The sequence below is a fragment of the Manis pentadactyla genome, chromosome 2 (assembly GCF_030020395.1).
Source record: "Manis pentadactyla isolate mManPen7 chromosome 2, mManPen7.hap1, whole genome shotgun sequence".
NCBI classification, from domain to species: domain Eukaryota; kingdom Metazoa; phylum Chordata; class Mammalia; order Pholidota; family Manidae; genus Manis; species Manis pentadactyla.
This window is the reverse complement of record NC_080020.1, coordinates 91797128-92067074: the sequence shown is the minus strand read 5'-3', so window position 1 is coordinate 92067074 and position 269947 is coordinate 91797128. Positions and strand designations below refer to the sequence as shown.

The window sequence follows — 269947 nt, the reverse complement described above, 5'->3', positions numbered from 1 at the left end:
CCTATTAGTTGCATTAAATATCTTTTCCATCCCTTCACTTTTAGTCTGTGTATGTCTTTGGGTTTAAAGTGACTCTCTTGTAGGCAGCTATAGATGGGACTTGTTTTTTTATCCATTCAGTGACTCTGTGTCTTTTGATTGGTGCATTCAGTCCATTTATATTAAGGATGACTATGGATAGGTATGTACTTACTGCCACTACAGGCTTTAGATTTGTGATTACCAAAGGTTCAAGGTTAAGTTCCTTACTAAGAGTCTAACTTAACTCACTTAATATGCTATTACAAACACAATCTAAAGGTTCCTTTTTTCTCCTCCTCCATTCTTTATATATTAGGCATCATATTCTGTACTCTTTGTCTATCCCTTGATTGACTTTGGGGATAGTTGATTTACTTTTGCATTTGCTTAGTAATTAACTCTTCTACTTTCTTTACTGTGGTTTTATTACCTCTGATGACAGCTATTAAACCTTAGGAACACTTCCATCTATTGCAGTCCCTCCAAAATACACTGTAGAGATGGTTTCTGGGAGGTAAATTTTCTCACCTTTTGCATATTTGGAAATTATTTAATCCAGCCTTTGAATTTAAATGATAATCTTGCCAGGTAAAGTATTCTTGGTTCAAGGCCCTTCTGCTTCATTGCATTAAATACATCATGCCTCTCCCTTCTGGCGTGTAAGATTTCTGCTGAGAAGTCTGATGTTAGCCTGATGGGCTTTCCTTTGCATGTAATCTTATTTCTGTCTCTGGCTGCTTTTAACAGTCTGTCCTTATCCTTGATTTTTGCCATTTTAATTACTATATGTCTTGGTGTTGTCTTCCTTGGGTCCCTTGTATTGGGAGATCTGAGCACCTCCATGGCCTAAGAGACCATCTCCTTACCCTGATTGGGGAAGTTTTCAGCAACTACCTCCTCAAAGACACGTTCTATCCCTTTTTCTCTCCTCTTCTTCTTCTGGTACTCCTACAATGTGAATATTATTCCTTTTGGATTGGTCACACAGTTCTCTCAATATTCTTTTATTCTTAGAGATCCTTTTTCTCTATGTGCCTCAGAGTCTTTGTATTCCTCTTCTCTAATTTCTATTTCATTTATTATCTCCTCCACCATATCTAATCTGCCATTAATACCCTCCATTTTGCTCTTCAACAATTGGATCTCTGACCAGAGTTCATTCCTGAGTTCTTGAATATTTTTCTTTACCTCCATGAGCATGTAATGATTTTTATTTTGAAATCCCTTTCAGGAAGATTCATGAGGTTGATTTCATTTGAATCTTTCTCAAGTGTTGTATTTATAATTTTACTTTGAACCAGGTTTCTTTCATGTTCTATATGGTATATGGTGCCTTCTAGTGCCCAGAAGCTCTACTCTCTGGAGCTACTCAGCCCCTGAAGCAATGTCGGGGGTCACAGGAGAATGGTAGTGGTGCCTAGAGGGAGTAAAGAGCTGTTTCTTCCTTCCCAGCTGCTATGCCTGCCTCCACAGCCAAAACCAGTGGGCCAAGCACACAGGTATAAGTCTCTATGCTTTGTGTTTGTAATTGCTGTAGACAAGGCTTCCCTCTGGCTGGCCTAACACTAGGATAGGGTTTGCCAGTTTGCAAGCCAGGTGGGGCTGGCTGGGAGAAAGGCGCAGTAGGCTGCATATTATGGTCCTTCAAGCTGTGCAGCCAGCCATGGAGCTGGAGCGCCTGAAGATGGAGAAAGCTCCCATTTTGCTGGGCAGAGTGCACCCGGGCAATTTTGTCCACCTGTCCTTTCTCCTGAGCAGTAAGCTCTGTGCACTCCTTGCCCGTTAGCAGTCCTCTTACTGTTAGGAAGTCTCTCAGACTTCCCTCCTTTCTTTTGTCCCAGAGCAGCCAGATATGGATCCCTGCTTTCCACAAGCGGCTGGAATCTCAGTCTCTCCAGGAATTCTGCCTGTCTTAGCTTTCCAACCCCATAATCACTAGAGTACCATGAAAGTACCATGAAATGTAGGTTTGTGTTCCCATAGGAGATCTCCAGAGTTAGGTATTCAGCAGTCCCAGGCCTCCACTCTCTCCCTGCTCTGTTTCTCTTCCTCCCACCAGTGAGTTGGGGTGGAGGAAGGGCTTAGGTCCATCCAGGCCATGGCTTTGGTATGTTACCCTGTTCCATGAGGTTTATTCTGTTCTCCAGGTGAATGCAGTTTGGTGCGGCCCTCTTTCCTATTTTTTCAGGATTAGTTTTATTAATTATATTTTTGTATTATATGCTGTTTTAGGAGAAAGCCTATGTCTCACCTCTCATGCCACCATCTTTAATCCTCTCTGGATTTTTTCTTTAAGACACTTCTCCTTTAAGAGTGAGGGAGAAATTAAAACAGTCCCAGGTAAACAAAAGCTGAGGAAGTTTGTTAGCACTAGACCTGCCTGCAAGAAAATGAAAGGACACTACCTGCAACTCAAAGCTGTATGATGAAATAAAGAGCTCATAAGGATAAATGTGTGGGCAATTATAAAGCTAGTATTATTGTAACAATGGTTTGTACCTCCACTTTCTGTTTTATACATGCTTTAAAATACTACTATACATTTTAAAAATTATTAGTCTAAAAGGTAGTAATACTGTAACTTTGGTTTATAACTCCACAGATTGTCTACATAATTTAAGAGACTAATGCATTTAAAGTAATTATTAGTTTTTATTTTGGGGTACAAAGCATATATAATTTTGTGTCACCAACAAACCAAAAAGGGTGGGGCTGGAACTGTAAAAGAGCAGTTTTTGTATGTTGTTGAAAATAAGCCAGTGTAAATTCAAATTAGTTTTATAAATTTAGGATGTTAAATGTAATCCCCATGGTAACGACAAGGAAAATAACCATGGAGTGTGCAGGAAAGGAAATAAGACAGAAATTAAACATTTCCCTACAAAAAATAAACTAAATGCTAAAGAAAACAGTAATGCAGGAAATGAACAAAAGAGCTACTTGGCATTTAGGAAACAAATAGCAAAATGATGACAGGAGTCCAGTAAGTCCTTATCAGTAATTACTTTAAATGTAATGGATTATTAACATCATAAAAACAAATAATCTAATTTTAAAAATGGGCAGAGGACCTGAACAGACATTTTTCAAAAAAAGACATGTAGATAGCCTATAGAATAGTTGAGGATATGGAGAAAAGGGAACTCTTGTAATACTGCTGGTGGGAATGTAAACTGGTGTAGCCACTATAGAAAGCTGTATGGAGGTTCCTCAAAAAATTAAAAATAGAACTACCATATAATCTGGTAATTCCACTCTGAATATATATCCAAAGGAAATGATATCATTATCTCAAAAAAGATATCTGTACTCTCATGTTGACTGCAGCATTATTCACAGTAGCCAAGGTACAGAAACAACCTAAGTATCCACTGATAACTGAATGGATAAAGGAAATGTGGTATATACCTGAAAGGGAATATCATTCGGCCTTAAAACAGAAGGAAATCCTGCCACAATATGGATGAACCTGGAAGGAATTATGTTAAGTGCAATAAGCCAGACAGAGAAAAATAAATACTGCATGTTAATCACATATGTGGAATCTAAAAATAAACAGTCAAACTCAGAAACAGAGCAGACAAGTAGTTGTCAAAGGATGGGAGAAAGGGGAATAGGAAGCAGTTGATAAAAGCATTCTTAAAATCTAATGAATAACATGGTAACTGGTTGATAACAGTATTGTATAATTGAAATTTGCTAAAAGAATATAACTAAATGTTCTCACAAGAAAAAAAGATAAATATGTGAGATGATGGATGTGTTAACTCATGGTGGGAATCCTTTCACAATGACATGCATATCAAATGATGATGTACACTAAATACCTTATGGTTTTGTCATTTATACCTCAATAAGACCAAAAAAAAAAGAAAATGTGATAACACACACACACATACACAAATACATAGATACATACAATGGAATATTAATCATCCATAAAAAGAAAGAATGTTTTCCTGTGCAACATATATGAACCTGGGAGGCATTATGGTAAGTGAAATAAGCCAGAGAGCCAAATACTGTATGGTATCACTTTTATAAGTAGAATCTAGAAAATAAGAAATCATTGAACTCATAGAAACATAGAGTGGAATGGTGGTTGCCAGGGATCTGGGGAGTGGGAGAAATGAGACACTATTGGTCAGAAGGAGAAAACATATGCAAACCATGTATCTCACATAGGACTCATATACAGAATGCATGAAGAACTCTTAAAACTCAACAGTAAAAAAAGAAAAAAACTATTAGAAAAATGACAACAAAAATGTATAAATACTTGTTTCACCAAAGAAGAATTACAGGTGGTATATAAGCACTTTAAAAGATTTTCAAAATCATTATCTATTAAAGAAATTAAAAACACAGTATCACTACACACCTATTAGAACAGATAAAATAAAAAATATTGACACTACAAAATGTTAGTCAGCTGTAGAGGAACTGAGGTCTCCCATACACTTGTGGTGGGAGCTGTATACCCACTCAGAAAATAGTTTGGCAGTTTCTTAAGAAAGTAAACATACATTTAGCATATGCTCCAGCAATTGCATTCCCCAGCATTTATGGCAGAGAACTGAGGATTTACATTCATGCAAACACTGTCACAGATACTTATAGCAGATTTTTTGTAATAGCCAAAAACCAAAAGTAACCAAAATGTCCTTCATTGGTGAATGGTTAAGCAAACAATGGTACATCCATACCTGGAATACTATTCAGTAATGAAAAGTATAATAGAGAAATACTGTTTTGCCACTACCTATGAATCTATAATTGTTGTAAATAAAATATTTAAAAAATAAAATCTGAAAAGAATGACCATTTTTCATTTGAGATGATATAGATCTTATTATTTCCTAATTATCTTTAATTTTTTTGTATTTCAAAAAACAATTTCAAAGACATAACTGAAAAAAATACCATATGAAATGTACACTTAAATTCAGATTCATCAGTCATTGTTTTTTATAAATGGTGCCAAATGAGAGAATCTGAGAGTGCCTATATTAGTTTGCTGGAGCTTTCTTAACAAAATACGACAAACCAAGTGGCCTAATCAACAGTAACTTACTGTCCTACGGTTCTGGAGGCAAGAAGTCTGGGTACGGCAGTACTGCTGCCTTCTGAGGACTGGTGGGGGAGTCTCTTCCGTGCCCCTCCTCTGGCTGCTCTGGTTTGCCAGTAAACACTGGAAATTTCTTGGCCATGGACTTCTGCACATGCATGCCTGTGTTCAGATTTCCCCTTTTTATAAGGACACCATTCATATCAGCTGAATATGAACTGAGCAACAACCATATTTCTAAGTAAAGTCATGCTCTGAGGCTCTGGGCTTTAAGACTTTAACATAGGAATTTGATGAAGGAACATGATTCAACCTGTAAACAGTGCCTCACCTCTGTTCCAAAGATAATTGAAAAATCAAGAAAAAAAAATGCATAGGTAAATGGAGTTTATTTGGGTCATGTGTTACTTACCAACTTTTAGGCTTTGACATTTTAAACCAAGAGAGACCATTGAAAGAAAAGACCTTTATAGCTGATGAAAATTAATCAGCAAATTTAATGGCATTCAGAGGAATTTATGCCTCTTTTTCTCCTTCCTTCCTTCCACAAATATTTTAGCATACCTAATGTGTGCCAAGTATTATCCTAGGAACTGGGAATATAAAACAAAAATCTTCGCCCTCACAGAGTTTCCATAATAATGGAGGACACAGACAATAAAATAAATACATTATATATTTTTTATGTTGGACAGTGTTAATGTTGAGCAGGAATAATGGTATGAAATATTTGGGTTGCATTTTGTGAAAGGTGAGCAGGGGGAAGGCCTCACTGAAAAGATAACTTGAGTAAACACTTAAAGTGAGAGAAGCTATGTGAGTATCTGAACAGGAGTATTCTAAGCAGAAATACAGAAAGTGCAAATGCCCTGAGGCAAAAGGAATTCCTCCTTCAAGAATTCACACTGACAAAGAGGCCAGTGAAACTGGAGCAAAAGAATCAGGAGGCGAGGACTGAAAGATGAAGTCAGGAAAGTGACAAGGGACACAGCCCTGTAGGGCCTTGTATGTAAGGATTTTAGCTTTTAGCTCCAAATAAGACAGAGAAACACTGAAGAGTTTGGGGCAGAGAAGTGATATGATCTAACTTACATTCTAAGAAGACTCAGCACAGACAATACCCTCAACAGCTTTATAATTCGGAGGACATATATCTATTTTCTTCAGGTTACACCACTTTTAGTTTGACAACTACCACTAAATCAAGTCCCAACCAATTTAAAATAGGTTGTCTACTCTTCCTAAAGAAAACCCTTAAAGTTTAGAATATTTCATTGTACAGAATTCAAGGGTTATCCACAACTGTCTGTTATTATTTTTTTGTTCTTTTAACCCTGTTCCTTTTTCAGTGTTTCTCATCTCAATTCAAGCAATATGATTTACCCAGGCTTAAAGATATTTGTTGTCAACTCAACCATCATTTTCATAACTGGTATGACACAGACTTGTTCACGTGTGTGCAGATTCAGTCACCAGATAATAATTTTGAGTATACTTTTAAACAGAATTGCAAAATGGTGAAATGATTTATCAGGGTAATAATTAGATAGGCAAAGAAACAGCAGAGTATTAGATCCCAGAAATGCAATGAACGTAAGCGACAGAGGTGTAAAATAAGTTCAAAGCTAATAATAAATTCTGCTGAACAAGTGAATCCATAACTAGAGATTGATTTAATTGGCCTTGAAATATCTGTATCACTTGTCTCAATGCAATTTAAGGACATCTGACAATATCTCTGCATCCAATCTAACCATACTTCTGATTATACATGTAATCAAATTTCAACAGGTGGTGATTATACCTCAGAAACTCTTGCATACACGCCCCCTGCACCAGTCCCTCTACAAGTTATTCTCTACCCTGTCACTTTCACCATCAAACTCATACCACCTCACATGCACACTATACTCCTGCTATTCCATTTATTAAGAACCACTTCATTATAATTCCTAAGATACCAGATATATACACATATAGTCCACTATACTGTAAGCTCCTCATGAGCATAAACCAAGCCCAATTCACTTCTTAAATCTCAATTAGAGTGCCTAGTACACAGCAGGCACTCAAATATTTGATAAATAAAGAGGTAATCATCTAAGACATGATATTTTATCATCGATTTTATTATCTTTTTCTATGATCATTAAATGATCTTTTCAGAATCATAGGCTTACCAAAGGATATCAAAGCTATTCTTTAAGAATGCAATTCTAGAATTTACCCCAAAGTACTGTGAGTGATTATGAATATTTTTTACCATTTTCCTTCTCTTCCATGTTACCACACTAATTCAATCTGTGGAAATGGTGTTATTAAAAATATGAAGATACTTGATGAGAGTACTGATTCATCATGCAGTTACTCTCCAGGACTTTTAATTTTACTATAGTATTTACATGATGTTCTGAAATGGTGCTGACAAGTGGAAAACACACAATATAAAGATGGTACAACTCCCAAAGAGAGAAGGCCACTTATGAAAAGCTTCTGCCTTTGATCAGCTAATTAATTTTACAGAAAAACAGCCATTCTTCTATCCGATGATTGTATGTGCCCTGCTCCACCTTTGTGGGAAAAAAAAGCCAAAAATAAAAAAATGTCCATTCCAAAGAGAAACAGATACCCAAGAAACATAGCCCCAAGAGAAATTAAAACATAGATCCACACAAGAACTTGTATGTGAAGGCTTATTATATAGACAAAAAGCAGTAGCAAATATCCATCAACCATTAGATAAAATGTGGTGTACACACACATACATACACACACGAAGTGGACAGTTCTTCATCAATAAAAAGGAATGAAACACTGATGCATGCTGCAACATGATTGAATCTTGAGAACATTTGCTGAATGAAAGGAGCCAATCATAAGCATCACATATTATATGACTCTGTATACATGAAATGTCCAGAATAGACAAATCTGTAGAGAAAGAAAGTAGGCTGGTGTTTGTTTAGTATTGGGGGTTTTGGAGGGAAACAGGGAGTGACTGCTAATGCATAAAGGGTTTCTTCCTGGGATGACAAAAATGTTCTAAAATTGCCTACGGTACTGGTCACAAAACTCTGAAATACTAAAAACTATTCAACTGTGCATTTTAAATGGGTGAATTACAGTATGCTAGATGAATTATATCTCAATAAAGCTACTAAATATTTTAAAAACTGACATTTGCAACTTTTTCAAGAAACTAAATCAAGTGTATATCCCTCTTTCTGTGAGGGATTACATATAATTGCATTTGTACATCATATCTTTAGCACATTACTCAAGGTTAATAATGATGACCTTTAGTCATTAAGCAAGTCAATTTTAGTGATACATTTGAAGTCAGAAAAGTACATAGTACATTTTAGTAAGTTTTCATCCAAAATGATAAAATTTAGCTTCTGGTATTAAAGAGTTAATCCTCAGCTGGAAAAATCTGGCTTTTCCTAATGACAAACTTGGGGTCTGAATAAGTGAAGACTTTCCTGAAAATACATTAGTAATTAGCACTACAGAATACAGGAATTTATGTATATAACAGTTTCTTGATTACCTGAGACAAGGCACTTGCCAATGTCAGTCCAATAACTATTCACTGAGAAAGCTAACAAAGAACCGCCATATGCCTGAAATGGGTTGATTTTGCATTTGACTCAGTCTCCCCTTCCCAGCCCAATTAATGCTGACAGACAGAACGCCTGTTTACATGATCCCACCTCCAGGCAAAAAATAGCACCTGTCAACTATTACAGATTAATTTAACTCCCAGAACACCTATAGTCATACTGCTAAAAAGGAAATGGAAAGCATTTCTATTTAAAAGTCATTATCTCCTTTTTACTACTATATCCTTCCAAATACCACCTTAACTAACATCTTAGTATTTATCTAAAAGTCAGTCAACCAAAATAAAGTCTGAAATATTATAAGATAATTTTTAAAACATTTGTAGTTTAGACTCCAAAAATTCATTCTGCTCCTCCCTTCAGCCCCCACCTCAAATTTTATCCTAGGAAATTAAGTCAAAATATTATTAATTCTTGCTTACTCCTAATTCCATACTATCTTATAAAATAAGTTAAGAATTTATAAAATGCCTTACAGTGTGCAAGATACTATTTTTGGTATTCAAAAAAGGAAATGACATAGAATGCTTATACCAGGGGAACTCTAAAAGAGAAATTGCCTCAAGGATCAGAATACATGGGAGCCTCATAAAATCTATTTCTACCCACCTCTGTAATTTTCCTGGAGCAAAAACACTGAGAAGGAGGACATACAAAAAGAAGCTGTGAGGTCAAGTAATAGAACTATAGGTTGAAGAGAAACCTACAATCTGAATAGCTTGTCTAAAATCTAGGCTCAATTAAAAAACATGTTTGACCTCCTTTTATGGACACATACCTACACTTAATATCAAGAGATAAACTGTCTATGAAAAACAACACTACTGGCTAAAGCTTAGTCTGCTTAACTGCACTTATTGTGGGAAACAATAAACATTTCTACCTTTGGAAATGAAGGTACTTATAATGCTGCCAAAGCACTTCACCCTAAACTATATACATAAAAAGCCAGTTATACAACTACATTTCTCCTTGAGTTTATTCTCCACGTTAGCATCAGGCTGGTTTGATGTTCAAACATAATTTACTCAATATACAAAAAACCAATTGTATTTCTATATTCTGTCAATGGGCAGGACAAAAGTAAAATTAAGAAAACAATTCCATTTACAATAGCATCCAAAAAAGATAAAAGCTTTATCCTTTATCCAAAAAGGATAAAAAATATAACAAAAGAAATGCAAGATTTATAATCTGAAACTACAAAACATTGCTTCAAGGACTAAATAAATGCTAAGATACCTTGTGTTGATGGATTGAAAGACTTAATATTAAAATGGCAATACTCCCCAAATTGGCCTACAGATTCGATGCAAACCATGTCAAAATCACAGCTGTCCTTTTTGAAGAAATTGACAAGCTGATTCTAAAGTTAATATGGAAATACAAGGGACCCAGAATTAGTCAAAATAAACTTGAAAGAACAAAGTTAGAGGACTCATAATTTCCCAGTTTAAAAAGTTACTACAATGCTGTAGTAATCAAGACAGTGTGTGCCAGTAAGGACAGACATATAGATCAATAGAACACAACCAAGAGTCCAGAAATAAACCCTTATGTTTATGGTAAATTGATTTTAGACAAGAGTGCTGAGACATCTTAATGGGGAAAAACAGTCTTTTCAACAAATGGTTCTAGAACAAATGGACATCCACACACAAAAGAATAAAGTTGGATCCCTCTACTACACCATACACAAAAATTAAGTCAACATTGATCAAAGGCCTGAAGGTAAGAGGTAAAACTATAAAAAAAAAAAAACACTTGGAGGAAGACGGGTATAACTCTGATCTTGCACTAGGCAATAGTTTCTTAGATATGATAACTAAAGTACAAGCAACAAAAGAAAACAGAAAAATTGGAAGTTTTAAAAATTAAAAACTTTTGTGCTTCAAAGGACACCGTCAACAGAGTAAAAAAAAACACAAAATGCAAGAAAGTGTTCACAAATGATGTATCTGATATGAAATATATCTAAAAGATACAAAGAAGTCCTATGACTGAATAATAAAAGGAAAAATAACCCAATTTTTAAAAGGTAAAGGATATGAGTAGACATTTCTCCAAAGGCGATACACAAATGGCCAATAACTACATGGAAAGATGCTCAACATGAATAGCCATCCAGGATCAAAACCACTTCACATCCACCAGGATGGCTATTATCAAGAAGACAAGTGCTACAAGAGTGTAGAGAAACTGAAGCCCGTATACACTGCCATGGGAATATAAAATGGTATGGCCACTTTGGAAAACTGTCTGGCAGTTTCTCACAAGGTTAAAGGAGAATTACCACTGACCATCAATTCTACTCCTACATACATACCCAAGAGATTTGAAAAATTATGTCCACACACATACTTGTACATAAATTTTCATAGCAGCATTATTCATAAAAGTCCAAAAGTGGAAACAACCCAAATGTCCATCAGCTGATGAATGGATAAGAAGATGTGTTTATCCATACAATGGAACATCATTCAGCAAAGCTACAACGTGGATTAAACTTGAAAACACGCTGAATGAAGGAAGTCAATAAAAAAGATCACATAGTGTATGATTCAATTTCTATGAAATATACAGTATAGTTAAATCTATAGAGACAGAAAACAGATTAGTGGTTTCCAAGGGTGAGGGGATTTGGAAGGAAATGGAGAGTGACTGCTGATGGTTACAGGGTTTCTTTTGCAGGTGATAAAATGTCCTAAAATTGATGGTGGTGATAGTTGCACAATTCTGTGAACATCCTAAAAAATACTGAGTATTTTTTATATAACACTAAAAACACTTCAAATGGATAAATTGTATGGTGTGCATATCATATCTCAATAAAGCTTTTAAACAAAACATTACTGATGTAACATTTTACAAAAGCAAGATTTTTCTATACACTTTCTCTCTAGATGGTTGATCTCACTCTTTTTTCAGCCTCTTACTAACCCCTGCCACTATGGCACCTACAATATGGACAGTATAATGATACTGGAGATGCAGTACTGAGCTGCCGTCCTGCCATATATTTTGGTTCAAGGGTTAGAGGAAGGGAGAGGAACACCCCAACCCCTTGAACCTACTATTTCTTCCTCATTTACCTAGGAATTCTAGATTGGGATTTGGTATAAATCCAGCTTAAAAAGCACCATTTCTCAAAAAAGGAAGAACAAAAAGAATTTTAAGTACTTAGATACTGAAATTGGGACCCGGTCAAATATACCCATACACAACTAAAAATAATCCATTTAATAGGAAGTACAGTTTTTATAGAACAATACTTTGCAAATCTCACTTTTATTAAAAAATAATTTGAGATACTTCTAAACACCATTCTTATGCACATTTAAATTTATGAATTTAAATTTTTAAAATGTTAAAGTATATCTAAATTCAGTTTTCTTTCAGTTCCATTATGCAAAAAAAAAAAAACAAGTAGTGAACACATCCATTAGTAGAAAATACCTCCCATCTACAGCTGGCTACTCATAAACTCCAGCTGGTTTATCATTGGGAGAGAATCTTAAAAGCATCAAGAGAAAGACACAGTTTCCTACAAGGGAAATCCCTTAAGACTATTAGCAGATTTCTCATTAGAAATTTTATACACCAGAAGAGAGTGGCATGAAATATTCAGGGTGCTAAAAGGGAAAAATCTACAACCAAGAATAGTCTACCCAGCAAGGTTATCATTCAGTACTGAAGGTGAGATAAGTTTTCCAGATAAACAAATGTGAAAAGAATTCATCAACACTAAACCAGCCTTACAAGATACATTAAAGGGACTTCTTTAAGTGGAAATGTTTTTAAATTTAAATATTTTTCATCAGTGAAAATAAACCTACAGTAAAAGTAGCAGACCAATCAGTAATAATGCAAGTATCAAGTTCAAAAGACAAAAGTATTAAAATCAATGATGATATCCAAAAATTACTCAAAAGATACACAAAATAAAAAGATGTAAATTATGACATCATATACATAAAATGTAGAGGAGGACTGATTGTAAAAAGTAGTACCTTTAGAATGTGTTTGAAATTATCTATCCATCTAATATACACTGTTATACATATATAAGTTGCTATATATGAACCTCACAGTAACATCAAACCAAAAGCCTATAATACACAAAATAGAAAAAAGAAAGTAATCCAAGCATAACACTAAAATAAGTCATCAAATCCCAAAGGAGAGTAAGAGAGGAAGAAAGGAACAGAACTATAGAAATAACCAGAAAATTAACAAAATGGCAATAAGTCATACCTATCAATAATTACTTTAAGTGTAAATGGACCAACGTCTCCAATCAAAAGATATAGATTGGCTGCATAAATAAAGAAACAAGACCCATCTATGTGCTGCCTACAAGAGGCTCACTTCAGACCTAAAGACACATACAGATTGGAAGAGAAGGGATGGGAAAAGATATTGCACATAAAAAGAAGTGAGAAACAATCAGGAGCAGCAATATTTATGTCAAACAAAATAGACTTTAAAACAAAGAAAGTAACAAGAGACAAAGAAGGGTGTTACATAAAGATGAAGGGAGTATCCAAGGAGAGAATATAATAATTGTAAATATTAGGCACCCAACATAGGAGCACCTAAATATATAAATCAAATACTGACAGACCTAAAGGGAGAAACTGACAGCAATACAATGATAGTAAGCAACTTTAACACCCCACTCACATCAGTGGATAGATCATCCAGAAAGGAAGTCAGGAAGAAAACTCGTATTCAGTGATACATTAGACAAGATGGACTTAACAGATGATATACAGAACCTTCCACACAAAATCAGCAGAATACACATTTCAGTGCTCAGCTTTTAGCATATTTGCATTCTGAAAGGATAAGCTATAAAACAAATTTCTTAAATCATATTTTCCACTTAAATATATTTACCACAGAAGATATTTTCAAATGATAGTTTGAAATCCCTTAAAAGGGATACTTTAAAACATATAGGAAAACTCAAAGTATGCTACAAAACACAAATCCTCAAATATAAATGACCCCTGGGTGCAAGTTGAAAGGAGATTTGCCTGATGTCTTACTGGGTTTAAATTAAATTTGTCTCCTCAAGTCTGATGTAAAATAATGTCTCTCTGCAGCCTTATAATCTAATGTTCTAATTGTAAACAAATCTCAACCTCATTATGAATTATTTCCTTCACCCTACCACCTACCCTTGCTTTTCATTAAAATCCAAACTTCTGAGGAAAAAGCACTGACTATGCTAGCCCTCTCTGATGGCCAGTACCCATAATGCAAACAACAGGGAGTGAGGGCGGAGGGGACAGGCATCCCCCAGTGCTAATTTCAGACTGAAGAAATCTTTCCTCCTTTTTAAGCTTTAGAGAATCTGAATGCACCATTCTCCATTCCAATGGGTTCTTCTATATCCAATAACAGCCTTAGCACAGGGGACCAACCTATATAGTTTTAAAAATTTGCCCAAAAGATTCAGCTTTGCCTCTTTCTACCGCCTGCTCCCACACTCACCTGGCTTACATCTCTCCTGTTACTCCACATTCTGCTACTATCATGATGACTTCAACACCCAGGTAGAAGCATTCGTTGGCTCCTCAGCTTCAGTGACCATCTCTAGTCCACTTCAGCAGCTCATGGTTACGACCTCATTTGTCATCACCTGGAGCAAATACACTTCTGAAGCTCATCTTTAATTCAAATTTCTCACTCTGTTACCAAAATCTCCGTCTGTTGCAGCTTCACCAAACCCTGCTGCTTCTAGGTAAGCTCTTAGACATCCTTAATACTTCTAGCCCCTCATTTCTCACATTTCTCATAATTTATCAGTTCCCTCCTTGGCTTCACTTCCATCCCAGATACCACAATCCGTCTCCTCAACTACTTTCTTCTCAATACCCTGAAATCCTTCATACTCTTGGCCTACTTGTGTCTATCTACCACATTCATCCTCAAACCATTGTTCTTAAGCCAGGTTAAACATACGACAGACTCCAGGTCCCCTACCTCCTTACTCTCCACAGCAGCAATTCCAGATGTTCTTGAACCCCACTTCTCCCCAATCCCATTCCTCACCAGCCACCTCTTGACTTTGCTCCTTCATTTAACCTATCTCTGTGGCATTTTTCAGTCTCTCCATATGTGCCTCTGTGTGTGTGTGTGTGTGTGTGTGTACCAATTCCACCTCAAGGCCTACATACACACTCCAGTATCTCTCCACCTAGCCTCCCTTAATGCAATGTATTTCCCCAGATCAGTGCCATTCAAAGAATGGTCCGTGGACCAGGTGTTCCATCAACTGTTACTGGTCCTTGAGGAGATAAACTTCCAACAGATCGAAAAACAGCCACATCAACTAAAATCTGTTTCAACTGACACTATCTCTCTAAGCAGTTACTTCTCTGATCCCTCCTTTTATTTCATGTCTTAGAATTCCTCTCAACAATATGTCGTTAAATGCTTCCGAGTCTTTACTCCTACAAATGCCATCTGCTGAGAATGCCATTCTACTTCTTCCCTAAGTCCTCCTCTTCTATCAAGATTCAGCTAAAGCTTCACTTCCTCCAAAGCAGTAACTCCACCACACTCCAGGCTAAATTTGATGCCCCTCCCCCATGCTCATGTAACACCAAAGGTGCAACTCTATCCCAGCACTTTCTATATTTATTACAATTATCTATTTATATTAAATACCTTCTCCCCCATCCCCTATGGTGATCCCTTGAAGTGACTTTCCTACTACATTAAAAGTTGAGAAACAAAAATGAGTATCTGGCTATTGATAAATGTTTTATGAATAAATAAATTTTCTGTTTTCTCCCAACCCCCATGAATCTCTTTTTCATTTTCAGATGACCTTCCCTGTGGGAAAAAATAAATGGAGATTAAGTAGAATTCCCCAGTTTTATATCCACTCCATCTTATATTGCTTATCATCATACTTCTTCCCTGAGTACATATCATCCACAGTTTGAACATCTAATTCCTTTAACCATGATTTTGTTCCCCTTCCCTCCTGTCAGCTCTGAGCTCTTGCTCCCTCAATTATTCCTTATCCCTTTCTCCTGTCCCCTTGACCTTGGCATATAAACATATTCAAGTCACTCAAACACTCAAATTAACTACCCACCCACCACTACCCCCGGCCCCAGCTATTGCTCTCATTATCTTTACAGACAATTTTTTTTTCTTTTTTTTTTTTTAATAATTATTTTTTATTGAAGGGTAGTTGACGCACAGTATTACATTACATTAGTTTCGAGTGTACAACACAGTGGTAGAACATTTATATACATAATTCTAGGTTCCAGCTATCACCCTACCAAGCTGTTACAATATCTTGACTATATTCCTTATGCTATACATTACATCCCGGTTACTTATTTATTTTACCATTGGAAGTCTGTCCTTTTTTTTTTTTTTTTTTTTGTGAGGGCATCTCTCATATTTATTGATCAAATGGTTGTTAACGACAATAAAATTCTGTACAGGGGAGTCAATGCTCAATGCACAATCATTAATCCACCCCAAGCCTAATTTTCGTCAGTCTCCAATCTTCTGAGGCATAACAAACAAGTTCTTACATGGAGAACAAATTCTTACATAATGAATAAGTTACATAGTGAACAGTACAAGGGCAGTCATCACAGAAACTTTCGGTTTTGCTCATGCATTATGAACTCTAAACAGTCAGTTCAAATATGAATACTCATTTGGTTTTTATACTTGATTTATATGTGGATACCACATTTCTCTCTTTATTATTATTATTTTATAATAATGAAGTGGTAGGTAGATACAAGATAGTGGTAGGTAGATACAAGATAAAGGTAGAAAACATAGTTTAGTGTTGTAAGAGAGCAAATGTAGATGATCAGGTGTGTGCCTGTAGACTATGTGTTAATCCAAGCTAGACCAGGGCAATAAAACATCCACGTATGCAGAAGATTTCTCTCAGAACAGGGGGGGTGAGGTTCTAAGCCTCACCTCTGTTGATCCCCAATTTCTCACCTGATGGCCCCCCTGCGACTGTGCCTGTCTTAGGTTGTTCCTCCCTTGAGGAATCTTACCCGTACAGACAATTTTTTATTCTAAGTAGTCTACCTATAAATACACCCAGTGCAGTCTGGAACCCACCCGTGCCATTCCAATTAAACTGCTCTGTGAAATGTCACTAACTTCTTCCTCTTCCCCCACATCTAATTTGTCACCAAATCAAGTCTGTTCTATATCTTAAAATCTCTTTCAAAACCATCAAATTCTCCCTGTTCTCTCTAGTCTGACTGAGGCCCCAGGTGTCAGTATGACCTGCTGCAGTAACCTCATAACTGGCCTCCCTTCCTCCCGCTCCCTCTCTTCCAGGCAATCGTCCTTGCTGCCTGCCTGACTGTGCTTGCTGAAAATACATATCTGAGGCATAACACTTCTCAATGGCTATTTAATTACACATCACACTAACTCAACCTTTTTGGAAATCAAAGACCTCATTAAGAAACTAATAAATGCCTCTGGTTCTATCTCATAAAATTACATAGACATAAATATAATTTTGTATACAATGCCAGACACTTGAGGGACACAAACACACTCACTCACGGACACACGGGTTTTTTAAAGGTAAGATCTAGGTGGTTCTAGAAGTCTTCCCAGCTTATTTTCTCCTTCAAAATGCACTCTAGACACAGAGACCTTGGAGAAGCTCTTCCAAACCTCAAATTGCTCTATGTTGTTCCTTCAGAACCGGAATACTCTTTTCCCCACCCAATCTAGGAAACTCTTGTTTTCTAGGACTCAGTTTTAAGGGCGGCTAGCTCTTGAAGAATCTGACACCCTCACAGTAACTCTGTTATAGTATTCAATGTATGTAAATGTTTTCCTATCATCCCCTAAGACTACTAAGATTTTGAGGACAAATATTTTTCTCTTTGCCGTCTTTAAATTCCCAGTGCTTTGTAGAATGCCCAGCCCATAGTATGTATCCAAGAAATATATCCTGGTTACTTACCTCTTTTACAAATTAATCTACTCATCTGTTCTCAACTACAGCTTATATTTTATATGATTCCCAAATCAAAATCTCAGTCACCAAATACTTAGTGATATCAGTCACTATGCTACAGAAAGTATAAGGAAGACTAAACTTGAACTTAAAAAATCCAGGTGGGGATTAACAGGACATCTGCTCTCTAGCAGAATGTTGTGAGCTGTAGCCAGCCACATTCCCATGACACAAAGGGGAAAAAATTAGGACATCAGAGAACTAAGGAAGTAAAAACATAAAATTATGTCAATTCAAATTTCAGAAAGTGAAGAGCCTTTCTTAGGTAAGCAGTCTATCATGGGCTGTTTTCTTATCCGGGAGTATTGGTCAGGTATGGAAGGATGAGGGCAGAGGATTGAGCATGGCCCACAGTGATGGGCTTTTCTAGGGGAAAAAGAAACCAACTGTTTTTGCCAAGCATACAAAGGTGGTGTAACAATTTTCTGATATTCAGGAATCCTAAATGTGTGGCTAATTTATCAAAATAGGTTTGCTATATTCTAATGTTGCCTGGAAGCATAGGATACATCAATAACACAGAATAAAATTTCCCGCAGTCTCATGACAGATAGGAGACTATGTTCTACCAGAGGGATGATGCCTATCCAATCTATAAACCATGTAGGATGAAAGGCCAAAGATCAAAGTTTGGAAGAGCAGATTGAAATCCCCAATCTTTCAAGCCTAATGAGATAAAGACCTAGCAGATTCTCAGTAGAAAGTCCACAAGGGATACACCTAAGGAATAAGGAAGAACCAAAGGCAGACTGAATTTTGCAGAAACTGCAATCAAAATTGGTTCAGCCTTTAGGACCAAGGTAATTAGCCCCATCTATATGATGAAGGTAATTAGGCATCTATATGACAAAGGAAAAGGGAATCCATTTCTGGAAAAGAAATAAAAGGAAATATGAGAACTTCTATAGTTCCTTTATGTACCGCGTTTGACACGTAACAAAAACTATTAGACATGTGAGAAGGGGAAAAACCACATCCAACAAGATTTAAAAATAAAATACAATATCCACAGATGACCCAGGCACTGCAGTTTTTAAACAAGGAATTTAAATTAATTTAAAATGAAACATTAAAGAAATTAAGAAGCAGAAAGGAACAGGATGAAGAGATGAAAAATTTCAATAGAAAATCAAATGGAAATTATAGAATTTCAAAATGCAATATAAGTGAACTTGAAGGCAGGCCAGTAGAAAAAAACTCAAGCTGCAACAGAGAAAAAAAGAATGGAGAGAAACAAAGCAGCAGATAAAGGGCATATAGAAAATTTTTTTAAAAAATAAAAGGTCTAGAGGTATTAAATAGGCAATACCAAATGGCATGAATGTGAAGCAATTAGAACTCTCATAAATGACTGTGTTAGACAGAAAGACAGAAATGAGTGGGATGGAAAGGAGAAAGGGCCCACAAAAGTTGTGGGAGTTGATCAAATAGAACCAGAAAAGCAGAAATGACTCCAAGAGTTAATCAGATGAAGCCACAGGGTCCAAGAGTGACTCAAGAAATGTCCAGGGTCCCCCCAGATAAGAAACATCAGAGACACAGGCACAGCACAGCCCCTGTTCCCATTTCACCAATCAGAACAAGCCTAGAGAGCTGACAGCTGTCAATCAAGGACCTCTCTGCCCTGCCAAAAACCACATAAAAGAAGCCTCAGAATGAGCATCCACGCCTATTTGTCTTATCTTAGGCAGGCCCGCCCTGTTACTCTATACAGAGTGTATTAAAACTTACTTTGCTTTCTTGACTTTGGTCTCTTATTTCACTATATATGACTTCCCTGTGACACCAAGTTGAGTCCTTTCCTTCCTAATAACTGATGGAAAAATAGTTGATAGAACTATTTTGGGGAAAAAATGTTTGGCAGCATCAATTAAAGCAGTACATATGTCTGTAAGTGACACAAAAATTCCACTCCTGGGCATCCACCCAACAGAAATGACAACTTCTTTCCACTAAAAAAATTATACAAGAATGTTGATGGTAATAATTTCATAATAGCAAATACTGAAAGCAGTCCAAATGTCCTTTGACAAAAGATAAATAGAAGAAATAAATAAATGATGGTATATTCACACATTAGACTACAACTCAGCAAGAAAAAAGGACACATTACCAACACGTGCAACAATATGGATGCCCCTCAAATAAACAATGGTGAATGAAAGAAGCCATACACAAAAAAGTATACTATATGATGGATAGTGACAAATGAAAGAATACTGATATGTGATTGGGGAGGTCATAAGGGAGTCACACATAGGGTATTGTAAATTCTTTGTATTTTTATTTAGGTGATAATTACATTAAAAAACACCATTGAGTTGCATGATCAATATTGGCATGCCTCAATATATTTAATACCTCACTTTTTTTAAAAAACAAAAAAAATTGAAAATAATACATATGCACTATGCAAGGCAGTAAAATGTACGTGAATACAAAAAGCAGAGTGCTACGAAACTTTAGAGGACTCTCAGACCAGTTCTATCTACAATTGTAGGTAAAAGCCGTAAAGTGGATTGAGTCTTGAATAGGTGGGACTTGGATTAAGCACAGTGTCTAACTACAGGGTATGGAAATAAAGGGCGTAAGCAATGATCCATGAATATTCCAGCTAAAATGATACAGATCAACAGTTCCTAAAGTATGTCCTCAAACCAGCAGGGCTAGCATTACCCGGCAGCTTGCTAGAAATTCAAATTCTCCAACCCCATCCCAGACCTACAGGTCAGAAACTGTGAAATGAGCCCCAGGACTAGGCGTTTCAGCAAACCTTCTGGGTGATTCTGATGCCTGAGCGATCTGAGAACCACTGTTACAAAGGAAACTGGAAAAAGAAAAATGTATGAAAGCAGGCCATAACTACAGTTTTACTCTTCAGAAAGGCCATAAAAATTACTTGGGATAAACTCAATATATTAAATGAGAGCGAGCCAAGCTATGAGGAAGCATCATTCTCGGGAGAAGGTGATAAGTTTGATTTTTGACCCAAAATGTACTGTTCAAAGAGAAAACAAAGTGGGTTTGCTCAACAGGCAGATCAAAACACAGGACTGAAAAAGAGACTAGGGCTAGTTTATAGATACAGGAATAGAATATATAAAGTAATTAGTTACAAAAGAATTTATAAATTGCTACATGCTGTTAGTTCCTAGGAAAACAAAGAGGAATAGAAACTGACTGTACCATTGCTGTACATGACTCCACACTCCTTAGGGGTGGGCTGCCCATAGTGACTTTGGTGCAAAGAGTACATTACAGAAGGGAGAGTGAGGGTAATTTTTAAAGTGGAAGAATCCAACAAAGGTCAATATCAGCTCTGATATGTCATGTTGACAATATGTACCCATGATATGATGTGATGTGATGAAAATGGCACTTTACCTCCCTGGTCTTCTTCCAAAAACTCATAACACCAGTATAATCATAACAAAAACATCAGACAAATCCCCAGGACATTCTAGAAAACACCTGACCAGTACTCCTGAAAACTGTCTAGGCCAAGAAAACAAGGGAAGCCCTGAGAAATAAAATAAATTTAAAAGTAAAGTTTGTTAACAATAAAATAAAGCAATGGCCAAGAACCAATTCAACTCAGTTCACCACTACCAGCAATACTCTCAGATTGAATTACAAAGTCACCATTCAGACATTCCATCTGGTTCTGATTTTACCTGCACCCCCCAGTCTGTCTACCTACAAGACACTACTATAGTTGCTAAGAATAAAGTGATAGATAAAACAAAATCCCCACTCTGAGTAGTGTGCATTCTAATCTCTGAATGCACCGCAGTTCTTAAAGACAGTCTAAGGCACATAACAGCTTCCTATCTGATCTTCAACATACAATTCCAAGTATGTACCCCAGAGGGTCCCGGCCTAGACAGTTTCCATTGAAAACGTTTAGGCAGATTAGCTTATTCCTACAAAGGGGTACTTAATGGCCCCCAAAATAGCACCACACAAATGCATTTCTCCCTAAAGAAGCCACAGAATTTAAAGAATAGGATTATCTTCTCAAGATAAAGGAGAGCTGTATAGGTACAAAAGCTTGTAGGAAAAACAAAATTAAAATACTGGTGGAAAAAACAGAATAGTTGGGAGATGCAATGTGCCCAACTATTTGCTATTCTACCTACCAAGTCACTGAGTATCTCAGCTTTAGCTGATTTAATTTCCTTCCTGATACTAATTCCCTTCACACTAGCTACTCTTCCAGAAATAGTAAACAGAACAACTGTAAATCCTTTCTGTGCCTGCACACACACACTACGTCTGGTTCATTGTATCTGTGGTGTCTCTCAAACCCATCTGTTACTTGCAGTTCTTATACCCCAATTTATACTTTTAACTATACTAGTACAAAGGGCCACACTGATTTATCCTCATACAGATTTTCCCATTCTACTCTTTTCCACACAAACCATTCTTAATATTTCAAACACACCTCTTGGTGATGCCAGGGTTCTTGTTCACGGAGCCGAAGAATGAACTTCGCACACACTCAAGGTGGGAGAGCAAGGCAGAGGCTTTTATGTAGAGAGAAAGTGAAAAAACAGAGCTCCTGGCTCAAGCCAGGAGGGGACAAGAGAGCCCCGGGTGGTGCGTTATCTAATGATTTTATAGGCAGTTGAGAGATAAAGGGCTAGGGATATGCACCTGCTAAGTGGTTCCAAATACCTTTTGAAGAAACACTAAGTTTCTTATTAGTCGTCCTGGTTATTTACAAGAATTTTACTGCTCTGATTTCCTCCCAGGATAGCAGCTTCCTGGTCTGGGAGCATATCACTCAAGACTGCCTGCTTTGCTCCCCAAGGTGGGCTGAGTTATTGTCTGTTCGTTAAGAAACTTTTAACTAATTGGGTTTTAAGATGAAATCCTTCCTGTTTTTACTATATTGTTTTGGGCTTGCTTGCTACATTGCCTAAGTTGCAACAAATCATTTGTTTAGGGCTGAAGAAAGAAAAGCAGCACTTGCGTAAAGTTAGAAAATAAACTGGGCCCCCAAGCAGGCCAAAGCAAATCTCACAATGTATTATCTTGCTTTTGTTTTTTCCAGAGGCCCTCACTCTACTCTGTCTAAGCCCATGGTCCCTGTCTCATTGGGTCATGTCACAAACACCTTTCTGATCATCTCTCAAAAACCTGAACTAGTTCCCAACTGCTAGCCCAGCAGGCAAGTATCCTACAATCCGAGGGCTGCATCCCACACTCCTTTACATTAGCACAGCACTGCCCTACCTTAGCAACCTTTGTGTTCCCCCTTTCCTAGCATTTTCCACTTCTGAATTAGTGAGAGTGATGTCAGATGCATGCAGTCTATTCCACCTTTAAAAAAAAAATCAATAAAGCCAAAGAGAAGATTAAATTGACTTGCCCCATTCCACACTAGTAGCAAAAACAAAAAAGTCCAAGCCTAGAAGTCTAGATCCCCTAAACACTAATCCCTGAATGTTCTTACCCATATCCACCTGTCCACGTCCCATCACATCCACTCTTTAAATTCCAGTCAAAAGCCTTCTTTGATCATTACAGGGTTACAGTTTCACAAGGGAAAAAGGGAAGATGTGCTAAGACAAAGTAGGTTCCTGACTACTAGTAGCTACAGATGTTTCCTGACCCCTGACAATATTAGAATACAGAAGGCGGGGGGGGGGGGGGGGGGGGGGGGGGGGGAGGTGCTGGTGATTAAACTAGCAGCTACTAACTGGTAACACAAACTAAGCACACAGATGGATGGTTTGCATAAATTACCCCCACTGAGTCCCAATGAGGAAATAAACAATTCTTTTTAAAAATGATGAAATAGGCACAAGAAGTGTGAATCCTTGTCCAAGATCACACAAATGGTGAGTGGAAAAGCTGGGTCTGAACCCAGGTTTGGACTAAACGCATTAAGGGCATTTCTCACTGCTCACGTTTAAACAACAGGTTTTCATTCTCTGATTAACACGTGCAGACACTAGTTCCAGGTTCTTTCCCCTTAGGAAGCCCTTTAACACCCAGCCCCCCAAACCCCGTGACTTATCAACAGGGATCCGCAGCACTGGCCTCAGGTCTGCGTGGGGGGAGCCCTCGCAGCCTCCAGGCCTGCCTCTCCCCCCCCCCTCCCCCGCTTCCAGCCATCAGCCCCAGAGCCCTGAGGCCCGAGCCCCTCCGGCCCCAAGCCCACGCTGTAAACATCGCTGACGCGAAGGCTGGTCAGGAAGGAGCTGTGCGCGCGGGTCGTCGGGACGCCCGGCCTCCCCCCGACGGCCGGGGCGGTGCCGCCGCAGGGCGCTGCTGGGGCCCCACCTCCGGAGCAGAACGCGCGGAGGACCGGGCGCCGGCAGGAGGTGCGCGGCGGGCGGCGGGGCTGCGGCTCGCCCTGCGCCGGGGGTTCGCGGCCGGGCGCCCGCCGAGCCGCCACAGCCGGAGGCCTGCCCAGGGGCGTTTGATCCTTCCCTGCCGGGAGGCGCGGAGCTGCTCTCCCATGAGCACAGCACACAGCTTTAAAACCGTCGCGCAAATGGTTTTGTCTGTGAACCTCACACATCTTTCCTGTAAGAATTCTGACCTCTTTACAGGAAAGTAGGCCATTAGTCGGGAATTCCCTGAATGAGACCTTTTCTGCGTCCACTTCTTGGTTCTACCTCTTTCTGAGGTGTCCTTCAATTCATCCACTAATTCACAGCAATGAAACACCCTATTCGAGCACTCGTGCGTGGGGCTGGTGATAAAATGAACCGAACAAACAAAGCCCTGCACTAAGGGGAACCACACCAGATGCTGTCACCTCCGCCCGGCCCAGGTCTCCCCGCCACTGCTACAAGCCAGAGGCGCTCTTCTGCCTTTCCTCCTCTCGCCTGCCCTTCTCTCACTTCCGCTTAGATGCAAAGCGCAGGGCAATTTGTTTCCTGATTTACCACATGATTCTTCAGGTATGTTTTTAATCATATCTAATTATGACACTAAAATACTGCCTTCTATTGCCATATGGGCTCTGACGATCCTTGTGAGAACAGAGTAAGGGAAAAACTAATGTTCATATCGAATTATATTTTACAGTAAATATTATGAAATGATGGAATTCCAGTTATCAATAAAATACCTCCAGAGTACTGCAACCCCTTGGAATATTGCCAGTTGGTCATTTAGCTCAAATGAACCTGGATCAAAGGGATACATCTAGAAGAATACAAAGTGCCAAATTTGATAAAATCAGAAAAATAAAACTTGAACAAGTGTACATTAAATAAATTGAAATGGTGGCCAAAGATCTCTCCCTCCGAAAAGCTACAGGCCAAGAATGTTTAGTAGATGGGAGTTGTACAAAGCTTCTCAGCCTAATGCATAAGGCTATTATAAACATGATTTCAAAATGGGACACTAACAGGAGGAAAAATACTCATTTAATATGTGGGTATAAAATTACTTTAAAAATAATTAAATCCAATAGTACATTTCAAAATTACATTGTTTAGATGTTTATCCTAAGAATTGTAAGTACGGTTTAGGACTCAAAAAAATCTATCAATGTAATTCACCATATTAATAGGTTGAAAAAACTGAAATTATGGCAAATGATGCAATAAAAAGCTTTTGATAAATTTAAGTAGTATTTATGATTTAAAATTCCTTAAAATATAAGGAATAAAGGGATGTTTCTCATCTTAGTGAACCAACAGCAAAATTTTATATAGCAAACTAACAAATATATTCCCTATTAAGGTCAGAAATAAGAGAAGGTTACCCAACCGCTATCACCACCACTGATTAACAGATTATTGGAGGTGCTGGAAAACATAAGAAAAAGAAAAGGAGCAAGGAAGCAAGAGAAGAGAGCGAGGGAAAGATAATTAAGGTAAGATAGCATATTATGAGAATAAATGACTAAATCTACATGATCACCCCAACAGACACAGAAAAAGCATTTGCCAAAATACAGTGTTCATTCTCAATAAATGAGAAATAGAAATGAACTTATGCAACTTGATAAAGACAATCTGTGAAACCTAAAGTTAGTATTCTACTTCATGGAAAGAATCTGAATGCTTTCCTCCTGAAATTAGGAACAATGCAAGTGAGACAGAGACCGCTGGTATAGTCAGAGTAGGGTGAGAGCCTCCGGAGAAAAAGCCGAGCAAGATAATTACAATCAGAACAATGTAGCAATGTGCAAAGAAGTCCCTATTGAAACTCTGTGATAAGCATTATGCAAAGTCAGAGTCACACTAATTCTCTAGGGTAAAGATACCAGACTAGGAATATAGACATCTTCAGTGAGATCAGTTGAAACTCAAAAGGCCAGCAGCAACTTAGCCTGGAATGTTTGAGTGTTCTGCAGATAAAGAAAAGTGTCTCAGCATAACCCGCGACTTCACTGTATCAATTTAAATCATGACACTGTAAAATTTACCTTAGCCTGCTAAAAGGCCCAGCTTATTTTAACCATACCTATGTGCTATATTTCCTTCTCTGATCCTAACCAAGTAATCTGCAACATAGGAAAAAGACTAATTTAGTAAGCAAGCCCAACTATAAACAGCCCAAGAAGTTAAGAAGTAAGATTCTTAACTTACTTCAGCAAACAGGCAACAACCCAGCCCACCGTGGGGGCAGGGTAGGGGGTCTTAATTGACAAGCTCCCAGAGGGAAACTGCTATCTTGAGAAAGGATCAGAGCAGAAAATTTCTTATGTTACTCATCAAGAATGAGCATTCTGGGACCACTCAACAAGTCTGCACCCCTAACCCTTTACCCTCATTCCTGAAAATTCTCAACTGCGCATAAAACCCCTAGACAATGAGCCAACCGCGGACTCTCTTGTCCCCTCCTGGCGTGAGCCAGGAGCTCTGTCCTCTCACTTTCTTTCTAAATAAAAGCCTGTACCTTGGTCTCCTACCTTGAGTGTTTGTGAAGCTCATTCTTTGGCTTCATGAACAAGAACTCTGGCATCACAGGGATATCCACCCTCACCACTTCTATCTATCATTTAACTGGATATATTCTAGCCAGTGCAAATAGGCAAGAAAAGAAATAAAAATCATCTAGATTGTAAAGTAAAACTGTCTTTATCTGCAGATGATATGATCATGTTTGTAGAAAATTCTAAGGAATCCACATACCAAAAAAACTATTTGAATAAAGGAATTCAGCAAAATCATATGACACATAAGATTAATTTACAAAAATCAACCTTATTTCTATATACTACCAATAATCGATCTAAAAACAAAATTAAGAAAACAATTCCATTCATAAGAACAAGGCTCTTTGGAAAAAATTTAACCAAGAAAGTGGGTGACTTGTACACCAAAAATTATAAAACATTGTTGAGAAAAATTGGAGACTATCTGAATAAATGGAAAGGGACATTCCATGTTCATAGATTTGAAGACTCCATATTATTAAGATGTTAATTCCCTACAAAGTGATACACAGATTCAGCATAATCCCTGCAGGTTTTTTTGCAGAAATTGACAAGCTGATTCTAAAATTTACATGGAATAGGAAGGTACTAAAACTGCCAGAAAATTTTGACCAAGAAAAATGTTTATTTTTAGTTCCTTGAACATATTTTCCTTCAATTTTGTGAATGTATCTATAATAGTTGCTTTGAAGTCTTGGTTGGCAGAGTCAACATCTAGACCCACTTGGAGGCATTTTTTATTGACTCCCATTTTTCCTAAGTATATGTCACACTTTCCTGTTTCTTTGTATGTCTGGTAATATTTGGTTGGAAATCAGACATTATATAATAATTGTTATAGTGATTTAGAATTATGTTGCCTTTTTGTTTTATTGGGTAATTGACTTGCCTGGATTCAAACTGAAGTCTTCCCTGTGTTATGCAACTGCTGATATATCTGTTCTAATTTCGTGGTTTGTGGTTCCTACTGTTAGCCAGGCACATATCCTGTATAACTTCACAGTCATCCAAGGGTTTGAACAGACATTATACTCATATCTGAAGGCTCACCCTAAAGGTTCCTTGTCTCTAGGGAAATCCTTCTCCCAATTTCAAAATAATCTGTCATCCTCAAGTTCTCTCCTCTGACACTTCAAGCCCTAAATTTTCAGCTTTATTCTGCCCAAACTTCATGCAGTTGTGAAATACACTTTGTTTAAAAAGAAAAAAAATGGCGGCATATTCACAGCTCTCACCCTGTTAAAATCTTTTTCAGTCTTTCAAGTCTCTGTCTTTTTTGCTATATCCCCTGGAGTCTCTGCCACAGGTGAACACACATAGGTAGTTTACCTGTCAGCCAGCAATTCAGTCACAGTTTATACTCAGATTTTGTGTCTTAAATATTACTGTCCCGCTCAGAATTTCTCCCTATATTTCCAGCTGCTTTTTCAACCCTGAAGAGTGATCTGATACTTGAGCTGGTAAGGCTGTGGTTTACATCTGTAGTTTTCTAACTTTGTCGGCTTGGGGTTTAGGAAGAAACTACAGGCCAAACCTCTCTCAGGCTAAGTCACAACCTTGGAATTCTTATCCCATCCAGTTTAGGTTTTTCCAGAGAAAACTTTCCTCTGGCTTCTATTTCAGATGCTTTCCAGTACTTTTAGTTTATTGCATCTGAAAGTATTTTATTCAATTGTAATTGTTATCCATGGTGTGAATCACATAGTTACATCACTTCACAATCATTAACTAGAAGTTCCCCTCCTCCTCTTTAATTTTTCAGTGTTGCAGAAGTTCATTTAAGTTGTATTAGCAGTCATCACTTTTGAAAGCATTTCTTAACTTACATTGCTTTCTGTTATAGTTGATACGAAGCAATACCATTGATGCTTGAACAACACAGGGTGCAGGAACCCCCCTGCCCCAACCCTGCAGTCAAAAATCTGAGTTTAACTTATGACTCCCCAAAAACTTAACTAAGAGTCTACTGCTGATTTTGTGGTAGTAAATGATAAACTACCATCTCCATATATTTTATGCATTTATGACATAACTTTTTCTCAGTTTTCTTGATATTTTTAGGCTAATGAGGTTCATCTGCAAGGTTTTTCAAATTGTTGCAAATCCCAAAAAATGCTCCAATATATTTATTGAAAAAAAAAATCTGTAAGTGGACCCACACAGTTCAAATCATGTTGTACAAGGATCAACTGTACATTTAAATTCTCCCTGTTTTGATACACAGGAGGAGAGGATGGTAGTGGGAGCAGTCTGAATGGATTCAGAAAATTTTAATGGATTAGAGAATTTAAAAACAAAAATAAAACCAACTTAAAGTTGGCCTGCTTTTTACTATTGGCATGCACTAGCAATTCTAAACAATGTCACTGATTGAAAACTACCCTCTTCTCCCTTGGTGTGCCCCTGTTGTTATAGAGCACATGTGAGCCCCACATCATCCTCCCCACTAGTTCTCAGTTTTTCATAACAATATCTGAGATTTGAGGTCTAGATTATTATTGTGTTATTATATTTATACCACATAACTTCTTTTTCAAGGTAAATTAATAACAAGATGTATCACAATTGCTTACCCTACCTTTGTTTGGGCTGGTTTCAATGCTCACCCCCAATCTTTTTCCATTCATAGCTCTCAGCTTTGGTTAACAAAATCTGAGGCCTGAGGTCTAGATTATTGCTATTATGTTATATTTACATCACATATTGCCTCCCTCAAGGTTAGTTATATTACCAGGTCAACTGCAATTAATCGTATTTAGCTTTGTTTTTCATACTTTCCCACATTTGAGCTCTTAATTCTGCTTTACCTATCAGTAACTGTAACAAGAAAAATATGTCACTACATTTAAGAAAATGTCTTTCCTTTACTCTCATAGATAGAAAACAATTGGGTATAAAATTTGAAAACTACAGTCTTTTCTCATTACTATAGACCTTACTCATTGTCCTCTGATATTTAATATTGCAAAAGCAGTCTGAGACCTCTGCCTGATTTTTGTAATTAACCTACTTTGCTACCTTTGTGCTTGTAGGAATTTTTTATTCTAATATTAGAAATATTTTGCAAGCATGTGTGTGGGCATAGGTCTCTTTTCATTTACTTTTACCTGTAATGCACTGAGCTTTTTCAATCTGTATATAAAGAGGAAAGATTTGAGATTGATTTAGGAAGTGTTAATAAATAAGAACTAGAAAGGAGAATTTACTTGGAGGGGGTTGTTTCCCCAGGGGAATCTAATAGTAGAAGAATTCATATTTTTAGCTTTTAAGTTTCAGGAAATTTATATTGCTAATTTCAGATTACTTATACTGTATTGTTATCTGGTGGTAATTCTTTTCTACAAGTTCATTTAGACAATGTAACTGACCATAAATTGAGGTAGCAAATAGAATTAAAGGGGACTTGTTTGCCTAGTGTTTAAGGAAGCCTGAAATTACTTAGCTATTAGTTTTGATCATTTTAGAAGTTTCAGAGGACAACCATAATAGTAAGGAACAGTGGCAAAAACTGAGGGAGAAATCATATAGTTATAGATGGGAATTCTCTGGTATTCCTTTGATCTCTTTCTCTTCAAAGGAAATAAAATCATACCTTTGATAAACCAGTGGGCAAATTTTAAGCCTGTCAAAAGAAAAAAATAAAACAAACAAAAAGCATAAGAATGTTGGCCCCTAAGGGAAGAAATTGAATGCTCTTCACTCCTTCCTTCAAGAGAGAGCAGGCCTCTTCTTCAGAGTACCTACTATACGCATAAGGCTAGACAGCCAGTGGGCACTTACTGTTCTCTTTTTAATTATAAATGAATGAATAAACCTATCATCACCTAAGTTTTTATATGAGACTCCTGAACAACTTGCGGCTTTTCCTGGCTCCAAAACTGTCCTCTTTTCATCCTTCCATGTCTTGCTTGTTTCTTTTTTTCTTCAGTATGTGTATTATGATATTCTGATGTTTCTCAGTTTCTCTGAAACCAAATAATATTCATTAAAAATGCAGAAAAGCAGATTGAAATAATAATCAGTTTTTCTTACTGTACATGTTATGTATGAGAAAGAAAATAAAAATTATTTGTGGATAGAAGGCAAAAATCAAAAGAGGAAAACAATTTACAACAAATATAAAGAAATGGTAATTGGTCTTACTGTAATCTTAACCAACTTTTAAGTCATAAAGATACTTGAACTAGTATAGACAAATGAGAAAGGGAGATAGAAAATACACAGAAAACTACAAGTGGGTCAAAAACGTGAAAAACATTCAACCTCCCTAGTAATCAAGGAAATCACCAATAAAATAGGATGCAAATTCCTGTTGTCTAGGTTCAATTATAACAAATGTCCTCCTCTGGTGGGGGATGCTGTCAGTGGAGGAAGCTACGTGTGTTGGGGCAGAGAGCATATGGGAAATCTCTGAATCTGCCTCTCAATTTTGCTCTGAATCTAAAACTGCTCTAAAAAATGAAGTCCATTAGAAAATTCCTATTGTTAAAATATCAAAGGTAAATGATATTCTAATTCAATTCAAGTGATATTAAATGATTGTTATGTTTCACAAGTTAAAAACTTGTATAATCTGATGGTTGCAGTTTCATTAATTGACACAGTTTGAGAGAAATTTGGTAAAATTTATTAAGGGTCTTTAGGACATTATGGTCTTAAAGGTAAGAATGTATTTTAAGACTGTATCATAAGAACATACTGTGAAATGAAGAAAAAGACCTTCACTGCAGGTTATTTACAATAGATGTATTTGAAAACTCCCTAAATACTAGAAAATTAATGAGTAACCATCATCTATATAATAGCATATTGTATGCCAATAAAATAATTTTTTAATAATTTTTAAAAACAAGGAAAAATGCAAGACTAAATGAAAAGCAAGGCTATAAAACTGCATACATATAATACAATGTTAAGTGTGTAAAAAATAAAAATTTTTTAAATATATAGAAAAAGAACTCTAGAAGAATATACCAGCATGTTACCTCTGGTTGTTTCAAGGTGCAACACTACAGATTTTGTTTTTTATGCCATCCAATGTCAAATAGTTTTATCTGTTGAAATCATTATATAATTTTTCTCCTTTAGGCTGATAATATGAGAAATCACATTGACTGATTTTCTTAAATCAGACTTTCATAGAAGGAATAAACCCAACTTGGTAATGATATGTTAACATTTTCATACACAGCTAGATTTTGATAGCTAACTTCCTTAGGGTTTTGCATATATATTAAAGAGTGAGATTGACCTAGAATTTTCCTTTCTTGTAATATGCTGTCAAAATTATGCTAGTATCATAAAAAGTCAGGAATATTTCATCCTTATCTATACTGTAGAATAGTTTGCTTAAGATTGGAATTATTTTTTGCTTACATGTTGATAAAATTTGTCTATAAAGCCATCTGACATTTGTTCTTTTTCTTTGTGAAAAGAATTTCATCTTAGTTTCTTACCATACATTTTTCTAAGAATTTTTTCTATTCAGCAAATTTTGGTATGTGTTGTCATAAAGTTGTTCTTAATAGCCTTTTACTGTCTTCTTTATATCTGAAACATCTGTAGTAATGATCTGTTTTTAAAATCACTAATATTGTTTTTATATACCTTCTCTTTCATTCAAGCTTACCCAGAGGTTTATGAAATATATTAATCTTTTAAAAAAACAACTTATTTCTCATTGATCCTTCCTACTGTTAAGTTACCATTTCATTAATAACTATTCTGCTATTCATTGTTTATTTTCTTTGAGTTTTTTTTTGTTCTGCTCTTTTTCTTCTAACATCTTGACTTGTATAGTTAGCTTATTAATTTAGCCCTTTTTCTGTTTTTATATAAACAGCTGAGACCCTAAAACACTTAGATACATCAAACAAGTTTTGATATATAGTGCTTTCATATATGCAGTGTAAATGTTTTAAATTTTCCATTAGAGTTATTTGACACATTAGCTATTAGAAGTATGCTTTTAATGAATTTCCAAACTTTTGGAATTTTCCAGTTATATGCTGTGATTTCTAACCTAGTTGCATTGCAGTCAAAGAATAAAGTGTGCAGTCTTTGAAAACTTGTTTTATGGACCAGTGTGCAGCTATTTTCCTAAATGTACATTCCTAAAAATAACATATCCAGAGTTGTAGAATCTGAACCTGTGTCAATTTATTGCACTGTACATATCTACATTATTAGCAAAATTTTTAAGTTTGATCCATTAATTACTGAGAAAGGTATATTAAAATCTTCCTTTATGATTGTGGGTTTGTCTATTTCTCCTTTTAATTAAGTCCATTTTTGCTTCATATGTTTTGAGGTTATGTTATCAGATAGCTTCCTAGTAAATTAAAGTTTTTAACACCATGGAATAACTCTCATTATCACATATTAATGTGTCTTATTGTAAAGTCTATTTTTTCTGATATTAATATATCTATTAATTTTAGTTATTATTTGCATGGAATGTATTTCTCATCCTTTAACTTTACACCTTCTGTACTGTTAAATGTGTTTCTTATAAACAGCAGTATTTTTAAGATTATTTTGAAATAATTATGGATTTACAAGAAGTTGAAAAGATATTACAGGAAGAATTGCAGATTTATAGAAAGCTGAAAAGATATTACCTTCATCCAGTTTCCCACAATGGTTGTCTTACGTAACCATAGTACAATACAAAAACCAGGAAATTTGACATTGGCATGATGAGTGTGTATAAGTCTATGTCACTTTATCATATGTGTGGTTTTGTGTAACTATCACTGCAATCAAGATACAGAACTATTCCATCATCACAAAGATCCCAGACAACCAAATAAATAAGATGACTGGCCAATTCATGTTAGGTAGCCTTGTCAGTGCCCCCCTTACCCCTGCCCCCAGTGAGGTGTGATGGCATATAAATGAAGTGGCTGTGTTGGCAGACAAGTGGTAGGGCTACGCTCAGGAACAGCTTGGTTGTAGAGATTCAAATGATGTCATTAGGACCCTGTCTCTGCTTCCCTCCATGGTGGCTTTAGTGGCAGGCAGGCCTTCCTTAGTGATGGAAAGCAGACACAGGCAGTTTCTGGTTCCCATCATCTACCTAGTGATTACAGGGAAAAGAGGTCAGCCCTCTTTACCTTGGTCTCCAGGCTAAATACTGAAAGGACACTGACATGTATTTATCCCTGGACCAGTGTGTTGGCTCCCTCCTCTGTGTCCCTCTATTCACTTACCAACAGTGTGGGAGCCCTCCCTTTTGTATAAGGAAGTCACAGTGTGTGCCCCAAGCCTTCTAGGCTCTCTCTGGCTGACAAAACACTCCTTTCTAAATCCTTTGTAGTGATTTCAACAATCTTCACAGCATCCTCACCAGGAGTAGGTTCCATCTCAAGAAATCACTTTCTTCGCTCACTGAGAAGAGGCAACTCCTCATCTGCTCAAGTTGTATTGTGAGTTTGCAGCAACTCAGTCACATCTTCAGGCTCCACTTCTAATTCTAACTCTCTTGCTGTTTCCGTCACATTGGCAGTTACTTCCTCCACTGAAGTCCTGAACCCCTCAAAGTCACCATGAAGGTTAGAATCAACTTCTTCCAAACTCTTGCTCATGTTGGTATTTTGACCTTTTCCCATAAATCACCAATGTTCTTAATGACATCTAGAATGGTGAGTCCTTCCAGGGGCTATCAGTTGACTTTGCCCAGATCCATTAGAGGAATAACTAGCTATGGCAGCTACAGCCTTATGAAATGTATTTCTTCAGTAATAAGACTTAAAAGTCAAAATTTTTCCTTGATATGTGGGCTGTAGAACAGATGTTGTGTTAGCAGGCATGAAAACAACATTCATCTCATTTCTGTCTCTCTCAGAGCTCTTGGGTGATCAGGTGCATTGTAAGTGAGCAGTAGTATTTTAAAAGGAATCCTTTTTAGCCTTCTCAACAGTAGGCTTAAAAATTCAGTAAACTATGCTGTAAACAGATATGCTATCAACATGTCCTGTTGTTTCATTCATAGAGCACAGGAAGAGCATATTTAGCATCATTCATGAGGCCCTACGATTTTCAGAATGGTGAACTCACCAGCAGCAATAGCACCTAGCAAGAGAGTCAGGCTGTTCTTTGAAGCTTTGAAGCCAGACACTGACTGCTCCTCTTTAGCTCTGTATGAAAAATCCTAGATGGTATCTTCTTCTAACATAAGGCTTTTCATCTGCATTGAAAATCTTCTGTTTAGCATAGCCTCCTTCATTAATTACCTTAGCTAGATCCTCTGGATAATCTGTGGCAGCTTCTACATCAATACTTGCTGCCTCATCTCACACTTTTATCATACAGAGATGGCTTCTTTCCTTCAACCTCATGAACCAACCTCTGCTGGCTTCCAACTTTCTTTCTGGAGCTCCCTCACCTTTCTCAGCCTTCATTGAACTGAAGAGGATTAGGGCCTTGCTCTGGATGAGGCTTTGGCTTAAAAGAATGCTGTGGCTGGTTTGATCTTCTATCCAGATCCATATCAGCAATAGGCTATTTTGTGTTGTTATCATTCATGTGTATCATCCACTAGAGTAGCACTTTCAATTTCCTTCAAGTTTTTCTTTGCATTCAAACTCGGCTAACTAGAGCAAGAGGCCTAGCTTATGGCCTGCCTTGGCTTTTGACTTACTCTTTCAACAAGTTTAATCATTTCTAGCTTTTGATTTAAAAGTGGGAAATGGAGAGAGGAGCCAAGATGGCAGCTTGAGGGCAGCGGAAATTTCCTTCCAAAACCATATATATTTTTGAAAATACAACAAATACAACTATTCCTAAAAGAGAGACCAGTGGATACAGTACAACAGCCAGGCTACATCTACATCTGCGAGAACTCAGCATCTCACAAAGGGGGTAAGATACAAGCCACGGCCCGGTGGGACCTGAGCGCTCCCCCACCCCAGCTCCCCAGTGGGAGGAAAGGAGTCAGAATGGGGAAGGACTGAAAGCTCAGGACTGCTAAACAACCACCTCTAGTAATCCATACCGGGAGCGCAGACACACAGTGCACAGTATGCTGGATATTAGAGAAAAGGAAAAGCAAAACCTGCGAGCAGGTCCCCGCAGCCGGCTCCCCTGGGACAAAAGAAAAGCGGGTGCTTTTTGAAAGTCTTAAAGGGACAGGGAACTCACAGCTGGACAGAATCGTCCTGGCACACTCAGCCCAGCAGCTGGGAATCCTGGGAAACTCCAGGCACCCTAACCCATGGGTGGCAGCGCAGCTCTGAAAACCCTTCACGGTGATAAGCAGCCTGCCAGTCATTCCCCTGGCCAGTGCAGCCCCCACCACAGCAGCTCAATAGCTTGAGAGTGGGTGCATGAGCCAGCAGCGGCGGAGCGGCCAGGCAGCGGCCGCGCACCCAGCAGCCACCCAGAATCTCCTCCCGGCATGCAGCTGCCTGGGCCAGACCCAAAGGCTGCCACCAGCACACAGCTGCATGGCACAGGCAGAAGAAACTGGGGCAAGGTGGAAAGGGATGTTGCTCTCACTGGAGAGCACACGCAGCTCGCCTGCCACTCCCCGCAGGTCTCTGCACTACCCTGACAGTGACCCCGCCTATGGCAGCTTAGGGGATTAATCCAGGGGCCACTCCAGGAGTGTGGGTAACCAACACAAGCAGTGGAGAAGGGCAAGGCAACCAGCAAACAGGAAAGGACTTTCTTCTCCCAGCTGATACATGTGTTACCTGCTTACAGCTACCTCTATCGCCATGAAAAGGCAGAAGAATCTGGTCCAGTCCAGAATTACCCAGACAACCCCCGAGAGAGGGCCTGAGGAGATAGATTTAACCAATCTTCCTGAAAAAGAATTCAAAATAAAGGTCATAACCATAATGATGGACCTGCAGAGAAATATGCAAGAGCTAAAGGAGCAAGTAGAGAGGGAAAATACAGAAATAAAACAATCTCTGGAAGGACTTAAGAGCAGACTGGATGAGGTGCAAGAGGCCGTTAATGGAATAGAAATCAGAGAACAGGAATACAGAGAAGCTGAGGCAGAGAGAGATAAAAGGATCTCCAGGAATGAAAGAATATTAAGAGAACTATGTGACCAATCCAAAAGGAATAATATTCACATTATAGGAGTACCAGAAGAAGAAGAGGGAGAAAAAGGGATAGAAAGTGTGTTTGAAGAAATAATTGCTGAAAACTTCCCCAAACTGGGGGAGGAAATAGTCTCTCAGACCATGGAGGCCCACAGAACTCCCAACACAATGGACCCAAGGAGGACAACATCAAGACATATAATAATTAAAGTGGCAAAGATCAAAGACAAGGACAGAGAGTTAAAGGCAGCCAGAGTGAGAAAAAAGGTCACCTACAAAGGAAAACCCATCAGGCTATCATCAGACTTCTCAACAGAAACCTTACAGGCTAGAAGAGAATAGCATGATACATTTAATGCAAAGAAACAGAAGGGCCTTGAACCAAGAGTACTGTATCCAGCACGATTATCATTTAAATATGAAGGAGGGATTAAACAATTCCCAGACAAGCAAAAGTTGAGGGAAATTACCTCCCACAAACCACCTCTATAGGGTATTTTAGAGGGACTGTTCTAGATGGGAGCACTCCTAAGGCTAAATAGATGTCACCAGAGAAAACAAAATCACAGCAAAGAAAGGAGACCAACCAAATACTAACTAAAGGCAAAAAATAAAATCAACTACCCACAAAAGCAGTTAAAGGAAACACAAAAGAGCACAGAATAAAACAACCAAAATATAAAGAATGGAGGAGGAGGAATAAGAAGGGAGAGAAATAAAGAATCACCAGACAGTGTTTATAACAGCTCAATAAGTGAGTTAAGTTAGACAGTAAGATACTAAAGAAGCTAAACTTGAACCATTGGTAACCAAGAATCTAAAGCCTGCAATGGCAATAAGTACATATCTTTCAATAATCACCCTAAATGTAAATGGACTGAATGCACCAATCAAAAGACACAGAGTAATAGAATGGATAAAAAAGCAAGACCCATCTATATACTGCTTACAAGAAACTCACCTCAAACCCAAAGACATACACAGACTAAAAGTCAAGGGATGGAAAAAGATATTTCATGCAAACAATAGGGATAAAAAATCAGGTGTTGCAGAACTTGTATCAGACATAATAGACTTCAAAACAAAGAAAGTAACAAGAGATAAAGAAGGACACTACATAATGATGAAAGGGTCAGTCCAACAAGAGGATATAACCATTATAAATATATATGCACCCAATACAGGAGCACCAGCATATGTGAAACAAATACTAACAGAATTAAAGGAAGAAATAGAATGCAATGCATTCGTTCTAGGAGACTTCAACACACCACAGACTCCAAAGGACAGATCCACCAGACAGAAAATAAGTAAGGACAGAGAGGCACTGAACAATACACTAGAACAGATGGACTTAACAGACATCTACAGAACTCTACACCCAAAAGCAGCAGGATACACATTCTTCTCAAGTGTACATGGAACATTCTCCAGAACAGACCGCATACTAGGCCACAAAAAGAGCCTCAGTAAATTCAAAAAGATTGAAATTCTACCATACAACTTCTCAGACCACAAAGGCATAAAACTAGAAATAAATTGTACAAAGAAAACAAAAAATCTCACAAAAACATGGAGGTTTAACAACATGCTTCTAAATAATCAATGGATCAATGACCAAATTAAAACAGAGATAAAGCAATATATGGAGACAAATAACAATGACAGCATAAAGCCCCAACTTCTGTGGGACACAGTGAAGGCAGTTCTAAGAGGAAAGTATATAGCAATCCAGGCCTACTTAAAGAAAGAAGAACAATCCCAACTGAATAGTCTAAAGTCACAGTTATTGAAACTGGAAAAAGAAGAACAAATGAGGCCCAAAGTCAGCAGTAGAAGGGACATAATAAAGATCAGAGAAGAAATAACTAAAATTGAGAATAATGAAACAATAGAAAAAAAATCAATGAAACCAAGAGCTGGTTCTTTGAAAAAATAGACAAAATAGATAAGCCCCTAGCCAGACTTATTAAGAGAAAAAGAGTATCTACACACACCAACAGAATCAGAAATGAGAAAGGAAAAATTACGATGAACCCCACAGAAATACAAAAAATTATTAGAGAATACTATGAAAATCTATATGCTAACCAGCTGAAAAACCTAGAAGAAATAGACAACTTCCTAGAAAAATACAACCTTCCAAGACTGACAAAGGGAGAAACAGAAAATCTAAACAGACCAATTACCAGCAAAGAAATTGAATCGGTAATCAAAAACCTACCCAAGAACAAAACCCCTGGGACAGATAGACTCACTACTGAATTTTATCAGAGATATAGAGAAGACATAATACCCATTCTCCTTAAGTTTTCCAGAAAAATAGAAGAGGAGGGAACACTTCCAAACTCATTCTATGAAGCCAGCATCACTCTAATACCAAAACCAGGCAAAGACCCCATCAAAAAAGAAAATTACAGACCAATATTCCTGATGAACATAGATGCAAAAATACTCAACAAAATATTAGCAAACCGAATTCAAAAATACATCAAGAGGATCATACACCATGTTCAAGTGGGATTTATCTCAGGGATGCAAGGATGGTACAACATTCGAAAGTCCATCAACATCATCCATCACATCAACAAAAAGAAGGACAGAAACCACATGATCATTTCCATAGACACTGAAAAAGCATTTGACAAAATTCAACATCCCTTCATGATAAAAACTCTCAACAGAATGGGTATACAGGTCAAGTACCTCAACATAATAAAGGCCATATATGACAAACCCACAGACAACATCATACTTAACATAGAGAAGCTAAAAACTTTTCCTCTAAAATCGGGAACAAGACAGGGATGCCCACTCTCCCCACTATTATTCAACATAGTACTGGAGGTCCTAGCCATGGCAATCAGACAAAACAAAGAAATACAAGGCATCGAGATTGGTAAAGAACAAGTCGAATTGTCCCTATTTTCAGATGACATGATATTGTACATAAAAAACCCTAAAGACTCCATTCCAAAACTACTAGAACTAATATCTGAATTCAGCAATGTTGCAGGATACAAAATTAATACACAGAACTCTGTTGCTTTCCTATACACTAACAATGAACTAACAGAAAGAGAAATAAGGAAAACAATTCCATTCACAATTGCATCAAAAAGAATAAAATACCTAGGAATAAACCTAACCAAGGAAGTGAAAGACCTATACCCTGAAAACTACAAGACACTCAAGAGAAATTAAACAGGACACTAACAAATGGAAACTCATCCCATGGTCTTGGCTAGGAAGAATTAATATTGTCAAAATGTCCATCCTGCCTAAAGCAATCTACAGATTCAATGCAATGCCTATCAAAATACGAACAACATTCTTCAACAAACTGGAACAAATAGTTCAAAAATTCATATGGAATCACAAAAGACCCTGAATAGCCAAAGCAATACTGAGAAGGAAGAATAAAGCAGGGGGTATCTCGCTTCCCAACTTCAAGCTCTACTACAAAGCCACAGTAATCAAGACAATTTGGTACTGGCACAAGAACAGAGCCACAGACCAGTGGAACAGAATAGAGAGTCCAGATATTAACCCAAACATATACGGTCAATTAATATATGATAAAGGAGCGATGGACATACAATGGGGAAATGACAGCCTCTTCAACAGCTGGTGTTGGCAAAACTGGACAGCTACATGCAAGAGAATGAAACTGGATCATTCTCCATACACAAAAGTAAATTCGAAATGGATCAAAGACCTGAATGGAAGTCATGAAACCATCAAACTCTTAGAAAAAAACATTGGCAAAATCTCTTGGACATAAACATGAGCCACATCTTCATGAACATATCTCCCCGGGCAAGGGAAACAAATGCAAAAATGAACAAGTGGGACTACATCAAGCTGAAAAGCTTCTGTACAGCAAAGGACACCACCAATAGAACAAAAAGGCATCCTACAGTATGGGAGAATATATTCATAAATGACAGATCTGATAAAGGGTTGACATCCAAAATATATATAGAGCTCATGCACCTCAACAAACAAAAAACAAATAATCCAATTAAAATATGGGCAGAGGAGCTGTACAGACAGTTCTCCAAAGAAGAAATTCAGATGGCCAACAGACACATGAAAAGATGCTCCACAATGCTAGTCATCAGAGAAATGCAAATTAAAACCACAATGAGATACCACCTCACACCAGTAAGGATGGCCACCATCCAAAAGACAAACAACAACAAATGTTGGCGAGGTTGTGGAGAAAGGGGAACCCTCCTATACTGCTGGTGAGAATGTAAACTAGTTCAACCATTGTGGAAAGCAGTATGGAGGTTCCTCAAAAACCTCACAATAGAAATACCTTTTGACCCAGGGGAATCCCACTCCTAGGAATTTACCGTAAGAATAGAGCAGCCCAGTTTGAAAAAGACATATGCACCCCTATGTTTATCGCAGCACTATTTACAATAGCCAAGAAATGGAAGCAATCTAAGTGTCCATCAGTTGATGAATGGATAAAGAAGATGTGGTACATATACCCAATGGAATATTATTTAGCCATAGAAGAAAACAAATCCTACCATTTGCAACAACATGGATGGAGCTAGAGGGTATTATGCTCAGTGAAATGAGCCAGGTGGAGAAAGACAAGTACCAAATGGTTTCACTCATGTGTGGAGTATAAGAACAAAGAAAAAACTGAAGGAATAAAACAGCAGCAGAATCACAGAACCCAGGAATGGACAAACAGTTACCAAAGGGAAAGGGACTGGGGAGGATGGGTGGGAAGGGAGTGAGTGATAAGGGGTGGAAAAAAGAAAGGGGGCATTATGATTAGCATGTATAATGTGGGGAGGGGAGAATGGGGAGGGCTGTGCAACACAGAGAAGACAAGTAGTGACTCTACAGCATCTTACTACGCTGATGGACAGTGACTGTAATGGGGTTTGTCGGGGGGACTTGGTGATGGAGGGAGCCTAGTGAACACAATGTTCCTCATGTAATTGTAGGTTAATGATACCAAAAAAAACCAAAAAAGTGGGAGATGTATGACCCTTTCACTTGAGCACTGAGAGGCCATACTAGGGTTATTTATGGGCCTCATTTCAATATTATTGTATCTCAGGGAAGAAGGAGGACCAAGGAGAGGGAACCAGAAGGGGGAATGACTGCTTGGTGGAGCAGTCAGAACACACAAAACATTTATGGATTGATTTTGCAGTCTTATATGGGAGTGGTTTATGGCAGCCCAAAACAATTACAGTAGTGACATTAGGATCACCATAACGAATATAATAATAATGAAAAAGTTTGAAATATTGCGAGAATTACCAATATGTGACAGAGGCACAAAATAAGCAAACACTGTTGGAAAAATGGTGTTAATAAACTTAGTCAACCCAGGGTTGCCAGAGACCTTCAATTTATAAAAAATACAGTATCTGTGAAGTGCAATAAATGAGGTATGCCTGTAGAAGGTACCTGATTTGTGTTTTCTAACTACAATAGTCTCTGCTGAGTTAGACCTCCATGAATACTTGTGCTGATATGAATCGAACCAATTTTGTCCTGTCTCTCTGGACACAACATAATAGTTCATTTTCCAGCAAGGGTCAGTTCTCCTTGTTGCAATCCTGACCAGACTCTCTTCTTCCCCTTCCTTATGAGCCCATACTAATAAGTTTCCAGAATGCCTCAGTTAGGCATGAGTTACGACAGCTCTTGCTATCTTAGGTTGATATCTGTTTGAATGGCCCTGGTTGTGGAAACTATCACGTAATTTCTTGGACTCCCTGTTGTTGAACCTAGTGCCCTGAAAATACCAGATAGTCAATGAAGTTTTGTTGATGATGATCTAAGTTTATTGTATAAAACTGAAATGCTCTGTTGTCTTTCAGTCTTACAATGAAGAATCATCTATCAATCATTCAATATTCATTTCTTATTTCTCAAACTATCTCTGGACTGTGCCAGATTCAAATACTCCCTCCAGATGTGGAATACCTCCCAGTTTACTTACCTAAGAACTTTTCAGTGATTTTCATTGCAATTATAATAATAGAGTAACAAGAAAGATTTGATTTGTAAAATGGAAGGGATTATTAGCTCCTTTAATGCACACACACAAAAATAGCTAATAACATAAATGCCTTTCCTTTTAAAGTTTCTGGATAACTCAGCCTTTATTTCTGTCTTATATACTTCATATCTCTTTTTAGACCTGGTTAAAAGCCTATTGTTACTTTTTGCTCTCTCCCTAATATGTCATATAAGGTGAAAATTATAGCTGTCACTTGGATCACAAAGTCAACATGAATTATTAAAGCAGTCATTTAATTTTAAAAGTAGTAGTTGGAGCTCAATATATTAGTGAGATATAATATGGAGGTATAATAAAGCTTTTACTTTAATCAGATTATTATTAGAGACCTTATTATAAAGGTCAATTTCAGTTATTTTATAATAGCAGAAATGATTGTGTACATCTTTAAGGAAAGGATGAAGAAACTATATATTTTTGCCTGGAAGGAAAAAACCTGAAAGGGGACTTGATGTCCTCTTTAAGGATGTAAGTGTTACTGTAAAGAGGATAGTGGCCTCATTTTCCCTGTGGTCATACAACAAATCAGTGGAGCTGGGGATGGACTCTGCACTGGCAGTTTTGAAAAAGTCAGAGGTAATGCAGCTGCATGTGCTGCCAAGCCGGAATTCAAACAGTCTCCTTCTGCCAGACTACCAGAGCAGAGACATCAGATAAGTCCTTCCAACCTCCACAGAAATGGAGAGAGGACAGAATGAGCCAGACAGAAGGGGCTGGAATCCGTCCTAGTCTGACACTGAAACCTCCACCTCCCTCTCCTCTGGAAGGGCCCTCTTCTTCCCCAGTTCCCTCAAAAACCCTGGATGTTTTATGCCTTAGAGTTAAGAGGCACTCCCAACCTAATTCTTTCCCCATTTCTGTCAGACTTTAGAAGACTTCGCTATACCATCATTTTGGAAAGCCAGTTTTTATTGTAACTCATCCATCTTGCTTCATGTCTGGCAACAAATGCTATTTATTTCCTATATTCACTAAGCAAATGGAATTAAATTGCTCCAGGAAAAAATTAGAATATACATAAAGAACAATGTCCTGATTACCAAAATAGCTAGATGCTAGAGCAGGTTATTGAAAATTGTAGAATCTTGGAGAACCAACCTTGGAGAAAAAACACAAGCCCTGTTCTGGGATGGTCTTGCTATTGGGAGACACTGAATGCCCCTTACCACTCCCTGAGGCATTAGAGTTTCAGTAACTAGATTGAAAACTCAAGAGTTCAAATACCTCAACCCCCAAAGCCAGCTAATGGTGTTATTTTGAAACCCTTTATTTATTCAATAGATTATTTATTGTAACAGATCATTTGATTATTTATTTGAATGATCTAGATACTTTAAATCTGAATTTTATTTTCAGTAGTGAACTGAAATCAACAACACTGAATTTTATTAAGGATTCTTGGAAAGATTGTCCAAACCCTTCTCATTTGTAAAGCAATCAGTCAGTTTCCATTGATTTGCACATTGGACCACATTCTTTCTTTTCTCCTCTGATGCCTTTTTTTGATAATTGTGCTTTTTTATAAAAATGATGTCAATCTTTGCTTCTCCACTGGTTCTTCCATTCTTTTTCAAACCTGTCCTTTAAAAGGCACAAGCACACTTACCCGAACCTACCATTCTGTAACAACTGTCCTATCTCTGTGCTTGCCCTCGTACTATGGCCCCTGCCTGCTTCTACTCCTTATCCTCCTTGCTCACTTACGAATTGGGCTTTGCTCCTTCCATTCATTATATATACACAACTTTCCTCAGTGACCTCTTCTTGCCAAAAAGTATTTCTCTAAGTCCCTTTCCTCCTTGACACCTCTAGGACAACATGACGCTCACTCTTTGCAAATGACTCTGCCTTGGCTCTGTGACCCTGCGTTCAGTGGATTCTTCCTCTGTCTTCCTGGCAGTCCCTTCTCCATCCCCCTGCTGACCCTTTGCCTCATCCTACCTCTAATCTGTTGATATGCCTCAGCACTTCACCCCTCTGCCTTTTTTCCTTTGTACACTTGTCTATTCCTGGAAACATGTCTATTCTCAAGACTGCACTGACCACTTTTTGCTGCTGACCTTGAAATTATATCTCCAGCCCTAACCTGTTATCTAGTTTAATATCTTCAGTTGTCTAAGCCTATCAGGGCAAGCTCCCCTTTATTATTCCTCAGACTGTGAAATTCAAATTCATCTTTTACTCTGGTCTCTCATCTCTGCCCTGCCCATATTCCCTAATATTAAGGCATTTAGAAGTCTACTCTTTCAGAAATGGCTGCATCCCCCAGGGCTACTCATGTAAACAAGAGTCCTGGAACCATGATGGGCAGGAGGGTCAAAAACCAGTGGAAGCTGGGGAAGAGGGACTGGAAGGCTGAGAGGTAAGAATATAGTCAAGAGAGAAAGTCAAATCGGCAAAAAATTTAAAGTTTAATGCTATCAAAGTGACCGGTATGTGGGGAAACAGGTACTTTCATAGATATGCAGCATGCATGAAATTTGACATAGCCATTTTGGAAAGAAATTTCAGAGTGTCTCTTACAAATGTAAATGCATATACTCTATGACCCAGCAATTTCTTCATATATACTTATGAAATTATATACCTTCATATGAAGAAGAGGGTATATGCTTAAGAATTTGATTATTACATTGTTAATATAATAAAATATTATAAATAATCCAGATGTCCCAACTAGGGAATGATTTAGTAAACTGTGATATATTTTTCTAGAATACTATGCAAAAGTACAAGATTGAGGTAGATGTGCACAAATACAGGAGCCTCTCCAAAGACATAGTGTTGAATAGAATGAAAGGCATGTTGCAGAATGACACATACAACATATACTTTCTATAAAAACATGCATATACAGAAACAACACTAAAATGCTACAAGTTTTTTCAGGGAGATGTAAGCATACAACTGTGTAATAGAAAGTCTATACAACAAACTGATAGGAAGGACAGGACTGAGTTTGGGATGGTGGTCAAAAAGAACTTCATCCTATCTACAGTGTAATTTTGTAGAATAAGGAAAAGTTATTTTTGTATTAATTGTGCGATCATTGGAGAGGGAGGAAAAGGAGAAGGGGGAAGAAAAGGGAGAGGAGGAGGCAGGGACAGAAAGAGAGAAAGAGAAAGAAGCGAAGGGAATGAGAGAGAATAAGAGTATAAAGAGGAACCAGAGAATGAAGCAAAGGTAGGCAATGGAATGACCAGAAATGAGCCAAGGCACAGATGGGTCAAAGGACAGTTAAGGAATCGGTTCTGCAGACACAGCCTGTGTGCCGCAGTGTTCCTCCAACATGTTTCAGCATACTTGGCAGGCCCAGAAGTGTCCTTAAAGGAACCAAGTTTTGTTGGATGGAGGGGTCACTGCGGACAGATCGTGGGGCCTGCAGAAGGAAACAGGGCTAGAAAAACTGTAGCTGACTAGTGTCTGGGTTTGGAACAGTGCACAATAAGTTTAGATCAGGGTGGTGGTTGGCTGGAAAGAGGTACAAACAGGGGCAGAAAGCCCAAGAATAATCCATGAGCAAGACAGGCTGGAGTTTGGCCAATGGGAACATATCCTGTGTACACAGAAGCTGGGAATGGCTCTACAGAGCCAAAGTTAGATGCAAATTTCAAAGATAATCATTGAGTTTTGTTATTTCCATGGGAGATTGAAATACCTGCTGCTTTTTACCTTGGATAGTTCAGGTGTTCTCTAGTCAGTCAGTCCCACCATGTGGTACTGCTCTGACCTTAACCCTGTCTTAAATTTCTCCCTGATTCTCCCCAGCAGTCAGGTTCCTCATCCACTTGGATTATTATAATAGCCTGATAAATGGCTTCACTATCTCTTCATTCCAATACATCTTACATATCGCTGCCAAATCAATTTGCTTAAAGCATCATTTGTCTCTTAATTGTCTCATTTAATCAAGAAATAGCAGTGGTTCTCTTTGCCCACAGTCTATCCCAACCCAGCATTAGAATCAAACTTCTTTGTTTTGCTCTAAAAGGCCTCAGTGATGTGAACCATCACTAACACAAACTCTTACTCTCCCCATAACTTGCATCACTGATTCCTCAGAACACAGTTCAGCCCCAAGTCCACTCCTGCAAAAGTACAGGAAGTCAGTGGTAGACATCAAACTATCAAACTAGTCTTTAGGTGTATTCCTAATGTGGCCTTAAATCATGTCCATTATTGTCATCCAAAGAAAGTTGTCAAGTTTTCTCTGCTTCTCACCTATTATCCTCCTTCCTGTCCTAAACAAAGGAACCAGGCCATTCATCCTACTTCTTGGCCTCACCCACACCCCTTTTACCCTAGCCTCTCTCCTCTGCAATTCAGGTCAGGCTCTTCATGCACAGTATGCGCTCTTATACCTTTGCTCCTGCTATTAGCCAACTCCCAAAAGCTCTCCCTCTTCCTTCATCTATCCAGACCCTACATATACCTACCTCAGCTTGCATCTTTATCATGTAGCCTTTTCTAGTAACTTCAGCCTACAGAGGTTGATCACATCTCTAAATTCCTGCAATTTTCTGTACATCAAAAATTAACAGGTTTTATATTTTATTGTTCTTCATGACTTCATGGGTGTATGTGTTCATCTTCCCCATATAAGTAAGTACCTTAGAAAGAGGAATCACATCTTTAACTTTACTGTATTCTCTCTAGTCTTGAACACAGTGCCTTGTTCAGAGTAAAAACACTGAATATGTACTATAGATTATGGATTGATTTTATATGATCCATACTTATGCACAATTATTCTTTACATATGCATTAATCAGAACTTTCTTGGTTGCAAATGGTAGTAACCCATATGAAAATGACTTAATTTAAAAGAGATTTGGCTTGTCTAACTGAAATTGTAGGTGTAGTTTGACTTAAGGCATAGCGGATCCATAAGGTCAAGTAATATCAGTAAGAATCAATCGTTCTACAACTGCATCAAAAAGAATAAAATATCTAAAAGTAAATTTAACTAATCAGGCAAAAGGCCTGTACACTGAACATTATAAGACTGATGAAAGAAATTGAAGAAGACAGAAATAAATAGGAAGGATATTCCATGCTCATGGATTGGAAGGTTTAATATTATTAAACTGTCCACCTATCCAGAGCAATCTATAGACTTAATGAAGTCTCTTGCCAAAATCTCAATGGCATTTTTCATGGAAATAGAACAAAAAAATCCTAATATTTGTATGGAACCACGAAAGACCCAAGTAGTCAAAGCAATATCAAGAAACAAGAACCAAGCTGGAGACTTCACTCATCCTGATTCCAAACTATATTACAAAGTTATAGTAATCAAAAAAGTATGGTATTGGCATGAGAAGAAGATGCATGTGTCAGTAGAACAGAATAGAGAGCCCAAAAATAAATCCATGCATGTATGGTCAATTAATTTATGACAAGGCAGCCAAGAATATACAATGAGGGTAGGAAAATCTGTTCAATAAGTGGTGTTGGGTTAAACTGGATAGCCACATGCAAAAGAATAAAACTAGGCCACTATCTTATACCATACACCAAAATTAACTCAAAATGGATTAAAGACTTGAATGTAAGACTTGCAACCATAAAACTCCTAGAAGAAACCATAGTTGGTAAGCTTCTTGATGTCAGTGTGGCAATTTTTTTTTTACCTGACACCTATAGCAAAGGCAATAAAAAGCAAAAATAAACAAGTGGAACCACATCAAACTAAAAAGCTTCTGCACAGCAAAAGATACCATCAGCAAAAGGAAAAGGCAACCTACTGACTGAGAGAAAATAATTTCAAGGGGTTAACATCTAAAATATGTAAAGAATTTATACAATCCAACATCAACAATAACAAAAATCCCCATCTGATTAAAAAATAGGTAGAAGACCTGCATAGACATTTTACCAAAGAAGCCATACAGATCACTGACAAGTACGTGAAAAGATGATTAACATCACTAATCATCAGGCAGATGCAAATCAAAACCACAGTGAGATGCCTCCTCACACCTATTAGAATGGCTATTATCAGAAAGACAACAAGTGTTGGAGAGGATGTGGAGAAAAGGGAACCCTTGGGCACTGTTGGTGAGAATGTCAATTGTCACAACTGTTATGGAAAACAGTATGGGGGCTTCTCAAAAAATTTAAAAAAGAACTACCATATAATCCAGCAATTTCACTCCTGGTGTTTGTTTATCCAAAGAAAGTGAAAACACTAACTCAAAAAAGCATTATTTACAATAGCCAAGACATGGAGACAACCTAAGTGTCTACTGACAGATGGATAAAGAAAATGTGAGATATATATATACAGACATATACATATATGTATATATGTATATAAAACTCAGCCATAAAAAAGAATGGAATTTTGCCACTTGTGACACCATGGGATGAACCTTGACTGCATAATGCTAAGTAAAATAAGTCATACAGAAAAAGACAAATACCATACAATCTTAGTTATATGTGGAATATAAAAACAAAAAAGAAAAAAAATCAAGCTCATATATGAAGAGAACAGATTGGTGGTTACCAGAGGTGGGAGAGGGGAGGGAAGGGGGTAGATTAAATGGGTTAAAGTGGTCAAAATGTACAAATTTCCAGTTATAAAATAAATAAGTCATAGGGATATAATATACAGTATTATGACTATAGTTAATAATACTGTATTGCATATTTGAAAGCTGCTAAAAGAGTAAATCTTAGAAGTTCTCAACACAAGAAAAAAATTCTGTATCTGTGTATATTGATGGATGGTAATTAGACTTACTGTGGTGATCATTTCACAATATATACAAATAATGAACCATGATATTGTACACCTGAAACTGATATAATGTTGTATGTCAATCATACCTTGATTTAAAAAAAGAGTCAATCTTTCTCCATCTCTCCCTGATTTCCTCTGGCTTGGCTCTCAGGCATTCTCATGACCAGGAGTGGCAAAGGCAGCCATCACAACTTCCAGGCTTTCCTGGTATCACCCCAGAAAGCCAATGGAATGAAACTCTTAATGTTAGCTTGAAATACATAAAAATGGTAAAAAAAAAAAAAAAAAAGGTTAAGTAATGGGAATTTCACTTTCAACCAAATAGTTCCAGAGAAATTCCCAAGGCCTAAAGTTCATTGGTTCAGCTTAGATTTCACACCCATTATTAAACCAATCATTGTGGCCACTAGAATGTAGTGCTGAGGTAGGGCAGGGACATGTGACAGGTATCATGATTAACTTGTCCTGCCTATGATGAATAATGCCACTAAATAAACAGTATTATAAGAACAAGAGAGACTCCATCTTAAGGCAAAGAGTCCATTTTAAAACCCAGGGAGTTAGGACATAAGATTCCTAATATATACTTTGGTAATCAGCCAACCTATCTTAAGGCAGGGCAAGCAACCCTAACTGATAAATTCCCAGTACTTGAGGGTAACCAATACCTTGGAGAAGAACAAAACCAATAAATTCCTTGTGTTAAATTCTTCTTACAGAATATATAGAGGACTGACTGTGGACATCATGAGACCACATATCATGCCTACAATCCCACCACTTTGACCCATTCCTGACAGCCTTAGAAGACAGAATCCTAAGCCTTTAAGTGCACCTCCTCTCTGAAGTTGCCCACACTCCCCACTCTTCAAGTGTGTACTTTTGCCTTAAATAGACTTTTCACTGCTCAACTTGTTGGATTTTGTCTCTGTGCTCTTCCAGTGGTAAGCATCTTTGTTACTTTATTATTTCATTCTATTTTCTATATTTAAGCACTATTCTTCTCTCTATCTCTGTCCTTCTTCAGATAAGTAGGGAAGGGCTACTAATATTTCTGATTTTCAAGGTCCTATTGCCTGGGTGACCCAGACGGGACTTCAGCTGTATGATCACGCTCTTTAGTAGCCTGCCTGGAAATCTTTCTTTGCCTTTGGAAAGTTCTCAGAACATAATCTCACTCTATCCAGTGCTCTGCCACTCCCCCAAATCCTGGGGTGGTAGGGGCTTAGTTCCCATGCTGTGTAGATTCAAGCAGACACAAGACACCAGGTGACCCTGGCTTCAGTAGTTGGCAAGGGATCTGCCCTATGCTGAGCAGGAGTTCAATGAGTTTCCCTTTCCTCCCTCTGTTCTTCCTTGCTTTCTGCTGCCTGCAAAGCAGGTGCCATTCGCTGCTATTCTAACTCCAAAGAATTCCTTCCTTACCTACACTCATCTGACCTACTTGAGAATTCTTTCTTGTTCAGAGTCAAGAACTCTTCCCTGTCCAGGTTGAGGTTTCACCTACAGCACAAGGAGAGACCTCCCCAGATGCCCAGCAACAGTACTCTTATTGGCCAGGCCTGAGTCATATGCCAAACCATGAGCCATGTGACAGAAAATAACAGAAGACTGATTTCTCAAAGGAAATTTAAGGCACTATTATCAGAAAAAGAATAAAAACAGAGAAGGCGAAACACCAGATGTACACTATGCATGCAATAGACATCAAATGTGGAAATTTACCATGAAGGTAATAAAGCCTAACTTCAGGGAACTTCGCTTGCATAGGGTCCTTCCAAGACCATATTTCTAATTTTGTATTTAAATTGTGGGATTCTTTTTGTTAAAGAAGGGCCCCAAAGCTTATATAAACTTTAGAACTAATAAAACCTGGAAGTACACCTAATAAAACCACTCAAAAATATTTTTGAAATTAATCAGTCCCAATATACTGTGCTTTCTCCTGTTTTTTAGAGGAAACTATGTATTAGATGGTTTAGTTACTAAATTCTCTGCAATAACTTAATCTTTTTTGACACTAACAGAAAATAACTTGATCATTCCATTCAGATCCCCCAAACTCCTCAGACCTCAGCCTCTCAATGTATTTTTCGTGGCCCATATCACACACCCACACAGATAAGGTCCTTTCATTTTGCCCCTCCTGGAACTGTGCTCCCAGGGGAAACCGGCTCCTAGTTGGAGATGTGCATCATTGAGTCCCACTGTGGTTCCACACAGCACCAAGCTGAAGAAACTTACCAGTTGCTCATATTCATTCTAAGCTAATATTCATTTGTTGAAGGTTCCAAATCAAAGTGAATTCTCCAGAATTACTGTATACAGAACATGAAACATAAGATGGATCTTCCATTGGAGGGAATCTCAGATGTGAAGTGGGTCAAAGGTTTATACCTGTGGAGGATCCACTGTTAGGGCCCTGCCAAAGCTGGGTCTGGATGATCAGAAAATGTGCCCTTGTAGGGATTCCCGACTAAACTTTACACTTCTATTTGGCAGTCAGACAGCCCCAGGAATGTAAATTCATGCTGTTTTGAATGTGGGGGAAGGTGAGGGAACTAGGCCTGCCTGCTGCTATTCTGATTACAGCATTTGTCCCTGGAAGAGACAGCTTAGCAGTTGATGCTGTTTTTCTCCCCTCTCAGGGAAATGGTTTGGGCTGTGCATTCGGGAAGGCCAAGGGGCACCTACAAATGACAATTTCCCCGTAATTTCCCTAGCAGTTCTCCAAATCTGTAGTCCTTCAGATGTGGCATTGAATTTAACCCATCTATTCACCTCTCCCACCTCTTGCAAGAAATATGGCATGGAAGCAGGGCGGTGCAATTGTGTTGACTTTTTTTCTTCCCTTTTAACTTGTTGAAATTGTCTCTAGGCAGAAGAAGCAGGGAGTAGAAACCAGATGGCAGTAGTTGGAGTGAAAACCTACCACTGAGGAGCTTTGAGGGGCTCAAATCTGGTGGCAGTCACTATTTCCCTGCAGGGAACGGGATTGAAATAAGAGTGTTGGCAAAAGATTTCCAGAAGACTGACCTCCAGTGTTCTATTTCTCTGTCCTATGTCACATGCATGTAAATGCAGCCCTTTTCCCTTAATTCTCCAAAGCACCACGAACTTGGGTTAGAGCAGACTCTAAGTTTGGTGTGGGTGGGGGGCTAGTTATTAGTGGTAATGACAGGGATTTGTATCACAAGACTCAACTGATTTACAAATGAGTATTATCCATCTTTCCTTAAAGCCTTTGAGCTCTCCTAACCCTTGCCAAATCCCAGAAAATCACCTGATGTGTTCTTAATCTCCCCTAACAGAAGCAGAAAGGACATAGAGAGTTAAGGAGAGGAACAGTCAGAGAGCTGGCTAAGAATTTACCTCTTTTATCTTTCTATATTTGGGGAGACTCAGCCAACAGAAGAATCCTTCACATTGGTCTCTGGGCCTTCTGAGTTCCTGGAGAACTGCAGTACCCCCTAGGTCTGGGGTAGGGCTAAGGCCTCCCTCCCCACTCTGCTGGGGAAACTGACTCCCAGTCTTTTGTGAAGTTCTATGCAAATGTAGCTCAATATCCATTCAGACATCCACCTGGTAGGGTTTTTTTTCCCCAACCAAATACACGGTGCCTCTTTCAACATAACTTCTCCAACTCTCCAACACAAACCCAGTGGCCTACTGTTGTTGGGCAGCTGCGTCTGGGGAGGTCTCTCCCTGTGCACTAGGTGAAACCTCAACCTGGACAGGGGAGGGTTCTTGACTGTGATAGAGAAAGAATTCTCAAACAGACCAGATGAGGGTAGATATGAAAGAATTCATTAAAGTGAGTAACAGTGAATGGCAGCTGCTTTGCAGGCAGCAGAGAGCAAGGAAGAACAGAGGGAGAAAGGAAAACACATTGAACTCCTGCTCAGCATAGGGCAGATCCCTTGCCTACTCCAGAAGCCAGGGTCGCCTGGCCTCCAGTGTCCATGTGAATCTGCACACTGTGGAAACTAAGACCCTACCACCCTCGGATTTGGGGGCACTGCAGAGCACTGGATGGAGTGAGTTCTAACAAGTTGCCAAAGGCAAAGAAAGGACATTTTCAGGCAGGCTGTTAAAGAGCATGATCGTACAGCTGCAGTCCCATCTGGGTCACCCAGGCAATGGGAGCTTGAAAGCCCCAACCAGAGATCATAGTAGCCCTTCCCTCCTTGTCTGAAGTAGGACAGAGAGAGAGAGAACACTAGTGCTTAAGTCTATAATATAGAATGAAATAGCAGAGAAACAAGACACTAACCACTGGAAGAGAATAGAGACAAAACACAGCAGGTTGATTAGTGAGAAGTCTTTATATAAGGCAAAAAGTGCACACTTGAAGACAGGGGAATGCAGGCAACCTCAGAGAGGAGGCATGCTTAAGGGTTTAGAATTCTATCTTGAAGGCTTTTGAGAACAGGGCAAAGGTTGGGGGTGGGGTGGGTAGGTCATAGGCTTGGCATGTGGTCTCATGATGTTTCTCTTTAGTAAGAGACATTATGCCACCATCCACTGTCAGTCCTCTAGATATTCTGTAAGATAAATTTAACACAAGGAATTTATTGATTTTGTTCTTCTCCAAGGTAGTGGTTACCCTCAAGCACTGGGAACATAGCTGTTAGGGCTGCTTGCCCTGCCTTAACATAGATTGTTGGCTGATTACCAAAGAATACGTTAGGAATCTTACCTCCTAATTCCCTGGTTTTTAAAATGGAGTCTTAGCCTTAAGATGGAGTCCTTCCTGTTCTTACTACACTGTTTATATCGGTATTTTACATCATAGGCAGGAAAAATTAACCATGCTGCTTGTCCCATGTCCCTGCCTTACCTCACTACCATTCAATTCAATTCTGACACTACTTACCAGGAGTCAGTATCACACTTCGCAGGTGTAAGGACTCAGTCCCACAAGACTGCCCCCACTTCAGAGGCTAGTCACAAATATTAAGTCTCTAGGTGACCCATACTTCTGTCCAACTTGACTACAATTTCAGGGGCTCTCATGAAGCCTCCTCAGATTCAATAATTTGCTGGAATGACTTAACAGAACTTGGGAATGTGCTTTACTTACCAGTTGATTATAAACAATACAACTCAGGAAAAGATGCATAGCAAGTATGACTGACGGGTGCAGGGTAAGAAGCTTCTAAGCCCTCTGCAGGCATGCCACCTTTCCAGCAACTCCATCTCCACCAACCCAGAAAATCCTTGAACCCCACTGTTAAGGGAGTTTTACGGAGATTTCATTATGTAGGCATGCTTAATTAAATCACTGCTTACTTGTGATTGAAACAGTCTCTAACCCCTTTCCATGCCAGAGAAGTTGGAGGTGGGACCTTAGGAGATTAATAGGGAACTTCTCACTTGTTCTTCATTGGGCTTTTCAGCACTTTAGTTCCCCTGTGGCAGTCCTCTTTATTTGTCCCTTCCAAATAAATCATTCATGGGAACAAGCATTCTCATAGCATTGGTGTTGAATGCCCACTCCACCTCTCATCCTCCCAGAATAATCTTAGGGTGGCAGTGTTAAGTGTAAACTTAGATGGCCCAGGAACTCACTCTGGCCTCTTTCAAGCAGGCATCCTGTCCATTCTCCTGAGCCACTTCCATTGGCCTCTTGGTTTCTGATGTCCCATAGAGGAGAATTGGGTTATTTTGAGTGCCCAGGGAACTCCAAATGTTGGCTCCAACTTGTTCAAGTCTCTATTGGGAAGCTCAGAGCTGATCCTGAGACTCTGGGATGCAAGATCAGGAGTTTTACCAGTTAAAACGGGATGGGATTAGGACCAGCTTCACTGAAGGCTTCTGTGCGTTCTGTCCCACCACTGTGGGTCGCCTTCTCTGCCCCCTCCCCTGCACACACCTAACAAAGAAAGAAAAGAAAACTCAAGGAAACAAAGCTTTCCTTTTGTCACCAAGAGATCTTCCTTTTGAAGCAAAAAACCCACTCCCTCCTGCGTTTGGGTTTTGATTATCTGTGGTCCCCAGTCTGTTTCAGATGGTGAGGGCCTCAAGCCCACATGGGCTGCTTTGGAACCCGTGTTCAGGTCCCAGCATGTGGCAATGTGCTCCACTCTGATGACACTTTTCGTTTCTAATAATAGAACCGATGAAGTAATATTGCAATTGATGTTCCCGGGAATTTGATTGGATAAGTGCATAAACTGTGGAGGGGGAAGGGGTTTGTATGGACGGATCACATTAGTATTCCTGTCCTATCAATGTGCGGGGCCGTGAACAACGTCAGCCGGACTGACTCCCTGCGTCCGCCAGTCCCGCCACAGATTCATTTGGGATCCTCAAACAGAGGAGCCCGTAGAGACGAGGGATCAAGGCAGCCGTTTAGAGCCAATTGCCTTCTTCGGGGACTGCCAGCTCCTCCAGGCCTGGCGAGGGGGAGGGAGGGAAAAGACAGCCGGGCGCCGCTGCGGGAAGACGCTGAAGCAAGAGCGACACTCGCCCCCCGCCCCCACCTTGCAGCGCAGGCTTTGAAACCTTCTCCCCCCATCTGAATGGAAACTCGGAACCGCCAGGCGGCAGGTTCCTTCTCGCCCAGCCTTGCAATCCATGCCGAGGGGAAGGCGGTGCGAGCCCGCGCCAGCGCCCAGTTCCCGGGACAGGGCCGGTAATGCTAAGCAGAACTTGACCGAGCGTCTTCCTCGCTGCTAGTGGAAGCGATGCTGCACGGCACAGCCAGCGCTTCCCAGGCTCTCCTTCAAGCTGAAGGTTACCCACCCGCGCAGCCAGCCCTAACCCTGTGAGCGCCCGGCCTCGGGTCCCAGCTCCGGCTGCTTGGCGGCGGCACGCAGGGCAACTACTGGGCCGCCCGCGCTGGGGCGCACTGCACCAGAGGCTTCGGCTTGGTGGATGTGTATGCATGAGTTCTGCACCGAATGGGCGCAAAAAGCGCCCCAGCCGGTCCACCCGCTCCTCAATCTTCCAGATCAGCAAACCCCCGCTGCAGAGCGGCGACTGGGAGCGCAGGGGCAGCGGCTCCGAGAGCGCCCACAAAACCCAACGAGCCCTGGACGACTGCAAGATGGTAGGTGAAAACTGAGCCTTTTGGCGGGGGGAGGGGGCAGATTTTGTATGTTGACCGTTTGCTTGAGTACCAGCCACTCCCCCACCCTCAGCTCCTCCTTGTCGATCACGTGCACAAGCACTATTTTTAAATCTGCCGTCCCCCAAATTCAGGTGACACCCGGGTCGTAACGGCCCCGCAAAGAAGTGCACTGCAAGGGTTTTGGGGTCAGCAGCTGTAGGTCGTGCCTCTAACCTGCCTAGGGTAATGGAGGATGTGACAGATGCGGTGAACTAACATCTCACCGGGGAGGGAGGGGATGGAAAGTGGGGGTGCTGCTTTGTGGGGAGACAGTAGCAACCGACCCAAACAGAGCGCACGGGGCGCTGCGGAGGGGGCGAAGGTTACAGCGCAGAGGCTGTGGCCGGTCTTCCCATCAGCCTCCGCAGCCTGGGGGATTCAGTGGCCCGGCAGGAGGTGAATGGTTTGCGTACTTACAACCTCCCTTTGGCCCTTATCCCCAAGCAGCTTCCAGTGTCCTAGCTGTAGTGGAGTGGAATGTCTGTGAGAGCTCTCAGCATCACTTCCTAGTGACCTGGCAGGGGCAGGGCTGCCTGCAAATATGTCATTGCTCTTCAGAAATGAGTCTGAAGGGTGGGGGCAGGTGGGTCTGGAAATAGAATTTCCATGACTAGTCCCCAGTGAAGAATAAACGTGTGCCTTGGACGAAGAGAACTGACCATCTTTGCGCCTTAGTCTTTAAACACATAGTAGGCTCCTTAGCTGGAGATCTGGGGAGGTGGCCCAGGGGTTAGTGAAAGCCCCTGTGAATGTGCCTGAAACAGGAAACTCTGATGATAAGTTCTTCCTTATCCTTAAAGAAACTTGCTTCTTTTCTAGCTGGTCCAAGAGTTCAACACACAAGTGGCCCTGTACCGAGAGTTGGTCATTTCTATTGGGGACGTCTCTGTCAGCTGCCCCTCACTCCGGGCAGAAATGCACAAGACAAGAACCAAAGGCTGTGAAATGGCCCGTCAGGCACACCAAAAACTTGCTGCCATCTCAGGGTAGGAGCCTCTTGGCATTATTTGAATATATATGCATAGTGCGTGGATGCCACAAGGCCTCAGAGATGATCTCTGCAAATTTGGGGTTTTAACCAATCATCCTGACATCAGGATCTCAGGAGAGCAATAAACAAACTACAGGCCAAATTATAATCTGAAGGTTGTGTGGTTCTTGTATATATACTGAAGATTTTGGTCATTAAGTGATTTTTTTAAAATTAACTTTCAATATGCTGGCTACATGTTAGAATTTGGGTCTTAAGGGGTTTTTTTGCAGAATGTTTGGGCATCAAACTGAAGTCAAATCCTCATGCCTCAAGATTATTTTGTCATCTGCCGCTAAACATCTACTGCACAAGAGACCCGTACAGTAGAGAGAAAATCTTTGCTAAATCCCAGATCTACTAAACTATTTATACCATGAGGAAAATTCCTATGATACCATTTAAAATAAAATCCCTGAAATAAAATCTTGGATATAAATTATTCTCTTCACTGTAGTGTATGAAAGGGAAATTTTAACATAAGAAGAGCTTTTTAAAGATTGGGGAAATGCACAAATCTAACTAAATCTAAGCTGTTTATCACATACACACCCCCATTATTTTTGTTTATTTTGATCACATTTATGGATTCCCAAGCTTATTTTAGGTAATAATACAGTGAGTGAAAACTCTCCTGAGACCCCATCCACATCCTGATCTCTCAATATTGGGAGAAAGTTAGTCATGGATTTTGTTAACAGTTCCTGTTTTCAGATAAGCACATAGAGCAAAGAAACACAGGAATCTTATATAAATACATTAATTTATTTGATTCAGTCTAGTTAATAGCCTTCTGTTTGTGTGAGAATGGTTTTATCACAATAGAAGTCTATCTTAGACTCACCTGATAATATTGCAGGTTAATCACTTGTAGGAATTATATCAAATTTACTTATTTGAAAGAATCACTCTTTGTCATCTATAATGCCAGTACATATAGTGACTATTATTGGTATATACAGATTAGAAAGGCAGACATTTCTGCTCCTAAAACTAGTTTTCATTTCACAACAGGAATTTTATATCATGCAAAAAGATACACTATGCTAATCTTCTAGAAATGAATGATAAATAAGATGTTACAAACCTATTTTATTTAATAGAAATATTAAGAAGCCTTGTCCTTTTCTATTTTAGCTGTTATTCTGTACCTAACAAGAAGTGAATCTGGGAGTGAATCTAGGAGGTGGAAGAGAATTATATATAAATGTTTCAGAAATTTGGGAAGAAATGTGTCTGTGATAAATCCCAGACAAGAAGGGAGGAGAAACAGTCAAACACAAAGGGCAGTATAGTGCATTAAAAGTTGTAGAGAAATAATGATTCAGAAGGAAAACACATTTAGAACAGAGGATTTTATGCTCAGAGCTAAGAAATAGCATCTTTGAAAACCTTGTGTCCAAGAGTGTAAAATGGGAGTTGGAACTTAAATTGATGACATGTTCTAATCAGAGATGTACTGGACAAATGAACAGGGAGTTCAATTAGGCTATTTTGCTACACACATGAAATTCAGATTCTTCTAAAGGTTTAGGGAATAGTCTGAAACTACTGGCTAGAAGTTGAATTTTGAGGATTTGAGGTGGATTTTATTTACTAGGGATTATAGTCCTTTGCAATTTACTTACATGTTATCTGAGGGTTCATGTTATGGGGCAGTTTTATAAAAATTATTTTGAAAATACGTTGTTCTTAGAGCCTTGAAGGTACGGCTAACTGTAAAGAATGTTCTAGGGTTGAATTTGAAACATTTCCTCCTTAAAATAATAGTTAAATACAGTTTAACCCTCTTTCTAAAAAATGACAGCAATATAATTGAAGGAAATCCCTTTAGCTCCTCACCACCTCGGCTGCATTAATGAAGGATGCAACTCCCTTTGGTAGAATTCCATTCCAGATGTTGCTGGGGATATTGTTATGTGGGCTCTCATTTCAAGCTCAGTGTGAAGACTGGTAGGAGGCTGTAGGGTTCACTTTAAAATTTGAAGCAGGGGTAAGAAAAGCAAAAGTTCCTGTCTAGACAGACTAGATTTCTTGACTGCCCATTATTTGCCAGCACTACCCAGTTAATCCATAGACTAATCTTCTGAGGGAGGGATTATTATCTTTATTCTACAAGTGGGTCTCAGAGCAGTTAAGGAACTTGCCCAAAGTCACACAACTAGATGGTTCAACCTTGGTTCAACCCCACAATTTCATGTGGGATTCCAAAGTCCACCATCTTTTCTCTATGTAACACCACCATTCAAAGAGAGGTTACTTAAAAAAGATGGAAGTACAGCAACATGCTAACATATGTATAACCTGCAAAAAGAGTATGCTAAATGAATGAAGCCAGTCACAAAATGCCACATATCATGTGATTCCATTAATAGGAAATGCTCAGAAAGAGTAATCTACAGGGGCTAGAAAGTAGATTAGTGGGTGCCTAGGATTGGGGTTTGGAGCAAGGAGTGACTACAAATGCACTCGCTGTATCTTTCTGGAGTGATAGAAATGTTCCACAATTGAATTATGGGGGTGGTTGTACAACTGTATATTTACAAAATAATCATTAAATTGCACACTTAAAATGAGTGAATTTTATGGTATGCCAAGTATACCTCAATAAGTGTTTTTTAAAATGGTATAATCACCATCTCTATGATTACCACTTGCCTTTTGTTGGCTTTATTCTTTTCTGCACATGTAACTTTTCATGAAAGGGGTCTGAATGAGGAAGAATAAATAAACCTGGTTATCCATGCATTCATCAAGATGCCTGCCCGATAGCTTTCATCTAAGCACCAATGCTTTGCTCTGTGTAGAATTACAGGTGGGGGAACAGCAGGACTTGAAAGAATAAATGAATTCACTCATTTTTTACCAACACAATCACCCCTTTTGTGCTTACCTACCTGGCATTGGGGCCAGAGGAGGAAGACAGTGGTGCAGGTGGGCAGGGTAGACAGAGGATGAAGCAGACTAAATAGAGAGGAAGAGAGAAAATCATGAGTCAGAATTAAGCCACAAATGCTACATCCCTTTCATCCCTCACCAGTTGAGACCCTCAAGGAATGGTGACCACAGAGGAGAAAACATGAACTATGTTTCTCACTAGCTGGTAAGAAGGCATCTTCCCAGACACAATCAAAACCCTTTTTCAAATTATGTTTAGATCAGCAAAGCTCAGGCACAACCTTTTCTTTCAAAGGCCTGAGGTGTTTTCTGGACAGACCCAGTCAGGTGAATCCAAAGGCTCTGCTGACTGGCCAGATTTATCTGTGTTTCTACCTTTACAATGCAGAGCCTTCCTAGATATTAGGGCTAAGAGGGGCCTTAAATCACTGCAGTGTCCCCAAACTTGGTTTAGTAGTAGAATTCCCCCTTTAATGTAAATGTGGAAAGACAGATTTAGAAGGCAGGTCAAAGTGGCTTTGCTCTGCACTGCCCAGGGTGTGTGTGTGTGTTTATCAGGGTATGTGTCTGTCCAGACCCTGTATCCTTGGACTTCCTTCCCAACATGACTCCTGAGACACCTTTGAGAAATCCCTACTGCTCTGTGGCACAGAGACTATTAATTTAGCACAACATCCTTGGTTTAGATCTGAGGAGTCTGAGATTTAAAGTAACTTAAGAATTGGTCAAGTATGTCTGAAGATTTTGCAGTCAGGCACACCTCAGCTAAATACCTTCTTTTGTGACCTTGATGGAATGACTTAACTCTCTGAGTCTCAGTTCCCTCCTCTGTAAACTAGTTGTCATGCTCATTCATTGGGTAGCTGAGAGGACTTAGGGAGCTGAATGTGTGATGCCAGGCTGCTGATGGCACTGCCAGGTCAAGGCTGCTCTAAGACTGCAACTCAGGCCTCTTGCTCCCTGATCTGGGGCCTGTTCCATCAACCACACCACCTCCTGAGAAGGAAGAGAGACGAGCACAGCACACAAGCTAGAGGGACCCAGAGCAAACCCCAGGAGTGTTATGTTGTGGCTGGCAAGCTGGTAGTTAGGGTTCCTTTTCCTGTACTGCTTCTGAGGTGTCTCTGTTATACTGGATCCTCTTCACACCACTGCCTTCTGTTAGCACTGCTGCTGAGAGTCAGCGAGACCAAGTGTGATAATGTGAGAGGCACTATAGTACGAGTGGAAAGAGCAGACTCTAAATCAGATTAAGATCTAGGTAAATTCCTGACTTTACCACTTATGAGGGACACATGTGCATCACTATGCATATTGCTGGACAGGATAATGACTGGCATTCTGGTACAGTGGTTAAGTACTTAGACTTTAGAGCTAGGCTGCCAGTGTTCAAATATCAGCCTAACCATTCACAAATAGTGTCACCTCACACAAAGATATCATCTCTCTGCCTCACGTTCCTAATCAGCAAAGTGGGATTAGTAAATAATTGAACCAAATCATGTATAGCATTGTGAGGACTGAGTTAAGCACTTGGAAGGCTGCCTAGCATGCAGTAAATGTTATTACCAAGTTCAGATTCATGTAATTGAGGTGCTCAAGATATAGTTATATAAAATATATATTTATCCATCATTTATTTTTAAAAATTACATTCTGAGGTATTTTCTAGGTTAAATTCTCCCAGATTGCTATCAAAAAGCCTCTTCTTTAATGCCTTAAAACTACATGGAGATGTGAGGGTTCAAAAGTGGCTAAGGGTGGAAATGTTTTCTTTGTATAAATCAGCCTAGATTCTTCATAAATTATATAATATTTACAAAATCTTTTGATTTAGTTTGATATAGGTTGAGTGACATTGGACAAGTCCAGTAAATTCTCTGTACACCTTCATGAGTGTGTTGAATTGAATGACTTCAGAGTCTTCAGGCTTCATCACTGCAGTGCTCTATGTAAATTCATGTAAAACCACATCGACTTTGTTTACAGAACTGAGCTGTAAAAAAAATAATGCCACGCAGGAAGTTGGATGATTGAATTACAGAATCATCACTCACTTTTATGTGACAAATGTATGTGACACATCATTTGTCAAGATGTGAACAAACTATCATCACAAGAAGAATCTTACAAGAAGAATCTTAATTTCATATTGGCTTCATGGAAAAATACAATAAATATCCTAGAGATCCACACCCGTGATTTCAGGTTTCTCCCTCCAGCAGTTACTTTCCTGGTCAGCCATGCCCCTGTTGCTGCCTTTTCTCCTTTTGTCTCAATTCCCTTTCATTCTTCTATTTTGGGGGGATGGAGGTGGGGGCTGGGGAAGTCTGTTTTAGTTTTGTTTTGATTCCCGTTTGACTTTTCTGCCCTCTTTTTCCAGTCCCATTCCTAGCTGGTTCTTGTCCCTTCCCGCTTCTGTTTGCTAGTATGTTGTGAGGAGGGAGAGTGAGGAGCGAGAGAATGCAGACCCGCAGTTTAGTCTGTAAATGCTCCTTTTCGACGCTTGGCTGAGACGGCAGCAGCCTTGTGGGGAGGTAGAGGACAGAAGTACTTGCTGAGCATGGAGGCAGCCCTCTCAGCTTTCAGGATCCACATGGTGCAGGAGGCCTTAGGTGTTAGTGAAAGAGGCCTGGCTGGCAAGCATGCCAAGCTACCCACACTGTCTTTTATTTTCCCTTCCTATTGCAGGTGGTTTTGCTTTTAAATGTTAACTCTCTCTGGTCAAATAGTGAAAGGTGACTTAAAGCTACACCAAAGCATGCTGCCCATCAGAGAGAATGACAGTAGAACAATTCTGTATTCGTTTGCTAGGGCTCCAGTAACAAAGTACCACAAAGTGGGTGGCTTAAACAACAGAAAGTTCTTGTCTCACACTCTGGAGGCCAGACGTCCAAGATCCAGATGCAGGCAGGTTCAGTTCCGTCTGAGGGCCGGGAGGAAGAATCTGTTCTCCTCTCGCTCCTTGCAGTTTGCTGGCGATCATTGGTGTTCCTTGGCTTGTTGAGGCATTTCTGCCTTCACCTTCACATGTCCTGTGCCCTGACTGTGTGGTGTGTGTGTGTGTGTGTGTGTGGCCAAACTTCCTCTTTATATGAGGACACCAGTCATAATGGATTAGGGGCCCACCCTGCTTCATGTGACCTCATGCTAATCTAACTACTTACACCCGCAGGGACCTATTTCCAAATAAGGTCACATTTGGAGGTACAGGGGGTTAGGACTTCAGCATATGAATTTGGGGTGGGGGGAGACATAACGCAACCCACAGCACATTCCCTTGACCTGTCTCTAGAATGCTTATTTCAGGCTGTTTTGCCCAGTGGGGATGGTGTTTTGCCCAACATGATCTACATGCTCTCTCCACACTTTCCCACAAAGACTTCCCAGTGCCCAGTGTTTTATCATTTGCAGGATTGTAGCTCAAATTAGGGGTGGGGTTTGAGAACATGAAATAGAATGTTTTCTGTATGAAATGGATGTGTTCACAACAGGACTGAATCCCAAGTATGGTTAGCATTTTTTCTCTAAGCAATTTAATTACTGGTGTCTGAAGGTGGAACAAAAAAATCCAACTACAGAAGAGCATATTTTTTGGGGGGGAGTAGGAGAGGCACCTGATGGTCCGCATGTGGGGCATTCACCTTCTCTGGTCTGCATGGCTAGAACTGAGTAGGTGGTGGTCCCTCAGTGGTGCTAATTCTGTTACTTAAGGACCATAAGCATAATCTGGAGCAAGTGACAAAGCGCTGACTCACACCAGATTAAAGAAGAGGGCTATTATTAGCAATGACACTAAATGAGATGTGGAATCTAGACAAGTGCTCTCCTGTTGCCTGCTGAAGTTTAGCCTTTTTATGTTTTGAACAGATCTAATGACTTTCACCTTGTTAGACCCATCTGAATAGATGTTCCAATTAGAGAGAAAATTAAATCTAAAACGAACTTTAGGAAAATTCATCGTCACTTTATTAGTTATACTGTGAAGTACAAGCGAGCAAGGCTGTTTTCATTCATGTTTGCACTCTGAGTGGCAGCTCGCAAAGCTGTGTGTGTCTTTTTTGTTCATTAAGTTTACTTGGTATTTCCAAATGTATTCTTGAAAGGAACTGTCTTGACACAGAATTTCATAAGAATTGAGAAATTAAATTAGTTTACATTTTTGACATTTCTATTACTTTTGACTGTGATTTTTCTTTCTAGTTTGTAACTGGAAAACCAATATGTTGGCTTTTAAATAACAGAGGACTTGAAGAGCATACCTAAGATCGATTTTTGAGGCACAGGTGTTGATTATCAGGAGGCATTATGTATTTGAGAATTACTCATAAAGTGCATATGTTAATTGAGGCAATTTGATAAAAATATCACCCTAACATCTGTCTGCTTGGTGGCTTTATATTCAATAGTTAACCATTTTCCATTGAGATCACCTTTTAAAACCATTCTTTAAGTTTTTAGTCCTTGAAATTTTAGTTGTGTCTCCTCTGAAAAGATACCTACATAAAGCACAGCAGCAGAGCAGTCACTATCCCACCAGTTAGTTCATGTAGTTCCTCTGCTCCACAAGATGTGACTTGTCAAAAGGAAAGTAAAACTGACATGAAAATATTTAATTGCTTGTCTGTATACATATGTATATATATATACACATGTGTATTGCTTGCCTATATATACTTACATTTTTATATATGTATATAAATAAATACTAAAATTTGTGGAATAGACTTGTTGGGATAAAGTGTCTGAGCCTTTAAATAGAAGAGCTGATTAAGCAAAGAAAAGTTTCTGATCTAATGGGACACTCTAGATACAGTGTGTTAACAAAAATAAACCTTTGCAGCTGTAAGTAAACTAATAATCTATACTAACTTAACTGAATTTGAAGAAAAGGGGTAATACTAATCTGGAAGAAGTCAACCTCTTAGTACTTCAGTCGCTAAGAAAAATATCTTGAAGTCCCCCTCACCTCTCTTCTGTCAGTTAACAAATCCTAAAGTATTTTATCTTCTTCAGTGTCTATTGTCTCTCCTTTTTCCCCCCACTTCTGTGGCCACCCTCTTAGTTCTCAGTCAGGTACCTGCCCATGCCATCAACTATTGTAGTGCCTCCCAGGTGGTCTCCTTACTTAAATCACTCACCTCTTCTTTTCAGTTTATCCACAAGGCCTAGATTAATCCTCCTAAAACTTTCCTCTGATCTTGTCACTTCTTTGCTTTAAAACTTCCAAAGGTCTCCCATCGTGTAAGGTGGTGTCTTCACATGTGGTCCCTGGACTGTCTGTCTCAGAGTCAGCCGGGGCACCCACACCTAAAGAACCAAGATCTCTGGGGAGTTAGGCCTGGAAATCCAGAATTTAACCAGGCACCACCACTTCCCCCAGGAGACTCTTGAGACATCTGAAGCATATCTATTGAGATATGAGGCCTGTTGGCCTGAAGCAGTGATTCTTAGCCTGGGCTGCACCCTGCAATCACCTGGGAAGCATTACAAAATTGCTGGTGCTCCTATTCCACCCCTAAAGTTTCTGATTTAAGTGAGCTGGGATGCAGCCTGGACATTGGGATATTTTTTATAGTTCCCCAAGTGAGCATCTGTATCAAAAGCGCTTATGTTTGGCTACATTTAACAAAAAATTCCAAGAGGCAGTTGCTTAAAGACACCAGAGTTTCTTTCTCACAGAAAAGAAGCCCTAGACTGGACACTTCAGAACTCGGATGGTGGCTCCATGAAATCATCATTCTGTCACCCATTCCAGTTTATGGCTTTCATTCTCAGTCCCACTTTAGGATGCAAGATCACTGCAGAAGCTCCGGCTATCAGTCCACGTCCCAAGCTAGAAGGAAGGATGAAGGGGACAAGTTCCCAGCTGGATTAGCTCTTTTAAAGCAAACCCAAACCAGAATTTCAGAACCGCATCCCATGGTCACATCTCCAACAAGGGAGGCTGGGAATGGTATTCTTTGATCACTGCCTCCTTAAATGAAAGGAGGACTTTATTACCAAGCAAAGGGAAAGAACTGCTCTGGGAAACAGCTAACAGTCACTGAATTGCCGAACTTAGTGAATACAACCTGTATTCCTGGACTTACCTTTCACCATTTAACTTGTAAACTCTACTCTGAAACAGTTCTACTTTTTACCCCATAAGTGTGTGTAGCAGGATGGCCTTATGTCTATATCTCTGGTTTCTATATATAAAGCATATTCTTTAGCTATTAAAAGAAATAATTTATTCTCCTGAATGTCAAGGTCTTACTTACAGTCTCATCATGGTGCACTGTGCTCCTCACACTGAAATCCAGAACAGAGGAAAGGATCACAAAGGGATTAAGATGTTGCTGCTTTTAAACGGATGCATGGAAAGAGAAGTTCGGGAACCACTGGGGAGGACAGGCAGTTAGGCAAGGTGCCTTTGAAAGGGCTCGAGTATAATTTTCACAAGACAGGATGTGAAATGGAATAGGGCCTGCAAAGAGTATACATAGTGGCACTCAATAAATCAATTTTAAACAAATCTACCAGACTTTGAGTAGGACTCTTTAAAATCTTTTTTAAAAAACTCTCCTTAATAAATCAAAGATTTCATCAAAGAGTTAAAATCTGATGAGCTATTAAGAATAAAAGGTAGAAAGGCAGAGACTTTTGGATATGGGGATATGCTACAAGATTATCTATGATCATTATATTGAGCTCATTAAGAGAAATTGAACTTGAAACTCATAATCTCATAGAAACAATGTTACATATAATACTTAGATCCTAAGTGGCATTTAATTCATAATTCCCTTATTATAAACCTATTCAACATATACAGCAGCGTTTTCTATGGGGAAATATATTCATTTCCAACTCTGGAAGTCATCTCCCTATTCATAGAGTATCCACCATGTGCCCTGTGCTTTTCTAGGTGCTGGAGATACAGCAGTTCTAAACAAAACAGAGAAGGTCCCTGCATTCATGGTGGTATGGTTAAGAAACTCCATGGTCTGAATGTTGGTGTTCCTGCAAAATTTACATGTTGAAATGCTAATACCCAATGTGATGGTATTAGAAGATGGGGATTTGGGGAGATACTTAAGCCGTGAGGGTGGAACCCTCATCAATGGGATTAGTGCCCTTATAAAAGAGGTCCTAGGGAGCTCCCTAGCCCCTTCCACCATGTGAGGATGCAGCAAGAGCACCACTGTGGGCCAGGAAGAGGGCCTTCACCAAATGCCACCACACTGGTGCCTTGTTATTGGATTTCCAGCCTCCAAAACTGTGAGCAGTTCTGTTTTTTGTAAATTTCTGTTTTTTATAAGCCACCCAGTCCATGGTACTTTGTTATAGCAGCCTGAATGGTCTAAGACAAAATAAACAAGCAAAAGAGAGCAATTCAGATAATGATAAAAGCAGTGAAGATAAAATAGATTGATATTATTAAAGAATAATAGATGCCAAGTGTGTAGTTATTTTCAGATAAGGTATTCAGAAGGGCCCCTCAGAGGGCCTTTTGTTATTTTTTTCCCTGTCTGCCTGTTTTCCTCTTCTTCCTAGCTGAGGGAGCTAGCTTGGATACCTGACTTGGAGAAGGGACCAATCATGTGATGATCTGAGAGAAGAGCATTTCAGAGAGAATAAAAAGTGTAAAGGGTCCTAAAAGATGAACCAATCTTGGCATGTCTGGGGAAAGAAAGAAAATTAGATTATCAGTTTGAAATTGTCTTCAGCTGTAAATGACATAGGGCAGATTTCAATGACTTAAACACATGAGGGTGTATTTTCTCACATAAGTAAAAACCCAGGAGTAGGGAGTAGCAAGCATTAATTCATGTTCCTAAGATATCAGAACTGAAATTTCTGTAATACTCCCGGCATTTTCCTCAAGGTGCTAAGATTGCTGCTTCAGCTCCCAAAATTGTGTCCATGTTCCCAGCAGGTAGGAAGGGCAGACAGCAAAAGGCTGAGACGTAAGACTTTTTAGAGGACTTTCTCAAAAACCTTACTCAGCCGCCTCCATGTGCATACAGTCGGCCAGGACTGTGTCATGTGGGTTTTCTGGATACAAGTTTCATGATCTAATTTACATACATCTCTCTCCATACTAGCTGTCTAGTGAGGACAAACATTTCCAAATCTGTAAGCCAAAGTGATGTTTCCTGAGGCCCAGGACAGGATCTTTAGCAAGACTGTAGAGACAGGCAGGGTAGGGAGCTTAGATGTGAAAAGTGAGGAAAAAAAGGGGTGCAGGAGTCAGGAGGAGGAAGTAGGATGCCACCCCACAGCATCTGCCGCTCCTGGCTGCCATTTCCCTCTCAGTTTGCTTGTTCACCCATTCATTCATTAATCACTGGCCACCTGCTATGCGCCAGGCACTGTGCTAGGTTCTGGAAGGATAAAGATGACTAAACACAGCCCCTGCCCTGGGGAGCTCATTGCCTAGAATCTGTGTCAGAGATAGATATGTAAACAATCACTGCCTGAAAATAGTGGGACCAACATGGCAATAGAAAATGTGGATGATAGTAGAGGCATAAAGGAGGCAGCAATCAGTTCTCTTGAATGGGTGTAGTCACAGAGATGACTTCATAAAGAGGATGATGCCACATGCACTGAGCTTTGAAGGACAAGCAGCAAGGCCCTTTCTCTTTTGTGTCCTTAGGCTTCCTGCAGCGAGTCAACCTTAGGGGGCACCATTTCTCTTTCTTGAACCAAGGGGGAACAGGAGTTTAAATGTGTTAAGAACAAACAGTGTGCTGTGCTCTTTGCACATATTATTTCATGATTAATTGAGTTCATCTGAAATAATATTTACTTAGAACCCAGTGTGATCATGTTTTAAAGTCTGCTATGTTGGCTAAGAAATGCATTTACCTATAAGTAACGAAGAGTAGCCTCCATGTGCATACAGTTGGCCAGGACTATGTCATGTGGGTTTTCTGGATACAAGTTTCATGACCTAATTTACATACATCTCTCATGTACATACACAGTGGCTGAATCATAGAGCCAGTGGTGTAGGTGGGGGTGAGCAGGGATTACCTTACCAGTTTGAGTGTATCAGGACTATAGTGACTTTCCCCCTGTGGTTCCAAGAGAGTGCTCATCCTATCCAGGGCCACTGAGGCTCCAGAGCTCTCTTGACTGTAGATGAGGCATGCCTTGAAGTTTTCCGAATCACCCAGAATGCTAGATATTTTTAAAATTTTCCATTGTGTAGTATAGGTTCAGGAAGTAGAGTTATTTGGTGGGTTGGGGTTTGAATACTAGCCTCTCTGGTGCCAGAGTCTTTATTCTTGACAGTATGCTGGGCTGCTTCCCCAGACGGTCCCTTCTTTCTTGGAGCAGCCCCAGGACTGGCCCAATGCTTCCCTCCCCCTCTACTGCCATAAACTATTACTTCTACCCAGTCTCTCCCCTCCCCAGACACACTTCACCACAAGGACCTCTTCAGCTGGCACACAGCTGACATGAAGGTTGTTGAGCTCCCTCAGCTAGGAAGAAGAGGAAAACAGGAAGACAGGGAAAAAAATAACAAAATAACGGCCTTGCAGAGCTGTGGGGCAATGTGAATGGGTCTCGGGTCTGTGTCCTCCAGGTCTCAGCACTTCTCTCTGGGCCCTGGCTTTTTCAGACTTCCTTCCTCTGCACTATACCTACTCAGATGGCTCCATCCTTGGGAATCTTCTTTCTTGTTTGCCTGTGTAAGCCCTAGAAATGACCATATCATATCAGACTTTGACCCAGGTCTGGGTAGGCCGAATTCCAGGTTTCAAGAACTGACCTCCTTCTTCCACAGAGGACATCTAAGGAGGAGCAGGAAGCCCCATTAGCCCAGCAACACTGACCATCCAGCCCCACTCCAATCCATCAATGAGCACAGGGGTAAAAAGAGAAATGGAAGTGGGGTGAGGAATGGTATCATGTGGAGGGGCCCAAAGGAGAGACCACCTCCCGCTGTGGTGATGGTGACATTATTTTCTCAAGAAAGAAACACTAAAGCTGGGTGGGAAGACGGAGAGAACTCACAGGGAACAAGAGTGGGAGGAGATGACCGGGCCATTCTCAGACGCCACTTCTTACAATACCCCAATCCCTCGGCAGCACCCACAAGAGTTCCTGTTCCCCCAGCGTGTGAAGTTCAAAATCATAATAGTTATTGTCAAAATTGTTCCCCTTATGAGATTGCCATTTTCAGCCAGAATGGCAGCCCATTAGAGTGTCAGGCTCTGACTTTTCAGATTCTTTCCTTCCCTTAGTGAGTCTAAGTTTGAAGCTTTCCACTTGGCTTGGAATTCTTATTTCCATTCTTGCTGTCCACTCACCGAGCTGAGGAATTATGTGAAGCTCGTTTTTTCCCTCTCAGATATTCATCTTCAGTAAACAGATATAGATTCTGATTTTTCATCTTTTAATCTCATCTTCCTACAATTCCATCACTGTGTAAATTCCTGTCTTAGAATTAAAGAATACACCATTCCCTCTGATGTAGGAAAAATTTAGGTAAATAATAGAAAATAATTTCTAAAATTGACCCTGGTGTATACTAAGCAACTTCCTGTTTCTTGAATTATACACCCCCAACATTTTGGGTTTTGTATATTTCTGTCCAGAGGGGGATTTTTTCCTAAGTATTCTACTCCTAGTTTGCTGTAACAAGGAGCAGGTGGGGTAGAAAATGAATAATGGAAAGTGAGTCAAGGAATAAGACTGTGGCTCCTTACAAAGACTTTATTAACTTTTATAAAAATCTTTTGTTTTGGTTTTGTAATAATCCTCATCTGGGTCCTGCTCAAAAATAGTGGCTACTGAAAGAACAGAAAGACCTTCTATGAGGCCCACTATGACTTCTCACCCACAAATGAGCTAGATGAGGCACATAAATGGCCAGAATCTCTCTGGTGGTGATTCGGTAGTTTGTTAAAGTATAGCCGTCTTCCCCATGGAAAGGGGAAGTACTCACCCTCCTGAGAGGTGAGTGGAGGGTCTCTCCCAAGCAGGGTATAAGGCCCTCCAGAGAAATGGAACCACTAGGATATATGTGTGTGAGTGCTGGCAGTGTGGGGGCTGTATGTGTGGGTGTATATAATGAGGTCTTGGCTTGTACACTTCTGGAGGCTGAGCAGTCCCATGACTTGTGCCTGCAGCCAGAGATCACAGGAAACTGGTGGCCAGCGATTCGGTCAGCTGTGAGTCCAAAGGCCTGAGAGCCAGGGGAGCCAGTGGTCAGTCCCAGGCCAAGGGCGGAGGGAGACTGATGTAGCCAGGCGGAGACAGGATTCAGCCTTCCTTCACCTATGTGTTCTATTCAGGCCCTCAGTGGATTGGCTGAAGCCCACCCACCCTGGGGAGGAACATTTGCTTTACTTAGCATACCAATTCAAAAGCGGATCACTTCCAGAAAAACCCTCACTGAAACATCCAGAAATAATATTTGACCAGATATCTGGGCATCCTATGGCCCAGTCAAGTTGACACATAGAACCAACGATCCCAGCAGGTCAGTTCCCTTGACCACAGCAGATGGCTAACAGCCCCAGAATTCTCAGAGAACAGCTTTGGGGGAACACCTGGGGACCTCTGAGAAGTCTCCTCTATGTGCCCAGCAGGAGGGGGGAGTTGAGGGAGGTGTGTGTGCCAGCGCACCACCAGGAATGATGATATCATGTCCCCTCGCCTGGCCGTAACTAGGTGGGGACCATAGCATGTAAAGGAGATTGCTCTATCTTCCGAACTGAGTGATTCCAAGAACATTTTTCACCATAAGTCTTATTTTCTTATTATCTGAAGTTTGAGCTCTAATGGCTGCATCTGTTTGAGTACTGAACCATCACTGACTAATGAGGAAACTGCTCAGATTATTCTAGGCCACAGCATGCACCATAATGCGAAATCCCTCGGCAAGTGTTCTCTCCATAAAACAAGCCTTATCAACTCTCTTTATATTCATAGATGCAATCTTTTGTTTTTCTGAGGATGAAATATGTTTTAAGCTACCAAGTCTGTTCAGACTCAGAATGACTTTAAGTTACTCTCTAAATTTTAGTATTAGGTTCTTGTTCAGGCACCACTGTGGATTTGATGTGAAGCGAGTTCAGGTATCTGTTTAGGTGTAATTTTTGCAAAGAAATGTCATCACAGACCATTTCAGGAAAGTCTTGCTTGCTTCACTCTTCGGCATTATAAAGGCATTCTCTAGCTTCTGAGAAGGAAATTCTGTGGGATGTTAGAGGGAGAGAGACAGGAAAGGAGAATGATTCAGCTGGAAAAGAGGAAAGAAAATAGGAAGGAGAAACTAAGTTGTTCCTTGGGAACTATGCTGATTAAAGGAGTTGGTACTGCCAAGAGGTAAAGGAATGATGTTGAAGGAAAAAGAAAAGGGAATTTGCAGCCATAGGACTGGTGGTTGGAGGCAGTGAGCAATTCAGGGTCTCCAAACTCAGGTCCATCAGGAGCCCAGATAGGCAATGGGAAAAAGCGGAGCAGGCAAGGTCGGGGGTGGGGGGGTGAGCCGGAGAGCACATCTGAGCAGGTGGCGGCCACCCAGGCTTCATTGACTGCTGCTTCCCATGTGAAAATGTGGGCTAAATGTGCCATATTCATGGCTTTTTTTTTTTTTGAGAACCCATGAATGCATGTTTGTGTGTGAAACATTGCAGTTTTTAAATATTGACCAAGAAAAAAATCTGCCGACTAAAAGTGGCCCTCAGCCATTAGTGTCTACCTCTCTTAATTATCACCTGCTTGCTTGTTCAGAATATTTGTAGATTGTTGGATGTGAACAATAAGAGAATGACAGGATGTCCTATATTCTGTGTTTGTGTTAGTAACTCTGACATGGATTACCATCTTAATTTCTCACTTTCAGAATGGCACAGTGTAGAGTGTTAAAACTCATCAATACCTGTTGCCTCATTAAAAGAAAGTCTACCAAACATAGAAGAAAAGTGGGCCTTGAATTGTTAGTTAGTTAAAGTCAAACATATTTAATTAGCCTTAGGAATAATGTTAAACATGCCTTGGAATTAAACCTAAGGAAAGATACTATAACATCTGTACATATGACCTAAAGTCAAATTGCTTGAAAACCCTCTCTTTTGCTCAGTTGTCATTTAAATTATCTTATAGCTGGCACATTACTCTCATATCAAACAGGAGCCATTGATCTTACTATGACCAAGATCAAGACAAAAAACCTGTCAGATACATAATGGAGTCTGAGGTCCACATCAATGCTGAACATGGGGTGTGTGTATTTTTACTTTCTCTAAAAGATATCCTTAGCAGGGAAAATACTTTCTCAACCTGATTTCTTGTTATTTATACGGTTTAACAGCTGATAGGATTTAATGAAAAAAGATACCATATATAAAATACTGACAGGTATCAATTTGCACAAGAGTCATGGCCATTTCTAGATAAATATTTCAGAATTTCCAAAGAGTGTTTGTTCTATCAGTTTTTTTTCTGCTTACAATTGTGGAACCTACATCGAACATTACCTTTCCTAATATTCAATGTGTTCCTTTTCCAAGACTCAAGATTTAATGTAGCCAGTAGGTCATCTATTCTTCTCTTGTCCTTCCCCCTGCTTCCCATTCCCACCCTCAGTAAAGTACATATTCGATACTTGGGTGAAAATGAGTCAAAGATGAAGGGGACTGGGATTAGAGAGGCAGAGATGGCACCCACAGAGCGAAAGAAGCTTAAAGAAATCGATGCATTTGGAGAAGCTGAATCAAATGACTGACCTATAAGTTCATGAAAACTCTAAGGCCTTAGGATTCTGTGATAACTGTCTTGATAGTTCCTTCTAGTTATAATTCAGCATCTGTATGATTTAACATCAGCATTTCAAACACCAATACCACAGTGCTGATGCAATTATACCTTCTGGGGTTTTCGAGGTCAGTAAGGTCCCTAACTCCTCAGCTTTCAGAGATCTTTAATAATTGTTCTTATTGTTTATTATTATATTAGTCCCCAAAGAGATAGTACACATGAGCCCACTAACGTCTGCCATCCCAGGCACTCTGCTTTCCCAGCCCTGCCTCAGCTGCCACTCATCCATGCCCACTGCCCACAGGACAGCTTTACTGGACCCTCCTGAGAAGTCCAGCTAGGAGGCTGTGGCGAGGGGCTCTGAAAGTTCCCAAGCCCAGGGGTGGTAGAATGGTGTAGGTTTATGCCCTGAAGTGGGAGAGTGGCCTCCCCAGCTCTCTGCCATACATGGTCATCCGGGGCTTGAAAAATAACCTGTGTTAAGAAACTGATGTATTTATTGAAGCTTCTGTCTCTACTCCACCTAATCACAGAGGTTCAAATTTATTCTAGAGTCAGGTGGTGAACAGACACCATTCAACCCACCACAGTTCTTGTCCTTCCTCCTGGGTCTATTTCTGACTCAAATCCGCTTCCTCCCTCCTCCAAGGATAAAACAGATGCCCCTAAGCATATCCGTGGATGCAGATACTGATGATGGAGGTGGAGATGGGGAGAGCAGGAGAGCAAGAGACAAGGGAGGGTGTTCTTGATGTAGACACATGTCCAGCCTAGGTTAGCGGTCCAAAAAGGTAAAGTAAACAATTGAAACATCAGCTAGTGGGGCTCACATCCCTTCCTAGGAGGTCTCACGAAGACCCTTCATGTTCCCTACCACCACAGGGGTCTTGGGCGTACACTTTAGAGCTAAAGTGGGTGCTATCTGCACCTCCTTGGTTATTGATTGCTTGGAGCCTTAGAGGCCCCTGAGAAGTACACTTACCCTTACCCCTCACTGAATAAATAGAACCCACTGTCACTCTGGTTATCTAGTGCTTAACAGGATGCGAAGTGCTTCCACAAATACTGTATCATTTAATCCTTTCCACTTCTTTGAGCAGGGAATTATCATCCCTATTTTGCATATAAGGAAACTGAAGTTCTGAGAAGTGCAGTGACTTGCCTTCAGCCACACAGCCTGGGAGGGAGAGAGAGGGAATGAGAAACCAGGTCTCCTGACTGCCAACCCACAGCCCTGTCCACTGCCTCATAGGTTCCACTCTTCTATCATCCGGTTATTTATCTTTAAGGAATTTCTGGGTAACCAGAGCTGAGATTACACAGATTCTTCTATTCATGTATATGGATATGCATCTCCCTATTTGTATTCCCTCATTTACCTTCAGCTGGTGTTATGATTATACATATCTGAAAAATCCAGATACTAGGAAGGACAGAAGGGAACCCCCAGGAGCAAATCTACCATAAGGATGAAGAAATCGAGCAATTTGCTGTAGTTTCTGAGGCTGGTATTCTGGTGCAGCACGGCCACTAAACTCTCCCTATCCTGGGCCCCAGGATGGAATCTGTGGCTTTCAACTGAAAGCCAAATTGCTAAATGCTAGAGCTTTGCAGCCCAATTAACTTTGCTTCCAGATGCTCTTCCAAATAAATGGAAGACACAGCAAGCATCTTTTTCTAGCCCACAGCCGGCCCTGGAGGAGTGGTGGGTAAGCTCCATTTCCCCCAGCCTCCGGGTACAATCTCCAGCTCCACCGTGGCAGGAGGGGCCAGGGGAGTGACAGCTGTTCTAGTCCAATTGGCACTTCAGTGTGGCAGCTGTGCCTGAGGCTGCAGAAGCTCTGGCCAGCTTACTGTGGCAGTGAGCAGTTAATGGGACTTTGAGACACCTACCAGTATTTTACAGATATATAGGCCTCAGGGTTCTTGGAGATGTCTGGGGAGGCTGGCTGCTGCCGAGCAGGTGGAGCTTACAGCCGCTGGGATCTGGGGGCTAAAGCTGCTGGGCTCTGTAGCTGTGCGTGCAGGTGGCAAAAACCGAAGGACTCAGATTTCCCTCAAGCTGTGGCCCCTTCTTTGCCCACCAGCCCCTCCCCCATTCCAACTCTTAAGCAAACATTCAGAGCTCTCTAAAACCTGAAGGTACAAGAATACACACTTCTCCTTAGATTTCCGTGACCAACTACCCCATGACAGTTGATTAAAGTCACCAGAGTAACATACTGGGGTGCTGTTAGCTCAAGAAAGAATAACTGTAGAATGTTTAATGTGCAGAAGGATCCCAGGACACCTGTCTATATATGGTGTGGTTGCCAGAAGACCCTGCTGTGGAGCAGAGATCCTAACCCCACTGCACATTTGAGGACCCAGAGGAGTTTTTTAAAACACTTGTACCTGGGCTCCACCCCAGAGCAATTAAATAAGAGTGTATAGGGGTGAAGCTGGAGCATGATTTTTCTAAAAATTCGGCAAATGATTTGAGAACCTGCAGCAAGGGGTTGAGAACCACTGGTGCAGAAAGAGGTCTGGACTGACAATCAGAAGACCCTGCTTAGAGATACAGCCAAGCTTTCAACTGGTATCAATACCCTTGACTACTCTGAGCTGTGATTATCATTTCTTCAGTTTCCTTTAAGCTGCGGAAGTGTGTTTGTACCTTACAGCATTGCTTACAACAGTAAAAAATGAAGAATGATCTAAATATCCAATAGAGGATTAATGAAATAAATAACAATATACCAGACACTAGAACACTGTGCAAACATCTGAAAGGACATTAAGTAAACAAAGCACATTAAAAACCAGTTTTACAGGATGACCCTATTTTTGAAACAAAAGTTATATAACTAGATATAATTGCAAGGATATACACCAAAACCTTTACAGCTTTTCCCTTCTGGGTGAGTGACTTTCATTTTCTTCCTTTTACACATCTGTGTTTTCTACATATTCTGCGTTAAATATTCAGGGGGGGAAATCTACTAACACATGTCAACCCTGGAATATCAGTCTTGAGCACAGTTGAAGAAAATCTCAAAAATACTTATATATATATATATGTATATGTATATATATACCCATACAGAGAGAGAGTTCTAGCTCATATTTATTAGGCAGGTATGTGTAAAAACCTGATGTTTTGCTTGTCTTCCAGGTTACCTGCAAAAATATACTGCCTTAGACTCATTCAACTGCCTGATTTGGAACTACAGATCTAGAGAAAAGATGGGAGAAAGCATTTTTCCTTCCATATTTGTTCCAGGTCCTGACGGGGCTGCCCCCATTTCCTTGGAGGGAATAACTAGAGAGGAAGCAGTAGCGTGGAAGCCAGGAGGCCAGAGAAGCAGGAGAGATGGCTTTGGATTTGCTTTTCTTCCCTAGAATATTCTGTCATTTTTTTTATCTGGTGTGTTGGTGGTTATAAAGATAAAACAGGAGACATCAGTGAAAGGACCTAACACACCTCTGGGCATGCAATTGCTCACTAAGTTTCCGAGATGCACGCACACCTCCATGAAGGGGACAACTTAGCCCAAACGTGTGATCTCAGAAAGTTCTCATTGCCTGCAGGCCTCCATTTCCACCCTTGAGAAAGTTAAGGATAATAATAGCACCAACCTCACTGGGTTGCTATAGGAATTAAATGATGCGTGGCAGGCAAAGCACTAAACATTGGATACATAAAAATGTTCAGTACATGCCAGGTATTGTAATTATTACAACTTATTCCAGTAGTCCTTAATCAGAGAAACATCACGGCATCAATACAACTTTCATTGTAATCCAGAAAAAGAGGATTGTTCTAGCTTCTAGCTTTAAGTTTGAGAACAAAAAAATTTTGGAGATTGTATTTGGATTGAAAAGATGTGTTTTTTTCACCATTTCAATACCAAAAAAAAAAAAGTATTATTATTTCAAGTGCTCAAGAATAGTCCATCTGTAGTCTGACACCAAGAATAGAATATTTAATTTCTGAAAGAAAACCTTAGAGAAATCATGAACCACCAATAAAGGCAGTTACACTACAAAATGAGTTGAAGGCGAGTATTTCTGTATAAAAGTGATTAGGCCTTCAGAAATGGCCTTTTCAAAACAACACAGTATATTCACATAATACAATGAATGTATACTGACTTTTTCTCAGGCTCAAGGTCAAAAGGACTAGGTAGAGGAATGGGCAAAAAGCTTTGACATTGATGATTTAAATTCATAAGCTTTGTTGAAATAAACAGGGTATGAGAACAACATAGACCAGTGGTTCCCAGACATGTGATGCCCACTGGAACCTCCTGGGGAGCTTCAGGAAATACTTGTCCACCCTCAGAAATTCTGCTTACATTGTGTGGGGCGTGATCCAGAAGCTGTTGGGTATTTCCAGGTGATTCTGATACATAGACAAATTTGAGAACTGCTGCCATAGTCAAAGGATCCGTCTGAGCAAGCACGGCATCCAGGCAGCTCCGTTCCTCTTTCCTCCGGGGCATTCCCAGCGCAGCAGTGAGGGCAGCCCCCATTCGGGATCCTCATCCTTCCCTCTGTTCTGCTCACTCTGCCAAAGAGTTGTATCAGCTGCCCAGGAACAACTTATGTTACCTCATGCAAGACAAATGACCAGATTTTAGACTAATCCTTGCTAGGCCAGCACCCCACCACCTCCCTTTCTCTGCATCTCTGCCTCGGTTTCCACACCCTTCCTTTCGCTGTGCCTGTGTCATGTGACTAGAAAACTTCTGCTTATGTCCACATAAGAGCCTCCATTGGCAGGACTTCAATTCTGTACTAATTACATCAAACTGGAAAAACATGTTTTAACCACTAATTTTAGGTAGAAGCCAAATTTTGGATGGTAGCTTCAAAGGATCTGTTGATCAAGAGGCAGATGACCTGCAGTTTGAGCTCTGTTCTATGAGCGAGTGTCTGTCTACAGGGGAATGAGATAAGTTGGGCCAGTTATAACCTTGGCTTTTGAGCTGAGAAACAAGGAAGTCATCTATTCATCTTTTTAACATAGTTTAAGCTTCACTGCTGACATTGGATGTAATGATAGAAGCCACAAGTATTTCACCTCCCAAGCTTTATCAAGGAAAGAAACTAGGAATATATAACAGATGTGGATTATGTACAAAATGATATTATATAGAAATGATTTCGCTGGCCTGAAATGATAAAAATGGCTTTAAAAGTACTCCCATGGTAAAAATCATCTCATATTGTCCTCAGGACAAACCTGTGTGATATTTTTATTACTGTGCTATGGTTGAAGAAATGGAAGCTCATAGAGATTAAACTGTCTTGGCCAAGGTCACATAGTCAATAAATAGGGTCTGTACTTTAACTTATAACCTCTTGATTCAAAGGCCACTAGACTTTCCACTGTTCCAGACTAGAAGAATGCAAATAATGGCTGAATATGGCTCAAGTTTTCTAGCTAATTTACGACTTTTTACATTTCCTTTCATTTTCTTTATAACTGCTGGGAATAGGCTTAGCTCTGTTACCAGTAATTCAGGAGATGCATCAGTTAGGGATTTTGTAAGCAAGAGCAGCTTGCTTTAGGGATCTTAAGCAAATAGGAAGATTTATTGGGAGGTTATGGGGGGATTGTATAATCAAATGGTAGTGTGTGAGGGAGGACTTGGGAAAGGGATAGGAACTAAGGAGATTACACAGGCTACACAAAAGTGCATGCATGAGCTCTGGACATGTCACTGATCGTCACTACTGTCCCCAAATGAGTCCTAACCATCCCTTCCTCTTAGGGCACACACCCCAGCTTCAAAGCCCTGGTAGGAATGCCCTGTTGGTCATGTGCAGCTTCCTAGCTTTAGAACCCTGAAGAGAGGCTCTCCTCCTTTCAGCTTCCATAGCGAGAAGCAGGATATTGGGACCCTCATTACCACGAATAATGGGGACTCTCCCAACAGGAAGAAGGGTTGAATGTTGCATGTGCAAAGAAATGAGAAACGTCTCCTGAAGAACAACAATGGTTTAAAAGATATATCTATATTTTTCTTTCTTTTTCTGCAGTATTAGAAAATTTTATGAGAGATTTCTAAGGAAAATTTCAAGCTACTGTAAGAATATCTTAATTCATTCTTTTAATTAAAAAAATTGTGGTTAACAACTCAGAGTCATTGGAGACATCAGTCAATTTGCATATTGAAAAGAAAACAAAACTCTGCACCTAGGGAGTGTGTTAGGAGGTCTGTGGGGTTACATTCTCATTAGCTGTCTAACCCACCTCCAGTGCATGAAGAAGTCACCCCAGGCAATTGGGTCACTGTTGCTATAAGCCAGAGCCTGGAAACATTCCTGTTTGCACATTCATTCAGTGTACATTTATTATGCGCTTTCTGCATGTGGTAGGCATTAAGGTTTTCCGTACCTAGTTCTGGAAACACAAAGATAAAAATTTATAGATACTGGGAAAAAATGTTGCTTGCATAAGTGTATGGTGGGCTTGTCCTTGCAGGTATAAATTTGAGTGTGTATATGTTGCAATGCAAGAATTAGAGAAAATTAAATCTTTCAAACCACATAGGGCATTTAGGATTTAGGTAATTTAGAGAATCCCTTTAATAACATTGAAGTCGTAGAGAGACTAATATGTTTAAACAGTGTTAAATGTTTCATCTTGGAAATTCACCTCTTGCTCTATCCTCTGGTTTCCTACCCGCCAGTTTTTTCCCCCTTTTTTGCTACATGCATACATGCACCACTAAAGAATAAAAAATGCTTATAGGTGAGTTCTATATTTAGAGGGAATCTTATATCATAAAGGATTTTGATCCATAAATCTTTTTGGCATGCTTACTGTCTTTCAGAGAGATAAAAAGGGGGGAGCACCAAAGCTTCTTTAGGTTTGTACCTAAAGTCAGGCTAACTTAAGGTGATAAAAAATAAACTGAAGCCATATGTGGGAAGAGCTGAACAATGACTTACTGTTATCATTGTTTAAAGCTTTTTTCTAAACAGTGCAAGCATCACCATAATTTGTTGTAATATCCTTTTTTCTCCTGAAGCTGTACCTGGGTTTTGTATCAGCTCGGTGTCTGTTTCATAAACCAAAACAGAAAGAGCTCCCTAGAACAATGAGGCTTAATCTACAAAGCACAGAGAAGCAGCATAGGCTTTATAAAGAACATTTCCTCTGAGGAGAAGTTGTGTAAATGCCTTTGTCAAGTGTCAAAATAATAACCTTTTGTTTCTGGAAGTTGAATGTTGAGCATCTATGATGGCTTTTTTAGGTATTTAGAAGACATTTCCACTTAAAAAGTGTAAGTACAATGAATGGTGATCTCGTCTCCCACATCACAGAGAAAGCTAAAGCATCAACTGCTCAAATACCTCTATAAATAATGAAACCAAGTTTCTCTAAGTTCTTTAGTCCCTGGGGACTGGTCTGACCTTAGTCCCCACCCCAGGCTCTTCGGAGAATCTAGTGCTCCCTTGCCAGGTCATTCGGCTCTGGTGCATTTGGGGGCAGGAGGCTTGTCCTACATTGGCTGCTGGGTCAGGCATGCTGCAGCCTGAACCACTTATGTCACCAGACTACCCCCACTCAGGATTGCTCTTGCCGCTTACATCTCTGGGTCTCTTTCCGCACAGCTTCATCCCATCATCCCATACACACACTGATTGAAATCTGGACTGCCACTTTTGTGCCTTCATTTCCCGAGGCACTGCTAGCCTAACGCTGCTATTACCAGTCAGTCTGCCCTGCTGCTCAGCATCCCCTGACGAACTTGGCATGTTATCTGTCCAACCCTGAGAACTCTTCCAGCTCTTGCTGTGGTCCAGGTAACACCCAAGAACTTTCCCCAGTGAACCACATGTGGTCCCTTCATTTCTCTCTCTTGAGTGGAACATCAGCCCTCATCTGCATTCAGTTCTCTTCCCATTGCTTCTGTAGCCTCATCAGTCTTTTTGTTGCCTTCCCAGCTTTAGAGAGACTGATGTGGTTGGTAAAACTGAAACTCAGTCAGGTAAGGTGGACCTCTCCAGGCTAACCCTCCTTATATTAATGTTTAGCTGTGGAACCTCTAATACTAGGTTCTAAGACAAATAGCTCTATTTTCAGATTTCATGGGCCTTGGAAAGCATATTTCATGAGATCCAAAAATATCTGCTGGAACAGGGGTTTTCACCTTTTGTTGCATACTACCCATCACCTGGGAAGCTTTTACAACTTCTGATGTTCAGGCCACCACCTATACCAATTACCTCAGCATCCCTGGAGATGGGACCCAGGCTACCCAGGTGATCCCAATGGGCAATCAAAGCTGAGAACCACTACCTTTGAAAGTGGCAGAATGAGGAATTAAACATAAATATCATCATCTGACATTTTCCTCCATAGACAAGTACTACAAAAGAATTTTAAGAACAATTTCACATCCTTTCAAAGCTTTATACTTCTTTGTAGTTAGACACATTGAAGTAAAACTGTTACAAGTAAAGGTTGGAGAGTACTGGAATCTTTTTTCCTCATGTCTATTTCGGAGCTACAGTTACTCTTTCGACAAAGATTTACTGATAACCCTCTATGTACCAGCCACTGGGGGCGCCCCAGAAGATAACTGGGATGTGATACACCCTCCTGAAATTTTATCTGCTATAGGACACATACGATAAGTGAGAAAATAAATAAACAAGATAATTACAAAAGTGGTATGTGTACAGAAACTGTCATATAAAAGAACAGTGTGACAGCAAGTGTGTCACATCCAGGGCAGAAAAAGGGCAGCTGATTTAGGTGGCCAGGAAAGTCTTTTCTGAGGGGGTGACATTTGAGAGAAAGCTGTATGGTAAGAGGAACTAGCCATGTGAAGATCTAGGGCAGAGCATTCCAGGCAGGGGAGCGAATGCCAGGACCCGAGGCAGGAACAAACGCAGCAAGTTCCAGAACCTGACAGACTGGAGCCGTGAGAGGGGGAAGGAGGATGAGACAAGGTCAAGGAGAGAGTTAGGAGCTACCTGGCCTTGTTAGGTCACAGGGAAGAGTATTTTGGATTCAAAATGCAATGAAAAGCCGCTAGAGGATGAGGTGAATGTTTGTTAAATGTGTGGGGAAAGGCTGGAGAAGGCAAGAGAGAAATCAGTTGCTCAGGTGATAGTGGCTTATTTTAGAGGTAAGGCCAGGAGGACTTCAGACGGGTCGAGGTGTGGAGGGCTGGAGTGGTGGGGATGAAGGAAAGGCAGGGATCAAGAGTGAGCAACTGACCGGATGGCAGTGCCATGTCACGAAACAGGGACGTCTAGGTGAGGCGCATTTTGGGGAATAAGAGAGCAAAAATTAAAAGCCCTGTTTGAGCATAATAACTTCAAGATTCCTTTAGGCATTCGTTAATATCCATTAGAAGCCAGCATCCATTAGCACAAGCCTGGAGCTCAGATGAAAGGTCAGGGCTGTATGTTTAAATTGGATGTGGTACTTAAATTTGGGGACTGTGTGACTTCAGTTAGGGAGATAATGTAGACAGAAAACAGAAGACAGCTGAGAACAGAGCACTGAGGTATTCTTACATTTTAGGAGGAAAAAAGATCTAGTAAAGGAGACTGAGGAGGGGCTAGGGACATAGGGCTCTAGGGCCCTGCAAGTCAAAAAACAGTGTCTCAAGATGGGAGGTGTGATCATTGTGCCAAATGCTGCTGAAATGTCAAATAAGAGGACAGAGGGACCTAGAATTTTGTGAGCAAGAGGTCCTTGATGACCTTGACATGAGCAGCTGGTGGAGCAGCAGGGTCAGAAGTCCCAACTAGAGGGTTGAAGAGACAGTGGGAGGTGAGGAAGCAGAGGTAGTGGCTGCTGACACATGTACCAGGAAGCCTTGCTGTGCCTGAAAGCCTGTACTTTTTGCCTGTCCTGATTTAGACCAGTGAATAGACAGACCCATTACAATGTACACATTGCTCTTGTCAGGCACAAGTGGATACATAAGATACCTGATCCCAGTTTGAATGTCATATACTCAATGCATCCCCTGGTTGGAATAATGGCTGCAGGAAACTTGAATGAATGTTTGGTAGGCTTGGTACTGCTCTCACCCCATCCAAGAATAACTTCTTCTGGAAAGGTGTTTCCTACCAGGCCCACCTCTCCAGCTATCATAATCAAAGAGCCAAATGTATGGTCAACTTAAAAAGCTATAAATTAAAGTTGATTATTAAATGACAGAAAAGACTATCTACCATAGCTTCAGTCTTAAGTTGCATAAAAAGACCTCTTCATATTCCTACTTATTTCCACTTAAAACTTAAATAAACTCTTAGAGCTTTTAGCTGATCTAGATTGTCACCCTCCTTCCATTGCAAATAGGAAGATGTACATCTTCATTACAGAGATTAAATGGTCCTGCCAGCATCTTTTATGTTGTGGCCTCAAGAAACAACTGAATGCATTTGGCCAGTTGCTGTCATAGGGCAGTTTAATATCAGTTCTTTCATGAGGCAAAAAAAAATCTAATCTTTTGGAAGGAAATCTTGAGAATCAAATAGGTAACACAAGAAAGACTTGAAGAGACCTAGTTGTCTGGGGTGTTCATACAAACAAGTCTATTGGGGTGTAATCAAGATTGAAATAAATTGCTATTAGAGGGACCAATTTAAGTGTTTGTTTTGCAAAGAAGGATAATTCATAATTCTCAAGGTCAAAATAGCCTTGCCCTGAAGAGCAAGGCTTTCAAACTTGGAGTCTAGAAGTCTCTTGCGTAGATAATATCTTCATTAGACATCAAAGGATAGCTAAAAAGTGGCTCATGAACTTGGAGCAAGGCCGAGTTTGAAGACAGAAGCCTGTAGCCATAACAGTGAAGAGAAGATATTTCTGATTTCTGTGGGCAAACCTCAGTGGGGATTAAGAGGTGGGGATCATGAGAAAGTAAAGAAGTATAGAAAACTCTGAGAGGACCATGTGAGGAATCCAGAGGGCATTGGATATCCTGATGGGGGGAGTGTGGAAAAAAAGAAATTGTGTTACAGGGTGGTTATGCTCCTTCTGGAATCCATTGAGATGTACATTCACAATATTTATATATTTAGTAATAGTGATAGTAATAGTAATACCAGTACTAGTAGTAATAGTAAAAGTTGTAGGATGAAAATCTTGATCCTAGTTGAATCTATTCCTTGCAATTCATTGTTGTGCAGAGTGGACTTAATTTCTCATCAAGGTAGGAATATATTATCACATATTTTATTTTTCAAAACAAAATGTCTATGCAGTCTGTCCAACAACAACACAGAATATCCACATTCAGGTACCACAGGTACTTCTTTTATCTGGTCTTCACTTCCTTGAATCACTGGATTCAGGGAAACTCTGTTCCCTGTACAAAACTTACTGACTAATGCCCATGTTAGCAAGCATCTTCTAATACCTGCCATGGTGTGCCAGCCCATGGGAAATGTTGAAACTGAAAAAAATTAGGTTTTATAGATGCATTCAATATTTTGATGGGATGTTAATTAAAATTAGCAATATATAAAGTTTAGGTTAAGTGAATAAAATAATGCATATTTATTAGGTTAGTCAACTTTTAAGATTCATAAATCCAGAAGAAAACACGTTGAGGCAGGAAGGAAAAGGAGCTTTATCACTTTTCGTGAGTTATGTTGGTTTCCAAATCTGTTTATATTTATGTTGTAATTTTGTTTAGGTAATCTGAGGGGATGGGAGGGGCCAAAAGAGAACTGTTAGTATATAAACTAAGTAGTTGAATAATTTAGAAAGTAACTATAAAAGTGAGCTGGTAAGAAAAAATTGCTGTCAATTAGGTGTGAACAAGGTAACTGGAAAAGACTATGAACAATAAATATAAAATTCTAGGAGGATTTTGCCCTGAGTGTGCATCCCAAATGGAAATTCTTGCTGTACTTCAAAGAAATTGAAACTGGAAATTGGAGATAATTGTATTATGGGTGTGGTTTGTGCCAGATGGAGAACCCCAGGCAACAGATCCACACTCAGAGATTTTTGCCTTTTACCAGTAGAGTGCTGGATGAGCGCATAATTATGTCTCAGCTTAAAATAATGGTTTAAGGTATAGAGCTATAGCTGACGTATGGACCACCCGACTACCAGTCTCAGTGACACTGGGGAAAAGTTTCTACTACCTGCTTGGAATTTTCATTTTGGAGTCTCTGAGCTTTACTTCTCACTAGAAGCTTCACTAAAATCTTTTATAATCAAGAAAGAGATTCTAGGAATATGTTAACCATGAGTTTCTCTAAGATCTATCCCTGGGTCAAGTCAGACCCAGAGAACTACATCAAAGACCATTTTGCTCTAGATTATGATGGAAATTCGCTCACAGAGATCTAATTTTAGTGTTAGACTCTTGACTTTTATCAAGGTTCCATAGAAGAGAGAATTGTATGACGGTCTTCTCTACCTGGTCTGATAAACTGCTATCTGAACTTTCTGATACACTATTCAAAGCTTGGTACGTGAGGAACCGCATGATAAACTTCATTCAGTGTGAAACATCTGAAGGCAGCCACATGGGAAGAGGGGGAAAGAGAGGAAAGGAGGAGAGAGAGCATAGCCTTTTAATTAATGATAAAGCTCCTTTTCCTTCCTGCCTCAAGATGTTTTCTTCTGGATTTATGAATCTTAAAAGTTGACTAACCTAATAAATATGCATTACTTTATTCACTTAATCTAAACTTTATATATAGCTAATTTTAATTAATATCACATCAAAATATTGAATGCATCTATAAAACCTAATTTTTTTCAGTTTCAACATTTCCCAAACTTTTCCCTTTTAGTCCTTCTACTCTATTTTTATTTTTCATCTTTTCAAAATTTATTTAACTTTCATATAGTAAAATTTACTTTTTTATTGTACATTTCTATGAGTTTCCACAAATGCATAGAGCTGTGTAAGCACCGCTAACATCAAGAAGAGTTCCATCACCCCAAACGTTATCTCCTGCTGTCCTCCTGGTCAGTCCTTCTTCCTGCCCCCAGGCCCTAGCAAATGCTTTTCTGTTCTTTATCCCTCTAATTTTGTCTTTATTCAATGTCATTTAAGTGAAATTAAATAGCAGGTAACCTTTTAAATCTGGCTTCTTTCACTTCTTTCACTCATCTGAGATTTTACTTGGGATTCGCCCATGTTGCTGAACATTTATTCTTTTTTATTGTTCCATAGCATTCCATTGCACCCTGTGCCACACTTTGTTTATTTACCCACCAAATGAAGAACATGTATACTGTTACCAGTTTGGTTGATTATGAATAAAACTGTTGCAACATTCATATGCAGGTTTTTGTGTAAACATAAATTTTCCTTTATTTGGGGAAAATACCTAGGAGTAGAATTTCTGGGTCATATGTCAATTATGTATTTAACTTTATAAGAAACTGTCAAACTAGAGTCAGTCTTCAGGATTTCCAGGTGATGAAGAGTCATGGGATTTGAGCTAGAGAGGGGCCTGTGGATAGAGTTAGCAAATATGAAGATATGTTTAGGCATGTGTGGAGGGTTCAGATGGGAAATGGAGAACAGCAAAGAGCAGAGTGGTGGTCTGAGAAATGACAGCTCTGCTGGGCAGCCCCAGGTGCTCTGGGAAAAGTGAGACTAGGTGGGTCAGAAGTACTAGTGAGCCAACCTGCCACAGTCCAGACAGAGGAGAAGAAAACAGACAAATAAATATCAAGGTGCAAAAAAGAAATGAAATGTGATAACACTGGACAAGAAACCAGGAGGGATTAGAAGGCAGAAAGTGGATGCTGCTGCTGTCTTTGGGAGACTCAAGATGTGCAGCCAGAAGAACACAGTGAAGGTGGATTTATCAGCATAAATGAGGAAGGTGGTTGTGATGAAATGTCCCAGAGGAAGTAATCCTAGAAAATAAATTTCATATTAATGGAACTCTTGGAGGTGTTTCACAACATTGCAAGCACAAGGGATAAAATACTGAAAACTGACCTAAACTTAGAAGGAAGAATGGGAATTCACCAAGGCATAGAAAAAATGATTTTTCCAAATTGTAAATTTTATAGAAGATTGAAAGGGAAGCACTGTTCAACTACTTTTCATGAGTTTTTTTTAATCAAAGAAATTAAACGCTTTGTCAATGTTAAAAAAAAAAAAGAAAGAAAAAAAAAAAAGAAACTGCCGAACTGTTTTCCAAAGTAATGGTACAAGAATTTAAATTCTCTGCATTCTTGTCAGCACTTAGTGTTACCTTTTGTTTGTTTTAGCCATTCTAAAAGCCTGTAGAGGCATCTCATTGTGGTTTTAACTGGAACTTCCCTAATGACTAATGGTGTTAAGCATCTTATGTGTTCATTTACCATCCACATGTCTCCTTAAAAGAAGTGTTCATTTAAGTCTTTTGCTTATTTGTTACTGGGTGTTTTCTTACTTTGAATTTTGAGAGTTCTTTATATATTCTGAATATATATATATATTCAGTCAGATACATGATTTCAAATACTTTTTCCAGTCTGAGGTTTGTATTTTCAATTTCTTAAGTGTCTCTCACAGAACAATTTTTTAAATTTTTTGATGAGCTCCAACTTCTCAATTTTTATCACTTATGAATCATGATTTGGGGTCTTATTTAAGACCTCTTTGTCTAACTCAAGACCCAAAGGTGCAGGAGCCAGAGGTGGTGAGCTCACTGCATTCTTCATAGCATATTCTCTCCTCCAAGGCTGCCACTTTCACCTCCCACCAGCGGTGTGTATGAGACAACTATGTTCCAGAATCCTGGTCATCACAGGATATCAACACTATTCTTAAGCATGGCCAATGTAATAGACAGAAACTAGTATCTCTTTTTATTTAAAAAAACCCTGAGTTTTCTTGACTAGTAATGTAGTTGCACTTATGTTCATTGACTTATGTAAGTTGAAATATTGTTCTCAAAGAAAAGCCATGTTAGCTTTGGGGTTCCCAGTTTTATAGTCTTTAATTGGACAGATAGAAAATGTTTATATAACTACCTCCCAATCTCCAGTCAGCCATATCCCATAAATCCATAAACTGCTGGTTTATTTACAATATGCAGTCTAGACAGACCATGTCTATGCTGCCAAAGAACAGTATTTTAGAGAGGGACTCCAGTATCTTTCCACTAATAAACACCATTATCGTGTTTATAAGGAGCTCTGGTAGAGCTCATTTTCCCCTAGAAGAGAGGGAGGGAGTCTCAGGCTTGCTGTTAACTCTTTACCTCCCATGTCGGCATTACTTGGTTTACCAATAAAAAGAAACATATGATTTTCATGTGCCCTCCCACACCATGAATTGAATAATCTGAGTAGTGTGTATAGAATTTTATGCCATCACATTTTCATCACAAAAATAAATGAATAAATAAATATAAAGTTATTAAGCATATTAACTATGAGTTGTGTGTACAGGCAACACTGAAGTCAATGTTGGGGGAGAAGTCCTTTACCTCACTCCAGATTTTGTCTTCCATCTGGAAGTAGCCTCATTAATATCATATATTTAGTCTATTGAACCATGTCAGGAGGCATATCCCATTTTATAAATGGTACAACATTGACCTTTCATACTAGTTAAATGGAAAACGCTTAGAGCACATGATACTGAAGGAAAATATATAACTCTTTCAACAGAGCATGTCTTAAACATAGAAAGTCTATTAAAGTGTGAATAAATACTCAAAAAAACTTTTAGAACTCTGAGCAAAGGATTCTCCATCCTGTTCACTTTGCACAAGCCTTAGTATGAAAGTACTAAATTGCTTTGGAGAGTTAGCATACATCAGATCATTTGAGCCATCAATAAGGTAATGACAAGAATTTTTGACAAAGAGTAGCCCTCTAAACAAGTAAAATGGGGACAAGTCAATCTGTAGACACATACCTGAGGTTTACAGTAGGAAATCTGCTGATAGAACATAACCACATTATAGTTCCTGCATCAATTGCTTTGTTTGTTGGCTGTCTTGGGGGCTTACTGACAGTAATGTCAACAAAGACAGAAACATGTCACTCTAAGTTAGACAAGATTCTTTTAGTTGAAAGTGACAAAAACCAATGCTGAACTAGCTTAGGCCAAAAAGAGGATTAATTGGCACAAAAATTCCACGAAACCACTGAAACAAGATGTGGGAAAGTTAAGAAGAACCCTGTCCTTTCAGGAATAACTTTCATAATAACTGACTCCAGAACTTAAACACCAGGTAAGTCTCTGTCATCTTTGTGACAGTTCATCCCCTCACTCAAGACTAGCAACTTCCACCTGCAGAGAAAAGTTAAAAGAACATAAAATAAAAAATCCAGGGAAGGAAAAAATTTGCTCCCTTCTAGACTAATCAGTTGAGGGCAAGGAGTGGGTACTATTGTGATATAGCTTAGGTCTGGGATCCACCTCTAAGCAATCACCTGGGTCTAGGGAAGCAGGGCCATGAAAGAAAATGACAGATCTGTATTTGCTGCATGAATGGGGCAGGAAGAGGAGTTGCACGCATGGGGCTCTGCATTCAGACAAACGTGGAGGCTGTGTAGAGCAGAAGCTATGAGTATGCGCTCTATCCTGCCTGTAAAGTGCAACAAGAAATGGGAAGGGCAGAGGACTTTAAGTCATTGTCTTCAATCACCAAGTCCTGAGTTCTCATTTCTGTAATCAAAATAAAGCCTGTGGTATCTCTGTAGACTTTGCATATTTAAAAAAACTTTTGAACAGGGTCTCCTTTCCAGAAGTAACAAAAAGGTGATGCTTTAGATGCCCCTGATTCACTGTTTTCTGTTAATAATACAATTATGCATATAAGTACATGAATGATGTTTAATATACAGTACTTTAAAAATGGTTGGCTTATTCTTCATTTAACTAAACTGGGCCAATGTGTCAGGCACTGTATTAGGCACTAGGGCACAAAAGTGAACAAGTCACAGTCCCTGCCTTCATCAAGTTTACACTGCAGTGGGAGATTAACAGAAGCAAACAGGTGATGATGGTTCTATATGATTCACACAATCCTAGGGACAAGTATAGGATGTGCTGATATTTCACAAGGATAGCATTTAATGCAGGTTAGGTATTTTAGGGAGAATTTCCCAAAGAAAGTGATGTTGATATCTAAGATGAGGTTTTTAAAAATATATAGGAATGGAAGAGGACTAAGGGACTGAGAACAGTGTGACAGCCAGTGGAAGAGCATGTACAAAGGCCCTGGGATCTCAGAAATCAGGCCACATTTTAGAACTGAAAGCAGCTGAGGATAAGGCTGTAGTATAGTAATCAGTGAGCAGAAAGGAAAGATTAGGCTGGAGAGATAATCAAGAGCCATATTAAGTAGTTGGCTTTTACCCGAAAGGCAGTGGGGAGCCATTGAGAATCTTAAGCAAAGGAAAAATATGATCAAGTTTGCATTTTAGAAAGTTTACTCTGGCTATACTGTGGAGAATGAGTTGGAAAGGGTCAAAGCTTAAGAGGATGATGGAATAGTATGGAATGATATTAACCTGAACCTCAGTTAATGTAGTGAGAATGGAAATGAGCAGAGGAATCAGAGTAATTTAGGAGGTAGAATCAAGTGTTACTTGCATCTGAGGAAAGAAAGAGGGGAGTAAATTAAAGATAACCCATAAAGTTCTGGCTTGGTTATCTGAGTGAATGGGAGTACCATTCATTGAGGTGGGAATACAAGAGGAGAAGAGGGGCAGATAATTTTGAGTTTGGGGGACCTGTGGGAAATCATAATGGAAGTGCTTAATAGGCTGTTGATAAATGGATCTGAACTTGAGTAAAGTGGTCTAGGCTGAAAGTAAGGGGAATATATAAGATGCACCGGGAAGTGGGTGATGCAAGATGAGGAGCGTCAGGGCAGAGCCCTGAGGAGCCCTGAGATTCAGGACAGACAGAGATGAAGGAGCTGGCACAGGACACCGGGGAGCAGCCCCCTGGAGAGTGGGAGTAAAAGCAGGAAAGGCAGCGTGACAGAAACACAAAAACAGATTAAAGAGAATTTCAAAGAGGAGGAAGAAGCCAAGCGTGTGGAATAATCCCAAGGGGTCATCATAGAATAACTGAAAATTGCCCACTAGATTTGATAACTGGAATATTATGAACCTTGAAAAGGACTGTTCTAGGGAAGGGGAGAGGGCAGTGGTCAAACAATGGGAGGTTAGAAATAAAGTGAATACAGGTATCTTTGAAAGAATTCCATAAAGGCAATGACAGAGATTGGCAGGTCCTGGGAGGGAACACAGGGTTGAGGATTTCTTTTAAGATGGGAGAAACTTTAATGTATTTATTCTAACTTTCATAAAGTTAAAAACCATAAACAACAGCATTTTTTTTCTTATATGAGGCAGAACAGTGAGCTAATCCAATAATCTTAAGTATACAATTAATTTAATTCCTACATGTGTACTCACCTGTATAGCCACCCCCTAAATCAAGATGTAGAACATTTCTAGCACCCCAAAATGCTCCTTCATGTCCCTTCCTGTTCAAACTCACCCCCAAGAGGTAAATAACCACCATGCTGATTTCCATCACTATAGATTAGTTTCACTAGTTCTTAAACTTCATATAAATAAATTAACGTAGAATATCTGTGAAATGTAGCCATGTGTTACATGAAGCAGTTTTTTTTTAATTGCTGTATAATATTTCATTGTATGAATGTACTACAAGTTATCCATTTTCCTATTGAATGACTTTGAGGTGTTTCTAGTTTGGGGCTATTATGAATAAAGCTGCTGTGAATATCCTTGTAGATGGTCTTTTGATGGACATGGATTTTCAGTTCACTTAGGTAAATGCCTAGGAGTAAAACGCTGGATCATAGGAGAGGTATATATTTAGCTTGAGTAAATATAGCCATGGTTTTGCTTTTTGTTTTTTTAAAGAAGTAGTACCAATTACATTCTCCAATTTGTTGTGTGTAAATTCTTCTTACCAAAGCTTGTTATTGTCTGTTTTTCTTATTTTAGCTTTCTGGTGAGCAGACATTTTGAAAGTCAGGTTTTCTGGGATTATAAACCACAGCTTCTCATTTAGTACTTATAAAAACTTCAAAGCTTTCTACCTTAAGTATTTCCCATCATTGGTGATTGCCCTTCAGGAAACCAAATCTAATATTAAAAACATGTAAACATAATTCAGGATGTTTCACAAGAAAGAGGTAATTTAATTCTCCTTTAAAGTTAGCTAAATATAATATAATGACCATAAAAATCCTTTCAGAAAGAGTCTCACTCCTAATTATGAAGATGAAGGAAATATTACCATCCAATGTACTAGTAAGAATCAAGTGGCTTATATGATGACAGCTCTTCATTGATACATCTAATTTACATTCTGCATAATTTAGTGAGTTTGGAGATGATGGCTCTGTTTCCTCTTCTCATTTTCACTTTAATGAATTATATTTGAAATCATCATTTACTATGATCAGAATTATAGACTCCACTATTTTGAAGAATACTAGTGAGTCTTCTGGGGGAAAATAATGAAATAGAATGAACTATTGATATAAAATTGAATATTGATTTTGTAATTCAACTCACAATCTTTCCCTCTCTTTGATGCAATATCTGAAACTTGACAAAATAAATATATAATTCTCAAATAGTGTTATCTGGAATATGTTTTATTATTGCATCAAATAAATATGTATTTGTGTTAATATTACATACAAAATTGGTTATCAACATCAACACCTAATAGCTTTTAATCCTCAAAAGTGTCATGATAAATCTATTTAAAAATCTGGTTTACCCATTTTACCAATATATGATGGGTTACAGATTTAAGTTTAAAACATGCAGTGATGGAAGTACTGGAAAATCATAGAGATACATGTTCATATAACCGAACTGGGAAAGGCCTCTCTAAAAATGACACCAAAGCCAGTGACCATAAATATAATGTTTGACATATTTGACTATATAAAACTTAAAATTTCTATATGCAAGTAAAATAACACCACATAGAAATAGACTGAATTCAGAATGTGAAACATTTTACTGGGTAACTGACCTGGTCTAAAATCAGTGTTATGGGGAAGAAAAGGCAAGGGACTGTTCTAGATTAAAAAGAGATGAGAAATACTCAACAACCTTATATTGAGCCTTGATTGACTCCTGGTTGTAAAAATTTTTTAAAGATGTTTAGGAACCATTGAGAAAATTTGAAAACAGATAGTATTAAAATGTTTTCTGTATTAATTATGTAATTAATATATTTATCAATTATTTTCTGTAGTGGCTTATGTATTTAGAAATTGAAAGACAAACATACCAAGAAAAATATTTTCAACAAGTGTTTCAGAAAAAAGTTAATAGCTTACCTTTAAAACTTTAATAAGTAATCAAAAGACAAATACTTCATGAATAAAATAAGCAAAGGAAATGATATCCCAAATTATGAAAGAAGAACTAAAATAATAAGAAATATTATGGAAAAATTTCCTAGCCTGCTGATAATCAAAGTAATGCCAATTAGAATGCCAAAGACTGAAAAAAGTTATGAAATCTATATATTCTGAGAAATGGCTGGTAGAGGACATAAATTAGTTTAAACTTGATGGACAACTGTTTAGCAACACATACCAGAAGCCTTAAAAACATTCCTATCTTTCACATACCTGTTGGTTATTTGTATGTATTCTTTTGAAAAATGTCTCAACATCACTAGGGATCAGGGAAGTGCAAATCAAAACCACAATGAGGTATCGCCTCACATCTGTTAGGATGGCCATTATCAAAAAGAAAAAGATAACAAGTGTTGATAAGGATGTGGGAAGGAGGAATCTTTGGACACTGTGGGAATGTAATTTTGCTACAGCTATTAAGGAAACAGTATGGAAATTCCTCAAAAAGTTAAAAATAGAACTACCATGTGATCCAGCAATCCCATTTTGGGGTATATGTATTTTTAAAAAATAAAATCAGTATCTTGAAGAGATTTCTGTACTTCCATGTTTACTGCAGTATTACTCACAATAGTCAAGATATGGAAACAACCTCAAGTGTCCTTGGATGGAAGAATGGATAAGGAAAATGTAGTGTGTGTGTGTGTGTGTGTGTGTGTGTGTGTGTGTGTATGTGTGTGTGTGTGTGTGTGATAGAATATTATTCAGCATTAAAAAAGAAGTAAATCATGCCATTTGCAATGACATGGGTGAACCTAGAGAACGTCATGCTAAGTAAGATAAGCCAGATGCAGAGTGACAAATACTGCATGATCTCATTTATATGTGGAATCTAAAAAAGTTAAACTCATAAAAGGAGAGAATAGAATAGTGGTTGTCAGGGGCTGGGGGTGGGGGAAGTGAGGAGATGTCGGTAAAAGGGTACTAAGTTCTGAGGATCTAATGTACAGCATGATGACTATAGTTAATAATATTCTCTCATATACTTGACATTTTCTAAGGGAGTGGATTTTCCCACTCCCCAACAAATGGCAACTATGTGAGATGGTGGATATGTTAATTAGCTTGATTGTGGTAATCGTTTCACAAGTGTTTATCTATATCCAAACATCACCATAAATATATATAATTTTGTCAGTTATACCTCAATAAAGCTGTTAAAAAATATTCCCACCTTTAATTCAGAAATTCCTAATGTAATGATTTATCCTAAGGAAATAATCATGCATTTTACAAGGATTTGTGGCTAAGTTTTCCTTAAAATGTACACTAACATGGAAAAATGCTCACAATGTAGCACTGTTCAAAAAACAGTTTACAAAATAGTATTTATGACATAAACCCATTCATTCTAAACTTGTGGATTTTATGTTATGTATTTACTTAAGAAAATATTTGAAAATACAATAAAAGTAAATTATTATTGTGTGGAATTATGAGTGACTTTTTTTGTCTTCATTACTCTAAGGTTATTTTCCAAAATTCTATGATTTCTTCTCCACTTTCTTTTGCCACACAGAAAAGTATTCAGAAGCAACATGATTGTTGACTGTTGCTCCAGCTATGTTTCTGTCTAATTTTTATCTATATCAGGAAATATGCAGTGCTTTCCACATATTACCTCCACAAACCCTGTGATGGCATTTGAAGTAAGTCTGATCTCTTGCTTTTATAATTAAACAAAGAGAAGGTCATAGGGTTGAACTGCCTCTTTTCCTTCTGTCAGTGGGGAGTGATGGTAAGTGGGGGGCCAGCACTCTTCTCTTTTTCCATACACCATCAGGAGTTGTATTTTTAACCAGCTGTCTATGAAGTACATCATGCTAACAAAGCCAATTGTTATTTGTCAGTATGACTAGCATTTACTGACCACCACCTTGAATAAAATCTAAATGTTGCTTTTTAAGTGAATTTGAAAACAAAATAATTTTTAATAATTATTTCCTTTAGAAATAATTTCAGACTTGGAAAAACGTTGCAGAAATAAAGATTGCACAAAAAATACCTACATGTCTATTATAAATATTTTATGCACCTATTGTAAATACCCTGCTTGCTTTTTATCATTCAATAAATAAGTATCATTAAGTATACAATGATTTTCTGAATCATTCAAGGATGGGTTACATGTATCATGGCCATTGATGCCTGAGTATTTTGTTGTCTTTCCTATCATTAGGGATATTATCTTACATAATTCTAGCACAGTTCCCAACATCATAAATTTACACTGAAACAAGAATCATTGAATACACTGCCCATATTTCTGTATTTGTCAGTTGACCTCATAATGTCATTCATAGCATTTTTCCCCTTTCCAGTCCAGGTTCCACTCTAGATTAGGTATTGCATTTAGTTGTCATGTCTCTTTAGCTTACATTAATCTAGGATACTCTTACAGACTTTATAAATCTCATCTGACATTTTGAAGAAACACAGTCCTCACTTTTTAATAGATTGGATGACTTAGTCTGCTCTGGCTGCCACACAGAGTATCATGGACAGGGTGCTGAATCAATAGAAATGATCTTTCACAGCTCTAGAGGCTAGAAGTCCAAGATCAAGGTGCCAATATTGTTGGATTACGGTGAGAACTGTTTTCCTGGCTTTGTATACACTTCCTTTCTCACTGTGTCCTTCCATAGCAGAGAGAGAGAGAGAGAGAGAGAGAGAGGGAGAGAGGGAAAGAACAAGCTCTCCAATGACTTCTTAGAAGGGCACTAATTTCATTAGATCAGGGCACTGCCCTCATGACTTCATCCAACCCTCATTATTTCCCAAAAGCACCATCTTTAAATAATATCTCATTGGGGATTAGGGCTTCAACATATGCATTGTGGAGACACAAACATTCAGTCAATAACAGAACTTTCCTCATTTTACAAAACAAACACTTTCAAGTATATTAAAAATGAAGTGATCTAAACCTATAAAATTGTTATTTTCTAAAGCCATTAAACCAAATTAAAATTATAGGAGCAATTTCCCAAATTGAATGCTCACTGAACTGCTATTTCATTGAAACCTCTGTCATTCCCAGCTAATGTCTGTATTGGGCTTTCCATTTATGTGTTACCTTATTCAAGGATGCATTCCCTTCTGCCAACAGAGTACTGACATAGACAAAATTTACTCTTTACAGAAGCATAGTTTATCTTAAGGATTTTTATGGGAGTCAGACTATATCATGGCCATAGAATGTACTTCAATTCATTTTTAGACATGAAGTATTCAGAAAAAGTATTTCAGATCAGAACTTGGCTAATAAGACCAAAGGGATTTTTCCATGCAGCTTCTGATGTAGATACCATGATGTAGAAGACTACATCTTCTTTTTTAAGTCAGCATAATACAGTATGTTTTGGGGCACTTTGTTGATTTTATATATTTCTTATGTGGTAAGCAGTTTTAATATTGAAGTAGTCCATCACACGTTAGTATACTATTCTTTATCATCTAAAAGCCTTTACTTTTTAGATTTTAAGACAATTTTTCACTTGTTCCAATTAGGTATCATGTGTGAGTTCACATTTAGTTTTTTTCAGATGTATGCATTAGGAAAATTCTTTTTTGTTGTTTTTTAATAACTTTTTCTCCTACCAATTCAGATTATTTCTTCCAAAATCAGTGATATTTTCTAAAGAGCTTTCCAAAATTTATCCAGTTTTTAGAAGGTATTCACACTTCTGACATCTGCTTGATTAGTTAGCCTTTCAGGTAGGATGTGTGATACTGTATTCTAGGGTGATTCTCCCCCAACCTTTGTTTGGCTTTGCACTAATTTCTCACAAACCAGACTTTTCTTTGCTTCTGTAAAACAAACTTCAGAATAAAATTGGCCCAGCTAGCATATGTTCATTTTTAATTGATTCTACATATGAAGCAATTGTTTGACCCAATTCAAAATAATGTGAAATGAGAATTTCTTCTTATTTCAACTCCTAACACTTGGGTCTGAATTGAAATCGAGGGTTTTTGGACTTTTAAATGTTGCTTTTTTCTTTCCATGGTGTATGTTGACCATTTTTATCTATTTGGAGGTGTTTGATTCTGTTTTGAAATTAACATGGTCATAGTACAGTTGCACATTCTCAGATAATCTGAAATCAAGATATTTTTATTTCATAGTCTTGTATTGTCCAAAGGAAAATACATGATCAGGATTTGCTTTTTTACCTCCCTTAATGATTGCTTGTGTTGGATTCATACCTACAACCTCTAATATTTTAATGCTAGTCCTTTTATTAAAGAATCCCTGGCATCTTTGTGTTCTAGCCTGTTTATCTTGTCTTTCTGGAGGTTCAGTCGATCTTACAGATGACCTAGTGTTACTTGAATCTGTAGGCCCGACTGCCTTCCTCCATTCTACACTTTTTCTTTTCAGAATGGTAGCCACACTGTGTGCCTGCATCCAATGTTTAGTAGAAAGAGCCTGGATTTTGGAGGCAGTGTTCTAGTTCCAGCTTAATAGTCCTGTGACCCCTGAGAAAGTAGCCCAGCCTCAGTTTCTTCATCTTTTAAAATATTAGTAATATCTATATCAGAGAGTCTATGTAAGATTGGTTGACATAACTTGATTCTTCTACTTCTGGCATACAAAACAGAAAAATTTTATTTAAAAAATTCAAGCATCCATTTACATGTTTAACTGAGCTTGCAGGAAAGTAAGAGAAATCCCTCGGATCAAAAATGAAGTGAGAATAAAAAATGGGTGGTAGGGAGCATGGACTGACCCGATGGCTTCCCTGAGGGAGCTTGCTGGCTGCATTACCGAGGAGCTTGCAGCTGGGAAGCCATAGGGGGACAGGAATTAGAAATGAGATACCCACATAATGTCCTGTGTGGGCTGGCTGCCCTTTGCCCCTGCAGATCCTCTCTTTGCCCTTTTCCGCCCCCTCTCACCAAGCTCCCTCATTCTCTGGCCTCCAGCTGAGCCCAGTCAAGGGGAACCCTGACAAAAGTTTAGAGGGAAGGAGAGGAATGAGGTCAGGATATTCATTCTCCTGATCCCCCTCCCTTTGAGGTCCCTTTGAACTGACTGTCCCATGACCCCAGGTCACTATTCCACCCAAGGGGACCTGCACTACACACCTCTTCCTCCTCTTAGGCCCTCAAGAGCCTCTCTCTCTCCTCTCATCCCCTTGTGCCCAGGAGTGGTGACAGTGCCATGTGGCCAACTCCAAGTTCCTTGCGGTTCCCATTTGCCATCCACACCTTTGTAATCAATTCCTGTGTAAATAAATGCTCCTCAAATCATCCATCTGCTCCCTGGTTGGGATTCTAATATAAATCAAGATTCTCAAAAGGCTATGTTTAGTAAAAGGTAGTTCAGGGAAAATTTATGACCAGCACAAAGAGATAACTAGGGTGTTTGCATGACTCCGCCTCCTAAGGAATTATAACCACACCTTACACTGCCACCGTAGTGCAAAAACAGTACCACTGAGGAATCTGTAGATAAAGTCCAGTTGACTATGAGACCACAAGCTTAAATTATAAAACACACAGGGAAAGAATCTTGCAAAGGTAAGCATGAACTTGAAAAATTTCTCTCTGCTAGAGCTTTTGTTAATGCATTACCTGACAATGATGTAAGCTAAGTGTGAACCAAAGAAGAATTGAAAACATGAGACAAAAAGAGAATATGTAAAAAGACCTCAGAGGAGAATTCAAAGAAATCTCAGAAATGAAAAAATATTATCATTAAAATTAAAATTTAACTGGTAGATTATACACTAATAAAAAGAGCAAACTGAAAAGATGGATCTGAGGAAAATGCTAAGAATTCAACAGAGAAAAAAATATAGAGAGAAAATATGTAAAAGGGGTTAAGAAGACATGAAGACTAGAAGAAAAGGTCCAACATAGTTCTAATAAGAATTTTAGAAAGAGAAAATATGATGGAATGATACCGCAGAACACCAAGGACAAAGGAAGATCTTACAAGCAACCAAAGAGAAAAGATATTACCTACATAGGGAGTACAGTTAAACTGAAAGCACATTTCTCACAACAAAAATGGAAGCCAGTGACAAGAGAGTAAAATGTGTAGCAGATTAACAGGCACTCAGGAAATGGTCGATAAACCTACCTACACTTCTCAGTTGATTGTTTCCTTATGAACTGAATGAGCTCTTCATATTTTATACAAACATATTTGTTTTACCCAATGCAATCCAGTGTTTGTGTTTCTCTTGTTTTAATAGTTGTTTCATTTTTATATAGCTGAAACTGTTGATCTTAACTAAAGTTGTTTTAACCTTCAAACAAGAATCTGTAAGTAAAATGCAGAAAAATATTTCAATGCTCATTGGAGAAAGTTGCACTGAAGCTCTAAGGGATTCAAATGGGGAAAAAAATTAAAGAGTATTTAAAATTAGTAGGAATTATTGGCAGAAAAGGAAGAAAAGTGTTACCTGGGATTGATAGCAAAGACTGAAAATGGACAAAGATGGACAGACATTGGAATAAGCAAACACAAGGGGAAACATTCAACTATCAAAAGTTGATAAAACAAATGGAGAAACAAAATAGAAAATTTTACACGTTGTAAATAAGCAAAATGCCAAAATATGATTACATCCACCTCTGATAATTCTATAGTAAAATTGGTATATTTACATATTGCTAGAGGCATATGTAAATTAAAATTTACATAACTAAAATCAAAATCCAGTTCCTCGGTCACACTAGCCTATTTCAAGTGCTCAACAGCCACATGAACTACTAGTGGCCATCATACTGTTCAGCAGAGAATATTTCCATCATCACAGGAAGTTCTGTGGAACTAGAGGGCAGAGGATAGACACAGGCGTAGAACTGTTGGGCTGTTGAACGTGCAGGGCTTTCATTGTACTTCAAATTGTTCTCCAGTGGTTGTATCAACCTTGATACATTGGTCTGTCTCCCCTTAAACACATGGTATTTTCAAACTTATTTTTCTTATCCAGTGGGTATGAAATAATATATTCTAATTGATTTACATTTGCATTTCCCTGAGGGAATGGGATTGAGTATTTTCCATGTATATATTAGTCTTCCATATGTCCTTTTCTGTGAGTTTTCTTTTTGTTTTGTTCCCTTGTTGAAATTATTTAAATTACCGTGTTGAAATTATTTAAAATGGGAAAATGTTTATGATATAGTGTTAAGTTAGAAAAAAAAGGAACAACTCCTTATTCTTTATTCTTTATTTTCTATGTCTTCCTCTCAGCTTCATGAAGACTGAGTGATTATTTTTCTTTATCCCTGCTATTATTTTTATTTGGCATTATTCCTTTCTGGTAGAACACTGTGTGCTAGACCTGAAAAAAAATCTGTGTGTTTGTGTGTGTGTGTGTGTGTGTAGAAGCAAGGATAGAGTTGTGAGAGGAGAAAAGCATTTCAAGATTTGTATTTTTAATTAGACAGCATGTTTAAATTGCAAAGCAAACTGCCTTTCATAATTCATAGTGAGAGGAAATGACTTTGTGTATATCACTTGGAGACTTCACATATCCATGTTTTGAAAATTAACTTGCACACACACTAGTCTAAGCAATCAACTTGGAAAAGAAATGACATTATTTAAAAAGTGGAACTGCACTATTTAATAAAAAAAATGAAAACAAGACAGAAGTGGTAGTATAAAAATTAAACAGACATTAATTCCTGCCCTGCTTAAATCCTTGGGAAAAAGTGGGCAGTGCTCTGTAAGACGTTTCAGTGCGGCATTAGCAGCCAGCATGTATGACCACCCAACCATGAAGTGGAGTTAAGTTCCCACGTACCCAGGCAGACTTGTCCCCATTGGTTCTCTCCCTCTGTCTTACTTTCAGCCAGGCTTCCTCCTTTTCTTCTTTTATTTCCTGCCTGGATCAACTCTTCCCATTTCCCTGTTACACTCTGCGTATGATATTTCCCACCCCTGGTACAAGTCCTCTTTGCAGCAGGTCCAGAGAACACAGCCAGGATTTTTAGCTTTAACAATGACAGGGAGGAGCTGACTTTATATGTTTTTGCTGAGACTGCAGAACCTCGTCAATGCTATAGCCTCCCATCCTCAAACAATTTTCACCAGGGGCAGGCATGCTGGGTATGTCATGGATCTCTGGAATTTTAGTAGTGTGAGCTGGAATGTGCCTTTGTACATTGTCTGCCTTGCTCCTGCTTCTAAGTAAGTGTGAGTGATTTGTTCAGAGGAGGAGGCAGAGAGCCTCCGAGTGTCTTGTTCTTGCCCTGCCTGGAGCAGCGCCTCTTCCCAGTTGCCTCACCACCTGCGACTTTTTGTCCCACGTACACTATTTGCAGTGGGTCTTGCTGCATTTCCTTTGCTTTGTGAGATGTCAGTTCAGATGAAGAGTATGTGACATGAGTTCAAGGAAAAGGGATGGAAGAAGGCCAAAATGAAGCAAAACTTACAAAACAGGACATTTTTAAAGTTAGGATGAAACCTTGCCCAATAAAACCTGGAGTGCAAAGCAAATGGGATTTGCAACTTGAATGCACACCCTCTGGGAGGCCTCTCAGAAGAACCTGCCAAGCAGTGCTTGACTTCTTGGGGGAACCTGTCATGTGGGATGCCATATCACTGTGGTCCTGGAGCCTCCTATGGTCTTGCATCTGCTTCAGTTCGAGCTAAGGTGTGGGTTTGGGTCTACTTATGATGATTTCCCTAATGTGTATCCTGAATGGTATTTGAAAGCATTTTTCTTTCCATGTGCCTGAAATGTACTTAGGTGTTTACTGAAGCTACTCTTTTGCTTAATGAATTAGGTCTGTAACTGTGTGTTATGATTTGGGGACACTCCGTAGAGTCCTCTGCTTTAAATATCAACCTTCCCACTGGCATGCCGGCTTTCTTGCTTCTTTCCTTCAGATGCTGATGCCTTCCTGCAGGGGTAGGACCCTGTTAGGCTAACCCATTGCTTCTCAAAGTGTAGTTCCTGGATCAGCTGGGAACTTATTAAAAATCAGATGATCAGGCCCCAGCCCAGACCCTCTGACTTGGAAACTCTGGGGTTGGAGCCGGCATTCTGTGGTTTAGCATGCCTCTCAGGTGATTCTAACACACATGAAAATTTGAGAACCGCAGATCAAAGTTTGTGAGCTTCACAGTGACATGTGTAAGATAATCTGAAAGAAAATATAAATTTCTATTTCATATTCTCTAATTTCTATTTTTGTGTATTTTAATATGCCCAATATGGTAGTATTATTGTATAACTCATCAACAAATACATGTGGTACATTAGGGGTGCATGTCTTATTTTTTATTGATAGGGATGCATGATATACAAAGTTCGAAGGCTGCTTGTCTAACATTTAAAAACTCTTATGCTCTAAACCTACCTGAGCCATTAGCCACTAACATGGTCATATATTTGCATTAATATATTATCTTACTCCTCAATTCTAAAATGCTTTGCAAACAATTCGTAGTGCTCATCTCTCCTCTTGTGCAGAGAACTGTCGAATTCCCATTACTGTGGTAAAAAGAGGCCTCTGTGTTGCATCCTGGATTCTTTTGCCTCTCCTTGGGCAGAAGAGAGAATAATGAAGGCAGATACAAAGCATCGATCACACCTTCCCTCAGTGCATTCATTGTGTACGCAGCAAAGGGCACAAAGAGCAGGAAAGAAGATTCTATGCCCAGTCCATACGACACCCTTTCCCAGTCTCATTTCATGTCTTTGCTTCAGTGGAGGAAACCTGGGAGCCAGAGGCACCCCATTCTCATTGGCAGTTTTCCCCACTGCCCCACATACTACAGCTCACGCCAGCCTGGCATGCCTCCTGCGTCAGACACTCAGGCTCCCTTCGTCCTCTGCATTTCCCTGAACTAGGCAGAAAATACCACTGTACACTTACTATAAATGGAAAAACGGAGGAACTAGGAGAAGGGCCAACTTTTAAGCCACAATAATTTAGGGGCTCAACAAAGAAAAAATAGAAAAGAATGATTATTTTATTCCTAGCATGATATTTTGCATAGAGTATGCTTTCAATAAATAGGATGGGATGAATAAACAAACATATAAATTCCAGTTCAATTTCTGTGAACTCAGTGCCAGTATTACTATTTTATATAGCAGTGAAAAGCATAAATACAGGTTTGAGTCTTATCACTGTGTTTACTATTTGTGTGACCCAGAATGAGCTCTGTAACCTCTCTAAGCCTCGCTTCCTTCACTCTGTAAATTAAGGTAAGGATAGTCACTACTTCATAGGCTCGTTGTGAGATTTAAATGAGATGGAAGTGCTTAGCCTGATATCTGGCACATAGCAAACTCCCAGCAAACATCAGTTACATTGTATTTTGCTAAAGCTGAATCAAATGCCAAAAAATAATAAAGTGTGTTCCTATCCTCCAGTCTTTTGTCAGTGAAGCCCATGAACCTTTTTATTCCTAGCAAAGTACTAACGATCTTACATAATTTATGTTACTTTGAAGATCAAAGTCAAAAATCAACTTTGGAGTTATTGGAGAGACTGACCTAAACATTGTTCATCACTGTGTCTTCCTGCCCGTATGTCTGTCTGCCTGGAAGAGCTCCTTCTGCTCCAGAGCTAACGCCTGCTGCCCTTTCATTCAGTCTCCCCTCGTGGAGTTTTATACTTCATCAGTAAGAAGAAAGAAAAAGGTTATATGTAGGTCTCCACAGTGGAACTATTCAGTTGAAAACGTGATGATGGTAATATGATTCTATGTCAAGGAAGGAAGAAGATACTGCAAGCTTTCTATCACTGTTCAGAAAAATTAACTCATCTTAGAGGAGAATTTGTTATCATCAAGCAAAAACACCACAGGCTATTAGTGGGAGTTTCCATGAACTCTTAAAAAAGGACTCCAGAAAAAGTAATGCTCTCCTTTTTTTTCCCCCAAAATTCACCCTTTATGAATAGCAGGAATTCAATAAATATTCTTTGGATTAATAATTAAGTAGGAAGAAAGCTTATAAAAAAGGCGTGAGGATGTCTAAGTATCAAGTGCAGAATTGCCTCCCTGGACCACTTTGTGTTGTTATGACCGTATAATTCCCATATATTAGTGCATTTAAATATTTTCAAGAATGCTGTGAAGTAGGTATTACTATCCTAATTTGAGACACTGACAGGTTAAGGAATTTGCCCTAGGTCACACAGTTCTAGGTAATGTCAAGATATAAACCCAGGACTCTGCCTCTGGACCACCTGTGCTTCACGTGGAGGCTGGCAGTTATGTTGGCATGTTTTCCTTCTTTGAGGATGCATGAACCACTGCGGCAAGCAACTCTCCTCTTGCAGTCACATTACCACTGCTTTCCTTCACTGACTTCACCACTCTGAAGTTACTGGCCTTGCCATTATGTGTATCATATGGATTCATACACGTGGTCAGCCTGAATGTTTAGTTTGATGCATTTCAACAAACATGGATTGAGAGCCTTCAATGAGCCAGGCACTATGGCTAGGTGCTTGGGAAATTATGGGTAAACCTTCCTCATCTCTGGGATATTAATCTGGAAGGAAATAAACCAAAATGTCAATAATGGATATGTCTGGTTTTCATATGTCTTCTTTTCCAGTTTTTAATTATCTGTGAGGGATGCAGGAAAAGAAACTCCCAAGAAACTAACCCCTAATGGTGAAGTGGAGCTGTAACCAGCACTGTAACCCTAGTCTCTGGCTCCCCACGTCATATACAGGCACTGCTTTTTTAAGCTACCTAGGGGGACTGTTTAATTGAGAACCTACTCTGTGCCAGATAATCTGTGAAGTATAGGAGGTTAGAGAGATAAATAAGATAAACTTCCTGGCCTCAAGGAATTTATAGTCCAGTGAAGAAACTCTTGGGAGAATATGGTATTTTCCATGTATGTACATACTAGTGTCACCTGTTTACATAGAACTTTTGCATTTTTGTAGAAAACAGCCATTACCTCTGGCTAGAAATGCACATTTCCAAGTTGGCATGAGTGTCATCTTTTGAGAGTTAATGCAAAAAGACAAACTATCTCTGCATGAGGGACAGAAGAGCACAACAGAATCTGGTTAGATATGATACTTACAGAACCTTTAGTGTTGGGTAGAGCCTGAAGCTGAAAAAGTAGACTGTAAAATGCTATAAAAGTTCCAGCTCTTCTCAAAGTCCTTCATGCACACTGAGGAGTGAAGCCACGAGCTGAACTGGCAGCACAGAAGCTTTGGCACACAGCAGAAGCCTTAAGCATTTGCTGTTAGTATAGAAACAGGTGCCATCTTTCTCCCCTATTTCTAAACCCTCCCCAAAGAGCCATCCTGGTTTAATCCTCTTGTGAGTCTAAAAAGAATTTCAGGCCCGTGTGGGCCACAGTTTGCTCACTCCTGTTCTTTTGTCACTCCCTGATCTTGCTCTAGATAAGCAGTCTCTCACACGTAAGGCCACTGGCGCTCACAACCACAGGGAGTTGACAGTCATTCTATAACTGCACAACTGATACATCATCACTCGTTATTAAAGTGTCGATCAACACACTGTTCCTTTACAGTTGAATGAGATGAGGAAATCTTTTTCATCAGAAACTCTCTCTTGGATTAACTGAATGAGTTAATTTTGGTCAGTCCAGTTATCTCAGGTTGTTTCAAAGCCATGTCATTGTTTTGGCAATATTTATGAAGGCTAATTTAGCTAAAGAGAAATACAGCATCATCTAACTTAATAATATAATTAAGAATGAAGGGTTAAATATCATTTAGGTAAACCAACAGTTAGTTGAGTAAAATGAGCCTAAAATTCCAGTGGATAAGAGCAGGAATTAAGTACAGGCTGCAATTAATGACCTAGACTTTGAATATAATAAAAATTAATGAGCTGATTCTTTCCAGTGTAACACATAACTGAATAATAATTGACCTTTGAAGATCATTGGTATCATGTGAAAACAGTAAGCATTAGAGACTGAAAATCTTGATTTTTTTTTTGATATAAGAAATGCTTTCCAATTAACATGTGGAAACATACATATGCTTCTTTAATTTAAAAATAAACTGATCCTCGCTGTAGTCCGTGGGATAGGGCTGTGCTGTAGCCATGTAACCATGGTGCTGGCTGTTCCTGCACATTCAGGAATCCAAGCCTCAGACTCCAGCAGCCACAGGCCTCTCTGGGGGCTGTAAGAACCACAGGACCTGGCAGAACAGGACCTAACGGCTGTTTACAGACTGCGTCTAACTCCCAACCAAATACCAAAAGGAGAAAAACATTGAGAGAATCAGAGGGGAAATGCAAAGAGATTCTCAAGCCAGAAAGGACAGAAGGGTAGGGGGAAAGGTCAAGACAGCATAAGAAAGATATTTTGGAGGTTGAAGAAATATTGCCTTGTAAATTGGAGGTTGAAGAAATATTGCCTTGTAAATGTTAAGTTTTCTCCTGACCGATGTTAAATGAGTTTCAAGTTTCTCCTGACCGATGTTAATCAAGAGGAAGAAATGATGCACAGCCGCTTAGCTCCTTCATCCCCCAACGTCCTGAGAAATGCCCTGAAAGCCCCATTAGTATCACCGCAAAAGGCACCACCTGTTCCCAGGTTTCCCCAGGATTGCCTTAAATAGAGATATTTAATGTAAATGAAAGATGGTTTACAATTCAATAGTAATGTTTTTCATCTTTTTCCATTATAAGTATCATCATGTCAGGAAACTGATGGCTGTTCAATTTTTTTTAAGTGTCAAAATATATTTAAATACAGTTTTTATTCTTTAAATGGAAAAAACTAATAAGGGGCTTGGTAATGCTACCTATTATGTATCAACTCTCCCAACTGGGTCATGGGGACATGTCCAAGTCCGGCCAGGGGCCAACTAAAAGCAACAAGGAGATGGAGACCAAAAATCCTCTCAAAGATGTTACCTAAGCCCCATTGCTTTGTGTGAGGGTCTCCAAGGTAGGCACTAGAAGATAACTCAGCTGCCCTGCAAGTTTCACTGTGCTGTTTAAAGTCGTTTCATTTCCGACTAAACCTGAATAGCTCCAGGGCAAAGTTTGATCCTGACCCTTGTTCACTGGCAAAAGAAGTCAGCCAGCCATATGTTCCCATGAAATAACACTCTGTGAGGTGAGAAGAATCACCGCAATTACTCCCTCAAAGGCTCCCAGGGGAACCAAACTTGCTAGGACTTTCTATGATGAAAATACAGGAAGCTACCACCTAAAACACAAGTTTCATAAAACCTCACTGAAGGAAGGTTGTGAGAAAAATGGAGACAATAGGGAGAGTCAACTTCCATATATAGATAGATATGTTGAAAAGGGTCTCATTTCTGTTCTTCTGATAGACTGGGCTTCTCTTTTTTTATGGCAGTGCTTATTTTGGTATTAAAGAGTGTAGTCATTTAGTAAGTACCTGGCATCTGTTCTGCAATTATGAACTTGGACAGACCCTGTAGTTACTTTTAAGAATTTGAAACCTAAAATGATAACTGGGTCACACACACACACACACACACACACACACTCACACACACACTCACACACACATTTGTGCACTCTCTGCCCTCTATCTGTTAGCTATGTAAGCTCATGGGCCACCTTGAAAAGTCTCCTTCATAGAAACCAAATGAAGGCTAGACTGTGAAGCTGTCGCGTAATTTGACACAGAATTAGGAAGGAAAGAAGAAACCACTGGGGGGTATTAGAAGAGATATCTGGAGATTACTAGCTTTGAGCAAGTCAGTTGATCCCTTTCCCTACTAGCTATTTGCTCTGAAAAATAAATCCAAGGTTATCATCCCCTTCCTCCATCCCCTTGGCTTTCTGAGTCTGTCCTTGCCATTTGGCCTAAAAGCCAACAACAGAATTGATTCCAAAAGGGGAAACTTAGATATATTTGCTGCAATAGGAGCTCTGGTTTCCATCTCTGGTAGCTGACAAACTCCAAGTGTTTATCTGTCGTCACTGAAGTCTGTGAAACACTGGGCGGTTGTCAAAGGGTCATACCTTTTTTCCTCAGCTTAATGGCATGTTTGTTTAACCAAAGTCCATATTTGGGAGATGTAAGCAAATAATGTTATAGAATAGCAGAAAAAATGTAAAATTAAAGATATACACAAGCATAAGGCTAAGTAAACACAACTTCTATGGGTTAAGATGGATTGCAGCCAATTTCTAACAGTTATTCACAGTTTTCACTTGTTTTCCCACACATGATCTTATCCGATCTTTGCAACAATCTTGAGATACTAAGTCATCAATAGTTGTTATCCTAGTTCACAGCTGAGGAAACTGAGTTTCAGAGAAGTTCAAGTGGTTTTCCTAAGATCACAACTCTAAGCAGCAAAGTCTATACATAGATTTCTAAGTTTTCTGACTCCAGAACTCATTTTCATTATGTCTTGGTGCCTTCAGCTAAATATATAAACCATTACATTAGGGACTGACTTTCAAAACAACAAACATTTTGCTGGTATTTAAAGGCTATTAGCAGCTGCACAGAATACCAAAGTTTGGCAACCTCGACAAAAGAGCAGATAGACGCAGGGCCAAGGCGTTTCATAACTAAAATCCCCAGCGTGTTAACTCCTGAATTTGACCTAACTAGTTGTAAAGCTTCCCAGTTGTTTTGTTCAATTTACGCATGTTAATTATTTGGGAAACTGTAAATCCTCAGATGTCCGTAAATACCTGTCACCTAAATTCTACGATTAACATTTTATTATATTGGCTATACCACATATCACCCTCTCTATTCACCCCTCTATCCAATCAGCAACCCATACTATTTTTCTGAAGTTGAAAAGCCCAGTAAACTTTACCCTAAAATAGTTTAACATGCATATTAGAGTTCAATATTTGTTTATGGGGTTTTTTTGTGCAATTTGCAAATAATCAAATGCACAAATCTGAAGTGAGCACTCAGGAAGTTTTGGCAAATGTATATACCCCCATAACTCAAGCCTCTATCTAGATATATAATGTCATCTCACCCCAGAAAGTTTTGTGCCCTCATGCCCCTTCCCAGTCAATTCCCTCCCCATCACTGTCCTATTTTTTATTACTATCAGTTGGTTTTATCCACTCTAGAACTTCACATAAATGGGATCCCATAGTATTTACTCTTCTGTGTAAGTATTTTCTTACTCAAGATTGTGTGTTTGAAATTCACCCATGTTGTTTTATATATAGGAGTTTACTCCTCTGAATTGTTGAGTATTATCCTACTGTGGGAATATATTAGCTTCTGTGTCCACTTGCCTCTTGACAGACACTTGGCCTGTTTCCATTAAAACTACTGTGTTCATTAAAGTAGTTCATTAAAACTACAGTGAACACTCATAGAGATCTTGTGAATATATGTTTTCATTTCCCTTGGGTAAATACTTAGAAATGTAATTGCCAGGTCATAGGGTAGGTGTATGTTTAGTTTTATAAGACGTTTGCAGGACTTTTTTCAAAGGAGTTGTGCCATTTTAACTCCTACCAACAATTCATGAGTCTCTGTTGCTCCACACCATCACCAATATTTGCTGTTGTCAGTCTCTGTAATTTCAGCCATTCTGGGAAGCATTTACCATATTACTTTTTGAATGACAAAATAAAAATATCCACAATAGAGAGCATTTACATTATCAAGGGGCAACTTTGGCAAATCTGTATTCATGTCCCCCTGCTACTGCCCCAGTTCAAGTTTCTTAAGCCATATGATTCATTCTTATTCTTGTGTTGATTCAATGATCCATAATGTGTGGTGGTTATTGTAAATGTTTTTGGATTCAACTAGAGCTCAAAATCTCTGGACTGTTGTTGAAGTTAACTTTAGGGTGATTTTCTATTAATACTAAAGTTTCAAATCAATCAAAATGATCCAGTTATCTCTTTGCTTATGCTCAATAGAAAAATAAATAATCACAACCCTAACTTATAAAATTCATTGACTGAATTAGGTGAACATCACCAGAGGGGTGACCCTCATAAATCTAATCATAGATTCACATAGGGTGAATCATTTTAGAATAAGCATAAGTAATATGTGGTAAATTTACCTCCAAGGTATGTCGGTTCCAGTTCCTGGAGGAAATCCATAGGCCTAACCTTGTTTTCATGTAAATTTCTTCCTCAGGCCTTATAATTTATCCCTAGGAAGTTTCAAGCTTTTAACTGCTGTTTTCTTGGCTTTTCTTTCATTCTCCATGCTCTAACTCTTGTTTATTTGTTATAAAAATAACCTAAATGCTCTTAATGCTTCTCAAAAATATATTTCAGTTCACTGCTTGTAACATTAGACATATGATAACCCATTTCACAACTTGTCTTTTTATGTGTTCAGTAGCAGTGTTACAACTCAGAGCTTTAAAATGGGAGAAGTATGTTGTATAAGTCCTGAGGCTGAAAACCTGGTCAAGGTATCTCGTGAAACACTAATATAAATGGTATCTTAACTTTTCCAATTCTTTTTAACTAGTTCCTTTCTTTTTCTTTATTTCAACTTTCCGGGATGTTCAAGGATACTCTACAAGTATACGTATAAATTGTCTAACCAGTAAAATTTAGAATGCAACTTTGGCATCAATTGATTTTTGCTAGGCAGGTTATATTCTGGTGGCACCTATTCAATTCCTTGTCATGACTTTTAGGAAGGGCAGGATGGTTTCACAGTTTCTAGATTATCCATTGGTTACAGAAGCATTAGGCAGGTGGCATCAGAGGAAATGTTGTAAATTAGGCATTGTAATCTCTGTTCTGACTTGCCATTTTTCAGAAGCACTAATACATTTTCTTATTTCTATCTAGCTGTAAAACAATAAAATATTCTGGCTCTTAACATATGTTAATATGGTAATCATTTCTTAAAGTTATGTAAAATGTCACGTATCTATGAAGTTTGCATATTTTTGGAACTCAGCTACTAAGCACATAAGAATACTCCATGACTGGGTAGGATACTGGCCCACTCATCAGATGTATAATACATGTCACAGATTATAGGTTTTCTTTAAACTACATATGAACCAGTGTTATGCATAGGTGACAATAGGCAGCTGTGATTGGGATGATAAAGCCACACCTCAAAGACCTGCCTGACTGAAGGTTTTCCCTCTAGCCTGCCTTCAGGATAAGACACTATCTTCAGATAAAATCAATGTATTAGCAAGTCATATACTAGGATCACTTTTTATTACATAAACTACTAATCCACATTAATCTTTCAGCATGTAGCAAGGTCACGAGGAGAAGGGCCACAGTCAGAGGCATTTTGAAAAGCTGAAGCTGATATGAAATCATGAGACGTGTGTGTGTGTGTGTGTGTGTGTGTGTGTGTGTGTGTGTGTGTGTGTGTGTGGAGGAGGGAGGGGAAGAACTCCAGGTAGCAGGGGGACAGCTAGTGGTTGGAAGGCATCTGTGGGAGGAAGCTCTGAAAGAAAATCTGGGACTTTCGCCAAAGATACACTTGCTTCCAATGTTGGCCTAGGGCTGGACCCCTGAGTTACAAGTGAGAAAGCAATGCAGTCTTTCATTTTTTAGATAAAGCCAAATTTTGTAGGTAAGCTCTTTGAATGCACTTTGTTCTATCTGACACAGGAAAGACAGAATAACTTTACAGGCATCACTGGTACAGAGGTGAAGAATTTTGCATTTTCCTGTGTTATAAAAGCCATATAAAGTCTGACTCATTGAGTATTGAAAAGGAAAAATAATTATCACTGTATGTTGCTATGTAAATACAGATTCTTTTTACTATGATTCCAAAACTTAAAATGAAGGTAACTTTTCTGATAATTGCCCTTGACATTTTTCCACTGGCCACTTTACAGAGGAATCAAATCCAAATGCTACATAATTTAACTAGATTTAATGCATTTTAACTGTATGGTAATAGAAGTAAAGATAACACATCAGGACATTTGACAAAGTTCACTGGTAGGTGCCTTCCATTTCTAACCTATCCCTACATTTTACCCTTTTTATTTAATTTGCTCTATTCAACACAAACTATTTTAGTTGCATATAAAAAAGAAAGTTTTACTGACAACTTCCCTCCTCTTAAAAAATAAAAGTGACCACTCCATGTTTTATCATATTCACTTCTATACATTTTATCACAGTTAATTGAGAAGGACTCAAGGACTTTAAAATAAATTTTAGAGCAAAAATTCAGTATTTATTTAGCTTTAGATTGTTAAGCATGATTACTAGATTGTATTACTTTTCTCTTTTCTCATAAAGTTTTAATTTTTTCATTAAGAACATTTGGCCTTGCATAAGTTAACTAAAGCAAACAATACAGGAATATCCTTTAGACTGAAACAAAAGAACTTGATAAACATTATTTGTATCTTGGCTCTCTAGTCCTGTTATACAAGGGCCTTAATATTAAAGAGTCATCTTATAACTGGAAATCGAATGGTTCTTCGTTAGTTTCTTTAAAAATAAAGTCTTTAATCTCTTTTTGCAGGCTAAGATAGTCTTATGGTTTAAATATATTTTACAAATTTGTTCCAATAGTTAAATTAAAAATGTCTAATATTTTCAAGTACTTAAACATTTATGATTTTAAGCTCCCAGCAGAAATGTGATGCTGAAGGGGAAAAAAATAAAGAGCTGTTAGTCAGAAAACCACTTATGTAAGAACTGTGACTGGTCATCAGTTTGAAAGCAGGAAGTCCTGTATTTTAGACTCAAGGCTTTAAGGAATGTTTATTGAGCATTTTTCCCTCTCAGCGCTGAGACAAATGGCTGTTGAGTGAAATCTTGAGAATGTTTACAGCTTTTGTCTGTCATTCTCTTGCAGGCCGGAAGATGGGGAGATCCACCCAGAAATCTGCCGGCTTTACATCCAACTGCAGTGTTGCTTAGAAATGTACACAACAGAAATGCTAAAATCCATATGTCTGCTGGGGTCTCTTCAGTTTCATCGAAAAGGTATCTATCTACATTTAATATATTGCCATAAACACTGAGGAATGTTAAACAGAATCTCTTTGCAAAGGCCTATGTGCACCATTTATCTGTCTACACACAATTAGAATGGATGTAAGTGTTCAGGAAATATTATAAATTAATCAAAGAAGTCTGTATAAGTACTAAGTACGTAAGAACACTGATCATCTTGAACATAAATTATGGTAGAAACTGTTCTCAAATTTATTATTTTACCACTTGTGAACATGACTGGTTAGAATCAGCATAGGCAGCAAAAACATATAATGCACTTACTATGAGGGTAATAAATGCTATCCAAAATTGCTGCTATGTCCCTAAATGAATTCGGTTGCAAGAAGATAAATTACATATTTTATTCCAAAGGTTTATAAATACTGGGGACTTAACAAAATAGGGAGGCATTTTAGTAATAGAAAAATCTCATTCCTTGGCTTAAGCCATAAAGGGAATACATTGGCTCAAACCTTCACGGGTGGCAGTGGCTTCAGCATGGTTTGATCAGACTTTTGACTCCCATTTTGAGTGATACTCTGCTTTCTCCCCAGTGTTGGCTTTACCCTCAAGCTGCCTTCCCCAACATTAGCAAACAGATTCCAATAGTTCCAGTCATTACATCTGCACACTGCAGATCCATAAAGGGAGAGTAGTTCTCCCCACTATGGACTAGCTAATGTCTGGAGCTTCGTGCTGATTGGACCAGGTCAGATCATGGGTCTCTACTCAACCGATCACTGTAACTCGAGGGATAGAATTTTACAGATTGGTTCAAGCAATCAAGGCCCATTCCTGGAGCTATGGTGTGAGGAGAGGAGTCAGCCCACCCAACTAGTAGCTATTGCATGATGGGACAGGGTGGGGTAGAATGGACGCTGGAGAAGAAGCCAGAAGTTTCCATTACCAGAGGATTCAATCTGTACTTTCTTTACTAATTCATCAAACAATAATTTATTGGAAACCTCCTGAATGTAAACATTTTATGCTTGAGCTCAGGAGAATAGGGGGATGCAAAGAAGGTAATCCTTGTCTATAATTTAAATTCAGAGATAGAGAAGGTTGGTAAACTCTCCGATGCTCAGGGAAAATCTTGTAGAAAGGGTGGGTCTTGAGCCAGTTTGTCAAGTTAGAGTTCAGGTAGGAAAGGAAAAAGAAAGACATTTCAGGTGAAGCAGCACTAAAAGGAGAGATCTGAACTCAAATGAACATGCAATTTGGGGGGAACCAAATGACAAAATGAAGTATTTGTAAAAATCCCGTCTTGTGTATACACACACGTATGCACAAGGCAGAACTAAAAATAAGATGGTATGCTGCTCCAAAGACAGGAAAACATTTACTCAGTACATAAATATTTTTTCCTTTTTCCTTCTAAAGTCTGACCTTGCAAGAATTTCCATATTTACTTCTGTTATTAATACAAGTGAACACGTTTAGAGAAATCAGCTCCTTGACACTCCTGATGCCTGATGAGAAAACAGAACACTCAGACACACTGATGATAGTCAAACAGGTTGCCACTGGCCCAGTGTTTTACTGTCCTCTCTGTTTATTCTCTCTCTCTCTCTTATTCTCTTTCTCCCTCTCTGTCTTTCACATACAGAAGTGCATTCATATATAAATACACATACAGAGTAGTATTTGCATTCTTTCTAATTATGCTTGAATAGGTAGAGTATGTATAGTTCTTTCCCCAGGTCTGTACTGGCTATACTTTCAGTATTTCATGCCCATGTTGCCACTGAAATCTCACATTGACATGTCCTTAACACCCAGTGGCCTCCATTCCCACTCTCCCTCTCCTTGGTCTGTCATCCATTCATACTTTCTGTCTTTTCACATTTGACTTTTGAAAAGACAACTTCTCTGCTAGCTCTCTGTTTAAAAGTAAAAAAGTATTCCCTCCTCCAGATTTCTTCCTTAGCACATTTGGTCTTGAGCACACAAACAAAAAACACATCCCCTCTTAGCTGATGAGCTCATTTGGTCTTCACTGCCTCCTGTCTTCTGTGTTAATCTCTGATTTGCTTCCTTCCCTGCATCTTCTTATAAAAAATCCTAAACCCTTGCTCTCTGCTCTAGTGCCCAACTTTCTGTGTACAACTCTAAAAAGAATATGCCCGATAGCATCTGTGATTTCTCCCCCAAATAGAATTAAGTTTCCACTTGGATTTCTATTTTATCCTTCTAAAATCATTATCATGTACAGTGTAACTCCTTAGAAAATCTGCTTCAGAATTATCCAGGATGTTGTATAAACATGCAGACTCATGCATTCAGTCTAGGACCTACTGAATCAGAATCTGTAGGGGAGCTCCAGGTTATTCTGAAACACAGTGAAGATTGAGAACTGTTGTTTTACCCTTTGAAACAAAAGGAAATCACCCTACCATATCAATAAAATTAAAACTCTCAAGCCCTTACCTTGCCATTCTCAATTCACCTAAGTACATACTTTCAACTTTGTTGTATGCTTTCTCCTCTGTTCCCCAAGCTGGTGAAAAGCAAATACAAAAGTAGTAGGTTCTCTGATGACTGTGAGCTGTGTGATGGCTCATATAGCATGTTTTCTGACATGACTGTTGAAATAAAACTGTGGTTCACCAAGTGAAGTCTGAACAACAGCCTCAGGGTCACTTGTTAGAAATGCATACTCTCAAACCTCCCCCCAGACCTACTGAATCAGAAATGCCTCTGTATTTACTTTTTCTTGCTGCTTGAAAAAAATTAAAAGAACAATTCACTGGAACACATCTTCAAATGAATATATTGGCAAACTTCTGCTCACCATCTGTAATCAGCAAGCCATATTTCTCTATTCTTTTTGGAACTATGTATATACCACTGACTCCTGACAAGCCTCTTGTGTTTCCAGAATATATGTCCAGGAGCTAAATGTCTTATGGATTGTTACCTTCAGGTACCCGTAGAGTTAAGGCAATGAGGAGGAGACTTCCTTCTTGGTGAGAAATTCTCAGATTGGGAATAAAGAAGATAGGTAATATTTAGGGTCAAAAACCTACATGGAAATCCATCACTAGCAGTAGGCACCAGGAAAAATGTCATTAAACCAGAGAAAATAAAGCACTAGAAAACATATGCATGAATATATACAATTGACAAATTTCCTGGAAATTACTGGGAGTCCAAATAAAATACTAGCTTTTTGGAGAGTAATGGTTCCATTAAAATCATTTTTAATTTTCCTTGTCCTGTATTTGTATTCTAATTCTTTTATATTTCTTTATTATACCTAAGGGATTAACTCTATAATGATTGTTTTGAACTCCAAGTTTGTTTGAACCGTTTGCTAATTTATACTCCCACCATTAGAAGATCATAGAAAATGTCAACTTGATGTCACTAGTTTTTTTCTTTCTTTGGTATCACTGGAAACTGCAGAGGAACCTGAGTTTAGAAGCCCCCAGCTAGTAAACACACAACAGGTATATGAAATGTGCAGCTGATGATCTGGGAGGTCCCAGCCGCAAGGACAGACATACTTGACCCTGGTGACTGTGGACTGCCAGAAATGTGTCAAGGAAGAAATACATCCACAGATCACAACATAAGAGGATTAAATTTTGAGAGAAAAGTTGGGGGAATTAAGAGATGTAACTAACATGTATCTTTTCCTGGAAACGTAGAGCTTCTACTCATAGAATTAGACAAGGAGTTAGCAAGCCTGAGAAACCTTTCTGCAGTAATGGAGAAGGTGGCAAACCAATGCCTCCCCTTCATGAAGACAAGAAATGCAGGAGGTGGGGAGGAAGGGGTTGCTAATGTGACTAAGAAATGGACTCAGGGTATGTGACTAAGGAAAAATATGTATAGACTAAATAAGCGACAGAGGCAACAGTGAAGTATAGGGGTACACTAGAGTGTAGATTCCTAATTTCAGGCAAGGTGGCAGAGGTGGCAGGCAGAAGCTGGGTTGAAGAAATCAGTCTCCTTTCCCGTCTGTGCGTGTGTGTGTGTGTGTGTGTGTGTGTGTAAATTTATACATATTATATATACTATGTAGAAGTGTCTATATTAATACTTAATATAAATAAATATTATATTTATATCCCCATGATAGATATAAATATTAAATTACATATAGGAAGATATATATAGATATATATAAAAGTTATGTCTTAGCAAAAAGGAGAATTTGTCCACTAGAAAGAAGTCTGTCTACCAAGATTTCATGCCAGATAATATACTCTTTCCAAACAGATTCCTCTGGTGTGGCCTCAGGGTAGGAAAGGATCTATCTTGATGACCTAAGTCCCTTCCTGAAAGAAATCAAATAGTCCTGGGGTAATAGTGACTCCCACTCTAGTCTGTGACACACAATCTCTTTCTGGTATGTTTATTTTAATGTTATGATAAAAACTAGTATTTCGGTAACTTTTAGGTTAGCTCATTTCTTCTCTATGTGAGTGTTTCAGGTTGGCCATTCCCCTCTTTACTATCTCTTTTCCAATAAGGAGAAGAAAGGAATTGTAATTGAATCATTCAGTTTGGCTCTGAGTCTGTGGTCAATTTTTTGTTGAGATTAACTACTGAGTCCAAATTGTTTCACAGTTATCTATACTTTTAACTTATTTTTATTTCTGGCTGCCACCAGATGTCTGGCAACTTAACAGCTTTACTATTGTATTGAGTCATCATGAATTCACTCTTTGGAGAAAAAGAACACACAAGGTCACTGCAGGGGTAAAGGGTATGGTTTCACTCTGAGAGAAGCAAGCCTCAAGTCATTTTAAAGCTCCTGCAGTAAGCTTGAATTTAGTAGTGGAGATTATCCTTCTCTACCAAGTAAGCAAATTATAAGTATCCTTAGTCCTTAACAATACCTTCAGTGGATCCTCATGCTCTCTCTATGCACCATGTGCTTCTGAGTTTTTGTAGCCATGTAAGTCTGATTGGTATAATCTATTTGAAAACCTTTTATACTTTACAAAATCATGCTATTGCCAAAAAGAATGAAGAAAAACAGTACTAAAATGATTTCTTTTTTTTTCATGACCAACAAAATTAAAGTAAATTATGATAAGGTGAGGTAAAGTCCACCTCACATTTAATAAATGTGTTATATGGGGTTATAGCATGTAGAATGTAGTTCTGAAAAACTGTTTCAGGGAAATGACAGATAAGAATAATTTTAGTCATTTTATAGTTTCATATTCTAATGCTTTAAGCTATAGATTTAGACCATTAATTGACAAAGCCTAACTTCTATGTTTAAAATGAAAACTAGTTGCTCTCACTTCTTCATAATTAGGTAGGAAGTCTTTTCACATAACTGAGTCCATTTGTCACACTGACCATTAATGCCTGTTTCTCACCATCAGACAAAATAAGATTGCAAGTTTCATTCACTTCATTGGCAAGAAGTAGAGGCCAGTTCCTAAGGCAACTGGACGAGCCTGCTGTTTTGGCCGTGGCTTTCCTCTCTCCCCATTCGGTCAGTTTGGACACATTCCGCTTCTCGGAGGAGTAGAGGTGAGGGGACACTGCAGTGCAGCTCCCCGTCACCTGTGAAATTGCTCCTCCCTTCTTTGCTCCCATCTAACCTTGCCCTGCCAGGGGGCCTGTCTGACTCTGCTCCACCTCTCTGCCAGAGCTTACAGCAAAGTTGTCCCCAGGTCCTGTGGGGCTATATCATCCTCCTTTCTTCCCTCTAAGATAAAATGGGCTCCTCTTCTGAAATGTGCCACCATGATACAGAGAGATAAAATATTCAGAAGAAATGAAACCACAAAAGGGAAAGAATAGAGAAATGTTAAAAGTTGAAAAATCTTAATTTGAAATCTAGTGGGAGTTGAGAGCTCAAGATGCTCTAATGAGAAATTAATGAACCACCATCTAGCAAAATACATGATGAACTCAAGACAAAGACTAGGATATGAGCAGTAAAGACTCCAGGGTATTCAGCCTCATATTAAGGAATGTATAAGAAATACCAACACCAGTAAAAGAAACAAGCATCATAAAGATAGAAATAGAATATAGCCATGAGTAAAGATATTATTTTCCAGTGTACTGAAGGCAATTGATACACAAATAGAATAGTATGTTAGGAGAAATGAAATAGAATAAATCTTAAAATAGACATGATTCAAATTCTGAGCAGAAATGTACACTCAGTCTTTGAAAAATGTTTACTGTGCATTGATCATATGTAAGGCACTATTATAGGTGCTGGGAAACTAGTGATCAAGGCTGAGGAGATCCCTGTTCTTGTGGGGGGTGTGAAGAAAAACAGTAAAAAACAAAGTAAATGAATGGCTACCTTAGGATCATCAAAACGCTTTAAGGAGAGAGCATTTAATCTGAGATTTGAATGACAAGAAGGAAATAACCTCATGAACACTGGCATCTAATGCAAAAGACTCAAGACCAGAACAAGCTGTATGGTTGGAAGAATATAAACATAACCAGCTTCTGGAATCTCTAACACTGCCTATTACTCTATCTCCATGTCTTCATATACCAAACAGTGACAAGACACCTTCTGTCAAAGTAGATGTCACTGAGGACTAGGATGACAGCAATGAAAATAGCTTCCACTTACACAGCGCACTTTCTATTTGCCAAGTGCTTGATGTATGTTATCTCATTTTAGCCTCCATATTTTCCCCTATTTTAAAAATGAAGAACCTGAGGCTTAAAGTGATAACTTGCCTAAGGTCACATGGCATATTAATTGCACTGCAAAATGTGTGATTGTTCGACTACACCGGACCATTTCCTGCCAAGCTACACTGGAGAAGGGAGAGAGAACTTACCAATGGAGAAATGAAAAACAGCAGCACAATTGGCTGAATTTTATCCACAGATTTGACTTATTTAATGATGAGTGCACATATTTAAAAATACCATGTTTAATGGCTAAAAATCCACTGTATATTTACCTTCTTTCCAAAATAACACTGATCTTGGAGAGCTACTTTTAGAGATGGGTAGGGAAGCTAACTCCATAGATCATTTAATAATTTATAAAATATTTTACTTTGGGTGAAGTTTAGTTCTAAGAAATTATATTTAGTAAAGTAAAACAAAATATAGCATTTCTGTGATCCAAAGGGAGCATGATTTAGCCATGAATTATGGGAAAGTTGCAATTAATTGTTATATACAGTAAATACAAGATATACAATAAATACAGCTTATACATTGTTCTGCTCTGCTTTAGGGCCCAAGAATGGAGCAGTAAAAGCCACATAGGGACCTCCTCCATATCTATTGTTTCCCTTCTACAGTACTGCAAGAGAGACCACGTGCTTCTGCTTTCTCACACAGCTCCAGGGAGCCTCCTATGACTGGGGGCAGTCATGGACTACAGTGCTGTAAGGAGCAAGGAAAACATACGGCAGTGGGAGAAGGGGGTAGCACTGTATCACTTCTGAATTTGAAACTTTATTTCCCAGTGTATGGGCAAGAATGGAGCTCTGTTTATGGTATAATTATTATTTTCCACTATACGTTTTATGGCACTGTGACTATCTTCTTACTATAGAGTAGAAAAGCCTTGGAAACTATTTTTTTAATATAAACAACTGAATTAACGAAATTATTTCTATTTAAATTTCATGCTCTTTAGAAATGCAAGAGTAACAGTGGATTACTTAGCATATAGCCTACATGTATCCAGTCTCTTTGCACAGTTCATGCAGTTAGCACCTACCAGTTAAGAAAATGCCTGTGAGTGAGAATAAGTCTTTAGGATAAGCTTCCGCACATCTCCTCTAAGCTGTGTTCATTTTGTTGTTCACATTCAGGATGAAAACTGTCCTGAAAGCCCTCCCCGTGTGTAGTATCACTGCAGATAGTGGGTCAGGAGTACAAAGGACATAGGAAATTTGACCCTGCCATCAAGGAAATGATAGTGCAGTGATATAATATTAGCTCAGAGAAGATTGGTTTGTTTTGTTTTGATTCCTTGGGAAATTTACACAAATGGATAAAATTGACTTTATAGGATACTATAGGCCAAACTCAGGGCCTCTAAAGAGATAGTGTCTACGGCAATGCTTCCCATTGTCAAAGGCTGAAGACAGACAGAAAGCAAAACAGAATGGAAGGAAAAAAAAGGAAAGGAGTAGAAGATACAAAAAGAGAAGGAAAAGGATAGGAGAAGCAAGAGCTCAGGAGAGGTCTGTGGAATGGAGTGTGATAAAGACCTCCACTCTAAATAAAGGACCCCAGCCTAATCTTCCCGGGCCAGAGGGAGGCAGAGGGTGCTCTATGGAACCCCTGAGCCTGTCCTACAATCAGATGTGTTTTTGTTCCTTCTAAACAACTAACCATTTCTCACGAATATAAGAATAACCAGCCTTCCAAACTGGTATGTGCTTCATGGGTGGTTTCCCTTAACTTTTCCTCAGACATGCCTATTATGTTATCCATAAACAGGCTAAAAATACATGGAAATCCCAAAGGAGCTGAAGGCAAAAAGCTTTGAAAGGCCCTGAGGAAAGTGACCAACTATTTGGCATTCTGGTTCTGAGCAGTGATGAAGCCAGCTTACTAGTGTGATTTCAGGTGCTCCAAAGGTTGTCTGTCTACCCTACCTTCATCCCCTCCCCAAACAAATATTTGTTCACTGAGGCCTGAAATAGATTTTTCAGGGGACAGTGTTTCTCATTTCATAATAAGAAATGATTTTAAATGCAAATTCACTTTCTTGGGCAAAGAAAAACCTCGACTTGAAATTACCATTTGGATGCAGGTTGATCCCTTTCTTGCGAAGACAGAGAGCCCACCTGGTGTTGGAGAACAGAGGCTCCATTCTAAGGACAGCTGGTCAGGGGGAAAGCCAAGGAAGAAGAACTCAAACTGACCACTGTCCAGGTCTGTGGGGTGCTCCTCTGCTGACTCCTTAATGTACTCAGAAGAATATCTGTGAATGGACCCTGATAACCTTTACAGCCTCATATCTCAACCCCCACCTGACTTGCCCATGCCCCCCACCCCATAACCTGCCCACACTCAAGACATCTTGAACTACTTGGAAGAACTTGAACTTGTAAGTTCTTTTCAATTGCTCCCTCTGCCTGGAACATATTACCTACTTTACCCTACCCACACCCACCCCTTTTGCCTGGTCAACTCCTATACTGGATTCACTGCAGGAAGCTTTTCTTGGTCCTGCAGGGTTGGGCTGATACACACCCAATGTGCCCCTAAGCATATCCATGGCACAGATTTTGGCACATGAGGATATTTGCCTGGTTTTCTTGTCTTCCCTGGATCTGATCCCCTTGAGTGTCTTCACCATTGCATCCCCAGCTTTTAGCATGGTGCCTGAAGCAGAGTAAAGTTTTTAGTAATTATTGAACAAATGAAGGCATTGCTTTCATTCTGCATCTGTTGTCAAAAGAAAGGGAGCATAATTGGAGGAAAACCTTGTCCAGATATTTTGGACTGAAACTACTGCAAATCCACTGAAATAACAGAAAAAGATAAAATGAATAAACCCATATTAGTTCTCATCTTTGTCAGGGTAGGTTTACTGCTGCATGAAACAATACCAAATCTCAATAGAACAGAACAATCAGAGTTCCTTATTATCCACGCCATGTCCAGTGCCAGACCCAGGGTGGAGCATGCAATGTCGTTCTGTCCCTTCTCCGCGTCCATCCAATGCCGGGGGATGGGGGGCGGGGCAGAGCGGGGAAGAAGGCAAGGAGGATCATATGGAAGGATTTTTAGGAACCAGTCTGGAAAGGCATACATTATCACTCCTGTTCAGAATCTACTGGCCATAACTCTGTCACATGGCCCCTCCTAACGGTAAAAGGAAAACAGAGGTTGATAAACACAGAAGTCGTCCACACCCCTGAGAAACAAGGAAGGATGACTTCAATGAACCAGGAGTTTTGAGGAATTTTTCAAAGTCAGAAAGTAATTGGGGTTGGACTGGTGAATATAAATGAACAGAGGAAACCATAACTGGTAAAAAAAAAAAAAAAAAAAACTCAAGAAGAAACAGAAGAAATTCATGCAGGAGAAAATCACAAAATTAAAAGCAATTCCAGAGATACTTCAACCTTGGAATCAACAAATGCAAATCACAAGAAGTATTTCTGGAACTGTTGTCAGGGAAATTAATGTTTGAAATTGCATTCACAAGAAGCTGAGCCACTCCACACTGAGCAAGAGAGACATCACTGCTCACCCCAGGAGGACGCCTGGTGTGAGTGTCAGGGCTGCGCAGCAAAGCAGAGCAGAGTGTGAAATAACCCTGAGCCTCCGTAAGGACAGCTGTAGAAGAAAAAGAAACTGAACATATGACTCCAGTGTTTCGTCCCAGACAAATTGCTCAGTGTATTTCACTGGAGTAGGAGTTCTAAACAGGAAACTCAGAGCGGGCAAGGGACCCGGAAACAGGCCAAGTGCCCAGGTAACTCATCACTGGAGATGAGAAGCAATACCTGGAAGAGGAGCACTGGACACAGATGGTCTAGCCACACATCCTGCCTTCTTCACAGTGACTAGAAGGAGACCACTGCAATCAGAAGGGTAGGCAAACAGAGATCCTCAAAGACAAATCTGAATAAACATTAGGGATGACTAAATTTTTAAGAGAAGGCAACACCAAAAGGGAAAAAACAAACGCAAAAAACAACTAACACTTGAAGAACAATTTTTAAGTGGAAACAGTTGAATTTAAAATATATTTCATCAGTATTCTCAGAGAGATTTATGAATCTGTCACACTCATAGAACATAATCAGCTATAACAAAAAGGAAGCAGCTAGATTTGTTGGAAACAAAAATGTTATCAATCAAATAGAGACTCAATATATAGGTTAATTAGTGTTGGAGAAAATCCTCTTTCAGTCTTGTGTATGTCTGTACAGTGAGGCACTACCTGCCCTTTGTTTTATACCATCTTTTCAAGGATGTTTATTTAGTAAACGTCTTGGAAAACAGAGATAGACTCTTTCCAGAGAAAGGCATGTTTACTATTTAGTGCAGTGAAAATATTTCCCTGTAGAGCAGAGGGCAGACATGTTTACAGAAGACTCAGTAACCTAAGCTTAGAGTTTCTCTCCTGTCACACAGCCTCTTGTGTGTGCAGGTATGATCTGGCCTTTTTCTGTCTTCCTGCGGAAACTAGGACTCAAGAAACCAACAAAACTGCTGATACTTGGGCAACTGCTATTCTGTGGTAATAAGCTGTCTTTTTCTTTGAGCCAAGAATTTTATGTCTTCTTCCAGTACCCATGAAACTGTGGCAGGCCAACTCACAGGTAGAGTAAAATCTCAGACCCTTACAGTGCTTAACAATTACTATAATGGAAATACTCAGAGACTAAAAGAGTCAACTGAAAAATCAAGTCAAGGTGTTCTCCCAGAATTCATCCCCCAAAATAAATATTGAATTGGGGAAATAGCTAAGAAATACAGATGAAACATCCAGAGACTCCCATATGAAATAGGAATTCTGAAAGAATGGAGAAAATAGAGACTAGAATCAAGAAAAATAGAAAAACTTCCCAAACTTAAGAAAATATTTTAAGTTGAAAAAGCTGTAACATTTCAATAAAACACTGCATTAGATTACTTAATAATTACAAAGTGAAAAGTGTGCACCTACAATAGTAAAAGCTAGAAGAAACCACCTAAATCAAGCAATCAGTAATATGTAACTAAAACTAATAATGGGGCAAAGTGGCTCCTGTGCTTTCTGAAGCACTGCACAGAGAAGAACACAGTATTACTTCTCTATTCTTGCCAAAAATGTTTACTCTGAATCTAGACATGTGGAAACCATCAGAAAAACCCAAACTGAAAGGCATTTTGTAAGACAACTGGCCTGGACTCTTCAAAAATATCAAATGGCATAAAAGATGAAAAAGATAAGGATGCTATTCCAGATAAAAGGAGAATAAAGAAACAAGAAAGCTAAATACAGTGCATATCCTTAATGGATCCTTTTATTTTTTAAAAAGAGCTATAAAGGACATTACTGGAACAATTGTGGAAATTTGAATATAGACTATATACTAAGTAATAATTTGTATCAAATTGTATTGAATCATATTTAATCAAAGTAAAATTTTTTTGTGCGATAATTGTTTTGAGGTAGGGAAGAACCCTTGTTCTCTAGGCAATATATACTGAAGTAATTAGAATAAATAAAGAATACTGCAATTTACTCTTAAATAGTTTACAAAAAAAATCTGTATATTACATATTTTATATGTAATTAAAAATATAAATGTCCGTGCATATGTAAAGAGAGAAAGAGAGACTGAGACATAAAAGAAAATATAGCTAAATATTAACAATTGGTGAAACTTAAATATTTGAGTGTCCATTGTATTATTCTTTCAGGTTTGCTGTAGGTTTGTAAATTTTTAAAATTAAAAATGGGAGAATATAGATTGTAGATGCCAATAAAATGTCACAAAAGAATAATATAGAAAGAAACAATACCTAAACATATTAGGAGCCATGTCATAACTAAAAAATTTAAAGATTGCACCCTAAAAGTTTTTCAGAGAGCTATAAACAGGCTACATAAAATGTATCTCTGGATATAAATAGAAGATAAGAAAACAATATCAGCCAAGTTCTGAGAGAAATTTACTTTGAACATAAATTCTTGTTGGCTGGATATACAAATCTAAATGTGAGCACAGAGAGAGAAGGAAAAAGGATTTTTAGTCACATAAAGATGAAGAAATTTCACATTCTGCAGGTCTCCTGCAGAAATAATTAGTCAAGGATATGCTCCAACAAAATGGAAACTGAATCCAAGAAAAAGGAAGAGAGAGAACCCAAAAAATGGTGGTATGCAAGGAAATCAGGAGCCATACATACACAAAATTAGGGATATGATACAGTTAGAAGAGAAAGCCATATTCAACTTACAACATTACAGATGTATTTAGTGGATTGTTTCCTAGGACAAATGAATTACCAAAATAATTCAACACAAGGAAAAATTTCAAATAAACCATTAAATCTAGACATTGTTGAAAAAGTAATCAATGATTCATGCCTTATTAGAAGAACAATGAAAGAGAACTTTCCCTATCAAATACCAAAAGCACAATAATTAAAATACTATGGATCTGGAACAAAACTAAACAAATAAATAAATATGAAATAAATCAGTGTGTTCAGAAATAGGCCCACATTTATATTAGAACTTAATATATTAGAAAGAGTAGTAAGGTCAATAGAAAAGTCAATAAATGGTGTTGGGGCAATTAGTTCTTCATTTGAGCTAAAAATTTAGACCTCTACATCACACCATATAGAAAAATAAATTACAGATAAATTAAAGAGCTTAACAGTTTAATGCTGTGTAAATATTGGAAGAAAATATAGACAAGTCACAAAGCCAAAAAATGTAAAGTAAAAAGATGAACTGCTTTGATTATAAAAATATTAACTTACAAAAAATACAAACAAAAGACATATGAGAGATAAGAGCTATAAGCAGTATAATAACAGATGATCAGTAACCATTATATTATATCCATTATTGTGAGGGTACCCTTACACATCAAGAAAGACAATTTCATTGTTTAAATGAGCAAATGATATGAAAAGAAAATACAGAGAAGAAATACAAGTGGCCAATTAACATATGAAAAATTCTACCTCAGTAGTAATAAAGGAAATGAAAACTGAAACTATAATGAGATCTATTATCCCCCATCAGATTACAAAAAATTAAATATTGGTAATATGGAGTTTTGGCAGAGATGGGGAAATGGGTCCTCTCACTTATTGTGGGTAAAAGTGAAGCATAAATTAGCAGAGGCCAATTTGGCGATATATATTAAACCAAAATGTGAGTACACACACTTTGCCCCAGTTTCTACCTCAAAGAATCTGTCCTATACAAATACTGGCATATTATAGAAAAAGGGAACAATTACAATCCAAAGTCCTTATTATGGAATACTACCCATTCATTAAAAAGTATGAAATATATAAAATGCCCTCACATGAAAGTATCTCTAACCACACCAATGTGGCAAAGAAAGTTATATTGACATATGTAGTATAATTATTTTTTTAATACCATATATCTATCCAACTATGTATGTGCAAGGCTCGGTTTTGGTATTAAGGTTACAGAATCAAAGAAAACAGATAAAGCTCCTGGCTTCACAGACTTCACATATTTAGTTTGGAGATGGGAGATGAGGATGGGGTTGGGGAGGGCAATCAATAGTTAGTGAATATATAAGCAAGATAATTCCTGATAGGGGAAGTTCTATGCAGGGAGTACACAAGTACTGTAGTGGGAATGGATGCCCAGCATAAAGTCAGTATTCTCAGAAAATGAGAGCCATTATTATCTACTTACAGAGTAAACTTGAGCCCATATGTATTCTGGAACTGAAAATCCCTCAAATTCATATTGCTCTTTTCTGTCTTTTAAGATATTTCAGCAAGAAAATATACAGTATGATCAAATTTCTGCAGAGATTTTGTGAGCTAACAGAAAGCCCTAAACTTCAAGTCCAACATTTAAAGTTTTCATTTTTGTTCATCCATATTAGTAGAGTGAGATCTAGTCACTGAAAATGAGGAAAAGGAGGATATTACCTGGCATTACAAGCTCATGGGCGTATTTCAGGAATATATGAATAGTTATTTTACTTTGAAAATCTTACAGTGCAAGATTGTCTTATATAAGTAGTAGCATTATTACAGGTGGTAAGTGTAAACAAAGTGGTTGTGGACTGGATTCTATTCATGCCTTTGGGTAGAAAAGGTGTACATATGAGGAAGGTAGAGAGAGGACTCCTAGAAGCAGCATCACACAACCTCATGCCCCCCTTGTCCCCACTGGAATGAAAGCTCTGGGCTCAGTGGCCCTGAGCACAGGACAGGTGCTGCTACGGCCCCATGCCTAGCAAAGCCCGTAAGCCCTGGCTCTTCTTCCTTTCCCCTTGGCGCCCCAAAGCATACTGCTTTCTTCAAGATGTTTCAACCCACAAGAGTGTAACAGGAGCCATGTGTGATTTCAGATGGCCTTAGCCTTCAGAGTTCTGAAAAATCAGAGGACTGTTTTTTGGGGCCACCCCTCTTGCCCCACTCTCAGACCTTAGCTGTCCAGACTCGAGTCCTAAGCCAGACTCTGCCTAGCAGTGGTGGCTAATGGACTGCATTTGCTGCACTGTCCCAGGAGGCACAATACAAATGCTTTTAAGAAATCAGTGCCCTCCAACTGTGAAATGATAATATGCTAAATTACGTGCTAAATTAATTTCTATGCAACAGCATACCATAAAATTAGAAAAGCAATTCTGTCAACCGGGATCAGTGTGCAGAAAGTACACACAAAAGGATCTCAAGTTCTCAGCAGTAAACTTGTGTTTATGCTTTGCCTGAATATCCAGAGGTCGATTTCTACTGTAGGCTGATGAATGGTGTACAGTTAATTACCACTTAATTGCTTGTCTCTTTCTCCTTGTGTTGCTACCATATGGGTTAAAAATTATAGGACAAGATTTTTACTAGTCCCCATCAGATCAGGACTAGCTTCCCATTAGATTTTGCCATGAACAGACATCCTCTTCACAAGTCTGTTTACTTCATTACTGAGTTTTGTTAATTTTAAACGCGCAAGACACATCAGGATTAGGGAGACTAATAGGCCCTTCCCATGAAGCCAGGATGCAACTCTGCAGGTGCACAAGTGTTCACAGCAGAATAAAAGACATTAACAGAGGGTACTTGGGCCACAACATTACAACTTTGATTTAATTTCATGTGAGTTTATGGCTGAACCAATTCAGAGATTTATTTCCCAAAAAGATTGATCTGCTCACTTGAGATCAGTCACAGTAAATCCAAGTCTTAGTGGGTTGGCGGTGCCTGGCTGTGGATGCCTACCCAGCACACACTTTAGTTGATGCCACTTTATGGTCTCAGCAGAGTAAGGCTGGATCTTGAGGAGGCCAGGCTCTTTTCTCATGAAAGAGGTTGGAGAGTGGAGGAAATGGAAGGCAGGCCTGTGATCTATGCTGCTTCCCACAGGGCAAGAGAGCCAGTGCCAGAATCAGAACAGCAGGAGCTCTCATTCTGCCTGCTCGGTGTCACCTGCTCCTGGCCCTCATACCTGCATCAGGGGACCAAAAGGCAGCATGATTTCACAGTCTGAATTCCCTGTCTGAAGCTAACCTGATCTAACTGAGAATGGGTTACAGAGTACCAACATTCCATCAAAGACAGGGCCCTTATTTTTATCTTGATCTTCAGGTTGCATTGATCTCAACTTATCTGTCCCAGAATGTTCTGAAAATATGCAACACACATACACACACACACACATATACACACACCCATTTTAGATATACAGGTATATAGACATAAATAATATATATAAATTAGATAAATAGATAATTTTAGTGTACAGAAAGTTATCAGGGTTAATGGAACATTTGACTCAAAGCATAGCCAATCTTTGCAATAGCATCTTGGGTACAGAACTGCATTTATGATTTATTATCCCCTTCTCTTTACCAACACCCCTCCCTCTCCCTTAGGAAAGGAGCCTGGTGGGGGAACCAAAAATTTGGATTGCAAAATCGAGGAGAGTGCTGAGACACCTGCTCTAGAGGACTCCTCCTCATCCCCTGTGGACATTCAGCAACATTCCCAGCAGGTTTCCACGGACATTGAGAACACTGAAAGGTGAGTGGGAAGGTACCCTGAATAGACTGCCAGTCCTCCTCCACTTAAAGAGACAAGATTTTTCTCTTTCAAATTCAGAAACAAAGCTCTCAAAAAACAGATGAGAGAAGGTAAGGAATCCAAGCCCTGCAGCAGAATGACAGCATAACCTGCAACAGAAACAGGCTTTCAGGCCTCTGCTCATCCCACTCCACTCCACTGCATCTCATAGAAATGAAAACAGTGAACTTCCTTGAGAAAGTTGGATCTACATACCATCACAGCTTACCCACTGAGCTGGATCCCAAAATTTACATTTAAGGAAGAAGAATCCAAAATTGTGCAAAGATACCTCGAACAGAGATTCTCAGACTTCAGGTGTATGGAATGGCTGGCTTAGCTGCAAGGCCTGAGATTCTACCCAGTTCACAAACAGCTTTTCACAGCACTCCCTTCTCTTGTTCCCCCAGAATGTAGCTGATGGCCTCTTAGTGGTCAAAGTGAGTTAATACATTTGTGTTAACAAGCAGTGGGTCACTGCTGGACAAGAAGTTTCTTTCTTGGGAGAAAGAGATTAGTGATTCAATATCATTTAGGGAAAGGCAGCAATAATAATATAATAAGAAGTGCCATGTCTCATCTGGATGCTAAAAATGCCATTCTATGAGGCAGAGGGACAAAGCCCTTGTTTATGAGCTTTCACACAAATGCCATGTTCTTTGCCACAAATGTCCCCAGGGCCTGTACAAAGTAGTTGAATGAATACTGGGCAATTCCACCAAGGGCTTTGTATGGGGTTGAGTCATTGACAAGATAATGAACGTTTTATTTCTTTATTTTTAGAAGTGTAACACACAATGGCATTTGTAGCCATTGTGATTCTACTTTCAGATTGTAATATAATCCTAAAGCTAATTACCAAATTTTTGTGTTTATAGAAAATTGAAGTATGTGGTAATTATGTACTATTAATAAAACTTGGATTATTGTATAAGCCTGGAAATCAATGATTCAAACAATAAAGCTGTTTGGCACAGTTTGATAGAATACTATAGACAAATGATGAGGGAGTGATTTTTCATAATTTATAAAATGGAAAATACTTTACTCTCTTCCCAGGAAGAAATATCTGCCAGAATGCCATGGTCAGGGCATAATCCATTAGCAAAGTCATTTTCCTTTTCAGAAACTTTACACATCAGCTATACCCAAGACTCATTAGCTTGTAAGAAAGCAAGCTATGGCTGGCAATAAGAAAAGGAGAGAATCCATTCAAGATAGTGGCACAGGAAGACCCTGAACTCATTTCCTCCCACAGGTATGGCAAATATACAATGGCATATGGAACAATTTCCTCTCCAAAAGACCAGAAAACTGGATGAACAGAGCCTTCAGAACAAAGGATAAAAAGGACAATAGGCAGACTGGTAGGAAAGGCGAAGACACCATCTCTCAAAAAAAAAAAAAAGACCCACCTCAGGCAATCCACAATTGGGAGGGATCTAAAAAAAAAACAGAACTTTTCAATGAGGAGTGAGGGGTTTGTGCTCTATACTAGGTACCCCTGCCCTTAGATCCTACATAAGACTAAACCTCAGGCTTTGAAAACTGATGGGAATTGTGTCCAGGAAAACCATAGAATTGTAGGAAACAGAGAACCTACTCTTAAAGGACTCGTGCAGACTAACTCACCAAGGGCCAAAACACCAATTAGAAAAATGCCTAGACCATATATGAAAGAGACCCACTTACTAATCTCAAATAGCCTTCTGGAGAGGCAGGAAACTATTGGAACTTTCTCCAGGGATGGAGACATTGGCAAGTGCCATATCTGCAACCTCATTCCACCTTGTTAAGGTTAGTGCTATTTTGGAACTATACCACTAAACTGCTATAGCCAGTGGGCACACCCAACTGAGAACCCTACCAGCTACACACTGCAGCCAAGCCAGGCACCAGCCCTCTCCAATTCTGTGCTGCAGCTATGCCCCAGCAAATGAGTGCATGCAATCCACACAGGGGATGACCCATGAGAGCCTGGCTCTGGTGGTCAGAGAGGATTGAGCTTCTGGGTTCCCCATGACATCTCCTATACAAGTCCACTCCTTTAAGATTGGGAGAACTAGTCGATTTTCCTAATACATAGAAATAGTCTCAGAGAGTCAAGCAAAATGAGGAGACAGAAGAATATGGTCCAGATGAAAGAACAAGAAAAAACATCAGAAAAAGACGTTAGTGAAATGGTGATAAGCAATCTACCTGAAAAAGAGTTCAAAGTAACAGTCATAAAGATGCTTGCCAAACTTAGGAGAAGAATGGATAAACACAGTGAGATCCTCAACAAAAAAAAATAGAAAATATAAGAAAAATACAAGTTGCTGAGGAATTGACTAAACAGCTAAAGAATGAAATAACTGAACTGAAAAAATACACTAGAGGGGTTTAATAGCAGATTGGATAAAGTTAGAGATCAGCTCAGCAAGCTGGAAGAGAAAGCAACAGAACTCACCCAGAGTGACAAAAAGAAAAATGAATTTTTTAAAATGAAGATCTCTTAAAGGACCTTTGGGACATCAAGTGGAATAACATTTCCATTATAGGGGCTCCAGAAGGAGAAGAGAGATAGAAAGGGCCATAAAGTTTATTTGAAGAAGTAACAAAAATCTTCCCTAATGTGAGGAAGAAAACAGACATATGGGTCTGGGAAAACCAGAAAGTTACAAATAAGATAAATCCAATGAGATCCATACAAGGATACATTATAGTTAAAATGGTAAAAGTTAAAGATAAAGAATAATCTTAAAAGCAGCAAGAAAAAAACAACTTATCACATACAAGGGAAACCTCATAAGGCTATCAGTAGCTTTTTCAGCAGAAACTTTGCAAGCCAAAAGAGGGTGGCAGGGCATTTTCAAAGCGCTGAAAGGAATAAGCCAACCAAGAATTCTCTGCCCGGCAAAGTTACCATTCAGAAGTAAAGGAGAGATTAAGAATTTTCCAGATAAGTAAAAGCTAAGGAAGTTCATCACCACTAAACCAGCCTTGTAAGACATGTTAAAGGGATTTCTCTGAACTGAAAAGAAATGGCACTAATTAATAACAAGAAAATATATGAAAGGAAAAATCCCACTGGAAAAGGTAAAGATATAGTAATAGTAGTGGATCAATCACTCAATCACTGATAAACTTACAGTAAATACACAAAAAATAATGAGAAAGGATTCTAAATATAATGCTAAAGAAAGCCATCAAACCACAAGGGAAAAGAGAGAAGAAGAAACAGAGATACTTATGAAGACAGCCAGAAAACAATTAACAAAATAGCAATAGGTACATACCTATCAATAATCACTTTCAATGTAAATGATCAAAACTCTCCAAAGGACACAGAGTTGCTGAACAGATTTAAAAAACAAGACCGATGTACATGCTGCCTACAAGAGACTCACTTAAGAAGGACATACAGACTGAAAGTAAAGGGATGCAAAAAGATATTCCATGTATATAGAAATGAAAAGAAAGCTAGTGTATAGTTATACTCATAGCAAACAAAATAGACTTTAAAACAAAGACTCAATAATAGACAAAGAAGGGCACTGCATCATGATAAAGCAGTTAGTCCAACATTATATATAAAAGAACTATATAATGAATACACACACACACCCAACATAAGGGCACTCCACCCAAAATATATAAAGCAAAGCTAGTGGACCTAAATGGAGAAATTAACACAGGAGACTTTAAACCCTCCTACATCAATGGATAGATCATCCGAACAGTACTTTAATAAGGAAGCACTGGCCTTAAATGAGACATTAGACTAGATATTGGATATATACAGAACATCCTATCCAAAAAAAAAACAACAGAATACACACTCTTATCAAGTGCACATGGAACATTCTCCAGGATACTCAAGTCTCAATAAATTCAAGGAGATTGAAATCATATCAAGCATCTTCTCTGACCACAATGGTATGAAAATAGAAATTAATTACAAGGAAAAAATTAGAAAAACCACAAAAATATAGAGATTAAATAACATGCCACAGAACAACCAATGGATCAAAGAAATCATAGGAGAAATTTTAAAAATACCTAGAGAAAAATAAAACAGAAATATGGCATACCAAAATCTTTGGGATACAGCAAAAGCAGTGTGGGAGGAAAAATAGCAATACAGGCCTGCCTCAAGAAACGAAAATCTCAAAACAACATCTAACTGTACACCTAAAGGAGCTAGAAGAAGAACAAAGCCCAAAGTCAGTAGAAGGAAGGACATAATAATGATCAGAAATGAAGTAAATGAAACATAGACTAAAAATAGAAGATCAATGAAACTAAGAGCTTTGAAAAGATAAACAAAATTGACAGACCTTTAGCTAGAGTCATCAAGAAAAACAGAGGGCTCTAATAAAATAAAAAATAACAGAAAATACAAGTGGTACCATAAAAATATAAGGCATCATAAACGACTACTATAATCATACACCAACAACTTGGACAACCTAGAAGATATGGATAAATTCCAACAAACATACGATCTTCCCAGACTGAATCATGAAGAAATAGAACATCTGAATAGACTGATTACTGGCAAGGAGATTGAGTCAGTAACCAAAAACCTCCCAAGAATTAGAAGTCCAAGACCAGATATCTCCATTGGTGAATTCCAACAAACATTCAAAAAATAGATAATACTTACCCTTTTCAAACTCTTCCAAAAAACTGAAGAGGGGGAACATTTCCAAATCCATTTTATGCGGCTAGCATTACTCTGATACCTAAACCAGATAAGGATACCACCAAAAAAAATAATAGACCAATATCCCTAATGAACATAGATGCAAAAATCCTCAACAAAATATTAGGAAACAGAATTCAACAATATACTAATAGGATCATACACCATGATCAAGTGGGATTTATTCAAAAGATGCAAGGATGGCTCAACATCCACAGATCAGGCAACATCATACACAATATTAACAAAAAGGATAAAAATCATATGATCATCTCAATAGATGCAGAAAAATCATTTGACAAAATCCAACATCCATTTATGATAAAAACTCTCAATAAAGTGTTTATAGAGGGAATGTACCTAAACATAATAAAGGCCATTTATGACAAATCCACAACTAACATCTTATTCAACAGTGAAAAGAAGAAAAATTTTCCTCTAAGATTAGGAACAAGATAAAAATGCACATTACAACTACTTTTATTCAACATAGTATTGGAAGTACTAGTCACAATTAGTCAAGAAAAAGAAAAGCATCTAAATCAGAAAGGAAGAAGTAGAACTGTCACTATTTGCAGGTGACATGATACTAAAGACTCAAGCAAAAAAAACTCTCAGGATGAATGAATCCAGCAAATAACAGGATACAGAAATCAGCATACAGAAATCTGTGGAATTTCTATATACTAATAATGAATTACCACAAAGAGAAATTAAGAAAACAATCCCATTTACAATTGCATTGAAAAGAATAAAATACCTAGGAATAAATTTAACCAAGGAGGTGAAAGACATTGACATTGATGAAAAAAATTGAAGACACAAATAAATGGAAAGATATTCAATGCTCATGGATTGAAAGAATTAATATTGTTAAAACATCCATAGTACCCAAAGCAATCTAAAGATTCAATGCAATCTCTATCTAAATTCCAACAGCATTTTTTATAGAACTGGAACAAATAATTCTAAAATTGTATGGAACCATAAAAAATCCTGAATAGTTAAATCAATCATGAGAAAGAAGAACAAAGCCAGACGTGGTATACTCCCTGATGTCCAATTATAATGCAAAGATATAATAATCATAACAGTATGGTACTGGTAAAAACAGACATGCAGATCAATAGAACATAATTGGGAGCTGAGAATTAAAACCACACATAAATGTACAATTACTTTATAATAAAGGAGCCAAGAACACACAATGTAGAAAGATCAATCTCTTCAATAAGTGGTGCTAGGTAAGCTGCAGAAGAATGAAACTAGATCTTTGTCTTACACCATACACAAAAATTAACTCAAAATGGATTAAAGTCTTGATTGAATGTAAGATCTGAAACCATAGAACTACTAGAAGAAAGGCATAGGTGATAAGTTCCTCAATAATGGTCTTAGCAATATTTTTGTGGATCTGACTCCAAAGGCAGCAAAAGCTAATAAACAAGTGGGATTACATCAAATAAAAAAGCTTCTATACAGTGAAAGAAACCACCATCAAAATGAAAAGGCAACCCTTGTATTTAATGCAAGTGCTTATTGATTACATAAAGGAGAGGATGATGATGACCCTTGTTCCCCCAAATATTTACTAAGTGTAATATACTCTCCAGTCTCAAAAAAAAAAAAAATGAAAAGGCAACCTAATGAATGGGTTACAAATCTTACATCTAAAAGGGATTAATATCCAAAATATATAAAGAATTCATACAACTCAATAACAAAAAGAAACTTGACTAAAAAATCAGCAGACGGTCTAAATAGACATTTTTCCAAAGAACATATATAGATGGACAACAAGCACATGAAAAAATGTTCAACATCACTAATTATTAGGGAAATAAATCAAAATCAGAGTGAGATATCACTTCACATAAGTTAGAATGGCTAGTATCAAAAAGACAAAAACCATGTGTTGGAGAGGATGTGTAGAAGAGGGAAACCTTATACACTGTTGGTAGTAAAATAAACTGGTACAGCCACTGTGGAAAACAATATGGGGGGGTGGGGATCCTCAGAAGTACAGAAATACCATATGATCTAGCTATTCCAGTTCTGAGTATTTATTTGAAGAATACAAAAAACACTGATCCAAAAAAATATATACACCTCTATGTTCATTGTAGCATTATTTACAATAGCTAAGAAATGGAAACCTAAATTTCTATTAATGGATGAATGGATAAAGATGTGGTGTGTGTATATATATATATATATATATATATATACACACACACACACACACACACACACACACATACATACATACAATGAAATCTGCTCAGCCATTTAAGAAAATGAATAAAGTCTGGCCATTTGCAACAAGATAGATGGACTTTGAATGTATCATGCCAAGTAAAGTAAGTCCAACAGAGAAAGACAAATACCACGATTTTGCTCAGATGTGGTGTCTACAAAAACAAAACAAACAGACCAAAACTCATAGACACAAAGAACAAATTGGTAGTTACCAGAGAAGAGGTTTGGGAGTAGACAAAATGCGTGGAGGGAGTCAGACTGTAGGATGATACATGGTAACTAGACTTTTAGCGGTAAAAACTTTGTAGTGCATAAAGATATCAAACTATAATGTTGTGCACCTGAAATATATAATGTTATATACCAGTTTTACCTCAATTAAAAAAAAAAGAATGGGAGAGTATAGCCCACAATGTTACAGTTCAGCCTGAAAGTCTACATTTGGGTCAAAGGAGGCAGTAACCACTGAGAGAAGCAGGCACAGCAGACCTCGGCTGGGAGGGACGCCTCCTCAGTTCTCCCCGTCTCTCTGCCCTAAGAGATCAGCGGGTCTCAAACCAGGCTCTGCATCAAAATCACCAGGAAGGTTTTTTGGACATTAATGCCTGAACCCCAGCATAAACCACCTGTATCAGGCTCTTGACAGGTGGGGCCTTGGCATCAGGTGAGTCTCCTGCCCAGCAGCCAGCCGAGAATCGGGAGACCCTGCCTCTGTCCTCACATACTGCGTTCCTGGCCCCTTTCCATTTTATGCCTGCCCACCTCCCACCATCCCATCTGCCCTTGAGAATTTTACATGAAAACAGAATATGCTCCTTGTACTTCCAGATATAGGGCCCTGCCTTCCTCCCTCCCCCTCCCCCACTTCCACCTTCCCTCTCTAGAAATACCCTTTGGGGCTTTTCAGCACTCAGTGCCCCACTGACACACCCTCACACCTGTACCAAGGTATTCTGAAGGTTTTTATTGGTGTGTTTCCAGGTTGCCACAAGATTGCTCCCTCTGCTTTTCCAACTAGCTATTCCTGAGAGCTCCCTTGCACATATTAGTCAACACTTGAGGAGACCCCAGTGGGCTCTCTGGCCTCCCCTGAGGCAAGTGGCCCTCAAACTATACTCCACAGTGTTTGATGAAATGGCCTGAGGGGTTTAAACCTAAAAATCACATGTTGGCTTTCTTTCCTCAAATGGCAGAAGAAAAATGAATTCGTTGACAGAATTTCTTCAACTTTATGATTATCGTCTCACTAAACCTTTGGTGCCTGCTACTACTTGCCTGTTCTAGAGTTAACTAAAAGCTGTATCTGATTTTTGCTCTTTGAAATGAAGTCTACCACTGCGTCCTGGGATTTCAAGAGCCAGGATTCCAGTGGACAACCACCTGTGGGGAACCACTGTCCCAAGAATTTGAAAAGTCCAACTGGCCCCTAGTAGATGGCTTCCTGCTCTGCAGTTCTGGGGTTTTAGGACCACATGTACTCCCAGAGGAGGGAGAGGAGGTTGCAGGTAGGCGGTGGCTTACGTATGTGCCAGCGGCTAAGGAAAGGCCCAGTGTCCCAGGGCTTCTTCCTCCCCAGTCCTCCCTGTCTCTTGCTCTCTTTCATCCATTGTGCAGAACTCTACTCTGAAGGTTTTAGAATGTGTCAGTCTCCCACCATTCCAGGTCAACTGAGTGTTGACTCTTGTAAATGCTTAACACCTGTATTACATCAAATTCCAATCACAGTGAAATGGCAGACTACAGCAAGTGAACCTACCCAGCCATCACAACGTCTGACTATAGGCCTGAGAGCACATCCCCCAGCCCAGAGTACCTCGGGTGTGTGTCCTTTGCCTTCCCCTGGTAAATATGAAGTACTGTGCTCATTACCAGAGCCTCTTCTCTGATCTCAGGCAGGTCCAGTTGAAGGCAGAGATGAGGGCTCCTCTGGAAATGTTTGCCAGAGGAGCTCTCATTACTTCCAGAGTCAACCCATCTCAGACATTTTTCTTATAAAAGCAAAATTAATTCAGTATTTGCCTACAAGAAACTAGAGCTAGTACCATTAGGTACAGGCTCCCATCCTTTGTTGTCTCACAGAACAGACTGTTTAAGATTGCATTCCCCAAGTTGACAGCTGATTTTTTTTCTTTTATCAAATTTACAGAGACATGCGAGAAATGAAAAACCTTTTAAGCAAACTCAGGGAAACTATGCCTTTACCATTGAAAAATCAAGGTAAGTCTTTTCATTCTCTTTGAGGCAGGGAATGTTTTTAACATGATAACCTTGGGACTTGTTTCTTGAGAAATTATAGCAAATTTTCTTAAACAATAGAAGGCATTGAGCATATATTTGTCTTTCCTCAAGAAACTAACGATAATGAGAATGGAGTCCCTCAGATAACAGTTTTGCTTTGAGGGGAGCTGAGATACACTCTAACCTCAAAACAGAGGCCTCCTCCACTGGCCCTGTCAGTCAAGAGATTTATTCATTCCCATACCGTGGAAAGCACTGCACGAAGTGTGACAGATACAAAAGGAATGAAGACTTGGCCCTTGTTTTTAAGAAGTTTACAGCCTAGTGGAGGAGACTTTAAGAAATTTCCAAAGGAAGATCCCTGCCATCTAGATGTTTAGTTATCTAAAATAAGTAATATTAATACTTAACATATTGAGAACTTAACCATGTGCCACTATGATTCTGCACTAAATTCCAATGTATGGGGAATTTTTCCACACCACCAAGCAATTCTTGGATACCAGCTGGGTGTCCTACAATTCATCTGAATTCTCACACTACTTGGAGAGAGCATCAGATCCCACAAGCTAAGGGTTCAGCCCTACAAGACCGCCCTCTCCCTATCTCAGACACCAACCTCAAATCCAGGTCGTCACCTGTGCTTCCACTGGCTACAAATTGGAGGGTCCAACAGCTTCCTCCTTGGGCTCAGTTAGTTTCCTAGAGTGGCTCACAGAACTCAGAGAAACATTTTACTTACCAGATCACCACTTTATTATAAAAGGATATACCTCAGGAACAGCCAGATGGAAGAGATGTATAGGGCAAGGTGGGGGGGAAGGGTGAGGCGATTCCATCTCTCTCTCTCCCAGCACACCACTCTCCACGACTCTCCACATGTTCACCAACCTGGAAGCCCATCCTTTTGGGTTTTTATGGCGGCGTCATTGCACAGGCACAGTTGATTAAATCACTAGCCACTGGTGGTTGAACTCAGTCTTCCGTCCTTTCCCCTCCTCAGAGGTCAGGAGCTGGGACTGAAAGCTCCAACATCTAATCACAAGGTTGGTTCTTCTAGCTGCCAACCCCCATCCTTAGCTATTTTCCAAAAACCACCTCATTAGCTAAATAAAAGACACCTTTATTGCTCTCCTCACTTAAGAAATTCCAGGAGTTTTAGAAGCTCTGTGCCAGGAACTACAATGAAGGCCAAATATGTATTTATTATGATAAATCACAATATCATAACCATTATCCTAAACACTTTATATGTATTAACTATATTAACTTACTTAATTCTAATAATACCTTTGAGGGAAATGCTATTAAAGTTTCTCAATTTACAGGCATCTGAGGCACAGAGAGGTTAAATAACTTAGCCAAGGTCACACAGACTGTAAGTGGAAAGGCTAGGATGTGATCCCAGGCAGTCTCCAGAGCTGTCCCCCTAATGCAGAAATGAAAAGGGGGTATTCATAGAATATAAGCAAGGGCCTCTATGTGCTTTTGTTAACTCTTGTATCTTTAGTACCAAAAGCAATACCTGGAACATAGTAGAATAACACTCAGCATAAACAAGAAATGTATGTAAAATCTGCATCCAGCTTGGAGCCCAGGGTCTGAAGATATGTACAAAGGACTAGTAATAATCACTTTCACTAAGCCTTCCTGGCCCAGCAGCCTTCAGTGAAGCATCAGCCTCAGGGATGGTTCATAGCAGGTGGGGAAAGGGCTTTTAGGGGCAGGAGAGAAAATCCTCTTGTTCCCACTGCTCAAAGCCCAGGCAGAAGGGAGGACAGGGTGCTGCTTGCCCCGAGCCAGGAGGGAAAGGATTTGGCAGCAGAGCCGGAGTGCCTTTTGGCTCAGGGAGCAGCGTGGCAGAAGGTAGAGAGGTGGAAGTGAGAACTGCAGACGAAGAGGCCAGCAAGTAGAGTGGCCAGAGCTGCAGGGGATGGAGACAGATGTCAGAAAATCAGAGGCCAGGGATGGGTGAAGCAGACACCTCAAAGCCAACGCGATGGGCCTGGTGAAGGAGGCTGACTGGCTTGAGCCTGGATGTAGGGTTTGGGAGACCTTCTAGCATTTTAAAGAAGTTGGCACTGTGCTATAGCGCTGAAAGCCCCCTGGCCATGGCATGGAATACTGTTGCTAGAAATAAGCATGGTGGTTGGGACCAAGGACTTTGGAATAAGGCCAGCCTTGGGTTCAGCTGTTGGCTCTGCCACTTACCAGCTTTGTGCCCTGAAACAAGTTGTTTAATTAACTTCTGGCGATTTCAAGTTGCTCATCCCTGAAAAGGAGAAAATAGCATCACCTACATCAGAGGGTTATTGTGAGGACTAAATGAAGCACAGCCTGTCATATATCTTCTTCCAACCTTTCAGAGAGCAAATGCTCAACCAATGCTTCAGGCTTACTCCTGTTGTGATCATTATTACTTCCCAGCTGGCCCTCCAAACGGAGCTCAGGAAAACTCCAAATCACCATCAAATAAGACAGTCCCTGCTACCACTGGCTGATCTTGACCCTGCGGTTCAAAACATTGATCCCTTGGACTTTGGATTTGGGGCTCATTCTCAGATTCTTAATATGTTTGGCAAGTCTCCCCCATTCAACAACATAGGGCCCTCTCCCTGTACCCCACATTCAGATGCCCAGGGGGAAGACAGCCTGGGGCCGCACAGTCTGAATTTCATGCATGCCATGTAGCTTCTACTTTGAATCAAACAATCTGAAATAGCCCCTCTACCTTTAGTGAAAATTCATCCAACAGTTTTTGAAACATGCATTAATGAAAATACAGAAATTTCTCTTTATTTACTTAGGACATTTCTATCATCATAAAAAAGTATAATATAAATATTTTGTATAACTTTGTATTACTTTTATAAACAGAAAAAATTAAGTTTTAAACATTTTTTAAATATAGTAATAGCAATTAATGATTGATGCTGTGAGTAAAAACATGAGTGAAAAGGGAGTCCTCCAAATAAGTGATACCCAGGATTTGAACACTAAATCCATTTAAAGGAGAGAGCTAGGAGATGCAAGGACTTTTTCAAAAGCAAATGATATAGTAGGACTTTAAAATGATTTTTTAAATTAGGGGAAGGCCTGTGAGAAAGTCAGCTTTCTTCATCTGGGGGAGAAATGGGAGCCCTTATCATGTGACAGTATATCTCTGTTCTCTACATGTTTAATGGGTACTCACAGCATCATGTCACTAGGAGCTGAGGAGCAGAGAAAGGGGGATGCGAGTTTAGAATGGAGGGACTGAGAAGGCCCGAGGGAAGGAGAACAGGGCTCTTGGGTCTTCTGGGGACATTTTTCTGGCAGATACGAATGGCACCATTTTAATGAACAAATCAGCCAGATTCCTCTCTCTGACTGCATACACCACAACAGACCATAGGAGCTTCCCCATGACCTTTGTGGCACTCTTTCAGGTGATTTGTTTATTATACAGTGCAAGGTTAACATATGCAAGAAATGGTATGGGGTGAAATGTGGAAAAATTTATTCCAGGTCTTTTTTTGTAGGACCTTATTGTCAAAACATAATTCTACCTGGTTGAAAACCATACAGAAAGCCATGTTTTCTTTCTGGCTTCATATTTCCTTTATTTTTTTATTCCATTTACATGAGTGTTTGAAGAAAAAAGAAAAAAATGACAAGACACCACTCCTGGTCCCCTTTTTCTTACCCCAAACCCTGACCACGTGACAGTCCTGCCAGACAAATCCTGGAGGAACTGCCGGGACATGCTCAGATTCCTCCATCCGCCAGGCTCCACCCAGGTCCTCAGCACAGAAACCATTCCTTGTGTATTTTAGGATGCAAAGATTTAATCATATCTTTCCCCATTCTCTGCCACAATCAGAACTTGACTCCGCCACATTTGCTTTAATTGATTTTCAGTGACAAATAAAGGAAGGTGGCCAAGGGCAGGAATTTTAATGGTTAGTGATTATGCCTCCAGTTTAAACAGGGCCTTTTCCTTCCCACCCTTCCAGTTTAAGACTGGAGATGAAGAGGTGCACAAAAGAAAATGAATGCCCTTGCTCTGCTACAGCCTCAAGCAGGCTCCTCACAACGTCCCAGTCTCCTGGCTGCCAGCCTGCTGTCCTCTCCTGGCTTCAGTGCCTCTCCTGCCCTACATCCTGGGTCGCTGGCAGGACTGCAGGGAGCTGCATTAATTATGATTGTCTTGCTGTGTCAAATGGATTACAAATGGAACCACCTGTGGAGCGCACACAAGGTTATTGACAAAGGCTAAAAGGAGATTGGACAGTGAAGGGCAGCATCTTTTAAATGCATGTTGTAATCAGAACAAAACAAGTCTGCAGAAATAAGTTAAGCATGAAAGACAGTTTCACCTCTTCCAAAATTTCGACCTAATGAACGTGTGTTGGTACATTCATTCTTGCCTAGAATTTGGCTATGGACACTAGGCATTAGAATCAATCTGAAGTGGATCAGTCAGGAATTGAATCTGTTCTAGAATGGGTCCCCCCAACCCCCAAGGGAACAGTTCTACTCCAGACTAAATTGGGTCTAGGAACCATTACCCTAGACTCATGCCCCAAATCCACTCCAAGCTGGACTCCCATATCCAGAACCAAACTAGTCCAGTCAGGTAGAGGAGTTCCATAGCTGGTTGACAAACACTGGGTAATTAGGCTACCAGCTAACCTGGAGATATCCTTGTAGGTCCTTCCCCCAGGGCCTTGATCGGATGTTTTAATGGTTGTAAACCTGGATGGGTTTCACTCCAGCAGCTCCATAATCCTTTCTAATCTCTGCACCCTTTTTTCCAGGATTCAGTATGACACGTATAATCCTCCATTTAATCCACACATCACTGATCACACATCAGATTCTTAATGTATTACTTTGATTATGTTGAGCCCCTTGTTAAATGTCTACCCATTGTCTATTGAAGGAAGAACACACTTCTCACTCTAGCATCTGTTGACCCCACCATCATGCAATTTGTGAGGGTCACCTATGATGTGCCAAGTTCTGTGTCAGGTGCTAGGGATGTCTCTCCCCCTAAAGGCTCTCCATCGCAAAAGAACAGATTGAATGAGAATTGTCTGGGAAGCTTTTCCAAAAGACATATGCCTCCCCTTGCAGAGATTGTGATGGAGTTTTGGGGGTAGGGCACGTGAATTCTGTGAATTCTGGAAACAACTAACACATTCTTTCTCTCTCTCCCAGAAAGACAAAGAAATCGGTGATTAGAATAAACAATGCCATAATAGGCACAGGTTGCTGCAAGGGCATATTGGATTCTCACCTAGCCAGATTTGAGTTGTAAGGGGTGGGATGGAAGACTATGGAGAACTGCTTTTTGGAAAGTGTCAGAGCTGAGATTTTTTAGGATGAATCAGAGTTAGTCAAAGAATGATGGAAAAAAGACAGCCTAGGCAGAAGCATCTGGATACATGAAGGCATATGGGGAGATGAAGATCAAGGCACTTTGATGAATGTCAGCTATTCATTAGTTGGGAAAGTGGTTAGAATAGAGATTTAAGAGAGAGATTAGAGAGGTAGGTGGGGCCTCATTTAAGGTCCTTGTCAGCCATGTGAAGGGATCTGGACTTTATCCTAGAGCCATTGGAGGGATTCAGTCAGGAGACAGGCTCCATGATCCAGGTGAGGAAATCTTCAGATCTGACTGAAAGCCAGGGGCTCAGAGAACTGGATGCAAACAACTGATGGGCTGTACAATGGAGAAGGCAGAATCAGCCCCGACAGCCAGATTCAGACTTGGAAATCAAGGTGAATGATGGTGTCATTCACCAAGTTAGAGGGAACAGAGGAGTAGCAATAGGCATAGAGGATGATTTAAATGTTGGACAGGGGAGACGTCCAAGGGCAGTTCTCAATGGCTAATAGTGGATGTATAAGTCTTATGTGAACTGGGAGACTGGAAGTACAGATTTAATCATCATCAGCATAATGGTAATTGAAGCTCTAAGAATGGTTGAGACCACTCAAGGAGTGTACATAGAGAAGAACACTGGAATACCAAAAGTTAATGTTTGAGGGGAAAGAAGAGCAGTTTACAAAGGTGACAGAGAAGAAAACAAAAAAGCATTATGAAATAAATCAAAGCACATTGCAAGGAAGAACTGGTTAATAGCACAGGGTAGTTAAGGTACGTAAGGACTGAAAGTGTCCACAGGATTTAGCAACAAGCTAGTCAGTCACTAGTGATGCTGGCAAAAGCCCCTTACTTGGAATTTGAGGCCTGGAAGCCTAGTTAAGGAGGGTCATGGAGTAAGTGGAAGATGAAGCACTGGGGTGGCAAGAGTAAGTTTTCTAAGACTTTTATAGAGTTGCTTATGATGTGGGGGATAGACAGGGTTGAAAGCAGATAGTGTCCCAAGGGCTACCGCAATTGTTTATAGAAGGAATGGGAGTGTGAAGGGATGCAGAAGCATGGAGCAGTCAGAAAAGACTTTCCTGGGGGAGGATAAAGTATTTAAGCTGATCTTAAAGGAGAGCTTTTCTGGAAAAAGTAATGGCATGTGTAAAGGCAGGGAGGCACGAGAAGGTATGGCTGTATTTAGAGAATCCTAAGGAGTTACGTTTTGTACCTTTACCCTCCTTCAGATGCCCTTCACTCCAGCCCAACTGGACTATTTACTTGGACCCAAATTTCAGTCCATCTTTGACCTGTGTGTCTCTGTCTTCACTGCTCTCTCCATTCAGAATGCCCATCTACCCCACTGCCAATCCAAGTTCTCCTCAGCTCTTGTGCCCCAGCATGAATACCAAGACCTCCATAAGTTTTCCACAAATGTCTTCTTCCTTCTCCTCCCCTTGGAAATAATTTCCCCACTGAAATTCTCACAGCATTGTGTTTGTATCTCTCTGCTGGCATTTCTAATGAAGCCTCGTGGTTACACAAGCAGAAATCCTTGAGACTGAAGACCCTCTTTCTATGAGGACCCATCCTATATTACCTCCAGCACCCAACACAGAGCCTGCACTTAGCACACCTTTGACTGATTCAGTGGCTCTCAAAGTAGAGCCTCAGGACCAGCAGCAGCATGTCTGGGAACTTGTCAGAAATGCAAATTCTCTGGCCTCACTCTGGACCTACTGATTCAGAGACTCTGGAGGTGGGCCCAGAAATCTGGGCTTTTAACAAGCCCTCAGATGATGCTGATGCAGCTAATGTTTGAGAACCACTGGATCTGCTGATGATCTTTTTTTTCCTGGAATAGAAATTTGCAGCTGTAGGTCCGTTTATTATAAGCACTTCTCTTGACTTTAATCTGAGAACATAGCTTTAAAGTCAAGCACAGTTCATTTGAAAAATTCTCATTTTCATGTCCTTCTGTTTGTTAATATAACATCTATGTAAGAAATCTTTTAGTAGCAAAGAAATTTGAGCAATAGAGAAATGGTATCCATGTGCCTTAGGGGACCCAGTGTCCCTGGCTCTAGCAGTAACCAGGGATTAAACATCAAATGACTGGGGTTGGAACTCACTGATGCAAGAATTTCCTGCTCTCCTCTTCATTCTCCTCTGCTTTCCTTGCTCCCCTTCCCTTTCTCACTTTTCATTTTGACATTAAAAATTGTCCTAGGTTACAGCCCTCCCGGAGTATACACTTTAGAAAACAGATGCTATAAAAGACTCAAACATTTATGATAAAAATCAGATTCCCCAACAAGTTCAAGTGAATTAACCCAGAAAGTTCAGGACGAGTAGGGAACATTCCATTTCGCTGACATTCTTTCAACAGCCCCTCACTCCAGAGGCAGGATTTCAGTCAATGTGGAAAGACATCTTTCCTTGGAGTGGAAATCACTTCACACCATTCCAGGCTGCTTATTGCTCAGTGAATTTCAGCACGTACTGCAGATGTCAGCTTCCTATGGTGTAGAAAGCTGCTCCGAATCTCTGCCAAGAAATTTTGAGTTTTTGTGTCACCTCAGCCCTAGGTGCCAATCAGACAAGCTCTGGGCTAGGCAAAGGTGTCACAAAGGCTGAACAAAGCTGCTCCAAACCAGCAGGAGGCCTTAATAGGCAGCCCATCCCTTGTTTAACATCTGAGCACTTTCTCATCAATTCTAGCACTTCTTATTCACTTGTGAAAGCTCTGTGTGTGTGTGTGTGTGTGTGCGCATGTGCCACACACAAATGAATATATAGGTTGAGTGGAGAAAATCTCAACAGTACCTAAAGCTTTTTGATATACTGTAATGAATGCATAGATACAAGGGTCAGTCTTGATACAAATCTCATAATATCTGTGGGCTTTTAACACATAAAAAAAGGGACACTGGGAGCAAACCTACCACCACAGCACCTGCATGCCACAGCATATGCACGCCACAGAACACACATGCCACAGAACATGCACCCAGAGCACACACACACCACAGCACATGTACACCAGAATACACACATGCCACAGCACCCGCACACCACAGCACATGCACACCAGAGCACATGCATGCCACAGCACACACATGCCACAGAACATGCACACCAGAGCACACACACACCATAGCACCTGCACGCCACGGCACATGCATGCCAGAGCACACACACTCCACAACACATACACGCCAGAACACACGCACACCACAGCACATGCACACCACAGCACACACATGCACATTTTCTTTGTAAATTCAACATTGTACTTTATACATTGTAGTTGACACTTCCTCGTTAATGAAAAGAGTACACATCAGACTTGCATTTTATAATACGTATTTATGGCTCAGGTCACTCCCCCAAAGCCCTTAAATATTTGGAGAAAGGGAAGGATATATCTGGACTCAGGAAATACATCTTTCAAGTCTAAGAGAAATAGAAATGAGATTTTTCTTTCCTGTAACTATCGTCCTAGTTTTGATTATTCTGTTACAGGGAAGCATTGAATTCCAGGAGAACTTGAGTGTCAGGAAGTGTAGTCAGTATCCAAAGAGATACCGAAAGGTAAAATTCTTTACAGTTCAGAGTCTGCTGTATCTTTGCCAAACTAGGTTAAGTTCATGGATCATTCAGTGGTTAAAGAAGTAAGAATCCTAAAAATGATAAGAAAGTGAGTTATCATTTCTTTCTGTTCCAAATACCTCATGATTCATCTCTGAGAGATTCTCCTGAGAAATCAGGCTCATATATAGTATTTGACATGGCTTTTAGTGTCTTATCTATTGGGGGCAGGTTTAACTAAAAAGAACAATGTCCTATTTTTAGTCTCAAAATGTTGACATCCAGATCAGAGTGAATTACTTTTCACTGTGAAAGAACAAAGAGAGTCTTTCTCCATGGTAGCAGAATAGGAGTCTTAAGAGAGGATTTTAACCTGTGGAGACTGAGCGAGTGGCCTGTGTTTGATTCACTTGAATGTCCCCAGCTGGGGTGCCTTTTTCTTCCCTGGCTCCAACTTGCTGCTCTATTTCCATCTAAATGTACAACATAGAGAACCATTCCTAGGAACAATGTCAACTTGGTAGGTAATGCTGATTTCTAAGTAAGTATAACACAGAACAGCATTTGGGGCGGGAAAGGGAAAGCCAGGCACTTGAATGATACAATTTACGTAAGAGGACCAGAAAGCCAAGACTAGGTTTTGTTCTTGACAGTTTCCTGAGTGTCTGGGCTCACTAACCAAGAAAACAACCCTCATCTACAAACTAGTCTTATTGAACTGGGGCACATTCTCCACTCTACATCCAACTCTTAATCTAACTCCCGATTCTGGGCTCTTTCCCAAGATACTGTATCCTCAAGGTTAGGCAGGGACAACAGGGAGCCCCTTAGCTCTGCTCTGGGAGAGCAGTGCAACGAGTCCTGGCAAAGCTCAGGTACAGAACAGTTGCCAGAGCCAACCAGCCGTTTCAGTGCCCAGCCCACCTCCATTCTGACCATATCCTAGCACTGGCCCCGTTGGCAATTTCCAGGTTATTTCCTTGCAGTCCTTCTCAGACTCTGGGACCCACAGGGGCCAGTTCTGCTCCAACAAATTGTTTCTACCCACCCTGTCTTTTGGACTGTGCTATTTCTTAAAAACTCAGCTCATTAAACCAGATTTATTTCTTCCTCTACTTGTCATCATGGTAAAAATTTCAACCCAAAACTTATGAATTCGACATCTGGCAGTCTTCTCTGAATGCCCTTGTACACAGAAAGCTATAGAAAGTGCCAAGGAAGGGGTCCACCAGGAAGAGTTTAAACTTCTCTGTGAGGCATGAAGTTGGTGAATGGAGGCAAGACAATGGACCTAAGTAAAGGAAAATAGTTAACCACAGCTGTATTTACTGGTGCTTCCTCTGTGCTAGGCAGTAAGGTCCCACCCAAACTAAATGCTTTTCACAGGTTACTTCATGTAATCCTGAAGTAAATATTATTAAACCCAATTTTGCATATGGAGAAACTGACTCTTAGGGAGTTTAACTTCATGTTCAAAGTCACAGAGCTAGTCAATGGCAAAGGCAGGGCCAAAGGAACAACAGGGGAAACCCAATCTAACTCCAAAGCATGGACTCTAAGAAGCTGCATTTCCCCCAGCCAAAAGAATGGCTCTAAGCAGCTGAAATTTCGTTCTAGGCAATGGTTCCTAACCGTGGGCTATCTGCCCCACCACCAAGGGAACATTTGGCCATATCTGGAGACTTTTTTGATTGTCACAATTGGCTGGGGAGCACACTGTCATCTAGTGAGTGGGTGGAGACCAAGGGCTCCAGTAAACACCCTACGGTGCCCAGGACAGCCTGCAACAACGAATTATCTGGTGCAAATTTTAACAGTGCCAGGTTAGGAAACCTTGGTGCAAAGGACGGTGGATTTTTAACACCAATACATAAAGAACAGGTTGTTTCATCTGGCCCTCTCTCATATGTACTTTCTGTCTCATCACAGATGACAGCAGCCTTCTAAATCTAACTCCCTACCCCCTGGTTAGAAGACGGAAGAGAAGGTTCTTTGGGCTGTGTTGTCTCGTCTCAAGCTAGATGATTCCTCCTGGAAATTCGCCATTGGGAAGACCTGAAAATATCATAGAATATGAAGACCTCTGGACATCTGAACAACAGTTATTGGTTTTTGACTATATTTTCTATGCTTCCTTATTACTTTTATCCACCTCCCCCTGGCCTTTTAAATGATTTTACATTTGAAAGCAGCTGCTGTCAAAAAAAAGAAAAAAAAATTTAAAAAGCAGGCTGTTTTTAAAAAGATTTTTAAAGCTGACATTGTGCATGTCCGCTCCAAACCATACCATGACAGATGCAAGAATTATGATTTTTAAATTATTTAAAGGTTTTTTAAATATATTATACAGAGAAAAATTATTTCATGTACAATAGTATATCTACAGCTCTTGCTGATCTCGTTAACGATTTATCATAGATAAAAGAGTCTTTAAACATAGAAATCTACTTAAAACTGCAAAACTGTGTTCAAAAATCCAATCAGTATTATTAGAAATGATATTATAATCAAACATATGCCACCTCACCTGTTGCTTTCTCTGCACTCAGTTACATTTAGTCTTCCATTCTGTCAGAATCTAAGAGCTTCGACATAAAAATATCTTAATTTGTAATGCAACAAAAACCATATATGGAAAGTATTGAAATTTTGTAAATACACGATAATCCTAATACCTTCGTACAATGCATATGGGCAACTAATTTCCTTTTGATCCAATGGTGTCTTTTTCAGCTTCTTGGAGAATGAAGTAATCCAGTTAGAAAATGGTGTAGTAACATATACAATTACCCTCCAATGTAAAATTGAATATTATCACATTCTGTTCTAATTGAAACCTGAAGCATGGTGTCTGCACATCGGCATAGTGTTAAATCTTATAGGGCATGCTCGAATTAGCCCAGATCATAAAAATATTTAACCTTATACATTACTAAAATCTTTTTAGTTAAGCTAAGCTTGTCTCCTTTAGATGACTATGGAGATATGACTTCTCCAGTGTGTATTTGGTGTCTTGTCTTATGCTTAGAATCTTGAAAGCAAGACACAATAAGCAATACTGTATTTTAGAAAAGGAGGAAGCCACGGGCTTTGTTTTTCTGCTCACAGCTTTGTTGTGATCTTCCTCCACTAACCGTGTAACATGGTACAAATTTTGTTATATTTTCCCCTGTTGTTCCTTTGGCCCGTTTCCCAAACAGAATTTCCCATGGGTTGAGAGATCAGGCCTTTGGACTTTTCTTGCTTTCCAAAAGATCCTAAAGTCAGACAAGAGACACCAGTGTCTAGTACAATAAAAAGATGAGCTAGATGTCTGTAAGTGGTTTATCCAAGACACATCTTTAATCCCAACCCTATACTTTCCCAGTACTTATGTGTACATTCATTTATACGCCCACCAATATTCTGACCTAAAAACCAAATATATTGAAGTGTCTACCTTTCGTGAAGATGAAGAGAGGTACAGATGAACTACTGGAAAAATTACTGTATTAGGCTGAATTATATGAAATTGCTGATATTGGACTGTTTTGACCCACAGAAGTGGCAGTTTCATATAACTCAACCTAGTATCTGTTGTGGAAATTATACTTGGAATTGTCTTCTAGCTTTTGTGATTGAAAGGAAAATGATTAAAGTGCTAGAAGAGATCTCAAAAGGCTCTGCAGGTCTCTATTTAGATTATGCCAGCTGGTTGTTAGCCTTATTCTTGGAATCCAGAGTTGTGTTCCAATGAACTGGTAATGAATGCATGGTTATAGGTATGCCTGACTTCACACAAAGAAGTACCCTTGAAAATTACATGAGGAAGTCACAATTTTCTAAATCACATATGTGTGAAACAGTTGTGTGAATGAAATAGGAATGTGCTACTTAAAGACTCCTAGGGTGGATACGCCCTTGCCGAGTAGGTAATTACTCTCAGAGTTAACTGGTCTGCAAACCCTGATTTTGTACATCAGGTTTGATTAAAGCTTAATATCCTTTCCCGAATGCCATCCATTTTCATCCCCTGAGGTTAATTCACTTAAGGTCCATTGTTTTAGAAACTGTGAAGTAGCCCAATTTGGCAGGCTCTCAGCTCCCATTCCGACCTCTCCCCACCTTCTACCATATTGAACCCTTAGCTTCAATCTAGTTCCTACTAATTCATGTAAAGTTATTACCTGATAGGCCCAACCTTGGTGTTCAGCACGTTCTTCTAAATGCCTGACCTAAATCACTTCTGCTTGGTTAATTTGTGCTCACTCTCGCCTTAGTCTCAGTGTGAAAGTAACACTTACCTTCTGTGCAATTGTCCTTTGTACAGCTGAAGACTGTTAATAAATTCAGGTCTCACCTCCGTATCTGGGAGGGCTGTAGTAGCTATTCATGGAGATGGGAATTTGTCTAATTCCCTTGCTAGGCTTTCCATATCTAAGGTAAACAAAGTCAGCCACCTTCTCTTTTATTCATAGTGCCTATTTCCCAGCCTTTGATCAGTTTTATAGTTCCAGTGGACATACTCCAAGATTTATAGATCTTTCACTAGCAGGCCCTAAAATTAAACTAAGTGCTCAAAGTCCTAATAACCTACTCTGGCTCTTAGTTGCAATAGATAATTCATCATCTCCCATTAGATAAGCCAGTGCATCTCTTCAGGAGCTGACCCCACTCTCCTCTCACCTACCAAAGGACTTTCTCAGGTGTAGTTCCATGAGACAGAGTTCTACTCTCTCAGCTTCCTGCTGGTAATCCGCTTTCAGATTAGCAATAACACTGATAAGGAGAGAACACTGAACCCATTCTGCTGCATGCACTCGCAGGCTTGAAACAGAAGAGGATGTACATTCTTTCTGGCACACACTCACCCATCTTGCCACCATACTTTTAATACCCTATGTTGATTTTTTTTTTCTAATTTACAAAGGCAATACATGTTCTTTGTGGGAAATCTGAAAATACCACCAATATACAGAAAAGAAAAACCACCTGAATCCCACCACAATCTCATTACTTAAAGCCACATTCCCAGACTTTAAATCAGTTAGTGGCTGGGCCCACAGACACTTTTGGATAAGGTATGTGAGGAAATGCCCACAGAGCCAACATTGTCACTTATGTTTTGCATGCCTTAAAGAACAGCTTGACTGCAAACTTCTCGTTGTGCTGATGTTCAAGGGCACAAAGAAAACTTCAGAAGTGGCAGAGCCCTGATGCCTCCTCCAATGAAAGCTCTTGGGGAAATTCTAAAATCCTGCCAGAACATTTTGTTCTCCGTGTTCCTGCTAAGAGTTAGAATACTTACTGTTTGGCAATACTGCCACCTACTGGAAGCTGGGCTTTAGCGTGAGTAGGGAAAACACAAGAGTATAAAAAGCATCTTAGTTTTTAGACAGCAAATAAATGGACTAGATTAACAATGATCCCATATGAAATTTCAAACTCTGGAAGTCTCAGAGTTGAAAGGATTAAGGATATCATCCAAACTAATTTCCCACCTACTCCTCCCAACACACACACCCCTAAGCAATAGCTCTCATTTCTTTGTGTTCTAGTTCATGACCAAATGCAAAATGCTCAGTTTTCAGGAAACTGTAGATGGATGAGAAAAAGCAATGATGCTATTGGCCCAGAAAAGATCATTAGAATTAAATATAAAGTCCAGAAGTACACCCAAAAACACAAAAGAATCGAATACATTTAAAGATGACATTTCAAATCTGTGAAAAAAGGTGGGATTATTAAGTAAATTATATTGCCATAACTAGTTAGTCATATGTTGGGGGGAAGTATTAGATCTATACCTCATAACTTTCATCAAAATAACTTCTAGGTGAAGTAAAGATGTAAATGTTAAAGCATATAGACAAACATATAAATTGATGAATATTTATGTAATTTTAGTGTGGCAATAGCCTCCCTAAGCATGACACCAAAGGAGGAAACCACAAAGGAAAAGATGGGTGGATCTGACCAATTAAAACTGCGGCACTCCTATACAGTAAAAAATAACAAAGTGAATTAAGAGAAAACAAAATTTGAAATATATGCAACAAAGAGTGTAGATCTCTAATATATACCAAGAGCTTAAACTCTGCTACCTTTGGGACGTTTTCCATTATCACAACCTCTTTCCCAGCCAGTGTCCTCATTTCATTCTTTCCTTTCCTTACTGCATTTTTTTCATTCTTGCTTGTTTAATTGTGTTTCTCTCTATTAAACCGGAAGTCCAAGAAGGCAGCAGCAATGTCTATTTTCTTACTGTTATATCTTCAACACCTAACCTGTGCTAGACACAAAGCAAATACTGAAAACATGTTTATTGAATGAATGAATAATGGATACATGAATAAATAACATTTTATAATTCAAAAAGAATCAAACATTCCAGTAGAAAATTGAGCCAAAGATGCAAACTGTCAATGTACTACAAAATAATGCACTAATTAATAATTAAATATGAAAGTATTTCAATATACTAGTAATTAAAAGTACAAATTCTTATGATCTACTCCTTTTTAGGTTACAGAAAGACAAAGAATATAAAGAATTATAGTTCCCAGGGGTAGCAAGGAAGTATGGAAGTAAATGTTCTTTTACAGAGTCACAGGAGTGTAACTGATTCAGCCTTTCTGGAAATATTTTGGCAGTATATTTTCACGTGTGCCAAGTAGTTGCATGTTAAGGAAATTCTCCTTAAAAAGGTCAGAAAAAATAAGCTAAGTTACAGTAATTATTCAAAAAATATATGCAAGGAAGGTTGCTTACAGCAGCATTACCTGAGAAATGGGAAAAATGCAAATAAGCCTACAGTATTGGATGGTTAAAAATGGTATATCTTTTCAATGGAATACTGTGTACCAATTAAGAATAAACACTGTATGTATATTTACTGAAATGAAGAAGCTATATGGTTAAATGAGAGAAGAAAGTTACAGAATATCCATAGTATGTTCCCGTTTTAAAAGTATACATATACATGTGTGCATTCAAGCATCTGAAAGGATATTTGCTAAAATGTTAACAGCATTTATCTCTGGGAGGTGAGATTTAGAGCAATTATATTTTCTTTTTGCATATCTATAGTTTCTGATTATTCCACAATGAGCATGTAGTATCTGTATAATTTTTTCAGGGAATAAACAACAATGTTCACAATATATACTAAATGAAAAACACATGTTATTAAACAGTATGTATAGTATGACACATTTGTAAAAAAGATAATTATATATAAATTTATCTATGTATGTATATATATATGCATAAGAAAGCTAGAAAGACATACACTACAATGTTAATAGTAGTTATTTATGGGTTAGTGGGATTATGGGTGATTATTTTTTCTTTTTGCTTTTCTGTGTTTTCTAATTTTTCTACAATGAATATGTATTACTTGTGTAATAAAAACTAATATTAAAGTTTTAAAAAAAAGGATAAAAAAGTGAGAGACATTGTGGCTCCCCACTTGCCCTCATCCTCCCCACACCACCAAACCCTCTTGACTTACTCTTTGTCTTCAAAATATGGGCAGTGGGGATATGGACAGGATATGCCAGGGCACCATAACCTTTGAAGATAGAAGAGAGAGAGAAACAGAGGAGGGGGTGGGAAGAAAGGAAAGGAGGGAGGGCGAAGGAAGGAAGCAGCAAGAGAAGAAATTAAGAGAGAAAGAATCAAGTAAAAGTGAAGTCAGTGGAGGAAGGATTAAAACAGATTTTGGAAACTTTCTTATTAGCAATAACAAAAATTCTCATAATTTAGCTCAGTTTTCCCGATAGCTACAAACAAAAAATAATAATTTTGATTTTAATAATTTTATTTTCTAATAAAGGAGTTATATACATGTCTGGAGAGACATCTAGGAATGAAATTCTGATAGAAATACATCCCAAGAAGATTTCCAAAAGGCAAGCTAGTTGTCAGGGGCTGTGTAGGGAACACTGGAATTACACAGACTTGTCTGGCAGAGATGGAGGATGTGAATGGGCCCAACAGCCCTGGTTTTGTGGTAGACAGTATAATGGCCCCCAAAGATGTCCGTATCCTAATCCCTGGAACCTGTAAATATGTTCCTTTACTTGGCGAAAGGGAATTTGCAGATCTGACTATACTAAGGATCTTGAAATGGGAAATTATCCTGGGTTGTCTGGGTGAGCCCAGTGCCATAAGGTTCCCTAATGTGGGAAGCAATTGAGTCAGAGTGGAGGAAGGCTATGTGAAGATAGACATAGGAGTCACAGTCAGAAAAGAGAGAACTAAAGGCACTGGGCTGCTGGCCTGGGGATGGGAAGGGGGGCCATGAACGCAGGAATCAGGGAATGCAGGTGGCTTCTAGAAGCTGGAAAAGGAAATGAGATAGAGCCTCTAGAAGAAATGCAGGCCTGCTGACCCCTTGATTTTAGATGAGTGAAACTGACTTTTGACTTCCAGAAATATAGGTGACAAATTTGTGTTGTTTTAAACCACTGAGTTGGTGGTAATTTGTTACAGCAGCAGCAATAAGAAACTGATACAGGCTTTTCTCACTAAGATTAATTTATTTACAGCCTCTGCTGAATGTCCAGCTTGTTGGCCACAGATTGACACTGTGCCCCTAAAGTTGGGGGAGTCCAGCCTGCCACTTAGTGATAAGTCAACTACATCCACCCTGCCTAGAATAACCTGCTTTCTGGATATGGGTTTGACGTTGCCATCTGCAGGGCTTCAGCCAGCACCAGTGTTTGTGGACTCAGAGTGTCTGATCAACAGACATGGGATCCCACATAACTTTGCCTAAGACCAAGGGTCCCACTGCATAGCAAAGGAAGCACATCAGTGAAAACATGACTATTGGACCTGCTTTCTGTACGTACTCCAGAAAGCAGAAGCTGCCATCCTGAAAGAGTGGTGACATGGTCTCTTAAAGGAGAGGACACCTTGCAACATTGGGTGCCAACCTTTAGGATGCACTCTACTCCTTAACCCAGTCAATGCTCACTATACGGTTCTGAGTAACCTATACATAGTATGTAATTCTCTGCTGCTGACAGCATGGCCTTGCTGTAAATTCTAAGGGTCTGTGCCGTGACTCCTACTGGAGTTTGCCGGAGTCTCCACAGCATCCTTTCATACCCAGATACATCTCATACCATGGCCTCTGCCAGATGATATGGCCCAACTGACAGAGCTGTGTATGCTGAAGACTAAACCTGCTGCAGAGCCTCTTTTTGTTCTGTGACTCACTTAAAACTAGTATTCCTAATATTACCCAATAAAGAAGTCAGACCTCTACCCTGAGTGTGAAAGGTTTGCCTCCAAAACCTGAAGAGGCTGACCAAGCCTCGTGTTTCCTCCTTAGTGCTAGGAGATGCAAGGGACAGTACATTGTTTTTACTTTGTAGGGGATGCCCCAGCATCCCTCAGATGACGGGACTTCTAAAAGCTTCACTGGTGTAGCAGGCCCCTTAGTCTCTGTAAAGGTTATCTCCCATGCTCTGGAGTTTGTGTGTCTTACCGAGGCATTCAGAGTGCTCGCCTCTTCATGCTCACCAAGTCCAGGTAACATGATGTCATCAACTTAGTGGACAAATGTGATGTTCTCTAGGAAGAAAGCTCAGATCAATAGGATCAGACTACGCTATTGTGAGGCATGGTGAGATCTTCTAGGGCTAGAGAGGTCTGGTTCTAAAAGGCCATCTGAGGACATGGAGTTATGCTAAAGCCTAAGGACCAAAGCACTCAACGATTACATTAAAAATTATACAGTGAGAGCATAGAGTGCTACAGATATGCGAGCCTACTAGAGGTGGAGGAAGCTAGTTCCAAAAGGTCATCTGAGGACATGGAGTTGGGCTACACCCCAGGTACACAGCTGCAAAGTAATAATATTATACAATGAGTACTTAGAGTTTCATTCTCTGTGTTCTCATTGTTAGATAGAAGTCCATAATAATACGGCATAATTTGCAGTAGTGCGTTTGCACTAGCTGCTTGACAAAACGACAAAACTCAGCCTGGGCTTCTAGGGATTTCCTCTCCACCTGCCCCCAGTAAAACCTCCACTGGGGACACAAGAATTATTCATTAGTTTCAGAGAATATAAAAGTAGCAACTTTTATAGGGAACCCACAGCATCTCTAGAATACTGATCCTCTTCAAACTTCTTCCATCTTTTTCTGTCTAATAAAGCACAATTCATAAAGATCTTTGGAATTCTGTTAAAGTCTCATGACACATACCTGAGGCTATATTAATCTGTTCTAGAAAGATCCATCCAGATTTTGAAGGAGCCAAACTGGTGAATCAAATGGGAGATATAATAAGATCCACCACCCATGAATCTCTCCCATTACCCTTGATTCGTCGTAATGTTTTTGATTATCTGTCTTGGTGAGGATGGATGAAAATTTCAGAAACTTCCATTTAGCCTTTCCCACTGCAATAGCTCTTTCATCTACATGTCAAGAAATCAAGGTGATAGTACTGCCAACTGCTATGTCCATAAAATTATATGTTTGAGAACTAGAGACATGGTTACCAGACAGATCCATGGATGCAGCTGACCCACTATGAGGCAGATCTGGGCCAGAACTCTGTTTATGACCTTACCTCCATTTATTTGTTCTTTCCCTAGTAGATGTTGTGTCCCCGGATATTGGCGTCAGCTCAGGCTCTCTGTCTGAAGCCCTTGATAGATCTAAATATTCTCCTTTCTCCATTGTTTGGTTGCCTGGGTAAATGGCCATAGGACCTTTTGGGGAAGGACTAGAGGAATCACTATTGTAGAAACCTTGCAAGTTTGCAGAGACATCTTAATGTGCATGCAGCTTCTCCTTCGATAGACAGGTTCAGGTTCAGTTAAGTGTCTCAGGTCTGGAAACTAGATAAGAGATTGTCAGTTTCCTTTGGGGAAACTATGTCAGCCTTCTACTCATCCATTTTTGATCTCTTCAAATTCTGTATATTACATAATACCCTGCCCACTGGTCTTACCCCTAGGCATGTCATGCTCACCATTATTAGCCCTCTCTGAGCACCCCTGCAGGGCAGCCTCAGCTGCGCCATTCTGAACTTGTTGCCTGTGACAGTAATTATGCCCATCTTGCTTACGCTTAGGTGCTCTCACCTGGTCCTTGCTGGTCCATGATCCTGTCATCCCCATTGCTGCTGGGGAAAATAATCCAAAAGCCCTGTTCTGTAACCACATCTAAATCATCCCCGGCCTGTAAAGAATGGACACCATCAAGCTCCTTATAGATGCTGCTGTTCTCTTCATCAGCACATTCCTGATTACCTTGGAAAATAAAGTGTCCTCTGGCTCCTCCCAAGCAACAGAGTCAGCTGGTGGGTTTTCTAGTCCCATAGTGGATCCATCCTGGCAAATCCCTTCCTCTACACTCTACCATAGGAGTTATGGTATCTCAACTTTATTTAATGTGGTCCATCATTTTTTTCAAGCTTCCAAATGCCGTAACAACAACGTATTAAAACTGTCTTCCAGGGACCATACCAAAGTGTTAAATCCTGTGCCATGGAAGAGTGTCTTCATATTCATCTTTCACAGCCTGTCATCCTTTGGTCCAGCATGCTTTGGATCTGCCCCTAGGCATGTTCTCCTCATTACTGCGGGTACATGTGAGTCAGCTCCTTTATAATTCGTCACTTCCCTTCTGAAGCCCAGCACTTGCCCATTGTTCCTCTGACCCTAGTTATGGGTTCTTCAGCCAGAAGAGCAAATGGAGAAAGCAGATCTTGAGGCAGACTAGCACTGTCTCGTAAGACCCTTGTCTCATTTGAGTTGTCAGAATTGTCTTGAAAAGGGGGTACTGGGGATTCTCTCTTCCACAAGGTGGAGTGGGCCACATCTGCAGGTCCAGAGGGTTCAGGACAATTTAACATCCTCATCTGAAAATACCCAGAAGCTCTCTTTCCAGATCTCCATCTCTCTCAAGGCCCAAACGCTGGTACTGAGAATTTGGCCTGGTCTGAAACTCAACCACACTTACACTCTAGTGTGTGTCTGGTTTTCAGGTGTGTCTGCCCTCCACCTGCAGGAGATGAGTCTCTCTAAGTTCTTCCCAAAAGGCACACTGACTCTCAGACTTTGCTTTAAATTGTTGACTGATTGCTGGAAGCCTGTCATTTTCTCCCATCAATGACCACTCAGTTACACAGGAAAGAGCTGAGCAAGAATGTTGTTCCAGGTAAAACCTGGGCTGTCAGTGGTGGGAGAGAGGGTCTGGAGCGTGAACGGCTTCGCTTACCTGGGCTCCTTGAGGGAAGGAGGCCGGCTCCTTCCCCTAGTGTTTCTCAGTCATTGGTGTGGGCCACCCGGTAAGGACACCCCACCAAGGAACCTCTGGAGAAAGGCAGCTCGCCAGCCAAGGGCAGTTCTCTGTGGTCAGCAGCAGCAACTGGAGGAAGGTGCACTGCCCCGTCTGGAGGGTCTGGGCAAGAAACCAACAGCATCTTCCAAGTCCCCTTTCACTGAGGCCTTACATGATCATCCATTTTAAATTGGAGGCCTAGCACTTCCCGGCTCTCTGCCTTGATTTATTTTCCTCCAGGGAATTTATCAGCTTCTAACATATGACTAAATTTACTCCTTTTTACTCATGTCTCCCTTGACTATAGAATGTAAACTCCATGAGGGCAGGTTTATTGTCTCTTTTTGATCACTGCCATATCCCCAGTGCCCAAAAGAGTACGTGGCACAGAGCCATCCCTGAATAACTATTTTGAATAAGCAGCTTATTAATACTATGGTCTGGTCAAACATATGGATATGTTTTCAGTCAACAAAACAGTCACATTTCTGCTCTGGGCTTTCCTCAGAGTGATTTACTCTCCACTTTACAACTTTATACTTTCCCATCAACCAAGAGGTTGAGACTGCCTAGGAGATTTAACTATGTATTCTACTAAGCTCTTTAAGCTCTGTCTTCATCAGTGTATATTGGGAGAAAACAATCCAAAAGCAATATATTAATATAGATATTGAAAAAAGAAACCCATTATTGTCACCATTTTACATTGCTTGGGCCTCCACTATTCTTTTACTATTTTTATTTTTTGTAGATAATTATTTTTTATTCAAGGGTAGTTGACACACAGTATTACATTAGTTTCAGGTGTACAACACAGTGATTCAACATTTATATACATGATAATTCTAGGTACCAGCTATCACCATACCAAGTTGTTACAATATTTTGACTATATTCCTTATGCTATACATTACATCCCAGTTACTTATTTATTTTACAATTGGAAGTGTTTATTTTTTGTGTGTGTGTGAGGGCATCTCTCATATTTATTGATCAAATGGTTGTTAACAACAATAAAATTCTGTATAGGGGACTCAATGCTCAAGGCACAATCATTAATCCACCCCAAGCCTAATTTTCGTCAGTCTCCAACCTTCTGAAGCATAACGAACAAGTTCTTCCATGGAGAACAAATTCTTACATAGTGAATAACGTACATGGTGAACAGTACAAGGGCAGTCATCACAGAAACTTTCGGTTTTGCTCATGCATTATGAACTATAAACAGTTCAAATATGAATACTCATTTGATTTTTATACTTGATTTATATGTGGATACTACATTTCTCTCTTTATTACTATTATTTTTAATAAAATGCTGAAGTGGTAGGTAGATACAAGATAAAGGTAGAAAACATAGTTTAGTGTTGTAAGAGAGCAAATGTAGATGATCAGGTGTGTGCCTGTAGACTATGTGTTAATCCAAGCTAGACAAGGGCAATAAAACATCCACGTATGCAAAAGATTTTTCTCAGAACGGGGGAGTGGGGTTCTAAGCCTCACCTCTGTTGATCCCCAATTTCTCACCTGATGGCCCCCCTGCGACTGTGCCTGTCTTAGGTTGTTCCTCCCTTGAGGAATCTTACCCGTCTCTGGCTAACCAGTCATCTTCCGGAGCCATACAGGGAAATGTAAAGTTGGTAAGTGAGAGAGAAGCCTTATTGTTTGAAAAGGTTAGCTTTTTACTTCTTTGCATATTTATGCCCTGTGGCTTCTATGCCCAGCATTTGTCTTGAGGTATCTTTACCACTTGGAAGAATTATGATACTCGGTAAATTTGATATGAGGCACGAATTCTATTTAAGGGTTGTAATTAGGAAGGAAGAAGAAAAGCTATAGAAGTAGCAGGCGGAAGAAAACATGGGAAGATTGATTATTTCTTTGACATATCTTCTTGTAGAGTAACTTCAGCATGTATAGGTTTTAAACTACTAATTAAATTGTGCACACACATTAACATAATAGGAGTATAGTTACATAACCAAAGCATACCTGTAATTACCATCCATCTCCAGTGAAACCAAGAAAACCAGTTAGGCACCTTAGGCATTTGTGAAAACTTATCTATGATATGGTGGATATTGTCCAACTGAACTTGAACAGTCTGAGAGAAATCAGACAAATGAAAACAACCCATTCCTGGGGACTGTTCACATCCCTTATGTTCTTTTAACAGTAAATAGTCTGTAGATGTTAGATTTTGGAGCGCTACAATTTGCACTTCTCCTAATTCTTGGTTGAGTTCCAACAGTATAGATCCGGTCAAATTTGTTGTTTTACTGTATGCACAGGCCAGCTTAGATATCTCCTTCTTCATTCCCATGGCAAGTCCAGGAACTGGTGGGATGAGTGCATCTAAAGCTGTAGCAGTGTGTGGATCTTTGTTGGGGTTTTTTGATGATCTTCTGGCATGAGTCTTCCAGAGAGTGCTGATGTTGGAAGTTCTTTTTCATATCGTATCTTAGTTCATTTTCGGGGTAGCCAAATTAGGCTTTGATCCTCTGTATAAACACAAACAGACCCTTTGCCTACACTTTTATATGCCCTTTATACCCTTGTGTAGAACTCATTGGAGGTCACCACACAGGAACTGCTTTTTTTGTTGTTGTTATCATTAATCTACACTTACATGACGAATATTATGTTTACTAGGCTCTCCCCTATACCAGGACCCCCTATAAACCCCTTTACAGTCTCTGTCCATCAGCACAGCAAAATGTTGTAGAATCACTACTTGTCTTCTCTGTGTTGTACAGCCCTCCCCTTTCTCCCACCCCCCCATGCTTGCTAATCTTAATACCCCCCTTCTTCTTCCCCACCCCCTTATCCCTCCTTACCCACCCATCCTCCCCAGTCCCTTTCCCTTTGGTACCAGTTAGTCCATTCTTGAGTTCTGTGATTCTGCTGCTGTTTTGTTCCTTCAGTTTTTCCTTTGTTCTTATACTCCACAGATGAGTGAAATCATTTGGTATTTCTCTTTCTCCGCTTGGCTTATTTCACTGAGCATAATACCCTCCAGCTCCATCCATGTTGCTGCAAATGGTTGGATTTGCCCTTTTCTTATGGCTGAGTAGTATTCCATTGTGTATATGTACCACATCTTCTTTATCCATTCATCTATCGATGGACATTTAGGTTGCTTCCAATTCTTGGCTATTGTAAATAGTGCTGCGATAAACATAGGGGTGCATCTGTCTTTCTCAAACTTGATTGCTGCATTCTTAGGGTAAATTCCTAGGAGTGCAATTCCTGGGTCAAATGGTATTTCTATTTTGAGCTTTTTGAGGAAACTCCATTCTGCTTTCCACAATGGTTGAACTAATTTACATTCCCACCAGCAGTGTAGGAGGGTTCCCCTTTCTCCACAGCCTCGCCAACATTTGTTGTTGTTTGTCTTTTGGATGGCAGCCATCCTTACTGGTGTGAGGTGATACCTCATTGTAGTTTTAATTTGCATTTCTCTGATAATTAGCGATGTGGAGCATCTTTTCATGTGTCTGTTGGCCATCTGTATTTCTGTTTTGGAGAACTGTCTGTTAAGTTCCTCTGCCCATTTTTTAATGGGTTATTTGTTTTTTGTTTGTTGAGGCGTGTGAGCTCTTTATATATTCTGGACGTCAAGCCTTTATCGGATGTGTCATTTTCAAATATATTCTCCCATAGTGTAGGGTTCCTTTTTGTTCTATTGATGGTGTCTTTTGCTGTACAGAAGCTTTTCAGCTTAATATAGTCCCACTTGTTCATTTTTGCTGTTGTTTTCCTTGCCCGGGGAGATATGTTCAAGAAGAGGTCACTCATGTTTATGTCTCAGAGGTTTTTGCCTATGTTTTCTTCCAAGATTTTAATGGTTTCATGACTTACATTCAGGTCTTTGATCCATTTTGAGTTCACTTTTGTATATGGGGTTAGACAATGGTCCGTTTCATTCTCCTACATGTAGCTGTCCAGTTTTGCCAGCACCATCTCTTGAAGAGGCTGTCATTTCGCCATTGTATGTCCATGGCTCCTTTATCAAATATTAACTGACCATATATGTCTGGGTTATTGTCTGGATTCTCTAGTCTGTTCCATTGGTCAGTGGCTCTGTTCTTGTGCCAGTACCAAATTGTCTTGATTACTGTGGCTTTATAGTACAGCTTGAAGTTGGGGAGTGAGATCCCCCCTACTTTATTCTTCTTTCTCAGGATTGCTTTGGCTCTTCAGGGTCTTTGGTGTTTCCATATGAATTTTTGAATTATTTGTTCTAGTTCATTGAAGAATGTTGCTGGTAGTTTCATAGGGATTGCATCAAATCTTTATATTGCTTTGGGCAGGATGGCCATTTTGACGATATTAATTCTTCCTAGCCACGAGCATAGGATGAGTTTCCATCTGTTAGTGTCCCTTTTAATTTCTCTTAAGAGTGACTTGTAGTTTTCAGAGTATAAGTCTTTCACTTCTTTGGTTAGGTTTATTCCTAGGTATTTTATTTTTTTTTGATGCAATTGTGAATGGAGTTGTTTTCCTGATTTCTCTTTCTGTTGGTTCATTGTTAGTGTATAGGAAAGCCACAGATTTCTGTGTGTTGATTTTGTATCCTGCAACTTTGCTGTATTCCGATATCAGTTCTAGTAGTTTTGGGGTGGAGTCTTTAGGGTTTTTTATGTACAGTATCATGTCATCTGCAAATAGTGACAGTTTGACTTCTTCTTTACCAATCTGGATTCCTTGTATTTTTTTGTTTTGTCTGATTGCCATGGCTACAACCTCCAGTACTATGTTAAATAACAGTGGGGAGAGTGGGCATCCCTGTCTAGTTCCCGATCTCAGAGGAAATGCTTTTAGCTTCTCGCTGTTCAATATAATGTTGGCTGTGGGTTTATCATAGATGGCCTTTATTATGTTGAGGTACTTGCCCTCTATTCCCATTTTGCTGAGAGTTTTTATCATGAATGGATGTTGAACTTTGTCAAATGCTTTTTCAGCATCTATGGAGATGATCATGTGGTTTTTGTCTTTATTTTTATTGATGTGGTGGATGATGTTGATGGACTTTCGAATGTTGTGCCATCCTTGCATCCCTGGGATGAATCCCACTTGGTCATGGTGTGTGATCCTTTTGATGTATTTTTGAATTCGGTTTGCTAATATTTTGTTGAGTATTTTTGCATCTACGCTCATCAGGGATATTGGTCTGTAGTTTTCTTTTTTGGTGGGGTCTTTGCCTGGTTTTGGTATTAGGGTGATGTTAGCTTCATAGAATGAGTTTGGGAGTATCCCCTCCTCCTCTATTTTTTGGAAAACTTTAAGGAGAATGGGTATTATGTCTTCCCTGTATGTCTGATAAAATTCCGAGGTAAATCCATCTGGCCCGGGGGTTTTGTTCTTTGGTAGTTTTTTGATTACCACTTCAATTTCGTTGCTGGTAATTGGTCTGTTTAGATTTTCTGTTTCTTTCTGGGTCAGTCTTGGAAGGTTGTATTTTTCTAGGAAGTTGTCCATTTCTCCTAGGTTTCCCAGCTTGTTAGCATATAGGTTTTCATAGTATTCTCTAATAATTCTTTGTATTTCTGTGGGGTCCGTCGTGATATTTCCTTTCTCGTTTCTGATACTGTTGATTTGTGTTGATTCTCTTTTCCTCTTAATAAGTCTGGCTAGAGGCTTATCTATTTTGTTTATTTTCTTGAAGAACCAGCTCTTGGTTTCATTGATTTTTGCTATTGTTTTATTCTTCTCAATTTTATTTATTTCTTCTCTGATCTTTATTATGTCCCTCCTTCTGCTCACCTTAGGCCTCATTTGTTCTTCTTTTTCCAATTTTGATAATTGTGACATTAGACCATTCATTTGGGATTGTTCTTCCTTTATTAAATATGCTTGGATTGCTATATACTTTCCTCTTAAGACTGCTTTTGCTTTGTCCCACAGAAGTTGAGGCTTAGTGTTGTTGTTGTCGTTTGTTTCCATATATTGCTGGATCTCCATTTTGATTTGGTCATTGACCCATTGATTACTTAGGAGCGTGTTGTTAAGCCTCCATGTGTTTGTGGGCCTTTTTGCTTTCTTTGTACAGTTTATTTCTAGTTTTATGCCTTTGTGGTCTGAAAAGTTGGTTGGTAGGATTTCAATCTTTTGGAATTTACTGAGGCTCTTTTTGTGGCCTAGTATGTGGTCTATTCTGGAGAATGTTCCATGTGCACTTGAGAAGAATGTGTATCCTGTTGCTTTTGGATGTAGAGTTCTGTAGATGTCTATTAGGTCCATCTGCTCTACTGTGTTGTTCAGTGCTTCCGTGTCCTTACTTATTTTCTGCCCGGTGGATCTATCCTTTGGGGTGAGTGGAATGTTGAAGTCTCCTAGAATGAATGCATTGCAGTCTATTTCCCCCTTTAATTCTGTTAGTATTTGTTTCACATATTCTGGTGCTCCTGTGTTGGGTGCATATATATTTAGAATGGTTATATCCTCTTGTTGGACTGAGCCCTTTATCATTATGTAGTGTCCTTCTTTATCTCTTGTTACTTTCTTTGTTTTGAAGTCTATTTTGTCTGATATTAGTACTGCAACCCCTGCTTTCTTCTCGCTGTTGTTTGCCTGAAATATGTTTTTCCATCCCTTGACTTTTAGTCTGTACATGTCTTTGTATTTGAGGTGAGTTTCTTGTAAGCAGCATATAGATGGGTCTTGCTTTTTTATCCATTCTATTACTCTGTGTCTTTTGATTGGTGCATTCAGTCCATTAACATTTAGGGTGATTATTGAAAGATATGTACTTATTGCCATTGCAGGCTTTAAATTCGTGGTTACCAAAGGTTCAAGGTTAGCCTCTTTAGTATCTTACTGCCTAACTTAGGTCACTTATTGAGCTGTTACATACACTGTCTGGAGATTCTTTTCTTCTCTCCCTTCTTATTCCTCCTCCTCCATTCTTCATATGTTGGGTGTTTTGTTCTGTGCTCTTTCTAGGAGTGCTTCCATCTAGAGCATTCCCTGTAAGATGTCCTGTAGAGGTGGTTTGTGGGAAGCAAATTCCCTCAGCTTTTGTTTGTCTGGTTGTTTAATCCCACCATCATATTTAAATGATAGTCTTGCTGGATACAGTATCCTTGGTTCAAGGCCCTTCTGTTTCATTGCATTAAATATATCATGCCATTCTCTTCTGGCCTGTAGTGTTTCTGTTGAGAAGTCTGATGTTAGCCTGATGGGTTTTCCTTTATAGGTGACCTTTTTCTCTCTAGCTGCCTTTCAAACTCTTTCCTTGTCCTTTATCTTTGCCATTTTAATTATTATGTGTCTTGGTGTTGTCCTCCTTGGTTCCTTTCTGTTGGGGGTTCTGTGAATTTCCATGGTTTGTTCGATTATTTCCTCCCCCAGTTTGGGGAATTTTTCAGCAATTATTTCTTCCAAGATACTTTCCATCTCTTTTCCTCTCTCTTCTTCTTCTGGTACCCCTATAAGATGGATATTGTTCCTTTTGGATTGGTCACACAGTTCTCTTAATATTGTTTCATTCCTGTAAATCCTTTTATCTCTCTCTATGTCAGCTTCTATGCGTTCCTGTTCTCTGGTTTCAATTCCATCAATGACCTCTTGCATCCTATCCATTCTGCTTATAAACCCTTCCAGAGTTTGTTTCATTTCTGTAATCTCCTTTCTGGCATCTGTGATCTCCTTCCGGACTTCATCCCATTTCTCTTGCGTATTTCTCTGCATCTCTGTCAGCATGTTTATGATTTTTATTTTGAATTCTTTGTCAGGAAGACTGGTTAGGTCTGTCTCCTTCTCAGGTGTTGACTCTGTGATCTTTGTCTGCCTGTAGTTTTGCCTTTTCATGGTGATAGAGATAGTTTGCAGAGCTGGTTTGAGGGATGGCTGGAAGAACTTCCCTTCTTGTTGGTTTGTGGCCCTCCTCTCCTGGGAGAACAGCGGCCTCTAGTGGCTTGTGCTGCGCAGCTGCGCGCAGACAGGGCTTCTGCTTCCTGCCCGGCTGCTATGGAGTTAATCTCCGCTGTTGCTGTGGGCGTGGCCTGGCTCGGGCAGCTGCTCCAAAATGGTGGAGTGGTGTTGGAGCAGGAGCGGCTGGGAGGCTATTTATCTCCGTAAGGGGCCTCCCTGCTCCCTGCAGCCCAGGGGTTAGGGTGCCCAGAGATCCCCGGATTCCCTACCTCTGGATTAAGTGTCCCGCCCTGCCCCTTTAAGACTTCCAAAAAGCACCCGCCAATACAAAACAACGACCACAAAAAAAAAGAAAAAAATTTTATTCTCCGGCGCCAGCCTTAGGCATCTGCTCACCGGTCTTGCTGCACTGTTTCCCTAGTATTGGGGTCCCTATCCCTTTAAGACTTCCAAAAAGCACTCGCCAAAACAAAACAGAAAAAAAAAAATGGCTGCTCGCTTTTCTTATGTCCTCCGGCGCCAGGCCTCCGGTACCCGCTCACCGGTCCTGCTGCCCTGTTTCCCTAGTATCCAGGGCCCCACGCACGCACTGTGTCTGCGCTCTGGTCCGGATGGCTGGGGCTGGGTGTTCGGCAGTCCTGGGCTCCCTCTCCCTCCCGCTCTGCCTACTCTTCTCCCGCCGGGAGCTGGGGGGAGGGGCACTCGGGTCCCGCGGGGCCGGGGCTTGTATCTTACCCCCTTTATGAGGCACTGGGTTCTCGCAGGTGTGGATGTGGTCTGGATGTTGTCCTGTGTCCTCTGGTCTTTATTCTAGGAAGAGTTGTCTTTGTTATATTTTCATAGATATGTGTGGTTTTGGGAGAAGATTTCCGCTGCTCTACTCATGCTGTCATCTTGGCTCCCTCCCTGCTTTTACTCTTTTAAGAGAAACTTTTGTGTAAAGAAATTTGTCCATAAAACTCCATGTAAGTATAACAATGAAGCAAAACTGAAGGAAGAAAACAGCAGCAGACTCACAGACTCCAAGAAGGGACTAGCGTTTACCAAAGGGGAGGGGTGGGGGAGGGTGGGTGGGGAGGGAAGGAGAAGGGGATTGAGGGGTGTTATGATTAGTACACATGATGTGGGGGGAGTCACGTGGAAGACAGTGTAGCACAGAGAAGACAAGTAGTGACTCTGTGGCATCTTACTACACTGACAAACAGTGACTTCATTGGGGCAACATCCTCTTTAAAGGGAGTTAAATAAAATAAATGTAAAGCACATAAAAAAAATTCACAGAATGGAAGTCTCCATTATGTTACTCATTGTAGGAAGCTAATATGGAGGAGAGTGCTCTTTGTTCAGCTCCACAGAATGTAGGTTTTTATTCTAGCTCTTGCACAGAAGTCTACTTACTTTTCATTCTACGTGATCCTGGGTTACTATGTCTCATTCAGCTCCTCTGTAAGGTGGAATAATATGTCTAAGGAAAAACCTTTACAAACCCATCTACTGCACTAGGTATCTGAGAGGGAGGAAAGTAAAAAAGAATTAACTACATCACTCAGGGAAGTTTTCTCATGGAGAATTTGTTGCCACCTAATTCCATTTTTAAAAATTCCCTTGATTCTTCCACTACAACTCCATCTCCTAACACAGTGCCTTGTTTATCAACAAGGGTTCCATCGTGTCTCTTATTCATATCAGAACTCATCTCCATATAAACGAAGAGAAGTGTCTTCATCCGGAGTCAGGGGTAGAGGGGAGCCAGCACACAGCTTCCCCACCTCCTTGCCCCCCAAACCAGAAATCACTTCTAAGTTTTATTTTCTCATGGATTTGAAAAGGATTTCAGTAAGTCTCTAGAATACTGGTACAATTCAATATATTTTCTCCAAATTTTAATCAAGATGAAATTTTACTTTTGCTACATATTGCTGTGGTGTCTGTCAGGTTCTGACAGGTTGTATCCGAGAAGATCTGAGAAGGTTGAATGACTTGTTGTAGAGCAGGGAACCACCTTCAAATAAGAGGTAAGAGGTTTAGAAAATATCAAACTGGAGTCAAAGACTGTACTTACTGAACCTACAGCAGCTTTGCTTCATGAGTGAATAACAGTATGGTTATGGAAGTAAACCATTCTACTAAAAATTGACAATAATAAAGGGCAACCAAGTGAATAGTTCAAAAACAATTATGCTACAAAATTCTAATGATAAAACTTGTGCTGTGTTCCTCATACATTTACCCTAGGATAAAACCATTAGTCAACAACTACCACTAACAGTCAGCTCTCACTACTCATTCTTAACCATAAATAGGTGAACAAGGCTCACCAGACATTGAGAAGAGTCTCTGACTTAAAAAACAAAGACAATCATCAAAAAAACAAATGAGAAACACTGTCAATGGAGAAAACAGAGGTAGTTCTAATTATATTCAAATAAATGTAAAAAGACAGTGCATCCCCATCAAACAAGCGCAGGATATTCTGAAAAAGGAACAATGAGAAAGTTAAAAAGAGAGCTTATTTCAAATCAATTGCTGAAATAAAAATTCAAAAGAATGATTGGAGAAAGCACTAGCAAATGCAACATATAAAAAAGATAATGATGATCTCAACAGATGGGGGGAAAAGTAATTCAACATTCACTCATGATTTAAGAAAAGACAAAACTCTCAATACAGTAGGTATTAAGGGACACTTCCACAAAAGGATAGGGGACATCTACAAAAACCTGCAGCTAACATTACACTTAATGATGAAGACTGAATACTTTCCCCCTAAGAGGAACAAGGTAAGGATGATTACTTACCATTCCTATTCAAAATTGTACTGAAGCTATAATTTAAAACAGGAAATAACAAATATTGACTAGGATGTGGAAAAACTGGAACACTAGTACATTGGGAGTGTAAAATGAAGCAGCAGCTTTAGAAAATAGTCTGGCAGTTCCTCAAAAGGCTAACCATAGTGTTACCATATAACCCAACAATTTCATTCCTAGGTGTACACCCACCAGATATGAAAACATACAATCTGTATACAAACATTCATAGCAACATTATCCACAATAGCCAGAAGAAGTAGGAAAATAAGTCAATCAATTGATGAATGAATGAAGACAATTTAGTATATTCATATAAAGAAATAGTATTTGACAATCAAAAGGAATGACATACTGATACATGCTACAGCATAGAGGAAGCTTGAAGTTCAATGTGCTAAGTGAAGGAACCCAGTCACAGAAGACCACATATTGTAGGGTTCCATTGACATGAAATGTCTAGAACAGGCAAAGCCGTAGAGACAGAGTGACTGCTGGTCGCACAGGGCAGAGGGTTGGAGGAGAAATGAGACTGACTGCTAATGGGTATGGGTTTCTATTGAGCGTGATAGAAGTGTTCTAAAATTGATCGTGGTGGTGGTTGCACAACTCTGTGAATATACTAAAAACCACTGAGTTACACACTTTAAATGGTATGATATGTGAATTATGTCTCAAATGTGTTATATTTTTAATATGTACTGGTGATGCTCGCCAGTGAAATGAAGCAAGATATGAAGTTAGAGGTATACAGATTAACAAGGAAGAAATAAAGCTTCTCAATTTGCAAAGGATATAGTTATCTATTTAGAAAATCCCAAAGAACCTGCAAAAAGTACTAGATCTAATAAGTTTTGCAAGATCACCATTTTAAAAATCAAGTATATTTCTATCTATTTGCAACAAACCTTCGGAAATTGAAATTTTGAAGAGCATCATTTGAAATGGCATCAAAAACTATTATGTAGCTAGGTATAAATCATACAAAAATGTGTAATATCTGTATATTGAAAACTGCAAAAACTGATGAGAGAAATCAAAGATGATCTAAATAAAGTAGATGTAATATGCCATGCTAATAGATTGAGAGGCCAGTGCTCACCCAACTGACTTATAGATTCAAAGTAATGCCAGCAGGACTTTTTGTAGAAACTGACAACTTGATTCTAATTTATGTGGGAAAGTAAAGAAACTAAAATTTTTGCCAAAATAATTTGGGGAAAAAAGAAAAATATTAGAGAACCATACTACCTGATTCAAGACTTAATATACGGCAATAGTAATAAAACAGGGTAGTAAGTACTGGCAAAAGGATAGGCACACAGATCACTGGCACAAATAGAAAGCCCATGAACACACATCCAGAATCAACTGATTCTCAGCAGAGGTGCTAAGACAGTTCAGTGAAGTAGTCTGTTCAACAACTGGTGCTAGAACAATTGGCTGTCCATATTAAAAAAACCTGAACCTTGACCCAGACTTTGCATCATATTAAAAAACTAACTTGAAATTTAAAACTCGAATGTAAAATCAAAAACCATAAAACTTCTGGATAAAACTGTAGAAGAAAATATTTGTGACTTGGATTAAAAAAAGATTTCTCAGATATGACACAAAAAGCACAAGCCATGGAAGAAACATGGATAACAACTTCTGTTAAAAACAATAAAAAGTTTTCTTTGAACACCTTTGTTAAAAAAATAAAAATCAAGTGATAGGCTGGAGGAAAGTGGTTGTAAAATACCTATCTGATGAAATGTTGAGATCCAGATTATGAAAGAACTCTTGATGTTCAATAAAAATCAAAAAATAAAAATAGAAAATATGGGCAAAAGATTGAAGAAACATATTATTCAGACAATATGCAGATGGCTTACAAACATACAAAAAGAAATGTTTGACATAACTCATCATTAGGAAAAATGCAAAATAAAACCGCAATGACATAACACTGCATATCCGTTAGAAGTTGGGTGGAAAACAATACTAAGTGCTTGTGAAGATATGGAGGCCCTGGAAAAATGTGCTTTGCTGATGGGAGTGCAAATGGGACAGCTGCTTTGGGAATAGTGTAGCAGTTTCTTATCAAGTTAAAGCACCCACTCTCCCACCCCATCAATTCCATTCCAAAGTCTTGACCCAAGAGAAGTGGAAACATGCCCACTCAAGAACTTGAATGTGAATGTGTATAGTTCTTTATTCTATAATTCCATAAACTTGTGAAGAAACAAACTGTGATGCATCCATACAGTGGATACTTATCATAATACAAAGGAATATATGATAAATGCAGCAATATGACATTCTGGAGAAGCCAAAACTATAGGGACAAAAAAAGGGTTAGTGGTTTCCAGGGGCTGAGGTTAAAGGGAGGCAACTGATTTCTGAAAGGGCAGGAGGAGAATTTGGGGAGTGAGGGAAATGTTCTCTACCTTGATTGTAGTGGTTACATGACTGTGTATGGTTTGTCAAAATTCAGGAATATTCACCAAAAAAAAAGAGAATTTTACTGTGTGTTTATTATACCCAATACACATAACTTTAGAAAGTCTTCTAAATGGTCACTCATTTCCTTGCTGAATTTACTTTATTCTGGGATTCCAGATCTCAGTCTTACATCTTCAAAACCTGGATTTGTCAACCGAGTCTCAAGAGAATAATATTCACACATTCAGAATCACATTAACTTCACAAAAAATGATACAAACCAGAAGGCCAATTGGTTAATTTGTAAGGAGAAATGGAATTGCCAATGTTGATAGAGAGTTAAGTTTTTTGGTGGAATTGTTCTCTCCCTGTGATCATACATCATGGGAAACTAAATTAAAATCAGATAGTTGTGAGCATAGAGTCAGAATAAAGAATATTAATTGTATCTTGAATATCTGAAGACACCAGACTAAAACAGTCTGACCTACTCATCTCCAGAAAAAGGAATGTTTCTACCAGCAGGAATCGGTTGAGGCATCCTTTCTCCAGGAAGGCTTGGCTGCTCTTCTAACCCAGCGCTTCTGTGACTCATTTTCTTAAGCACAGAAGGATGACCAATTTCACCTTGGACACATCCTCATTCATAAATGGTAATACCTTCAACTGAGTCCTAATTGAGTGTGACAGACCTGGGAACAACTCTGCCTTGCTAAGGTGATATTGCATTTCTGTGCTATAATTTATATTGAGCTAATACTATAATTTAATTCTTAGAGGGCAATTTCATTTCCAGGTCCTTAGGGGACGTATCCTTTTCACTGCCTTGCACCATCTACAAAGTGGTCATCATATATTAATATGCAACCATTCCCTCCCTCCATGAGGTTACAGAATAGAATCTTGAGGATGACTTCTCATAACCTACAGAAAAGCTGCCCTCAGGGAGGCAGCATGTCATAGGCGAGAGCACTGGGATGTAAGTCAGAAGTTCTGGGTTCCAACCTCACTCCCACCTGCTGCACAGAGTTGCTGACCTCTGTCCATAATTTATCAGCTCTATGAAGGTAACAGTACCTGTGCTGCTGATTCCAGAACTCTTATGAGAGTTCTGCAAATTGCGAAATTCTATACAAATTGAGCAGACCACTGATAGAAGAACTGCATCAAGCAGCTGGGGAAAATACTACCATCCAAAAGGATATTTTGAGAACTTCACCACATACTCTGTGTATACCACCCACAAGTGAGCACTGCCTGCTTTCAAACAACTCGCCACACAAGGGACAGACAAGCCGTGAGAAGAATAATGAGTTGTCAGCAGTCAGCAAGCATTTAAAAAGAGTCAACCCACCTAATCCGAGGAAAGAGCTACTTTGCAACCCTTGGCATGAGTGTTGGCTAGTTTACTTGGCCCCTCCACATCTATCTGTATTCTTCCAACCCACTGTGTGCCCCAAGAGGATAATCCTGGTGAATTCCATTAGTGCACTCCCTGGCCTCTGGCTTCAAGTGTGTTTTGTCAAAGGGGAGCCCTGGCAGGAGGCAGGAGGGAGGGAAAAGAGAATGAAGTCTGGGTGTGCATCACCCTGACTCTGTCCCTGCAGGATCACAGTGGGCTGGCTGCGTCCCTTAACTGAGTGACTCCAGTCCTGGCAGATGGCCCTCTCCAGGCAGCTCCTTCTAGGTCCCCCTCCGTAGGGCTGGTAACAGCATCTCAGTGTTACTAGCCCTGGGGTGCCACACTATCTCCTGTGGCTTTCCTATACTCTGTCAACAATTTGTAAGTCTTTTTTATTAAACTCTCTTCAAATCCACCAACTGTTTCCTACAGATAAATGGTCTCCTTGTATCATGTCCTATAGCTAATAAAGACACACCGAGGCAAACAGGCTCAATGCAGCACAAAACATTCATTCCTTCAACAGACATGCAGAGCCTCCTTTCTCTGGCCTTAGGGAATGCAGCACTGACCAGGTTAAATAAATCCTCTCCCCCTATCCTCAGGTGGTGGATTAGGGAAAGTTTCCCTGATGAGATGAGTCCCTGAGGCAGAGTTCAGGACAATGTGAAGAAGCCAGACATGCAAAGATCTTTGGAAAAACTGTCTAGGCAGAAAGACAAACAGGAGTAATGACTCTAAGGCAGAAATAAGACTAGCCTTTTGAGAGCTGGCTATAAATCCCTGTGGCTGCAACAGATTGAATGAAAGGGAGAATGTGGGGAATAGCAGGACATGTAAGACTTTGTAGGTCATGTTAAGGAGTGTGGATTTCATTCCAAGTGTTATGGGAAAGCCTGCATGTGGGCAGGGCAGGGCAGGGGGAGGCCAGCAATGGTTGAGTTTGAGAGTAACATGATCTGACTTATACTTTAAAGATTCATTGGCTGCTGTGGGAGAGTAGACTGTACGGCAAGGGAGGCAGCAGAGGGACAAATTATGATTAAGGTAAGAAATAATAGTAGCATGGATCAGGCTGGTGCCAATGGTTGGTGGGGAGCAGTGGTAATACTCAGAAAGTATCTCAGTTTGCTTATGAACTAGATATAGAAGGAACAAGAAACAGAGGATGGTGCCACAAATTTTGGTCATGGTAACTCAGATGCCAGTCCCTGAGATGTAGAAGACTGTGTTTTTGCAGATTGAGATGGCTGTGAAGAAATAAGAGTGTGTATGCCTACTTGATATTCAATTTGAGATGAGGAGGCAACCAAGTATGAGACTGGCTCTTAGGAAAGAGGTGAGGGATCATGACACATATGCATGAGCCACCCACATAGCCACCCACATATGGGACCGGATGAGATTACCCTGGGAAACAGTGTGGCTGGAGAAGGTCAGGGACAGGGACTGAGCCAGGGGATTCAGCTGGGTTTAAAGCTTGGGGAAAAGAGAAGTTAGAAAGAAGTCTGAGAAAAAGCACTAAGTAAGTAGAAGGGAGATTATAGTTTTGGGTGTTCTAGTACCCATGTAAGAAGAGAACTTTATTATTACCTAGTGAAAGGTGTTCAAGAAAAATCAGTTGTGCTAAATATTGCTGAGAAGTGGAATAAGACAAAGCTGAGAATTAAATAATTGAGCTTGCCAATATGTAGGATGCTGATGATTCCAACACTGAATGATAGAAACTAAAATAGGTTAATGGAAAAACTGAAGGTTCTAGAATGGAGACAGCCAGTACAAAGAACTATGAAAGAGTTTTGCTGTAAGGGGAGCAGCTAGAGGGAAAGGTGGAGTCAAGGAGGGCTGTTACTGAGACAGAAAGTATTAGAGTATGTTTGTACGCTGATGGGACTTATCCAGCAGAGAGAGGAAACATCATGTAGGAAAGAAAAGAGATAAGCAAAGGAACAAGGTCTTGAGGATGTGACAAAATATGGTGCACTCTGTTAGCAGGGGAATTGCCCACTTACAGGGGCTCAGACATTCTAAATTCTTGGTTCTAAATTCCAAGTGTATATGAGAATCCTTCGAGAATTAAACAAAAAGGTCCCACATAAAATTAAATAATTCAGAATCTCTAGGAGTGGGATTCGGGGGCATCAGGATTTTAAAATTCTAGGTATAGCCCTGTTAATAACCACTGATGCATTAAAACAAAAACCTACATATGCAGATAGTTTGATGAACTTGGTGGTTTGAAGATGAGGTAATTCTCTGATTGCTTTTATTTTCTAAATGAAATAGGAAACAATGAGCTGAGAGGGTGTGGTTGGTTTGAAGAGAGAGAGGGTTAAGGTATGAAATAATTTTTAGAGAGTAGGAAAGCAAATTCACTCACAAAATATAATAGGATTGCAAGGATTTGCTGAGAGCCCACTTGAGATTTGTGGTGATAAATGTAATCTGAAACTAAATTAGCACAGCTGTGTTTCTTCTCCAGCCACACACATCTGTTTCAGGCAAGGAGTAGGTGGAGATGTTCTTTCATGACATTTGAAATCATTGCCTCTGTTTGACTCCAGAGTAAAGTAACAAAGTGGACCAAATTGTCTTTGGAAATTTCCCACCCAACTCCTGCTTCCTAAAGCTAACATACTCCACGCTGACCTAACCCTACCATCACCCCTCCAGAATGTTAGAAAAGAAGAGTTAGTAAACTCAAGTGGAATCTCATTGGTGGAAAGGTTGAGGGAAAAGAAAGGCGATTTTAACAGTACCTTATTGAGCCACAATTTACATGAATAAAAATGTACAAACCTCATGTGCACTGCTTGACAACTATGCATATTTATATACACCAGTATGTAATCACCACTAGATGAAGATATAAAAACATTCGCACAGCCCTCACAAAGGTGCGTGCATGCCAGCACTCACTCTCCATGATGAGAGGCTGAAATCAGAGCTGAGTCTGATTTCCGCTCTGACCCAGACAGAACCCAGGGTCAGAAAGCAATAGGACTCATTCTATGAAGCCAGCATCACTCTAATACCAAAACCAGGCAAAGATAACACCAAAAAAGAAAATTACATACCAATATCCCTGATTAACATAGATGCAAAAATACTCAACAAAATATTAGCAAACCGAATTCAAAAATACATCAAGAGGATCATACACCATGATCAAGTGGGATTCATCTCAGGGATGCAAGGATGGTATGACATTTGAAAATCCATCAACATCATCTACCACATCAACAAAAGGAAGGACAGAAACCACATGATCATCTCCATAGATGCTGAAAAAGCATTCAACAAAATTCTACATCCATTCATGATAAAAACTCTCAACAAAATGGGTATAGAGGGCAAGTATCTCAACATAATAAAGGCAATATATGACAAATCCACAGCCAACATCATACTGAACAACGAGAAGCTGAAAGATTTTCACCTAATATCGGGAACAAGACAGGGATGCCCACTCTCCTCACTGTTATTCAGCATAGTACTGGAGGTCCTAGGCAGGGTAATCAGACAAAACAAAGAAATACAAAGCATCGAGATTGGTAAAGAAGAAGTCAAACTGTCACTATTTGCAGATGACATGATATTGTACATAAAAAACCCTGAAGACTACACTCTAAAACTACTAGAACTAACATCTGAATTCAGCAAAGTTGCGGGATGCAAAATTAATACACAGATATCTGTTGCTTTCCTATACACTAATGATGAACTAGCAGGAAGAGAAACCAGGAAAACAATTACATTCACAATTGCATCAAAAAGAATAAAATACCTAGGAATAAACCTAACCAAGGAAGTGAAAGACCAATACCCTAAAAACTACAAGACACTCTTAAGAGAAATTAAAGAGGACACTAACAAATGGACACTCATCCCATGCTCTTGGCTACAAAGAATTAATATTGTCAAAATGTCCATCCTGCCTAAAGCAATCTACAGATTCAAGGCAATCCCTATCAAAATACCAACAGAATTCTTCAACAAACTGAAACAAATAGTTCTAAAATTCATATGGAACCACAAAAGACCCTGAATAGCCAAAGCAATCCTGAGAAAGAAGAATAAAGCAGGGGGGATCTCGCTTCCCAACTTCAAGCTCTACTACAAAGCCACAGTAATCAAGACAATTTGGTACTGGCACAAGAACAGAGCCACAGACCAGTGAACAGAAAAGAGAGTCCAGATATTAACCCAAACATACATGGTCAATTAGTATATGATAAAGGAGCCATGGATATGCAATGGGGAAATGACACCTCTTCAACAGCTGGTATTGGCAAAACTGGACAGCTACATGTAAGAGAATGAAACTGGATCATTGTCTAACCCCATATACAAAAGTAAATTCAAAATGGATCAAAGACCTGAATGTAAGTCATGAAACCATAAAAATCTTAGAAAAAAACATGGACAAAAATCTCTTGGACACAAACATGAGCAACTTCTTTATGAACATATCTCCCTGGGAAAGGGAAACAAAAGCAAAAGTGAACAAGTGGGACCATATCAAGCTGAAAAACTTCTCTACAGCAAAGGACACCATCAGTAGAACAAAAAGACATCCTACAGTATGGGAGAATATATTCATAAATGACAAATCTGATAAAGGGTTGACATCCAAAATATATAAAGAGCTCATGCGCTCAACAAACAAAAAGCAAATAATCCAATTAAAAAATGGGCAGAGGATCTGAACAGACACTTCCCCAAAGAAGAAATTCAGATGGCACAAGAAAAGATGCTCCACATCGCTAATCATTAGAGAAATGCAAATTAAAATCACAATGAGATATCACCTCACACCAGTAAGGATGGCCACCATTCAAAAAACAAACAACGGCAAATGCTGGGGAGGATGTGGAGAAAGGGGAACCCTCCTACACTGCTGGTGGGAATGTAAATTAGTTCAACCATTGTGGAAAGCAGAATGGAGATTCCTCAAAAAACTAAAAATAGAAATACCATTTGACCCAAGAATTCCACTCCTAGGAATTTACTCTAAGAATGCAGGAGCCCAGTTTGAAAAAGACATATGCAACCCTATGTTTATTGCAGCACTATTTACAATAGCCAAGAAATGGAAGCAATCTAACTGCCCATCAGTAGATGAATGGATAAAGAAGATGTGGTACATATACACAATGGAGTATTATTCAGCCAAAAGAAGAAAACAAATCCTATCATTTGCAACAATATGGATGGAGCTAGAGGGTATTATGCTCAGTGAAATAAGCCAGGCAGAAAAAGACAAGTATCAAATGATTTCCCTCATCTGTGGAGTATAAGAACAAAGAAAAAAGCTGAAGGAACAAAACAGCAGCAGACTCACAGACCCTAAGAATGGACTAACAGTTACCAAAGGGAAAGGGACTGGGGAGGATGGGTGGGAAGGGAGGAATAAGAGGGAAAAAGGGGCATTATGATTAGCAGACATAATGTAGGGGGTGTGTACGGGGAGGGCTGCACAACACAGAGAAGACAAGTAGAGATTCTATAGCATCTTACTACACTGAAGGACAGTGACTGTAATGGGGTATGTGGTGGGGATTTGATGATGGGGGAGTCTAGTAACCACAATGTTGCTCATGTAATTGTAGATCAATGATACCAAAATAAAATTTTAAAAAATAGAAAGCAATAGGCCTTAGCTCAAGAGTTTCATTTGTTCGCTCATTCATTCCCATGCAGATTACCAGGTGATACATACATGTAAAGTCTGGAGGTCTGTTGTCTCTCCTTTATGCCAGAGATTGCCTATCCCCTCTTTCCGGGCACGTCCCAGAGAGGAAATCTACTTTTCCTGTCGCTAAATCTTCAAGTTGAGCTCAGAGGCAAGAGATAACAAGCCATCTGTAAGGACTGATTCTAATGTGCCTTCCAGCTTTGACAGCCAATCATTCCAGGAAATCAGGCTCACCCATAGCTAGAGCTCCATAACAGGCGTTAATCACTGTTGACTCAATTCCTAATGACTGATCTAGTCGCAGAAAATTCTTCAGCCTCTACACCAGTAACCATAATGATTGTTGCTGATACATTTAAAACAAAGCTACATTTTCTTTTGAAAAACAATTATACGTAACTACTCAAAAGTGTAGTTCAAAAAATGTCCCAAAGATGGCAGTATAACACTTTGTGCTCCACTTTCATCTTCAAAGTTTTAACTAAATTATAAAGCATATTGAGAGGAAAACTTCATCATTAAAAATTGGAAAAACATAAAAATTTTTGTTTTCAATTATTCTATTATTGCTATAGGAACATGTCTTCAAATAAATAATATCACCTATCTTCCCAGTAGTTTAAAATATGCAAAATACAATCACATACATGATTCCACTTAATTTTCACAACAAACTTGTATGATGGTTATTTTCATTTTATATCATGAGGTTCAGAGATTAATTATGACTAATTCAAGGGCACTCAGCTAGTAAAGCAGCGAAACCAGATTTCCAAAGACCAGAACTCTTTCTTGAATACCTCTGCTTAGCAAAAAGCAAGTATCTAACTATAGATACTTAAATATCAGGGGTTATTATGATCCAGAGAAATCTGGGGTTAAAATCATAGAATTTGGAGCTGAGGTTGACCTGGTTTGCCTGGGACTTTACAGTTTTAGCACTTAAAGTCCCACATTCTGGGTACCCCTGCAGTCCCAGTAAACCAGGACTATTGGTGACGAGTGCAGTGTATCATCCTGCCCATTAGTAACCTGATGATTGTCCAGCAGTTCTGTGAAAGCTCTGCCAGGCGGGGCTCAGCACAGTGTTTCACCCTTAATACTATTCAATAAATATCTTGAAATCATAAATCAGCATTGCGTTTTGTTGGAGAGAAGAGCAATCTTTTCTACTGTTTCCTAGATAGGATCTAATCTTCAGAGTACTCTTGTCGATTCCAGGCTCAAACTAAGTCCCTTTGGCATCTTTTTCCATTCTGGTCCCACCTAGTCTCAGTTCTGCTCAAACTTGCTTGAATTTTAATATTCTATTCAGAGGCAGCTTTTTGAGAGGACAGCACAGTAGAGGATCTGAAAGACTGTCAGTGTAAAGGAAGGACATTTCTCCACTTGACTCTGCTCTAACACATCACGAAGCAAAGCCAAGTCTCTCAGATGTCAGATGCTTGAATACTTCATTGATGTTGAATGTGTGACACCAACAGTCAGTCTTTCATTATTCTGTAAACTATGGGCATGTGGAGGTCAACATGCTCTGAGAATATAACAACATCAGGTCTCTCAGGTGCTGGAAGTTTTCTTCCTTCTCTCCAGTAAATTAAATTCTCAGGCAGGGGCTACTCTGTCACTATCGCCCCAAAGAAGTGAGGAGGAGAGTGAGGAAGCCCACTCAGGAAAAAGGGTATGATGGAAGAAGGGAAGGTGTACCAAGCCAGGAAGAAGTAGCGATTTCGCCCCTCTCAGCCTCCAGGAGGTTACAGAGAATGTTAAAGGACATAAGTAGAGAAAGCAAGACTTAAGATGTTTGTTGTCTGGCTTCTGGGCTGATCTAGCAGCTGCAGATTCACAGAAGTTCCTAAAAACCCTTGCATCACACCCTGCCAGAGGGTACAACTATGTGATCGCCCCTTCAGCAACTCAAGGCAGCTGCTGTAGACTAAAACTGGAAGGGGTTATAGGATTATATGTCTCAGGAATTGCTGAGCCTTCCTCTGCACCGGATGGTACAGAAAGCTGTTAGTAGCTTTCTCGTGGCCCATGGGTAGGACACATAGGAGTTGATGACACTGGCTGATAAGATTCTCAGCGTCATCCAACAGTGAGAGCCCGATCTCCAGGATCGTGACCTCGGGTGACACCCAAATAGGCTAGGCTAGGCTAGAGATAAGAAGGCTAGGCTAGGCTAGGCTAGGCTGAGCAATTTACCCAGCTGTTAAGAAAGTAAATGAGTCTAATCAATGGTTATCAATTCTTATTCAAATCAGGGGTTTCTGTTTTCTTTCAATAAAACTAAAGGAGGATATAAATTAGTTGTGAGGTGATAGAAGATAATTAAAAATAATTTGGTAATTATCAAGTCTTTCCTCTTGTTTTTGTAACTCAGAAGTAAAGTATTAAGTGCCACTGTTAAAATCAATTCTGCTTTTATCTGAATCTGCTTTTTAATGTGAACTAATTTCTTCTAGCAATAACTAATTTTAATTTATAGATATCTGAGTAGTTGAGAAAATATAGCCTTTCACATCTCTTAAAGAGATGCTTATTCACTAAAATTTTTCATATTAATTTTATGCTTATTATTTGTTTATTTTACTAGGCTAGGCTAGGCTAGCCTACTCATAGTCCCATGTTACGGGGAATATGCAACATCTCCAGCAGCTGGGGTGGGGGTAGGGGGTCCAAGTCCACCAACTAGACTCCTGTGAGAGAAACTAGGCCAGAAGTTCCCCAGCAATCTGAGCAGACTTCACCACCAAGACAGCAGGACATCAGGGATAAGACAGACAGGCGACATTCCTTCTGCGGAAGCACAAGATGCATCTCCATCACAGCTTTCTCTCCTGCCCCTGCCACTGCCACAAGAACATGGGGAGGCCAAAACCCCAGAAGCTGTCTTTGCCAGGTAAAAGGTGGGGGGAGAGCTGTGAAAGAATGAACAATAACTGAAAAGGCATGGACTAAGCAGAAACAGCTGAAATCAGAATATAATGGTAAACCCTTAATTTCAGCTCTCCTGGCCCACACTACGCACTGGGGTAGGAGCTGGGGACAAGTGCTCATTAAGAAGATTAGGTTCATTGTTGAAAAATAAATAGCCGCATTTTCTTTGCACTTCTGTGGAAAGAATGAGTAAATATGCCATTCTGCTGTCATAGTTAAAGTTCTTGGTGTATTGATAATTCAGCAAATAAATAGGTCTTTTGATGAATTACTCAATCAGCTAATTGCTAGCCCATAAATCATGATTTGGTGAACTGGTGCTCAGCAAATTGGTTTTTCAGCAAAAGATCTTTTGATAAATTGTTCTTCAGTGAATTGATTTGTCTTGGCCTACTGTTAAGAAAATACAGAGAATTCCTACTCCAGTGGCATTTGTTTTGACTCTATATTATCTTAGCAACTCAAACTTCACACTAGTTGAAAACACTTTAGGGTTCATTTACATTTGTCCATACCAGCACGCACAGCTTCACCATTTTGGCATAAATATGAAGTCTAATGAACCGTGCAGGACAACTCACAAATCTGGTGTGCGTGGCCCTTCAAATAGTTTCAGCCTTTCCAGAACCCTTCCAGGTATGATCAGAATGCAAAAGAGGAAAGGAGGAAAATCAGCCTGGGAGGAGGAAGGGGAGGTTGAATGATACAAATAATCCTGAGGCCCTGAGGCTGCCTGCCCTGATGCTGTGAAATCCACTGGAAGAGCCCTGGGTTTTCTTGGCTGGAGCTGGCTTGCCTTGTGCTCACTTTGAGATCATCTTCCCCAGTTCCACATCATAAGGAATTCTTTCCCATGGCTAAACTTTGTTGGCACATGGAATACAACATTTTTTCTAGGGTCTACTTTGCATAAATTGAGACTTGCCTATCCCCAGGCACATCTGTAGTAAGACATCATTACAGTCAAAATCATCCCAGTGTCATTGTTCCACAGTGTGGAAGGAAAGCGCCCCCTGTCTGACTTGCTCAATTCTAGCTCTCTTTGCTCCAACATGAAGGCACAATGGTCTCTTCAGTGTCCCCCAGATACCGCATGTCATTTCTGCCACAGCGCTGTTTCTTGTTCTCCACTGTCCCATCCTGCTTAACGCCTGCTCAACATCTCTTTTTCCCAAGGCTCTCTGATCTCAACAGCCATATGAAACCTCCTATCACCTACTTCAGCCCACAGTGATCACTCCATTTTTTTTGGAGACCCTGTAAGCACTGATTATCTGCATCACTCATATTTTACTTATTTCATGTACGTGTCACTCCAAACACTATAAAATTCTTGAATTGGGTGTTGTGTCTGATACCTCAGCACCTCGTTCTGTGATGAAGGCATCCACATACACTCTAATAAGGTTTACAGAATTGAATGGAATTTTCAGCTGTAACTTAAACACTTTGTTCTAATTTAGAAATAGTTTTGCTTTCTCCTATGCTCAAAATAAACACCATACTAAATCATGTAGCAGAAAGGATGCTTTCAGAAAGCTTTTTGTAATGACAGGGAATGATGGTATTCAGAAATGGAACTGAATTGGCTCTTTGAAAAACAACTTTGGAACACAATATTCTACTTACAAATTTGTTGAATAAAGCAGACAGATCTAGCACATGTAGATATTTCTGGGGGAAAAATAAATTTAGGATGCAAGTGAGATAATAGAGACAGTGACTGAATAACTCACTTAATAGGGAAAAACCTTACAAAAGGCAAGACAAGAAAACAGAAAAATTATCTTCATGCCACAATAGGTGACAAGCGCAATCCAAAAGTATTTTTAGAGTGAATGAGATATTGGGGTAGTGTAAATTATTAGAATATATTCTAACGAACAGGGATCTGAAAACAAAAAAATTTTTGATAAGGGCTCATACAAGGTCTGTCTTTAAATAGTAAGTTTCTTAAAGTTTCCTTAAATGAACTTAAAATGAGTTTGTTAATGTAGTTTATGCATACCATAAGAATATATCATTAAATTCTTGTGGGCATTAGGATGCATTCTTTATGTCCTGTTGCAATTGGTTCATCTTTAAGGTATTGAATTTCATTTGGGAACGTCATCCAGTGATTCCACACAGAGATTAGAGTTAAAAAGCAAAAAAAAAAAAGATGAAAAACAAAGGTTAAAAATTTTGTAAACATGATTTATCTATATAACTACTGTGAATATTTTCCATATAAATATGTCATGATGATAGCATTATATATTTAGAAATAGAGATAAATACAAGAAGTAACAAGTAAAAGATGTGAACACAGTACCTCCCAGGAAATAGGGAACAACTGTAATACTGATTGATTTTTAAAACAGTTCATGTATTACTTTGAAGAAAAATTAAATTAAATTTAACACAAGTGTGAGATACTGAAGAACTGTCTGGAGGCTCCGCAGCCCCAGGCGGTGACCTTCACGCTGGATGATTAGGTGGACAGCTAGCCATGGGGACCAGGATCTGTGACTGTTATTAAATGGAGGTCTTTGCTCTGGGGCTATTTTCCTCAAGTCAATAATGTCTAAGCTGATCAATCAAGATTTCAGTTTAAGTGGTTTTTTTAGAGATAAGGAAAGTATCACCAGAATTAAGTAGACTTTTCTTCTAAGAAGTAAGAGTAATGGTGAACAGGGTAGAAGAGTGACCTGTCACTTTCCAGGACAAGGCTATTTTAACCATGTACATATACTGTTGGGAACACTTTCAAAGGTACAAGCTTTCTTGCTGCAATTCATTATGATTCAATTTCAAAATATAAATAACCATTTCCCATAAGAATTGTGCCATTTTCATATTTTCTCCCCCATTATTGAGTCCAGTGCTTTTCATATACTAATTATCAATAGGTGTTGAGTGGATGAATGAACCTGGATATATACACCTGTTGCATATTCTCCATGTACCCTTCCAGATTACTCTCCAACTTTATCCACTCTGTTGGCTCCAAGTTGGCTTAGCTAATGGGACACCTTCCAAGAGATATGACGCTGGGGAGAGGAAGAGGTCCAGGTATTCTCTCCATCAGCTCTCTCTCTCTCTCCCTCTCTCTTTCAGGTAGGTCAGTTTGGCAGGGGCTGTGTTCCCCACCCCTCTCCCCAGGATCACAGATCTTGCTAGGCAGCCTTTTCTATAGCTTCAGCTCTTGCCGGATTCCAGCTGCCTCAGCCTCTCCTTATCCCTTCAAGGCAGGTGATGGCTTCCTGCTCTTCCTAGCTTCTGTATCTTCACTACCTTCCCTTAATCCACACCTTTGTAAATCACCCTTTCTTTAAATTTCTTCTATTTCTCTTTTGATTCTTCTTCTTGATTCTTCTATTTCCTTCTCAAAACTGGACAGATTCAACACATGCCTAACAATTTGATGAATTGTAGGGTACAAGACATTGTGCAAAGTAATGTGGGAGATGCAAAGATTCAGTCTTGCCCTTTCATTGTTCAGTCCAGTAAGGAAAATGAGAAGACATACAAATAATCGTATATTCAAATTTCAGATCAGTTTTTATTCATCAAAAAGAGCTGTAAAATAGAATAATTGGTAAACTCAGAGAGGGTAGACTGCTTTCAACTTTGTTCTTTCCCTCATTTGTCACTGAAGGAGCTCTCCAAGGGAGAGTAACTAGGTGGGTATATATCTATCTGCCTTATCCTTTGTCATAACTAAGTTAGAATAATTACCTTAATAAACATGTTTCTTGACCTGGGGCTCATTTCAGCTCCTATCTGTTATATATTCAAGACCTTTGAAGGTTGATGTGAAGCAATAAAATGTACAGCAAAGGTCCAGATACTTGAGCATTTAATGAATGAATGCTTTTTTTATTAAAAGGCATGAGAATATCAGGAACTCAGAAAAGAATTATATAGTCAGAGATTTCCCAGGACAAAGGGAAAGAAAACGTTTTCCTCTTTTCTTTTGTCTACCCTCCTCAGCTTTGTCATGTGAGTAGTTACGTTGTTTTGTTGGGAGAATTGCATGTATAGACCAGAATTTTAAAAATTTTACAACTGGCAGTATGGCTTACCAATTAAGGGCAGACTGTTTGGTTTAATCTTCAGGTTCTGTTACTTCCTTAGACAAGCCTTTTGGCATTTCTGTGCTTCAGTTACCTTATTGGTAAAATGAGGATAAGAGAGTACTTACCTCATAGGACCATAGTGAAAATTAAAAGAGTTAACATGAGCCAAGAACTTGCACATGGTACATGCTAAGTAAGTAAATAGCATTCTTGTATTTTTGGAGCTTATAAAGTCATTATGAAATCCTTTCTCTGAATAAGGCTTGGACTGTTTGTTACATGAATTATCTTTGTTGATGTGAAGAATTCCATGTGGCCAATAAAACTCTTGCAAGTCTGCCAGTTAAATGTCTCTGTCTTAATTTATATTTCCCAAGATGAGGCCTGATTGGATTTAATACTATAAAACAGCCAAATTTAATATGACCTCAAGAACTCTTCAAATTGTCAGTTACAGAGGGCTCCAAGGAGGAAGAAATCACTGCTGTTTAGCACCAGGTCAGGAGACGTTTTATGAAGGTGGGTATTTGAGATGGGATATGAAAAAATCAGTAGGACTTAGAGGAGGAGGAAAGGAAAGGTACATGTCTTTCCTCTTAGGAAACCATTTTTAGTTACCAGATTGTGCTTGTCTTTTGTTTATTCCAGGGTACACTTTCTAAAAGCACTTAATCTTCCCAAGGACAGCACTAATAGGCTCTGATGTTGTCTATTAGGGGAAAAAAAGAGAGAGAGAGAAAGAAAGGAAGAAAGCCAAATAAAGGTTATGTAACCATGTTACAAATTTAACTGTTTTGTGTTCCACTTTGCCAGAATTTCATGGAAGAGTGAATTCACAAAAGTTTGGGACCCATGGAAGGGGTGGGAGTATGGGTGTAATTCCAGATGCAAACCTTTCTCTCCTTGCTTCTAAGTCATTTTCTTCTAGTTTATTTGGGGGGAAAGGAGGGTTTGTCTCATGCCTGTCCAGAGTCAGTTTTATGCCACAGGTGCTTCTCTCTGCCTGTCAGTGTTCTTGTTGTGAAGCAGCTGCATGAGAGGAGGTCTCTCCCTGGTGCCCTAGGCAAACCTCAACCTGGACATGGGAGGGCTCTTGATACTGATTGGGAAAGAAGTCTCGATCAGGTCGAACAAGTGCCAGCAAGAAAACAGTTCATTAGACCAAGAGTAGTAGTGAATGGCAGGCAACACAGCACAAGGAAGAACAGAGGGAGAAAAGGGAAGTTCACTGCCCTCCACTTGGCTTAGGGCAGATCCCTTGCCTACTCCTAAAGCCAGGGTCACCGAGCATCCAGTGTCTGTTTGATCTGCTTGGCATGGGAACTGTATTCCCACCACTCCAGAATTTGGGGGAGCTGCAGACTACCAGATGGAGTGAGATTATGTTTTGAGAACTTCCACATCCCTACTAGTTTGAAATAAAACAGCAAAAAAGGATTGTATTAAGACTGACTAGAAAACTGAATGAAACAGCAAATTGACAGAGGAGGTGGTGGAGGTCAGCAAGTTCTTGTCTTTATCATAAAAACGTGTTCAGAGATGAAGTGCAATAGGCTTATGCAATGAGTTTATTTGATAAGACAATACACACTCAGGAGAGCGGGTGACCTCAGAGAGGCAGTGCACTTAGGGCTTAGGGTTTGAAGTTTTATAGGTCCTTCTGGGTAGGGGTCAGCATAAGGTATGATATATATGGGTGATTAATAATTGCTTTGAAGTTTTGTCTTAAGAACAGGGTTATTTAAGTGACTGTTGACCCAGATCTCAGCATTCCTTACCCATGTAAGTTCATTTACACTGCAGCAGTGTATCTCTGGTCATGGTTACAAAGTTTCTTAATTGATTAAGGGGTTGGGAGAGGAAAAACAGAGTACAGCTAAAGTTAAAGACTGAGCTGGGTCTTTTTTTAAAGCTAAGTGGATCTTATAATTGCATGACCCTTGTCCCATTTCCCTGCTCATCCCCATTGGCCATCATTCACTTTACCGCTAGCTGCTGCCAGGAAACACGTGGCCTACTGTCCCCTTGACGCTGTAGGTGTCAGCAAAGGGGTGATTATGGGACTGGCATTTTTACAGCCCTAACTTAACTTTTTATTTCCCCCATCACCAGCCCACCAGGTTGTTCTGGCAAATTAAATTTATGCTGAAGATTTAGTTATAGGGTGTTTACTTCAAAATAATGTAACTTATAGTTGAATTTTAAATGTTGTGAGAATTAATTAAGGAAACCTCACTGACATAGTGTCAGGAGACCTGCAGGAGAAGCTCTCATGTCCACCACTCCTAGTAAATCTCACCCTGCACCAGAAGTGACAGGTGCCATACTGTGTTAGCTACTTTACCACCTGTGGGGAAGTTGGGGTTCCCATGGCCAGGATCCTTACTGAACTTAAACCACCTGATGATGTAACTGGCCTGTTACTGGGCTACCGCTTCCACACCTTCAGGCAATGAGCTATTATTGCGCTATATAAAGGGCTCAGCCCATTGCTCTGGGTGGAGGTAGAGACGCTAGTGCTCGACCTACCGCTGGAGAACGAGTTGGGTAATAAACCCTTTCACCCCAAAGAGCATTTCGAGGTCAATTTCTTTGGTCACACTGAATCCATAGCAAACTTGCTCAGGCTGAAACCCATTGGGCAAGACAATTAGCGTAGTTGGAAGGATTCACTGTTGACCAAGGGAAAAGACAGGCTGCCCTTATGGGAGGGGTGCTTCAGCGGGCTGCCCCTGTGAATGGGGAAACAGTGGATTGTCTCCTAATGGGTAAGTGGTCTGAGGTGGCTTGCCTCCTAGAGGACTGGGCCCCACCCCAGGACTGGAGGCAAGTGGAGGTGACACCTGAGGCAGGAGGGAAGTGGTATTGTTGCAAGAGGTGGCATGAGAACACGAGCTGCAGACTTCTGTGGATGCCCTGAGGAGGGAAATGGTATTGATGCGGGAGGAGGCAGCACAAGAGTATTAGGTGCAAACCTCTATGGATTCCCTGAGAAAGGAGATGGCCTGGATGTAGGAGGAGGTAGCACGAGAGCGCCGGCAGCAAGGAGCCATTGGAGACGAGACAGCAGCGCTGCCAGGTGTTCTGAAGGAGGAAGAGGCCATCAGAGAAAAAGACAAGCCCCTGAGGGAAGCACAGGTGGAGGTGGCACGAGAACATCAGCTGTGCTGCATTGAGCTGAAGGTAAGAGACCTTCTGAAGACAGAGGTAGCATTGCTGCAAGGCACAGAAGAAAAAGTAAAGGCTGTAGCAGAGGAGGCACTCAGGGGAGGGGAGGGAAAGGTGCCATCAGCCCCAGAAATGGAGGAGCTGGGGAAGGATGAAGGGGTGGTGCCGGAGGCACTGGCCCCTCCTGTATTGAAAGCACGCCCAGTGGTTATAAAGAAAATAAAGGCCCAGCAGCTGAAAGTTCCCCAAGGAGAGGAACAACCCCCTCCCCAGGTCATGGAGCACTCTATGGTCCACCCTTGTACTCAGGCTAAGCTGGTGGATTTGGGCAGAAGCCCTCTGAGTCAATATCAGCTTGGCTCCTGCATCTGGGGGACTTAGGGGTGGATGGAATTGTTCTGTCGGGATCACAGATGGGAAAGCTGTCTTCCCTGACAGAGCAGCCTGCCTTGAGGCAGCAATTACAAAATGCACATCAGACCCCAGGGAGTCACTCCCTCCTTGATTGGCTTATGGCTGCACTTCGTGCTGTGTGGCCCAATCCGGGTGATCTGCCATCCTCTCCTGTTAGATGGCAGACATGCTGAGCTCCAGCAGGTGCTACGAGAGCTAAGCATAAGAAATGCCATCTATAGTCCAGAGAATTATGGCCCAGATGAAGAGATTTTCACTACTGGAATGAGAAATATTGTACTTCAAACAGCACCTACATCCCTCTTTGGGTCTCTAGTGGCCATCCTTTCCCCTCACTTAGGGCATCCCATAAGCCAGGTGACACGTACAGTAGCAGACTTAGGAGAGGCAGAAGCAATGAGAATCCAGAAAGAAATAAGACCTGTTACTCACAAGAAGAATTCACAGGGCCCCATGAAGGTTATTACGAGGACCCAGATGTGGGTTGATTTAATATGGGCAGGAGCAGATGGAAGGAAATTAGATGGAAAGCCCAATAGGATCTTACTAGAACTATGGCAACAGCTGAAACCAGAGCAGCAGTTCCAGCCATTAAGACCAAAGAGGCAGAGGTCAGAGACAGAGCCACAAGTCTGGCCTGTGTGTTTTCAAGAATTCCTGCTGGAGAACAAGCCAACCTCACTTGAGCCCGCCACAGGAAGGTGATTGGGGAACATGGTTTGACTGAGGAAAAGGTCAAGGTATCTGCCCTGAGGGACCAGGGGGGACCAGAGGCCACATGTTGAAATAGCTATCCATTGGTCTGCAGTGAACATACAACATGTCCTGGCTCTGGTGACACAGGGGCTGAATGTTCACTGATTCATGGTAACCCTGAGCAGTTCCCCGGGACCCCCACTATCATAGATAGATATGGGGGGAAGGCTATCAGAGTAAAAAAAAGCCCAAATCCCTTTGGGAATAGGGTGTCTACCCCCAAAAGAGTATACTGTGTATATATCTCCTATTCCTGAGTATATTTTGGGGATTGATATCCTGCAGTGTCTATGGCTGCAGACCACTGAAGGTGAGTTCAGACTGAGAGTACGTGTGGTGAAGGCAGTTCTGAGGGGACATGCTAGGCACCTGCCCATAGCTTTGCCTGTGCCTCGGCAGGTGACTAATACCAAACAATATAAACTCCCTGGAGGGCATAAAGAGATTGGAGAAACTCTCCAGGAGCTGGAAAAGGTGAGTATTATAAAGCCCACCCATAGTCCTTTCAATTCCCCAGTGTGGCCTGTAAAAAAGCCAGATGGCTCCTGGAGTATAACTGTGAATTACAGAGAACTGAATAAAGTCACACCCCCTCTGCATGCTGCCGTCCCTCTATTGCAGGCTTGATGGATACCCTCAGCCATGAACTAGGAACATACCATTATGTGGTAGATCTTGCTAATGCCTTCTTTTCCATTGACATTGAGCAGGGAAAGTCAGGAACAGTTTGCCTTCATGTGGGAAGAACGGCAATGGATTTTCACCATCCTTCCACAGGGATACCTCCACAGCCCCACCATCTGTCAAGGACTTGGTTACATGGGAGAAACTGCCAACGGTGCAGCTGTACCATTATATTGATGGTGTCATGCTCACATCCGATTCTCTTTCAGATCTAGAAGGTGCAGCACCTAGACTGCTGCAACATCTACAGGAGAAAGGATGGACTGTGAACAGCACCAAGGTTCAGGGACCTGGTTTGTCTGTTAAATTCTTGGAGGCCGTCTGGTTGGGTAAGACCAAGGTTATACCATAAGCAATTATAGATGAAGTCCAGGCCTTTCCTACCCCCAGAACTGTAGCATTGCTACAGGAGTTTCTGGGTCTTCTAGGCTACTGGAGCGTGTTTATCCAGCACTTGGTACAAATAATTAAGCCCTTACACTGGTTGGTATGAAAGGGCATCAGGTGGGACTGGGATGAGACATGTACATCTGCCTTTACTACAGCAAATGGGCAGTCAAGGCCATACAGACCTTGAGTGTGATAGGCCCATCAAGGCCCTGTGAGCTGGATGTTCATGTCACTCAAGATGGTTATGGCTGGGGTCTCTGGCAGCAGCTTGAACAAACTCACAAACCCATTGGATTCTGGTCACAACTCTGGAAAGGGGCAGAGGTACGATACACTTTGATAGAAAGACAACTGGCTGCCGTGTATGATGCCTTGCTGGCTACAGAACCCATCCCTGGAATGGCCCCAATAAAGGTAATAACCACCTATCCTATCTTGGGGTGGGTACGAGACAGGACCCTAAAGCCAAGGAGTGGTGTGGCACAAACACACTGGCCAAGTGGGGTGCTTACTACAGCAGCATAGTGCCCTCTCTAGTAGCCCCTTGAGTGAAGAACTCCAATGCTTGTTGGGGCCAGTGACATAAACTAGTGAAAAGCAAGAAGAACTTGCTTTCGAACCATTAGCAGCAGAGAGTCACTATCAGAAGGGAAAAGCCCCTATACCCGAAGATGCATGGTACACAGATGGCTCCAGCCACGGGCAGCCCCCAAAATGGAGGGCCATAGTTTTCCATCCTAAGACTGAGACAATATGGATGGAAGATGGTGAGGGGAAGAGCAGCCAATGGGCAGAGTTGCGGGCTGTGTGGCTTGTGATCAGCAAGGAGCCCTTCCCTATAGTTGTCTACACTGACAGCTGGGCTGTCTATCAGGGCTTGACCCTGTGGCTACCAACCTGGTACCATGCCAACTGGCTGGTTGGTCACCAACCCCTATGGGGGCAAGAATTATGACAAGGCTTGTGGGCCTGTGGTCAGACCAAAATAATTACAGTATACCATGTGACAGGTCATTTGCCACTGGCATCCCCAGGAAATGATGAGGCAGATAAATTGGCCCAGATACGTTGGTTAGAAGGAAAGCCTGCCTCTGATGTAGCCCAATAGCTACATCAGCGTTTGTTGCATGCAGGGTGAAAGACAATGTGTGCTGTAGCCCATTGGTGGGGCTTGCCTTTGACCTTCAAAGAGGTTAGTAGAGTCCGGCAGGAGTGTGTCGTGTGCTCCAAAAGGGACTTACACCGAGTTCCACAGCAACATGGGACAATTGTTAAGGGACCTATACCCCTCGTCAGGTGGCAGATAGACTATATTGGGCCTCTCCTTGTGTCAGAAGGATATTGGTACATGATGACTTGTGTGGACACAGCTACTGGACTTCTGGTTGCTTTACCTACCCGTTGTGCAGACCAGCAGGCAACCAAAAGAGGTCTGGAGCGTCTCTTTGCTGCCTATGGCCGACTACAGGTGATTGAGAATGATCAGGGCACCCATTTTACTGGACATACACTGCAAGAATGGATACAACAGCTGGAAATCAAGTGGAAGTTTCATGTGCCATACAATCCTACCGCAGCAGGCATGATAGAGAGGGACAATGGCTTGTTAAAATCCAGACTAAAGTCAGATACCAATAGTTTGCGGTGATGGTCAGTCCACTTATGGACTGTGCTACAGCATTTGAATGAGAGACCCTGAAAGGGAGCTCTGAGCCCCATAGACATGTTAACACATATGGCTGCCTCCCCTATACAATTGCAAGTACAAACCAAGGAAGAATCATTGAAGCCAAGGTTTGGCTACCAGAATAACCTCTTGCTGCTAGCACCAACTGCACTGAACTCCAGAGACTCCATTGAGTGGACGTGGCCTTGGACCTTTTGACACATGGACCAATGATGGCTGGCTCTCCTGGCACCTTGGGGACAAGGCCTGGAAGCTGGCTTCCTGTGTATCCTGGAATAACAACAGAGTGGCCCCCAAAGGTCACAGTAGTGTATCCTGAATGGCCAGAAGGTAAGAACATCTTACCGGGGAGTTTTGTTTTATCATTGTGGCCAGTGCATGCACCTCCAGCAGCACTATATATAGACCCTTCAGTAACCCCCATGGGGAAAGGAGTAAAAGTATGGTATACTAGACCTGGAAGGGACCCCCTTCCTGCTACAGTCCTATCACAGGACCACTCTCTTGCATGCATCCTACCTGATGGACAAGATTTACCTATGTTGGTGATATTAAAACATGTGTCTTATCGCCCCTAAAGTCTTTGTGGACTGGAACCTCCTCTGGCTTGAGGATTATTATAATTTTTGTATCAAAATCTTGCTGTATCTTAATTTTTATTATCTCTAAGTTGTTGTTATCCTCTGTTGCTATTGTGGAATCTGGTTACAGTGCTCCAGCTTTCTTCCACAGGGACCACTGTGGAAGATTGGAAGGGTGTAGATTGTAAGGCGACAATCCTGGAGGGGTGGAGTGTGGGTAAGTTGGGGTTCCTATGGCCAGGATCCTCACTGAACTTAAACCACCTGATGATGTAACTGGCCTGTTGCTGGGCTACTGCTTCCACACCTTTAGGCAATGAACTATTATTGCGCTATATAAAGGGCTTGGCCCAGTGCTCTGGGCGGAGGCAGAGATGCTAGTGCTTTACCTACTGCTGGAGAACAAGCCGAATAATAAACCCTTTCACCCCTAAGAGCATTCTGCGGTCAATTTCTCTGGTCACACTGAATCCATAGCAAACTTGCCCCGGGCTGAAACCCATTGACAAGACACCACCCAAGCAGAAAGAAGGCTTCCACCTTTCACTTTCTGCTACAGCCCAGTCAGTGAGAGACTGTCACAACTCCATCGATGAAAAGCCATAATACATGGGACTGCCTGTTTACTCCAATGGACTTTTTGCTTAGAAAAAAGTCCTCTTAACTTGGCCATTTTCCTCTGTAAAAGAGTGCTCCTCTTCTGTGTGCTCTGGATGTGCCTATGGTTCTGCTCTAGCTTGCATGTCCTGGATTGCAATTTTCTGCTATTCTCAAATGAACCCATTTTTGCTGATAAAATAACTGATCTCCTATCTTATAGCCAAATGTCTCTCTTCTTCTCCTTCCCAAAACCTCTACCCTTCTAGATCCAACCCAATTAAAAATCTTGGTTTCTTCTTATGCAGGCCAATTTATCTACTTTTTTGTTTCTTCATTATCTTTAAACACATGCCCTCAGGGTCTCTCCTATCACCCACATCAAGGCAGGTTCCTAAACAAAGACATGAAGACAGCTCTGGTGCCAGATGTGAAATGGTAAACAGCGAGGGATCCTCACAGGGGAAAACCATCAATGGACTATGAGAGGATCAGCTGGGAGAGTTTTTCCGCTACTATGTGCTAGCAAATCGTCAGACAGCAAGGAAGTGGGCAGCCATCTTGGCTTAGGTTAAACTTTAGGTGATGGCCTTAAACCAGATTCCCTAGAAACAGAACCAAGATGGATATCACTACCGTGTGTTTCATGGAGAGAATGCCCTTGGGAGACCTATAGAAGAGTGAGGAAAACTGCGTGGGACTAGGGCAAAAGCCAGGCAAAGATGTGGGTTCAGTGCAAAGCTAGCCCTTGCCTGATCCCATTGGGAACTCTGGAGCAAGAATAACACCAGAATTATCCTAACTTTACACAAGGTGGCCAGCCTGTTGGGCCTGCATATCAGCTGGGCATTGACTGGGGGCTGCCCTTGGGAGGAGGGTGCAACCTCCAAGCATTTCCAGGTGAGGTGGCTCTTGTTGGCAGAGGGCAGTTCTCAAGAGAACGGTGCAACTGTTAGCTGTAAAACAGCCACGGGATGGGTGCACCAGCCTGAAGAAGAGGCTGGGGGTGAGGGCAACAACAGCATCTACCACAATGCTTAGTACCTCACAGCAATGTCCAGTACCTTACTGTTCTGTAAACAGCTCTGGAAGTGGTCAGGCCCTGGAGAAGATCAAACATACAACAAACTGTATTCTGTCAATCACTTTCTTTTGCATTTTTTTCCTTCCCTAAGTCAATTCAAAATGTCTACCCCCTCCATATATTTATCATATTTCATATTTTTATTTTTATGATTTACTAACAATAAACACTACTGTTCTTAACTTATGAGTGTTTCTTGAGTCCGTAATAGGTATTACTACAGTTGAGCTAACAAATTCTGAAAGATAACGTAATTAGACACATGCATGAGGGTTATACAGAATCAAGGTATTGCTGGGTTCTCACTGGTTGAATCTCTTGTAGATTTATTAAGTCAAATCTTAGCTAGAGAAGAACAAATTCACAAAATTTTATTGCTCTTGCAAAAGAAGTAGATGTATTATTTTAATATTTTATATAGCATTTTTTCTAAGCAAATACTTGACAATGTCCTATTCATTTGATAACTGTGATAAAATAACCCAAAACACAATGGTTTCCCAAACAAAAAGGAATAGAAAAAAGGATGTGCACAATTATTAGTATAGTATTAGAGCCAAGATTTGTCAGTTACAGAGAATAATCAAACTAATTCTACTAAAGGGTAGAGTTTATACAAACACACACATTCATATCTGGTAACTAGGTATTCCCTGTTCTTCTATTAAGGCTGGGGAGAGTTTATCCTATATGATCTGAGGCAAAAGAAAATAATGTAACACACTCTCATGTCCTTGTAGTACTCCCCATCTCAACCCGTGCTTAGTATGTTGATAATATCTAGAATTTTTGTTTATTATGGCTATGATATTTTTCATTTTCTTTAGTTCTGGCTTTTAAAAACAAAAAACAATAGATTTTTGTAAGTTATTTGACCACCCATACTTCTTATATCTCTTGCCAAAGATTTAAGACATTTTTCTTTCTCCACGAGAGTTTTCAATTAAGTTTTTCACATGAAGTGTTTCATCATTTTTTAATTCTTGGGAATTTATCCAAAATTATTTCTTTAAATATTTCCTCTTCACATTTATTTTTCTTTCCTCTGGGTCTCTCATTTCCTGGATGTTGGCCTTGCCCTTCTAAATTTCCTAGTGTTTCCTTTTCTGTTTTATCATTTGCTACTTTCTGGAAGAGCTCTTCCAATTTTTCACTTCACTGTCTTGTTCCTTAGCTACCTGTACATCTATGCAATGCTAATTCTAAGTTTTCAGTTTTTTTTTTTAATATTTCTAACTCGGGTGATAACTATTGTCCAGTTTCTGGTCTTTCTTTTGAGACAGTTGAATTCTTCATGTTAGTCACCTTGGCCTTTGAGATTATGTTCTCCTAGGATATTAGCTAATCTCTCTAATATTGTGCACTGGTGAGCAAGCAAAGTCAGGCCCTAGTCTGTGGCAGTCTAGGTGTGTTTAGGGACAGGAGAAAAGCTGAGTGAGCCTCAGACACAGTAAGAGCCAGCGCTGCTACATCAAGCCTTTTCCCTGAAATTAAGGAAGGGCAGCACTGGGAAGAGACGAGGCTGAAGTCATAGCCCTAAGGGTTTTGAAGAGTAATGCTCAAAGACTGACACTGGTCTGCTTTCATTAACACCTTACCCCAGCAGAATTTAAGTGCTGCCCTGATTTTGTCTCCAGGCACCAGTGTCAAAGGTGAAAGAGCAGATAATGATTGTTCCAGGCAATCCAAAAGAGAGAAAGAGTAGAACTTAAAAAACTTTATTCCAACCTGTCCTCTCACTGTGGCCTGCAGCAACCTTCCACCCCAGGCTGAGTCATCCAAACCCCTCCTATCCTTTTAGAACAGGCTTCAGTCTTCCTAAGGAGTCTTCACTGATTATTATTAGTTCCTGGAATCCACACCTTCCCCATATTTCTACAGTTACTCCAGAAATCCTTTTGAGGCTAGGAGCCTGCAACCTTTTTCTCAGTCTTCTATGATTCATTTTGATAATGGTTTATTCATTTATTTTGACTGAGGATTTTTTAAAAACATTCTAAAAGGTCTTAACAGCATGATAAGACTGATAACAGATCTATGATACCACAGAAATAGTATTCTCCTCCAAGACTGTAACTTTTTTTGTTTGTTTCTGTGCAAATGTTATTATTTGTATGCATTCAAATCTGTCAATATTTTCATTTATTTTACCTATTGTTTCTAAGCATATAATTATAAAAAATCTCTTAACAATGTTCATAGTATTAAATTATTTTTTTTTCTGATTTCTAAACTATATGTATTTCTTAGTTAATCTCTTAATCTACCCAAAATGGATTTTGGGGATAAGGATAAATAGTTTAAAATGCAAAAATTACAAATTGACTTTCAAAATGGACTCTCCTCTGTTATCCAGCTAAATCATTACTACAGTAGATGGCATAAGACCATGAATCCAGGCATTGCAAAGAAGATAAATACTCTGCTGTCAAAAAAAGATTGCTCAGCCAAAAGAGAATAATGACACAGAGGAAAGTCATAAAATGTTCTTATTGAGAGACTGTTTTGGTTTTATTTTGCTGTTCTGATAGCTTGATTATTGGGAGGAGGGCTGCAAAAGGAAATGGAAAAGGCTGGCTGATTTTAACTCTTTATCTTATTGCAAAATTACTTGAATAATACAAGAGCAGGCTTGAATTGCTACATCCGGGTGCAGCCTAGCCTGGACATGGAGTTTCAGGGATAAGCTGAACTGAGACTATTACACATTGCAGAGCTGATAATCCTTTTATTTCCTGAATAAACTCAGTACTTATGATTCATTTCTTCATTTTTTTCTGTTTTCCTTTAATTCAAATATTAACAAATTTATAATATATACCCTTATATCCTTTGATGACCATATTGTTTACAGATTGCACTAAACTCCTTTCACCTCACTGAGACCTGTCAGTCATCCCAGATGCTGATTTTTGGCTTCCAGAAAGTCTTGAAACCAAAGAAAAATCCCATGGCCACTTTTTTGCTAATTGTCTGGAAAAATAATACACCCAGATAACAAAAACATTCTCAGCGCCCTTCCTGTGTGCTTCCTCTCTGTGGAAATAATTTGCTTTCTTGAATTTATACAGTTCTTACCTTCAACTTGGTGGAAGGTGTTTATCAAGTTGCTTTCAGCCTTCAAGCCTGGATCATTCTGCTGCTTGAGCTCTTTTGGTTACCAAATAACTTGAACTAAGTGTGTTTCCTTCTTTGTACCTTAATGTTTTCATTTGCAATAGCATGTAGCTCCTATTTGAGGATTCAATTATTCAAAATATATTTGTGTAAAATGTTTGAGGATCATAGTTGAATGGTGTTTTATAATTGCAAAGGAGAAGTTGGAAAAGGAATAAGAGGAAACCACAGTTTTAGCCTATCAACCCTAATGGGCAACAGCGTCTGCTAATTCTTAAAGAGATATTACCTGCCCTTTGCTTTAACGGTATTGTTTATTTTGTTGTTATTGATACCACAGTGTCTAACACATACAAGTATCCCTTGAATAAATGAATGAACAGAATTCAGCAATTCAAATTCTATGCTCCACAATTAGGAAAAAACTGTGGCAGCCTAAAATCAACACTTTATAGTGATGAGTCTGAAGAAAGTACATTAAACCATTGGATAGATAGGTCCATACCTCATTTGAAAAAAGTTAATACTATTTTACAACCTGAAAAGCTAATAGCATCAGAAGGAAATTAAGAATAGCACTGCAGAGCTTTGATTTATTTTGGCCTATTTTTGGATTCTATTAGAAACAGCTGATTCATATTCCTGTTGGATGTGTGTAATTTAGATTAAATGAAAAAAAAAACACCCCACACATTCATATTTCAGTTTTCATGTTGTACTGTGATATCTGCCTCCTACTGGCCTTTCCTACCTGGCATTAGAATACATTTCTCAGGGGATTTTACCCATTGGAAGCCTCATGAAATATTAGGTTCCCAAGGTAGAGTCCTCTTCCGACCCCCATGGCCTTCCTGAGGGAACAGGTTCAAGGGCGGTAAATTGTTAAGCAGGTGAGGGGCAAAGAGAGGGTGGGAAATGCTGGGGAGTTAGAAGGTGGCAGGAGGTCATGGACATCTGTCTGGGTGGTAGAGAGGGAAGGCAGAATGATAAACAAAACAGGAAGACAGTGATGATAAGGAAAACCTTCATTGCACCCTTAATGTTCCTTCATCCAATCAGTCAGTCAACCAGCATTTATTGAGTACCTGTATGCTGGCCCTGTGCCTGGTCCCAGGACAGCTATGTAGTTGTCAAAGACACAGGTTATTCCTGTCTTCAAGTTTATAATCTAGACAAGGAGACAAAATGAAGACACAGTGATGATATAAAGGTAGAATGAGATTAAAGTCCTGCATTAATTCATCCTTGAATTCCTCTCCTCCCATTTTCTCTTAAATATGCTCTAAAAAAGGCCTTTCTCCCACTACTCCTCCAAAATGTAGCCATGAGCAAATGCTTAACCTAATGGTCAGTTCTCAGTCCTTACTGACTTATTAACAGCATTTGTCACAATCCATCATTCTCCCTGAAATACGGTCTCCCTTTGGCCTCCAGGACAGCACACTCTCTTGGTTTCCATCCTCTCTGCCTATTCTCTCTTGGCCATCATCTGTTGGTTCACCCTCTTTGCTTAGATTTCTTTATGTTGGAGTGTCCCAAAACTCCACTGTTAGTCCTGTTCTCTGTCTACATTCCCTGTCTTGATGATCTCTTCTAGGCTTATGATTCTAAACACCACCTTCTTGATGACAACTCCCAAGTTTATATCTCCAACTTGTACCTCTTTTTAAAACTTGGGACTCATATATTTAAACTGGGCTGTTGACACCCCACTTGAATGTCTAATAAACATCTTACATTCAACCTGTCCAAAAGTGAGCTCTTGATTCCCCCAGACCCAAAACTTACTTGTCTTGCCATTGGGTTTCAGCCCCGGGCAAGTTCGCTATGGATTCAGTGTTTCCAAAGAAAATGACAGCAAAATGTTCTTGGGGTGAAAGGGTTATACCCAACTTTATTCCCAGGTGGCAGGTCAGTCACTAAAATCCCATTCACTCAGAGTGAGTCTGCATGCAGCAAGCTGTTCTCTCCCCTTGCCTCTGGGCCCCTCTGTCTGCACAGCTGTCCTCTGGACCCCTCTGTCCTCACAGCCATCCTCTGGGCCTCTTCTGCACAGTCGTCCCACACAGCCACCCTCTGGGCCTCTGTCCTTGGCACTGCCACCACTCCAGCCTCTGCTCTGCTCTCCTGCAGCCTTGCAGCCCTGCCACCATGTCGTGCCCAGAGCACTGGGCAGAGCTTTTCATAGAGTCAACAGCCATGTATTGCCCACAGGTGTGCAGTGAGCTAGTCAGCCATGGCCAGGTAAGAATCCTGGCCACAGGAACTCTCATTTTATCCACACTATTTAACCCATAGCATGCCCCTTCTCAATTGATGGCAACTCTGTCCTTCCATCGCTCAGACTAGAACCTTGGAGTCATCTGTGGTTCTTTCTCTCACATCCCAGTACAATCTTTCAGGAAAGCCTATTGGCTCTACCTTTAAAAAGGAAGACCCAAAACGTGATCATTTTTCATGATATATACACTGCTGCTACTCCCGTCTCAGCAACCTGGTCTTGTCAGATTCTCTCACCTTTTACCTAGTCACTCTACTTCTACTTTTGCCCTCCTCCCTTGTAGTCTATTACCACCCTAGCTGCCAAAGTAATGCCGTTAAAACATAACTTAGATAAATTCAAAACCCTGCAATGGCTCCCCTTTTCACACAGTGTAAAAGCCAAAGTCCTTACAAATGGCTGAAAGGATTCCCAAAGATATTAGATCCGTCTTGCCTGAGGATTTCAGCCCTGGGTTGGTTAACTATGGATTCAGTGTGACTGAGAAATGACAAGGAACATTCTTGGGGTAAAAGAGTTTATACCCAGCTTTATTCTCCTGGTGGTAGGTTGGGCACTAGGATCATGTCTGCATCCAGTGCTCTGCAGGTCCATAATCTACCTCTGTCTCTGCCTTTGCCCAGAGCACTGGGCAGAGCTCTTTATATAGTGACTCAGTCAGTAATCGCTCATTGCCGGAGGGTGTGAGAGCATTAGCCTAGCAGTAGGCCAATTACATCATCAAGTAGTTTAGGGTCACGTGAGGATCCAGGAACTTTCATTTTCCCCACAGTGCCTTTCCTACTCCTTGCTCACTCTGCTTATAAACACATTGCCCCTGCTGTTTCCTCAAAACACCAGGAATTTTCAGGGCCTTTGCACTGGCTGTCTCTCCACCTAGTATACTGTTCCCCTGAGATCTCTGTATGGCTAACTCCCTCTGCATCTTCAAGCCTTTGCTTTAGCCATTGGAAGGTCACCATTGCAATGGGACCCTGCCCACCTTATCTTAATACTGTAAACTGTGCACCCCCATTTTTCTTCATATTTTACTTTGTCATTATTCCTTTACTTTCTTTTTACTTTACCTTGTCATTTTTCTATTGCACTGATCACTTTCTAACATACTCTGTCATTTATTTATTTATTGTGTTTATTGTCTGTCTCTCCCTGCTAGAGTCCGAGATCATGAGGGAAGGAGTCTTTATCTTCTTTATTCACTGATACACTTCAAGCACCTAGAATGTTGTCTGGCATGTTGTATGTGTTTAAAATCTGTTGAATCAACATTGAATTCATTCAACATCCAATTGGCAAATACATGTTTATTCTACTATGTGCCAGGCACTGTGTTAAAGCTCTGATATTCAGTATTGAATAAGGTAGAATTGTCCTTATGTGCATGGAACTCACAGGACAGCAGGGGTCACAGGCTCTGAGCAAGTAATTGCAATGTGATGAATGATGCAACAGAGGAGTAGAGAACATTATGGGAGCATATCTTGGGAATCTGAAAAAAAACTCCCTAAGGAAAAGATTTAAGTTCACACCTGAATAAAATATGAGCAGGAACTAGCTAGCAAGTAGGAGGCCGAAGGAGATAGTTCTAAACTGAGAAAACAGGTTGGGGCGGTACAAAGGCATATCCAGAAGGAATAGTTCCCTGATGGCTGGGGTGATGGGGAAAGGCAGCATGATTGAGAGCACATTTAAAAGGAAATTGAACTACCCATGCAAATGGTAAGAATTAATAAAAGGGAGTAAATGTGGATGTGCCAGATGAAGGAGCCAGTTTAAGCTTAAAATTAAGAGGCAGGAAAATGTAGAGCTTTTGATATATGATTCAGTTTGCCTGGAACATAGAGTTGGATTCTTAAGCAAATCCCTGAGAGAAGAAAGGTAATTTGGGACAAGAGACAGTGGGGAAGTCTGGAGAACTTTTAAGCAGAATTGTAATGTGACCAAAATCGCTCTTTAGAGAGATTTAGTGTAGCTACAGGATGTAGAACTAGGAGCAGCAGAACGTAGTGTAGCGGAGTCTGTAGTAAAAGCCTGCTACATCTTATCTTCCACTTTGGAGGCCCTAGGCAAGGACCTTGTTGTACTAAAGGGTAAAGGACAAAATCATGATAATTAAAAAGGGGACCAGAATGAATATGAAGATTCCAATTCATTTATTTACTGTGACAAATATTAACTGTTACACAGACTGGAAATCCTTGTACTAATAAACTTAATGTATTCTTTCCATGAATGGAATGAAAAATGATGGCAAGAAGCTCTTTGAGAATGTGCAGGAGAACCATCACAAGGCGTCAGTTTAGCTTGCCTGGTGAGTGTGCGCTGTTCCATAGGTGAACTCTAGGCAATCAGGGTATTGCTCAGTAAACACGGAATCAGGATACATTGTCAGCTGGTTTTGACCTAATGGCAGACATGAACCTAGGGCAGTCGGCTGAGCCTGTCTTAGAACTGGAACTTAGAGTTTCACTAGAGGTTCACACACACGCGCGCGCGCACACACACACACACACACACACACACACACACACAGGTAACTGTGTAAAAGTGGTGGATATGTTAATTAGCTCTATTGTGGTGATCTTTTAAGGTATCTAACATCAACTTGTATAACTTAAATATATACACTTTTTGTATGTCAAAGATATCTCAATAAAGCTGATAAAAAAATACTAAGAACAGGCACCACCTTCGGTGAACTGAATCAGAATCTCTGTGGGTGGAGCCCATTGGCATGACAGTGGTAGTTCCTAAGAGCTCCTCAGACTCTCCTTTTGGATTGGTCCAACCACAAGCCTTGGAAGGGAACTTCTTCAGTGGCCTCTGGAACCTCGCTTTTGATGCTTCCAGAGACAACCAGCTCAGTCAGTTTAACACAACCTGGCTCCAAACACTCCTTCTTTGGATATGTTAATACACTCTGAGAGATTCCGAGGGGTTTCCTGCAGGACTGGGAGCAATCCTGCTTTTAATTCATGTCTGCCTACTCTGTCCATGTGGTGTTCACATGACTTCTTATTGGGCAAGGTTTCCCTCATTCTCAAGTTCTTGGGGTGAGGGGGGTATCTCACTAGGAATGAGATGACCTGAGGAAACAAACCCGGAATAGGAAGGCTGGCGAGGAATCTGCACGATAATCCAGGCACTAGGTTGTAACAAGGATGGTAACAGCAGAACAGGAAGGGAGTGGAAAGAACAGGTGAGGGACAGGGAAATGGGAGGTTAAATCGATTGCATTTATTCCAAATAATTCCTTTCGCACTAAAATTTATCAAAAAATTTACAGAGGAAAAATTGATCAGTTGGGGGGGTGATACACAAAGCATCACAACATAGAGAACTATGTGGAAATTGACCTCTATTATGCTGATTCATCGACAGGTTCACTGAAGGTTTTAATTTACCATTTGAATAATATTTTTCTTATGTAACTGAATATTTCACTTTTTTCTGTCCTCAAGTTACATATTATATAGCAATTAGACCATTACATCACAGAATAGGAGGCTGAACTACCAATGAATTTTAGAAGCACTAGCAATCACTCCAGAAATTCAAATTCAGACCATACACACACACACAACACACACACACACACACACACATCTGCACAAACACACAAGATATACTTGAATAACTCAAATGCTATATTCAAGATGATTTCTGATCCTGGTAATATTAAGTAGTTGTGCAACTTTCTCTTTGAATGTGCAGGCAAGGGGTTAAAAGCAAAGAAATGAAACAAATTTTAAAAAGTTAATCTCTACAATGAGCATCTCCTACACTGTTCAACATTTCTTTTTCTGATAAGGAATATAATTGCTTAATTTATATCAGTGTTCTCAGAGATATTTAGAGGCAACATGTTGCTTACCAAATCCCTTTCATGTTTTTCCTCTGTGTTCAGGGATGTAGCACAATCACCCAACTATCTAAACAGCTACCCTACTGAGTCAATAATAGCACACTTATTTTTCATTTTAGAAGTTTCCTCTTTCACTCTTTGGATTCAATAGCACCTATCTCAATTACAAAGTAAGCCAAACTGAAAAGTTTTCAACAGAGGTGAATATGATATCTGAAATTTTAGAAAATTGAACATTTGCCAACTTTTAAACACAATAGCTTGAAATCACTGGTTTAAAAAAAAAAACAACCAAAAATATATCTTTTTGTGCTCAAATCTTTACCAAGGGCTCTGAAAATTTTTCCAAAGTCATACTGTGGTCCTTGGGGAGTGAATGCTCTTGAAACACTGCATCCTCCACCCAGTTACTTATGGGGACTGGGCATTTATCATCCCCCTGGGATTCGGAAAGCAGAATACTGAAAGGACTAGGTGCTCCTTAGGGTGAATGCTTTACCACTATTGTCCGCATTTGCATCAGGCAACTTTTACTGCAACAATAATACACTCCAAATTTCTCAAGGCTTAAAAGAGCAAATATATACTATTTCTCACTTTCAAGACTGCAGGTTACTGTGTGGCTCAGCTGGCTTAGACCTGGCTCTGTTTGAGGTGCATCCTGTACCTCTCATTCTGCTTTTCATTCTGGCAGGCAGGAGCATCAGAGGACAGGTGGGAATGCATAGCACCTCTCACAGCTTCTGCTAAGAGCTGACAGTGTTCCTTCCCCCAATATCCCATTCCTCAAAGCAAGTCACATGGCAGGCCTAAGGTTCTTCCCTAGCGACACATATTTCTCCCACTCTGAAACATGACAAGGGTAGGGAAGGGAGGACAAATTGTGAGAAACGGATCCACCATCCATTTTCCTTCAAAGCTAACACCCACACCACCAGGGTTAGGGCTCTGGCAGACATGTTCATCAGCGCTGTTGGAGCATAAAAACCCAATCTGGAAAACCACCGCCACAATCATGATACAGTGCTGCCTTGTGTTAACGTTTGAAGCATGAACAGTAAAGCCCATTTACTTAACCATATGTGATGGGCAGCCTCTAAAATATCTCCTACTGATCCCTGCCTCCAGGTATTTACACCCTGCGAAACTGCACCCTAGGTAAGTCCATCTCTCTGAGTGTGGACTGAACTAATGATTCTCATCTAGAAAAAATACTCCTGTGTTTTCCTTTACTCACATAGTCACGATATTTCTGATATCAGATGTGTGGGTTTTCCACACATGAGGCGATTCTCTACAACACCAGCTGAGTATCCTATAATTCAATTAAATTCTGACACTCTGGAGTTAGCATCAGATCCCACAGGATCAAAAGAAAGTGTTTCCAAGGGTAGATGGTTCCAAATACATGGGAGCAGGCTGCCTGAGAGATCCTGTGGGTGTTGCTCTAGTCAGCATGAACTCATACCAGGAAATTCTACAGCTTTTGCCAAGTTCAAGAATTGGCCCTAAAAAAAAGAAAAGATCAGGCTCAATGTAAAGGCAACAATGGGCCAGTGAGGCCAAAGACCAGGTTTCCTATGGATTTCTGTGTTACTTTAGGTTCAGTCATCTGCATCACTGTCGGACGAACCATTCTTCATTTTCCTTTGTTCCTTCCTTTCTTGGGCTACATGCTGTGACTGGCACCTTGAGAAGTGAAAGAACGAATGAAGGAGCTCAAGCTCAGAGGTGGCACTGTGGACTGATGTGGCAGGTTGGATGGTCATCATTTTTTCTTTTTAGAAACATACTCTTTCGGTTTCCTGAATCATGTAGATGATAAAAATTAAGCTATGAATGTGACTTTTTAAAAAAATAACACTCAACATTGTATTATGTACCCAAGGTCTTAGTAGAGTCATTTCTGTTCTGAAGATCATGTGGACACTATGAAATTCATTTAATTACCCTCCTCTGACAACTCTCTCCCTAGTTCATGGTACTCTCATTCCTTTACCCACTGGCAATTTCTTGTTGGAATTTCCTTGGGTGAAAGTCATTCCTGTAAGAAAGTTTTCTTCGAAAACAGAAAGCTAATAATGTTCTCAGCACCGAAAGACTAGTAAAAGCAATGGAGGCTGTAATTCCTATACAGGTTCTGTAGGTTAAATATGCAATTGTAGACTCTTAAATCATATACTTAGCATTGCTATAATCATTTTGGCTTCTGTAAAAGCCAAAGGAAGAAGAAAGAAAAGAAAAAGTCTGTCATATGTGAGGTATTTTATTACCTGGTCCCTTTTACAAAGTAACTTTCCATTTCCTGCACATACCATTGTCTGTCAGAATTCATGCCAGGGAAAGAGTTTCCTTGTCCTGGAAGGTTTACCTTGCAGATTCCTGCTCCTTTTCCCAGGTCTAACCTCAAAGATACAGGATATCTTGTCTCAGACACCTTTCACCACCCAGACAGAGCTGGAAAACTAGGCCCCCAGTTCCTATGGTAGATGTCTCTATTAGAGCATTGTTAGTGTTTGCTGACACGACTTTCCCCTTACAAGACCAAGAACTTCTTAAGGATAAAAGCTCTGTGTTATTCAACTTTGTATCTCCAATGCCCAGTGTGGAGCTCAACATAAGGATGTTAAAGGAACGATCTAGTAAGTTTCTCAATATTGTTAGGAGTTCAGAATCTTCCATCAAATATTCTCACTGAGGGAGAATCACTATATTGATAGGTATTGGGAAAATGTCATCATAGAAGCATTGAAAAAATGTTTAATGGTGGGTGAGCCCATTTTTACTTACCAGATCCTTCTGGCAAAAGCTGAAGCAAATATGTAGTTTTGTAAAGGAGGCCTAAGTGAGGCCTCTCTCCCTCAATTCTGTCATCTTTGCTATCTATCTTATCCTGCCTCTCCTCACAAAGCCAAAGTTGGGATATTGCCACAAAAGTGAGAAGAAAAATCACTTCAAGGCAGTCCCCATCATGCCACCTCAGGCTACCTTGCCTGTCATTGCGGCATTCGGCTGTGGCCAGGATGCAAGTGGAGGGAGAGAGAGCAGAAAGATCTGCCCAGCTTCATCCCAGCTTCCTACAGGGGAAAAAGGCCTTGACCCTCTTAGTTCCAGTGGCATGGACCCAGAAAATAGAATACAAAGAAGATGTGTCACCTCTAAGCACCTATCTTTGACATAAAGTGACCTTACCCATCAACAAAAATGGCCCCAGTAAATGTCAGAGCTGATCAATCAGGTTATCAATATTCTCCCACAAGAGTCAGTAAAGGGAGTAAGAGATTGAAAAAGAAGCCTGCAAATGTTTATTCCAAAATTCCCTCCCAATGGAGTGTCAGCTCAGGTCCTTCACAAAGCACACTGGGCAGCCAGGAGTGGGACAGGTAAGTGGATGGGGAGGGACGGCACTACACCTTGTAAAGATACTTCAGAAGGAAGCAGGAATGGGCAGGAAAACCTTTCAGGCCATGATTCTAATCTACACCTGGAAGAAGAAAAGGGAAAGGGGTTAGAATTTTTAGGAAGACTTTCAAAGGCAGATCCAGCAGTCCCAGGCAACCCAATGGGGAGCTGTGAAACAAAGATCACTGTGATGGTTAATTCTAAATGTCAGTTTAGCTAGACCACAGTACCCAGATATTTGGCCAAACATTATTCTAGATGTTCTTTGAAGGCATTTTTTAGATTAGATTAACAGATTATCCTCCATAATGTGGATGGACCTTATCCAGTCAGCTGAAAGCCTTAATAGAAAAAAACTGACCTCCCTAGAAGAGAAATTCTTCCAGCAAAATGCCTTTGGACTTGAAATTTATTTTGTTTTATATGAAGAAAATGTATAGATTGGATTCTGCCCCAAGTTCCTGACACAGGGCTTCTAAAATCCTTGTAACTTCTTGAGTAGTAAGAACACTAGGGCATCTTTTGTTCTAATATTTGATCGGCTGACACCTTGAATTCAGACTTCAAGCCTACAATGAGAAATAGATTTCTGTGGGTTAAGATGCCCAACGTGCGATGACTTGTTACAATAGCCATAAGAAACGGATACAGCTCTCCACCATTTCCCCCATACTAAAAGATCAGTGAGTTAATTTGGTTGAGGAACCTTATCTGATCTGCCTTGTATCAAGATGATTTGTTTAAGGTATTATGGTAGGAGAAAGAGCCATTATCTCTTAAAGAGAAAATATAAGAAAATCAAAGGTTTCTATCTGCCTATTCTTAAAATTGTAAGATTAACCAGTTCTATTTCCATTACCTACAATTAGGCTTCAACAGTAAAAAGTCCTTGATGTATAATATATGCATTGAGGTTATCATTTCACGTATGAAATCCTGTGGTTTGTCCTTTAAGATGTACAAGTTCCTTGTATTTTAGTATCCTTTTGCTATTTATCTTTTTTGATCCTTTCATTCTCATTAATGTTTTTGAGGATTAATTAAAAATCTCTATTATTGAATTTCTAGGCTTTTATTTGTAGGAAAAGATAAAAGACTTTTCTAAACTTTATTTACCCATGCCTTTTTGAGAGTTGAACTTTTTTGAACCATGTCTTGCAGCTTACAATTTTCATTATACTGCATCCAAGTGTTTTTTTTTTTCAACAGGATTGCATGGTTTCTTATTACAATGTATTTTCTTTAGGTATTTAAAGCCAGAGTTTATTAAGTCAGGAATTTAAGTGTGGCAGTGTCTTTTCTTTCCGGTGTGTTTGTATTCTACCAACACCATCATTATAGAAGCTGCTTTTTATGCTTTTCTATTTCTTGGATGTTTTGGGTTTTGGGTTTTGTTGGGGGTCTTTTTTGATCCTTAATTTCTTTGGGAATTATTCCTGTGAGAATAACTTCTATAAAGGAATGGAAGATCTATAGAAGTGATGTTGATTGCTGTACATGTCCATACTGTTTCTCAGATTTTCATGTTTTACATAAGAGTTTTGAAATTCAAATGACTGTTTCTATTATTTACATTATTATATTTGTTGCTACTAAGTCGATTGTTCTCTATAGCTTTTTAAACTTTAAAAAATTTTTCATCTCCAATATGACCAAGAAATTAAAATTACTTTATACCCACATATGGACTTTTCCAATGCATTTCATTAGAAAACTAATGTTCACTGTTTCCACAGTTTCTTGAAATAAGGATCATTTTTTAACAGCTTTATTGAAATACAATTAACATACCATATGATTCACCCATTTAAAGTATGTATTTCAATGGCTTTGGATTGTTTTTCATTCATGATTAATTCCTTATATAGGACTCCCCACAAAACACGGTCTGGTCAGTGGGAAGTGCATGGAGGACTGGAAGCTGAAAAAGCTGTAAGGCGCGGTGTATAGAGGGGCTGATTCTTTGTGGAGAAATGGAATGCCCAGGAAAAAATACTTCCACAAATGATATTTAGTGGTCTCCCAGTACAAACGTGGCAACTCATAGAGTTCACACACAACGCACAGAGCTTCAGTTCAGATTGTTAGTACTTCACATTTCAATATGAGAGTTAAAGATCACCAGACATTTAAGGAATGTTCTAACATGAAAGCAACCAACACACACACAGTCACACACACACACACACACACCTGGCACTCGGAGAAAGTGGAAGAGATACATACAATGAGACACAAAAGAACAAAGAACTTCAAGGAAAATAAAACATGGTACAAGAAAGGCAGCATAATCCTATTAGAGGATTTGCCTCAGCAGTGCACAGTTATATTTAGTATTAGTTATAATAGAATTTGATATAACATTATTATTGTAGTGCAAAGGTAGACTAAGGTGATATAACTTTATTGGGAGGGAAGAGATATTTTTAAAAAGCTAAGTCATCTACATAATAAAGTAAATCAATAGTTAATGTGTAAAATGTAGCAAATGTATTATTTTACAATATGGAAAAAAGTATCAAAAAGTATCAAAATTAGCCGCTAAACCAAATGGAAGTGAGTGCCACCAGGAAGAGGGAGATAGGAAAGAACCAGGGTAAAGGATACTGTTTTTCATTATAAGTATTACTTGAATTATGTTTCATTAATAGTATTTGAATTATAACTATCCATATGTGTTACTTTGATAAAGAATACAAATTAATTAAAAATAAAAAAATCCAGATACAGTATTTTAGCTGGCATTGCTTGGTTTTCTGAAGCTCAGCTGTTAAAGGGAGAGAGCAGGACTTTTGTTCTGATAGCTATGTAAATCGCCCAACCCTTCTAATATTTTTAAGTAAACTGGTTACGTCCTTATTTGATCCCTCAGGGAGGAAAAAGAAATCTTAGTGATTTCTTAAGGAACTAAACTTTGAAGTTTAAAAAATAAATGAGGCAATAATTTCAACTGAGAGAAGGAAATGGAAACATCAAGGGCTGGTACTAACACTATTTGTCTCAGAATCATATCTGTGGCCCTGATGGCCTCAAGGACGTGAGAGAAGGTTACGGCTGACACTCCCACTCCTAGTTCCTCACCTCTTCCACCTTTTTTGCCTTCCTTCCCTCCCTCTCTCTTTCTCCTCTCCTGGCCCTGCTCCCTGGCTGCAACTTTTACCAGGACTAGCTGTACTAGGACCTGAAAGAGTTATCTTTTTAGGTATACCTCATTGAACAAATAAATGATGAGTGAAATGGTTAAAATTTTCTCTCTTTAAGCAGAAATAATTTTTTAAAAACCCACAAAAGAACTGTGTGCTTTTCTTAGTTTGCATGAGAGTGTTGGTTTGGGCAGGACTGTCAGTGATACCTAATAATAAATGAAGATTTAACATCCCTTATTTAAAAGAAGAAAAAATATACAAGAATATTTTCCAATAGGCTATGGCTAATGAATACATAGTTTAAGGGATTCATTGGACAGACACACAGACTCCTTTAACTCACTGTTCTCAGCATAGAGCCTCCAGATTCAAACTTGATCACTGCAGGTAGAACGTTTTCCATCTGATGATCTTTCACGTAGGAATAGAAACCTTGAGATGTATACCCTCAACTTGCCAAAACTGTCTGGCATTATGTCATCTGATTGATGACTTGTCTTTGTTCTACCTTACAGAGAACAGAATTTCCCAACAGTGTTAAATGTTAGCAGTTAATTACTGTAATTCTAGAGAAGCATCAATGTCCATTTTAATCTGAGATGTTATAGCCTTTTTGAATGGCAAGCTACATGTTTTTCTTGGTGTTTGACAGCATTAAGTCATTTTCATATAAGAAAGAGAATGACTGATGAAGGAATTTATTTAATATGCATTGAAAACATGTCTTCTAATATTTAAAATAACTTTATCTGACACTTAATTTTTCTCTCTCCCTTTCTCCATTTCTGAGAATTCCAGGATTTACAGCATCATTAGAATTTCTTCCCTTCTCCTTTTCTTTTCTGCTCTGTATTTGGGTTCAACATGAAATCTGTCTTGTTGGCTACCCCTCAACCCCCCACTCAGAGCTTATACGGAGAGTGCATTTGCTTATACATACAGGTGAGCTTGTCTTTGGTTGAACAGCCAGGACTTTTCCTTCTTCCTTGTAGCACCATGTACCCAGTCTCAAAGTAGATAACTACAGAAAAACTATGGCAAGTCTGGTAATCAACAAGGTGGCTGTTGCTAGGCTACAGAAAGGCAAGCAGGATGGCCTGTGCTTGGTCTTGGCCATGTACGAGGAATAAAGCCCTGCCAGTCATCCCTTGTCCTTGGGAGACAGGTTTAATGTGTGAGTGCGGGGTGGACCCAGGATATGGAGCTTCTATCCCATTACCGGGGCTTCTCTCTCGGCCCTAGTATGTGGGTCACCACCATCCCCTCCCCGGATGCCTCATTCTGATTATGGGGCTCTTGTGCCTAAGGAAGCATATCTTTCCATCAAAATGTTCTCCTTTCTCCTCCTGACACATTTAAGTTCTGAGGACCAGGTTTCTCATGTTTCCAGCTGGAGACCCTTTTTCATTCTCAAGATCCTGCTCAGAGGCCCCAGCCTGGGACAGAAGCCTCCCAGCTCTCCTCACTTGCCTTAGCTTTACCACCACGGAGCCACCACTGCTGTGAGCTTCCCATGTTCTCCCTGGTCTGTGACTGATGGTGATTATTTCCCTGCTCCTTTCTGGGTTCCACCAGTTTCACCCTGCCCAACTAGAGGGGTCTAACACCAGGCTGCAGCCCTACTCCTGCCAACTGCAGGCCTTTCCCCACATACACCTCTTGTTCCACCGTGCCCGCCTCTGATAAATCCCAAGGAATACTGTTACTGTCTATGTATGCCTTGCTTTGATGTCCTTATTTTGAACCCTGTTCTGAACAAGGAGGCCAACACCAATACTTCTGGCATAAGCTAGAGCACTTGGCCAGACTATATGTGAATAATCAGAGGGTTTCTAATTTATAAATGAGTTTTGTTCCCCAGAAAATTCTAGTCCTAATACAATAATTGAGTCAACAGGAATAAACGTTTCAGAGTCAATGTGCTAAATTGTAGTTGAGCTCTCGTCAGCCTACAAAAAGCCCGCTTGATACAAAATGCACCAACGTTACCATACTCAAGCATTATTTCAACTATAACATAAACTGTTTTTGTGAAGAAATTGAATTTGGGTTTTTACCAGCAGTTCCATGATCAAACCCCTTAGCTCCAGCAGTTGAAAAGGGAACTTGGCTAGTTCCTAGTGGGGACAGGTGGAATCATAAAGACACTGTTGAACACAAAGAGTTAACTACAACTGGAGTGGGAATGAGAGGAATGAGGGAAATTGCCCCCAGTTACTGCTAGAGAAGCTAAGGAGTGGGGAGCCCAGCTAAGTGGCGAAGGGGAGGTAGAGAAGACATTCTTGAGGCAGGCTAGAATACTGAGCAGAAGGACTCAGGGTTCAAATAGAAGGTATGGAATAACAAGATGCCCAGGGTTCAAAACAACCGGATGCTTGCAGACCTGAACCTACTAAAATGAAGTCTTGATGGTCTTCCTATCAAGTCAATTTCCTCTTAAGAGAAAACATTCTCTTTTTCCCTCACTAGGCATGTGAGTGAAACCCAGCCCATTAGGCAAATTACCCACCCTGCGCTATGAATATTCATTCCATAGTGACTCAGACCCAAACCACCACACTTCTAGGCTGCTCATCTCTGCACTCCCTTCTTGAGAGTGGACTTTTGTTTTAACAAACTCCCGTTTGCTTGTACCTGGTCAACCAACCGTCGGATTATTTTTCAAACAGGTAAGAACCCTCTCCAGAGGTTGAGGTCTCACTTAGCTGGCAGGGAGACATCCCTGTATCGGATTTCCTGGCAACACTAGCTGATGAGACCCACATGTCTGAGTGGTCAGTGTCATTGGTAAAGTAGAGAGACAGTAAATTAACACACCACAGGGCGGTCATGGGGGACCTGCTGTATCAAATCTGGGACAGGACCAAGACTGTGAAAAAGAGCAATAGAAGGAGTAGTAAAACCCTGTGGGAATTTCTGCCTAGAACATTCTTTAGAGAAATTGCTCCCTACTCCATGTCCCTGCAGCTTGGGGTCCACCAGGGTAATTAAAGAACTACCTGAACCAAATAGATTAGGCAAATATGGATCTTTTTTGCCTTCCCAGGAATTTGATTTTAAGATGACAGATTTTTAAGAATTGATTTGAGATCTTGATTAAAAATCAGAGATTTTTAAGAATTGAGGTACCTTTCAGTATACCTGGATGTAAAATACAAAAATTCAGGGACTGTGTGTCAGCATGTTCTACCACGTGGCCATGGAACAATGAAAACTGGTTTGCAACAAAGAAGAATTCATTCACGTGTTCATTCATTTATTCAGCAAGAAGGCAAAGGAAAGGCAGGGGAAGGGTACTAATGTTTCATGGGAGATTATTACATGCTAAACAAGAGATTATGCCGATGCTACAGAGAAAACCAGACAATGGTGCAGGAATGAGTGGTATCGTAAGTAGAGGAAATAATTTGGTTGTGATGATTAATTCGGTACAACCTAGAGTAAGAGACTAAGGATGTACCTTGGCTTTTCGGGGGTATCCACCAATGCTCTTACTCCTACAGTTAAAGGGAGTGTTTTTTCTCTTCCTGAGTACAGCAGACCTCGGAGAATCTCCATGAATAACTTCTGAGGATTAGTAACTTGCTTTCTATATGCACCTAAGAAGAGTTAACCATTTAGTTTGAATAGCCACAGTGTCTGAAGAAAAACAGAGGGCAGCACTGAGGACAGAGCATCCTGAGCAGAATCTCCACTGATCTGTAGGGTGAGTTAAGCACCTTGCATAACATATGCACAGTTGGGTGTTCAGTTAATACTTGATGGTTTAATTGACGAATTCTGTCTTACAAAAATGTGATCTTTTTGCCATCTCCAAAGAAACACTGTCACTCACATTATACACAATAATATGTTATACCAACAAGACTGCAGAACAATAATACAATCAGTGATGAGCACTGCCATATCCCACAAAAATGAAGCCAAATTGTGATTAACAAACTCAGTGATTCAAGTGGAAAATAATGTCTACTCTTGTGTGATTTAAGAGTACTACAAATGCAAACGTTTTTACTTTTTAAAATTGATACTACTCACAAGAAGAGCAGCTTAAATATGAGTCCATGGTACTCTTGACTAATGTGGCAAGATAACCCAGGAGAAAAATTAACAATGTTTCATATTTCTGCAGTCTCCAGACAAAACAATGAGGCTATTACTCCAAATTCCTATCTCCATCCTGACCCATCTCCTTCTAATGACACTCATACAAAAAAGGAAAGTTGAGCTTTCTCTGCCTCAGGGCTGTGTTACAAGAACTTCGTTTTTAAAAACCTAAGCAAAAAGCAGAATTGTCCAGAAAGGGTGGGGTGCTAAGGGTTGAGGGGAGTGGGAAGGGGCTGACTGCATTGGAATAAGGAGGGAATGGTAGTTACCAACAGTCCCCATGCTGCCTACAGCCAGGCTGAAAGGGGCTGTTTTATTGGGCAGGACATGAATGCCCAGGAACCACAGCGATTGTCCCCATGACTGTGTTGGGCAGACCTGCCACTTTAAACAGACCCTACTGCCAAGAGCAGTGGCACCTATGGTGGATCGAACACCAGAGCAGAACACATAGCTAGCATGGCAGACACCAGGAGCTGACCAGTTTTCTTTTACATCTTTACCTCCATAAGCCAAAACTTTAAAAGATTAACCACATAGCAATACCTACTTCTTGATTCACTCCCTAGTTATAAAACAAACAGTGAACAATTTAAAATGTAAAATTTCAATTTAAAAGTCATTATGCCAACTCAGCAGCGTCTATCACACAGAACCTACAGGGCACTAAGCAAACAAAAGCGCCACATGTCACAGTTGGCGCTCTGAGTCTGTGTTACAATTTAGACACAAATAAGAATTCCAAGTTATCACATAGAACAGGAGAATTGAAGTAACTGAAATTCTATTTCTCCATCTGTATAATCAATGTGTATTCACTTCTTTTGAATTGAATCTATTGTTTAAATGCAGGAATATGTAGCATTACCAGGTTTCACTCAAATGATTCCTAATTGTTATAGCTAAATAAATGTATATGAATGATGGATCCATGGCAGAGGTTAGCAGAGTGGATGGGGAAGAATGGAATAATTGAAAGTTCTTCCAATTGAAGTCCATTAAAATGAAATATTCATTAAAGGATAAGTAATCAAAGTGCTAATTTGCAATTAAATATATATTATTAAAACTCAATGATATTCAAAGCAGTTGTTTAGAATTTATACCCATAAAGATTTTTTTTCACAATAGGATATCTATCATTGACTGTTTTAAACTGCCAGTTCATGGTGATAATAAAAAGCACAGCAACTTTTTAATCAGCAGTATTATTGTTCTTAATTACCTACAAAAATTACACCTACACCCCCTTATTGTCTGCTCCTGGGGCAGACTGTTCCCACCAGCCCACTCTTGGTACTCACAATTCATTTGGAATTGCATAACCTCTTCAGGACATTGCAGGGAGGAGGAAAAGGCCTCTCAAAATATAAATAAGATCAAATTTCCTATCAGTTAGACTGGTGTCTGTATCAGATTTCATTTGATTTTATGATGGTTCTTTACCTGAATTTATAAAGTAAATTCGTATCAGTTATATTATATAATACAATATTGCCATAACATAACTAACATAAGTGATATATTAAATGCTTAAACATTAATTTTTTTCTAAACAAAAAATCTAAGCATTCTTAGATCTTTTTCTGGTAAAATATGGGAAGAAGTGGTCAAAGACCCTAAAGACATTTGAATATTGGTAGCAACACTTGAAATTATAGCCAAAGTTAAGAACATGGGCACTTTATCAGTTCCATATCCCAAAGAATGTTCCCCAGAAGGCATGAAGAATCTGAGATGGCCAAGAGGCAGTTTAAGGTTTCAGTATATAGAAAACACGATCATATTTCATCAAGCTTTACACTAAGATTTGTGAATTTTATTGTATATACCTCAATATAAAGTTTTCAGAAATTAAAAAGAAAATTCAGTGATTTGTTTCTTGAAATATATATATATATATATATATATATATAAAATTTCCCCCAAGGTTTGGCCATGTCTTTCTCTTTCTAGAGGGAGAGAGAGAGAGAGGAAGGGGAAGGGGGAAAGCATGATCATTTCTCTTGGTAGGAATATCCCTCCCCAAGACACTCCAACTTTCAGACCAGAAAAGCCATGCTCAACCTATGTAATCTAGCAAAGAGAGGCAGTATCTTTGAGTAAATACTGCTTTTTCCAGCCATATATATCAAAGAAAACTGGAACTCTGGGGTGGAACTTTGGTAGATTGACCACCAATTTTATTCTTAGGAACTCCTGGTTCCATGAAGAAAGCTAAGTATTTAGATGTATTAGGCTACCCTACTTCAGCCACTCTCTGGGACCCACCTGCCTCTGAACTTCCTACCCATTGTCACCATACTTAAAAGCCTCAATCTGGACAATGTCTTGACCATCTTTACACTGGACCCAAGAACACAAACAAGTTCCACTTCAATCTGGAAGGAGGCAGGAGAATGAGTTACTCTTTATGACAATACCTGACTCAAACGAAATACTAAATGAATGAAAGCCAGGAAAAAGAATTCCTGGAGGGGGAAGGGCAGCTTAAAGAGTGACTATTGAAAGTGGATTAATAATTATTAAGTGTAGGTTATAGCAGTAAGAGAAAAATCCTTAAAAATTAGAAAATAACATCTTGACAAATGAAACCTTAATCAAAGGGCATCCTCAAGCAAGGAAGACGCTCTTTCCCTCTCCCCATATCCTGAGAGTTCCCAGGAAAGAGGAGGGTCAGAAATCAGTCATTGGGCTGTGTTATGATACAGTAATCTTGTCTTATTTCTGTCCCACACAAGGGAAGGGAAGACTGAGGCCCCTAAGAGCTGGCAAAGAGTCTTCTCTTAGTGCAAAAAATGAGTGTTACATGCTGTGATGTGCTGTCAGTGGAACATTTGTTTTGTTTGTTGGTGACAGCTACCACTTCCTGATGAAGTGATATTTGTCTTCACAGTCACTGGCTGGGTTCAGTCATACTCATGTGAGGGCACAAACGTCAAACATCTTTGCATGGTGATGGTCATCTCAGAGGAGAAGAATGTACATCAGCCACGTCCACTGGCCACGAGCCATGAGCCCTTTTAGCTTATTTATGGGCTAGAACGTTCGCCATGTTTGTTCAGGTATTAGATGAAATCTGACACTTCTTTTTACATCAGATTGTGACTTTTAGGTTTGGCTCCTGATTCTACCCTGCAGCTTCTTCAGGAGGGGAGCCTAGTTTTGGGCCAGGTACCCTTCCTTCACCAGTTGCTATCATCTCTGAAGAGGAGATAATCATGGTTTCTATCTCTAAATTCATCAATGAGGATTAAGTCTGACAATACATATCATGTGTTCATGACAGCGCCTGGCATATAGAAAAGATCAATAAACAGTAATCATTAGCATTTGTTCTGTCTGTATGTGGTTAGGATTCTCTGGTGGGAAGGAACAGAGAGCCACTCTGCTTTACTCTGGTAATGAGGGGTGCTGTAATGTGGGAATAAGGACAACAGGTGTTGGATAACTTCTTCAGTGATGTAGCTGATCTCCAGCAGTATACTTGAGGTGTGCATCCATTCCCATTGCTGCTGTGCATATTAAGGATGCTCCGCAGCCTGCTGTCTGATAATGCTGCTGTCATTGACTTCTGAGTGACGGCGGTAAGATTAGTCCCATGCTTCTAATCTAATGTGTGGTTTATTAAGGACATGGCTATTCTCTGTAGCCATCTCCTGTGGAAGCTTCAGTGAAACCTGAGTTTCTGGACTCCCAGTTAAAGCCCCCAAACCAGGCCTCATAGTGCAGGAATTGTTAGCCTTGGCACAGTACTTCCTGCTCCAACCCTCTAAATCACCCTGTGGTCAGAGAGCAGGGTACTCACCAACTGCCGCACATGGCATAACATTCTTCTTCTTCTTCTGATAGCTTATCCATGAAGGCATGTCAAAGGGGCACAGTGTTTGTTAGGACACTATACTTTACACTTTTTTACATTACCCTTGTAATTAACATAAAATCTAACTCAAAGGGGTTTAAACTATACAGGCTGTTTAATTGGCTCACATAGTAAAAATCTCAGGGGGTGGCTGATGCAGTGACTCAGTGTGGGAAAAGGACTCAGTTTCTTTTGGCTTCTCAGCTCTGCCATCTGCAGTGTCCTCTTCATCCCAAAGCCGACTCCCATTATGGTTCTAGGAGGGCTGACTGCTGGCTGCATCCAGGCACGTGCTTTCCTCCACATCCAGGAGGAGACAGTTTTGGTTCTAGCATTTCAAGCAAGAGTTTGAAACTGACCCTAGTTTGACATGCTTAGGTCATATGCTGAACCCTCGAAACTAATTGCAGCTAGTCAGTCAGGGGCTGTCCCTGGTGCTGGAGTAGGTCAGCGTGTGGAGAAACTAATACAAGGATACCTTTGAAAGGAGGAAAGAAGGAATGTGTGTTGGTAGGCAGCAACAAATATTGATTACAGGCATGATGTGGTTTGGAAGTTGTAGTGGGATGAACATCTTGAGGCTCTATGACCTTAGTTGTATGTTCCTCCAAAAGTAAATGTGTATATATTAAGCTGTAATGTGGAATATATTAAGGAGGACTTCCATCCCAACCATGGGGTGCTCACAGGAATCTAGGTATACCGAGCTCTCATGGAGACTCGTACCTGAGGGATACAGCCCAGCTCCGGGGACAGGGTGTGTTACGGACCCTTTCAGTAGTAAGAGCCATGAACACCCTACCCACCACCACCCTTATGCTCACTCAGTAGCTCCACCCTCTGCTTCCAACTTCCTTTGTCAACGAATTTTTTTACTCTTCTTAGTTTTCCGTGTGTTTATGCTTATGTTCTGCTGTCTTATAGCTTGTGCATCATAATTTCGGCTTTCTCATAACCCTGTTTCCTCGTGGCCTCTTCATGTATGTTTTTTCGAATTCTGCTCTACTTAGTAATTGTTCATTTATATCAGTGTCAGGGAGCTGTATGATGAGCGAAGCCTGTAGTGGGCTCTGAAAACTGACAAAGATTTGGAGAGAAAAAAGAAAGTCATGGTATTTCTTGGATAGAAAAAACCAGGAAGATGTTTCTGCGGTGGAAAGAAAACTGGTTCAGCAGAGCAGAAGAGCATGTCAGAGATGATTGAGATGATCAAGAGAGCAATTAATTGGGAAAGTAGGAGGTCTCTGATTATAGAAATTTTGGAAATAAATATCTATTGAATGCTCTTGAGCAAAGCAGTCATCTGGCCTACTCATTTCTGCAGCCAAGTCAGCTTCATTTGAACTCTTACCTTGCTTTTACCAAGTAGCCAGATATTTCTTGTCCCTAATCTCCCTCCATTTATTCTATCATGCCAATTCTGGGTGAACCCTGTTGGGCTGGAGATTAGAAGGGAGAAGCAGCACTCACCAATGAAAGACACCATTTGCCATTGTCCTACTGGTAAGTTATATCAGTACTCAACCATATGAGACTCAGTGCCCCCGTTTTATAAGAAATTTTTCTATAATTCTCTGTTTACTATTTGAAATAAAATTCATATATAATATGATGGACATGCATACCTACTTGTATGGGTTAAATTATATCCTCTCCATTCACATGATAAAGTCCTAACTCTGGTAGCTCAGGATGTGACCATGTTTGGAGATAAGGTCTTTAAAGAGGTAATCATGTTAAAATGAGGTCCTAAGGGTAGACCCTAATCCATTATGACTGGTGCTTATATGAAGAAGAAATTTGGGCACAGGTGCTAACAGAGGGAAGAAACTGTGAAGACAAAGGGAGATGACAGCTCTCTACAGCTCAGAAGAGCCTGGAAGAGAGCACCCCTCACAGCCCTCACGAGGAGCCAGCCCTGCCAGCGCCCTGACTGCAGACGTCCAGCCTCCACAATGGGAAAATAAATCTGTGTGGTTTAAGTCACCCAGTCTGTGGTACTTTGCTATGGTGACCCTAGCAAGCTAACACACTAATGCCTATATTAAGTAGGATGTAATTTACAATAAAATATATATTTCCGTAAGTAAATGCTCAAGCACAGCTATACCAAAAGACATAACATTTCCACCAACACTGTGCCTGGAACAGCTACTGATTACTACAGAGTAACAGTGTGAATGCAGGCTGACACAGATGGTGTGCAATGTTGGCAATGCAAATACAAAATCTCCAGCAACATTAGCATTGGTACATGATTTTCTGAAAGAGTGAAAAAGGTTTTGGTAAAGTTCCAACAATACAAAGAGCTATCTTCCCTCAATTTACATGATAGTTACATTCCTGGAAAATCCAAGAAATACGCTGTATTTACTTGTAACACAGGAACAGGCTCTAGGCTCAGATAATCATAAGTTTTTCATCTACATGAACGTCCTCTGGAACATTTGGAAGTCACAGACAGTTCTTCATTTTTCTGTTCAAGTTGCAGGATGTCAGGATGTTTAGCATCCCTAGTCCACATCCCTCATGGGCAGTAAGGTACTCAGTCATCATGACAACCCCAAATTTTCCCTTATTTCCAAAATATTTCCTGAAGGGGAGTACTACCTTTGTTGAGAACCAAGGAGATACAAGAGGATGGAAGATGTAATTTATGGCTATCTTCTGATATTAAGCTGGCCCCACCCCCACTCTCTGACAAAACTCTTTCTACCTGGAGGCAGAAAACTAGGAACTGAGTCATGAGACCACAGCAAGGGGCGACCTGCATCCACTGAACTGGTACTGTTGAAAGCCACGGTCTTGACACTGCCTAAGGGCAGAGTTAAAAGGCTCCTTTGCTTGAACTTCAGAGGCTTCAAGGTGCTCTAAGCTTGGTGGAGCCCAGCAGCTGTGAGCATGCCTTTGTGTGTGTGTGTTAGGTGTATTTCAGGCTTGCAAAAGGCTAAGATGTTCTGTGATTGCAGAGGTGGTAGTAGGCCAGAGCCTGGCTCCAGAGGATCATTGGGCAAATCCTCTTGTTGATTTCCCTGCCCGTTCCTGGACTACTGAACATTCACTGTTGGAGAAATCACATGAACCAACAAGTGGGTTCCACCAGAAGGCTAGGATTTCTTACTGTAACTGGGCCCTAAATCATGTACCCAATCTTTCTGTCCCTCTCTGCCTGTCCCCAGACATGTTTCTCAGAGTTGACTTTCAACCTTTTTCATTCCCTTCAAGCACTCAAATTCAACCTTGTTGTCTCATGCTCCAGGAAGACTTTTGTATATTTTGTTGAGGGAATCAATAATATTGCCCAGAACTTTGCTCCTTTTCAGCTCAAAAGTTCTTTTCCTTCCGCACAACAGGAAGAAAGTCCACGTGTGCTGCATATTGCTTCCCCTTCCAAGGGAAGGTACTCCATTGAATAAAGAGCTTTGGGTTTTCCCTTTCAACTGCCTTCTCCCCTCACCTGTGCCTGAAGATGTGTTGCATGAGTTAGAACCCTTTGGTTACAAGTAGTAGGATCCAACTTGAATGCACTTTAGCCAGAAAAGGGGATTTTACTCTAACAAGTCAGGGATGTCTCAAAAACCCGATGGGAGGAGTGCATGGGTCTCAGGAAAGGACCTGGACACCACGCAAAGCCATCAGCACTCTTTTGACCCTTCACTGCTCCTGTCCACTTAATTTTTCTCTTCCCTGAACTGTAGCTCCTCGCGGCTTCCTAGCCAATCCCAGGAGAGAGAACATAACTGGCCTAGCTTGGATCAGGTCCAATTCTCTGGCCAACGCCAGCTGAAATGACTGAACAGGGACCGAATTTATACTCCTGCCTGAGAAATGAAACATACATAATATAGAAACAATGGGTTTTGAACATGGATACCAGGTAGTGCAGGACAGTGATCCCGGAGAGAGGGGAAACAGGTGAGGTGAGCCTTCTGATTGCCCCAGCCTGCTGCCTGGAGAGTTCCCAGACTGCAGCCAGGAAGCGGGGAGCCCAGGTGGGGCCCAGGGGTCTCTGAGTTGAGAAGACAGAGCTGGGCGACCAGGAAAGCCATGGTAGCTAGAGGTGGCAGGACAGAGTACCAAGAAGAAGAGAGCTGGAGAGACAGAGAGAGAAGGAGAGAGAGAAAGATGGAGAGAGAGAGATAGGGAGATCTGGATCACCAAAGATCTTGAGTCTTTAGCTGAATACTGATCAGTACATAACTACAAGGGAACTAACTACTGGAAAGCCAGGAAAAGAGCCAGCTAAAGGAGCGCAGGGAGGGCTCGTTGGGACTCCCACAGGGCCTGGAATAGTTTGTTCCCACTGTCAGGAGGGTAAGACTCATAATTCACAAGGGATCCAGAAGAGCATCACTTCACTAGTGGGGAAAAATGTAGTCCTCAGGTCTAGCTCTGGTACTGCCTAACACAGCTTAAAAGGAAACCTGAAAAAATGCAACTGTTTCCAAGTCACTTAACTGCATCCCAGAACAAAGATCAAGAATATTTATGGGAATACAAAATACCCAGCACGTAGGAAGGTAAAATTCAGGACTCAGGCATCCAATCAACCCTCTGGCCACGGGAAGGAAGCAGAAAACGAAGGGGAAGGAACAACACTCTCTCTCTCTCTCAGAAATTTTACGAACATTAGAGCTGCCTCCTGTCCCATCTTCAAGCTATTATTATTTTCTTCTTTATACACCTTAGTGTTGTTTGATTTATTACAACGGGCATGTATTACTACTGTTATTTTAAAAGGCTTTATGAACAAACGGACCAAACAAAAAAGGGGCAAGAGAAGTCTCTGCAAGTGCTTTAAACCTGCTGGTCTCTTTCTATCTCCTTCGCCACCGCCTTCTCCTCCTGCCTGCCTCTCCAAAAAGTTCTCTCTCTCTTTACCTGAATCTCTTGGCTTACCTTCCCTTTCCACGTTAACCGAATATAGAATGCACTTCTAGCTTCTGCAGAAAATTTTATTCTTTATCTTTGTGTTTAAATTGGCCGATTTTATAATGTTACGCGTGTACTTCTCAGAGAAGAAGAGGGGGCCTTCTCAACATCCCCCACCCCCGTAGTCCAGGGCCTTTTGTTCTGCCCGCTCCGCCCTCCGTGGGTGAATGGCCCGTGGTGGGGAAGCTCCCCCAGCCCCGCTCAATTTGCCCGGACCCCTGGCAAACTGATCCCAACTTTGGCTGCATCTGTCCAGGCGGCAGACATGTCCTAAGCCTCCACTTTTCCTTCAGGTAAAATCTCTTGCTGGCATGGAGTGGGAACAGCTACGCCCCCCAGGCTGTTGACGAAGTGGGGGAAGGTGGAGGGGAGGCGGGAGAGCGTGCAGCAAGCGGCCGAAGGGAGAGGGCGACAAGGGGCAGGGCCGGGACCGGCAGGTGAAAGGACCACTCAGCAGCGAGAGCGAGAAGCGCGGGCAAAGCGACCAGACTGCATGTGGACGGGGGGCGGGGGGAGCGGAGCAGGCCCGCAAAGGCCGACCGCCCGGGCCGGCGGGGCCCAGATCCCAGGAGGCGAGCGGGACCCGCGAGGTCCCGGCCGGATCGGGGGCCTCGCGCGCCCCTGCCCGCAGCGGCCGCGATGGGCGAGGCGAACCGCGTGTGCTCCGGCTACTACAGCCTCAACCACAGCTTCGTGGAGCCTTTCGAGTGCCCCCGGCCCGGCGAGGGGGCCGCCCTGCTCTACTGCTGCGGCTTCGCCGACCTCAAGTACTGCTGCAGCGAGCCGGGCAGCTACTTTCCCTACAAGCACAGCTACATGTGGAGCCTCAGGTGGGCCAGGCCGGGGGCCGGGAGGACGAGCACGGCCACGCGGGGCGGAGGGAGGGCTCCGGCATCCCCGCCACCCGCTCAGGTCCGGTCCCTCCGAGAGGACCCCGAGGGCAGGCGAGGGCCCTGCAGACGAACTCGCCCGGCTCGGAGCTCCCGGGGCCCGGGACCCGCTCAGGGTCGTCCCTGCCGGGCGAGGGTCTGGCTGCGGGCGCCAGAGGTGGGCATCCGCCTGGGGATCCCGGGCGAGGCGAGACGGCGCGGGAAAAGCGCGGGCTCAGCGCTCAGGGCGCACCCAGTGTCGCCCCGTCGGCCCCGCTCGGTTCCGCGGCCGCCCCGCCAGAGAGCACTGCCCCTCTCGGCCTGGGACCAGTCCCAGGCCGGCGGCTTTGCCTGCTGAGAGAGAAGGCACCCAAAGAAGGAGGTTTTAATTCGCTTTTTGACTTGTTTGGCCACTTGATGCATTTGAAGAGAAAGGGGTTCTGTGGGACTCATTTTAAGGCATTAACCAAAGATCAGATATTTTAAATCTCTTTGGGGGTGAGAAAGATTTGGCTGTATTCTTAAAAATATCAAAAAGGTGTGTGTGTGTTTCCACGTGCGACAGGGCTTGATAATTTCTCCGTTTCAGATGCCCTGTCATTGTTCTCCACCTAACTGGAGAGCCACAGAGGGGCAGTTTTAGTTGCTATGATTGCACGCTTTATAGAACCTCTCTAGGACACCCCCTTTTCTCAACACCTGAACCGTTTGGCCATTGATGGAAAGTGAAGAGATTTTCTAAGGTGGTGTCTTGCCTCTTTTCCCTAAGATGAGAATTTTATTCATTCCAACTGGTATTTATGCAGACATTTTCATTACAAAGTGCTTTCCCCCCACAACCCCTTTTCATTCCCAAGGATTGCAGACTTTGAACTTGGTTCTTTAATTTGCCTGGATAATAAATAGGGTGTCAGGATTATACATGAAGACTCCTATCCACCTTAAATTGTTTCTTAAAAACCAATTAGCTTATGTCTGGACAGAGAGAGACTGTGGTACTAAGAAGAGCATTATTGTTCCCAGTCTCCTAGCATGATCCAGAATTTGGCACATATGCCAAGTGTACAGCAAAATGACTTTCAATGTTTTTTGGGGGAACAGTAAAATAATTTTTTTATGTATTAACAAGTTTCAAAAAAAAATCTCAAAAGGACTGCTCACTTACCAGTAAGTTCAGCTAACAAAGTTGCATTGTGCCAGAGGGAGGCACAAGCTCAGAAAAAAGTGACAGCTTATCCCTGTCATTTGGGAGCAATCTATATTGCCCTGGCATGTTATCTGGCCTCTTGCAAAATGACATAGCTACTCAGTTCTGAGTTTTTGGAGGTGTTAATAATGGTGGCAGCACCTCCAGCAGAGACTGGCAACTCTTAAGTCAAACTCAGTTGGAGAAGTGCCTGGGATTCTCATCCCTGAATAGTTCCAAAGTGACAAGCAGCAGAGGGTATAAAGCCTTTCTAAGGTTTATGAGGGCACACAAGAATAAACTGCTTGCTGGGGTCTTCATTCAGCACTGACAGAATGGACAGTGCCGCTCAATTCTTGGGAAAGATAAAAATCATTAAAAGTGATGGTATCTGTTGGCAATGTGAAACCTGGGATTCTTGTTAGTTATTGAGCTCTGAGAACACAATGGGAAGGTAAACATTTGGAGCTCATTTCCCTCATATTCTTTGCTCTCCATCCCTCATTTAAAATAGTCCAACTGTGAAAAATATTTCAGAAGTCATTAGCATTTGTTCTGAGATTCTGCAGCTGCTGGAGAAGGGAGTGAAAAGCAAAGTGCCATGTGGTGCTGTGAGGAAAGGGTAGTTCTCCCTTTTCTGAGTCTGGCCTACTCTCATCATTTCTTCTCTTGCAAATCCCTAACCTCTTAGGCTCCCTTTGGTAACCTTCTTCAGGACCTAGGAGTTCCATACGTATTTGTTGAAATGATAATTTAGGAGATTCCTAGAGCTCCATCTTTATCTGGAGTTTTATACACATAAAGCGGAAATGTGACATTGAAATAGTTCATCAAGATTATGTAGAGCCTCCTTTTGTAACAGAAAGCAGAAATAGCATGCTTTGTTTCTGCTTTCCCTTCAGATCATGTGGCCAAACATCCACAGTATGTATGTTGAATTTAATTGACAATTGTACTTTTAAATTGACTAAATCACTTTTTTGCTTTGAGGATTTTTTTATTAACTGGGTTCTCATTTCAGGAAGCTTTCCAGATGTCTAGCCTCATGCAGCAGATAATGTTAATTAAGTGGATTACATTCCCATGTGTCTGTGTAAAATCCTAACCCTCCCTGACATGTACAGTTTGCAAAAGTTAGCTTCAGTGCAAACCAACTTGAAAAAGCAGTTCCCAGAGCCAGGGAGTCGACCCCTCGGAAGAGAGTGTACCAAGTGAGGGCAAACTCCACTTTAAGTATCTAACTATATACTCACTCTGGCCACAAAATTGCCCAGTCTTCCCTTGCGTGCAGGGCTTGGAGAACTGGCCTGAATTAACACACCAACCACAAGAACCTCTGGAAGCCTGACTCCATGTCTGTGGTTCAGGAGGCATTCTCTAAATCACAGGGGTGCAATTGCCTGACATCAACGATAAGTGGGATGACATTGAGCTTAGCCCCTCAATTTTAATTCTGTTCTCCTTCCTCCCAAAGCGGTGGCACACACCTAGCATGGCTGGATAAATGCTCCCTTGCCTCCCTTTGGTACACGTCAAAATTTTCAGGGCCCTAACCTCTGGGAAATAGCAGAAGCCTGAAGACAAGCCAGGAAGATGATGAAGAAAAAGATCACTAATTCCCAGTGATCATCACTTTTGCATTGATGATTACTTTTCAGTTACTACAAGTGGATCAATAAGCAATTATTGTTTACTTCCATTTAAGGAATATTTACTACAAACTGAGTACTTTATTAAACACTTTTGTAAGTGTGCACAACACTGGGAGAATCAACAGGAGTATGTGCTCTTGAGCAGCTTTAAATCTAATTATACATATTTACATACCTACATGTATGTATGAACCATATGTATGGTTCAAAGTACATGTTTGCATATTTGTCTTTTAAGATAATTCTCCTTTTCTCCAAGTACCTTTTCCCACTTAAAAGTATTAAGTTCACAGGTTTATGAAGACTGTTATTTCTCAGAATAGTTAGCCTTATACATGACTGTATCAGAAGGAATTATTATACTAGTACACAGCAAATAATATCAATTATTCACTTTATTTTTAGAGAAAAGTACAAGGGTTCCCTTTAATGGTGGAAGCTTCTGGTGTTATGCTGTTTTAGAAAGGGAAAACACAGACTGATCATGAATTTTATGTAAATGTCATAAACACTGCTTTGCTTTTGTAATAGTTGGGGCTTTGTATGTTAGTAAATGATATCTCCCATACATGTCACCAAAAGAAAAATGCTACATTTCTGGTAAACATTTGCTTCACTACTTTTGCAAAAGTAAATATTTTTCTATTCATCTTTCATTGGTGAACCTGATCTTTCCTCTTAAATTACATTAGTAATAGAGGTTTATTTAATTGAGATGTTTTTGAACTATCCCTAGAGAATCATGTGACCTTTTACCTGTAATATGGATTTACATGGTATTCTATACTAATATTAATAGATAAATGTACAGCAAAACATAAGACTTTGGTGGTAGAAAAAGGTGAGCCATAGATTTCAATCATATACTGTTTATATTAAAATGCAATTTGATTTTGAGTGACTGAAGCAAGGATTAACAATATCTACATCTTCTCTTTAGTTGATGTGCAGACCAGTTTGTGTGACAGTCACAATGTTTTTCTGTTTTCCTCAGCATTGGTGCCCTGATTGGATTGGGAATTGCTGCCCTCGTTTTACTTGCCTTTCTCGTCAGCGTCTGTGTCCTTTGCTATTTATTTATGTATACAAAGCCTCGAAGATTAGACACTGGCCTTAAACTTCAACACCTGGAGGCTTCTTCCACTCAAGAAGGTAATCAGTATCCATTATTTGTAGCCAACTGCCTGTACTCTACTACAAAAATAACCTCTACCTGGGTAACAGATCAGACCTTTTAACAATGAATGCTTTTTTAAAATTCAATGTATTATGTGTCTTTATTTAAAAAGTCACATTAAATTAGGCTTTAATGATGAAATGCCTTAGAGAAATTGTGCCCCAGGAAAAATAATGGCAGGATGTAAATGTTCTTGTGGACAATAATACATTGATCCAATAAACCTACCTTAATATATTTATGTCTATTTCAGATATAAAGGTTTTATCCTCTTTGAAGTTTTAAATTTCGTTTTTGATGGAGCCAAAAAAGTCATAAAAATAGAGGAACAAAATATCTGATAATTCTCCATGTTTTATCACTCTAGATCAGTCAGTTAGTTAAGCCTATGGTAGGCAGAATTGGAGGAGGCACATAAAAGAAATAGAAAAAAATTTTTTGTTCTTGAATTCATAATGAATTACATTATGATATGTGTGTGTGTGTGTGTGTGTGTAGTGTGACTATAAATCTTTATGTATGGTTTATGAAGCTGGGTCTCTATCTCAATTATAAAGTGCTTCACAAATGCTAATTGTTATAAAAATCACAAAGAATTGTTAAAATATTGTGAATATAAATTTCTACTAGTGTATTTAAAAGTAGTAATCATGAATTTTATTTTGATATATATATTTAGAGCATATTTTAATAAAAATTTAGACTATATAGTATATACCTATAATATGATTGTGTATATATACATGTATATATATACACACACACACATAATAAGAAACATATGCTCAATAACTTTAAAAAAATAAAATGGAAAACTTAAAAAAAAAACTTCAAAAATTCCCTGCCTGTATGCTCCATTCTAGCTGAATCATGAACCATATTTATTATGGAGTACATGGTCTGGGACCTTCTCAAACACACTGCCATTGCATGATTGCATCGGTTCTAGTTTCCTTGTCTGTAGAGCAGATCTTGCTCACAGGCTGACCAAGATCCCTTTGGAGTTCTCTTCCTGAAGCACTGTTTGGAGATTGCATGGCCGAATTAATAGATTGTGAGCTGAGTTTAGTCCAGTGGCTTAGATCTGGTTTCTCCAAAAGCAAATAAAGCAGTGGTTTAGTGTTTATCAAATAATCAGATTGTAAAATCAATTTGTGGTTTGATTACTTAGATAATTTCAAGTAGCAGGTCTTAAATTTTATTGTGCATAAGGATCACTTAGGGAGCTTGTTAAAATCACAAACCCCAGGCACCACATTTTAAAATAAATAGCTCCTCTTCCTGCTCTGCCCTTGTTCCCTTGCTGTCTACTTTCCACAGAGCAGCCAGAGTGAGCCTATAAAACCCGTCAGATCATGTCACTCTGCTTTACACCCTAATCACTCTCATCTCAGAAGGTATGGCCATCTTCATTGTGACTTATGAGGGCCTTTGTGCTCTGCCTGCTTCACCCTTAGTTCTCTCATTTGCTTATGCCTGGCCACACTGGCCTCTTTGCTGTTCCTTGAAACTCCTGCCTCAGGGCCTTTGTATATGCTGTCATCATTATCTAGAGTGCTTTCCCCTTAGATACCTGCAGAACTTACACTTGCACTTTCTTTACATCTTTACTAAGAGTCACCTTCCCAGGAAGTTCTTCCCTGATCACTCTGCATTTTTAATTCCCATTCAACTTTCACACCTGCTGCCTGCTTTATTTTTCTACTAAGTATTTACCACTAATATATTATATATTTTGGTTATCTATTGTCTACTTTTTTCCATTCCAACTAGAAAGTAAATTCCAGGAAAGCAGTAATTTTGGTCATGTTTGCTCCCTATTGTCTCCCTAGTGCCATAAAACTTAACAAGTGTTTGCTGAGTGAATTGAATGGAGTGTCAGTGTACTTCTACTGTCAGTGATCAAAGGAGCATGTTTACTGTCACCATTATAGTCATCAAACATTCACTGAGTGCCTTCTCTACACAGTGCACTGTGCTAAATACAAATTGGTTATTTTTCCTGATTCACCTCAGCCAGCCTGTTACTTTGTGTTAGCTCTGAGAACTAGTAACAGGATTAGTTGACTTTCTGATTCAAGTCTTGTCTTACTGCTGTTTAGCTAAGGATACCCATTAATGCACTTCCTGTGTAGTTAGATGAGGCTGCTTTCCTGCAGTGAAATGTCTCCACTCTGCCTTTCTCAAAAACATTATGTTTATCAAGTCAGCAAACTAATTCAGTTTACCTTTCCTGACTGCTTGCTGTTGGCAAGGCAGGCTTTTATATGACCACTGCCTCCCTGCTGCTTTCAAATGAAGTGATTTTGGTCCCTTGGGTTGATTTTAACCAAATCAGATATAGTAGAGAGCCCAAAACAAAATAAGTAATCCAAATGTTACTGGAACAGGAAGAGAAAATGGTTTATGTTGGAACATGATCCTTTGAAGTGATAATTTAAAAACATTGCTGTACCTGTTGTTAAATATGCACATTCTATACCAGAGATTCTTACACCTAGGAAGAGATGCACAGTTTCTAGCTATGGAGAAAACAAATCGTTATTACATTTAAGAAATGCCTTAAAGATTAGGAACATCATAAAATGTTTGCAAATAAGTAAACATTGCTTCAGGAAAATCAGAACATTTCACCAGTTACCACTTCTTTCTTATAAACTGTTCTTAAGAGTCAACCACAGATGGGAAGATTTTATTTGATAAACTGGATTTAACTCTTCACAAAGGCCAAAGTTTTAATTTAAATGCCAGTCTGAGAGGTATAGGATTAAAGAAGATTGAGATCTACATGATGATCAGAGAAAAAATAAAGAAGAATGAAAATGGGGTGGGAGCAGCAGAAAGAGCAACTAAAGTCATCCCACGGAATAGCAGTGGTTTGGGCCTTGGCCATCTGTGCTAGGTAAGGGAAGCAAGGAATTGAAGAAGAAACACCCTTGATGTGGAACAAATCCCTTGGGAGCTCAGTGGAATTACAGATTTCTTATTTAAAATTGAATCTATGTTGTAACCTTGTCACCAAAAAGAGCCTGCTGCTTTTATCCCTGATTTGTTGGTTGAGAAATTAGGTTCTATTAAAGCAAAACCAAGAAAAGGTGAGGTTGCTGAGATTTTTCCCTTTTTTTTCTCTTTTAAAATTATCCCTAAGGGACGTGGTTACTTCGACTCTGTTATCACTGTAGCCCCACTCATTGCAGTTGTTTTTCCTTATGTCCAATTATTCTACTTCATCAGAGGGATACACACTGAAAGCACCTTTGGATTTTTATGAGCAGCAGGAAGAGAGTGAATACCAGGGGCGTTAACTTGTTCATCAAAGCTCCTGTTTCAAATGATGTCAGTATGGTGTTTATAACAAATCATTTTTGTTTGAATAGCCAGTTGGTTTTGTTAGGGGAACTGCCTGGCCTTAAGAAGCCATTCTAAGGAATTATCTTTGTACCTACACTGGTTAGAAGGGTCCAGTAGCCCAGGAAACAGAGTCAGGGCCAGAGAATGGAAGTCTTCAAAAGTTTTAGATGAAGAAAATCTGTAATACTGGAATGTATTTTTGCAAACTTTTAAAACCTCAGAGGTCAGTAGATAGGTTAGGTAAACTCTTTCAGTTGATGCCAGAAAAATGCATAATGGAAACTACTGGATGTGTCAGAATGGAGATGACTTAGAGAGAACCCCTAAGCTAGGAAGTAACTTCCTGAATTCATTTCCCATTAAAAAAAAAAAAGACAAAACAAAAACTCTATTTGATAAAGTAGATAAAAGCACCTTCAAAATCTGATTAAAATATTATGAATCTATATGAAAAGCTTGGAAAACATGAAGGACTTGAACTAACCAGCAGTTTTCAGACTTCCATGAATTCCAATAAAATACTAAAATTTTAGATGTTTAAAGAAGTGTTTACATAAAATAAAAATGCCACCCAGATAATATTAAACTGATTTACATCTCATATCCTTGATCTGTTTACCTTTACCTGCTGTGATACTGTAGAGTACAAACAATGCTAAACAAAAGAAAAATAAACCTGCAAACATTTTGCTTTTCAAATGTTACTTGAGGAAAACAGTTTCAAGGGCCTCCGTATATATATATTTCTTTACTTAAATATATAGTAGTTAAATTTGATTTTTCAAAAAGTCTTTGCAAATCAAGGATTTATCAGTCCATCCAGTATTCATGCCAGCTTTCCCTGCTGGATTTATTTTAAACAGCTTTGCTTGCTGATTGAGCAAAGAGCTACTTGCCAGGCTAGACAATGTTATGCCTACAACAGCTTAATTTTCCAAGATCAGGTGATTTGGTCAAAACATTGTGATTGGATATTTAGAAGTAGAACATTTATTTTGCCACCAAAAAAGTTCAGAAGAAAAGTAATGAAATGAAGCCATACATTATACCACTGTAACACCTGTATTTTAATCTTATACTTTTAATATTAGTCCAGAGAACAATACCACACATTTCAGTCCTGTGGGAAGGATCTGGGAGCTATAGTGAGGCATCGTTCTTCAAAACTTGTAAATAATATTGCCCTTTGAGTGTTGAATTATGAAATTATCCCACAGTGGGGGATATCCTGATTGGTTCCTATAAAGCAGTCTATACAATTACTTATAAATGGGGAAAGCCAGGTAGTATCAACACACTTAAAGGTAAGGCTTAGACTTAGCTAAAGAAAAAAAAAAAGAAGAAGAACGAAACAGTCTTACCAAGAAGATAGGCTAGATGGCACGAAGTAGCTACTTCCTATAGTAGAATCTCTTAACCAAGGGTTTCCCCCTTCCCTTTAGGAAGGTTTGGATTAGATTTTTCTAAAACCTGTAGGACAAGTTAAGAGTTACTCAAACAAAGGAGATTGGAGTGTAAAGGACACTAGGCAGTTGGAAGAGTGTGTGCAAAGGCTTGGGCGAAAAGAGAGCAGGGCAAGTTTGGGGAACCTGGACCCTGTATTTCTGTGTATCTCAAATGCCAGGTATAAGGAAGGGGAGGGGCAAGCTGAGCTGGGAGAACAAAGCAGCGCTGGATCCTAAACCTAACCAAGAAGCTCAGATTTGATTCTGAAGGATTTCAAGCAGAGAGAAGCTGACAGATAGTAGATGCTAAACAAGTATTAACTATTATTGTACTGCTGGTAGTTTTGTGTCCTTTCTCACTTAACATTGTATTCTGAGCAATTTCCATGTGATTAAAGTTTTCTTAGAAATCATCTTTTTATGATACTTTGTACACAATAACTTACAATTGGAAATTTAAGGTACTTATATATTTTAGAATTGAAAATAACCAGTGAACATCTTTGTATATAAATTTGAGATCTCATCTCTGTCAGTTTCCTTGAGAACTTCATGTTAAAATTGCATTTCCAGCAGGAACACTTCAGACTTTAAAAAAAAGTGTTTTACCATTTTATATTCCCGTCATGTCACACCATTGGCCATGAAAGAGCACTTTTTGTGTGCGTGAGACATGAAAAATGGTATATTACCTTTTGAACTTACATTTCTTTTGGACTGGTAAGACTGAAGATATTTCATGTTTATTAGTCATGATTTCTTTGGTCCATATTTTCACCCACTAATGTGGGTGTTAATGTTTTATATATTGATATGTAAGAACCTCAGATAAGACCTTATACTGACATGTAAGACCTTAGACATGAATCATTCGTCCTAAACTTTTCTTCCCAGTTGGCTTTGTTTTTGCCACCCACAATTTTAAAGTTTTTATTACATCAAACTTTCAGTCTCATACTTTAATTCATTATATCATTCAACAAATGTTTACACAACACTAGCTACGTACAAGGCATTTTTTTCCCAGACACATCATCAGTCAATAAAATTGTGAAAGATCTCTAGCATGTGGTGCTTCCATTTTAGTGAGGGGAGATAGATAATACATGATAAGAGTAATAAATTTATAAATTACATATCAGAAAATAAATGCTATGGGGAAAAATGGAGAGCAAAAGGGGTTGGGAATAGGGGATCTAGGTTTCAATTTTAAATGCAGTGTTTTGACCCAATTGAAGAGGTGACTTTTGAGCAAGGACTGAAAATGAGGGAGTTGCCATGCAGATTATCTGGGGGTGAGAGCATACCGGCCAGAGTGAACACCAGTGTGAAGGCTCTGTGGCTGCAATGTGCCTTATTTGACCAAAGAGGTTGGAATGAATGAGGGGGTGAATGAAGTAGAAAAAGATGAAGTCAGAGAGGTGAATGGTATGTGTGTGTGTGTGTGTGTGAGATCGTGTAGACCTTGGGTGAAATGGAGGGTTCTGAGGAGAGGGCATGATTTGACTTATGTTTTAAAGGACCACTGAATGTTGCACTGAAAATAGAATCATTGTGAGTGGTAAAGATGATAAGTGGCCTGATTTTGGATGTACTTTACAAGTGTAGTCAGCAGGATTTCAGATGGTTTGGATGAGGTATGAGAAAAAAGAGGAATCAAGGAGACTGAGGCTTCTGGCCTAAGCAGCTGGAGACAGGGAGTTGTCAGCAGTTGAGAAGAGGGAGACTGTAAATGGAGTAGGGTTTTTTTTCTTTTTTTCTGGGAGTGATCCAGATTTCAGTGTTGGATTAAACTGAAGATGTCTATTAGATATCCAAGTGGAGATGTCCACTAAGAGGCTGAGTCTACAGTTCAGGAGAGGCCTACATTAAAGACACATATCTGGGAGTTACCAACTGTGTGACTAGTGAGACTAATCAGGGAGTGAGACAGCAGTAGGAACCAATGGCTGAGTCCAGAGGCACTTCTAGTCTAAGAGGCCTGGGAGAAGACAAGGGACCAACAAGAGAGACTGAGGAGCACTGGTGACCCAGGAGTGAGTCTAGAAGGGGAGCCATCCTGGAAGCCCAGAAAGGAAAAAATGCTGCTGAGAGGTGAAATAAGATGTGGATTGTGAACTGGACTGTGGACCTGATGACAGGAAGTCATTTGTGACTCCTATGATTTCTTCCACTGCTTTTACATATGTATCTATTATTTAAATTTGTATGGTGAAATGTGAGATACATTATTTTCACAATTAACTTTTCTAACACCATTCGTTGAAGAATTTTTTTTTGCTGTAATTTTTTTTTTGCTATAAGTTTAACTTCTGATGAGCAGAAAGGTCCATATTCCTGTACCCTTGTGTATTTTGAACTCATATAGAATGAATGAATGGGATTGTGCCACAAATGTGTTCTTTTTTGAAATTATATGTAAATTGATTATGACGTCACTGCTTTAACAGTGTTGCAAATTACAGTGATTGGTGTTAGTATATTTTTGGCCACTTTATGCATAGGGACAGCCACACTTTCATGAAGCAACCCAGAAATTGTTACTTTCTTATTAAATGTGTAATTTCTTCTGTGGAAGCATGGAGAAAGAAAGGTAAGCATAGAAATGAAACTTCTGTGACTAAATATTTCCCTTATTTGACTTTCAGGAGGAAATGCTCAAAAACAACTTTGAAGTGATTCAGTTCTCACTCATTTACATAGTGTTTTCAGGACATATTTCAACATTGTTACAAAATTTATCTTAGAGCACAAAATTTAAGGTCAAATTTTATGTCATAATTTCAAATAATTATTTCATTTTGTTTTGTGTATTTGCAGGCAACTCAAATAGGAAAACCAAAGCTCCCTATTCAAATGCAGCATCAAATTCAACAAATGAAACATCCTATGAAGCTGATGATTTAATTCAAGAAAAAAAAATGGATGAAACACAAATCAACACTGTGTATTATTAAAAATCCTGTGTTGTAAAAGCTCACTGTAGAGATGGAGCAATAAAGAGTACACTTCAAATACAGTTCGTAATACTTTTCAAAAAGTTACCACTTAGAAAGCAAGACACAGCTGCATTTCTCATCATTCAATTAATTTATTAAAAACTAACGTCTTTGATAGAGTTTCATGTGTATAAGTTTACTTTTATTTGCTAATTAAGATGTTTCTGCATTACATGGAAATTATGCTAATACTTCTGGAGACATAAAAGAATTTATCAATAACGCAGATAAAGAAATTTATTGAGATAACAATGAAAAATCTATGTCACATGACCAGCATTTCACAATTTTTTGCTACTTAGAAACAGTTATTTTCTAAGAGATGTTACTGGACTGGTAAATCTCAGGGGGAATAGTCTTATAACCTAGAGGTGGCATGTTAAGACTCTTAGAAGCCTTTTTTAGAGGATTTCTTGGGCACACAAAGAATATATTGCCTTTATAAAAGCTAACATCCAATAACAAAATATATCACAATGTATAATCTGCATAATAAATATTTTCTGCATACTAAGGGACAGCCATAACAAAAATCCTTTACTAATAAAGTGCCTAAGGAATTTCTGTAATGAAAATTACAAAACAAATTCTCCGGTCCCATCTAAGACTACTTCAGTAATCCCACTTAGACATCTAGAAATAAAACTACAGTCTCTACAAATTATAATTGTCTTAAAAGGTTTTATTCATAAATATGATTCCTAGTATAAGAATACAGACCTGGCTTTATAACTCAATAGGAAAAAGGGATTAATTTTAAGCTTAAGCTGCTGAACACATCTACTGTGTTATGTATAGTTTCTGTACTTGGAAGAATAGCCTTTCAAAATGTGCTGATTACAGCTTCTCAGATCTGATAGAAAAAAAAAAGAACCTAATGCCTTATTGCTCTTGGGTATGCAAGACTCAGGGCTAGAAACTTTTGATCATTAGGCTGTCAATTTCTACCATGAACTGGGGATGTCTTCAAGATCAGCACTGTCCAACAGAAGTTTTGTAATGATGGAAATGCATTTTCTATATCTGCACTGTGGCATGGTAGCCACTACTTACATGTGGCTACTGGATACTTGAAATGTGGCTGGTACAACTGAAGAAATAAAAACATTTTTATTTATTTAATTTAAATTTAAATATCCAAATGTGGCTATATTGAGAGCATAATTCTAGATCATTATTGCAACATCCTACTGCTTTCAAGAAGAGCACAATTTTGCCAATGTTTAAAAATATAAACTGCTTAAGGTATGTATGAAGTTTGAAAGTTAATATATCCATTATAAAAATGATACTTTATATAGTCATGAAGAATTTTCATTCATTCTTGTGAAAGTACGTTAAGCATTTGTGGGTATGTGATCTTATATCCAGCTTTGACTTGAGAAAAATTGAAAATTGGCTGTTTTGATACACAGATACTAATTATTACTAATTAGATGTTGCCTTAGGTGAAAATCTAGGTTGAGTAAGCCTAGTTAAGGCACTGATAGGGCTCTACTTTTGTTGCTCAAGGGCAAGGGCAGGTGCCGTAAGTGACAGAAGGAAACCCGAGGACTCAGGGCCAGCAGTATGGCCATGGGCCCCCAGACCCCTAACCTATGGGCCACACGGGTGCCGTATGATGGCTGGGGCATCATGGGCTGTGCTCTAGGACAGGCATCCCTGTTCTCTGGCACTCTGCATGTTTTTAGAGGAGTTGGGCGGAGACACATGAGGTCAGAAGGCGCTGGACTTTGCAAGTGGGAGTACTGTCACACCCACAAAAGAAACACTGTTCTTGCATGCCACCTGCCCAGAAGATTGAATCCCAGCACTGGGACCAGCTGGAGTTCTTGAGGCACTCCCTACGGAGCCAGGTTGCCTGAGGGAGACCAAAGGGTATGTTTCTGTAACTATGAAGCAGTTGTGCTTCATAGATTGAATAAAATATTTTTAAAGAACTCTTATCAAATTACAGCAGTCTGTACATTGAAAAAATATATTTTAGATAATTTATTTTGACCTAACAAATACTAACACTGACAGAATTTAAGTCAGTAAATATAATCTAAAATAAAATTAAAAGCAAAGCACATTTCAAAGTATGTGCATATGCATGCAATTTTGGGGATGGGTCTGATAAAAAAATACAGTAGCTTTATACATTTTTTAGAAGCCTTAAATACACTACAAAAGTGTAATTTTTGGTAATAGTTTCTTAGACAAGCAGATGTAGAAAAAGTACAAATAATAGGACATAAAAGATTCTAATTCTTTTCTCTGGGGTCCTCTAATGAGAGCAATTTCATCTTTTAAAAACGTGGAATTGGATTATGAAATGGATGAAACCAAACCCTAATAAGCCATTTCTTTCCTTAAAACTATTTTACAGTGTCTCACCACTTACAGATTAAAGTCCAAGCCCCCAAATATGGAATGTAAGACCTCCTTCTCCTGTTCCTGAGAACTGGGAATGGTAGATGCAATTCTTAGCACTTCCTGTCTCACGTATTACTTGTACTTCTTGGCACACACTTCCACCCCCAGCTTCTCCTATTGTGGCCTTGGTTCACAGTGCCCACTTTGTCAGGAACTGCCATAACTCCCACCCTCATCCTCAAGCAAAATGCACCTCAGCCTCACTTCCTCTAGGTAACTTCCCTAGACTAGATTAAGCACCCTTCTGTGTTTCTATGAACGCATATTTGGGTCAGTTACTGCATTTATTATGTGATGATATGTTCTCCTATTTTTCCTACTAACTAGATTATGAACCTCTTCAGGGAAGTAAATGAGTCTTATTAATCTCTGTATCCGTGGTACTTAGCAGAGTGTTTGCCATGCTGGACACTCAATAAATGTCGAAGAAAGGACTCAATGGCAATTTTATCAACACTATTAATAACTTCAACCTAGTAATTGAAGGTGACCTAGGATTATACAATCTTAGATGCTTTAAGACTGAGTGACTAGTAGATATACATACATTTGTTTTATTCCTTATTTATTTATGTTTCAGCCTCAGAGAACCAAAGACATAAACAGGTATGCATTAAGTGTGAAGAACTAGGATAACTCAGAGATTTTATCCAACAGATCATATATGGAGAAAAGAGACAGGAAACTGTGTGGGGAGTAGGTCCATCAGTCGAAAAGCAACAACCTCAAAAATGTTCAGATAAGGTAATACAGATACAAATATAAATTCTGTCTGCATGTAGTAAAAAAGACACAAATTGTGTGGTAAGAATGTGAGCCAGATATCAATTATCTGCTTAAAATGAATATGTTAAACAGTTAAACTAATAAATTCAACCTTTACCATTATAGAAAGCTATCTTTTTATCTGTAACAATTTCTAAAATGAATACAACTTGAATTTTACTAGAATATTGATAATCATATATATGAAGGACTGGAAGGAATCTCAAAGATAATTTGGTACAATATTTTACAGATGAAAGACACCAAGGTGCAGAGATGCTAGATAACTTTGTGAAGGTCACAGAGGTAGGTAGAAAGGCCGGGACTTTTAGATTTTTACTATTAAATTCAGTTTTCTTTCTGTTACAGACTTCCTGAGAGGAAATTTCACTAATTTTTCTCCTAAAATGTATTAGTGAGTTTTGCATCCAATCCCAATAATAATACCACTTCAAAAGAAAATTACTGTAGGGAAAATAAATGAGTATCAGATGAGATATTTCATAAATTATTCTCATACTATGGGATATTTACTTAATAATTCCAGTATTTTTTCTAGGGGAAAAATTACTGAGCATTATAATATTTTATTTTGCAAACTATATTAGTTAATGAGGGCTGAATTTTATACAATTCTTCTGAACCATTATTAATCATGTCACCATTCAGAAAATACATCTAATGAGCCAATTTATAAGCTCTACAATGAATAAAACTTACAAATAATTGCATTAACTATTTCACTATAATTATTATTTTTAATCATGTTACACACTCAGTGGGATGAGGCTATCCTTTTCATGTAGCATTTTCCAGTCAGTTTTTTTAAAGTGTTTTTCCTTAACTTTTTTTATCTTGATACCAAAGAACTGTATTTTTCATAAAGTACAGTTCAAAAAATATACAAAATATAGCAAAGGCAAAACAAATCCTTAAGACCCTAATAGCTCTGCTTCTCTCCAAACAATTGATTTAACTATTTAAACAGGAGAACTTCTTTTTGAGGAAGCCATATGACTAAATGAGGTTATTGAAAAGCTAGAAGTGTGAGGGCCTCCATGGCTATAATACCAGACTAAGGGATGGGGGCATGGCTTTCCTACAATTTGAGCATGATAAGTATATGTTAAAAGAAGTTATGACGCTTCCCCAATCTTACTGAGGTCATGCTAGGTGAAGGAAAAATCAGTATACCTTTCCAGCCTGGGTGGTTATGTGTACTTACCTGATTTCACCATAAAAAATTCACCTGCAGCCATGGCTATAGGTTACCAATTAAAAAATTTATAACTGCACCACAGTGAGGTACTTGCAATCTTTGGTGCTGTGCATGCTAACTGTTGACTTTCAATGATGCTACAATAGTAAGTATTTAACTTACTGGGCATAAGGGATACCCAAGTATTTAAGCAAAGTAAGGAACACTGATCAATGTGGAATTAAAAGTGTAAGAAACATTTGTATTTACTAATATGTGTTTGAAACTGCTTATTCATATAAAGTTTTCATTGTTATATAAAGACATTCATGATGTAATTGCCTGACTCTTAAATTTTAAAAAGTACAGAATAAAATTCATAATCCTAAATTTTTGTCACTGCTCCTGAGGTTTATGACTGAAGTAAAAGTGAGAAACACCCCAAACTGGTCACTTATGAAACCAGAAAGTCAATGTGAGACTTGCTTCAAAACTACAAATTATTTCAGACAAATAAATATGTATGTTCGCATTTATAAAAATTTCCCATATTGCTCATAGAAACAAGCTTCATAAAATGTACATAACGAATATAATACAAATCAGTTCTAATGAAGATTTAGCTGTCATCCTCTCAAATAAAAAGTTCTGTGGTTGAGGTATCACTTTAAGACATGCCAATATGGCACATTAGTAAAACAACCCAGGAGTCTATTCTAAAAACCCTGCCGAACGCAGCATCATCTCTATGGGACTTACCAATAAGCTGAACTAGACTTGTCTTTTTTAAACGTGGAAGAAATATTTTAATTGTTACAAAAACAAAGGAGGCAGGTACTAGAAACTCTGTATTTCATAAAATGGTGAAATTTTGTAATAAATATTTTCATTATCATCTTCCTGCCAACACCATTCATTTAAAAAGTCCAGTCAAGACAGATAAAGCAGTTTCATCTCCTATGACATCCAAAATAAGGCTAGAGATTTAAAAACGACAGTGAAGAATTTCACTATCTTTAAACATTATCAAAGAATATAAAGCTATTAAACTGTTCAGTGTCTAGAGCAAAGCATTATCCCCTGCCTTATTTTATCACTGGAAGGTGGACACTTGATTCAGAAATACTCACTAACTGCTAGGTAGATTACCTGTGTTGACTGTAGTAAAGACATTTACAATCAACTTATGAACTAGTAACACTGCTCACACAGACACACAAGTACCAAAAATGATGTTTTCTATATACAACTATCCATACTTGGTACATGGATATCAAGTAATAAGATTGATTCACTACTTTATAATCATAGCACATTAGAAATATATTGCCAGAGGATAATGGTCCCATATATGAAAAAGAATACATATGGAAAAGGCTGTGATTTACTGCAAAGCATAATTATACAGCAAACTCTAAGGAAGGTCAAATAATTTTCAAAACCAAATTAAAAAATTTGATAGCTTAGGCCAAAATCCCAGTTACTTTTTGGAGATTTCAGAACTGTTAGATGCAGAAGAATGCTTTTCCTTTTTTCTCTTCTTTTTTTCCTTTTTGTGATGTTTCCCCTTTTTCGACTTACTCTTCTTTTCTTTTTTCTTTTCTTTCTTCTGATATTTCTGTTTCTTTTGTTTTGAAGTGTCCTCTTCAGTGGAACTGGATGAGTAAGACCTAGGAACAATAATACATACTGACTGACAACTGTATTTATGGCTGATAGGTAAATTAAATGAGATTCAAACTGTATTAAGTCCTTCTTGGAGCAAGTTAGGGGTATAAACAAACTCAAAATGTGTTCTATATGTCTGCATTTCCTTACAAGGCTGAATTCAAAATTGTTGCTACTTGGCCACATAAACTGATAAAACAAGTATCTCTGTTCTGCTCAAACCTAGTAATGAGTTGTAAATTCAGTAAGGATGAAATGTGTTTCCTGTGATTTTCCATTTTCATCCTGTTGTATCCTTCAGAGTGTTATAAGGCAAACAATGCAGCATTTACTCAGCCTTATTATATACACAACTCACTTGTGTATATAATAACTTGTAAATATATTCTCTTAAAAGAGCCACAAAAGGATGCAATTATATTAAAAGGGCTATAATTATATAAATGGATAAAAGCTGAAAATTAGCAAAATAAAAGCTCTCTTGTTAATTCTTTTGATTTTTCAAGTAAAAGTACTTGATTCCTCAAGATGCAGAATGAGACAGATGAACACCTGTATTCCAAAATAATTTTTTCTAGTTACAGAAAAGATGCTTTTACATGAATACTCTATATAAATGAATGAGGATGATTCATCATTATACTTTATTTTATAATATTATTCTAATACTAAATTGGGGGAAAAACCTGTAGAATTCCTTCCTGCACTGTTTAAAAAAAGAAATAACAAAATATAGAAAAAGCCCTCTCTGAAGATCTTACGTGAAGAGGTGTGCAAAAATCTACCTGAACCCAAACAGAAAATAAGTGACAAAACAGAAACAATTAATTTAAAATAAAAAAGGCATCTCAAGAGGTAAGTTCAGTGACGTAAACATTAGAAGTTAAAAACAAAACTAAGAAAAGCTGGAAAGACATACAGGAGGAGAAAAAGTAGATATGTGATATTACAAGGTTGTGTCTGTAGAGTGACTCACATGAAATCCTCGACTGCCTTCCTGTTTAGGAACTCTGAGTTATCCCCCATTTCTGTAATGTATTCATTTCTCCTCCTTGTCTACTTACTTAGGCTTCTGGCCATTTCCTGAGCTTATTTTCTCAGATATTATTCTCCCTTTTCAACTCTCATTCTCCACTCTTGTCTATTTTTCTGTTTTAAAGACCCTGCTTGGCCTCTGAACTCTCACTAGAGCTGCTTCTCTGCCTGCATGTTTTTCTCTGGTCTTTTGGTCCTGGAGTCTCATTTTTAAGGCAAAATGTTACGCTGTAGCACGGCAACTCCATTAGGTGGCATTATCTCTGCTAAGTGTGCCTAGAAAAGTTTGTTTAATTTCAGGCCCTGTCTGAGGTTTGTGAGGCCCAAGGTAGAAAGGCTTGAATAAATAACGTTACTATAAAGCAAGTATATTAGAATTTGGAAGAAAATAATCTTACTTTTCCTACTAGCAATTCACCTCACTGTGCTAATGCACATGATTCAACAATATACTAGTCAGACTGAACAATACACAACTCTACCTTTCTATTAATTTTTATATTAAAGATATTATTTAACTACCAACACTTAAAAGTGAGCTAATTTTTCCAATTTATAAAACAGATGAGGTGCTAAAGTGCATATAGTAAATGCTCTATAAAAACTACAAAGTGACAACATCTGATGTGCAGAATCTGCTCTGTCAGAGAACTAGGGTCCAAGCCAGACTTATCATTGCCAAGTGCCTTTAAAAATCTACATGTATATGTTTATTCTAATGTAAATGAAGCTACACTGGTTGACCATGGAAGAAGTTGACTTTTAATTCTTTTGACCAATTTCTTTAATCAGTAAATTGTGAAAGAGTTCGTAGTAAATATTCATAGGTAGCCAATGAGGGTTTCAGAAGACCTGAAACAGTTTTCAGCATGACAAGTGAGTAAAAAATTCTACTGATAAATTAATTTCTTAGCCATGGCAATGATATTTTGAGAATACAAATATTTAAGTTCCAACTTTATATACATGAGGATAAAATATATATGTGAAGAATTAGATGTATGCCCAATTAAAATCTTGGCTGATGTTCTAAACTTAAAATTCTGGAATACAAATAGAATATATAAAAGGGGAGGAAGGTCTGTTATTTCTTTATGCCTGGATTTTTTCCAAAAAGAAAATTAAAGATAGCTGAGTGTTGACTCTATTTTTGATTACTGGTAGAAGGACTTCGTTATTTTACTGAAAAAATCCATCTGATTCCCATTAAGAAAAAAATTAATGTTAAATTAATTTTACTTAATTTATTATTTATTATTTATTAAATCACTTAAGGGCTATGCATGAAAAAAGACTTTATAATTCACCCCGCATTCACAGTCCTGCTTTTAAAAAAAGGATGTTAGGAAAATACCTTTTTCTTTTTTTTTTCAACTTGATTTTATCTTTGCTTTTTGCTTTTTTCTTCTCCTCCTCTTCATTTATTCCTGTGTGTTGAGGGGAAAGAATCAGGTCACTATAAGACTACTAGGATATTATACATTTTAAAATTTTGGTGGTTGGTGATTTTCACTGGTCGAGACATTGCATTTTTCTTGCAACAATTTCCCTTTTTTAAAAAAAAAAACAACTGAGGTATAACTGTTATATTAGTTTCAGATGCACAACATAATTCAGTATTTGTATATACTGCAAAATGACCACACAATAAGTCTAGTTAACATATATCACCATACATAGTTTAACAAAAAATTTTTCTTGTGAAGAGAATTTTTAAGATCTACTCTCTTAACTTTTAAATATACAATACACTATTATTAACTATAGTCACCATGCTATACATTACAATCCCATGACTTACTTAATTTGTAAGTGGAAGCTTGCAGCTTTTGACCCCCTTCACCCATTTTGCCCATTCCTCCAGCTTCTGGCAAATACCAATCTGTTCTCTGTATCTATAGCTTGGATTATGTTTTCTGTTTTTTATCTTCTCATTTTTTTGAGGTACACACAATAAAATGCACTAACCTTTGGGTGCAGCTCAATGAATTTTGATATGTGTATATACATACATAACCATCACCCAGACCAAGATACCAAATATTCTCACTAATTTTTTCCCCCTTCACCTATTTCACCCATGCACCAGCTCCTTTCCCCTATGGCAACCACCAGTCTGTTCTCTGTGTTTATGAGTCTATTTCAGTTCTGTTTGTTTTATTTTTTAGATTACACATGTAAGTGAAATCTGGTATTTGCCTTCCTCCGTCTTATTTCACTTATCTTGATATCCCTCAAGGCCCATCCATGTTGTCACAAATGGCAAGATTTTATTCTTTTTAATGTCTGAGTAATACTGGATTGTATATATCTCACATCTTTGTTTACCCATTCATCTGTTGATGGACTTTTAGGTTGCCTCCATATCTTGGCTATTGTAAATAATGCTGTGATAAATATAGGAGTGTACATATCTTTTCCAATTAGTGATTTTGTTTTCTCTGGGGAAACTCCAAGAAGTGGAATTACTGTGTCATATGGGAATTCTAATTTCAGTTTTTTGACAAACCACCATACTGCATTCCATAGTGGCTGGACCAATTTACATTCCCACCAACAATGTTTGAGGGTTCCCTTTTTTCCACATTCCTGCCAACACTTTTCATTTCTTGTTTTTTTGATACTAGCTATTCTTACTGGTGTGAGGTGATTATCTCATTATGGTTTTGATTTGAATTTCCCTGGTTATTAGTGATGTTGAGTGGTTTTCTTAGTTTTTTTTTTGATTCCACATATTAGTGAGACATAGTATTTGTCTTTCTCTGTCTGACTTATTTCACTTAGCATAGCGCCTTCAAGGTCCATTAATGATTTTTATTTATTAAAGCCTTATGAAAGTATTAAATTGATTATTTTTTTATTAAAAACCTTACAGAAGTATTAAAATGATTTTTATTAAAAACCTTATAAAAGTATTGTTTTTAATAAAAGTTTCAAGTATTTCTAAGTACAGTAACTAAAACATTCAAGTACTACATTTCTAATTCCTATAGCAAATCAATGTCAATGACTTGGGGGTACCATTCCAGGCAAATCAAATACAGTGTTTTTTTTTCTCCCGAACAAAATTGGGATCATGAGACAATAACAATAGATCTAATATTTATGTCATAGGTATTATGAAAGGAGAGAATACATACTATTTCCTAACTTGTTTTTTAAATACACAATATGACATATATTCTTATAGATGTATCTATAACCAAATATACATATATAATCACTTATGTGAATATAGTTACATATAAGTCCCAGGTTTTTTTTAATTTTGAAAAATGGACTGAGACATATACAATATTTTGTAACTTATTTCTTTCATTTAACACATTTTAGGATATTCAATTATTCTAACATCATTTCCTGAAAAGACCATCCATTCTACACAGAATTGTCTTTGCACCTTTGTTAAAAATCAGTTGGACTTTTACTTCTGGAAAGATGGAGCAAATACACTTTTCCTATTCTTCCCATTTAGTCCAACTAAAACTCCCAGACATTATACAAACAAACATAAGATGACCTCTAAAGGTGGAAAGAAGAGAGACTAGCCAGGGATCAGGAAATCCAAAGAATGGCACGGTAATGAGCTCCTGGGCATTTCTTTTTGCTTCAAATAGCCCAGACTTGGAGTTGAAGAAGATGGCAACCTGGCAGTCTCAACAGATGCGACAAAAATGCCCCAACAAAAGCCTGCTCTCTCTAGTCAAAGGACCAAGAAAGGGACAGCCTAGTGACAGGGGGTTTTTACGATAATAACTGCCCTACTCCAGCCAAACCACAGAAAAGACTAAAATTACCCATGCCAGCAAAGGCAGAGGGGGGAACCTAGACTCCCCTCCTGTGAGGCACCTCAATCCCCTTGCCTGAGAAATCCAAGTAGGGAGCCAGGCCCTTCATCCCCACTGACCAGTAATGAGACCTCCATTTAACAGTGGGACCACACAGGAACCTGGGCTTCCACCACCACCCAGCAGTAATAAGAACCTTCTTCCATCTACACTGAAGTGTTTTCAGAGGAGAACTAATGAAAGTCAGGGCTTTCATCATCACCCAACACTAACAAGACCCTCCTGCTATGGGGTACCACAGGGGATGCTGGAACTCCTATGTCTCCCAGCACTAACAAGGAGCCATGCCCACCTTGGGTGCTGGTGGAGACTGCGTGGAGAAACAGCACTTCTGTCTCCATGTGGCAATAACAAGGTGGCTTCCCCACTTTCCCTTCTGGTGTAGTACCACAGAAAATCAAATACAAGAGAAGGTTTAAAGAAAAGATAGCATTATGTGATACAAAAAAGTCAAAATTTCAATTGAAAAGAACTCATCAGAGGGGGTGGAGCCAAGATGGTGGCGTGAGTAGGGCAGCTGAAACCTCCTCCCAAAACCACATATATTTTTGAAAATACAACAAATACAACTATGTCTAACAGAGAGACCAGCATATACAGTACAACAAACAGGCTACATCTACATCTGCAAGAACTCAGCACCTCACGAAGGGGGTAAGATACAAAACCGCAACCGGGTGGAAACCGAGCGCTCCCCTCATCCCCACCCCAGCTCCCGGCGGGAGGAGAGGAGTCGGAGCTGGGAGGGAGTGGAAGCGCAGGACTGTTAAATACCCAGCCCAAGTCATCTGCACCAGGAGCACAGACATTGCATGGTATGCTGGATATTAGAGAAATGGAAAAGTAAAATTGGTGAGCGGGTCCCCACAGCCAGCTCCCCTGGGACAAAAGAAAAGCGAGAGCTTTTTGAAAGTCTTAAAGGGACAGGGGCTTCACAGCTGGACGGAATCATCCCGGCACACTCAGCACAGCCGGCTGGGAATCCTAAGGAACTTCAGGTGTCCTAACTCCCTGGGTGGCCAGGCAGCTTTGAAGATCCTCCCCACTACAGCAGTGGAGCAGCGGGAGAGTGGCCCTGCCCAGGGTAACCACCCAGAGTCTCCTCCCAATGTCCAGCTAACTGGCAAAGACCCAGAAGCCACCACCGGCACAGCTGCCCAGCACAGACAGAGGAGGCTGGGGCAAGTGGCAAAAGGGCACCATTCTCGCAGGAGAGCACACTTGGCATGCCTGCCACTCCCCACAGGGCTCTGGACTACCCCGAGGGCTGACCCACCCATGGCAGCTCAGGGGATTAACCCGGAGGCTGGTCCAGGAGTGTGGGTAACCAACACAGGCAGCAGAGAAGGGCAAGGTGACCAGCAAGCAGGAAGGGACTTTGTCCTCTCACCTGACACACATGCCACCTGCATACAACTACCTCTATCACCATGAAAAGGCAGAAGAATCTGGTACAGTCAAGAATCACCCAGACAACCCCAGAGAGAGGGGCTGGGGAGATAGATATAACCAATCATCCTGAAAAAGAATTCAAAATAAAGGTCATAACCATGCTGATGGACCTGCAGAGAAATATGCAAGAGCTAAGGAATGAAGTCAGGAGGGAGATTACAGAAATGAAACAAACTCTGGAAGGACGTAAGAGCAGACTGAATGAGGTGTAAGAGACTGTTAATGGAATAGAACTCAGAGAACAGGAATACAGAGAAGCTGAGGCACAGAGAGATAAAAGGATCTCTAGCAATGAAAGAATATTGAGAGAACTGTGTGACCAATCCAAATGGAACAACATTTGCATTATAGGGGTACTAGAAGAAAAAGAGAGAGAGAAAAGGATAGAAAGTGTCTTCCAAGAAATAATTGCTGAAAACTTCCCCAAAATGGGGGAGGAAATAGTCTCTCAGACCATGGAATCCCACAGATCTCCCAACACAAGGGACCCAAGGAGGACAACAACAAGACATATAATAATTAAAATGGCAAAGATCAAAGAAAAGGACAGAGTACTAGAGGCAGCCAGAGGGAGAAAAAAGATAACCTACACAGGAAAACCCATCAGGCTATCATCAGAATTCTAAACAGAAACCTTACAGGCCAGAAGAGAATGGCATGATATATTTAATGCAATGAAACAGAAGGGCCTTGAACCAAGAATACTGTATCCAGCATGATTATCATTTAAATATGAAGGGGGGATTAAACAATTTCCAGACAACCAAAGATTGAGCGAATTTGCTCCCTCAAACCACCTCTACAGGATATTTTAAAGGGAAAGCTCTAGATAGAAACACTCCTAAGGTTAAATAGATGTCACCAGAGAAAATAAAATCACACCAAGGAAGCCAGACTAAACAAATACTAACTAAAGGAAAAAAATTAAATCAACTATTCACAAAAGCAGTCAAAGGAAATACAGATCAGTACAGCATTAAACACATAACATATAAAGAACAGAGGAGGAAGAATAAGAAGGGAGAGAAATAAAGAATCATCAGACTGTGTTGATAATAGCTTAGTAAGTGAGTTAAGTTAGATGGTTAGATAGTAAAGAAGCTACCCTTGAAACTTTGGTAACCATGAATCTAAAGATTGCATTGGAAATAAGTACCTATGTTCCAATAATCATGCTAAATGTAAATGGACTGAATGCACCAATCAAAAGACAGAGTAATAGAATGGATAAAAAAGCAAGACCCATCTATATGCGGCTTACAAGAGACTCACCTCAAACCCAAAGACATACACAGACTAAAAGTGAAGGGATGGAAAAAGATATTTCATGCTAACAATAGGGAGAAAAAAGCAGGTGTTGCAGTACTTGTATCAGACAAAATAGACTTCAAAACAAAGAAAGTAACAAGAGATAAAGAAGGACATTACATAATGATAAAGGGGTCAGTCCAACAAGAGGATATAACCATTATAAATATACGTGCACTGAACACAGGAGCACCAACATATGTGAAACAAACACTAACAGAATTAAAGGAGGAAATAGAAGGCAGTGCATTTGTTCTAGGAGACTTCAACACACCACTCAGTCTAAAGGACAGATCCACCAGGCAGAAAATAAGTAAGGACACAGAGGCACTGAACAACATATTAGAACAGATGGACCTAACAGACATCTACAGAACACTTCATCCAAAAGCAACAGGATACACATTCTTCTCAAGTGCACATGGAACATTTTCAAGAATAGATCATATACTAGGCCACAAAAAGAGCCTCAGTAAATTAAAAAAGATTGTAATTATACCAAACAGCTTCTCAGATCACAAAGATATGAAACTAGAAATAAATTATGCAAAGAAAACAAAAAAGCCCACAAACACATGGAGGCTTAATAACATGCTCCTAAATAATCAATGGATTAATGACCAAATAAAAACAGAGATCAAACAATATATGGAGACAAATGACAACAACAGCACTAGCCCCAACTTCTGTGGGATGCAGAGAAGGCAGTTCAAAAGAGGAAACTATATAGCAATCCAGGCCTACTGAAAGAAGGAAGAACAATCCCAAATGAATACTCTAAAGCCACAATTATTGAAACTGAAATAAGAAGAATAAATGAGGCCCAAAGTCAGCAGAAGGAGAGATATAATAAAGATCAGAGAAGAAATAAACAAAATTGAGAAGAATAAAACAATAGAAAAAAATCAATGAAAAAAAGAGCTGGTTCATTGAGAAAATAAACAAAATAGATAAGCCCCTACCCAGACTTATTAAGAGAAAAAGAGAACCTACACACATAAACAGAATCAGAAATGAGAAAGGAAAAGTCACAATGGACACCACAGAAATACAAAGAATTATTAGAGAATACTGTGAAAATCTTTATGCTAACAAACTGGATAACCTAGAAGAAATGTACAGCTTTCTAGAAAAATACAACCTTCCAAGACTGACCAAGGAAGAAACATAAAATCTAAACAGACCACTTACCAGCAATGAAATTGAATCAGTAATCAAAAAGGTGCCCAAGAACAAAACCCCTGGGAAAGATGGATTCACTGCTGAATTTTATCAGATATATAGAGAAGAAATAATATCCATTCTCCTTAAAGTATTCCAAAAAATAGAACAGGAGGGAATACTTCCAAACTCATTCTATGAAGCCAGCATCACTCTAATACCAAAACCAGGTAAAGATCCTACCAAAAAAGAAAATTACACACCAATATCCCTGATTAACATAGATGCAAAAATACTCAAAAAAATATTAGCCAACCAAATTTTAAAATACATCAAGAGGATCATACACCATGATCAAGTGGGATTCATCTCAGGGATGCAAGGATGGTACAATAATCGAAAATCCATCAGCATCATTGACCACATCAACAAAAAGAAGGACAAAAACCACCTGATCATCTCCATAGATGCTGAAAAAGCATTTGACAAAATTCAATATGCATTCATGATAAAAACTCTCAATAAAATGGGTATAGCGGGCAAGTACCTCAACATAATAAAGGCCATATATGACAAACCCACAGCCAACATCATACTTACTGGTGAGAAGCTGAAAGCTTTTCCTCTAAGATCGGGAACAAGACAGGGATGCCCACTCTCCCCACTGTTATTCAGCATAGTACTGGAGGTCCTAGCCACGGCAATCAGATAAAACAAAGAAATACAAAGAATCCAGATCGGTAAAGAAGAAGTCAAACTGTCATTATTTGCAAATGACATGATATTGTACATAAAAAACCCTAAAGACTACACTCCAAAACTACTAGAACTAATATCTGAATTCAGCAAAGTTGAAGAATACAAAATTAATACACAGAAATCTGTTGCTTTCCTATACACTAAAGGTGAACTAGCAGAAAGAGAAATCAGGAAAATAATTCCACTCACAATTGCATGAAAAAAAACCAAGGAAGTGAGGGACTTATACCCAGAAAACTATAAGACACTCCTAAGAGAAATTAAAGATGACACTAAAAAATGGAAACTCATCCCATGCTCTTGCCTAGGAAGAATTAATATCGTCAAAATGGCCATCCTGCCCAAAGCAATCTACAGATTCGATGCAATCTCTATCAAATTACCAACAGCATTCTTCAATGAACTGGAACAAATAGTTCTAAAATTTATATGGAACCACAAAAGACCCCGAATAGCCAAAGCAGTCCTGAGAAGGATGGATAAAGCAAGGGAGATCTCGCTTCCCAACTTCAAGCTCTACTACAAAGCCACAGTAATCTAGACAATTTGGTACTGGCACAAGAACAGACCCAAAGACCAGTGGAATAGAATAGAGAGTCCAGATATTAACCCAAACATATATGGTCAGTTAATAAATGATAAAGGAGCCATAGACATACAATAGGAAAATGACAGCTTCTTCAACAGCTTGTGGTGGAAAAACTGGACAGCTACGTGTAGGAGAATGAAACTGGATCATTGTCTAAACCCATACACAAAAGTAAATTCAAAATGGATCAAAGACCTGAATGTAAGTCATGAAACCATAAAGCTCTTAGAAAAAAACATAGGCAAAAATCTCTTGGACATAAGCATGAGCAACTTCTTCATGAACATATCTCCTCAGGCAAGGGAAACAAAAGCAAAAATGAACAAGTGGGACTATATCAAGCTGAAAAGCTTCTGTACAGCAAAGGACACCATCAATAGAACAAAAAGGCATCCTACAGTATGGGAGAATATATTCATAAATGACAGATCTGATAAAGGGGTGACATCCAAAATATATAAAGAACTCATGCAACTCAACAACAAAAATCAAATAATCCAATTAGAAAATGAGCAGATGATCCGAACAGACACTTCTCCAAAGAAAAAATTCAGGTGGCCAACAGACACATGAAAAGATGCTCCACGTCGCTAATCATCAGAGAAATGTAAATTAAAACCACAATGAGATATCACCTCACACTAGTAAGGATAGCCAACATCCAAAAGACAAACAAGAACAAATGTTGGCAAGGTTGTGGAGAAAGGGTAACCCTCCTACACTGCTGGTGGGAATTTAAATTAGTTCAACTATTGTGGAAAGCAATATGGAGGTTCCTCGAAAAGCTGAAAATAGAAATACCATTTGACCCAGGAATTCCACTTCTAGGAATTTACCCTAAGAATGCAGCAGCCCAGTTTGACAAAGACATATGCACCCCTATGTTTATTGCAGTGCTATTTACAATAGCCAAGAAATGGAAGCAACCTAAGTGTCAATCAGTAGATGAATGGATAAAGAAGATGTGGTACATATACACAATGGAATGTTATTCAGCCATAAGAAGAAATCAATCCTACCATTTGCAATAACATGGATGGAGCTAGAGGGTATTATGCTCAGTGAAATAAGCCAGGAGGAAAAAGACAAGTATCAAATAATATCACTCATCTGTGGAGTATAAGAACAAAGAAAAAAACTGAAGGAACAAAACAGCAGAAGACTCACAGAACCCAAGAATGGACTAACAGTTACAAAAGGGAAAGGGACTGGGGAGGATGGGTGGAAAGGGAGGGATAAGGGGGGAAAAAGGGGGCATTACTATTAGGAGAGATAACGAAAGGGGGGGACCCGGGGACGGCTGTACAACACAGAGATGACAAGTAGTGATTCTATAGCAACTTCCTACCCTTATAGACAGTGACTGTAATGGGTATGTGGGGGAAGCTTGGTGATGGGGGAGTCTAGTAAACATAATGTTCCTCAGGTAATTGTAGATTAATAATACCAAAAGAAAAAGAAAAAATAGACTAATAGTAATAATGGTATCCACTTAATGGGATTTTTGTAGGAATTACAAGGGATACTGCATGAGAAGACTTAGCACCATGTCTGGCACAGAGTTGGCACCCAATTAATGTTAGCTATTATCCTTAAAAAAAAAAAAAGAACTCATCGGATCAACAACCAGGAAGGTCTCCAACTGAATGAAAAAGGAAACAGCCAACAGATGACAACACCATAAAGGGAGATAATAGAATTATCTGGAAAAGATCCTCAAACAGCCATCATAAAAATACTCCAATAAATAATTACGAATATGCAGAATTCTTATCAAAAAGCATGAAAGGCCTGAAGGAAGAGGCATGACATTTTGTAAGTGCTGATATAAAAACCTGGAATCCTCTATGCAGTGGAAATATCCTTCAGGGGTGAAGGTGAAATCAATACATTCTCAGATAAAGGAAAATAAAACAATTTCCACCATCAGACACACCCTAAGAGAGTGGTGAAAGGAAATTCCCTAAATAAAAAGGAAATAACAAAAGAAGAACAGACTTTCCTTCTCTTGAGTTTTCAAATTATTTTTGATGGTAGAAGCAGATATGTAACACTGTCCAATATGGTTCTAAATGTATACAGAGGACATATTTAGGACAACTGTATTGTAAATGGGAAAGGATAAAGGAACGTAAAGGGAGGTAAGGTTATACACTTAACTTGAACTGGTAAAATGACCCCACCAGTTGACTGTGATACATTATATATAGATAATTAAATTCCTAGAGCAACCACTAAAAAATGCTATACAAACTACCTTAGAAAAATTTAAAAACACTATGGATATATTTAAAGACACTACAGATAAATCAAAATGGAATTCTACAAGTGCTCAACTGATAGTATAGATAACTGAAAGCACTACAGATAATATTAAAAAATGCTTCCTGTAATGCACAGGAAGGCTGGAAAAAGGCAAGAGAAGAATGAAAAACAGAGGAAACAAACAGAAAATAAATACTTATATTGCAGAGTTAGCCCTAGTGTATAAATAACTACCTAAAAATTTTAAATTATACTAATTAAAAGGCACTGGCAGAATGGATTGAAAAATATGGCCCATCACTATGTTGTCTACAAGACTTTCACCTCAAATATAGGACATAGACACATTGAAAGTAACAGGATATAAGTGGATACATCCCACAAACATTATCAAAAGAAAACTAAAGTGGCTAAAATGTTTGGCCACTTAAAAGAATTAACTTCTTATTTTATACAAACTTCCAATTTTACACAATCTTATCCAAAAAAACAGAATAGGAAACTCTTCTCATTGTGCTATGAAACTAATACCAAAATCAGACTAAAACAGTACAAAGTAAGAAAACTAAGAAAAAACATCTTTCATATATATTGATGCAAAACCTATTAAAAATATTAGTAAATAGAAATCAGGTATATATATATATGTATCATATGAATATACATTATATATAAAATTATATGCCATGACAAGCATGATTTATTTAGTCATTTTATTTTGCTATCATTAATGTACAATTACATGAACAACATTATGGTTACTAGACTCTCCCCATTATCAAGTCCCCACCGCTTACTCCATTACAGTCGCCTGTCCATCAGCGTAGTAAGATGCCATAGAATTACTACTTGTCTTGTATTTGTCACACTGCCATTCCCGTGTACCACCCCACTACATTACACGTGCTAATCATAATGCCCCCTTTTCCCCCTTATCCCTCCCTTCCCACCCAACCTCCCCAATCCCTTTCCCTTTTGTAACTGTTAGTCCATTCTTGGGTTCTGTGAGTCTGCTGATGTTTTGTTCCTTCCATTTTTTTCTTTGTTCTTATACTCCACAGATGAGTGAAATCATTTGATACTTGTCTTTCTCCACCTGGCTTATTTCACTGAGCAAAATACCCACTAGCTCCATCCATGTTGTTGCAAATGGTAGGATTTGTTTTCTTATAATGGCTGAATAGTATTCCATTGTGTATATGTACCACATCTTCTTTATCCATTCATCTACTGATGGACACTTAGGTTGCTTCCATTTCTTGGCTATTGTAAATAGCACTGCAATAAACATAGGGGTGCATATGTCTTTTTCAAACTGAGCTCCTACATTCTTAGGGTAAATTCCTAGGAGTGGAATTCCTGGATCAAATGGTATTTCTATTTTGAGCTTTTTGAGGAACCTCCATACTGCTTTCTACAATGGTTGAACTAATTTACATTCCCACCAGCAGTGTAGGAGGGTTCCCCTTTCTCCACATCCTTGCCAACACTTGTTATTGTTCATCTTTTGAATGTTGGCTATCCTTACTGGTGTGAGGTGATATCTCATTATGGTTTTAATTTGCATTTCTCTGATGATTAGTGATGTGGAGCATCTTTTCATGAGCCTGTTGGCCACCTGAATTTCTTCTTTGGAGAAGTGTCTGTTCAGATCCTCAGCCCATTGTTTAATTGGATTATTTGCTTTTTGTTTGATGAGGTGCATGAGCTGTTTATATATTTTGGATGTCAACCCCTTATCGGATATGTCATTTATGAATATATTCTACCATACTGTAGGATGTCCTTTTGTTCTACTGATAGTGTCCTTTGCTGTACAGAAGCTTTCCAGCTTGATATAGTTCCACTTGTTCATTTTTGCTTTTGTTTCCCTTGCCTGGGATATATGTTCATGAAGAAGTTGCTCGTGCTTACGTCTAAGAGACTTTTGCCTATGTTTTTTTCTAAGATTTTTATGGTTTCATGACTTCCATTCAGGTCTTTGATCCATTTCAAATTTACTTTTGTGTTTGGGGTTAGACAATAATCCAGTTTCATTCTCTTACATGTAGCTGTTCAGTTTTGCCAACACAAGCTGTGGAAGAGGCTGTCATTTCCACATTGTATATCCATGGCTTCTTTATCATATATTAATGTACCATATATGCTTGGGATTATATCTGGGTTCTCTAGTCTGTTCCATTGGTCTATGGGTCTGTTCTTGTGCCAGTACCAAATTGTCTTGATTACAGTGGCTTTGTAGTAGAGCTTGAAGTCAGGGAACATAATTCCCCCTGCTTTATTCTGCCTTCTCAAGATTGCTTTGGCTATTCGGGGTCTTTTGTGATTCCATATGAATTTTAGAACTATTTGTTCCAGTTCACTGAATAATGTTGTTGATATTTAGATAGGGATTGCATTGAATCTGTAGATTGCTTTAGGCAGGATGGGCATTTTGACAATATTAATTCTTCTTAATCATGAGCACAGGGTGTGTTTCTATTTATTAGTGTCCTCCTTAATTTCTCTCATGAGTGTCTTGTAGTTTTCAGAGTATATGTCTTTCACTTCCTTGATTAGGTTTATTCCTATATTTTATTCTTTTTGATGCAATTGTGAATGGAATTGTTTTCCTGATTTCTCTTTCTGCTAGTTCATCATTAGTGTATAGGAATGCAACAGATTTCTGTGTATTAATTTTGTATCCTGCCATTCTGCTGAATTCAGATATTAGATCCAGTAGTTTTGGAGTGGATTCTTTAGGGTTTTTCATATACAATATCATGTCCTCTGCAAACAGGGATGGTTTGACTTCTTCGTTACCAATCAGGAGCCTTTTATTTCTCTGTGTTGTCTGATTTCCATGGCTAGGACCTCAAGTGCTATGTTCAATTAAGTGTGGATAGTGGGCATCCTTGTCCTGTTCCTGATCTTAAAGGAAAAGTTTTCAGCTTCTCACTGTTAAGTATGATGTTGGCTGTGGGTTTGTCATATATGGCCTTTATAATGTTGAGGTACTTGCCCTTTGTACCCATTTTGTTGAGAGTTTTTATCACGAATGAATGTTGAATTTTGTCAAATGCTTTTTCAGCATCTATGGAGATAATCATGTGGTTTTTGTCCATCTTCTTATTGATGTGGTGGATGATGTTGATGGATTTATGAATGTTGTACCATCCTTGCATCCCTGGTATCAATCCCACTTGATCATGATGGATGATCTTTTTTACGTATTTTTGAATTTGGTTCGCTAATATTTTGTTGAGTATTTTTGCGTCTATGTTCATCAGGGATATTGGTCTCTAATTTCTGTTTCTGTGGTGTATTTGCCTGGTTTGGGTAGTAGAGTGATGTTGGCCTTGTAGAATGAGTTTGGGAGTATTCCCTCCTCTTACAGTTTTTGGAAAACTTTAAGGAGAATAGGTATTAGGTCTTCACTAAATGTTTGATAAAATTCAGCAGTGAAACCATCTGGTCCAGTTTTGTTCTTAGGTGGTCTTTTGATTTCCTATTCAATTTCCTGCTAGTAATCGGTTTATTCAGATTTTCTGTTTCTTCCTGGGTCAGCCTTGGAAGTTTGTATTTTTCTAGAAAGTTGTCCATTTCTTTGAGGTTATCCAGTTTTTGGCATATAATTTTACATAATATTCTCTCATAATTCTTTGTATTTCTGTGGTGTCCATGGTGATTTTTCCTTTCTCATTTCTGATTCAGTTTAGTGTGTAGACTCTCTTTTTTTCTTGATAAGTCTGGCTAGGGGTTTATCTATTTTATTTTCTCAAAGAACCAGCTCCTGCTTTCATTGATTCTTTCTACTGTTTTATTCTTCCCAATTTTATTTATTTCTGCTCTAATCTTTACTATGTCCCTCCTTTACTGACTTTGGGCCTCATTTGTTCTTCATTTTCTAGTTTCATTAATTGTGATTTAAGACTGTTCATATGGGATTGTTCTTCTTTCTTGAGGTAGGCCTGTATTGCAATAAACTTCCCTCTTAGTACGGCCTTTGCTGCATCCCACAGATTTTGCGGTGTTAAATTATTGTTGTCATTTGTCTCCATATATTGTTTGATCTCTGTTTTTATTTGGTCATTAATCCATTGATTATTTAGGAGCATGTTATTAAGCCTCCATGTGTTTGTGGGCTTTTTTGTTTTCTTTGCATAATTTATTTCTAGTTTCATATCTTTGTGATCTGAGAAGCTGTTTGGTATAATTACAATCTTTTTTAATTTACTGAGGCTCTTTTTGTGGCCTAGTATATGATCTATTCTTGAAAATGTTCCATGTGCACTTGAGAAGAATGTGTATCCTGTTGCTTTTGGATGAAGTGTTCTGTAGATGTCTGTTAGGTCCATCTGTTCTAATATGTTGTTCAGTGCCTCTGTGTCCTTACTTATTTTCTGCCTGGTGGATCTGTCCTTTAGACTGAGTGGTGTGTTGAAGTCTCCTAGAACAAATGCACTGCCTTCTATTTCCTCCTTTAATTCTGTTAGTGTTTGTTTCACATATGTTGGTGCTCCTGTGTTCAGTGCACGTATATTTATAATGGTTATATCCTCTTGTTGGACTGACCCCTTTATCATTGTGTAATGTCCTTCTTTATCTCTTGTTACTTTCTTTGTTTTGAAGTCTATTTTGTCTGATACAAGTACTGCAACACCTGCTTTTTTCTCCCTATTGTTAGCATGAAATATCTTTTTCCATCCCTTCACTTTTAGTCTGTGTATGTCTTTGGGTTTGAGGTGAGTCTCTTGTAGGCAGCGTATAGACGGGTCTTGTTTTTTTATCCATTCAGTGACTCTATGTCTTTTGATTGGTGCATTCAGACCATTTATATTTAAGGTGATTATCGGTAGGTAGGTACTTATTTCCTTTGCAGGCTTTAGATTTGTGGTTACCAGAGGTCAAGGGTAATTCCCTTACTATCTAACAGTCTAATTTAATTCACTTTATATGCTATTACAAACACAACCTAAAGGTTCTTTTTTTTCTTCCTCCTCCATTCTTCATATGTTAAATATCATATTCTGAACTCTTTGTGTATCTCTTGATTGACTTTGGCGGTAGTTGATTTGATTTTGCATCTGTGTAGTAATTAATTGTTCTACTTTGCTGTGGTTTTATTTCCCCTGGTGACATCTATTTAGCCTTAGGAATACTTCCATCTATAGCAGTCCCTCCAAAATGCACTGTAGAGGTGGTTTGTGGGAGGTAATTTCTCTCAGCTTTTTCTTATCTGAAAATTGTGTAATCCCTCCTTCAAATTTAAATGATAACCTTGCCGGGTAGAGTATTCTTGGATCAAGGGTCTTCTGCTTCATTGCATTAAATATATCATGCCACTCCCTTCTGGCCTGTAAGGTTTCTGTTGAGAAATCTGATGATAGCCTGATGGGTTTTCCTTTGTATGTCATCTTTTTTCTCTATCTAGGTGCCTTTAAAAGTCTGTCTTTATCCTTGATCTTTGCCATTTTCATTATAATATGTCTTTATGGTGTCTTTCTTGGGTCCCTTGTGTTTGGAGATCTGTGCACCTCCATGGTTTGAGAGACCATCTCCTTCCCCCAGATTGGGGAAGTTTTCAGCAATTATCTCCTCAATAACACTTTCTATCCCCTTTTCTCTCTCTTCTTCTTCTCATACCCCTATAATGCAAATTGTTCCATTTGGATTGGTCACACAGTTCTCTCAATATTCTTTCATTCTTAGAGATTCTTTTTTCTCTCTTTGCATCATCTTCTTTGTATTCCTCTTCTGTAATGTCTATTCCATTTACCATCTCTTCTACTACATCTAATCTGTTTTTAAGTCCCTCCATTTTATGTTTCATTTCAGATATGGAATTTCTTAAGGATTGAATCTCTGTCTTAAATTTGTCCCTGAGTTCTTGAATATTTTTCTGTACCTCCATGAGCATGTTTATGATTTTTATTTTAAACTCTTTCAGGAAGATTGGTGAGTTCAGTTTCATTTGGCCCTTTTTTGGGGGTTTGTGCAATTTTGGTCCTTTGACATTTCATAATTCTATGTGGTGCTCTCTAGTGCCCGAAGCTCTAGTCCCTGGAGCTGCTTAGTCCCTCGAGTAAGGTTGGGGGTCATAGGGTAGCTGCACTGGTGCCTGGGGGTAGGAAAAACCCATTTCCTGATTCCCGGCTGCAGTGCCTGTCTCCAGTATCAGAGCCAGTGGGCCGAGCACAGATGTGTAAGCCTCTGTGCTTGGCGTCTCTAGCTGTTGTAGGCAGGGCCTCCCTCTGGCTGGCCTGACACCAGCGTTGTGACTGCCAGTTTGTGAGCAGGTGCCAGCAGGCCATGAGGAATATGCAGTGGGGGGTCTCGGAGCTGAGTAGGCAGCTAGGGGCATGGAGAACCTGAAGCTTCTCAAAGTTCCCAACCTGCTGGGCACAGTGCACCCAGACAACCTTGTCCACCTATCCCTTCTTCACATAGTAAGCTCCATGCAAGCCCCGCCCCTTCAGCAGCCCTCTCACTGCTAGGAAGCCTCTCAGACCGCCTGCCTTTCCTTTGTCCCAGAGTGGCCAGATGTGAATCCCTGTCCTCCACAAACAACGAGAATCTCAGTCTCTCAAGCACTCTGCCTGTCCTAGCTCCCCAACCCCACCAACCTCCAGAACACCACACAATGTAGGTTTGTGCTCCAAATCAGACCTCCAGGGCTGGGTGTTCAGCAGTCTTAGGCTTCCACCCCCTCCTGGCTACATTTCTCTTCCTCCCGCCGGTCAGCTGAGGTGAGGGAATAATTTGGATCCTGCCAGATCAAGGCTTTCATATGTTACCCTGTTTCTTGAGGTCTGCTCTGTTCATGAGGTTGTATGCAGTCTGGTGCAGCCTTCTTTCCTGTTGCTGTTTTAGGGCTAGTTGTATTAACTATATTTTCACATTATATGTGGTTTTTGGCGGAATTCTCTGTCTCACCTCTCATGCTGCCGTCTTGAATCTCTCCATTGTTATGTTGTGTTTTTATTTTCATTCAGCTCAAAGTACTTTTGAATTTCCTTTTGCTTTTTTTCTTTGACCCAATGGATTATTTAGAAGTGTGTCAGATTACAAATATTTGGAAATATTCCAGGGAGCTGCTACTGATTTCTAATTTAATGTCATGTGGCTACAGAACACACTTGAATCCTTTAAAATTTATTGAGACCTGTTTTAGAGCATTGAATAAGGTCTATCTTGGTAGATGGTCTGTGTGCACTTGAAAAACAATGTGTATTATGCTGTTGTTCAGTCAGGTGCTCTACATATGTTAAATAGGTTGAGTTGGTTATTCAAGTCTTCTATAGCCTTTCTGATTTATTGTCTACTTGTTCCATCAATTATTGAGAAGTGTTTGAAATCTCTGACTTTAATTGTGAATTTATTTACCCATAGGATTATCTATCCCTGGTAGTTCTATTAGGGTTTGCTTCATATATTTTATATTTTGTTATTAGGTGCATAAACACTTAGTATTCTTATGTTCTCTAACTGACATTTTTATCATGGAAAAGTCCTTTTTGTTCCTAGTAATATTCTGTTTTTTCTCCATGCCTTGCTACTATCCCCATTACCAACTTATGATTGAGAATTTTTGTGCCCCTTTATCCCCCTCACCCTCCCCACCCACCCTAACCCCTCCCCAATGTTAACCACTAGTCACTTCTCAGTGTCTGTGTGTCTACTGCTGTTTTCTTCTTTCTGTTTTGCTTTGTTTTTATATTCCACAAATAAGCAAAATCATATGGTATTTGTCTTTCTCTACTTGGCTTATTTCACTGACCATAATACCCTCTAGATCCACCCATGTTGTTGCAAATGGCAGGATTTCTTTTCTTTTTATGGCTGAATAATATTCCATGGTGTATATTTACCACATATTTATCCATTCATCTATTGATGGACACTTAGGTTGCTTCCATATCTTGGCTATTGTAAATAATGCAGTGATAAACATAGGGGTGCATGTTTTTGAATCAGGGATTTTGTTTTCTCTGGGGAAATTCCTAAAGTGGAATTACTGGGTCAAATGGTGTATCTATTTTTAGTTTTTTGAGGAACCTCCATACTGCTTTCCACAGTGGTTGTACCAATTTACATTCCCACAAGCATTGTAGGAAGGTTCCAATTTTCCACATCCTTGCCAACACTTGTTATTTCTTGTCTTTTGGATAGTGGCCATTCTGACTGGTGTGAGGTGATATCTCCCTGTGGTTTTGATTTGATTTTCCTGATGATTATTGATGTGGAGTATCTTTTCATATGCCTGTTGGCCATCTGAATTTTTTCTTTCGAGGAATGTCTGTTCAGGTCCTCCGCCCATTTTGTAATTGGTGTGTGTGTGTGTGTGTGTGTGTTGAGGTGTATGAGTTTTTTATATATTTTGGATGTTTGTAATATTCTTCATTTTGAAATCTACTTGATCTGACATTATAATAGTCACTTTAGTTTTCTCTTCTTTGGGAATAGTATCCTTCTCCATTTAGGAATAATAGAGGAGTCCACAGACTAGATTATAGTCTATCATATCTAGAAATTAGTTCTGATAAAAACAAAATAATTCTAGAATTCAAGATATCTTTTTTCTGGCCATCTATCCTTAGTAACTAGCAGTACTGACAATAATAGGATAGGAGAGTTTAAGCACTGAAGACAAAAGTTAATTTTAGATAGTTCAGTGTTTCTACACTACTACCCTTAAAAGTATTCCACCTCTATTTATTGAGGTTCCTTCTGAGACAGTATGTCAAAATGTACAGGGACACAGCAGGGAAAATAATTTGAATTTTTGAAAAATAACAATTTCTTAGAAGATCCAACCACCCTTTCCAGTATAAAATAGAAGGCAAGAGGGTATTTATGTACTTTAGTAGTTGAATTTTGTAATGATCAGCAAGAGTGGTAGTCTCTTCTGCAACATACAGGAGTCAGTGGTTATGATCCAATGCTTAGAGACAGTTTGGAACAGTATGGGAGACCAACCATAACAGTACCAGCAAGGTCAGCTATTAGATCTTTGTTTGTTTATCTGTCACCAGATTTGTAGCTACTCCAGGTGCTTTTGAATACCTGACTAGGCAGTTTCAAACCTAGACCCATAATCTAAATTTTCCATAAGCTCTTTGTCTTCCAACAACTACTTCAAAAATATGTTTTGCAGCTATCTTATAAAAAGTACATTTTGAGCCAAATATAGGCTTTACTCCAATTATCCTCTGGATTCATTTAAGCTCTATCTTTCTGAAGTCTGAAATCATCATAGTAAGCCATTCATTTTAATCTGGTTCTAGCAGTTTCTAAAGAGAAGGGGAGAAACAATAATGGTAATATACAAATACATGATTTTGGCATATTCTCCTAGGTAAGTTTCAGTGCCAACCATCTTTCAGTAAAATTAAGTATAAATTTAAGATAAAATTCTCTTAAACAAAACCAAACCAAAAAACCAAGCTAAGCCAAAAGCTCTCAAATTTGTCAAAATACATTTCTTTTCTGGTCTTAACTAAAAGACTACCTTAAAATATTAAGGGATGAGCTATGAGGAGAGGACTACCCCTGATTACAGGCAAACTGCTGATTAATATTAAATGACACTAGGTAAAACAGAAGAATGAGGGAAAAAATCCTTAATTTCTCGGGTCATTTGTAAATAGGAACATCCTTTTACCTTGATTTTACACATACTGTAATATAAATAAGTCTTCAGTTATTTACCATTACCATTTACAATTCCAAGGGCAAGTTTCTTCAGGAAGTTCAAAACACTTTTAACAAGCTTCCTGAAGCACAACAGTACCACTAGATAGTAAGCATGTTCACATACACACACACACACACACAGTGAGTCAGTAAGAACTTATGACCCTTGCTATGCATTGACTGATTTTTCTCATCTCATGGCACTGGCAATATTGTTTTCTAAGGCTGCACAGGTTATAGCATAATGAGACAATAATCCATGTCAAGTCCTGCTCTCACATTTTTAATTTGCATCAAAAATGGATATATTTGTCATGTTGAATTCTTTTATTTCAAATGAATGACACAAATTCTTTTAATAATTTAAATGAAATAAATTATTAAATGCATTAAAATATGCATTATAATAGACACAAACATATACAAAGGCAAAATAGAAAACAGAACTTATATAAAAATGAGTTTGAATCTTGTTTTTTTGTTGACATTTCTCCTTCCTTTCATGTCTCTGTTTCATAATGGCAGAACAACTAATTATATAAGTACACTGAAAAATCTCTGCTTTCTCTTGGCTATTATCAATCTGTCATTAAAAAGAAAAACAAAATAGTTTTTGTTCAAGATAGTTGGTACCAGAGCTCTCTAACTCTAAGGACCAGGTAAAGATTCCAGGAACCCCCAGGCATACTAAAGGACGTGGGATGAGATTCGCACTCCACAGGTCAGAGTTTTACACCTTCACTCCTTCAGAGATTCTGAGCAGGATCAGGAAGTTATCAGTGAAACTAAGAACCACAAGCTCTACACTCCCTTCCACCATGTACTCAGGAACCAATCTATTATTTATTTGGGTAGGGGTCACCGGGCTTCCATTAGGTGACCATGAAATAAATATGGATCCCTTTCATAATACTTCAGTGTCGGAATCTGTATGATATATTGGAATGAGCAATGTCCTGGGTACAAGTCATGAGACATGGAAACAAGTTCTGAGCCTTTAAGTGACCATCAGCAAGCATATTTTTTTAAGGGGGAAAAAAAATAGCTAGATCGAGTCAATTATTCTCAATGGGAGGTTAGGGAAATGCTGATTCTAACAAAGAAGCTACTGCATATGCTGGAGAGTATATGTTAACTCCCTCCCCTTCCTCCAAGGGTGGATTTGTCCCAGGTCGTCTGAAAAATCGCCTCTAGAATAAACATCTTCATGACGGGATGTGAGGAAAAAAGTCAAGAACCAACAGACAGGTTGATCTTTAAGGTGGGAGAGCAGCATAGTGTCATGAAAACAATAAAGGATTAGTAGGCAAGAAACCTAGATCACGGTGCTGCTTTACTGTGAGCGGTTAGGGATATTGGAAAGTCACTTATCCTCATTTTCTTATTCTTTAAAATTAGGTGTTTAAATTATGTGTTCTCTAAGCTCCGTCCCATTTCTAAAGGTTTTCTTTTTTTTTTTTGGTGGTGTGGGGCGGGTGTTCTGTGTGTGTGTTTTTTTAAATAGGGCAGTATAGATGGAAGGGGTAGAAAAAAATTGTCCTTTCAGAACTGAAAATGTCAAGCTTTCTCTGCTAGGTCTTTTTTTTTTTTTTTTTGCAATGAATTATTAAACACTTTACTGACAAGAACTTAATGAAATCTTACTGAACCATTCTGAATCTAAGAAAATACAACTTAAAATATCGTTATTATTCATTTTTACAACAAAATGACAATGGAGGACATATATAACCACAAAACCTTAGTTCAAAGACTGTTTTATTCCCTTAATTTAAAATTTTGATTGCTCTCCATTGCATATACATGAATTCCAAACTCCTATGCATGGAAAATAAGGGTCTCTAGACTGAACATGATAGCCAGTTATCTCTCTTTACCTGCTACCATGCTGCCCAATTTATCCTACACCCTAGATATCACTGTGCTTTCCTGCTTCCCCTGTGTACTTTTTCCTCTACTAACAAATTCCTACTTATCTTGCAGAACTAACATCCAGCTTAACAAAAACTGATGGTTATACCTCACCATCTCTAATGCTGCTACTTCACTTCAAACTGTCAACTCCACTCCCCTGGACTGCTACAGTACCCACCTCATTTGTCCCCTTGTCTCCATGTACCACATAGCAGGCAGA

General features: G+C 39.4%; 3 protein-coding genes across 3 annotated transcripts in view; 2 read left to right on the top strand and 1 right to left on the bottom strand.

Moving 5' to 3' along the window:
- The first annotated feature begins 55776 nt into the window (after window positions 1-55776).
- Window positions 55777-156835, top strand: RGS7BP (regulator of G protein signaling 7 binding protein). The gene is made up of 6 exons (XM_036887877.2): window positions 55777-56587; window positions 57467-57633; window positions 114437-114567; window positions 131100-131247; window positions 140379-140449; window positions 151347-156835. The coding sequence occupies exons 1-6, from the start codon at window positions 56423-56425 to the stop codon at window positions 151436-151438; spliced, it is 774 nt and encodes a 257-aa protein (XP_036743772.1). The 5' UTR covers window positions 55777-56422; the 3' UTR covers window positions 151439-156835.
- Window positions 156836-227400: 70565 nt separating this feature from the next.
- On the top strand, window positions 227401-240153 carry SHISAL2B (shisa like 2B). Its single transcript, XM_036887718.2, has 3 exons — window positions 227401-227823; window positions 231695-231852; window positions 239494-240153. The coding sequence occupies exons 1-3, from the start codon at window positions 227633-227635 to the stop codon at window positions 239628-239630; spliced, it is 486 nt and encodes a 161-aa protein (XP_036743613.2). The 5' UTR covers window positions 227401-227632; the 3' UTR covers window positions 239631-240153.
- The window catches only part of SREK1IP1 (SREK1 interacting protein 1), a 56082-nt gene continuing 26287 nt past the window's right edge, over window positions 240153-269947 (bottom strand). The window contains exons 4-5 of the mRNA XM_036887719.2: window positions 248111-248183; window positions 240153-245723 (exon numbers count right to left, since the gene is read on the bottom strand). Coding sequence (XP_036743614.1) covers window positions 245534-245723; window positions 248111-248183 — 263 coding nt within the window. The 3' untranslated portion in view covers window positions 240153-245533. The remainder of the gene's footprint in view (window positions 245724-248110; window positions 248184-269947) is intronic.

What these genes read in the sequence shown, in the direction of transcription:
- RGS7BP (XM_036887877.2), top strand. Translation starts at nt 56,423, where the DNA reads ATGAGTTCTGCACCGAATGGGCGCAAAAAGCGCCCCAGCCGGTCCACC. An exon ending in TCTTCAGTTTCATCGAAAAG is followed by an intron (nt 114,568 to 131,099) that starts GTATCTATCTAC and finishes CCTCTCCCTTAG; the next exon opens with GAAAGGAGCCTGGTGGGGGA. An exon ending in GACATTGAGAACACTGAAAG is followed by an intron (nt 131,248 to 140,378) that starts GTGAGTGGGAAG and finishes TCAAATTTACAG; the next exon opens with AGACATGCGAGAAATGAAAA.
- SHISAL2B (XM_036887718.2), top strand. Translation starts at nt 227,633, where the DNA reads ATGGGCGAGGCGAACCGCGTGTGCTCCGGCTACTACAGCCTCAACCAC. An exon ending in AGCTACATGTGGAGCCTCAG is followed by an intron (nt 227,824 to 231,694) that starts GTGGGCCAGGCC and finishes TGTTTTCCTCAG; the next exon opens with CATTGGTGCCCTGATTGGAT. An exon ending in GGCTTCTTCCACTCAAGAAG is followed by an intron (nt 231,853 to 239,493) that starts GTAATCAGTATC and finishes GTGTATTTGCAG; the next exon opens with GCAACTCAAATAGGAAAACC.